Source organism: Martes martes (assembly GCF_963455335.1).
Source record: "Martes martes genome assembly, chromosome: 17".
Lineage (NCBI taxonomy): Eukaryota > Metazoa > Chordata > Mammalia > Carnivora > Mustelidae > Martes > Martes martes.
In genome coordinates this window covers 20370444-20658801 of record NC_137905.1, presented here as the reverse complement: position 1 = coordinate 20658801, position 288358 = coordinate 20370444, and positions in this window count along the sequence as shown.

Genomic DNA, 288358 nt, shown 5'->3' with positions numbered 1-288358 from the left:
GGCTGTGAGCCAATGAAAACAAGCATGAATGCATGGCAATGGCAATCCACTGCAGTTAAACCGGGGAGAGGGCTGCTGGCTTGGAATATGCAGTGGCAACAAAGAGGGATGCATGCACTGGGTGTGTTTTGGAAATGCAAGCAGGACTTTATGTTGAATTGGTCATGGTAGGTGAGATAGAGAAAGATGTCAAGGATCGTTCTCATGTGACTGACTCAACCAGTTGGGTGGATATGGGTGCTTGTTATTGACTAGGAGAAGTCTGCAGGATGACCAGGTGTGTGAACATGAGACCAGGTGTGGGAAGCAAGATTCCCCAGCCTGCAGTTTTATGAGCCCATTTTGGGTACTAGGTTGCTCTCCTTTCCTGTGCCCTCAAATATCCCCCTGGGTCAGGAAGGCAGTGCCACCTGATGTTTAATTAGCTAAGACTATAAATCACTCTGCTGTGAGCAGAAGTCCTGGGTTCTGAACTCTAGCTTTGGATAAATACTTGCCTCACTCTGAGCCACTTCTTTTTTGTCCAGAATGAGGAGGCTTGCCTGAAAGATGTCTGCATTTCTGTTTCTCTCTAAAAGCCCATGATTACTGCTGATGGTCACTCCAGGCACAGTCTTTCAAAACTATGCCCGAAGATACACTTATATTGACTCTGTGCAGTCGGAGGCCTGTCCTGAGACACAGGTGAAACAGGACCTGGGGCAGTGGTAATGGCCAGAAGATGCACAGAGGCATTCAAGTTACCCCACAGCTCAGTGCAGAGGTCAGATTCCCTCATGTGGCAACGTAGGGCCATTTATCAACAATTCTTTGCTATTCATGGCATCCAGGGGTTTTCAGCAGGTTTCTTTCTTACCTAACGTGTCCACACCATTGCTTGCTCCAGTTTCCTCCTTCCATGCTCTTCTCAGGAGAGGGAGCAGAATTCTTCAGCACGGAGAATGGGCTTGGAAATCAAGCTGCCCATGTTTGAATCCTGGTTATGGCCCTTCCTGGCTGTGGGCAAATCTTCTACCTCTGTGAGTGTCAGTTTCCACATCTATAAAGTTGTAATGAAGTCTGTACCTACTTCAGAGAAGTATTTTAAGTTAGAGAGGTGATAATTCTCAGTGCCTAAAAAATAGTTAATATTCAGTGAATGTGTTTCTCCCTCTGCTCCCTCCAACCCCCCACCACTCCTTTGCCTTCTATTCCTTATTATCTTACATTTTTCAGAACTGAGCTTAGGGATCACACATTTTAGAAAATATCCCCTGACCTTTCCCTGCCACAGAGAATCCTGTGTATAATTTGATCCTCCATTATCCCCTGTTTGCTTGTTTCATTCCCATCTCTCCATGAGAGATATCTAGAGACCAATAATTATTGATACTTAATCACTGTATCTCAAGCATGCAAGCATATGGTAGGTGTTCAATAAATGTGTGCTAACCTTTACTGCCAAAGATGATGTTTGAAGAAGGATGGCAGAGAGGAGGAGGAAAAAAATCCCACATGTCATGCCAGTTCCTCAAAAGAGATTTTGGTATAGACTACGAAGGAAAAGTAGTAAAAGCAGAATCCATTAACTGGTCCAAATTGCATTAATAGTTCTCTGCTTTGTGACATATACTCATCATTTAGTCCTTAGTACAAGCAAGTCTTGATTGACTAAGAAATGTTTATCAAAAGAAGCAGAATTTACCATGTATATTTACAGTGTGAAGTGCTCTCCTCCTATAGCTTTGCTTACATCAACGGAAGGGGGAAAATGCACCCAGACAGTCTAATTTCTTTAAGTCAGATGAGTCACAGAAGCAAACATGGGAAGATGTACTGCAAAAATGATCAATCATCAGATAAAACTGTTTTGGATGTGGCAGATGTATAAAATGAAGTATGGGTATCTTTTTTCAGCCAGAAGTTTGCGTATTTACAGAAGATTCTGGTAGAAGACATAGAGAGATTTAGCCAAACCATCACTTAAATGGGGGTATGATTTCAAAGCAGGAAAGCAGCTGAAAATTGTAGTCCTCTCCCTATCCTCTTCCTCCTAACCCTACCCCTCACCCTCATGCCAACACCCGGTAATTGCTTTTCCACGATAAACAGCTTTTACTTTCCTTTTGTTAGCAGTGTGGCTTCTAGAATACTTATAGGTTTTATTTGGCCAATATCTATTTTAAATATCATGTTATAAACAGAAAATATTCATAGCAGTAAAGGCAGTAGCATCCTAATCAGTTAGTAGAAAGGAGGTGCCTTCCCCATATTATGGCTCAATCTTATTACACCCATTTTGGCTACAATGCTACGCAATAAGCTGTAGGTCTACGTTTATACAACTTAAACATTGCGGGGCCTGGGTGTCCTCCTGTAGCTTTCTCATTCCAGCACCTGTGGGTATTTCTCAGATGGAAACTGACAAACCTTCAGTCTGATAGGATGAAGACTTCCTAGAAACTGGACATTTAACATCTTATAATGCATCTATATCCTGAAGCCAAATGCATGAAAACCTGTCAAACTCTGCCCATCTCCAAATGCTCGTAGCATCGTTGTCTTTGTATACTCCCTTCCCCCTGCTTAGAACAAGCTTCCCAGGCATGCTTCAGCTAATTCCAATACATTATTTGAAAATTTTCTGCTCAAGTGTCCTATCCTCCAGAAATATTTTCCTGATTCTCCCTGCCCCTCCCTCTCTCCTGCCAACAGTATTAATTTAATATCCTTCCTTTATGTTCTGTGTACCATGTGCCTAATTCTGATATAGTATTTGATAATTTATAAAAAAATCAAAATCCTCCCAAGGCTCTTTTTTTTTTTTTAAGATTTTATTTATTTATTTGCCAGACAGAGATCACAAGTAGGCAGAGAGGCAGGCAGAGAGAGAGAGGGAGAAGCAGGCTCCCCACTGAGCAGAGAGCCCAATGCGGGGCTCGATCCCAGGACCCTGGGATCATGACCTGAGCTGAAAGCAGAGGCTTTAACCCACTGAGCCATCCAGGCGCCCCCCTCCCAAGGCTCTTATTCATTAAGGGTAGCAGCCATTTTTTGTACTTGATTGGGGGTACATATCCCCAGATATATGCATATCTCTAGAACCTGTCACAGCGCATGTGAAGATAAAATAAGAATAATATCTCACATTCATTTCTTGCTTACATAGGTCAGCACTGTTCTAAGTACTTTACACGTAGACGGATCTAATTCTCATAACATGAATGCAAAATTGAAACTACCAAAAAGGATCTTTTCTACTGGAGGTGGGGGAAGAAGGGAGAGACACAGAAAGAGAGGGAGACAAAAAGGGAGAGGGAGGGAGGAATGTGTACAAAACTACATAACAACTTCCCTATGCAAACATGCACACATCATAGACCTGGATATTTTACTTAATCAAACACACGATGAGTTTTAACACAAAGAAACTGCCAACCACACTGATAAACACCCAGCACAGGTAACAGGTGCTTCTCTGCCTTTGGTGTTCTGCCACAGACTGTGTTCGCGTTTTCAGTCCTGGATGCCACAGTGACAATCAGGACATTGAAGGGCCTGGAATGTGAGCCACATCGAGAAATGATTTGAGAATGTATACTTTGGAGAAGAGAATGCTCTGGGGGTACATGATCACTTTGTTCAAATACCTGAAGTGCTGTCGTAAAGAAGAGTGATTAGATTTATTTTGCTTGGCCCCAGGGGGTACAAAACTGAGACTAACGGATGGCGGCTTTGGAGAGGGAGCGTGAATGCTGCTCAGTTCCTGGAAGGATTTCTAGCCAGAAAAGATCTCTGCCACTAGATGTTGTGCTCTTCGGAACATAGAGATTTGGTTCATTTCAGGCAGAGGAACTCAGAGTGTATGTCCATCTGACAGAAATTCTCACATTTTACAGGGAACTTGTGCTATAAGTAGGGAAGAATATTACAGCACCACGATCTCTTTCCAGTACAAATTTTCATAGAAATTGTAACAGGTCTGCTTAGAGTACCATATGCCTTGAACAAAAGTTTATTTCTATTAATGTTAAAACTACTGCTACTATTGCAATTACTACTCATAGTCCTCTAGTAATAGGTGCCCTCTGGAGAGTAGCTACTGTGTAACAATGCATAGTCCCTGTGCTAGATACTTTGCATTTTGCATACACCATGTCACTTAACTTGCAAGCAATCCTGAATGGGCAATGTTACCCATTTCATTTTGCAGTTGTAGGGCACTGAGGCTCTAGGAGATGAAGCGATCTTTACAGGGTTAGCCAGATAATAACACTCCAACCATTGTGTGTCTGATCTCAAACTCTGTTGTCTCTTTGTTTTAGGTGGGGGGGGGGAGGGAAGAAAATGGAGGAAAGAACAGGAGAAGAGAGGAGATCAAAGGAGGGAATAATATATAGTAATGCTAGGTTTAACTCAGACTTATTTTGGGAAAAGATGATACTCTGCTCCTGAAATGTTCCAATTTCTTGTGTGTCAACTGTACATTGCTGGTTGTATAGATTGTAATTATCAGTGACAGATCATCTGCTGATTCTTTTTTTTCAAATTAATCCATTGGATTCTGTGGACACCTTCATAGGAAGACCTCCCTGACAGTTGCATGAGAACAGATCAATGTATGTGCATGGCTCATATGCATCTTCTTGAGAAGGTAAATCAAGAGGGACTTAGGTAAGGTAAGAAGAAGAACTTGAATAGGATTGGGAGATCAAAGATAGATTTTGAGTTATTATCAGTATATCAAGAATAATAAAATTAAGCCTGTATCCAAAGACAAATGGTTCTAAACAATTTTGATAGTTTCTTCCCCCAAGGTACTTAGAGAACCCATGATGGATGAGCTGATTCAGACAAACAGCTAGCCTCATTGGGATCAATGTAGGGAAAATGCTTGTGCCTATTTTCTCACAAGTGTCGCGCTTTTGCTCACCATCTTTCAAGAGCTACCACCACTAGGAAGCTGGTATTCACTTCTCTGATTCCTGGGATTTTCTTTCAAGCTCCTAGAGAAGCTACCCTCTGCATCAGAAAATTAGATTCAGGGGGCACCTGGGTGGCTCAGTGGGTTAAGGCCTCTGCCTTCGGCTCAGGTCATGATCCCAGGGTCCTGGGATGGAGCCCTATATCGGGCTCTCTGCTCAGCGGGGAGTCTGCTCCCCCCCCACCCTGCCAGCCTCCCTGCCTACGGTTGATCTCTGTCAAATAAATAAATAAAATCTTAAAAAAAAATAGATTCAGAATCATGTTCTATGTGACTCCTTTTCTTTCCCGTGCCAGTGGGAGGAGATGTACATGCCCAGGTGCAGTATCACTGGGGAGATGCTAACTATAGATCTTCACGTGACTTCACAGGGTAAACTAACTTTGACTTTGACCTTTTGCTTTGCAAGTCCAAGAATTCAGTCTTGTCTGAATTCCAGAGATGATGATTGATTGGAACATTTATTGTACTTTCCTAACACTTGAGTTATCTGCATGTTAAGTGGAGGAGATCTGGACAAAACAGAAGCTCACAATCCCAACTAGTTGCAAAGCAATGAAGACAACCTCATTCAGCAGAATTTCTCCTAAAAGGAGTTCCATATGCATTCTGAACGAATAAATAATATGTGGAATGAATAGTGAACGCAAGAAAATGTTCAGTGGAGAAAAACAGTTCCCAAATTACTTTCTCAAGGACAGCATAGCTCCAGATTTTTGTTTTGTTTTGTTTTGATTAAACATCTTGAATTGTTGAGAGGTGAAAAACTGAGAGTCAGAGTCAAGGTAGATATAAATTATACCCGGCTGCTACATCTCACATGCAGGTTGTGCCCCTTGTATCAAAACTAGGAAGTGACTACGGAGAAGAGGAATGTGTAATGGAGATTTTTTCCCCCATATAGATGTAATCTAAGTCTTCTTATTTTCCTGCCAAACACCTTCAGTAAGGTTTATCATGTTTGATGATGTTTTTATGACACTGGATTATTTTGCGGGGGGGGGGTATTTAAAGGGACTGAGTTATAAGTCTGCATACTTTCCCTGCACCTTATAAACTAAAGGAGAAGACATTTGGGTTGCACATAATTATAGGGTAATGATACCTAGTTTGGGGGCTGTTAAGAGGATTAAACAAAAACAAAATGTAAACTATATGGAATTAGTACATACTCAACATATATTTATTATCGTCTTATGGGAAAGCCAACTTATATCAAGTGCTCATAAGAAACTAAACATGTGAATGAAGTCAGTAATAATGAGAAGACTAAGAAGAGTGTGCATGTGTGCATGTGTGTTGGGAATTGCCTGTGAAAAGATTTGTTATAATTACCGATCTGGGAAGCCTCACAAATGAAGGGGAGCACAGGGATGATCCATCCAACTTGCCAGTGGCCTCAGATTTGTAGGCTGTTTGCCTTTCCTGTAATAGAACTATCCCTGTCAAAGGGGAAAGAGGCATGTCTGGCCTCTCTTTCCCACCTCCCGCCCCATACCTTGCTGGGATCCATTGTAACTCTGTCTCATCCCCTGCTCCTCTTGCTTTTGATAGCCATTCTTTTCTTCAGATACGTTAGTATAAGCAGTCTTGCTACAGCCAGATCATTCTGTTGTCCAGGAGTCGTTTGTCTCTTTGTGATGATCATATTTATCAGTTGTTCTATTTTAAGGGTTTTAATCTCAGCTTGTTGTTCTTGTTGCTATTGTTCTGAGTTCCAGAGACAGGAGACTGGCAATTTATCAAAACCCCAACTATAAGCAACATTCCCTACACAAAGTATATGTTGCTTGGGCAAGGCATCTTGCTTTTTCCATTGTCATCATCCCTAGAATTTCAAGCATAGAACAAAGCATAGAATAGAAGCTCAATAAACAATCAGATATTTCCTGGGGTCCTCTTGATGGAAGACTTTATATTACATTTTACGCATTTCTTACAACAAAAACTTGTGCCTTAAAGTCTGTCATTGTTAAGTGTATTTTCTTGGGTTCTAGAAAATTAAAATTTGTAGCAACTTAATCTCTCTCTCTCCAAACACATTTGCAGTGCTTGATATTTTTTATCGTGTGGTTTTCTGTGTGTCATCTATCATTATACTGTGTTGCTTTTCTTAAAGAGAAAGCCTACACACAGTGTATTTTTTTATAAAAATCCTTTATTATTATGGCCCATAGCAATTAAAGCTTGAAATTAGAATTAAGGATTGTACATTTTGATGCAGGCGACCATATAGATGTATTAACACTGTGGCAAGGTTTTTCTTTGCAGCACAAAGTTGTCATTAGGAAATATAATACTCATTTTTTGCTTGATTAATTAGAGCAAAGGCATAACAAAATATATATTGTGTGTTGGAGCATGCACCATTTGCAAAATTATAAATCATGAATAAGCTGAGGTTGGAATCCAAAACATTCTGTAAGAAACTCACAAAGTAATACGAAACTTGTTTCATGAAATAGTTTTGGTAAAGAAAATTTATGTACTTAAAACATGAAGAAATATACCTTGATAACACAATTCACAATCTAACATAGTCTGAGCTCTCTTTGCAACTTAACAAATCTACCTTGGCTTTAGGTATGTGTAACTTAGGAAGACATTCTGATAATGATACATAATAAATAATAGAAAACAAATTTCTAATAGTAGTCAGATATCTAAAAGATGCCAGATATGGGGCGTCTGGGTGGCTCAGTGGTTAAAGCCTCTACCTTTGGCTCAGGTCATGATCTCAGGGTCCTGGGATTTAGCCCCACATCAGGCTCCCTGCTCGGCAGAGAGCCTGCTTCTCTCTCTCCCTCTGCCTGCCACGCTGCTTACTTATGCTCTCTATTTCTCTGTCAATTAAATAAATAAAATCTTTTAAAAAATTAAATAAAAGACGCCAGATATCATGTTAAGTGTTCTCTGTGGCTATCTGATATAATTCTCACAATGTCTCTGCCAAGTAGTTATTGTTTTTATTTTTACTTTAACTATTTTTTACTGTAAAACTTACATTCAATGATGTACACACCTTAGGTGTATTATTTCATAAGTTTTGGCAAATGTACACATTTGTGTAGCCAGTAATTCAATCAAGAAGATAACTGTGCTTCCCAGAGTCCAGAATCTCTCATGGTTTGTCTCCCTCTCTCATTTTTTCCCATTCGGTTTTCCCTCCCTTCCCCTGTGGTCCTCTATGCTATTCCTTATGTTTCACATGTTAGTGAAACCATATGATAATTGTCTTTCTCTGCTTGACTCATTTCACTTAGCATAATCCCCCCAGTTCCATCCATGTTGATGCAAATAGTGGGTGTTCATCCTTCTTGATGGCTGAGTAATAGTCCATCATAAATATGAATCATATCTTCTTTATCCATTCATCTGTTGAAGGTCATCTCAGTTCCTTTCACAGTTTGGCTATTGTGGACATTACTGCCATCAACCAAACTGAGAGTTACAGAAGAAAGGGAGGTGGGGGGATGAGGTAACTGGGTAATGGGTATTAAGGAGGGCATGTCTGGTGATGAGCACTGGGTATTATACACAACTAATGAATCGCTTAACACTACATCAAAAACAAATGATTTACTATGTGCTGGCTAACCGAACATAACAAAAAAAATAATTATTAAAGAACCCCACATACTCAAAAAATATATATGTGATAGAAACTGTTGTTAAAAAAAAAAAAGGTAACTATGCCATTTTTAGCTCTAATTTCCAGATGAAAGGAAAAAAAAAGTAGACTTAGAAGAATTAAATAATTTGCCAATGCCACACCAGTAGTAAATAGCAAAATTGGTCATCAAACCCATGCTCCTTGCCATACTGTGCTGGGACATCCAAGACTTAGCTTCAACATCTGTGGATTTCCTTTGTTTCTTTTTCTTTTGATAATGGTATGCTTTTAGAGAGAAAACAGTTTGGAAGGCTGAGTGGGATTGTGTCTAACAGTATTTCTGACACTGTTTTTCAAAACTGATAATCATTAGAATACCCTGGTTTTGTAAAGATAGAGATTCAAGCTACACCTTTGGAAGTTTGATTTAGTAGACTGGAGTGTGGACCTATAGTGTGTGTGTGTGCACTCTGAGAACATTTAACATCTACTCTCAGCAACTTTCAAGAATATAATACAATATTATTAGCTATAATGACTCTAATCTTTAGATTCCCCAGAACTTATTTATCTTATAACTTAGAAGTTTGTATCCTTTGACCACCCCCACTCCCATATTTCCCCCACCTCCCAGCCTCTGATAACCACTATTCTGCTCTCCATTTCTATGAGTTTGGCTCTTTTAGATTTCATGAGGATGTGGAGAACCCTTGTGCCCTGGTGGTGGGAGTGTAATCGCTCCAGCTACTTAGGGAAACAGTATGGAGTTTTCCTCAAGAAAATAAAAAAATAGAAGTATTATGTGATTCAGCAGTTCCACTTCTGGTAATTTATTCAAAGGAAATGAAAACAGGATCTCAAAGAGATAGATAGGTGCACTACCATGTTTATTGTAGCATTGGTCACAATAGTCAAGATATGGAAACAACTAAGTATCCATCAGGGGATGAATGGATACAGAAGATGCGGTATATACATACAATGGAATATTATTCAGAAAATGTCCTCTTTGCAATAACAATCCAAGCTACTCTATCTTTGTCTCTGTCATTGAAATGTTTATGTCCTTGCAGGAGGCACAAAAAGCTGAAGGTCATGCTCTAGCTCTTAAGTCTTTGCCAAATTCAGTGGTAAGAGCTAATCACATGACCCTCTTGGAAGGGAATGGAGAAGCATGGAGGAGAACGTAGGTTTTCGGAGTAGAGTCAACGTCTTTGCCGCAGACAAGTTTTGAGAATCGTTTACCTTTAAGTTTCTTTCTTTCTTTAGAGGTTTGTGGATTTGATGCAGTTGAAGTAGATTTAATCTTCTGTTTACCTAGGAAGTGATACCTTTACCATGATAACTCTACCTTGGCGTGGAGCACTTTTCCTTGTCTTCTCTTTGACCACTGTGCTCATGAAAAGTGAGAAGCTATTTATACTGATGCTGGCAGTCCTGCTACCACTTCCATTGGTTCCTCTTTCATTCCTTCAAGATAGCATTGTTTACATTGGTCCTAGCCAGAATGGTTGAATTCCAACCTGAACTTGCTGTCAGCAGGATGCCATTAGTTTTTGATGTAGTGTTGAACGATTCATTAATTGTGTATAATACCCAGTGCTTATCACTAGACATGCCCTCCTTAAAGTCTGCTGATACCTTGAAGGCAAAGGTTTTAAGGTTCTAGTCTCAGTGGTTATGGAACAACTTAAGTCAGCATGGCTTCTGATCCAGCCTGGCTTCTGATCCAAGCTCCATCATCTACTAAATATGTGAGTTTGGTAAATGACTTAACCTCACTGAACCTAACGTCCTCTTGAGTCACATGGGGGTAATTATAGTTTCTACCTCATGGGACTGTCATACACGTTAAAAATGATAGTCCACGTAAGTGCTTAGTGTAGGGTCTGGCATATGGGGAGCAACCAGTAAACCTTGTCTGCTCTTTATAATGGGATTAAGACTACTGTCTGCCAGTATCTAATAAAAGGAAACTCCTCTGCATTGTCTCACCCAGAGAAATGGATTTCACCATTGCAACGCTGAAAGAGAAGCCTTTTTCCGTGCCTTCAAATTAATCACTCTTAGTTCTTTTCCTACCTTGTTGGAAAGCCAGCTTTGGCCCTGTCTTTCCCCTCTAAATAATGATCTTATGTAAGTTAAAATGAAATTAGTGAAATGGGGCTTTTTTGTCAATGAAAGTATGTCAGCTATGAAAGAATTGTGAACAATAACTCACATTTTTCCTATCCTATTCTCCACGAAGCTGGGTGCTATCTAACAGGAGGATGTTAAATCACGCAGTGTAAACTTTATTTTCCCAGAGGGGCACGTGAGCTATTTTCAACTTTTGGTTGCGACACCATTCTCTAGGTGGTGCCTGTTGTCAGTTTCCCTTTTCATAAGGTGTGTGCATCTTCTCCAAGAGAGCTTACTGCGATCCCTTCCCCAAGATTGTGGAGGCATTTCCCTGGATGTCCGAGTTGGGTTGCCCTTGAAGATCGTGCTTTCTTGCTTAAATATGAAAATACTGCAGGCTCCAGCTACCTCAGACTCATAATACATCTGTCACATCTGTACACACTGGCACATCCAGCATGTGTATACCTAACATTCTCAGGTGATATCTGTTTAGCTCTGTTCGACTGATCATTTACAAAACTAATTTGGCCATGAAAAATTTATTTTCAGCAAAAGGGGTGTTTCAAAAAATGATATATTTGACAAGATCACGGGTCAGATTGATGACAACTTACACCATGGAGCCCGGCCTGTTTCTCGGATTTAAGAAAGATAGTAATAAAGGAGCGACTGCTTGGCCTGATCTGGTTTTATAAAGCCAAGGGGGAACATAAGAACATAAGTTTCATCTGTTTGACAGGGCTGGGGTAGGGTGCAGAAAGTGAGGCTCTTGTCATTGGTGTCACACTATCTAAAGGAGGTACCAAAAAGCTCAGTAATCAAGGTAAATAATGTTTTGATACATAATTAAAACATAATGATGCAAATTTCCATTATTAACATAATGGCGGATTTTAAGTAAAGTCAGGATTTGTGTTAATAATTTTTTCTTCTGCTTTCATTTCTAATATGGCTGTGTACAGTTTGTGGATGTATCATTCTTGTTCCGTTCCTTTTTTTTTTTTTTTTAAAGAATTTATTTATTTATTTTACAGAGAGAGATCACAAGTAGTCAGAGAGGCAGGTGGGGGAAGCAGGCTCCCTGCTGAGCAGAGAGCCCGATGCGGGACTCCATCCCAGGACTCTGAGATCATGACCTGAGCCGAAGACAGAGACTTAACCCACTGAGCCACCCAGGCACCCTCTTGTTCCATTCTTTACTTACAATTTTTATACTTTGTCTATCACAGATTTTTTTGCATTCATTTTGATATTTTAAAAGAGCACATTGAAATACCATGGGCCTTGATTGCTGAGATTTTCTTTGGAATATTTTAGACTTTATCCCCAAGACACGTGCCCCAGCTACTTCCACTTCCAGCTCTGCTCTTTTATTCCTGCCCAAATGCGACTGGGGGTAGAAAAGAAAACTCATTTTATCTTGTGCTGAGGTTTTGCACAAAGTGCAAAGTAAGAAGAAATGGCACGTCCATGGACATAGTGGCATTATTTACAGTAGCCAAAAGATGGAAGCAACCAAATGCCCATCAACTGATGAATAAGTAAGCCAAATGTGGTGTGTGTACACACACACACACACACACACACACACACACACACACACACAGAGGAATATCATTCAGCCTTAAAAAGGAAGGAAAGTCTGATACCTGCTGTAGTATAGATAGAACTTGAGGACATCATACTAAGCGAAGTCAGTCATGGAAAGACAAATACTGTGTGATTTCACGTACACACCACGTCAGGAGTAGCCAGAGTCACAGAGACAGGAAGGAGGCATGGCAACTGCCAGGGAATGGAGAGAAGGAATGGGGAGTCGTTATGTAATGGGTAGACAGTTTCCATTTTGCAAGATGAAAAGGTTCTAGAGATGGGTTGCACAACTGTGTTAACATACTTAACACTACTGATCTGTACGCTTTAAAAATGATTAAGGCAGTACATTTTATGTTACATGTATTTTATCACCATTAAGCTTGAACAAAAGAAGAAGAAGAAATGACAAGGATCAGGAATAGGGAGGCACATGATCAAAAGCAGAACTTGAGAATGGAGACGAGGAGCCCTAATGTCAGGAAAGGGAGGAGAGAAAATGGAGTGGGGTGAGTGGCCTCGGTGACTTCCAGCCACAAGGCTTCTCTTTGCAAAGAGGGTGCATCAGAAATCGGGCTGAACCATGTTCATTCAACCTTAAGTGTCTTTTCTGTCTTTTTTCTCCTTTGACTACTTTCTAGGGAAAAAGAGATATTTAAATATAAGATAGATTTTGATTAGAGATCCTGTCTGTTAATGTACACCTTCACAGTGCTGATGGACTGGTCAAGACGTGCCGCGCATTTCGGGTGCTTTTATAGAAAAGCTAAGACTTATTTTTCTAATAACTCTTTCATCTGTAGCATCTAGTTTTTCCATTAGGAAAACTAAAATAGCTCATGGAATTGCTTTTTGTCTTTCTACAATAACAGTGCAGTGAGCTAGTCACTTTGGGCTATATGTAGAGTGAGATGGGGATACAATGAGGAAAATCTATCCTCACTGCATACCCTTTCGGCAGAAGGACATTTTTTGACATCTTCTTCATGTTTCCAGGTCAGAGAACATCTTCCCTTGTGTGAAGGGAAAAGAGATAATTTATAACAGCATAGGCTGAATAATGGACTGTGATCTCTTTGAGGGCAAATAGCATCTATAAATAATTTCCATAACTCACAAAGAGCTTTGTTCTTACTTTGGTTTTAAGTTAGTATGGCTTTTTTGTTTACTTTTTGTGTGTTTGCTTACTTTTTCCCTCACCTGATCATAATAGACGCTTTTTTTTTTTTTTGGTGGGGTGGGTAGTCGGGGTAGACTGTGATAATAAATGTACCCCAACCCCAGTGACTTAAAAAATAGATGTTTGTGGGGTGCCTGGGTGGCTCAGTGGGTTAAGCCTCTGCCTTTGGCTCAGGTCATGATCTCAGGGTCCTGGGATCGAGCCCCGCATCAGGCTCTCTGCTCAGCAGGGAGCCTGCTTCCCTCTCTCTCTCTCTGCCTGCCTCTCTGCCTACTTGTGGTCTCTGTCTGTCAAATAAATAAATAAAATCTTTGAAAAAAAATAGATGTTTGTTGCTTTCTCATATACTGCATGTTCTTTGAAGGTCAGATGTATCTCTGTCCTCTGTCATCTTTACTCTCGGCCCTATGCTAATGGTGGGGTCTTACCATCATCATGACCTAGAGTACAGCAAAGCATGAGGGACCAAAGTGCTCTTGCTCAGAAACAAAACATCACTTTATCTACATTTCATTGGCAAAAGCAATCCATGTGTCCTCTCAAGGTTGACAGTGTAGTTTTGTACAGTCTTAGACAGAGCCTCCCATAATGACAACAAGAAACCAGAATGGATGGCAAACAGAAGTACTCTGCAGGTTGTTCAAGAAAGAGAAGGAAAGCTAGTATCTCTGCAGTTTACCAGGAACTTTATGTGCCTTCTCACTTAGCTGTCATTCTTTTTTTTTTTTTTTAAAGATTTTATTTATTTGACAGACAGATCACAAGTAGGCAGAGAGGCAGGCAGAGAGAGATGGGGTGGGGGGAAAGCAGGCTCCCCGCTGAGCAGAGAGCCCGATGCAGGGCTCAATCCCAGGACCCTGGGATTATGACCTGAGCCGAAGGCAGAGGCTTTAACTCACTGAGCCACCCAGGCGCCCCTGTCATTCTGTCTTGACCACAACCTAGGAGATACGGATTGTTCTACTTTTGTTGTAGCTGAGGAAGCTGGGTTTAGGCTGACTCATTAACGTACCTGAAGTCACAGAGTTAGTGTGTTTGAGAGCTGGTGTTTGCATCTGTGCCCAACTAACTCAGTCTGTGCTCCCTCTAAAACAGCACAGTGATTCCCACATTGACATGGGGACAAAGAGAAGTCAAAAACCCTAGTGTGCAAGTCCCTTTCATATGAACACTCATATTAACTGATCTGGCAGAGAGAAAGCATGGCATGGAAAGACTGATATAAATGGTTAAATTCTTTGAGAAGGAGAATGGTACTAAAAATAGCAAAGTTACTCCACATTATGCCTTTTCCATAGGGTAAAGCATGTGAGTCTCACTGACCGCCAAAATATGGGTGATCCAACTCCTTTAAGAAATATATATATAATATATTTTAAAGATTTTATTTGTTTATTTGACAGAGAGAGATCACAAGTAGGTAGAGAGGCAGGCAGAGAGAGAGAGGAGGAAGCAGGCTCCCTGCTGAGCAGAGAGCCCAATGCGGAGCTTGATCCCAGGACCCTAAGATCATGACCTGAGCCGAAGGCAGAGGCTTAACCCACTGAGCCACCCAGGCGCCCCCCCAAGGACGTTATTTGAAACAATAAAAAATTACTTGATACGAATGCTTTTCATCTTATTAATAAGAAACATGAAGAAAATGTGGAAAGAACCTGATGTCCAGTAATGGGCAGATGGATAAGTAAAATTTGACTCATCTGTTCGATGGAAGGTTACCCTACTATCACAGACTCATGTAAAACATTTAAAATCATGTATAAAGATGATTTGGCTTTCATATTAAGTGAAACAATTAGAATATAAAATGAGTATAGTATTTCCACTCTGTAAGACAAATTAATAGAAAAACAAACAGGGATGCCTAGGTGTCTCAGTTGGTTTAACGTTTGCCTTCAGCTCAGGTCATGATCCCAAGGTCCTGGGGTTATGCTGGGCTCCTTGCCCTCTCCCTGCTGCTTCCCCACCTTATGCGTGCATGCATAGGCATGCCAAAAAAAAAAAAATACATGAATATGTAGGAAAAGATAATACAGAAATGCATACAAATGCTAAATTTGCTCGTGTATAATGTAACTATTTGTCTATGTGCTCTGTATGACTATAGGTTATTAATACCTTCATTCATTTATTCTCCTAGTAGACATTTGTGTAGAGACTATGACATTGTTGATAGAGTTCTAGGCACAACAGTGAACAAAATCAACCAAATCACTACCTTGTCCTCCATATAGTGAGGAATATGGCATGTGAAAAGTAAACACATAGTATGTTGGTGAAAACCCTTTGGGAAAACCTACATACGATAAGGGAAAACAGGGGTGCCTGGGTGACTCAGTGGGTTAAAGCCTCTGCCTTCGGCTCAGGTTATGATCTCAGGGTCCTGGGATCGAGCCCCGCATCAGGCTCTCTGCTCAGCGGGGAGCCTTTAAAAAAAAAAGATAAGGGAAAACAATGCTGTTGATGAGGGATTAGTTCATATATGTTGATCATAGGAGGTCTAAGAAACTAAGAAACTTCATTATCATTGTACCCTCACTCCTAGCATGGTTAATCAGGTTAGTATTTGGTGGATAAGATTTACTACATAAGTTGTGAATTTTATTACTTAATCTCCTTTCAGTTGCAACAAACAAAAAACCCATCTGAAAGTGGCTTAATGACACTATTGTTGTTTCAAGTCTGAGACAGTTTAGTTCAGTGACTCAGCATCATCCCAGTGGGCTAGGTTTCCACCAAATTCACATTTTGCTACCCTTAACTTATAGCTTGTCCAAATAAGGCAGCTTGGCACATGAAGCTGACCCTCTTTGGAGACTGAGTTAAGGGAATATTCTTTAAGATCAAGGAAAACTTTTATAGAAACCCTCCCAGATCCTGACTATAGATTCATCTAGTTCTTACACCTAGACACACCTACACATTTGAATTGGAAAGATATATGAGACCATTATGGTATGACCTTAGACCAAGAAAGAATCAGATCATGAAGTTGAGGTGGGCTCAGTCTCCCTGAGACCATGCCCAAATAGAGGGTAATAGAGACAAGATCCAGTGAGCAAGGACGAAAGGGGATGGGAATGTCTGTAGTAGGCAGCCCATCATCTTATGTCCAAATGGAGGGATTGGGGTTTAAACCCAGATTTGACTTATTCCAAGTCCAGGTTCTGTCCTTAGGAAAATCATTTCTTATAATTTTTCTTCTCCTTCCCTCCTCCTTTTACTTCTCTCTCTCCCTCACATATCCTTTTGCTGTGAATGTTGTAATAGTCTATGTCAATTAGTTAAGCTTAATTCCTCATATAACACTTTAAATTAACCCATAAATAACCAGATTCTTAAAAACCATAGTCATGAGCATGTTATAGTTCATCTATGATTGGTCTAGTGCCATCTCTTTCATAGGACTTTATTGATCTTGATTAAAAATTAATTATTTTATTAATCATTAAAGAATAGATTTTTATACTAACATGAATTTACTTATGAAACTTAAAAATCAGTTTTGCAGAGGTTGAGGAATCCATTACCAGCCCTCTCATATATCTGATGATGATTCTATATCAATGAGACAATGAATGACCATAAATGATAATGGTCAATGTCAAGGTCAAGTCTTTTTTTTTAATTATAAAGTAAGTCTGTTGAATGGTAACTGTATCAGGCACTGTATACATAAATAAAAGGTTTTAAAATGGCCTTCGGGTTCTATCTGATGGAGCCCGTCCTCATCTTAAACTGCTGACCTCACCTGCTACCACCTGCATAGTTCATATTCATAGTTCATAGAGCTTCATGGCCTTTGCAATAACTGATCTTTTGTCTGCAATTAGTAACACCTTATTATTATGAAGCCATCTAATAGCCGTTTATATGATAGGTCCTCTACCTTCTAATCGCTAGTACTCTCTATCCCACATCATGGGTTATTTCTCTCCATAGCACTTTACAATACCAAGCACACTATCTATTTATAAAGTTGTTTTTGTCTTTCTTTGCCCACCAGAGAGTAGGCTCCAATAGGTTGTGGTGTTTTGTTTTGTTTTTTTTTTTTTCTATTTTATTCCTTCGTATAACTTGGTAAGGCAGAGAAGTGTCTAGTATATAGTAGATAATCGGTGCTTCTAGAATAAACTAATAGATTATCATTTGTAATTTCAAGAAGCTCCCAGTCTATAGGGAACAGCATGTAAACCAATGGACAAAACAACTAACCGATTCATTCAGCAGCCATCCACCCATCCACCAAATGGGTCCCCCTGCAGTACCAGCATGAGATTTAAGAACACGATCCAGAGTTAGGCTGCTTGAGATCCATTTCCAGCAACACCAGTGCAGCCTGATGAGTTTAGGAAGTCTTCTTAAAGTCTCTAATACTTAGTTCCTCCATCAGTGAATGGTTTCTTTGTGGTTTTTTTTTTTTTTTTTGAGGAAATAGATTATCTCTATAAAACCCTTTACACAGTGTCTGACATAGAATAAGTGCTCAATACACACACGTACAATTTTATTATGTCAAAAACAACAACAAAGAAAAAGAAAGAGCTAGATTCAATGTGGTCACAGTTTACCTCTGCCTGGGGAGTTCAAATTAAACAAATAAACACCACTAACAACAACAAAAAATGAGAAAATGAGCCTAAAACTCTGGGCTTTGTCCAAAAGTATTCATTAAATGAAGGGTAAGGGTATGTAAAGTTTTTAGCCCCTTCAAACTATTAAGTATATAAAGAGACATCATTATTCTCTTTATGTCTGATCATCAATCCACATTAAAATTGGAGTGAATGGAGTAGAAAAAGAATCACTTCCCAGGTGCTAAATCACTAGCAAGTGGAATATGCCTAAAGAAGTACATTTTGTGGGGCGCCTGGGTGGCTCAGTGGGTTAAAGCCGCTGCCTTCGGCTCAGGTCATGATCCCAGCATCCTGGGATCGAGCCCCGCATCGGGCTCTCTGCTCAGCAGGGAGCCTGCTTCCTCCCTTCTCTCTCTGCCTGCCTCTCTGCCTACTTGTGATCTGTCTGTCAAATAAATAAATAAAATCTTTAAAAAAAAAAAAAAAAAAAGAAGTACGTTTTGTCTTATTTTCTACTACGGTTTTCTTCTGGTTTCACATGCTAGTGGGCAAAACCGGGAAGTTCAAAGTTATAATGTAACTTAGGTATGATATTATGTAATCAAGTGTAACTAAGTTATCTTTGCCATCACATATGCAAGTGATTTCTATAATATCAAAGTTTCTATATTATTTTACTGTTTTTGCTTTTTTTTTTGCTTCCAAAATAGAGGATATGATGCTTTCTTCTGCTTAATTGTATATATGTAATATATAGACTGATAGACCATGATTTGTACACAGTAGGTACATAAAGAACATTAGAATTCAAAACTATAAACTGCCATGGTAATTTGTTTTTACAAGTAATACCCAACTTGTGTCAAAGGAAGAAAAAAACACATTATTACACTTAATAACAATTATCTAGTAAATGTTGAGTTGTTATTATTCTTTATTAGTTCTAGTTCTGTTCATGTTAAATGGATGAAAGCTGAATTAAAAGGTGACATTTGGGCTATTTCCTTAAAAATGTGATTTCTTAGTCTTTAAATACATTTTCTTGGTTTGTGTTTTCATCTAAGCAACTTTGCTTCTTTAATGTTATTTAAAATTAAATTTGTTCTTTGGTTCGTTACAATGCTTAGCAAGTTAATAAGTTTATAAATCATAATTAACTACTACTTTCTGTTCTATCACCCTTTTGAATTGCTTTCTTTCTGAGTTTTTTTTTTCCTTTTCCCATGTAATTTACCACATGCATGCTTTATTTTAAAGATGAGTAGGTTTTATTGTCAAGGTGTGCTAAGTTGGCTTCCCTGGAAATACATAACCGTGTCACAAGTGAAGTGATACCCACGTGAGTATGTGGATACATATGCTTGCACGTGTGTGTGTGAACATACAAGTGTGTATAAAAGCTTAACTGCCTTCCAGACAGCATCATTTTTAAAAGATTCTCCTCTCCTTTGCTGTGTGCCATTCTTGAAACATGTTGATTCCAGAATCCCATCAGGGACTCCTCATTTCTGTACAATAAAAGGAAGTCAAATAAAGTATAATGAATTTTCAGACAGTTCAGCAAAGCTTTAAAATGTTCAAAGAGAGAGTCCAAAGGCCTCAGTCATTAGGATTTTACTTAGGGACTGTAGGTGAGCTTCATTAGAATGAGAAACCACGGGAGGCCGAAAGGGTTCCTGCAAATGCCTTTTTTTTTTTTTTTTCATTATATCAGATCATACAGATCTTCCAGAGGGGCTAGTCTAGAAAGAATTGTGATTTTAGCAAGAAGAGGTGTGGGGCAAGTGGTGATAATCACCAGGTCACAGGCCTAACTGTGTTAAAATATTAGCTCATCCTTCCCCACCCTCTGGCGCCCCATGCCCTCACAGGCATTCCTGTGCACCTGTACGCCAGCACACACATGTGCTCGTCCATGATGTTCTTAAATCTAAGACCTATATACTGCTTTCCTGAAGTTCTGCCTCCTTCTCTCCTGGTCATTAAAGGTTTTCCCTGTTGTTTGCTTTTCGTTCTTGTTGAAATAGTTCAAGTTTTATGTTGACACCCCCCCCCACCACCACCACCAAAATATCAACAGTGATTGATGTCAGACCATTTCTGCAGGTGCTCTGGGCACTTTTTTTTTTTTTTTTAACAGTTCTCTCATGTTTTCACAAGTACTGTTTTTCCCTTCGCTGAGATGTGAGGACAGGTGCTTCTCATCATCTCCATGCTCAAACCTGCGGCGACGACTGGTGCTACAGCTTGTGCTCACTTCTTGGATTATTTTGTAGTTTTCTGTGAGGCCAGTTGCAAGAGACCACCTTCTCTAGTGACCTTTTAATTGCTGCCATGACAAATCCGCAGCCCCCTCACTTCCCTTACCCCTGAATTACTGATGTCACATCTCCCACCTCTGGCTGGCCAGGCCAGGTGAGGACCTGTGTCCACATCCACAGATAAAGATGTTTTGGGGGGGGGGGGGAAGGTTTGATGGCTCTCTGGATCCTCAGAGAACTCGACTAGATTTTTACCTTTCACCTTTGTCTCTGGTCTCTTATACTTGGTGTTTTTGACCGACTAGTTCCACATGTATACACTTACCTTCACAGATATCCTTACAACTGAGAATTCCCTCGAATCCTGTCTCAGTGTTTTCTACTCCAACTTTGGTTTAAGATCCTGGGCTCCTTTTTATTTGCATGTCATAAAATGGGTCTATAATTTAGGCCCTGATGATATCAATCATGAAAAAGGTTGAAAAGTACATTTTTGTACAAAATAGGAGAAATTCAGCATTCTACACATGGAGAAACTTGAGATAAATGCTGTTAAAGATGAGAGGGAAATGACACAAACCCAACACTTCTCTAGAAAGTTCTTTCTACTGAAGTAGTCGGTTATGCTAGCACTGATGTTGAGAATACTGGGGCTTAATACTGCCTCTCTCACATACCTTCAATAAGGAATATTAAATAAACATCCTCTTCTCTTTGAGATTTAATTTTCACATTTTCAAAAGAAGGAAATGTGATTAAAAAAAAAAAAAACTTCCTTGCTCTTACATCATATGGAGGACCTGCTGTGTTATATTGCGAAGGCGTGGTGTAGGAAAGGGAAGAATTTATCAAAATTTCTGTCATCCACCACACCGCATCTCAGGGTTGACATGAGAATGTTAGCAAAAATGAGGCATAAATATGTGCTGATTAGAAACATAGTAGATATTCAATTGGTTTGAGGTCTTATCACACTCAGGGATTTAATCTATCTGTATTAATATATTAGAGCACATCATAAATTAAGTCTACCTAATACATTCAGTATCTATTTTTACTATATTGATTTTTAAATAACAGTAAAACCTTTTCTTCCCTCCAGAGGCAGGATAGAGAAGGCAGCTTCTTGTCTGTATTTGTCAGGTAGCTCACATTATGTTATGCTAAGGGAATACCCACAGATCTCAATAGTTTGCAGCCAAGGATTATTGCCATCCACTCAATATGACCTTCTTGTGTTGGATGTGGCCTGCAACCATGATATTTTTATGCTAGAACTCAAGCTAAGAGAGGTTTTTCTTGGGAATATCGCCACTCATGCCAGAGGGAGCATGCATGTTGTGACTGCACGGTGACTTAGAAGTTCCTGCTTGCAGGGGCACCTGGGTGGCTCAGTTGGTTGGGTGTCCAACTCTTTGTTTTGTCTCAGATCATGATCTCAGGGTTGTGAGATCAAGCCCTGTGTTAGGCTCTGTGCTTAGTAGGGAGTCTTCTTCCACTTTCCATGCACCCCACTCCCCACTTGTGTGTGCTCTGTCTCTCAAAAAAAGAAAAAAAAAATCTTAAAAAAAAAAAAAAGTTTCTGCTTGCATGTGCACATGTTATTTCTGGTCATATTTCACTCACCTTGTGAGTCACACAGCAAGACCAGAAGGCAGTGAGGCCAAGATATTGAACCCTCTCTAAAAGGCAGACACAATAGGTATTGCAGAGTCCTGTATCAAAGAAAACAAACAACTTGAAGTATTAAAGGAGAAGATTGAAACACATGCAGATATCTGCTGGATGAAAATCATTTGGCACAAAATGCCAATACACTGGTCCCTACTCTGTCATTAGTTTACTGTGTGATCATAAGCAGTTCACTTAGCATTTCTATGAGTGAGGCCATATTTAATATAAAATAGAAATACCAGCCTCCTTGCCTACTTTCTAGAATTGATAATGGGAAGGGATTAGGTCACTGAAGTGTCAAAGTGTTTTGCAAATCAATCAAAACATAAACAAAAGTCCAGAGGGACCCAGGTATCTGATGCCACCATTGTTTATATACCCCACAGGTCAGGAATTGTTCTCAGTGGAGAAAGCCCATATTCCTTAGCCAGGCAGGGTCTGCTGTGTGAACCAAGAAAATAAGGAAAGATGTACTTCATCCTTTGTATCTCAGAAAAGTAGTAATCAATGGTATTGTTTTCATAGAGATGTCCAAATACTAAAAAAGGATATCATTGTAGGTGAAAAGAAAGTCTGTTCTTGATCTGTCTCCAGACTTGAGTGGGAACTGGATATATTCTAAAAGAGAGGTCCAGCCATTAAGTCTGAATCAAGATTTGGCAGGCCATGCTCCATCTCAAGATGCTAGGAAAGGATGTATTCTGGGACACTTTCCTGATTTCTAGTAATTCTCTGACTTGTGGCAACATACCTTCAATCTTCACATGATATTCTCCTGGTGTCCAGAATTTCCTTTTTTTTTTTTTTTTTAAAAGGACTTCAGTCAAATTTGATTAGGATCTACCCTAATGACTTCAACTTAACTAATTATGTCTGCATCGACCCTGTTTTCAAATAAGGTGACATTCTGAGGGGCTGAAGGTTATGACTTTACCATAAGAACCTCTGGGGACAAAATTCAGCCCATAACAAGGCTTTACCCTTGTTCACTTTGTAATTTTAATTAAATCATTTTTACTCTCTATCCTTCAACACCAGTTTCTTTAACTTGATGTGTCTTTGCCAGAAACATGTCTGGAAGCTCTCTGCTTCAAGAGTCTAAGATCTTGAGGTACCAGACTCCACATGTATTTCACAGAGGATAAAACCAACCTAGGTGACCAAAAAACTATTTGACCTGTTAAGAATCCATGAGAGTTACCATTCTCCCTCTGAAGACTTTGGGCTCAGGAATGAATCATAAAATAACCAAACCGTAAGAACCTTTTATGGGCAACTAGAGGAAACCGCCTTCCCTGTCAAGTAGTTTCCTTGCCTTTGCACCAGTACTTAACAGTAGTGGGAACTCATTACCCCTAGCTTATCTTCTTCATGTTAGGATACTTTGAGCTGGTCAGACATTCCTTTTCAAGTTGGGTCAGTCTTACTCACCCAGAGGTTCAGATTTAATCCTCTGTGACTAGATTGAACTCATCTCATCTACTTAGAGCCAATGTCAGCCCCCTTCCCTGCAGATGATACTTATTTTTGACACCCTCAGAATAAATATTCAAAGCAACAGCATCCAGGGAGAGAAGATGGCTTAGATGTTTCTGGTTCTTTAATTCTTCAGTCTTAATTCCAAGTTCTTGAGTGCTCAATCTGAATCACACAAAAGCAGAAATAATGACCTGCCCTACCTAGTGTCTGAAATGCTCATTGAACCAAGAGGAGAATATTCTGTCTGGGGCTAGGATATTGGGTAGACATAAGCTGGAGCATTTTCATTGCAGCCGCTAAGGCAATTTAAAGAAAAAATATCTCCGCACTACATTTAGGAAGACAGATTAATTATGACATGCTTAGAAACCATTAATATGTGTGGATGCCTATCAAGTAATTATTCAAACCCACACATTCACAAGAAAAATAGGAAGATTCTTGCTAAAAATTTACATATACAAATTTGAAAAGTTCATTTCTAAACTCTGCTATGATTTATACACCCACATTTTGATAATTTGAATTATGTATTAAACACATACTTTAAAAATACTTGTCATTATAATACGCTTTACACAACAATGTGTTATATTTCTTGCTGGGAATTCATTGTTAATATATATTTATAGGACACATTCAAATGTATCAAGAAATGTAGATGCATTTATTGGTAACAAATGAAATTAATGAAGCATCTGTGAATGAGATTTTAATTTACTGTTACCTGAAACTTAATAAAACCTTAAAGCCTGATTTATAAATTCATCAAGATGCTAAAAATGAGGGTTTTTTTTTAATGATAGGAGAGAAGGAAAATTAACATTTTTGTACTTTTCTCTGGGCTTAAAGCACAATTTACTAAAGATTTCAATGTGACTATGACATTGCAATGACCTACAAAATAAAAGCAGTCACACTCCAACCTCGACAACCTACCAGCAAAACTGCATATCTGTGTGTGTGTGTGTGTGTGTGTGTATAATTTCATATATATGAAATTGACTAGGATAGCTTCAAGGCAGCGCATGGAGGTGAGACAAAAGAAGGATTATCGGAGAATAAAAACACAGAGCACAAAGAATGTTAATTGCAGTATTATTTAAAATACCATATTATAAAATCTCAATGAATCCTAATGAATCAGAGGATTTATTTGAGCCTGACAATGGCTAAGTACTTCTTAAAATGAAATCAAGAGAGATTAGAAAAAAAATAAAGAGTCCATCTTGGGCTTGAAAGTCAGGAAATGAAGAAGCGTTGTGTGTCAGGTCAGCGGAGAACTTGAAAATCCGTTCTGATTTCACCAACATATTTAACTCTCTCCAAAGCTGGGTCTTTGTTTCACAGTCATTAGACTCCACCCTTGGCAGTATTTTCTCAGCCCCTAGCTCTGTATTCTGGTCTTTATTTCTCTTCCTGACACATAGAAATGGAGACTTAATAAAAGCATATTTTATTTCCAATCTGCTATTTCATGGTTCTTGCCCTGATAATCATTACTTCTTTTTATTGCAAAACAATTTCTTTTTTAAAGGCATGCATTTGTGAATGACCATATTTATGCACTGGCTGTTCCCTCAATGATAGCAAATTTCCCTTTAGCAACCCCAGCTCTTCTCTGTGGGTTGGGGACAAGGATGGATTGAATGATTGATGGGCTTCATTGGTGAGCGAGGCTCCTGGTTTGACTCCCTTAGGCCAGAGCTGCACAGCCTAAGCAAAGTGGAGAGTTGATAAATAACTCAAATATTTTTGCCCAAGTTACTCTTGAAGACCCATAACCCTAAATAGATCTGAGAACGGAGGGAAAATGCTGATGTGATTCCAAAGAACCCAAATCGAGTTCCTGTGAAGCAGAATAATGTCTTCCTATACCATCTCCTATGGAAAATACTTGTGGTCACTACCAGTAGACTCAGGGTCAAATCTTTACTGTGAACCCCCTGTAACCTCTCTATGTATTTTAGTTTCCTCACCTGTAAAATGTGAATTCGCTTTCATTTAATCACTGCCTAATACATGGCAATTCTATTGTCCTGCCTCCAATTGTATTGCCCTGCCTCCAATGTATTACTAAGTAAAAATCAGATTTAATAATTTGTCGCCAGATTGTATAGGTAGCAAGTGGCTGAGCTAGTGTTCCAACCCATTTGGGAGGTCCCAGTACACAAGGCTGCTTCTCCAGGAGAATTTGGTCTAAGGGGTACTGCCCCAAAAGGATGGAAGTAAAAATAACAAGACTCTGTCTGCCCAGGGCTTTATAGTCCCATCTCTGAATTTTTGCTTTTTTACAATTCCTGGCACTATCTGTACACATAGAAATTAAGCTTGTTTTCACCATATTTGTCTTGGTGTACCCTTTAGCTGGCCATCTAACACCATCTTATTTCTCTTATCCCTGTCCCTTCCTTGAACTCCTCCTGCCAAGGGATTTGATGCAGATGAACACAAAAGGGACAGACAAAATACAAACAGAACGACATCTCAGGGATTACTCACAGAGAGAAGATGAACATCACATAAGTCACTCTGGAGTTAGATTGTACTCTCCTATAATTTTTATTCCTGTATAACTAAGAACACCATCATGGACTTGGAACCAAGCTTCAGAGAGTCCATGACTTTCTGTATTTTTCTTCACCCCTGGCCAGATCTCCTTTTGACATCCTTGCCTTGTGACTCAGGGAGGAGTCTCTCTCTCCTCTTTACAACATGTGACGAATCCCAATGAAAGAACAGCCACCACAAAAATGACCTGACTCTCTTTCCTTCCATATTCCATTGGCAATGCTCAAACATCAAGCATTGCACATTGCTTAGCATTATGATAGCAAGAGGGTTGGGAGAACCTGAATCTCTACTTTGAAAACAAAGACTTTCCTGTACCAAATACTTTATCACATCTAGTTAAGAGTATATCTCAAGTGAACAAAAAACACCTGTAGTTCAGATCTGTGTGATTTGTTTTTTGAAATCTATCCAGCTCATCAAATTTATTTTTGTCCCTGAGTTCCATACCTCCATGACTGACCTCACTCCCTACCCCACATCGGGGACCCTCAGTCAGAAACCTGAGGGCCATCCTTACCTTTACTGTACCCCACTGCCATTTTGGATCGCAGCATTGTCCATCTCCTTCATATCCATGTTGCTTCTCAAAGAGCCTCATGGAGCCAGTTTTAGCCATTTTCAGGCTTCAGGATGGCACAGAATGGTCTCTTTAAAATGTGACGTGAATATTTTCCTTGCTTGTTTGCAATCTTCCACCGGACTGTTTATCTCCCTAGCCTCATCCTTGCCGTTCACTGGTTGGTATCTTCCACTTCATAGCCAAGTCCCTGGACGTGGTCTCTAAGCATAACAATACCTTTACTCATGCTGTTTCATCAATATGGCACACCTTGCTTGCCCTTATTCATCACCCAGGAAGGCCTTCTTCATCTCTCCAGCGTTGGCTCATGCCATCTTTGTGAGGTGGTGTTTGTATGTTTAGCATATCAGATAAAATTGCACATTGGATACCCCTTTCCAAACTCCCATAAGAGCCCTTCTGTCGTCACATTGCATTTATTTGTTTGGGATTTGGTTTTCTCCATTCTCCCGTGATCTTCTTGGGGCAGGAATCATGCCTCATCTAACTTTGTATCTTCAGTGTCCAAAACAGGGTTTGGTATTTAGAAAGTATCAAGTAAATATTTGTGGAATAAATAAACAGAAGCACAATTCATTTTCCCAATTTCCTGTCATCTACCTCAGAACAACCCTTTCAGATACTCTAGAAAATTATTTTCATTGTCTCAGATTTTGCAATAACTCAGACATCCTGTCTATAACACTTATTAATCATAATAACTTTGAAATAATTTCTCTGTGCAAATACTCAGGGTCTCATCCATAACTAAGTGAAATACAGTCTAAAATAATCAATCATTATTTTCTAAACCAAAGACTCTGTAATTAAGGAGTCTATCAATGTGCCAACAACTTGTGGGTCTAGAAATTAATTTTTGTTTGTTAAAGGACCCTAAAGATAATGTAATATGGGCCCATTGTGAAATGGATTAATAAATTGCTTGTCTCGTTTCACTTGTTCTTTTCTATTTAAATTCCATGGGAAAGTAGGAAAATCTTGTGGTTTCGTTCCCATAAAAATTTGACATGATGCATATTTTTTTTTTCAACATCCGAGGACTCATCATCCCTGCCATTATCCTATTTACTTGTGTTTGGTTGTAAAATGCATGGAAGGAGGAATTGAACACCTGAACATTAGTGTTAGGTGATACAGATAGGTTATTTCATTTAGCTTTCTGTGGAATTTGTTTGTTCAACAAGCATGTATTGAGTGCCTTCTATATATCACACACACATTGCTATCTCTCTTCTGGAAATGATACAAGCTAAAGCCAGAGAGTGGGACTGAACTGATCTGGGGCTTTACAATTAGTAATGGGAAGCATCAGGATAAGAACCCAGGTCTGTCTGACTCAGAGCCTGTGTCCATTCTGCCATACCTTTGGTTTATAAGCATTTGATTCTAAAGCCCTTGATTTACTCTTTGAAGTATTTTCTTTGAAGCACCTGATGGCAAGTTAAAGGAAAGCCCAGAGGGTCCAACATTCTTCTGAAAGGATTCACTTGCATTCCTGAGCTAAAGAGGACTTGACAGTCACTTCATCTGGCCCTTTCATGAGAAAGATGAATGGACATTGACTGTCTTCTGTGGTCCATTCATTTATTCACTCATGTGACCAACCTTCATGGAAACAGTGTGAACACTTGTGTTCAAACATTAAGACAAACTTGCTTGTAAGTCCTTAGGGAAATCAAAATTTTACTTAGAGTAATTGAATGAGAAACAGTTAAACAGAAGACCCTGAGTTGTTATAAATGTAGGGCTTATTTGGCGATACTGATGTGTTAGGAAGATCATTTTTCAGACCAATGGAAGATCCATTTATAACTCACATTCACATCAGAAAACTATGCCTGTCCCAGAAAGAACAGAGGGCTAAAATGTAGCATGAGCTGGGAAGAATGAAAAGCATTCCACTTAGAGAGGTGGGACAGAAGGTAATACACATTTTTTCCTTCCGCAAGAAGTCCACCCTGACTCACCCTGTCTGAATCAGGTGCTTCCTTAGACATGTCTTCAAACAACCTGTATTTATCTCTCTTGAGGCATGCATCACCCCTTTTTGGTTGTAAAGTAAAATAACTTGCCTCTACTAGGCTTCAAGCTTCCTGAGGTCAGGATTTATGTTTTGTTCACCAGAGAACATCAGGGGCTTAGTATATTCTCAGTACTTATTTGTTGACAAAACAGATGAATGGATTAGTCAGTGAAAACATCTGGCATACATTTTAGAGGGAAGAGAGTTTCCTTTACAATGTTAAGTTGCATAAAGTGAACATTAATGGGAACATCCGCTAAAGCCAGCAATGTTATATATAATAGTACAAGGGCTCTAATACAATAGAGTGACCAGCTGGATGCAGATCAATGTGAAAAGGACAAAGAAGAGTAAATAGAAGCAAATCAGCAGAGCTAGAGCATCACAAGGAAAAAGGTCCAGAAGATCCACCAAAAAACGTGTAGAGCTAATAAATGAATTCTGTAAAGTAGCAGGATACAAAACCAATATACACAAAACTGTGGAATTTCTATACACCAGTAATGAAGCAACAGAGAGAGAAATGAGGGAAACTGTCCCCTTTACAGTTGCATCAAAAAGAATAAAACACCTAGGAGTAAACTTAACCGAGGAGGTAATGGACGGGTCTTCTGAAAATTTTGACATTAATGAAACAAATTGAAGAAGACACAAATTAATGGAAAGTTGCTCAGTGCTCATGGACTAGAAGAATTAATATTCTTAAAATGTCCGTACTACCCAAAATGATCTACAGATTGAATGCAATTGCTATCAAATTTGTGATGGCATACATCACAGAACTAGAACAAATAATTTCAAGATTTGTATGGAACCACAAAGGATCCCAAAGAACCAAACCAAACTTGAGAAAGAACAAAGCTGGAGATACCATACTACCTGATTTAAAATTATAGTATAAAGCTATAGTAATCCAAATTGTATGGTATTGGTACAAAAATAGATATACAGGTCAATGGAAAACTTGAGAGCCTAGAAATAAACTCACACATATATGTACAAATAATCTATGACAGAGGAACCAAGAACATACAATAAGTGTTTGGAAAACAGGACAGCCACATGCAAAAAAATGACAGTAGGCCACTGTCCTATACCACATACAAAAATTACCTCAAAATGAATTATAGACTTCAACATAAGACCTGAAACCATGAAATTCCTAGAAGAAAACATGAGTGGTAAGCTCCTTGACATTGGTCTTAGTGCTGTCTTTGTGGATCTGACTCCAAAGGCAAGGGAAACAAAAGCAAAAATTAATAGGACTACATCAAACTAAAAAGTCTCTGCACAGCAAAGGAAATCATCATCAGAATGAAAAGGCAACCTACCGAAAGGGAAAAGGTACATGCAAACCATATGTCCAATAAGGTGTTAACATTCAAAATATATAAAGAACTCATACAACTCAATGACAAAAAACCAAACAGCACAATTGAAGAATGGACAGAGGACCTGGACCAGCCATTTCTCCATGGAAGACACACACATGGCTGATAGGAAGATGAAGAGATGCTCAGCATTCCCGATTATTAGGGAAATACAAATCAAAACCACAATGAATTGTCACCTAACACTTGTAAGAATGTCTGTTTTCAAAAGAAGGAGAAATAACATGTATTAGCAGGGATGTGGAGAAAAGGGGACCCTCCTACTACTGGTGGGATTGCATTGGTGCGGCCACAGTGGAAAACAGTATGGAGATTCCCCCAAAATTTAAGAATAGAACTGCATAACCCAATTATTCCACTTCTGGATATCTATCCAAAGCATAGAAAAGCACCAGTTTGGAAAGATATATATACCCATATGTTCATTGCAGCATTATTTACAGTAGTCAAGATATGGAAACAAGCTGGATATCCATCAATATATTAATAGATGAAGAAGATGTACTATATTTATGCAATGAAATATTACTCAGCCATAAAAGAGAATGAAATCTTGTCATTTGTGATAACGTAGATGGACCTTGAGGGTATTAGGCTAAGTCAAAGAAGTCAGATGGAGAAGGACAAGTACATATAATTTCATTCATATGTGGAATCTAAAAAAAACCAGAACAAGGAATAAAATCAAACTCATAGATACAGACTAGTGGTTACCAACAGAGAATGCGCTTGGAGGGTGGGCATAATGGTTCAAGGGGGTAAACTACAGTGGTAAAGGGTAATTGGCCTTGATGGTGATCCCTTTGTAGTGCATACAGATGTCAAATTCTAAAGCTGCGCAAGTGAAACTTACTTTAAAAAAAGAAGAAGGCAAGTCAAGCAGAGAGAGTCAATTAGATGGTTTCACTTACTTATGGAGCGTAAGGAATAACATGGAGGACGTTGAGAGATGGAGAGGAGAAGTGAGTTGGGGGAAATCGGAGGGGAAGACAAACCATGAGAGACTGTGGACTCTGAGAAACAAACTGAGGGTTTTGGAGGGGAGGGGGAGGTTTGGGTGAGCCTGCTGGTGGGTATTAAGGAGGGCACGTATTGCATGGAGCACTGGGTGTGGTGCATAAACAATGAATTTTGGAACACACACCAAAAAATTAAATTCACTTTTTTTTAAAAAAGAAGGTCAGAAGGAATTTCAGCAAATATGATTGCCCCATGACAGTGTTGCTAACAGGGTTGACTAGTTCCCTAATGAGCAGGGAATGAAAAGTTCGTATCAGGAATACAATCAGCAACTCTTAGTGTGTTTTACATAATTGCACTTTAGATAATGATATAGTAAGCTATATGCAGTTCTTATCTCAAGAGTCTTTAACTGTCCAATCAATAAATACTTTTAAATTGTTTTCTCCTTGTTAAACATGGATATATAGCAGTACTTAAGACTAATGGTTTAAGTAATTTTTTAAAAAAGATTTAATTTATTTATTTGAGAGAGAGAAAGCATGCATGAGTGCTGGAGCAGGAGGACGGGCAGAAGGGGAAGGAGAACAACAAGCAAACTCTGAGCTTAGTGTGGACCCAGTCATGGTGCCTGATCCCATGAACCTAAGATCAGGACCTGAGCTGAAACCAAGAGTCCTGTCGTCCAACCATTGGAGACACCCAGGCACCCGTAAGTAATTTTTGACTAAATATTTTATCACTTTTGCAAACATATGAATAAAGGAATTGCTCCACATATTGGTGGAGATGGGTATATGTGTTGCCAGGACCCAGACCACAGCTGGAGCTTAGACTGGACAAAACAGCTTGAATCACCTTGTTTTCAGAATACTACCTTTGGACAAAGCCCATATCTTGTCTGGATGCGCCAGATGTTACCATTTCTCATTTAATCTTCACATCATTTCTCCCTACGACAGCCAGATTTATCTTCCAGATCTCATTTGCATTTTAAAATCAAGGTTTTATTTCTGGTTATAAAAGTGAGATGTGTTCACTATAGAATATTTTGAAAGTTCAGAAAACATGACAAAGAGAAAATCGTTGTTTACCTGTTGCTGTATTTCCAGGATTATCCCATTTTTAAAAAAATACAACAAATTTTTCAGTATAGACTTTAGTATCCTTTCATTAATTACTATACCTTTTTACATGTAAACATCATTCTTAAATGGCTCTACATAAGAATGACTCTGTACTTCCTACTTGCTAGAAACTGTGCTAATCCACCAAAATTATTTTCTCTAATCCCCAAAACAGAGCTGTAAAATACATCCTACATTTTATTATTAAATTGTTTTCATTTTACAAACAGGAGAATTAAGACAATGAGAATGTATATAAGTTGCCCAAGGCCACACATCTTGTAAGGAATGGAGTCAGACTAAGAATCCGGACAAGCTAGCTCAGAGCTTACATCTTAACCACTAGGACCCCACTGTCTCCATGTGCAATAATCTGTTATTGATAAGCCCTAAACCTTATGCTAAATAGATTTTTGTAAAAGTGAAATATCTGCATAAATGCTACCAAATCATATAGTTCTGTAACATAGATAACAAAAATTAAGAATTTTTTGCCCCAACTCTCCGCAAGTTTATGTCTTCTAACCAGAAACAGCTGCTCTCAAATCCTTTGCTTGTTTTCATGAAGTATTTGTCTTTACACTTCTAAATAATAAGCTCTTACTTAACTTGTCTCTTTTTCATCTTTAGGTTGACTTCCTAGGGTGAAGATGAGACCCAGTTCTTTTTTATCCAGTTCCCCCTTGTCAAACATTCCATTTCCTTCTCCCTCTCTCCACATTCAGAAACAATCTTTATATATTTCTCTTTGTGTTCCCCCTCCCTCCTTCCATTCACCCCTCCCTCTCTTCTATCCCCCTTTCCTCCCTCCCTCCCTTTAACCACCCCTCCTTCCCTCCAACCAACCATGCATCCGTACATCCCCACATCTATCCATCCATCCATCCATCCATCCATCCATCACTACATCTATCTTTCCCTTTATATTGAGCTGGTTAAGTCTTCCCAGTAAAGAACCCTCACATCTCCTACAATCCTAGAATTACTCAGGAGAATTACAGAAGTCCAAAAAAGGAAAGGGGGTTTGAGGCAGAGCCCCACCTTTCAGTCTGTAGACAATCACTTCATCTCTGTCTTTTTGTGGTATGTGGTCACATTTAAATCCTCATCTGGGTCTCATGGCCTGAGCTTGGCATTTCTGATTCACTTTCTCTAAGTATTGACCTCACAGTCTTCTACTGGAGTTGGGGAATGGTGGCTACCTGGTCCCACAGAGTGGACGGGATTACCTGGGGATCTGAGCAACCTCATAAAGACATTCAAGAAGCCTTCCTAAGTCGTCTCGCAACTCATCCCGTCTTCTGAGACAAACGCAGCATCCGTTTGTGGAACCTGATCACATTCTCAGACCAAGTGGCTTGGTTCCCTTCACCCCCCTGCTATCTGCATTCTTGTTAGTTTTCACTCTTTCCTGCGTTTTCTGCCTCCCAAACTTGTTTCCATTTTTCTTTTCTTTTTTGCTTTCCTCCTTTGTTCTCTTTGCCCATTTAGACTTGAGACTTTTTTGGTTTTACTGATATTAATGAACTTTTAGGGATCAGAAGCAAACCAACACTTCTGGCCCACCATCTTTAGCAGGAAGTCCATAACAAGAACAGATAGTGTCTATGGCTCCATTTCACAGAGGAGTCAGTTAAAGCAGTTAAGGAGAGTTTGTAGTGTATGTAAGGTACGAGGTCAGTGAGTTAGTTTGTGAATTAGGTGCTCTTCCCAAGGGACTAGCTGTCTTTGGCTTTCAGTCTTGGTCCCCAGTGTTGCAGTGCTTTCTCCATTTCCTTAGATCTAACTAAGCCACAGCCCTTTATTTATTAGTCTGTTCTGAACTCTAAAGTTGGAAGAAAGATATATGTGATTCCCAGAGCTTCATTCTCACCCCTCAAATGTATCCTTAATTTATTTCCTTGAAATCCAAATAAATAAAATAATATATATATGAATGATGTAATGGCTTCAGGCCAGAGCTCCCTGTGCTCTTGCTACAAATCTTGGGAGGGTTGTTTCCATAAAATGTCCCTGCCCATGCTTCAAAAACACATATAAGCCATCATCAATCTCTCAACTTAGGAGTTGTGTTATCATCTCAGATTGATGCATAAATTTGGGGGTAAGAGTGCAGACAGAGACCACCTGGGTGACCTTTCATGGTTTTTTTCTCCCATTTTGTGAAGATTCTTTTCTTCCTATCTTGTGGCACAACATTGTTATGTGAACCATACTGAGTGCTTAAAAATAAGTTAATGAAAAAAATTGAGTTAATGCTGATTGTCAGAGTCAGCAGGGATCATACTGATTAGTTAATATTTCTACATTCTTTGGTTAATCTTTTCTTTTCACCTTGATTTTTATCCCCAACATTTTATTATAACATTTTTTAAGTATACAACAAAGTTGAAGGAATTTTATAGTCAACACCCACATACCTACTACCTAGTTTCCATCATGAACATTTTACTTGTTTTATAAATCACGTATCTGTCCATCTATCCATCCCTCTATTTCTTTTTTTTTAAAGATTTTTAAAAATTTATTTGTTTGACAGAGACAGAGAGATCACAAGTAGGCAGAGAGGCGGGCAGAGAGAAGCAAGCAGGCAGTCAGAGAGCCCGATGTGGGACTTGATCCCAGGACCCTGAGATCTTGACCTGAGCTGAAGGCAGAGGCTTTAACCCACTGAGCCACCCAGGTGCTCCCAATCCATCTATTTCTTTACACATTTTAAGGAGATGGTAAACACCTATCCACGTCCCCTAACTACTTCAGTATGCACATTACCAACTAGAACTTAATATTTATTTAGATTATTTTTTCATGTAAAGATTTATATACAACGAAATGCAAAAATATGAAGTGTGCATCCATTGAAATTTTACAAATGCATTCTTTTCCTGGTCTTTTATTTTCTCTTCTGGCTCTGCATTTATTTAATTCAATAGATGTTTGTCAAACATATCCTTTGTGCCAAACATTAATAACAACATGTATTAATATGATGTATGCTAGACAGAGAAGACAATGGCTAATTCTCACGGTGGAAATCTGGGAGTTAAGCAATAGGAAAAAAAAGTGTTACAGAAAGCATTTGTCACTGAAGAAGCCTATGAACAAAAGCACAAGAAGTGAAAAAAACCACAGTGTTTTGGGGGTAAAATGAGTTGTCTTTTATAACCTGAGCCCAGTGAGAGTATGCTTGTGTGGTGGGGGTAAGGCTAAGAGACATACTTGATTCAAAATCCGAAATTCAAAACTGTGTGTCTAAAACAAATTGGCAAGAAATGAGGTGCTTGACCATGTAACACTGAGCTTGGGAGAAGGCCTGCACTCCCTCAGTTGGTCATTCCTGAACCAAAAAATGGCAGTTTGACAACTCAGATTTCAACCTGTTTTATTTCATCAGTGAACTGCTAAAATTCACCTTTCATATGTGTTTGGTATATGGCAAACTACAAATTTGTTTACAACATGTGTTAATATAGATATGTTTGGGGGGAACGACTGATTATCTAAATGTGGAAGGATAGCTATATAAAACGCTCTCTTACTTAAATGGAACTACACATGCATTTGCTACAAACTGAGGGAAAGGAGAAATGTGAAAATTCAAGATGAAAGCTTAAAATAGTGAGAAAAAGGAAATAAACTCTTTAAATTTGTGGATTTACTACTTTGCATGTGACAGGGTGCAAACCTTGTCATCATTTATGCATTTTACCCAACATGCACTAATGATAGATTCCAGATACAGCTGCCATGTGTTGTCCTCAGTAGGGCACTATTTTCTTAACTATCCATCTAGTTCTCTGACTTCTCTGCCATTATCCTATTTCAGGATCTCATGTCAGACAACCTGGTCTTCCTGCATCATAACATTATCCACCCAACCCCGATGGTTTGTTAAAATGCAAGCCTTTTTATTCATTCATTTATTTTAAGAAATTTAGTGAACATTTACTATATACCTGTTGTCAACACGCCTTGCACCTTCTATGGTAATATCTTATTGTACTGTTACTGAATATGTAAAAAAGGAAAACAATTTTTTTTAAAGATGTTTTAATTTATTTTAGAGAGAGAGTGGGGGAGGGGCAGAGGGAGAGAATCCTCAAGCAGACTCCCCCACTGAGTGTGGAGCCTGATGTGGGGCTCAATGCGGGGCTTCATCCCAGGGCCCTGAGGTCATGACCTGAACTGAAACCAAGAGTTGACAAGTTTAACTGACAGAGACACCCAGGCACCCACGGAAAATAGATTTCTTATGAGGACTGAGTTTGGGCCATTTTTCTTTAATCTTGAAGTCATAACACACTCCTCCCTCAGGATAAGTGATCAGTTAATTTTTTTTTTAACCTAGAGTTCTGTTATTTAGGGCAGAGAGTATTAAATTGGTTCAGAGAATAAGGTAGATTGTTGAAAGAGAAGTATAGAGGGATTCTTTGGGATCAGGAACGATGGGTGGGATTTGGATGGAACCAGAGCAGAGGCTAGGAAATCAGAGGTGGAGACAGCTGTGTGGACTGAGAAACAGAAGAACCCGAGCATGGTGCACTTGACCCCAGCAGGACTGATCCCCTTTGACACTGGTGTACCTTATTTTACTTTCTTCTCTTCTTTCTAGTCGAAGTTCCAGTTTTAACCTAATTCTTTCTCCTTGGTATCGCAAAAGAAGGAACAGAGGGGGCAATTCAAGATAGCTGGCCAGAGAGTACTGTTTTTCATCAAGTGAGAATATCCCATACTATCTGAAAACAGAGGTTCCCTACGACATCCTTCATAAGCCAAAATGGCATGAAGCAAGGGAGTAATTACCACTAATTCATATGGAAAAAGTTTTAGCATTTTTCCAGATCCAAAAAATAACCTCTCTTCACCTTCTCTGATACCTTAAGACACAGCTTGCTAACGGATATTCGAAATAAATGGATATAAAGCACAGATACTCACAGACACAGTTCACAGCTCTGGTGGCTGGATGCTGAGATGTTGAGTGTGGTTCCTGGAGAAGGCGCTTGGCAGGGCTGTATACCACTGTATACCACTGCTCGAGGTATACAGCTTCCATAATGAAAAAACGCTGAACGTTTTTTCAATTTTCAATTTCAATTTTCTTTTTTCTTTGAGTTAGCAAAAATGGGTACTAATGTAGCACTCTCATAAAACGAAAGTGACAGAAAGCAAACTCTCAAAAAGTGGAGGATACCTGTACATCCATTCACTCACCCATAAATCCATCCATTTTCGCCATTTATCCCATCAAATTGTTTACCCATAAAGTCACCCTTATGTGATTCAAACTATTTTAATCAATCCATCCAAAAAAGCAGTGGCTATCCAATTCAGAGAAGAGTGAAAAATGATATTTCCTGGCCAAAATGTGACCTGAGAATTGGAGAATAAAATTAGCCAGGCCAAAAAAAAAAAAAAAAAATACTGGGAAAAAGAGGTTACAGGCCAGCCAGTAAATGATTCTACCTATGGCTATGACAATGAGCATATTGAAGGATTTGTAAATAGTTGTAACTAGTGCCAGATCATTCTCTCCACAGTGAGAAAGACACAGGAATTCCAACTACTCTCTAAAACACCTCTGCCAGCACAAAGCCTACCTATATGTTTACCTGGCATTACTGATTTCCGGACACCATGTTTTACCCAGGAACAGAATCCTTCGTTATACTGGGCCATCCAGACCCTCTTTTAGGCGTAAAGAGCCTGTGACTCAGTTACTGAAAGTGCCCCTGCCAGATCGTTTTCAGCAGCCAGCCCTCTTCTGGAAGTGTCTCAGCTGAAGAGTATTGCTTTGCTTCACTGGAGCAGCCTGTAACCAGGGTCTGGTTGACACCTTGTTTTTAAGTCCTCTCTCTCCATTCCAAACTTCAAGTTTCAGAGCTGCCCTTGAAGTCACTGAAATCCTTTGTTGAGACCACAACGCGCTTGACTTGTCTATCTGTTCAGTTCTTCTTTCTTCCCTACCCTTCCCCTGGTGATGATCCCAAGATTGCCCCATAATAAAGTTCCTGGAACATTAGTCTCCCATTTTGGGGAACCACACTTGCAGTAGAAATAAAGCAGATAGGTGGGCTGCCCAGGGGAAGGTCTGATAGATGCAGGTGATCTACTGAGACTCCACAGTCCCATCCTGCCCATGCAGGAAATGATTCCTGAGACTCTGAGGTCAATCTAGTAGACACTACACGAGCAAAAAGCTTCCCTAACAGCTGAGTCATAGCCAGAAGCCCAGAGAATCAGCATATCAGGGTCAGGGTGAGCCTTCTACATTATTGTACCCAGTTTCTTCAGTTTCCTGATAAGGAAACTAAAGTCTGTAGGAAATCCACTGGTGAGGCAGAAAAATATATCCTGTCATTGGTTTTATGGTCTTTCAATGTATCTTTTTGTTTCGTGTGGCACAAGTAAGCAAGTCTTACTCCAGAGGTGGCAGAAATGAGGGGAATTTGAGTATTAGGGGTTGGGAAGCACTAGGACCTTCCTATCTTCATCAGTAGATTACCAAAGGCAGTTCTCCCTGCTTGGTATCTCAGGCTGGGTGATGTAGAAAGTTAAGTAAGTTTTTTTTTTGTTTTTTTGTGTGTTTTTTTCACATATTTGAGGCTCATTCTATAACATACACTGCGATCTGCCACCTCTCCATGTATGCTTGTTATCAATGCATCCATCCTTCTACTCCCTTCTAAAGCTCTTTCCAGATCTGAATGTGGGCAGTGACTTGAATTCACATTAATCTCTTCTTGCTACCACACTATTTCCCATCTGTTTTCCTCTCCACATATGTTCGTAACAGCTCTTCAGGTTATTTTGTACAATTTGTTAAAAGATTAAGTGAGATAAAGACTAGGAGTAGGATCCAGGGCTTCCAATCTAGAGATTCTGACACCAGTAAATAAATGTGTAAACCAAAAGCATAGATATAAATAAATAGTTAGAAAGGGGAGGGCTTGATAAAAAGAGAGAGAGAGAGAGAAATAGTGCAATTTTACATATACAGATGGAGATAGAAGGTGAAACATATTGCAAGTCATTTAAAATTTTAAGATTCCAGGTTAAAAATTATAAACAATTCAGTGTCTGATAGAAGCCAATAAATGTTTCTGAAGATCATGAAAATCCGGTGGTGGTGTGAAATATTAAATAGAGAAGGGAAAGACTGGAGGTGAAAAGCCAGTTAAGGAAATTGTTGCAGGTGTTTAAGAAAGAAACCAGGAGGAACCGCAACAGAAATAGAAGGGGGAGAGTGATATTAGAGGTGGTGGGAAGAGTAAGTTTAAAGGAAATGGAATGGTTATATGAAAAGACCCTGGGTTTTAATGTTTGACAGGGTTTTGTGACATAAGGCCATTACTTCTGTTTTAACATGAACTTAATATCTAAATCATGTTTTCCTTAAGGGGATGGGTAATTACTACCTAATTCACATGGAAAGTACTGGTACTCTGTAAATACTAGTTCTAATACTCTGAGTTGAAGAGGGGGGCAGTAGGGGTCCAAAAGTACTTCCAGATATCTCATTGAGATGAATGGCTGGTGGAGGTGGCTTTTCCTGAAATGAGGAAACTGAGAAGAATCTTAGAATCTTAGCTCTGGCCACTGTAACAAAACACCATGGCAGTCTTAAACAACAGACATTCATTTCTCACAGTTCTGGATGCTGGGAAGTCTAAGATCAAAGCGCCAGTTGATTCTACTCCTGGCAGGGTTCCTCTTCCCCATCAAAGATGGCTACTTTCCTGCTGTTCTTTACACGGCAGAGAGAGTGAGAGCTCTGGTCTGTCTTCCTCTTCTTATAAGGACACTAATCCCATCATGGGGGTCCTACCCTCATGAGCTCATCTAAACCTAATTACTTCCCAAAGGTGTCACCTCCAAATATCATTATATTGGGGGTTAGAGCTTTAACAAGGGGATTTGGGGGAGATACAAACATTCACTATGTAACAAACATGATTGGGAAATTGCAGTTCATCTTTGAACAAGTTGGTTTGGAGGTTGGTTGGTTTGTTTTTTTCACAGCGCTGAAATGGAGATGTCCACTTGGTTGGATACGTGAGTGGGTATTAGAGAAAGAGAGTATCACTTATGAAACAAATTTAAAGGTGCTCCATGAAGGTAAGTGAAACCATGAAATCTGACACCAACATGGAGCAAGCAGAATAAAAAGATGTGCGTCTGAGTACTGAATCTCATGAAACAATAAAGGTTATAGTTTGGGAAACAGGATGGGAGGTTGCGAGGAAGAAATATAATGAGACTTTAGAGAGACTTTAATGGAACAGATAGCATGAATCATGAAGAAGCACAAAGGTCATAGAAAGAGTGCATAAACAGAATAATGTGTAAGTGCATTGGGGCATATAGAGGTGTTGGGGATAAATGCTGCATAGCAAAATTTCCAAAAGTGGTCTCATATGGAACACCAGCCCCATGAATTAGCTCCTTGAAAGAAAGCTTATGTGGAAAGATACTTAGGGGATTACTTCGAGCTCTGACATTCTTAGAGACTCATGAAGTAAATCACCTTATTAAAGGCTCTCAGAAATTTAGTAGTAAAGCAAGTTGTTTCACTCAACATTTTAGAAATTATTAGAATAACAGATTCTGTTATCCATTTTCCTACTCAAATATCTTTAATCAAATTAGCGTTCTCCAGGACGGAGTTTGGTGAATATGCACCACATGCTCAAATCCCTCTTGGAGACAGAGAACAGACTAACTCATTGCCAGAGATCTCAAGGAAAATAATTAGAATGAATTGGTAGGAGGGAAATGAGATGGTAAGTGATAGAATTAAGGAGAGAAAGAAGCATAGGAGGCAAGTTTCTCCATTGGAGAAAAAAATGGGAATCAATTTGTAGAGAAATTGTGCTCCCCGGAATTTTTATTTTTTACCTTTTATTTTGAGGTCATCATGGACTCACAGGAAGTTGTAAGAGAATGTACGGGAAGGTCCCATATATCCTTTGCCCACTTTCCTGTTATGGTGGCATCTTGTATAACTATTGTTACAAATGTCATTGTACAAATGGTCAATATAAGGAAATGGTCTTTGATAAATTCACAGAGTTTATTCAGGTTTTCCTAATTATCCAGGTACCACTTTGTGTGTGTGAATAAAGGTATATACAGTTTCATCATGTGTGTAGACTTGCATAACCACCACCACAGTTGAATCAAGATGCAACATTTTCCCATCATATTAGGCTTCTTTCTTATTCCTTTATAGCTACCCCTGCCCATCCCCCACCCCAATCCTAAAGCCTGGCAACTACTAATCTGTTCTTCATTTCTGTAATTTTGTTATTATTAAAATGTTATATAAATGGCATTATATAGTATGGACTGTTTTGAGATTGGCTGTTGTCATTCAGCATAATTCGCCTGAGATCCGTCCCAGCTGTGATGAGTAACAATAGTTCATTCCTTTTTCATTGCTGCATAGTATTTAGGGGATAGGTGTGCCACAGTGTACTTAACCATTCACCTGTTGGAGAACATTTGGGTTGTTTATAGGTTTTGTCTATTATGAGTAGAGCTTCTGTGAACATTCATGTAGGTTTTATGTGAACTTTTCATTTCTCTAGGATAAACATCAGAGTGTAATTGCTGAGTTGTATAAATTGTTGCATATTTAATTTTACAGGAAATTTTAGTCATTCTGATGGGTGTGTAATGATATCTCATTGTGATTTTAATTTGCATTTCCCAATTAGCTAGTGACATTGAACATCTTTTCATGTACTTATTCACCATCAGCATATCCTCTTTGGTGAAATCTCTTCATGTCTTTCGTGCATTTTCTAATTGAATTGTTTTTGTTAGTTTTTTTTTTTTTTTCCTCTTGGGTTTCAAGAATTCTCTTTATAGTCTAAAAATTAATCCTTTGCCAGTATGTGTTTTGCAAATATTTTCCCCTAGTAGCTTGTCTCTTCATATTTTTATCAGGGTCTTTGAAGGGCAAATTTTAAAATTTTAAAAATCTTGATGAGGTCTAATTTATTGTACTTTCTTCTTAGAGTTTATGCTTTTAGTGTCAAGTCTAAATATTTTTTAAATCTAATCATAGATCCTGATTATTTTATTCTGTTTTCCTTTTTTTTCTAAAAGTTTTATTGTTTTACATTTTTCATTTAATTTTGTGATTTGTTTTGAGTTAATTTTTATATAAGTTGTAAATTTAGGTCAAGGTTTTTGTTTGTTTTGTTTTGGTTTTCCTGTGGATGTCCAGTTGCCCCAGTACCATATTGTGAAAAAGGCTCTCCTTTTGTTCCTTTGTCAAAAATCAGTTGGGTATATTTATAGAGGTCTATCTGTATTGGGGTTCTCTGTTCTGTTCCCTTGCTCTGTCTTATCCACTGCCTGTACCACACTGTCTGGGTTACTGTGGCCATATAATTATGCTAACACCAGATAGGATGACTCCTTTTTTCTTCTTTTTCACAATTATTTTACCTGTTTTAAGTCCTTTACCTCTCCATATGAATTTTCAAATAAGTTTCTCTATGTCTCTATCTACAAACAAACAAACAAAACTCCAAACAAATCTGCTGGGATTTTGATAGGAATTGCATTAATCCTATAGATAAATTTTGGAAGAATTTATATCTTTACTATGTTGATTCTTCAAGGGAGTGTTTTTAGATATTTTATTTTGAATTGGGAAGTACAGTGGTTTTAGAGTAAGGGATTAAAAAAGTTTGTATGTAATTAAAGATGGAACCATTGAGGAAACAGAGTTGAGGGTGACTGCTCAAATATAAACCTCAGATCCCAAACCAGCATAAACTTGGAGACCAGGAACCCCAGGGAATTTCCTGACCAGCAGCGAGGAGAAAGTCATACCTCTGATCTTGAAGCCAGTCCTCTAGATCCAAGGGAGATGAAAGCCCTTCTGAAAGACCACCTTCAGTTTTCACCTCCAGCCCCATGAGAAGAGGAGATGAGAATTACTCGCATGTGGACCAGGCTCTGAAATGAAGGGGCAGCATCTCTGAGAGACAAAATGTTACCCACATGGAGGGGGAAGCATCTGGGACTCCTGTTGCTCAAGTAAGAGAAGTTTGGGTGTGGCCTCAGGGGCTGTGCAGGTTTCCCTTTCTTCTAGGGTTTTGCCTACAGCATTTGGGGTGTAAGACATCAGAGCCCTCCATGTTTGAGTCTCTCCTGCTGCTTGTCTTTCCTTCCTGGGTTCATGCCCCCCCGATGCTAAGTGGTCACACATCTGGCATGACCTCTCCTCACACTTGGAGCCATTCTTCCCAACTAGTGGTCCCCGACTATACTCACCTGGCCTTGCCCTACACAAACTGCTTAGTTTCTTGGTTAAACTACTGATATGCGGATAAAAATGTAGTCTGTTTAGCCATCAGGGTAACGTATATGGAAGAGATCTGCAGACATGACTGAGGTGGAGATAGTGAGATACTGATCCAACCCAAGTGTAGACTTTCTGGTGGGAACTCTTACTGGGTTTTCTTTTTTTGGGTTTTTTCATTTATACCCTCTGCATTGTTTACGTCAAAGTCATAATCCTCCTACGCCCTTCCTAAGTTACAGATTGCCATCTTCTGGTATCTCATTTTTCCCTGATAGGTTTTTAAGCTTGATGCCACCAACTATTTCTCCTCCATCTGATTTTCTGGGTTTCTTATGAGAAGCAAAACATAGCTTTTAATGGCGATTAAACATCTCCATGTAGACAGTAACCTTGCTGTAAGCAGTGTCTGGTGAACGGGCTGAGGTCGAGTTTTGAAGTGAGGATCTCCGGTATGTACATCCCAGTGCCACCACTTCACACCTTGGTAACCTTTGTCACCTCGGGTCTCTGAGTCTCCATTTCCTCATCTGTCAGGTGTAAACGGAACATCTGCTTCACAGTATTGTTGATGGGATTCAGTGGGATGATGTGAAGGAAATATTCTGAAATCACATAGTGCACAACATTTGAGTGTTCTGGAAAACACTTCACTGGATGCTTGAAAATGGTGAAAATGGTGAATTTCATGTAATGTGAATTTTATCTCCATTTTCAAAAAGTTTTATTAAAGTGCATAATGCAATACCACACACTGGGAATGTATCCAGTATATCTCATTCCCTTCTCATCAGATGGAAAGTTGTAGCTCCTGACAGAAGCCTTAGGGCCTTTTGCTTGGGACCAAATGAGAATCACTTAGAAGCAAGTTTTGAAATTCACAAGAGGACCAGTAGGGAAATAAACAGGAGCAGATGGGAAGGGCTTTCTGTGTCTTCTGATCCTCCTAACAGCTAGTCCCTTTCAGCTGCTAAGGGTCCAGGAATCTTTGGATTATATTTTCCCTCCCAGTCTTGTTTCTGTCCTTAGGGTTCTTCCCTCAGAGACAGAAGGGAGAGGGCAAGAGGGCAGGGCAGACGATGGCTTTCAGAATTTAGACTCCAAAGAGCTCCAGAAGCAGCTGGAATATTTCATGTGGATGGTGATTGTTCACACTTAAGCCCATAAAAAATGAAACAAAACTAAAGCATGGGAGAGTAAGGGTCAGTGAAAATAAACGTCTTTTCTGGAAGACATCCCACAGCTGTGGGCTGATACAGCACAGTGCTGATGTTTGGGAGCTCCCTAAGTGCATAGCTGTGGTTAGGAGAGAGAAAAGCAAACTCCTACCCGTATGTCCCCACCCTTTTATGGTAGCCACAACCCAAAAATTAAAGAGGAATTTCCTTAGCATTCAGATTTCTCAAAGGAACTCCTGTCAAAGATGGGAGGCTACCAAATCAAGTTTGTGGTTTGTCTGTGGAAATTGGAATCAGACAATATGTTGGGGTGATAGGTCAGGAAGGTATTTGTCTGAAATGGGTTCTGCCGCTTACTGATGACCTTGGTCAAATCACATGACCTCCCAAATCTTTAATATCTCAATCTCTGAAATGGGATCATTATGTTTACTTTGACGTTTTCTTGAGAATATGAGATGATGAATGTGAAGAGCATAGTAATGTTTGCCCTATATTCGATCTAGCAGGGATGCTGATCTTGTGGCCATAAGTTCAGTCCCTTGACCTTCAGTTATCTTTTGGCACTCTGTATCATGGGAATGTTCATAGAATGGCAGGCTCATTTCCAAATTTGTTTATAGGTATTATTAACCAAGATAGTGGAAGGAACACCTGATATCCGACAAGAAACCAGATAAAAAAATACCTGCCACTTAAAGTTTGCAAATAAACCTCTGTGGAATAATAACCATAATAATAATAATTAGGTTATTGTCAGTAAGAAAGTGGTACTTCACGATGCTTGTCATACTGCCCAGAGCTTTCTTTTCACAGAGAGGTTATCAAAATAAATTTGCCAATAGTTCTTATAATGTACTTTGAAATAAGCCAGCCCCTGTCCCAGTGATTTCATCAACAGCTCCCTAGAATATATCTCTGTGCTTCACCTTCAAAAGACAGATGGTACAGAATCAATCAGTTGCAGGGCTCTGACAAAGACTCAACCCAGGGTTCTTTCAACTATGTCGTGCACAAACTCAAACTCCCATGTATCAGAAGTTCATGTACCAGACTTTTTTTTTTTTTCAAATCATAAAAAGAAGATAAATTGGGGGAGATTATTCACTTTGAAATAAAAAGACTTTGCTTAAAAAAAAAAAAAAACAGTGCAGATGGCATCCAAAGATTAAAACCATAGGCTGAAATCACCTTCAGTGACACCCATCCTGAATTGGGGACAATAGTGCAAGCTCAGCATTACTCTAGAAATAGAAATCTCCCCACCACCAAAAGTGGGGACAAGTTGAGCTCTGATATTCTGAAAACCTTAAGGAGAACCCCACATCTTAAAAGAGGTAAAAACAAAACAGTGAGGTATAAGCACTGCCAAGATGAGAGGTCAAGGAGGCAGGAAGTGGTGAGGAATCATGACTGGGAGCTAGTGAGCTCAAGTGAGATCCATAAGTGTATGATTGTGAGAATCCAGTTCTGCTGTAGCAAGTCCTTTCAGAAGATCTTTGTCCCAGACGTTGGGGCTCACACAGTTACATTATGAGCCTGGTATTTGGACCCAGAACATCAATAGAAATGTCCCCTTTCATGTCTCTACCCTCTAAGTAGGGCCTAGTGACATCAGCCAATTAGGCAATGAGAAAAAAACTCCCGTGCTCTGTTGGGAATGCAGAGATGCCCCGTATGAATATGCTACTGTCTTCCAAGGAAATGAAGTTAACAATTTGATGTATATTCTTCAAGACCTACAATACAGCCTAAAATTTAGAAGAACTATGTAGGGCATTAAAATTCCTAGGATTAAATCATGCCTCTTCACTAACAGGGTGACCTTGGGCAAATGACTTCACCTTCTTATATGCTAAGTACCTCATCTATCATATGGGGTAATACTGCTATTCCTTAGTGATTTTGTGAGGATTCAGTGAGTGAATTGATCAATCCAGGTAAAAAGCAAGGAGGCACTCAGCAAATTATATAAACTAGGTGGCTGTCTTCCCATGCACATGTACAGATAGCTCCATTCTATTTAACCACTTCAAAATACTATATTCTATGGCAGGAGCATGGCTATTTAGCTAGTCTTAGGTTTAAGGATATTGCCATTACCTCCATTTTTGGTTTTTCAAACAATACTAAAATAAGCACTCACATTTTCATTTCTCCAAGAAAATATTTCTAATTAGAGGCACCTGGGTGGCTCCGTCGGTTATGCTCTTGGTTTTGGCTCAGGTCATGATCTCAGGGTCCTGGGATTGAACCCCGCATCAGGCTTCACACTTGTCATGGAGTCTGTTTGGGATTCTCTGTCTGCCTCTCCCCACACTCACTCTTTATGTGCCTCTCAAATAAATAAATAAATAAATAAATAAAATCTTTAAAAAAAGAAATTATTCCTGATTAATGAAGTCCTTTAAATGTAGCATATATATCTATCATCAGTTTGTCTTCTAAAGTTTCTGGTGGGTGAGTGGAAGTTTTCTAAGCCCATGAAGTCATGTTTGTGGGGGGAAGGGCTGCCTTGAGGAGAGTTTTCTAGGTCATGGAAGCAATGTATAGTATATAAAAGTGTGGAGCTATATAAGAGCAAAGGAAGGCTTCAGCAGTAGAATTAAGAAGGTGAAGCAGGCAGGGTTGATGTGCTGCAAGAAATCAAGAATCTCAATTTTATCTGCTCCCAGGGGCTAATGACTACTAAGATCTTGAAGAGTTGTACTGTATCAAGTGAATGAGTTCTATATAGTAGTAGCAGCTGTCCCCTAGTGATTTCCCAAGGCACAGAATATAAGCCACTGATTGTATTGAAGATGATTGTTCGGGACACCTGGGTGGCTCTGTCAGTTAAGTGTCCCACTCTTGATCTTGGCTCAGCTCTTGATCTCATGACTGTGAGTTTGAGCCCAATATTGGGCTCCATTTTAGGCATGGAGCCTTCTGAAAGAAAGAAAGAAGAAATGAAAAGAAAAGAAAAAAGAAAAGGAAAGGAAGGAGGGAGGGAGAGGGAAGGGAAGGGAGGAAGGAAAGAAGGAAGGAAGGAAAGAAAAGTTGATTGTTCATGGAGTATTACCACATGCCAGTAAATATTACAAGGTGCAAAAGTATAACTTTTGCAGTAATCAATCTGCCCATTCAACAGCTTTATTGGTAATTTTCCAAGAGATTTTTTTTTTATTTATTTGAGAGAGAGAGAGAGAGAGACCTCGACTGGGTGAAGGGGCAGAGGGAGAGGAAAAAGCAGACTCCTTGCTGAGTGCAGAGCCCAACACGGGGCTTGATCCCAGGACCCTGAGATCATGACCTGAGTGGAAGTCAAATGCTCACCTGATTGAGCCACCCAGGCCCCCCCCTGGTAATTTGTTCTTAACATTTATTAAAAGTTGCTGTCCTCTCGGGACACCATGGGGGCTCAGTCAATTAAGCATCTGACTCTTGATCTCAGCTCAGGTCTGAATATCAGGGTCATGAGTTCAAGCTCCACACTGGGCTTGCAGCCTGCTTTGAAAAAAAAAAAAAAAAAGAGTTGCTATCCTCCCTTTAAACAACCACCACAAAAGAGTAGGCAGCAGGCTGAGCTTCTTCAGGAAGCAACAGTTTTTAACACTGTTTTACTTTTAATGTATTTATTTTTATATAACCTTCCACTGGTAGCAGTCAATAGTGGTTTTCCATGTATGAGAGGGGCATAGATTTATTTTTCAAACAAGTTAAACGTGTACTTCAATTTTAATAATGGAATTTTGAGAAATACCCAGCTAGACTGGGAGAAGGGTGGGAAACGGGTTGTACACAATTTTTCCTGTATCAGCCAACCATGATGATTACAACCTCAGTTTTACTTTTTTAAAATCATTGGGGGTAGCCAACTCTATGCCTTGGTCTTGTTCAGACAATTGCAAAAATGAAGTCAGCTTTAAAGCACATGAGTTGGGCCATGGAACTCACCCCATGGAAGGGATTACTCTCAAACCTTCTACCACCAGTGTCCCTGGGACAGTGACAAGAGCCTCCCATAAAGCCAGCCTGAGTTCTGGCCATTTATTTGAAAAGTCATTCCTAGACTAGGATGAAAATAACTGGATTTGTTTTGATCATTGATAATCGTAAATCCAATTTGGGGGAATGGTTTGCAAAATTCAAAGGGTTTCACCCAGCTTCAATTAAAAGGTTTGAAAATTCATGTTTGCCACTGCCCTTTGGGAAATAAACCCAAGGATAGTTTTATTGCAATGCCGGTACACTTCCAGCACAAACATGTGGCAGATGCTTGAAATGTGGAGATCAAATCCAAAATTTCAGAAGCACATCTTTTTTGTATTCCGAGAGGGAGAAAGTAAGCCCAGAATTGGCCTGATTTGACTGGTTAATTTTTTTTTTCCCTGAATCCCATAAATGGAACTACATATTTAGGAATTTAATGTTCACATAGTATTTATAGGTTATCTATGATTCCTTGAGATTTTGTAGAGTTACAGCTCTGTATTAGGCTTACCAAGATTTTTTTTTTTTCTTCTTTAAATGCCAAGTAAGCTGAAATCTATCCTGGGAAACTGATGGGTATTAGATTTTTTTTTTTTTTAAGGTCATAAGTTAAAAGATTCCTAATACTCACAGACATTCTATGTCTAGGAATGTTTGTTAATTTGAGCCCCCTCTCTCTCCATGTGTATCTTTAATCTCCCCACCAGCTGTCTCCCATAAAAAGATATTTCTGTTTTTAGTTACAAATCTGTTTAGAGATAAAACTCACTCATAAATACACAACCACATGCAAAGATTTTTTTCTGCTGACAGTATAGAAATAACTCCAGATGAAAAATATTAAAGTTTGTTTAGAAATAGAAAATGCATTCTGCTTCCCTCACTGGAGGCCCATGTTTTGTAGATGTTCAGGGTCTTTTTGTGATTCTGAGTGAGCTTTTCTTGGAGAGCACAATCTTCTGTTAACTCTGTGCTTTAAGCTCTTTAGTCAGAATTGTTGGGTGTATTCCTAACTGAGGAATTAACTTCTTGCAAAGGCAAGCGTTGGTCACCTAAGGAAAAGAAAAAACTAAGAAGTGGGTTCTGTGCATTGCTACAAATGTGCAATTATTTTAAAATCTGATTTTTTTAAAATCAGATTTTACTTTAAAATCTGATCCGAACTCTCACCTCCTTGTGGGTTATGTTTCCTGGGAAGCAGGTTATGTATTCTTATTTCTTCTTTTTCTATTTCTCTCAAAATCTAGAACTAAATTTGCTGTAGTGTCTCATCAGTGCCGTAGTGTCTCAGATATGTTGTTTGCTGTTAATTAAATTGTTATAATCTTGTTATGTAACAAATTGTGCAAAAAAGAAGAGTATTTAGACATTGCTTCTTTCCTAGTGATTTTAGAGATTTGAACTGTTATCTCCCCCACATACTCATTACCAATTAACTCAGTTAAAGGGAATGTTCCAGTTTTTTCTCTCCTGGCTTGGTTATTGTCTTAGCAAGCCTCCATGAGCATGCCCAACTTCCTGTTGAAGCTCATTCAGTAACAGTTGATACAATTTATTGTGATCATACATTAAACAAAGGTAAGTAAAAACAGATTATTGCCTGTGCTACATCAACCATGTAAAGTAACTACTCCTAGCTCCATTTTATGGATGAGAAAACTGAGGCTGAGGAACTTAATTACTGAGGTTCATAAGAGTGTGAACTGTAGTCCCCATAGACTACAGGGCTATTTGACTCTAAATCCTCAGAAATTCCATGACATGAGATTGTATCCTCTGAACAGAAGGATGGAAAGAGTAACTTCAAGTGACTTCTTGTATATATCAAATGGTATGGTGCTCATTTTACTAACTTTCTCTCATCCTGTCCTCACTAAAGTGTGACAAAGTCAGTCTTAGTAGCCCCATTTAGAGTCAAGGAAATAAAGGCTGAGGCAATTTATGTAAACTATCTAAGGGCATAGAACCAGCTCATGGATGCTTGCTGCAGAGAACTCACCATTTTGGAAGAGTGGGTGAATTTTCCTTTAAAACTCCCGGGCTCATGGAGAAGCCAGGTTCCTCTCTCCCAGGTTATAGAATTATTTCATCAAGCACAATTCTTACCCTAGGATTCAAGGATGCAACGTGCCCTGGAACACTAACCCTGGTTTTAAACCATTTGCATATAGAACTTCATGCTGTAGATTCAAATCACCAACTTCTTTCCAAAATGCAGCTGCTGCTTGCTGACCAGGCCTTCTTCAGTGACACTGTGGTTGCAGCAGACGTCACACTTTCTCCCTCTACTCCAATGAAGTACTGTCTTCCAATCTACTCATCTTACAAACGGTAAAACCAAGACCCTTGAGGGAAAGACATTTGTTTAAAGCTTCCCTCATGATAATTTCCTTACCCACCCAGTCATACTAAGTCAGCAAAGGAAAAACCTGATCTTTCCCCCCATTTTTCCCCACATCCAGTTGGTATTTCATTCAGATCACGTCCTCAGTTTAATGACTGTTTTATATCCTCACTGATTTCTCTGTTTAAACAGTGCGCACACTCGTGTGTGTACTCATGCTGGTGTGTGCACACATGCACGCTTGTGTATGGCTAGGGGGTGGTTAAGATGTTTACATAAGGAAAAAAATATATGTACATTAAATTTTAAAATCTGGGTTACTTCAACAACTACTTCGAAACATCCTAACTGTTGTTTGGTTTACTTCTGTCTACATTATCTTTTCTACACCCTCACAGAGCTTGCCAGACTGAGAGTGACATTTCATAAACATGATCTGATTGTGCCAACATCTCCATGTCTATCCTACACATTCCAATTTCTTGTGGCTTATGAGAAGAAGAACCCTAGAACAAGAAGGACTCTTAGTGTCTGTTTCCAGCATCCCTGCCTGACCTTAGTCTCCATCACCACCCTTAGAACTGCAAAGGCTCCAGCCACGCTGAGTTTCTGAATGCTTTCTACATACCCCAGGTCCCTTTGGTTGCCTCTACAGCTTTGCACATGCCGTTCCCTCTCCTTGAATGTTCTTTTGGGGGCAGAGTCAACTCAAAACCATGTCTCCTGATGCCCAGTGAGTGTTGCTTAACTATGGTGCTCCAAGCAATATGAAAAATGGAAGAGTCTTTTAAAAAATGTTGTGTGTGCTACTCAGAGTTGGGGGCAGCCCAAGACCATTTGCCATCTCCAGAGTTAGATGCTGCAAGTGAAAAATGAGCTGACAAACTTAAAACTCTTTGCGGAAACCGCTGGGGAGAGGATCTGGCAGCTGAACACGCCAGGTTAATACCTGAATTACAAGGCGTCCGTGAGCACCCTCAGTTGTCGGGCTCCGCTGCAAACAAAAGTCCCTGAGGTGGGCCCCCAGTGCCTGCTCTGCTGCCTCCGGTCTGTGAGCAGTAGGCAGTCTGATCCTTTTTGGCCTCGTCATCCACTAGGCCCTGGGGAATCATGACTTTTTCTATTTTAGTATTTTAAAAAGCATCCATTGGGTCTTTTCTCAAGGCTTTAGAGGGAATGAGAACAAAGGCTGGTAGCCAGTCTTAGCCTCAAATCTGTTTTGCTTCACAAATGAAAAATTCTTGTGACATCACTTTGTGGTGATATGTCAAGCTTTGGGTTTATTAAAATAATAGCTGATTAAGCTATTATCCATGGTGTCATGGAAAACAACAAAAATAGCTTCTTTATACTTCCTAAGCTGGGCACTTTACATACATTATCTTCTTTACTCTTCATCTTTCAAAAGGACACGTAATGTTTCCAGGTGAGGAAACCAGGTTTTAGAAATGGTTTATGTAACAAACTGAGGGTTGCCGGGGACGGAGGGGGGTAGGGAGAGGGTGGTAGGGGAAGGACATTGGGGAAGGTATGTGCTATGGTGAGTGCTGTGAAGTGTGTAAACCTGGCGATTCACAGACCTATACCCCTGGGGCTAATAATACATTATATGTTAATAAAAAATTATATGTATATATTTTATATGTTAATAAAAATTTTTAAAAATTATTTTAAAAAAAGAAAGAAATGGCTTATGTCATTTAATCAAGCCAGCCATCATGCACAGGCAGGATTTGAACCTAGGTTACCGTGATCCAGGTTCGGCCCACATTCTTCCCACTACATGAATTCTTGTGCCTCCCTTGTAGTTTACTGCAACAAATTTAGAGCCTGCAATTTTTAGGCTTACAGATCAGGTAGGTCAGAATATGAGAAATAAATGATCGTAGATGTAACCCTGACTACCTCAGGCAGCCTGGGCAGCCTGTCCGAAGTTCAGGCTTCTCATCTGGGCTGGGTTATAAAACAGAGGATTCTACCCTTTAATGGAACACTATCAAAATAACCTCCACTGACTTTCCAGGGAGTAAAATCTTAAACACACTGGTGATGTCCAATATTTTTCAAAGGTTTGGCAAGAGAAACAATGTTCCTGGAATATGGCCTGGAGTATATAGAGTCCATCTACTCCTCTGAGGACTCTTAAATCAACTCTAGATTAAGCCGGACCATCCACCATCAGCAGTGTACCTGCAGAGTATCACATTCTGTCCAGCTGTCACTACCGTGGCATGTTCTGGAAGTCTTCCCCTGGCCCACTCTGGGAAATGAGTGAAAGGCAGGAGCCAAGACCCTGATGAACGGGGTTGTAGTTGGGATGATGCCAATGCATGTTTTGTTACTTTTAGTGGACCAGAATGTTTGGGTTGCACGTAATTCCCACCCTAGTTTGAGAATCAGAGATGGTTGTGATAATTCGGAACATTTGATTTCCTTGCAAACTCCAGGGTAATGTGGAGGAAGACTGTGAATTGCATAATTCATGTGTTGTTGGATATTTTTTTCACATTGTGGCTGAAAAGTTAGAGCTAAATGTGAGGTCAATTTTAGCAAGTGTATGAAATCTTACTCCATTAAAAATAAATGGATTGCCTTAATCCCAAGTGGTGTGCTAGCATCTAAAGATAATTGGATGCACACAAAGAAACAAACAGGGCTCCCACTCTCATGGTGCTTGGAGTCGAGAGGAGGAGAAAGACATTAATCCACATATCATACTCATGAATGTATAATTATCAATCGAAGTAAGTGCTGTACAGGAAAGGAATAGGGTTCTGTAGGAGCACTAAAGAAGAAAATCTGATTTAAACTAAGGGATTTCCTGTGGAAATGACACATAAGTTAACAGGACAGTTAGGGTGTTGAAGATGGCAGTGGGAAGGGGTTGTGCAATGAGACTGATGGTGAAAAAGAACTGCTTGTTCAGAGGGCTTGTCTCGAAAGGGAGTATGGTTCAGTTAAGATACTGGGTGAAGGGCACTGTAGTGGGAGCTTACAGAGTTAAGAGACGGTGGTGCTAAACAAACCTAAAGAAGAAGGTAGAAGCCAAGACCTCAGGGCCTTATACACAGGAGAAATAGTTTCTCTTCATCTGAAGAATGCATGCTTTGATGACCATATGAGCAGTGGGCCTCCATGTGTGGTCCTCAGGCCAGCAGCATCAGCAACACCTGGAAATTTATGGGAAAGGCCAATTCTTTGGCCCTACCATGGACCTACTGAATGAGAACCTCAGGGGGAAGAGCCCAGCAATTTGGGTTTTAATAAGCCCTCCAGGAGATTCTGATGCATCAGAAGCTGGAGGAATATTACAGCAGCACAGATCTTAGGCAGGGAAATGGGTGTGGCGTGTCATTGGGGAGAGGTAGAGATGGCATGATGAAGTCAGCATCAGGAGAGGACCACACTGGCTGAGGGTGCTGGGGAGGCCGGGGAGGTCCTGGGAGCCTCCACGAAGCCTGGGGGAAATGAATCCTTGTGTGGATTCACCTTTGGCTTCATTGCATGGACGTCCCCTTGTCTCTGTTTCAGTGTCTTCGACTACTGCCAAATATATGTCTCCTTTACATACTGCATTGCATTTAAACTTCCTTAATCTGTTTTGGGGCAAGGTAGAAGATATATAAAGCACATATGTATTTTAATTAATAAAGGGAGGTTATGCCTCCATGAATTATCCTCTCCCACTTGAGGATAGCTGCCCCGGCCTTAGGGTCATTTCAAGGGGCAGGCTAGGAAGATAGCAGTGGTCACTTATTGGCTTTGCAAAATTTTTCCACCTCCCAGATCCAAGCTGCATGACAGTGGAACATGCCTTGGCTTTGCCAAACTAAATTATTAAATAAAAGTAAGTGACATGAAACTACAGTTTTCAAAAATGAATTCATTCCCGGGACGCCTGGGTGGCTCAGTTGGTTAAGCGGCTGCCTTCGGCTCAGGTCATGATCCCAGGGTCTTGGGATCGAGTCCCACATCGGGCTCCTTGCTCAGCGGGGAGCCTGCTTCTCCCTCTGCCTCTGCCTGCCTCTCTGTCTGCCTGTGCTCACTCTCTCTGACAAATGAATAAATTAAAAAAAAAAAGAATCTTAAAAAAAAATGAATTCATTCCCAGTTTATTTCTGCTCCAGTTCATTTTAATGCAGTGGTTGTCTTTTCCCTTGTTTTTAACCAGAATTCAGGACATAAAATACTTCTAATCCAGCAGAATTCAGAAAATGAAACAACCAATGGTGGGGAAGAAGATAAAAGGAGCGATTATGCTGAAAGTGGTGCAGGTATAGAAAAGGTGCAGACCTTCAAGCCGGTTGTATCAAGGACACCAGTATACACACTGATCCCTAAGTCCTGTCTCCAGATTGGTGACTCTGCTGCCTTACCGTGTACATCAGGTCTTGGTCTTTTTCAAACGCCTCCATCAGATGGTTCTAATGTCAATCCATGGTTAATAACATCTGTACTAACTGATATTTTGGAAAAGGGTAGGACACAGAAATCTTAGAACTTACAGTGTAGTTTGTAGTGTTACTTCTTTTTTTTTTTCCTAAAGATTTTATTTATTTATTTAACAGAGAAAGAGACATCACAAGTAGGCAGAGTGGTGGGCAGAGAGATAGGGGGAGGCAGGCTCCCCACGGATCAGAGAACCCGATGCAGGGCTCGATCCCAGGACCCTGAGATCATGACCTGAGCTGAAAGCAGAGGTTTTAACCCACTGAGCCACCCAGGTGCCCTGCATTGTAAATTCTTTACAGAATTATCTGTTTAGCCAATGGGCTGGCAAATTTAACATTCCAGAGGCGAAGTCTTGAACCTGAAATCAAAGATCTAGTTTCAGTATTGAGCTATGAAAATGTCCACATCAGAATGCCATGTGGCACATCTGCTGCCTCTTTGGGGCCATCTGGAAATAACTTTTCATAAAGAATTCATTGGGGTTTCTCAGTGAGACTCACCTGTATCTGAGTCATCTAAGGATAATTACTGAAGAAGTAATTACCCCAGACCTATAGAATCAGAATTTTTGGAAATGGAGGCTTTGAGTGTATTCTACAAGTGATTCTCATATACTGTATTTATTTTTATTTTATTTTGAGAGAAAGAGTGCACAAGAACAGGGGGAGGGTCACAGAAAGAGGGAGAGAGAGAATCTTAAGCATTCTCCACACCCAGTTTGGAGCCCAGTGCAGGGTTTGATCTCACGACCCTGAGATCGTGACCTGAGGTGAAATCAAAAGTGGGACACTTAACTGACTGAACCACCCATGCACCCTGATTATCATATACTTTAAAGTTTTAGAGCAATTACTGCAGTCACCTGTACATTTATTCATTCAACAGTATTAACTAAGCTCCCATTATATGTGAAGAATTATGCTTAGTATTGGTCATGGAGTCATGGGTAGGATAGCCTTGGTTCCTGCCCTCACAGATTCTTCAATCTATGCTTCTGTTGTTTTGTCTTTTCTTTCCCAGTTTCACAATCTACACGTAGGTACATTTGATTTGCCTGCTTTCTGTTAGCTTTAGCACTCTTCATATACTAGTTAGAACCTTAGGTTTAATGGAGTTTCTGGCATGTTAAAAATGTAATCGCATTATTCATCAAGTCCCAAATGATTGGGTCTGTCAAATGCCTATTCAATCACTCTTTCACTTATTCACTTGCTTAGTTTTCTACTTATTTATTAACCCAGTTATCCATCCATCTATCCATCCATCCATCCACACATCCATCCACCCATCTATCTATCCATTCATCCATCCATCCATCCACCCATCCATCCACCCATCCATCCACCCATCTATCCATCCATTCATCCATCCATCCATCCATCCACCCATCCATCCACCCATCCATCTATCTATCAGTGTTGGCAAAGTCTTCATAATAAGAAAAAATCTTACCTTATTTGATTAATTTCCAGTCAACTAAGTAAAAGAAATAAAGTATGTTTTCTTTATTGTGAGGTTACACTGGCTCTGTTTGCATAGATTCTATAGCTCTTGGATCTCACGTTACTTGACAACTCGATGTTCACATCCCAGGGACAGAGATGCAAACCCCAACATGCCTGTTTATTTTGGATAGAGTGTTTTCGTGGGCCCCTGATGGGAATATGCTGCTGAGAGCATCCGTTTCTGGGAAAACATAAGGCTTGCCTGCCGTCTTCAGTGTGATTGACTTGCTCTTGCTTAATGATGATTCCACCATCCCTAACAACCCGTACCCTGCCCAGCTCTGCTAAGAATGTCAATTTCCTTGAAAACAAGGCTCAGGTTTTATAGCCACTTATGTCTCCTAACTCCTTCCGTTAATGGTATCGGTCCTAATGAGGATTAAACGGTCTGACTCCTGGCAACGAGAGCTGTAAGAACCTTAATGGTGCTGCAGCCATTTCATGCATGTCTTACTTGCTAATGTTGCCATTTTTGTGATTGAGACACTTTTGTAATGTACAGTGTGGGGGACTTTACTACAGTGAGTTTTCCAGTGGGAGAGAGAGAGAAAGAGAGCACAAACACACTTAGACTAGGTATTTCCTAGTTCACAGAGAACTTTTACATTCATGATCTAAATTACAACAACCAAGGGAGGAAAGTGGAACAAGGTCGGAGGGGCAGGGAGAGGGGGCATGTGTTTCTCAGAAGGCATGTGATTTTTGAAGGTCACACAGGAAAGAGAAAAGAGAAATGGTAAAGCAGACAATCCAGCTCACCTGAATCCAGGCAAGTGCTCTTTGCTGCCTGGTCATTTGTAGTGGGGTCCCCGGCCCAACAGCAAGAGCATCTTCTGGGAGCTTATTGGAAATGCAGAACCTCAGCTCTCACCCCAGATCTACTGAACTGGAATCCACATTTTAACTAACAAGATCTGTAGGCCAGCTTATGTATGTGAAAATGTGAGAAGCATTGTGTTTAGGATATCCTACTCTTTCCTGCTGTCTGCCCTTGAGATGGTCACATTGCTGATGCTCATCTTTGAAAATCAGTGGGAAAAAACCACCCGTATCTAATCCTTGAATTTCTCCATTATGTGAAAGATGTGTTTTATATGTAAAGATGTTTTAAAATACTTTAATGTACAGTAATAGAGACTAAGTAAATTCTGGTACCTTCATACATATTTTCGCTATAATTGCAGTGTTTTAAATAAAAGGTTTTTAATAACAAGAGCAAATGCATATATATATGTAATAATTGAAAAACAGATTATGTAAGTAAGCACATGTAAAATAAATAGGAAAAGGCACTTATGGGAAATAGGAAATGATTTTAGTCTTTGTTCTTTTTATACATTTTTTTTTCATTTTAGAACAATTTTAGATGTACCAAAAATGTGTGAAGATAGTATTGAGGGTTCCCGTAGACGCCACACCCAGTTTTCCTTAAAATGCACGTCTTGCATTAGTACATTGCATTTGTAACAGTTAATGAAGTAATATTGTTATATTAATTAAGGTCCACATTTTATTCAGATTTCCTTATTTGCCTCTGACTTTTATGTGTCCCAGGATCACTTAGGATACCATGTTATATCATTATTGTTTCTCCATAGGCTTCATTTTCTTGGCTGTGACAGTTTCTCAGAATTGCCTTGTTTTTTATAATCTTGATATTTTTGAGAAGTACTATTCAGACACTTTCTAAAATGCTGCTCAATTGAGAATTGTCTGATGTCTTCCTCAAGATTGGACTGGAGTTATGTGTTTGGGGGAAGAAAACTACAGATGTACCATTTTCCTCTCATCATATCAAGACCACATACATGCTCTCAAGATGACTTATTACTGTTGATATTAATTTTGGTCACCTGGCTAGGATAGTGCTTGTCAAGTATCTGTGCTGTAAAGTTATTATTCTTTATATCCACCTTCCATCCTATAGGCTTTGGGTGGAGGATTCTGTGTACAACCCACACTAAAGAAATTGGGAGTTTTGTTCTACCTCCACGTGTGTGGAACCCCTACATAAATTATTTGGAATTCTTTTCATGGAAGATTTGTTTCTTTTCCCACATTGACTTATTTATTTAATTATTTATTTGTATCAGTATGGATTCATCAATTTTTTACCTCATACTCATAATTTTAATCCAATACTACTTTGTCTTGTTACTCAAATTGTTGCAGCTTTGGCCATTGGGAGCTCTTTCAGTTGGCCCCTGTGTCCCCTTGACATTACTGATATTTATCTTCAACACTTCCTTACTTTCTGGCACTAAAGATGCCACAACTTCTTCTTGTATATTTTCTGGTCTTGTCTGAAAATAATCCATTTTACCAACAGTTCTTGTTTCCTTTAGTTGGAGAATGGTATTAGAAACCAACATTTGTGAATTCAGTGTGCTCATTGTCACTGGGGTGTCATTGAATCTAGACTCTCTTAGACAGACTAGGGGGAGTGTAAGTATATATACTAAGACTGTGTATATACACATATCTATAAATATTTCTATATAAAACCAGCTGCATCTATATTAAGCTAAGCATGAATTCTTACTGATATCTCTAACTATATGCTATTACCACATAGATCATTCTGACCTCTTCCTTTTGCTTCTGTGTAACCTCCCACTCAATAGTGAGAAACCTGGCTGCTACCATTCAACATGATTTACTTAAGGGTCCAACTCCAGTAGTTGATATGATGGTATGAGAATTAATAAGCCCACCCCCTTGAAAACAAGTTATTTATGAGAATACAGTATTTATGTACACCTCCATTTGCCTTTACTTTCTAGACTCTACTCAGTTCTGGAGTCATGTAGGTTACCATCCTTTCTCCCCACTCACTGAGATGTGGTTATTTCATAAATTTATAAAATGGTTAGATTCTTTTATCACATTATGCATTTCATTTCTGGGATCCTATGTGCTCCTAAGCAATATTTTTAAAATTTACATATGTTAAGGTTCACTCTGTGCTGTGAATTCTCTCAGTTTTGACAAATGCATAGGGTCATATATCCATCATTACAGTATTACCTAGAAGAATTTCATCACTGTAAAATATTCTGTTCTTTACCCACTCAATCCTATCCCTTTCATGCACTCCCTTTGCAAACACAGATTTTTTACTGTCTCTATGGTTTTGCTTTTTAAACAACATAATATAATCGGACTTACATAATATATAGCCCTTTCAGACTGTTTTCTTTACCTAGTAACATGTGTTTAGATTCATCTATGTATTTTTGTGGTTTGATTGTTCATTTCCTTTTAATGTTGACTAATATTACACGATGCAGATTTACCACAGTTTATTTGCCCACTTACCTGTTAAGGGTCATACTAGTTTTTGGGAAACTACATCTATAAGAGTTCCTATTAATTTATTTTTTATGTGGGAACGGGTCATAGTTTCTTCTTTCCTTGCATGCATCATTTTTGTTGTTGTTGTTGAAACCAGATATATTGAATATATATTGAATAATAAAATGTGGAACTTTGGGGCGCCTGGGTGGCTCAGTGGTTTAATGCCTCTGCCTTCGGCTCAGGTCATGATCCCAGGGATGGAGCCCCGCATCGGGCTCTCTGCTCTGCGGGGAGCCTGCTTCCTCCTCTCTCTCTCTGCCTGCCTCTCTGCCTACTTGTGATCTCTATCTGTCAAATAAATAAATCTTTAAAAAAATGTGGAATGTCTAGAAATAAGATATTCCATCTCCCCTCGGTTTATTGTAACTGTTTGCTGTGGGTGTTTTGTTGTTGTTGTTGTTTTGTCTAGTGAGTTTCTAAGCTCTTTTTGTAAATTCTGTATTAGTTGTCATGCATGGCCATTAAATTCTGTATTCCACTTGCTTACCAGTCATCCAGTGTTTTGATAGAATTTCCTTAAGCAATGGGGGAAAAAAAAGAAAGAAAAGAGAAAAGAAAAGAGACACATTCCTAGTCTTTAGATTGACTCTGTCTTGGGGCACTCCCAATGCTTAGATGGCCTTTTTACAACTCTGCCTCAGTCTTCACTCCCTACTGTTGCAGAGTCTGAAGGTCAGCTAAAGGTGAAAGTGTGGAGTGTTTGGATTTTTTCTGAGCCTGTTTCTGGCCCAAACATGTGCTTGGCCTTCTCCATTACCTGGTATATGAGAGAGTTTTTCAAAGTCCTTCCTCTCACGTGCATCTTATTTCGCAGACTCTTTCTCCCCCCAAGAACTCTGGTTTCAGCTATCCTACAGACACCAGGCTTGCATTCTTACTTTTTCCAGCAATGACAAGCCCAGTTTGTTCTCCATGGCACTACATCTTATCCAAGAATCATAGTTCCTTTCATGGCCAGATTTACTCATAATGCCTTCTACCCTTTCCTCCTTTCCAGACCTAGTAGGAGTTGATACATGCCACATTTATTACAACACAGACCTTTTCATGCAGCTGTTTTAGAACAACACAAGTTAGGATGGAAAAACAAAGCCGAGGGAGATTATGGAGCAAGTATGTCTTCTGTTAGTTTAACATTTAGGTAAGTCCTAAATAATAAATAAATACGCAGTGTATTTTTTTCCAACTTAGAGATAGAAGGAAGAATTGTATGCACCTGTGTGATATGTTACCTGATCACTGAGAGACAACTGAGACATCCACTACCATCACCTCTCTGTTAGACTACAAACCCCACTTCTACCAATTCCCATCAGTATCTGGTCCACTTGTTAACCTTCTTCCTGTGCATCTATTAATCTCCCCACCTCCATTCCAGTTTCTGCCTTGTCCACTATCTGGCAGTGACCACAGAAAATAATGGCCTCAGGGTCTCCAGTCAGGGTTTTGCTGACCTGTCTCTTTCTTGATTGTATTTGTGGTACCTTGAGTCACTGTTCTAGTACTGAGGTATTCTCACCATCTTCTTTCCATATCACAAATGCTCCTGCATCTGTGCCATCTTCAAGGCCACTGTATTCACAAATGTTGGCATCCTAGCTGGCCCAGATACCTCTGCCAACACTATTCTTAATGCCATGTCCTTTCTCTCCCAAAGATGGTAGTGAGTTTTCCATTTCAACCTTTCGAAAAAAATTAAAATGTAGCCCCAAGAAGGATACTCCAGATTCCTATTATTTCTTTCCCTTTTCCTCAGTTTCTCAGTTTCTCAGTTAGTAAAGACAGCTCGGAATCTCCATTTTTTCCTTATTACTTGAGGACATTTACATTATTCCCTGACTAGAGTGGGCTTACGAATGTGGTAAGAAGTGAGTCACTTGAGTTTCCTTTTGTGTACCAGACTGAATTGTTGTTCTTTTTTATTCCTACCTTGCTTAAAAGTGGTAACTTGGGGATGCCTGCGTGGCTTAGTCAGTTAAGCCTTTAACTCAGATGATGATCCTGGGATCAAGCTCTGCATTGGGCTCCCTGCTCAGCAGGGAGTCTGCTTCTCCCTCTGCCTCTGCCCCTCCCTCCACTCATGTGGCTCTCTTGCTGCAAGTCTCTCAAATAAATAAATAAAATCTCTTTTGAAAAATGGTAACTTATTGAACCTCAGGTAGATTCCAGGCAAATGCTCTACTGATGTTCTTTCCGTAGATCATGTGCCATTATTTATTTATTTATTTATTTTTTCCTCTTGAAGCCCAGCCCTCTAACCAGCAGAAGTTATCCCTGGCCCATGGGCTTAGCTTCTGAAGACAGGCACAGATTTCTCTACATGGATTAATTGTTCCAAAATTTCTGGAATACAATCATTCTCGCAGCATTGAATGCAGTTCTTCTGTGGTATCTTTATGTTGTCCTCGCTTTCCAACAACCTGTTCTCCACACAGCAGTTAGAATAATCTTCGTAAAATGTCACATCACATCACTCCTCTATTTAAACGCCTCTACTAGGTTCTCTTTTACTTCAAGGAAAAACTAAAGTCTTCATCATGACCTACAAAGTCCTACATAATCCTGTCCCCATTAACTCTTTGAAATTACCTCCTACTGTTCTTACATATTTTCATTTCACTCCATGTTGTTCCTTGACCATGCTAAACATACCCTTACATTTGGTATTTCCTTCTTCTAGGAATACTCTTTTCCTGTCCCTTTCCCACGTAGCTCATTCCTTCATATCTTTTAGTCTTTGCTTAAATGTTGCCTTAATATAGAAGCCTTTCATTACCACTCTGTATAAAGTAGGGACCACATTGTTTCTTTTGTCGTTGAATCATGAAGTCAAAGAACTTGTCTGTTTTGATCACCGCAGGATCTTCAGAGCGTAGCACATAGTAGATGCTCAATGTATATTTTTTTAAATGTGTGTATGAATGGATAAATGTAAGTATAAATGAATTAATGTATGAATGCATGAATGGTTCCCTCCACCTGGTTTAGTACTTGATGAGAGGTCCTTTTGTCTTTCTCATTTCTGTACCTGCTAATATAAGGAAGGCAGTGTGACTGCTGAATGTTATCTAGCAAGAGCCACCCAAACAGGATTGCGGGAGCGGGGGGGAGAGCTACACCCATTGTCTTCCAGCTTAAGGCATAGGGAATAACTTTCTACATTAAAAAAAGAAAATGTGATATTTTAATACTCACATGGGCTTAAATTAGAATCTTAACACTAAAGGTGCTGGTCAGATGTCCAGACAACTTATTTCTGGGCTGTAGGCTTGGGTGTAACCATAATGACCTAGGGTCTTGCCACAGTATCATTACTTCAGAAACAATGTCAAGGAACTCAGAGGTAAGTGACCACTTGGGAATAATTCACACTTAATATACAAAGATATATTTATCTTTTTTTTTTGTAAAGTTAAAAATAAAAATAAAAAAATAAAATTATCTTAATTTACAATGATATATTTTCAGGTTGTACCTTGCAAATAATCAGAATATATACATCAGTAATTCTAAGTAATCCACATCATATTTTGCAGTTATTTCATTGCGAACAGAAATTAGATAAAAAAAAGATGTTAAGATATCTTGCATCTTAAGGTAGAGGAGACATCTCTTGAACTCTCCTTGGGGTCCAGAATATGAGTAGTGCTATATTTAGTGTCTCTTTTCCTGGACAACACTGAATCAATATTGACAAAATGTTGTTCTCCCATTATTCTTCCTGGATACAGAAAATACCCTCCTCCTTTTTTTTTTCTTTCTTTCTTTTTTTTTTTTTTTGAACATACATAACATCAGATTTAATAGTACCATTGACCAGACTACAGAATTCTTTTACGTCCTGCCAAGCCTTGACTGAATTTCTAAGCACATCTATTCTTGCTGTTGAATTTAGATAAATCTGTCATAAAGAAAATTACTTGGGATGACTAATCTCATGAATTTGGTGAATTGACCTCTCAAGGGACAACTTAGTCTCCTCTTTTAAGACCTGATCCTTGGCCACACATTGTTTATTTAGTTACCTTGATTCTCTCCCTGAATCCATGTTTCCGTAATGTATACCAACTGACTCAATTATATTGTAATTCATGAACAGTTCCAGATGATATAACCCTTTTAACATGCTCATTAACCACCATAGTGATTTCAAAATCATGTCCTGGGTTCCTACTCAAAATCAAGGTATATACTCATGTCCTTTAGAAGTCTACGGCATACGGGTCATGGTCTATTATATCCTGTGAAGGGATCAAGCAAAAATCAGCACAAAAACAATTTGAATACTGGCTCTGAAACACACCTCACTTTCTTTGGTAAATTACTCTACCTGGAAAATTCTGTGGGTTTTTTTGAACCTTTGACATACATAGTGCATTGCTCTTGGATGACACTTTGAATCAATTTTTTTGTTTATACCCTCCTTAACTTACTTTTTCCCCCAAGGAAAACTGTAATCTATATATGACCAGTGAGGAGCATCGATATATACTAGGGGCAGAAAACATTTCAGTCAGTAAGATCTGGGTGTACATACATTGCATTGTCTTTTACTGATTATTTGATCTTGCTCAAGTGAATTATACCCTCTACATCTCAGTTTCCATACCTTTAAAATGTAGTACAGAAACATGTCCCTCACAGATTTGTTGGAAGGATCAAGGGAGGTGTTTAATGCACCTGGCCCAGTGCTTTGCCTCCAGTGGATTCCCCATAGATACTTTTTTTTGGGGGGGGGGGGAGGTCTCCTCCCCCTGTTTAGTGTGGCATGCATATGTGACAATAAGTGTCCCCCCAGGTAGGTATCCATGGTTGCAGAATGACGAATCACTATGTTTATAATGTACTCACTGCTCTAAAGGTCTGCTCACTTACATGGCAGATATCCCTCCTGGGAGTCAGACATGACTGTATCCCAGTGCCTCCCATACCCCTCCACTCACATCCGTCCTGCAACACCCACTGAATTCTCCCAGTCTCAGAATTAGCTACTTACTTCTCTGTCTTCCCCATGAGACTGCCTCTCCCTCATCCCCCAGCTGGAGAGCCGTGCTTTTCACTTCTGCCTCCTGCACAGCCCACAGTGTGATACGTGGAATATAGCAGCTGTTAATAAAGGGTAATCAGGTAGTACGAAGGCCAAAATTGGCCAGCTGTTTCACTGGCTTTCAGACTCAGAGATTCAATCCTCTTCTGCCATTATCAATTTGTCAGTATCTCAGTCTGATGGGTTTCTGATTCAAAAACTTCTCCTGAATGCCTGAAACTATGTTACCTCATTTCATCCTTACCCCAGCCTTGGGAGGTAGATTCTGCCCCTAATCTGCAGACAAAGAAACAAACTCCAACACTTTACACAGCTTGCCCCCAGCCAAGTCATTCTTCTGGAGTAGAACTGGGATCAAGGCTGCTCAGCCTAACCCCCATGAACAATGAACTTTATAGTGAGGTGTTACCATTGAATTAACCCTATCATGTAGATACGTATCTCTGCTTTCCTCCTGGCACGGTGCTCAGTGACACACATTATTTTCTCATCTGATTCACTAGATCATAAGGTTCTAAGAGGGCAGGGATCTTGTGTCTGTCTTGTTCTTTGTTGTATTCCTAGCACCTGATACTAGTAGCTGCCGATGACTATGTGTAAAGTGAATGAAACTTTATGCCTCATCTCTCTGAGACATGCTCTTATTATGTCCATTTGTTATCATATAAATAACTGGAAACTGAGAAAGGTAAGGAACTTATCGAGGGCCACACGGCTGTGAGTAGCAGACCTAATATTTTAAATGATGTCTGTTTGACCAAGCACTTAACCTCTCTGTTATCCTGCCAGGTAAATATTTATGAGCAAAAAAATAAATTTATCTCTTTGAAAGGTGGCATTATCATTCTCCATCTGCTCTTAGTATGGCAACAAATTCTTTAGCAGACAAAAGAACTAATGGGTCATAAAACACTTCTCAGCCCTGGCCCCTCACCTTCTTTTGTTTGTATATTGCTACTTTCAAAAGCATTAAGCCTGTGACTGTTCATGGGGTAATTCTGAGCAGATGACAATTGCCTCTGAGTCAAAAGCTGTATCCCAACAGCTTAAATATAACAATAGTAGGTTCTTTTCAAAGGGTACATTTTCTCTCACAGCTGCCAGCTCTGCTTTCTATACAAACCTAAAAATAATGATCTTTCCATTATGGGAGCACTAGTATTGTTGCTTTCCCTCTTAGCTTATATTAGTGCTTAAATTATACACTCCTAGTCTCCAGGGGTTTAAACTTGGCCAGGAAACTTTTCCCGAGGCCAAATGGTAGAGTTAGCTCAGAGCATGAGGCTTCTACTGCAGACTCCGGCAGTGCCTGGGGCAGAATTACAGTACTAAAATTTGCTCCAGATATCATTGTTCTTCTGCTCCAAAGGTCACTGATAGTTTTTTCTAGCCCCAGCACCTTTTATAATGGTGGAACCTTTCCTCTTTCTGTCTGCAATACCCATTAAAACAAAGCATGGAGGGGACCTCTCCGCATTTGGCAAGGCTGCAAAGGAAATCTTTATTCAAATACTTGAATGTAGGGGTTATCCTTAAAGATGATAGGTACCTAGTGTTTTTTTTGTTTTTTGTTTTCCCCCAAAAGCATGAAAGCAACTTTATTCTAGTAAGGTCTGATTCTTGGGAGGATGAGGGTGGGGTGGGGGGGAGGTTGAGGGCCTGGACCACGGTGATCAGGGGAGCTAACCACCTATAAGTCAATGGGTTATGGAGTGGAAGGTGGGAAAGGGAAGGGAATGTAAGGTAGTGGAGCAGTGGGGAGGGGAAAAAGGCAACTGTGGTTTAAGGGACAAGGAGAAGGGCTGGCAGAAGATACTTTGATAATCAAGAATGTTGTCTCCAAATAATATTTTGCCACACAATTCTCAGATCCTGTGATCTAGAGCTAATATAGAGGAATAATGATTTTTTTTCCCTGTAAAAATTACAGGGGGAGATAGTGAATTTCTTTTCCTTGTTCCCTTCCATTATTTTTTCCCTTTAAATGTTTGTATCTGCCATTGCCTATATGCTGGCAACACTGTATCATCACAGTATTACACATTTAGGAAGGAGCTGCTACACATTTTGTCAGTGTGGAGTCTATCAGTCCGCACTCGTGGCTCTTGACTTTGATGGTCAGTTAATGTCCCCTTAGCCTAACTCCCTATTTATGATAATTAGTGGAGGAACTCTAATTCAAGATTTCGTAGAGATGACAGGATTAGTGGAGAATGCTGGAACCATATCAGGAATGAGAACCAGACACTGTATAATACACTGTTAACTGAGGCATAATTATATGCAATATGCTACCAATGGCATTCTGGAGATTTCTCATACTGATTTCTAATCTCTTTTTATCACGGAATTGCATAAAACGGAAGTCTGAAGATCGATCTCCTTAGGTTGTCCTTAGGGAATCTTCCAAGGATTCCCTTCTGTATATTCCAGGTGATCCTAGCCCATGTTAGTTGGTCATGCAAAGGTTGACTTCTTCAGCCAACCTTTATTTTTTAGCCCTCTACTATTGTTGCAGGATTTCCCAGCCTTTAGTGCCTGCAGTTCTTGGTCATGCTGCTTTGGAGAATGAAGAGTTATACTGGATGAAAAGTGGTAGGTAGGAAAGCAGAGTTTATTGAGCAATAGTACAAAGCTCCTGGGGAGGGAGGGGACCTGAGAGCACTACCCTCAGAATTTCTATGTTTATGGGTTTTTGTGAACGCTTTTGCAGAACTATCTTAAGCAACCAGGGTGTGCTGAGGCTTTGGTCACATATCTGTCTACCTATTAATGTCTGTGTGCTGATGGTCTTTCTTGGCTGACATCTGGGGGCTAATGTGTAAACCGCCCTTGCCTGTGGTAGTGACAAATGCTTTGTAGTTAATTGCCTTATTTTAGGACATTTTGCAGAAGTGATTTCTGCAAAGGCTGCAAAGCAGAATGTTAGTACGGTCCTGTCCAAGGTATAAAACAGGATATCAGTGCTGCTTTATTTTAGCTGTCCTGACATCATATTTTCTTACTGGGGACCCCAGCCCTGACTACCTAACTGTCCAACTAACTCCTAACACTATCCTCAGCAGACAAGACTGCTGCCACATAGCCCTCTTGGGAAATGTCTGTTCTCTCTTATTTCAGTCTTAAGGATTTCTTCCTCACATATGAGAACTCTGGATTCTCAGGTCTTTAGATTCTTTTTCTAGCAATAGCTCCAAAGCTTTACTTAAAGGGTAATTTTAAGATTGGACCCAAGCTGGAGATGTATCTTTCATTGGAAATGCATATGGACACATGAGATTCTTTTGACACTTAAATAACCCTTCCCACTGCAACCTCTCAAAATATTCTTCTTTAAATATTCTACCTCCGTTGTCCTATGGCCTCCTTAAAAAAAAAAAAAAAAATCCAAATAAATGCCCACAAAGGAAAAAAATGTTAATGTAAAGACTCAGGATCTGTTAATTAGGATATGTTAGCAGCTCCCCTCCCCCACCCCATCTACTGAATACATTGTAGGTAAAGAGCACAAATCATGGTTTCTTGCTAGGAATGTTCTTAGTTTATATGAAGGCATAGCTACATAACATGTCTCAGTGCTCCACAAAGACTGCCATGACTTCCAGATTTTCTGCCTCTTGAACAGCTTTGAGAATCATAGATTTATGTTCTGTTTTTTTCTTATTATGTTCAGTTAGCCAACGTATAGTACATCATTAGTTTTTGATGTAGCGTTCAGTGATTCATGAGTTACCTATAACACCCAGTGCTCATCACAACACGTGCCCCCCTTAATGCCCATCACCCAGTTACCACATCCTTCTACCTGCTTCCCTTCTATAACCCTCAGTTTGTTTCCCAGAGTCCAGAGTCTCTCATGGTTTGTCTCCCTCTCTGATTTCTTCCCATTTAGTTTTCCCTCCCTTCCCCTGTGGTCTTTCATGCTATTCCTTATGTTCCACATATGAGTGAAACCATGTGAATAATTGTCTTTCTCTATTGTTCTTAAGTTACTTAGCATAATCCCCTCCAGTTCCATCCATGTCGATGCAAATGGTGGGTATTTATTCTTTCTGATGGCTGAGTAATATTCCATTGTATATATGGACCACATCTTCTTCTTTTTTTTTTTTTTTAAAGATTTTATTTATTTATTTGACAGACCGAGATCACAAGTAAGCAGAGAGGCAGGCAGAGAGAGAGGGGGAAGCAGCCTCCCCAGTGAGCAGAGAGCCCGATGTGGGACTCGATCCCAGGACCCTGGGATCATGACCTGAGCGGAAGGCAGAGGCTTTAACCCACTGAGCCACCCAGGTGCCCAGGACCACATCTTCTTTATCCATTCATCTGTTGAAGGGCATCTCAGCTCCTTCTGCAGTTTGGCTATCATGGACATTGCTGCTGTGAACATTGGGGTGCATGTGCTCTTTCTTTTCTGTATCTATGGTGTAAATACCTTGTAGTGCAATTGCCGGGTTGTAGGGCAGCTAGCTCTATTTTTAATGTCTTTTAAGACTGAGAATTACAAAGTTTGAATGATCTCCCTGGGTGTTTTGTTTACTTCTTTTAAGATCTTAGATAAGCCCTCTGTCCTCTCCTGACTAGTTTTCTTAGGCTGTACAATGGGAGAGACGCAGAAGGTAGCCTCCCAGTTTGCCCACCCTGGTTTCATAGTAGAAGCGGTACCTATGCTGTTACCATCGTTGATGTTACTACTGTTACTACAGCCGCTGCTGCCATTATTAGTGTGACTATTGCTGCTGCTGCTGTTTCTACTCCTCCCAGCACCAGTGTAGCTACCTTATATTTGCATAGAGTTTTCACCCAGTAGGAGGGTTCCTATATATGTTCTGGTTTAAAACTACAAATCAGATGCAGCATGAGCCCTGAGGGAAGAGGTGAGCTGTTTCATAAATGACAGATGCTGCATTTTCTTATCAACAACATTTTTATTCCTCAATCAGCCATCACCTCAAGAAACTTTCCTTTGACCGAGTCAGCCCCTAAATTCCTACAGCTTTATTCACCTTGATTAAAAATAAAGTTAATTTTATTCTATTGGATTTCTGTGTGTCCAACAATGAGAGAATTGCCAAATTCTGGCTACAGCCACTCTAGCAAAATAGCATGCTATTTTAAAATTTTATTGTTGTTTTATCAGATTCAAACATTTTTACCTGTAAATTGTTTTATTTGAATATTTCCTCTGGGGGACAGATTTGATTGATGTTATTTGCCCTCTTGAGTGTTAACGGAAATTTCCCAAGACTCCCCTCCGATTCATCAGAGACCAATGACAGGCTTAGCAACCAAGTCTTAATGCTGTTCTATTTCCCACAGTAGCCTATGTCCCAGTGTCATTAAGAAGTAAAAAGACTCTCATTTATGTTGAGATCCAGATCTATCTTAAGAAAAAGTCTCTTGTATATTAGGTATTTTATTTGGGATCATATAATCATTTATCACAGTAGTGTATTTTTTTATTTCAGCCATAGTACTTATGGAAGTTGTTAAAAAAATGTCAATAACAATAATTAAATGTGTTTTTGGTTCTGAATGAGGGATGCTCTGGGCTCATAGAACTTGAAACAAGTTTATTAGCCTCATGGATGCCTACTGGTGACATGGAAACAGGCCATGTGTAGTTTAACCCTGACTCAAAGGAGTATACTTTTCTAAAGTCCAAAATCCTTTGTCCCAGTGTAAGATTTGCATACCATTCCTCTGATTTGGGCTCTTGTCCAACACATATCAATTCCAATTTGTGGCAAGAAGTTGGACCATTCCTAGGGGCTCCTGGGTGGCTCAGTGGGTTAAGCCTGTGCCTTCACCAGGGGTCATGATCTCAGGGTCTTGGGATCGAGCCCCGCATCGGGCTCTCTGCACAGCGGGGAGCCTGCTTCCCCTTCTCTCTCTGCCTGCCTCTCTGCCTATTGTGATCTCTCTCTCTCTCTCTCTCTCTGTCTGCCAAATAAATTAATAAAATCTTTAAAACAAAAAAAAAAAAAAGGAAGAAGAAGTTGGACCATTCCTGAGATGGGTCAGAGAGGTATAATGCAACCTTCATTCATAACCTGAAGATCTCTGTCTTCAGTGATCTGATCTTTTTATTGTGGCATAATTAATTCAGGAATCTTGTGACATTCAGTACAGACATTGACCTGTAAGCATTCACATACTTTCAGATGAACTCAGACATTTCTGAGACTGTCCCCCCTCCCCCCGAGGATGATGATGATTGACTCCCTCTTATTCAGTGCACTTCCCACGAACCAGCAACACTTGAACAAACAACTGTTTCAGTTGTATTATTCTTCCATATCCAAATGGGAAAAGGCAAAGACAGACCATTCCAAGACAAAAGAGAATTGTAATTATCACCGGTGACGCTTTCACTTCCACCAATCACGAAATGGGTGAAATGAAACAGTATACCAGAACCTAACCCGGAGATTGGTAGGACAAAGAAATACTTGTCCAGGTAAGTTAGCCTGTGACCTCGCTCACCTTCCAGAGGTGAGAAACCAAGGCCATTTGCACCAGTTTCGCAAATATCTCCTTTATAAGCCTCTGCCTCCTCAAAAATAACCAATATCACAGGATCTTTGTGAAAAAAGAGAATGGACAACTGCCGTGGATGTCACATAGAAAATGCTGGAAAAGTAACTGCTCTCTTGAACAGTTACCAGATTCAGGTCTGACGGAAGACTGTCATTACTACGGAGGGAAAGAATCAGCACCCCTTTCTTCTTCTTGAGAAACAGCGACATGGTCTTGAATGGCATGTGGCCAGTCAAGTTTTTCGATTTTTGCACAAGGGAAGTTATGGCAAGAAGGCTTTGTTGGTGGTCCATGCTGGGTTGGTGAGGGGGAGTAGAGAGGGAGACGGTAAAATAAAACCATCCCACAGCTGTGAGTGAGCTCTGATTCTGGCTGGGTATGGAGGGCCTGACAGCTTTTCAGAAATGAAACATGTGAATTTTATGTGAACACCTGTAGTTTTCTCTGTTCGATGTGTCGCAGGGAGAAATCTCACGCACGTGGTTTCTTCACAAGTTCATCAAATACTGTAATCATCTGAGGCTGACACCGCTCTGTGGTCTACTCTAAGACTCCACCTGAGAAGATGAGGGTTAAGGACTCTGATAGGATTAAAAATAGATGTCTCTTAAGACCACACAGTGTGATAATAGCAAATTTAATTTGGGGGAGGGAAATCAAGAATCCCAGTACAGTGTCTTGGTTCAGGGTTCTTCTGCTTGATTCTCTACAAAAGAGTTATGTTCTTTCTTAATAAGCTCTATCTCCTTTCCCTCCCCCCTGACCACTGGGCTCTCTTGGGTATGTTCCTGATACAAGAACCATTCTCTTTTACATGCATCTCTCTATCTTTTTTAAAATGCCAGGTGAGAATATTGAGCATCTAGAGTCCCGAACATCTTTCAAGTCAAGTGTGTAATGCAGATACTATTAAACTTCTATCTACCTGTATTCCATTTGTATGTGGAATTTTTAGAGGAAAGTCTGCCTAGTCCTCATCAATGTCTATCTTTAAAGGGCCCATTTCTGCCCTTAGCTCCTCAAATAGACCAATCAATCAATCAATCAATAGAGAAAGACAGAGACTAAAAATACAATCAGACAAACAGAAAGCCAGGCCAATGACCTTCTGTTGCCTCAGTTTACCCTAGGCCATGCCTCTGATTCTTGGAAAGCCCTGAGTAAAGGGAAGGAGCTACAGGGTGACAGGATGGTTCTCTGCAGCAAGTCCACTGTTTCCTAAGTTGATGTTCAGAGCAAGTTTGTCCCCCTAAGAAGATCATCCTGTGTCTCTTCAGAATTCCTGGATTCTCCCCCTTTTATTTGCAGTCACTTCCTTAGCCATGGCCCCCGTTGACAGCTATGATGCATATATCAGTTCCACTGTCCCTTGACAAACATTACTCATGATTCCTAGCACTATGCACAGAATCCCAAAACTATCACATGCTCTGATAACTGTTTCCCAGATGAAATACACCATCTACCTCACTGTTTCTCCGTGTGTAGTCTGCCCAACGGGGAAAGGATCACCTGAGATGTTTTTAAAAATATAGATTTCTGGCCCCCACCTCAGACCTACTGAGCCAGAATTTCTTTGTGCAAGTCCTTCCCTACTTGAGAATTAACGGCCTCTCTTTATTCCTGCCATGGAAGTTGCCCTAAGGTTCTCCTTGAAGTTCCTGGGTTGGAGAAGGAGAGGAAAGGCCATTTATCTGTGTGTGTTGTGTGTGTGTGTGTGTGTGTGTGTACATCACAGGTGATATAATTAGGTAAGGAATGAATTCATTAGAGACCTCAGATTTAGTTCATTAATTGCAAGATAATAATCACCACCGTGTTTGTAAGCTTCCAAGGCTGGGAATTAGCTCTCCCTTTCTCCATCTGCTCAGCATGTGGCAGAGTGCCTGGCAGAGTAGGCAATCAACCACGCTGAGTCCAGAGGAACCAAATCTGATTTCATCATCTCTTCCAAATGTAACCACAGATGCTATTCATGGTGGGGAAATAAAATAAGATTCAATAAGGCAGTTCTTGATAAGTGCAAAAAATACCAAATTACATAGAATTTGATGATATCAATGACAATAAATTAATCTAACATTCCTCATATGCTAGTGTCCAAAGTCACTGTTAATCAATCAATTAATTAAGCAACTGTTTATGTTTATCAAGTACCTACTATGTGCCAGGAAATGTTTGGGGCATTTAGGATAATCATCAGACAAAGCAAAGAGTTCTGCCCTCATGGATCGCATATTCTTCATGGTGGTGGAGAAATAAGTAAGCATTGGGACACCTGGGTGGTGCTGTCAGTTAAGTGCCTGACTTTTGCTTTTGGCTTAGGTCATGATCTCAAGGTTGTGAGATCAAGCCCTGCATCGAGCTCTCCACTCAGTGTGGAATCTGCCTAGGACTCTCTCCCTCTGCCCTCCTCCAGCCATCTCTTTTTCTCTCTCCCACATAAAGAAATACATCTTTTTTTGAAAAAGAGAAATAAATAAGCATAAAAATAATACATAAGTGCATTATATGGTATGCCGCCGGAAGGTGGTGAGTGTCACAGTAAGAAGAAAAAGTTGAGCTGGGTGAGAGGGCACAATTGCAGAAGGAGGTAGTTTCCAGTATTAAACAGGGAGCTAAGTATCTTATTTTCTACTCACCAAATGATGTGGGTATTGTCATTATTATCCCTCTTTTAGAGGAGTGATTGAATTTTATACAGGTCTATGAGCTTTCCCACGATCATACTCTTAGAGGTGGAGCCGGCTGGAAAGCCAAGGTAGCCTCCCTCCACAGTCTGGACTTCTGAGTTCTAATTTACATTTTCTTTCCCATTGGCAAATGATGTATATACCATGTGCATTTAGGGTCAGCTGCGATGGTCTTCTAGGAGCTCCAGGGCGGGAGTAAGCAATTCCAACTTTCATAATCCTGGGCTTAATTACCCAGTGGGCACCAGGAGCCCTCAGTCACCTGCAGAGTTTTCTGTTCAAGCAAGACACATGATTCTAATAAAGAATCAGTAATGGAAGGGTCATTGCATATTTTCTTACTTGCTGAAATGGGGAGGGGCTCACTGGGGATATCACACTGGGGTAGAAGAAAAGGGGAACACGAGGAGGATCACATGTTTATTTTTAGTTTCAATTAATAATTTCTGCTGAGCTATCAAGTTTGGAGAGACTTTTTAAAAAACTTGCAGTATAATTACTTTCTAATTGCTGGAGATGAGTAGACATCTGAGTGCAATCTTCCTGTATTTTTTTCATTGCAAAATTATTGAGCATTGTTTTATACACTCTGACACTTCTGTTATCACCTGAGAGAAAGAAAGAAAGTGGTCTTAAGATCATGGGTTATTTGTGTGAAAGGAGACCTCGGAGATTGCCTTGCCCAAATTCCTCATTTTAGAGATGATGAGATTTAGAGGCAAGTGCCATACCCGAGATCCCTCAGACCGTGTCAAAGGAGAGACACCGCATTTAGAAAATCATAGATTATTAGCCTTGGGAATCCTCTGTTGCTTTCATCTCATTCTCTAGGTAAGGAAAATGAATCCCAGTGCAAGCTCATTATCTTTCTCATTGGATTCCTTCTCTCTCCAACACACCCGCTATACAATTCACTGACATTCTGTTAATGCAAATATAAACATGTCATTCACTTAAAACACTTCAGTGATTCTCTGTCTTCAGAATAAAGTTGAATTTTGTTGTTGTTTGTCATTTACTTACATTTGCAGGTACATCTCTCTCGATACTGTCCTGTTGTATTTGTTCTACTACTGTATATCCCCTTTTCTCCTCTGTGCTTGCCCCCACCTAGAAGGTTTTATTTTAGGCATGCCCATTCTGCCCTTCACTTTTTTTCTGGATAGGCATCCCTTCCCCGTACCTATATCTTTAAATTTATACATGCGTGCCACCACTATTTTGTTTATGTCCATCTTTTCCATCATCAGAAGCACATTTAGGGCAGAGACTGTGATTTTATTGATCTTTGTCTCTTCATCCTTTGGTGGTACCATGACTTGCACTTAGATAACCCTCAATGAACATGTATGGAAAGAATATGTGAGGGGCACCTGGGTGGCTCAGTGGGTTAAAGCCTCTGCCTTCGGCTCAGGTCATGATCTCAGGGTCCTGGGATGGAGCCCCGCATCGGGCTCTCTGCTCAGCGGGGAACCTGCTTCCTCCTCTCTCTCTCTGCGTGCCTCTCCGCCTACTTGAGATCTCTGCCTGTCAAATAAATAAATAAAATCTTAAAAAAAAAAGAATATGTAAGTGAGTGAATAACGGAATGACCTGGGAATTGATAAACAGTATGGCTCTCTAACGGTATTTCCAAAAGTATTTTTAAAGAAGAAACAAAAGTAAAAATAGAATTTTGGTCTCTTTTTAAGAAATCTCAAGTAAAGTATCTCCTAAAATTTCATAAAGTTGGTATAGAATTATAGATGAATGATAAAAAAAAATTTGCAAAGACGCTCTGTTGCCACTTTTCTCTAAGCCTCAGTTTCTCCCTGTATAAATCTTAGTTCAGTCGATCCCCACTGTTCCATAGAGTTATGACAAACTTGTCAAATTGTGCATATTATGTTCTGAATCCTTTATTCATTTTTTTGGACGACAGTTGAACTTACACTAAATTTGTCAATAGGGTCCAGAGGACAGACAGATGAATAAAATTGAAGGAACTCATAGTCTAAGAAGAGAGTTAAGCACACAGAATCAGTTTATATCCAAAAATATTATAACTGATGGTCAAATAGATATGCAGGGAACCAAGGGAGTTCAGAAGAAGCCAAAGATTATTTCTATTTTGGGAAATTGGGAAGACTTTATGAAAAGGAATCATGTGAGTGGAACCTTGCAGACTATTGATAGGAAAGGGGCTCATAGAACATGTTAATAGTAGAAATTCTCAAAGATGTCTCAAAGACATCTTGAATTTTTCTTGGAACTAGATAACACATGAGCTCTCCTTGGAGCTAGTCTTAATATTTTGCTAGAAATATTTGATGACCTCAGGAGTAATAAGAATATGTATTAATGGGCGCCTGGGTGGCTCAGTGGGTTAAAGCCTCTGCCTTCAGCTCAGGTCATGATCCCAGGGTCCTGGGATCGAGTCCCACATCAGGCTCTCTGCCCAGCCGTGAGCCTGCTTCCCTTCCTCTCTCTCTGCCTACCTGTGATCTCTGTCAAATTAAATAAAATCTTTGGAAAAAAAAAAAAAAAGAATACGTATTATTTAACCTGAGTTGTCAGTCTTCCAAAAGATTATTTTAGAATTAAGGAGGTCACCAGGAGCTAGCAAGTTAAATCTGCTTTGGATGGCAAGACTCAAAACGGTCATTTAGAGATAATAAAAGCATGGACTGTAGTCTCTTCATCCATTCAACAAATGTTTGCTAAGGACCTATTGTGGGGAAGAGTTACACCATTTTGCTGAATATGAGGATGAAAATGAATCGCCTCTGCTCTTAAGAACTTAATGTCTAGTAAGGAGTTAGCGTGGAAACAAACAATACTAAGTCATTACATAATTATTTTTCTAAAAGTATGCATGTTGTAGAGGTCATCGGAGGCTCACCAGAGTAGGTGTTAACTAAGCTGATTCTCGAAGATGAGTAGGAGTTTGCCAGGTATTGTGGAGCAGAAACAGATAGAGATGACATTTGAACAGGCACAGAAACAGGGAGACTACAGCAAGTTATTAAACTGAATATATTTACATATTCAGATCATTTTTATTTGCTCATGGCAATAGCCCTTTGTATTTTCTCTGTAGTGGTTGGTTTAATGTTTATAGTGGTTATCTTTTATCTTAAAATGTATTCTTCTGTTTTCCCTTTCCTAGCTTTTGTGTTATGATTGCCTTACATTTTGCAGTTATAGGTTTGGTTTGTTTTTTTTTTTTTAATTTAAATCCCATGTAGTTCACATATAGTGTATCATTAGTTTCAGAGGTAGAATTTAGTGATTCATCAGTTGCAGATAACACCTGGGGTTTGTTACATCAGGTGCCCCCCTTAATGCCCATCACCCGGTTACCCCATCCCCCAGCCTCCCCTCTAGCAACCCTCAGTTTGTTCCCTGCAAGTAAGACTCTCCTATGGTTTGTCTCCCTTCTATGGAAGGAAAAATAAAGTAAGATAAAAATTGCTGTGTATTTATAAGCCACATGCTATTTAATTTGCTTTAAAAAAATCAAACATTTTAAAGAGATTTTTTAAAGTAAGTGAAAGCAACTTTGATACGTACCCAGATAGTCTCCATTTTAGGATTTCTTTCATCCCTTTCTGTGGTTCCCCATTTCCATCTGGCGTATTTCTTCCGTTTGAAGGAATACCTTTAACATTTCATATACTGCAGATCTGCTGTTGATGGACTATTTTGTCTCTCTGAAAGTGGCTTCATGTTGCCTTCATTTTTGGAAGATACCTTCACCTGATCTAGCCTTCTTGGTTGACACACTCTGCCTCCCTTGCCCTAACAAGTAATTTCCCAGCATTACTCTATTGTTTTCTAGCTTGCACTGTTTCCGTTTTCATTCTTATTTTTGTTCTTCTCTAGATACAGTGACCTTTCTCCCCCTCTCTGTGTATGCTTTTAGATTTTTCTCTTTATCTTTAAGAAATTTGAATACAATGCCCTTGGTATAATATTCTTTGTTATTTTTATATTTGTGGTTCATACAACTTCTTAAATCTGTGGCATAAAAGAAAGTACTATTCAAAGGGTACCTGGGTGGCTTAGTTGGTTAAGCAGCTGCCTTCGGCTCAGGTCATGATTCCAGGGTCCTGGGATCATGCCCCGCATCAGGCTCCCCGCTCAGCAGAGAGCCTGCTTCTCTCTCTCTCCCTCTGCCTGCTGCTCTGCTTACTTGTGCTCTCTCTCTGTCAAATAAACAAATAAAAAAATCTAAAAAAAAAAAAAAAAAGTACTATTCAAATTTGGAAAAATTTTAGTCACTATTTCTTTAAATGACGCCCCTCCCTTTTCAGGGACTACAATTACCTGTATATTAAGCCACTTGAAGTAGTTCAACTCTGTTGTTGGTAAGTGGATACCACCTATGACTTCATCTTCAAGTTCATTAACCTCTTCGGTGTTTAATCTGATGTTAACTTCAAATACTTCATGCATTTTTACCACTAGAAGTTGAATTTGGGTCTTCTTTTTATATTTTCCATATCTTTCTTAATATGTTCATATTCTCCTTTACTTTCTCAAACATATGAAATCTATTTATTATACCTATTTTAATGACTTTATTATTTCTGTCGTCTGTGTAATCCCTAACTCTTTCTGTGAGTTGATTTTGTTCTTCATTATGAATGATATTTTTTCTGCTTCTTTGCATGCCTATTAATTTATTAGTGGAAGGATGGCACTGTGAATTTTACTCTATCCAGTGCAGGAAAATTTTGTATTTCTTTAAATATAGTTAAGCATTGTTCTGAGGATACAGATAATTTGTTTGAAAACAGTTTCATACTTTCAAGGTTTGCTTTTCAGCTTTGCTAAGCTGGTGCAGAGCAGTATTTCTACTGTGCAGCTACTTTGCCCCATGACTGAGGTGGTATTCTTTCTGTGTACTCAATGCAACATGTATGCTCAAGGTTTTTTCTTATTATTATTCTTATTTTAAACTCTGGCTCGTAAAAGCACAATCTGTTTCTAGCCCCGTGTGAACTCTGGGGTTTGTTACAACTGTTCTTTCCAGGTGGCTCTTTCCCCAGCCTCTGGACATGTCCTCACACGCATGAACTGATCAGTAATCAGATGGAGACGTTAGGAGGACCCTCTGTATGTCTCCAGAGCTCTCTTTGTACACCCCTTCTCTCCATGCATTCGTTTCCTCTTTAGTCCTCTTAAATACTGCATTGTAAATCCTATACATCTTGGCCTCTCCAAACTCTCAGTTCTGACTCCTTCCCTCGGAGAGGCCAAGACTGCTTTTGAATTCCCTCTTCCATTACTATGGCCTGGAGATCCTCTTGTAGTAAATTTCTTGTAGTTGTAGGGCTTATCTCATTTGCATTTCTTCTCTCAGAGGTCATTTTTTGTAGCTACGTTTTGTCTGTTGTCTAACAATAGACACACACTTCTAGACGCTAGAGGGTAGTAAATACGGTAGACCCAGTCCTTGCTTTCACTGAATTGATCCCTTCTCAACAAGAACAATATAAAAATTAATTACAATAGAATGGGATACATAAATAAGTTGAGCCCAATTACCTGTTAGAATTTATGTCTATTCCAGACATTAAAGGATCCAACCAGATAATGTATGGATATCTCCAAATGCACTGCCTGGTACATCCTAGTTGCTCAATAAATGACTAAAAGCATTGCATTGAGGGATAGTAATGGTTGAGAGCATCACTGTTGAGGGAAAGGGCATTCGTAAAAGTCTGTGTCTTTGTAGGGAATGTGTTAATCAACAAATTGGAAGCATTAGATATACATTAAGTAACAATTTAGCCGACATGGCAAGAGCTTGGCATTTGATCGTGGAGATTTTTCAATGGCAGATAAGCTCTTTGGCAAAAAGACATTTTGTATACCACATACGCACCTGTATTACACACACACACACACACACACACACACACCTCATAAAAAATTTTGCCATTTTTCCTTAGCTTGATAACTTTTACAAAGTAGCTTTGATCAATCTCTAACCAGAAGTGTCATCAGTGAATAATACCGTGAGAGTCATATTAAACATATCCTGCACAAGTATATCCGGAGCAAAGATAAAGTGTCGACAGGATGATTGAGTTCCACTTGCAAAATTGATTATTTTACTTCCCAACTCTCTAGCCTTTAATTGAAATGGATAGATTTGATGGAGCACCCTTGGCCTTGGCCATGGTGTCTGGCGGAGCCTGAAAACTAACACCCTGACTTCTGAGGGCACCGAGCCAAAGGTTTCTGTAGGTCAGTTCTCCCTCCCCACTCTGTCCCATTGATGAGGATAGGATCAATGGGAAATTGGCCAGGTCGCCACTCTGACGCCTTCCATCCTCAGTGCGGGGGAATAGAGCTTACGTTACCACAACAGCAGGGAATAAAATTAGATTTTAGTGCACAGTCAAATGTTCAGCCACCCATCAAAAATCACTCCCACTAGGGGAAAAAATATCCTGGCTGAAAAAAAAAAAAAAAAAGAAAGAAAGAAAGGAAAAGAAAAATCTGGGAATTGTTTCTCCAAAATAATTAACCAGTTCCACTCTGGCTAAATTGGAAACGGTGGGTGAGTGATCCTGACTTCCAAGTTTTGGTGTCACGTTTTCCACAATGACAGTCTTTTAAACCACCAGGTGAATGATGCAGAATAGCCTAAAAAGTTGTGTAGTATTCATTGAAGACGTAGAGACTAAAAAGGCCATCACTTCCTTGGTAAGATGTGGGACATGCCAGAAAACCAAATAGCTAACTGGACAGGTTCCACTTGCTTGAAAAACCAGCGTAATGATCTACTGTGGCGAAGTTTAGCACAGTGCACATTCCCCAGGAGATCTGTTGGTGCGACTTGTTTAGGAATGCCAGCTTTGTCTTTGAACAAGCATATGTTATGGCAGGATTAGCTCCACCACTGCACTTGGGTAGTCGACAAAAGAATTGCACTCCTCTTTTTTTTTTTTTTTAAAGATTTTATTTATTTATTTGACAGAGATCACAAGTAGGCAGAGAGGGAGGCAGAGAGAGAAAGCGAAGCAGGCTTCCTGCTGAGCAGAGAGCTTGGTGTGGGGCTCAATCCCATGACCCCGAGATCATATCCTGAGCCAAAGACAGAGGCCTGACCCACTGAGCCACCCAGGCACCCTGCACTCCTCTTTTTACTAAAGTCTTAATAGAAGCTTACTGAGGACAAATGAAAAAGAATATGTGTACATGTACACACATACACACACATATGAATGATTATATTCTATTGCTCTATGTATCACAAAGTCTCCAGTATCATTGGGTATATACTACATTCTTAACCTCTCTGGAAAAACAGATCAAAGAGGTGAAGAAGCCTATCATTTGGGGAGTGATTACTCCTGCCCCTTCTTTAGCTTGTCTCTTTTCTGTTATTTATTTATTTATTTATTTAAGGTATTGAGGTTTTTTTAAAGATTTTATTTATTTTTTTGACAGAGAGAAAGCACAAGTAGGCAGAGAGGCAGGCAGAGAGAGAGGGGGATGCAGGCTCTCCGCTGAGCAGAGAGCCCAATTTGGGGCTTGATCCCAGGACCCTGAGATCAGGGCCTGAACCGAAGGCAAAGGATTAACCCACTGAGCCACCCAGGTGCCCCTCTTTTCTGTTTTTTAGAGGGACTTCAAGACTTCTGATAGTTGAATGCTACCAGTTGCCTTCATCAGCTGTCAGTTTTTTCCTTGCAGTGATGCCAATATTTTGATCCCTCCCAATGATTTTGTTTGATGGCTGCTTTTTTCCTGTTTTGGTGGAAAAAGTAGTAATTTCTACTCTTTAACCTCTTGAAATTTTCTCCCTCCAACAATTTGAAGAAAACTCTTCCTCAGAATCTAAGCAAATTTCTGTGTTGCATCAACAGTAGACATAGCTATGGAAACAGTGGCTTTCTAAACTCTTTTACTTGGAAAATCAGCAATTAGCCCATATGTTTTTGTTCTAAAATTCCCATCATTCCTTCGGGGACTAAATATTATATTTTCTGAAGTCCTGTGTGCAAATTTTTACATCAGTTTTATTTATAGTGGCAAAACATCAGGATATGGGTGCATCATACATCTCCTATTTATAATAGAACGTTGAATAAATTACAGTGCATTTAATACATGGACTATTATATAGCCATTAAAATGATACATACTTTGCGATGATGTGGGGCAATATTTATAATGTAAAGCTAAGATAAATCAGCACACAGAACTGCCTATTTGCCAATGCACAATACACACTGTACACTCATTTGTGTATTTCACAAAACCATAAAGAGAAGCATGTAAAAGTTAACGTGTCACCAGAAGTTTAATAATGGTTATTTCTCAGCTGAGAAATTATGCATACTTTTTCTTGTTACATTTTAATATTCTATAAATGTCTGTGCATTGGATTTTAAAGTGAAAGAAAACCAGAACTATTTAAAAAAAATTGTTTGAAGGGAAAGAATGGTAGTTGGTCTCTCAGTCAACAAATTCACTGACCTTTTTTCCTAAACCTCAGGCGTCATTACTCTTATCCCGGTGTCCACTGAGAGAGAATCCAGTGTCCTTAAAGGGTGAAATGACTTGCTGGAATGAATCAGTGGCTTGATAATGGGATCACTTCTGGACCTTGTTCATGGATGTGGACAGCTGCTGTGAATAGTTTGGGGTCTTCTGCTTCTGTCATTCAACCAGCTGCTTTATGTTTTGTGACCTGTGGCTCAACAGCAATTGTAAATATCTGTTTCCCTCTCCATGAGAGACTTTTATTGGAAGCATTAAGAACCCTACTGGTATAGCTTGCTTCATGACATTTCCCAAAGTCACAAGGAAGATGACATGACATTTTACAGGGCTGTGATTTTGCAAACATTTCTATAAAACATCATGAAAGTTTCTCATTAAACTAGACTAATTTGACCAGGACAACAGGTAGTTTGGAAGGTTTCTTCTTGCATCAAAACTAGGTGTTCCTGATTCATTCATTTTATCCTTTGCACATCTTTCGCTAAACCATTGAGGCATATCTCCTTTAGAAGCTAATTCCTTCAAACTTCTCACTATGTTCGAGGAAAGACACTTGTGCCAACACATACTTTCATGAAAGGAAATAAAAAGGGAGATAAAGTTCTTCCAGTCTAGAAAGTTCTTTAAAAATTTAAGAATTTAGAATCTAGGTTTACTAATAATACTATGAACTATACAGGGAGGATTGATGAAATCATATACATTTACATTTACATACATGTATATATACATATACCTTTACAGCTAGATGTTTATCAAAGCGTGTCCTGTCGGCATTAATAGATACTACACAAAAACACGTGGTTAACTGGACTGGAGAACTACTGAATTAAGTGAAGATATATATTTATTCACTGCAGCATTTTTCAGAATTCTTATTTGATTAAAAAAAAAAAAATTGTCCTCCATGAGGGGTCTAGTGGCCAGGTGGTGGTGTCTTCCCTGTAAATCTGGTCCTCCGCCTCCTTCTGAAACCTGACTTTGTCTCCTGAGCCTCGCATGACCATGCCTGGCCAATCACAGAGTTCATGAGATTTCTGCAACAGCAGTTTGTCTAAGGGTGAGTTTGTGAACCATGACAGCCAATCAGAGCCTTCCAACCCCTTTCTTTGCTGTATTTTTCTTTACCATAGCATTTGCCATCATCTGCCATACCACGTATTTTCTTGTTTATTTTGTTTATTTTCTCCTTCCATTCAGTAACATATGAGTCCCATGAGAGCAGGAATTTAAGTCTTTTCGGTTCACTGGTGTATCCTCTGTGATACATAAGTAGAGGTATCTATATACGTAGTCACAGAAGTTACATAAGTATCAAAATACTTGTTGCTGAATCTTTGTCAAAATGCATTTAATGTGTGGTGTTTCTTAAACTTATTTTCAAACAGAGTCTTTTATCCATAAGGCATTGGACCAGTTAATTCTCTGTTAGTTAGACCAGTTAGTTCTCTGGAACATACTTTGTGAAACACTGTGTTTACAGGAGTTCTAATAAAGTAGCCATTTAAACATGGTTATTTTTTAAATGAGAAAACTGAGACCCAGAGAAGCTAAGTAATTGACCCAAAAACCCACACTGCATTTGAGATTTCATGTGTTTGATTATTTCTCCCAAATCAGCTTATGCCACTGTGTAGAAAAGCCCCCTGCTACATGCCAGGCTCCCTGATGGGTCTGCATCTTCTGGTGCATTGCCTCACTGAAGCGTCGGTATGATCAGAGCAGTGGGAATGGAATCCCTGTATTCAGAAAGCTGAGGGTGTGACTTCTCCAAAGCTGCACAGCTCTGTGCTCAAGTGGGAGTTTTACACGGTTCCCCAGATGGCATTTCTAATGAAGAGGAAATATTGCCTCCAACTCCATGCTGCCTGCTCACCTTTCAAAGGACCTAAATTCCCCAAGAGTTATACAGAATGTATAGCTAATGAACCAAAACATGTTCTGAAACAGATGTAAAGCAGGTGTTACACATTGCACCTTCAGTGTCCATTCAGCCAGTATGGGAATACCTACTATATGCCAGGAGTGTTTTAGGCACAAGTGATACAGAGCAGAAATGGTACCACCTCTGTGAAGTTTATACTCCAGTGGAAGGAGACAAACAATTAAGCATACAGGCTTTGATGGTTGTGATGGATGAGATAAAGAGAGAAACACAATAGCAGATCTCTAGGGAGCTTAATTTTAGATGGGACTCTATGAGAAGCTTTGCTGGCCTGCCCCTCAAAACTAGATAGATTCCACACGTCTTGTTCTTACTGAGGGAGAGAATCTCCATCTATGCTAATCTAGCCCTTTGGCTTTTAGAAACCAACACTGTGATTGATTCAAGAGTTGAGTTCTTTCCCTTTTCCACTGAATAACTTGGCAGTATCAAAGAACCCTCCAAAGGGGCTTGGCCTTACCACCAAACAGATTTTATGCTGAACTGGACCTCAGATTAGATGGAAAGTGCTGTCTTGGAGGCAGATGCCAAGTGCTTTATGCATGTAATAGCACTGTTCTTCATTATCCATTATTTATCAGCCTGGGGAGATTGAAGGAGACAGAGCAAGACCCCTTAGTTTAATGTGAGGTCTTTATCTTTCAGCTTTTTGAGCTCAAACACACCAAGAAACGCTGTTGAATTGTTCTCAGTGAACACACACATCATTGGCCAGCCGGCTCTCATCCTGAAACACCCAGACCTCAGAAATGAAGTCCCATGAAAATTCCATGAAGGTTCTTAACGGAGTTGGTGTTGTCAGGGAATTCCATGGCGTAGCCATGGGAAAAGGGTGAATGAGGGGTTTAGGATAAACATCTTTCCTCTGAATTATTCTCGTCTTTTTTCCCCCAGAGAACGGCAGTTTTCAACCTTAGTAATGCATTGGTGTCACTTGGGAAGTTAAACAAAAATACAGATGCTTGAGTCCCATCCCTAGACTGTGATTTATGGGATCTGGTGAGAGGCTTGAATATGGGGATTTGTCAGAGCTTCCCAGGTGATCCTAATATGCTTTTAGTGTTGAGAACTACCTCTGTAGATGGAGGCGTAAGGCGATGAAACTTGGGTGTGGGGCAGAGGTCAACTGTCTCAGGACTGTGTCAATCCTGCCTTGCCAACCTTCACAAAAGATTAATTCAGTCAATGCTCAGATCTTAGTTAATCTGTTCTTTGCTACCATTTTGACCATTTTAGACAAACTGATCAATGTATTTGTATTTAAGTCACAGAAATGGTAAGATTTCTAAGGTCATTTACTTCATAGGTGGGTTTCCTTATGTCTGGTCTAAGGAGGCAGGACGACTACACTGGCGCAAGGAGGCAGTCAGGTAACTGTTGTGAGTCTCACACGGGCATTCTGCAGAAAAGCAGCATGTCCAAAGAAGGTGGGGGCTGGGGGAAGTGGGAAGGGCTGGAGGACACTGATCTATGATAAATGAGATGAATCCAATGTAGAAGTTCACAAAACTTTTCACCAAGAATCTTATCTTTTCCTACTATATGCCCGTAAATTTGATGCTGGAAAGCTTTTCTTACAAGCTGAATGCATCTTCCTGCTGAAATATCTCATCATCAGACTTTCTCCCCGCTAAGTGGAGTTTCTCTTCAGCAGGATATAGTTCCAACCCAGAGCAATGAACCTCAGCTTCAAGTCTGGTTCCCCATAGGTTGTTTGTATGAGTGCGTGTGTTTTGCCAAGCTTTTAGGAAAATGGAAAGTGGAAGGTGGACTCATAGACACATTCAGAGGCACATTCAGATCTGGGCCAAGCTTTTAGGAAAATGGAAAGTGGAAGGTGGACTCATAGACACATTCAGAGACACATTCAGATCTGGGCCCCCAGAAAGAAGGAAGGGAGACAACAGATATTTGTTACCTATAATGGGCCAGGCACTTGGCTGATGGATAGGTATCACCACCCTCATCCCATAGCTCAGGAAGTTTGGGCTCTGAGAGGTCAGGTTACTGGTTCATAGTCCCAAGGTGGTAAACGGAGCTGGGATGCAAATTGAACCTTCCATCTCTCTGTGCTACTTCCCCCACACCACACTAACTCCTCTGGGGACTTCTGAATTTAGACTTTCATCAGTGAGAAAGACTGCTTCTTGGCCCCAAAGGAAGACATTTTTATTGAGTCTTCAAGATTTCCTCCATCTATCTCCCAGAATGATAGGCTAAGCTAATAGGCCCAATTAGGAAGTTCCTCTGGCTTCGACCCTGGACGCATTAGAGTGTGTTGATCAAGAGAGGAGCTATGGCTTTGATGGTCTGGGATTTAATACAGCTCTCCCTCACCAGTTGTGCTACCTCAGGCAATTCACTAACCTCTCCAAGTCTCAGTTTCCATCATCTATGAAGTTGGCACAGTGGCAGTGCCTACCACGCAGGGTTTTTGTGAGGATTAAATGAGATATTCATGCCACTACAGTGCAGCACATTGTATGTGCCCAGTACATGTTAGCAATCACTGTGGTTATAAACCCCATCTTCCAGGGCCAGTGCCAGCATTTTGCTTCAGACAAGTCACTGACTGTCCCCTCTGATATTCCTTTGGGTCAAGGACTCAGCTGCTCTGCCCGAGTGGTGTGCTGTGTTCATTGGTACTCCAGCGTCTGCCTCCCTCCACACTGTGTATTGATCCCATCTCCTTGCGTCCCCAGCCTCCATTCAGATGGAGGTAATGCAATTGCTTATTTCAGAATGAAAGCAAAGAAAACTGACTCTTCCTCTTTGAAGAATGGCTGAAAACCCCTCAATTTTATACTGTGTTAATCAGGCCTGAAAGAAGTGACAGAAAGCCAATAGCCGGGCTTGGAAATCTGTAAGAAAAATACCCCAGGAAGGCTCATTGGTTTCTCATGCATAAGTGAAAGCCAAGTCGTTTCTGCAGAGATTCAGGAGCTATTGCTTTGAACCGTGCCCCAGCCAGACCTGGGTAGATGGAGACAGGGCTCCCAGCTCAGACCCTAGCATCTCCGTCCTGTTGTCAGAAAGGACAATTGACTCCTGCACTCAGGGGGCTGCAGTCTGTGTCCTGTGTCCTGTGTCCTGTCTTCTGCAATGGCTTCCCTAGGACCCACCCTACACAAATCCACATCCCCTGGGTCCTATTTGTGTCCCAACATTGCATTGACTCTGAACACCACCATGGTTACATTCTAATTAAGATATTGAAAGACAAAGTCAAGGTCACAAACATCCACTCTTTCAATTACAGTTTCTGTATAACAGCAATATCTGCACTCCCCATTCCCTGTGTAAAACACATCCCCATTTATTATCTCATTAGTAGAAACAGCAATGCTGGGAGGAAGGTACTCTGATAACTGCCACCCAGTTATTTTTATTTGATTTGATTTATAAAATAAGAATAATAACCGCTCTTTCACAGGACTCTTGTAAGGATCAAATAGGGACTTTTCTAATATATAGTAGCTATTAAATTATATGTCCATGGAATCTGAACCAAGGGAAACCAACCTTCACCGTACACTCACATTCTTTTTTTTTTTTTTTAATATTTTATTTATTTATTTGACAGACAGAGACCACAAGCAGGCAGAGAGGCAGGCAGAGAGAGAGGAGGAAGCAGGCACCCCGCTGAGCGGAGAGCCCGATGCGGGGCTCGATCCCAGGACCCTGAGATCATGACCTGAGCCGAAAGCAGAGGCTTTAACCCACTGAGCCACCCAGGTGCCCCCACTCACATTCTAATAGTAGCAAAACTCAGACTTGAATCCAGGTTCAGAGTTCTGCTTATCTTAACCAGAGATAGAAAGTCCTGATGGGGTTTCTCAAACCTAATTTGTATGATATTTCTGGAAGGCAGCAGGGACAGGAGGAAAAGAAATGCATTAAAGAACATCATTGGAGAGGTGCCTGGGTGGCTCAGTGGGTTAAAGCCTCTGCCTTTGGCTCAGGTCATGATCCTGGGGTCCTGGGATCGAGCCCTGCATCGGGCAGGGAACCTGCTTCCTCCTCTCTCTCTGCCTGCCTCTTCGCCTCCTTGTGATCTCTGTCTGTCAAATAAATACATAAATAAATAAAATCTTTAAAAAAAAAAAAAGAACATCATGGGAAGTTAACATTGTTAGAAGTCAACATGTCCAGATTTGAATCAAGTTTCATTTGGTACTAGCTGTGTGGTCTTGGACAACTCACTTTTATCTGAGCCTCAGTTTATATGTAATATTTGCCTTATAGGATTTCTGCAATGTTTAAGTCTAACCATATGTGTAAAGACACACTTAGCATTTGGCACATGAAGAACAACAGTGTGCCCAACTCGGTAGTTAGGAGAAAAAACATAGGGAATGCTAAGTAGGAGGGAAAGGGGAAATGTACGCACATGACTTGCCCTCAAACCTGGAGTCGCATTGTTCAGTACAACCAAGTCCTCAGATTGTGTGGACTGAGCCCTGTTCTCAAGGAGAGTTGACAGTGAATGTCAAGGAAGAGGTGAGTGGCTTTCTAGCTGACCCAGGTCACACGGGTACAAGGCAAGTTCTGTGGTGATCTGTCAGGCACATGAAGTCTTCGTGCCGTGGGAAGAATTCTGAGCTTCAGTTTCATCATCTATCAGGTAAAGGTAATCTCGTACCTACTGCAAGGGTTGGAAGAGATAATCCATGTAGCATGGATGGATCAAGATAACTCCGGTGCTAGTCTCACATGTATCAAATAAACACATATTTTTATCTACTTTGGTTAGGCCCTGTGCTTATTGCAAACAGGTATGCAAAAGGTTCTGTTCTCAAAGAATGTTTGTCTTAGTGAGGAGGCAAGACTGAAGACCATGCAGTGCAGGCTGCGGTCAGCAAAAGGGGCTGTGGGAAGCACAAAGATGCAGAGCCTTTCCTAGGAACGATGCGTAATGTGAGGTTACAATTTATTTGGAAAGCATTTCAGAATGGGGAGCATGTGCTAGACCCAGGTTTGGTTCCAAGCACTGCCACTTAACTCTGGGACCTTGGCCAAGGCACGTTGCCTCTTTGAGTCTCAATTTCCTTATCTGTAAAGTGGGTTTATCCATACTTGCAGGGTTTGGGGAGGATTTAAAGTATCTACAGTGTTTGCAGAGTGGCTAGCCCACCAAGAACATTAAAAAAACTGCTGGCTATGCCTGAATGTTCATATACATTGGTGTGGCCAGATAAAATGCACTGTTTGGGGAGGCATTCAATTTCCTATTGGTGAGGCTTTTAGCTATGGAGAACCCTTATGATACTTTCCAACCCATTTCAGACCCCATACAATCTGAGAATTAGTGGTTTTACCTGGGAAGAGGAAATCCTGGTCCGAGGCTCCTGGAAGGGAGAGTTCTCAGGGAGGGGAGATGAGCAAGGCCCAGCGAGAGTAGCAGAGGAGAGGGGAGATCTGCTGAACCAGAGTTGAGGACCAGGAATCTTGTGAGTGGCCCTAATCCCTGAGACAAAAACCACACATGCATTAAAGAAAGCAGTGCTTCATGTTCACAGGCATGGATTGGGAAGCGTCATTTCACATTAAAATAGTTTGAAGCTTGAGCAAACCTTTGAGAAAATACAGGAGGAGGAGGGGGACAAGTTAGGGATGTTACAGTACGCCAGTTGAGAGGTGGTGGTGGCCTGGAGTGGCAATGGAAGACCCCAAAAAATAAATAAAGAAAGAAAGAATTAACTAGGAAGTTCATCGTCTGAAAAGTTCAGAGTCTAATAGAGATAGAAATAGTGTGGCAGATAGCAATGTCAGCTGAAACATCTAGAGTCAACCAAGGCTTAGCTACCATCTTTGATTTCTGTTAGCATTATAGCCTTGGGTGAGTTACTATATCTCCTTGAGCCTCAGAAACCTCGTTTCTAAAATGGCATTAACAATAATACATCTCTCATGAGGGCTGTTGGGATCCTTACACAATTCCACAAGCAAATTATTTCTCACAGTAAACATCAACATTTATAATTCTGGTAATACCTCATATATCTAATATAAAATATTATGCCTTATATATCTAATATACTGTGCATGAGTAATAATTGTTACTTTTTTTTCTAACAAAGTGTGAACCAAGAAAGGCTTGAAGGCACCCCCCCATTTACCAGATATTACCCCTAACCAAAGAATCTGAGCTCCGTATCTCTTGAGACCTCTCAAAAAGTTGAGAAAACCAAGTGCCCATGATTTATCAGGTGTCAAAGAGAATTAGTTAATATCTGCGGAAAAAAAGAAGGCACTTGGTGCGGGTCTTAAATTGCAGTAATCAAATAATAATTACAACCCTATTGACTATGGAAGCCAAAAGAATTTTCCCGGATACCCCTTAGTATCGCATAATGGAAACGGGGAAGCAGAAATCCACTGTCACCTGGCTGCAGGGCCTGGCACGGAACAAGCTTGTCTAGGACACAGGAAATCTTCTCTCAATTTCAGAGAATTCAAAGCATTGCTGAGCACACCCAAGGGGACAGAGCTCCCTGTGCATCTGTAGAGCCCCGTAGCATCTTACCACTCATTAGTTTCTAGGGCTAAATATATTTAATTGGCCCTTCTTGACCCCCATAGTGACAAAAACTGGTTCTCTCTGCTTACTTTTGCTTACGATTCAAATAAACCCCTGCATACTCTAAGGAACTGTAGATGTTGAAAGGTGGTCTGGCTTAACCTTCCCAGTTTATAGAAAATAACATTTTCCCAAGACACAGTTTGCAAAGTCCTTGGCATATATAACATCTCATTTGTTCCTTGCATGGATTCTGGGTGGCAAATGTTATCCGTCAAGAAGGTGAGGAGGAGCTTGCCCATGACTGCCCATGTCCCATTGCAGTGCTAGCCCTTTCAGGATGGGTGTTCCCGGGTGACTTCATTCATTTCCCCTGGCCTCAGTTTCCATATCTACCGTGGGAGGCACTGGGTGTGTGATGGAGAATGGCTCCTTCCCACATGAAGCTTATAGTCTCATGAGGGCCAGTAGGCCATAAATAAGTAAACAAATGCATATATATGGAACTATAAACTGCCAAAGCCCTAAAAAGAGAATAAACACATTGCTCTGATAGAGTGTGAAAGGGAGGGATCTATTTCGTGATGGTCTCCCGGCAAAAAGGGCAACATTAACACCGAGGCTTGAAGGAAGAACTAGAGCCTGCCAGAGAAATCATTCGGTGATCCTAGCTGGCCACAGGTCGGCGGGGGGAGAATGGCCTTTCAAGGGAAGATGTACTGTAGTCCTGAGCACGCGTCCTGATATCTGGGGTCTGCTCAGTAAATGGAGGCTTGAATCTGGAATTAATTTTGCAGCTGATCAAACTGAGACTCAAAGTCAACTAAGAAAATTGTCCAGGCTTAATTGCTCATGTTGGGGATGGAGAAAGGGTTCCAACCCACTTCTTCTAAAGTCACATCCTACCCTCTTGCCGTCAGAGCCAGGTGCCAGTGAAAATGTTACATAGATTGGCAAAGGCAGAGTCACAAAGTGGGTGGGAGGACTGGGACACTACCCTGTCTGCATTTTTCCGACTGCTGCTCCCAGGAAGTAACCATCTGTGAGGCAGCTTACCTTCTTGGAGCAGGTATCCCCACCCTTAAAAAAAAAAAAAAAAAAAAAAGCCTTCTTTTTATTTATTACCTTTGACTCTTTCAACCTCAGTTTAATTTGGCTTGACTAAGTCAAGGCTGCCCTGAAGCCCTCCAAGCTGGGTCTGGTTTAGGGACTGCACAGTGGGATGTAGGAGAGGAAGGCCTTTCAGTGCAGAGGGAGGAGGCCTCAGGGGTGCTGGGCCCAGGGGGGGGTCTTAGAAACATGGGTAAGGGGCAGCTACACTGCAGAAGTGTGGGTACCAAGTGCAATGCTGACTCAACCAGAAGGAAGTTGCTGCAGGAATGAAATATATGTCTGTGATTTCGTGAAGGTACCGTAAACCAAACAACACCCAGTGGTGTTATGGAGCCCCTTTAAATTTATAGCCTGCTCTCTGTGGAAGGGTGCAGCAGGTCAGAATGCAGGAAGGGGGAGAGTGGTGATGGTGTGTGTATGTGTGTGTTTTCAGAGAGGGGAGAGAAAATGAGACATAGTAAAACCGTGAGAAACTCAAGGAACCAGAGAGAGAGGCAAGGGAAGAGAGAAAAAAAAGAAAAATATGCAGTGAGTGGGGAACGAGGGGTGGGGGGAGAGAATGAAAAAGAAAAGAGCCTGAAACAGAAATAGAAACACAGGAAGAGGAAAGTGGAAAGAGAGAGTTACACGATAAAAGACATGCAGACAGAGAGGTGGAGACGAAGAGAGAAAGAACAGGTTTATGGGCAAGAAGAACCAACAAGTAGAGCCAAAGAGAAAAAGGAAAGGTTGAAAAGCAGAGAGAAAAATGTAGTGAAAAAGTCGTTGGCAGAGACCGGTCTGGGGGAAAGAAAACAGGAGAAAAAAGAAAGAACAGACACCACCACCCTGGGAGAGAAGGAGAAACAGAGTGGCTAACAGAGAAACAAAATGACAGTCGGGGAGATACAGAGTCTTTGTCAGAGACAGACTGAGATGGAAGCAAAAAAGCCAAGGCGTCCAGAGGCCCAGGGCTAGAAGGGGGCCAGTGAGAAAGACGACAAACAGAAAAGTTGGAGACAAAGGGAATCAGGCAGGGCAGGGGGAGAGAGACATGCACACAGGGCCACCTGCGGAAAGGGGCCCCAGACCACCCTGCATAACTGGGGAAGCCAGTGATGACAGGAGGCCCTCTGGGTGGGCAGCCGCTGAGCCCCCAAGTCTGTTCTGGCTTCTGCTCCTGCTAGCAGTGACCCAGTGTGGGTTTGTAGTAACAGGATTCATTTAATGAAAAATCTCCAACTCATAAATGAAGGCTGCTAAAAGGGTCTCTTTTGCTTTCTTGGAAATGGAAGTGGGAGTTACTTAATATTGCTTTTCTGAGAAACAGGTATATATGTCAAAAAATGGCCCTCTCTATCCTCTCAGAGAAAACCCCAAACAGCTCCAACCTCAGATGGTGATTTTTATTACAACTCGCTACTCTCTGAGTGGACGTGTTCCGAATGTCTGCTGCAATCCTTTTCCCATTAGATTTTTGGATGACACTTACCGCAAGGGAAATACAATTTCTTGGTCTGTGAATTGTTTATGTCCTCATCAAAATATATCTTTAACGACACCCAGGGAGATGATTTTCTAAAGAACTTTCCAGTCTGCAGATTTAAAAAAAAAAAAAAAAAAAAAACCTTCTAAACTTCCCACGGTCTGTAGAGGGGCACAGAAGTCTGACTCTGGAGCATTTAGCTTATAGCATTTTGTGTTTTAATACTTACAATTATCTTTGCTATTTATTGAACTCCAGTCATGGCTAGGTCCCTTACAGAAAGTACCAAATTTAATCTTTCTCACAACCCTGCAGGAGATATGATTATCCCCACTTCACAGATAAGGAGATTGAGGTGCAGAGAGGTTAAATAACTTTCTGGAGGCTATGTTGTTAATAATAATGACATTCTAGTTTATGCAGTACATAATGTGAAGCAGATACCATGCATCAGCTTGTTCCCGGAATAGCTCACATGCCTTTCCTAGTAGCCTTTTGTGAGAGCTCTGAGACTCGGAGAATTATGGTAAGTTTTCCAAGATCAGTAAGCAAATAACCGGCAGATCCAGAGCTCAAACCATGTCTGTTTAATTCCCAAACCTGTGCCCTCGGTCAAGATGGTTGCTGTCTCTCCTTGCTCTTGCTAGAAAGCTCTTAAGCTTTGAGCTCAAGGAAGGCAAGGGCTGGCTACATTTTTTTTTTTTTAATATTGATCTATTTATTTGAGAGAGAGAAGGAGAGAGAGTGGAGCGAGGGAGAGAGAGAGAGAGAGAGACTCTTCAGGAAGATGCCCAGCTGAGCCCAGAGATGGACACAGGGCTCAATCCCATGACCCATGAGATCATAACCTGAGCCAAAACCAAGAGTCGGATGCTTAACTGACTGAGCCACCCAGGCACCCTGGCAAGAGCTACATTTAATTAGTAGTGTGGGTATCAATGCCTGGCATCTTGAAAAGGATCAATAAATAGATGTTGAATCGCTGAATCTTTGAACCCAGCACCTGCTGGGCTTGGCACACAATCAATCTCCTGGCCTTTTGGCCAGCCATCCTTCAAGTCCAAGATTTGCCCTAAAGAGGCAAATCAAGTGCCTTTGTGGAACAATTGCCAAGACAGGTTCTTAGGAAAACCCTCACTTGAGAAATTCTTGATTTGAAGAAATGGCCATATGCTTCCTCATCCATTCCTTCAGCCTGCTAGACTTCAGCATCACTTTTAAGTTTCCAACTGAAGAAAAGGGCTTTGATTCGTGTTAACGATTACACAGAGGAGGCAGGGACGCAACTGTTGCTTTCATTAGAACACTGCTCTGATCAAGCCCAATTTATACCTCAACCTTGGTCTGCCTTCAATTTGCAGGGCAAAAGTGAATCTGATTTAATTAAATGAGGGCTTTTGCAAACTGGTACCTAAGAACCTTACAGTGAATTTTGGTTCAGTATTAAGTATGAACTCCTGGGGTGCCTGGGTGGCTCAATGGTTAAGCCTCTGCCTGCAGCTTAGGTCATGATCTCAGAGTCCTGGGATCGAGCCCCGCGTCGGGCTCTCTGCTTGGCGGGGAGCCTGCTTCCCCCTCTCTCTCTGCCTGCCTCTCTGCCTACTTGTAATCTCTCTCTCTCTCTCTCTGTCAAGTAAATAAATAAATAAATAAATAATCTTTAAATAGGAACTCCAGGAACAGAGTGTATGATGTAGTAGACTCCTTGAACCATGGGTATTTTCTTCTGAGTCTCTCAGAGCAACTTCTGCCATAGCTGGGTGCCAGTTGCTAATTGTTCTCTATTTATAATAAAACATAAATTTAGTTAAGGATAGAGTTTTTATTAATATTTCCACAAAAGAATGGTTCTTAGATATATATACCCTTCTACATAAGACATCCCCATGTCCATAAGACATGCCTCCTTTGCTCTCTCCTCCAGCTGTGTTAGCCATGTTGGTTAATGACAAACCAGCCAACAGCTTGACTCACCCAGCAACCTGGGGACACGTCCTTGACTTTTCTCTCTTGCATGCATTGCCCAGTGCACAAGGCCATGAGTCTTTCTCATTTTTCACCTAAGTTGCCTTAGACACCATCCTTTATTCTCATTTCCTACTATGTTAGCCTTATCATACCTCTTAGGGAAAATGTACATAGTCTTTTAACTATGAGTCACCTAAACTTAGAGTTTCCAATACAAGATTCATGGAAAAGAGGGTTCTTTCCCTAACAGGATACAAGTATCCTGATACTGTAATGGAAACAACAGTAACTACCAGTTATTATGTATTTACTCTGCGTCAGGCCTTTTACTTAGTGCATGGCATTAATACTTCATTTAGTAATCAGAAAACTCTGTGGGAAACGTGCTTTCATTATCTTAATATACTCACTAACAGAACTAAGCCTTGGAGTGGTAAAGTAAATCTGACATTCACAAGTTGGTATGTGGTAGCACCAAAATTCAACCTGGTCAGGTAAAAAATGACCTTGACTTCTCCTATTCTGTCTTACCCAACCCTTGAGTTAAATAATCCTGGTTTAGAAGACTAGCTTCAAATTATATTAACACTATGACCGATGTAAGCCATTTCAGTTTCTGAGCCTTGGTTTCCTCATTTTTATAATGGGCATTATAATACTTATTTGGGGCATTATTTGCCCGGATTAAATGAACTAATGGCCATAAAAGTCATAGCACTGGGTCATGCACATAGCATAAATTTAAAAAGAAAAAAAAAGAAAGAAAGTTGGAAATCTTTGGAAATACTTTAGCTTTCCCTTAAAAGGAAGATTTGACTCCAGCTCCTCAGGTAGGAAAAAAATTATTTCTTGAATATCCATATGTATTCCATATTATCATATACATGCAGAAAGATATCATGGTGAATGCTGTATTCATCAAAGGAAATTGGGATTCCAAACCACATTTCTTGACTCTTTACTCTTCCCCCTACAAAATACGGCCTTTGTACATTAAAAAGAAAAATGACCAACAAAAGCTGTCCATGAAAAATCTCTCTCCCTATCATCTCTCCAATCATCCCATTTATCCTAATGCCTTCACTCAAATTTTCCTGCCCACTGCCTACAATGCAAAGTAACCAGCCCTCTTTGTTCTAACACCACATCTAGATGTTGGGGTTTCTTATGGGCAATTTGAAGATGGCAAATGATGATGGAATGTTCAATCACACATTGAACTGCCCTCCTGGAGTGAAACACACCACACAATGCTTAACTGTTTCCCTGCTGGTGTTTACTGGGGAGTCATTATGACCTCAGGTATAGAACAAGCAACAGAAGGCAGGCTGCAAAGACTAAGGTTTCCTGCTGCCTCAGGAAACTGTGCTATCACTTTACCTTTTGATGGGTTGTTTTGTGCATCAATTAACAGGGTCACCATAAACCCCTGCTACCCAGAGCAATCAGCCAGCTGTTGTAGTGGAATGAAAGGTGAATACAATATAGGCTCCTGGTTCACCTGGACTGTGTCCAGCTGTCCCTTCAGAGAACTGGGAACAAGTGTTGGAGGGAAAAAACGCGGGAGACTCAGATATGTGCCCTGTGGCCTTGCAGAATTTCTGGTAAGGGAATATGATTGCAGCTACCCTGAATGCCACCAGCAGTCAAGAGACCTTGAGCCTCTTAAATCTGACCTTCCTAGCCTTGCATCTGTTCCCCCAAATTTCCCATCTGTTCACTTGTAAGACCCTCAATCTGTTATTCCTCCCCAATGGATGACACTCAGGGGTCCCCCTGAAGCTGAGCAGACCATTTTAGCAAAGACTCTGTATACAGACATTCAGTTGTTCATTAAATAATTTATTTACAGGGAGTGTGTTGTTCTCATGGGGGAAGGGACATCACCAGGGAAGAACCTTTCATTAGAGCCCTTAATGTTGAAGACCACCTATGAAAAGTCAGACAATGTCCAAACAGCCAAAGTTTTTTAATCATCTCAGGCTACCTTAGGAATAGGTATCAGGTCAGTCTCTTTTCAAAGAGATTGTTGAACCCAAGGTAAAAGGAGGAACCAAGATTCCAGTAGGTCATGGGCAATGTCCTACAGGAGATGCGGTGATGAATGCATCAGTGTCTCTGCCCTCAAGAATTTCACAGTCCAGAGCATGTTATTCTATGAACAACGTGAGCACAGAAATGTCTATAGGAAGGAGGTCGAGACCAAATCCTTGAAGATACTGAACTTATATTAATGCACTTCACCTTTCCATATCAAATCAACTTTTGAACATGGAAGAAGAGCTAATAAGGACCCAGAATTTGAGGAGTGAAGTGGTAGGAGCCAGCAAAGATACGGCATGGACGGATTGACCCAGGGTCACGTACAGATGCATCTACTCAGGTAGTTGGTTATTCTTGGTGACATGAAAATGACTCAGTTGGGTGGGGGGGTCATCCTCTCTGAAGAAATCTTGGAAAATCAGGCTGACTGAGGAGGATGGTGGACATGGAATACAGGGAGACATCTTGAAACAGAACAAAGGAAGCCAGACAAAGACTAGATAGAGGAAAATCAATCCTCAGACAAGACTGAATTCTCTGTCACTCAGTAAGTATTACTTCTTCTTCATCTAAATCTGAATAAAGCAGGGAGGAAACAAGTGAGCTGTCCTGTTGTTTGATGTGGGGTTTGACTGACACTGAAGTCTGAAGCTGTGAGTGAGGGGCAACAGTAGGCACTGTTCATGGGTTCATGGTGGCAGGGTGATCTTGGGCTCTATCAGACCATTCCCCATCCAGAGGTCTCAAGTGCAGTGTACATAGGGACAAGTAGCAATACAAGTAATAGTGACCTAATTTAATACAATTGAGAATAAGATCCCAGGCAGAAATTTGGCTTTGATATGAAATGCCAAGATACCTGCAGTCATAGTGAGGAGGCTAAGATCTGGGACAGGTCATAGGAGCAAGGAGAAGGACAAGAAAGGATTTGATGTTCAGAGTTCTTCAGAGGCCTAGGAGAGCTAGGGCTCTTGATAATAAGATACCTTTTGATGTGACAATGATAATGGACCTGGTCAAGGTTATCTCAGGGTAAGAACATAATGGAGAGCTCAGGTGAATACTACCAGTGATGGCAGTGGACTCAAAAAGGACATGGTGGAAGGAAGGCAAGCATAAGAAGCTATAATAATAACTCCTGGCTGTCTCAACACTGGAATAAATGGAAGGCTTGGAGTAGTCAGCAGAGATGATTATGGGAGAAAGAGCAGATAAAGACTCTGTAATCAGTCAGACCTGAGTTTGCTTTCTACCTCTCAAAATGAGGATGGTGGTGATAATGATGGTGGTGATGATATCTTTATCTTTGGTTACCGTGAGCGTTCAACAAGATAATGAATAACAGATACTTTGAGCAAGGTAAGGAATCAATACATATCAACTCCTACTATTAAAAAAGATCTGGAATGTTCCTGCCATCAGCCACATTCCCATCTCTTCACACGGCAGCTGTTACCCAACACTTCAGATCACCACCACCAAAGCAATGACAACAGTAAAAATAGATAAATGTTATAGAGTGTTTATTATATGTCAATCATTCTAGGTTTTTTCTTTTTTATATTATGTCATTAAATTTTCAAAGATAGTCCTCATGAGGCAGGTACTAGTATTATCTCTATTCTATAGGCTTGGAAATCCAAAGAATAGAGAGGTTCATGGACTTATCCATAGTCACAAATCCAACTCCTCACCAGTTCTGAGGCTTCCTCTAGGAAAGTTTTGTCCTGTAGTCTATCATTGTTTGAAGCCCTCCCAGAAGCCCCTCTGTGTGGGCCAGCAAGCTGCATGATTCATCCTGATGGGGTGCAAAGTTCTGGTAGGAAATGCTGCATGAATCTCAACCTCATAAGCTGGGAGTTTCTACTCCAAAGACATCACCTCACATCCGTCAGGCTGAGGCCTGGGTTTGTTGTTAGGGAAAGCACTGGGGATAATTCCTTCGAAAAGGGCTCTTTGCTCCATGATTCATTACGACTTCCCCTCTCAGAGCTGCCTCTTGCTGAGGTGCCAGCAGCTCATTTTCACAGCAGTGCAAGAACATTTCTTTGTCCTCCAACAACAGGGGTTCCAGTGAAGATTTTGATTTCCATTTTCCCCTCTAAAAGGAAGGCTCAGAAGCGAAATTCTCATTAAATATTTATTTCCTTCTCCACACCCTTTTCTCAGTATGTTAGACCCCAACAAACCTCCTTAATCACAGGGCAATCAAACCCTTAAGAGCTGGAAGTGCTGATGGAGAAAGGAGGACACAAGACATACTGAGAAAAAGGGTGGAAGACAAGGAGTTTCTTCTGGAATTGGAGAGAATCATACACTGGTGAAATGACCATGAACCTCCTTGGATTTGAGCAGTTGGCTCATTTGGGGGACTAGAACAAAATTCCCTTCCAGTAGTTGGAGCTCATTGACACCATGTTTTTATACGTGCCATCTCTCCCTGTCCTCTTAAATTGTTCCCAAGCCAATGGCAGATTTTATTCTCTGGTTCTGCTTGATCACATCTCTCATGGAATTATCTAAGTTCCGGGTCTTGATTATCCCAGATGGCCCTATCAGTGTCTGTCCCATCTTAGGTGCTGGGAACTGTGACCCATCCACATTTACTACATTGACTATGACAGAAAACTTATCAGTGCACAGAATGTTCTAAAGATTGCTTCCTCCTGGTATGAAATGGATATTCCTACTGTCTTCACCTTTGACATCCTAGCTGTGAACCTTTGAAATCTACACTTTAGCCTTGTTGGTCCGATGGTCGTGTAAAAGCTGGATCTTTGAGCTGTTTGACTCTGGCTTCCCAACAGAACTTGAAATCTGGATCCTCTCTGTCTTCCTTAATTGTAGGGAAAAGACCTCCTCTGCCAGTATAGATCTCATTCAATATGGTTGTGTCTGAAAAGACATGAGAAATGAGCCCAACCATTGAGGTTTGGAAAAAAGCTGATTTTTGTTGAGGGGGCAGTGACTAGACTAGGAAGCCCATATCCCTTGACTGAGACCTTTATCATCTCTTACTCTTCCTCAGCTGAGATTTGATCCTGTTTGCCAAGGCCTTGTCTCTACTTTGAACCCCTCAGGACTGAACTGGTCTTCATCTATTGCTGACCATTCCCATTCCCCAGCCTCCCAGGACACATTTTTGCCTAGCCACTCTGGACTTAGATTGAAAAATGGATACTTCTAAGATTATATTTTGGTTTGGGGTAGTGGAAATTAATGTTCTTTCTAACTCTAAAAATCATTTATTTTAACCTTAACAAAAGCCTATCAAGAACCATCACTGAGGGATGCCTGGGTGGCTCAATAGGTTAAGTGTCTGACTCTTGATTTTGACCCAGGTCATGATTTCAGGGTCATGAGATCAAGCTCCACATTGGGCTCCATGCTGAGTGTAGAAGTGACTTAAGATTCTCTCTCTGTCCCTCTGCCCCCACCCCCAAATTGCTATCCATCTCTCTCTCTCTCTCAGAAAAAAAAAAAAAAAAAAGGAAGAGAAAAGAAAAGAATTTTCACTGTAGACTGAAACATAAAAAATCAGAGAGGGTCCTGTTCTTACCCATTGAAGCAGTCACTCAGCAGAAGCCTAGATAGAAATGGACTCAAGCCTTTTGTATACCAACACAGACTTTAAAAAATTACTCCATTTTGTGATTTTTTTTCCTCACACCCTGTGTTTTTGTCTCTTATCAATACTTTTGGAAAAAGTATCTAGAAAAAGCTGTCTAAGATTGTGAAATCCATCATGATTGCCACCACCCTAGTCAGATGGGGATGGAGGGACCTCAGAGGAAAGAAGAGGCTTAGACACCAATTTATCACTTGTCCTGGAGCTCAGGGCTACTAGAACCCCAGTGATTTAGGAATTAGTTCCCTAGAAGAGCATCACTAGGCAAAGCTACTTTAATGTTAAATAAATAAAATTTGCACATCAAATGATCACCTGTGACTTCTTCCTTTCTGTGTATGTGTTTTTAACCACTCTCAACCATAACTAGGCAAATGAAGGACACAAAACATACAACATTTGGGATATAATGCTAATATTTACAATCCTGGAATTTAACGCAGCAACAAGACAGAATAGAGACATTTAGCCATGAACAGCAGTAGAGAATATCCCCGAATTGCCTCTTTAGTGTGGGTAGCACTGGCTGGGAGCCCCTAGTATATTCCAGCCTGATGAATCACAACAGACTAGTTGTGTGGGCTTGCAGAAGTCTGCCCCATAGGCTTGGTAGCTTTTGGGGGCCACACAGGACTCACACAGGCATAGAAATAAAGGGTGAAAACTTAGTTATACACACCTTTAATGATGAATTCTTCTTTCATAGAGTTATAGAAAGAGAAGATAACACTCTTAGCCCAATAACCCAAGACAGTGACAGTGCAGGTGCACTTTCAGAAGCCAATGGAGATTCTCTCTGTGCCAAATTAACAGAGGAGTAAGTAAAACATAATAGCCAGTTCCCTGGAAAGACTCCTAGACAGAAAGACAAAATCATCTTAGGTCTACCATGGATTCCCTGTGTGCCTTCATTCTTATTTTGGAACCCGACTTGTACTCCTGAACAATGAGGAGACTTGCTCTTCCCAATGAGGAAGACTCAGCTCTTCTATGGTGAAAGTTTTATCAGTTGGTGAGAACGTAAGCTACCCCTTGTTTACATGTACAGTCAGGTTCTCTGTCCTTGGAACATTGTCCAGTAAGTCCTTCTAAGTTATATAACTAGTTACGTTTTCCAGCTTATCCTGAAAATTAAAGTTTCCACAGTCAGCAGTAAGTCATGGCACCAGAAATTGGAAAGCTCCTGAGCTTGAATCATGTGCTAGAATGTGTTCCAGAAGAACCCCCTTGGATGGTGTCAAGACAAACCTGGGGTACCCCAGGTGTTGACTCCATTCATGACCAACTGCCTAACAATGCCTGGATTGTGCCAAAGATGTAAGGAAACTATTGGGTTTCCCTTTAAATGTCTTTTTCCAGCTCAAGGTGAGCCCTTAAAGGGGGATGATTTGAATGGGGTTCTGAGAGGTTTGAAGAATTTCTAATTTTTCTTAAAGAAAACTTTCTGATTATAAAAAATAGATCTTGAGAAAATTCAAAATGTTGAGTTTCCAATAACTGTAATGTGTTGTAGTACATTTTCTGGATGTACAGTCTTCAGTGTAGACCACTCTGCTTTGTAGATGACACAGAAATAATTAGAAAATATTTCCTGTACAACTGTTGATCTTTTCTTGAAATGCAAGGGGAATTGGGGGTTTGATAAGAGCATTATACTAGAAAGAAGGAGACTACATCCCAGTTCTGTCTGTAGGTTGACTTTGGCCAAACCAGTGACACTCTCTGTGCCGGCATATTCCTAGATATAAAATGAGGAAGTTGAAATTCATTATGTCTTAACTTTATTTCTTTCATGCATCTTAAATTAGCTAGGGTGAGTGACAGAACCCAACCCACTTAGCGAAATATAAAATCATTGGCTTAATGAACTGAAGGGCTCAGGGTAGATTTACATTCAGGCAGGGCTGATCCAGGGGACAAAGATGATGTCATCAGAGCCCAGCATCTTCCTCTCACTTGTAAGCCCTTTTTTAAGATGTGCAGATTATTTCTTTTCTAAATGCCATAGAAGGGTCAGATGAGCTTTATAAAGACCAGAGTTTCCATCTAGGGAAACAAGCTTGTCTCTCTCAACAGTTGAACAGGGATTCTGTGCATGAATATCATTATCCTGAGTTGGGTCATGGCCAGTCTGGTCCAATTACTGGATCTAGGAATATTTAAAACACCAAAAGCCTTATGTCAATCAGGGTTCTCTCAGAAAGAGGTCAGCTCCATTCAAACCAAGGTGGTAAGTGTGAGGAATGGTCATTTCCAAGGAAGATTATAAGTACTCTTTTATTAGAAGAATGTTGAATCATAGGGCAAAACAACAATGGTTTAACCACAGATATTCCCAAAAATCTGATGAAACTGAGCATTTTCCTAGGAAATCAGCAAATATATAAGCACAAAACCAAAGCCAAAGGTTATATAGGAATCAAAGAAGTCAAAGACTCCATGAAACTTGTCCGTGAATCCCATTGCTGCTATAAAATTCTTCCTTTAGGAATTATTCTAAAGTAATTTTTATATTGCCGAGAACTCACCTGGCTGGAAAGTGCAAATTCTGGTGCTCTGTTTGGGGAAAGACATGTTAGGGAGTCCCTCATATAATCCTTTTTAACTGTAATGTCCTCCAGTGTAGGTTTTCACATGTTCCATACGCACTGCCTTGCATTTTGGCAGGCGTGGGAATAGCTACAGCCTTTTTGGAAGGCAGTTTTGCAACATATATCAGGAGCATTAAACTGCCCTTTGACCCAGAAATTCTACTTCTGGGAATCTAACCTAAGGAAATCACCAGAAATACAGAAGAGTTCATGCATAAATATGTTGTCTCATTTGTATGAAAACATCAAACTGAGCATGCTCATCAATGGACAGCATGGTTAAGTGAATTGTGCAATACACATTTGCTGAGCTATCATATAATTATTAAGAACACTATTTAAAGGCTTTGATACAACACAGGAAATATTAATATTCCAGTGCTGAGAGATAAAATTAAGATATGAGTCTAAATAAACAATAGGTGTAATATTCGTACAGTATCATGCAATACAGTGGCTTATAAAGATTTACTAAAATGTTTATAAAAAAGAATGGAATTAAGCTGTTCTTGAGCTCTGGTACTGAGGTTATGCTTCTTTTCCATCTCTCTTTTCTCATTCTCCCGTGAGCACAATTGATTTTATAATGAAAAAAAAAAACTTTCTGGAAATTGACAAATAAAATGACAAATGAGTGCATAAATTAACATGTACATAAAGGTGGCAGGCATTGGGGGTGGGGGTGGTGAAGAAGGCATATACATGAAATTATTGGGGCCATTGGTGACTTTTGAAGATGGACTGCAGATTATGTAATAGTGCTGCATCAGTGTTGGATGTCATTATTCTTAGGAGATCCACATTAAATGTTTAAGGGTAAAGAGGCAAATTGTCTCCAAGTAACTCAAAATATTTAAGGTAAAATACATACATTATAATGTAGAGAGCTAGGAGAGAGGCAGGAAGGTAGTTGGAGAGGAGGGGCAGAGGGAGAGGAAGAGAGAGAGGACAAGTGGGATAATATGAGGTGAAGAAAAACCTTCATTGAGTTTTTCTGTGTTGGGTGAAGACAAAGTTCTGTCAACTTGGTCTTTCCACAATGGCCACTGTGCATGAAATAGATGTATTCAGTGTCCCCTTCTAAATGTCCTCATCCGATACTAGCTAGGTGCTGGACTGAGGCAGTTGTTGTAGAGCTTAATGAAATCATGAGGTGGACTATAATTTGTATATCAGATGGAAGAGTTTTGTCCCTTGAAGGTCCAGATCTCAGGATGTTTGTTTGTTTATTGGTTTTAGAGATGCTGCCTTTGCAGACATTCCTATATGCTTAGAGGATGCAGGGTACGAGAGCTAGAAGTGAACTTGGAGGACATTTTATCCAGTAGGTTACATCACACAAGCTTTTCTACATAAAGCGCTTAACTTAGCTAATTAGAGAGTATTCAGGTTGATCCTTCTATACCCAGAAACATAAATATCATTGTTGACATTTTCTTCTATAGTGAGCAACCATCCCAGTTTCCAGGGACTAAGAGGTTTCCCAGGACACAGGATTTTCTGTACTAAAAATGGGACTAAAAATGTACTAAAAATCAGTCCATCACCTGGTACTTCCAGCCTTATACTGTGTCTCCCTAACTTCCCTACCACCATCTTAGTCCTCACCTCTCCTTTGCTCTACTTAATAGATCAGTCTCCCCACACACTGTAATATTGTGCTCACAGCTTCACCAAATAAATGGTTTTGGAAAGTATTGTCTGATCATGACAAAACGCTACTTCAAACCGCTGAAAATCTTCACACTACTTGTAGGAACAAAAGCAGGCATGCATTACGTGGCCCAGGAGACCCTGCATGCCATGCCTCAGTCCGTACTAAGTCTTATCTCCTGCCATCCTCTCCCCAGGCATTCCCCATAGCTGGCCTTTTCTTGTCTTTCCTGTGTGCTCTGTAATGGTTAGTTTTATGTGTCAACTTAGTGAGGCCATGGTTCTCAGATATTTGGTCAATACCAGTGTTGATATTACTACAAAGTTATTTTTTAGATGAGATTAACATTTAAATCAGTAGACTTCTGAGTAAAGCAGATTGCCCTCCCTAATCTAGCTGGGCTTCATCCAATCCATAGAAAGCTTTAAGAAAAAAGACTGAAGTCTCCTGAGGAAGATAATTGTCTCCAGACTACCCTTGAACTCATCATTTTTTCTCTGGGTCTCTAGCCTGCCCAGCCTTCCCTATAGATTTTGGATGTGCCAGCAACCACAATCTCATAAGCCATTTCCTTAAAATAAGACTCTTGTTCTCTTAAAATAAGACAACCATTTGGTTCTGTTTCTCTGGAGAACCCTAATACATGTCCTTACTCTAGGAAGAAGTTTTTTGTGTGTTTTGTTTTATTTTTGCCATTTTGTTAGTAATTCCTGACCTCCCTGTCTAGGTCAAACCTCCATACTACCCACTACTCTGTTAAAATATTTTTATCTCTTAGACGTAGCATTAATAAAGATATTTATATAATTATTGACAAGTGCCTGTCTCCTCCACCAGAAGATGTTTTTCACTTATCCTAGTAGATACTCATTAAATATTTATTTTATGAATGAGTGAACTTTGAATGAGTTATGTGTGTCATAGGGGAATAAACATTGAGAGACACTGATTTATTCCACCCCTTTTATTTTAAGGTCAAGGAAACTGAGGTCCATAAACTCAAGAATGTGCTAAGACTATATTAATTGGTTTTGCAATTATATCCAATTATTACTTTTTGTGTTGTGAATTATTTTGAAAAATACACACTGCCTTAGATAATCAGTAGTTGTCAATCCTAAACACTAAGCAATGTGAAAAATGTAATTATCCAAACTTATCCAGAATCACTGTCTTATTTCCATTCTCTGTTCCAGTAAAAGAAAAAAAAATTAGAGTGTGGTCTAAAAAGGAAAAGAGAAAAGAAGGCTGATTAGTAATTTTTGCCTAGACTAAATCCTTGGAATACATATGAGCTTAAAATCTTTGCGATTGTCCTTTTGCTTGAGTTTGAAAAATGAATGCAGAAGTCTATTGCCCACTCTTCCATGATATATATTCATTCATTCAGACAAGCATTAAAGCAAATAATTATAGAATACCTACTGTGTGGCAGGTATTTCAGTGGGCACTGTGTGGGGAAAGGCAGATGTGAATTACACAGTTACCACCTCTAAATTGCTTATAATCCCTGGAGAGTGGTGATATGTATCCAAGACAACATACAGTAGCACATTCCAATTAGAATTCCAAGTTTGTAGAGCAGAGGGAATTCACTTCCTGTGGGATGATTTGGGAAAGCATGATGCAGGAGGTTTAGGAATGAGGCTTTAAAAGATGAAATGTGAATATGGGAGAAGCTATTTAATGTTGAAATGCTGAGAAAAGAGGTGGGGGGGGGAAGCCTGGAGACTAGAAAAAAACAACAGAAACAAAAATGCCTAGATTTATACAGGTTTTGTTTTTTGGCCTAAAGTGTAATCCTTTCCTTTCCTTGTTCATTCATTCATCTGTTTGTTCATTCAACAAATATCTATTGAGTGCTTCCTCTGTGCTAGTTACTGAGTTAGATCCTGATTATGGACAGAGGAAATCACCATTTGTATGGTCCCTGTTTCTGGAATTTTTCAGTCTAGTGGGAAAGATGGACTTTATTCATTACATTACCCTTTGGTTTTTGTATAATTATAAGATGACATGAGGGCTGTGAAGTAAAGAAACAGGTCCTTTGAGGATAGATGAGAAAAGGAACTTGGCTGGTGGCCTCTACTGGGGAAGAGATACCAAATGTAGCCGAATAAAGAGTTAATTAAATGGGGAAGGATAGGGGCACCTGGGTAGCTCAGTTGGTTGAATGTCTGACTCTTGATTTCAGCTCAGGTAGTGATCTCAGGATCATGAGATCAAGCCCCACATCAGGCTCCATGCTTAGCACAGAGTCTGCTTGAGGTTCTCTCTCTCTGCCCCTACAGCCCCACCCAGCTCTCGCATGCACATGCATGCTCTCTCACTCTCTTTAAATATATTAATAAAATCTTTAAAAAAAAATGGGGAAGGATGGTGTTTGCCAGAGGGAGGTGGGTAGGGGAATGGGTGAAATAGATAAAGGGAATTAAGGATGTACTCATCTTGATGAGCACTGAGAAATGCATAGAATTATTGAATCATTATGGTGTATACCAGAAACTAATATAACACTGTATGCTAATTATACTGCAATTTAAATAAATGGGAAGGATGGGTGGAAATGACAAACGATGATCCATTCAGAAGGAAGAGATTGTGCAAAGGCCCTGTGGAAAGAGAGCTGGCTAAACAATGGCCATTACCTACCTTTTATCTTAAGGATTACCTACATTTAACATAAGGATTCTTTTTTAAGCCTGTTAATGGCTTTAGTACTGCCGAAACTGGGTGCTTTTTCCACACAGCATTGGGTTCCCCAACTGGCTGTAGGTTAAAATCATAGTAAGGGTAGTGTGTATTTCTTTCTAAAGCTACTGGTTTGTGACTCCTATTCCAACAATTCTGAATTAATTGGTCTGAAATGTGGCCTGAGTATTACTAATTTTTAAAAGCTTATCACCTAGATGTCTCATGTATTTTTTTAATGATTTTTTTCTTTTTTTCTGAACGTATGGGATATTTCTAAAGTTTTGCTCTTCTACAACACACACAGAGAGAGAGAGAGAGAGAGAGAGAAAATCCCTGCTTGGATAAGTGCCCTGACAATATATCTGTATCTGTACATGTTATACATATTATTTTCTTACCATAGTTTCCTAGAAATGAAATTTCTACATCAAGGTACATAAGTCATGTCAAAGGCTCTGGATATATATTGCTGTATTACCCTTCAGGTCACCTGTGGCAATTTACACCACCATCAGTGTCGTTGTTACTTTGATCTAGCCAGCCTTGATTCTCCTTACTGTTTCTATCCTACATCAGTTTGATAGATGAAAATGGAATTTTGTGATTATCAGATTATTTTCATTTTTCTGTCTATAATAGGGAAAAGCTTTTTCATTTGTTAATTAAAAAAAAAAAAAAAAAAGATCTCCTCAGAAGCTTCTAGTGTAGAGCTGAGTTTGAAACCCACCCAGCTTCTAGGTGATCAGTTCACCTAGCTCTTGAATAGATTAGCTGCTCAGGTGCAGGGGAGAGCTCTTGAACCTGAAAGAGGTTTCCAATAGTCAGCCTTGGTAAAACTCACCAGTTGGATTCTGTTTTGTATTTCCTGAGTCTGTTTTCACCAGGAGGACTTGGTTTTTATTCTGAAGCTAAATCTCTAGAAATTGACCTTTAACAAGCAAGCAGTCATGATAGGATTCACTTCTCCGACCTCGCGAAGCAAAGTGAATCACTTCCTTTTATATTTCCCACCGTGCTTTGAGGTATTTCTCTTGGCACTTCTGCCTTTTAATTGTTCTCCCTGTCCTTCTCCTCTTCCTCTCCCTCCCTTTCTCTCTCAGGACTCTTGGCCCCTTAGCAATTAGAGTCCTTTTTGGACTCCTTCATATCTCTTTCTGGAGCCCAGCAGCAATCTCTGCCTGTGATTAGCGCTCAGTCATTATGGGAAAGGCAGACATTTTGGTGAAATCTGGGAATGGCAATTCTTCAACACCTGGAGCACATTTTCCAAGTGAGCCCTGGCAGACTGGGAGGTGAAGAGTTAGGCAGAGGCGGACCTGGGTCCGTCATCTAACTCTACCCCTTGCTAGCTGGGCGATTTTACTATCACTTATCTGCTTGGGGCCTCAGTCTCCTCCTCATCTGTGAAATAGGGACAATCAAACTTAACTTTAGGAGAAACGGGGGGGATTTAAAACGGTAAAGCACATAAAACACTCCTCACAGGCCTGGCCTTTAGTAGGTCCTAGCAAATGAGTGGAAAGAAATAGTCATCACTACATCGAGGAGGGCTCACACGAATCAAATTATGAATTCCCCACAGCCTGAATTTTCCTCCAAGAAAACTTAGACTCTCCAGCTCCAGGTTCAGTGATGCTCCTTCATGCCCTGTACACTTCAGTGTACTCATCTGCCTTCCCCTGCCCAGACTGTAAACACTAGAACACAGGGACTTTGTTTGTTTTGCTTCCCACTGGACCCCCAGCTCCAACATAGAGCCTGGCCCATCATAAATACTCAGTTGGGGCACCAGGGTGGCTCAGTGGGTTAAAGCCTCTGCCTTCGGCTCAGGTCATGATCCCAGGGTCCCGGGATCAAGCCCCACAAGGGGCTCTCTGCTCAGCAGGGAGCCTGCTTCCGCCTCTCTCTCTGACTGCCTCTCTGCCTACTTGTGATCTCTGTCAAATAAATAAAAAAATAAAATCTTAAAAAAAAAACATAAATACTCAGTTAATATACTTGCTTCATAAAAAGGTGGCAATACCACCGCCCTGATTGATGGCATGGACTAGGTCGATGCCTGCTTGAGATTCATCCCCGAGATGAATGCTAATTAGAGAGTCATCTGACCTTCCCAGACCTGTTTCCTGTGTGGACAGTGTAGAGTTGGGTCGTCTCCATGGACCCTCCTACACTCTGAATCATGATGATACAAGAACTTGTCTTTCTGTGCCTGGTACCGTGGATCGAGCCCACAGAAAAGACATAAAAGATGAATTAATTTTGGCTCCATCTCCTAGACCAGGATTTCTTTTACGAAATTAATTTGAGCTCATCAGTTTATTCATTCTTACATTCATATATTCATTCATGCAGTATTTATTGAGAATGTAATGTTTATTTTACTACTTCTTGTAAATACAGCATCATCCCTGCTTTCCAAAAGGCAGCAGTCTACAGAGAAGGACAAAAACACAAACCCTCAATTTTAATTTAATATAATATGGGAAGTGTTCTGATACAGATATTCCCAAGGTACTATGACAGCTCTTGAGAGGAACTAAATTCTTCTCATCTGAAATGAGGGAGTTAATGCCGATCATGGAATATAGAGGACTTTCTAGATAAGGTACCATATTGAATCAACCTTGGAGAATGAATAGAAATTCTCAAATTTAAAGAAAGGAAGGAGAAAGACAGTGGTAGAAAGAAACATACCCAGTAGCAGAGAGCTAAGAAATGGCACAGAGCATTTTGGCACCTACAAATACAGTTCTTCATGGCTGAAAATAAAATGAATGTATTGGAGGAACAAGATCTGAAGCCAAAGAATCCGCCAGGAGCCAAATCCAAAAGGGCTCCTCACCCCTCCTAACCCTGAGTGGTTGGCTTTGCAGAGACCAAGTCTCCATCAGGAATCAGGAGCCATTTGGAAAGGGAAATACAGTTTGCACCCTGGGATCTGTGCCTGCTCCCCCATACTGTGTGAGTTCCAAGGCTGATTATGGTCTGTTTCCACAGTCTGATTTGGGTGTAGTCTTCTTTGTAACAGATTTTTTCCCAGCTCCTTATCACAGCTCCTGCTTTTGTTATGGCAACGGCTATGAATGTCTCCAGTGGGGTGGGTCATGCCCCTAGATTACTTATCACTGTTCCATTTCTTGGTGTTGTTTCAGTTGGCTGGAGAGGGCTGTCATCCCAGAGAGAAGAGGATGGGAATGCTACTGAGTATTAGCTAACCTTGTTCTCCCCTCACTAAGACTCCGTGAACAAACATTAGCCTGCTCTAAGCTGAGCTCTAAGACTTGTATTTGATTCCTCCTATCCTGGATATCCAGGACAAATCAACAGGCACTCCATCAGAGCATACTAGAAGGAGGTCATAAGGTATAATGCCTGATAATGAGATTTGAGAGTGAGACAGACCTGAGTTCATATCCTTCCTCTGCCACTTCCTAGCTGTGTCTTTACAAAGTAATTATAGTTCAACCTTGAACAGTGTAGGTATTAGGTACATATAAATTTTGACTCCCCCAAAACTTACCTACTGGCCTACTGTTGGCCAGAAATCTTACTGACAACCTAAACAGTCAATTAACATAATCTTTGCCTATGTATTACATACTGTATTCTTAAAATAACCTGGAGAAAAGAGATTGTTAAGAAAAGCATAAGGAGGGGCACCTGGGTGACTCAGTAGGTTAAAGCCTCTGCCTTCAGCTCAGGTCATGATCCCAGGGTCCTGGGATTGCACTCCACATCGGGCTCTCTGCTCAGCAGGGAGCCTGCTTCTCCCTCTCTATCTGCCTGCCTCTCTGCCTACTTGTGATCTGTCAAATAAATAAATAAAATCTTAAAAAAAAAAAGAGGAAAAGAAAAGCATAAGGAAGAGAAAATATACTTACACTACTGTACTGTAGAACATCTATATATGAGTGAACCTGTACAATTCAAACATGTGTTGATCAAAGGTCAACTGTAACTTATTTGGTCATTAGTTTCCTTATTTGTAAAATGAAGACCCTAACACCTGCTTTCTAAGCTTATTTTGCAGATGCAACAGGGCAAGCACTTAAAGCACTTTGAAAGTAGTCTGACACAGGCAAAGTGATCAGTACATACATGTTTATCATCATGTTCTAAAATAAAAAGTAAATCATAAAATAAGTCAAGCTGTTATGATACAAGGATGACAGATGCAACACCTGATTCCAGCCTTAGCTCTCAAAAAATCACAGTGGGACCTTGAACAAGTTACTGGACTTCCTCTGGCCTTAGTTTCTCACTATGATACATGAGAGGAGTATGTTTGATGATCTAGTAATGAACATTTTTAGTTCTGAAACCTGTGTTTTTTTTAATAAGACTGATGCCTGCTTAGACATTTGGAAAACACCCAATGTCTGGATAACCACCCAATGACTGTGCTGTAGAAACACAGAAACGCTGTGTAGAAACATAGTAGCAATGAACTTTATTAAATACTTGGAAGATTTCAGATTAGATAACAAATGCGTTTTCTTAACTTAAATTTTTGGAAAGCTTTCCCACTAGCAACTTTCATCTCCATCTGGCAGAGTGTATATTCATGGGTTTTAACTGTCAGAGCACTTTCTACCTAACCACCACCAAGCATCTCTATGACCTCTTTAAGAAAGGGAGACTACTTAATTTTTTTCTCTGTTTTCTCAGCCCCTACCACATGGCATGGCCCATGGTGGATTACGTGTACATGTTTGTTAGTTGAATAAAAAAAAAATGAGTGAACGAGTCAATGAGTGATTTAACACACACCTCCTATTGCTTCCAAGTTTAAATGGACTCAAAGAATATGGAGGTAAACATTTTCAGGACAGTATAGGACCTCAGAGACAAAAATGATTTACAATCTAACCCTCTTGTAATACGGAAAATCTTCTAACAGTGCAAGTCTCTTTCAAGGGATGGAGAACCGGTGCCACCCAAGACAATGTATCTCACTTGGGACAACTATGACTGTGAAAATATTCTTCCCTCTATTATTATTATTGAGCCTGAGTCTGTCTTCTGTTGGAATTAGAAGAGGCAACAGGCACATAGACCTATTATCTAGGGAGATTAAGTGCCCATATGGAAGAAACCACTAAGTGTGTGGGTGGGTGGGTGGGTGCACGAGATGTCATAGAATGGAGTCAGCAAGGTCCAAGGAACAGTGTTGAGCTTTGTGATGGCATTCAGAGCTGGCCAGACCTAGGAAAATAATTCATTACAACCAAAGTTACAGGCTTGATCACAAATCATTTACTTTATTTTATTTTTTTTAAAGATTTTATTTATTTATTTGACGGACAGATCACAAGTAGGCAGACAAGCAGGCAGAGAGAGGAGGAAGCAAGCTCCCTGCTGAACAGAGAGCCTGATGTGGGGCTTGATCCCAGGACCCCGAGACCATGACCTGAGCCGAAGGCAGAGGCTTTAACCCACTGAGCCACCCAGGTGCCCCACAAATTATTTACTTTAACTGTAGAATCTTCTTGCCAAAATACACCTGTCTGTTATTCTAGGCATATAAGAAGTCAGCCTGAACTGCAGAAAGTATCTTAGTAGTTTAGTGTGATGATTTTTGAGACCCGTTTATCTGAGGCTTTTGAGAGGTAGTTGAACTAACCCTCCACCACATCAGAGGATGCCTGTCAGAGGATGGAATAAAATGGGTCCTTTGGATCAGTTTCGCTTCCACAAAAGAAACCCACTACATTAATTGCCTTTAGTTCCCTCTACTGTTCTTGGTGCAGACCACATTATGTCTGTCGTTGAATAAAGGGATTTTGAACATGTAATGCAAAATAAAATAAACCAGGAAAATGTTTAATGCCCTTTCTTATTGTCAGTGATTGAGTTAGGTGTCTGACTCCAGTGATGGATCACCCTGTAATTTGTATTAAGGCTTGGAATAGAACAACAAAATTATGTCATTCTCAGACACACCCTCGTCATCTTGATAAACTAATACCTTCCCACATTTCCTTAGCTTTCCATTTCCTGACTTTTCCTTTGGTTGGGCATACTATGCATGATATCATTCATTATTTGAGGATTTTATCAGGGTAACTGTCAAGGAAAGCGGCAGGAAGTATAGGTTGGTTCCTTCAATACTCTCTCTGGCTTTCTTCTTTCTGTTGACTTTGTCTACACTAGAGACGTTTCTCAGCCTTTTCTGGAGCTAGGGATAACCATGTAACACTGTGCTAGCCAATGAGTCATAAGTGGAAATTCTCCACCCTTCCTCCTTCCTCTCATCTGAAATGTGTCGTTGACATGGTACTATATCCATTATATGATTTGGATCCATGTTGTGACGTTGGAGGTTCCAGGCTCATCCCTCCTACCTTTGAGATCCTCCTGGCCTCTCAATGGTTGCCTCAGCCTCTTAAAGCTCTGAGCTTCTGTCTCACTAGCTGCTGGAGTTGTCATCCTGTGTGATCTGACCCTACCCTCGGAGAGACTAACTTGGCAGGTTGAGAGACTAACTTGCTTAGTTTCTGTTGGAAGAGATAGATATGTAAAATCACAGATCAGGAAATGTGATGGCTTCTCAGCTTGGCCAAAGCAAATAGAAAGACTCAAAAGATAATTCCATTTCAACAAGAATAGGCATACCAAAGAAAAGAATACCTTTTTAATCCTAAAGGCATGCAACTTTTAAGGGACTTGAGAAAGGCAGAATGGTTTAGAGAGTGGTCTTTGGTGTTAGGTCAGTTAAAGTTTGAATCTTGGCTCCAGTACCTCCTAGCTATGTTACTCTGTCTGGGCTGATTACTTAACCTCTCTCAGGCTTAGTTGCCTCATGTTTTAAATGTGAATCATAAAAGAACCTAATTTATAATGTTGGAAAGGATTCAGTGAAAAAATATGTAAAACAGTTAACAAACTGTCTGATATCCAGTAAAATTCTCAATGAATAATAGCTATTGTTATGATTACTGAGCTATTAATGATTGTCAAGCTATTTTGATTAAGATATTAATGTTTATTAACCTTAAAAATTTTTATTTAGTAAAACAAGGTGAAATTTTATATCTAATACTTGATAAATAATGGTGCCACTGCCCAATTACGTTAGACTTGGAAGGTTGGTTTATTCATTAATGGGTTATAGTTACAAAGTAATGATGGGTAATTTTGTTTTCATTGTAAGCTTATTGGAGAAGAATGCCAGGGGCTAACTTTCTTCTTTACCTCAGGTCCAGAATATTTGGCTATGTCACTTTGGCTAAAGGGAAAGCACATAACCTGGGTAAAGAAGGAGAGGGGAATGTTCTAGAAATTCAAAGGTCAGGTCCCTTATTCCCAGAGCTGCCAAAGGTCCACTGCCACCTGAGTTCCTGACTACCCTACTGAGATGCTATGGAGCCCTTCCTTTTCTCTTCTCAGTCATAAATAGGATTCAAGATGGCTGGAGACACAAAGATCCTTAGACATCATCTGATCACACTTCCCTTATTCCAGATGGGTACACTGACACCCAGAGAGGAGATAGGATGGATAAAGTTTATTCATCCAGTTGCTCAAATTATTTTCTTCTTTAAAATTTTCTAATTATTTTTTTCTCCTGCATACTAAGTGCTTACCTACTGATGTGACCATTATCTGCTATCAAATGAGAAAATAGCCATCCCCAATTGGGAGGTGATTAACTTGAGCTCTAATATCCTGATGAAAGAATCAGAACAGTATAGGGAGCTGGGTGTCAGCATCAAAAATAACTCACTCACGGGCACCTGGGTGGCTCAGTGGGTTAAAGCCTCTGCCTTCAGCTCAGGTCATGATCTCAGGGTCCTGGGATCGAGCCCCACAACGGGCTCTCTGCTCAGCAGGGAGCCTGCTTCCTCCTCTCTCTCTCTGCCTGCCTCTCTGCCTACCTGTGATCTCTCTCTGTCAAATAAATAAATTAAATCTTTTAAAAAATAATAACTTACTCATATGCTAGGACATATGCGTCCTATGAGATCCTGGAATTTCCCATATAACTCCTCAATACCAAAGACTTAAAGAGCAAGAGTTGCCTTTGTATGGGGAGAAAAATCTATGACAACAGTAAATGAGATCTATACCCCTCTAAGAAGGACAGAGTTGTCAGCCAGACATTCTCATAGTACCTATCATTGGGAAAACGTATCACAGTAAGAACACATATTTTGGAGTCGGAATAACCAGGGTTTGAATATCTCCTCCTGGCTCTGTGAACTTGGATATGTTATCTGACCTTTCTGTACCTCGATTTTCTCATTTGGGCAATGAATGTGTAGTTCCAGCTGTTTCCCAAGATAGTTTGTTGCTCATAGAATCTGATTCTAATGTTTTGTTTTGTCTCTTTAAGCAAGTGATCCTTTTGGGGGGCTTTTCCCCTCAAAGGGTAGCCATGTTAATGGAAAGGGAAGGATCTGGCCCCAACTTCCTACCCTCCTGGCCAAAACCTCTTGGGTGGATCGTTACTCAATCTTGGTGGGTGTCTGAGGCCTGGTTTCTATCCTGTTTGCTTCTGGAGAAAATTCAGCTCTTATTTTTGGCATTCCTTGGGCAAGTGTAGAGAAAACTCAGAGGGTGGGGAAAAACCCAAGTTTCCTAATCACTGGTTTCCGAGGCAATGCATCCACACATTCCTTTTTCAGTACTAGTGTTTTTCTCAAATTGTCTACTGCATGTTCTCTTCTGTCTCTAGTTCATCTTGAGATCTTCTTGTCTCTTCTCAGTAACATGGCCAGTGATTTTATAATTTCTTTGTGGAACAGGAAAAGTACACAGAGATCAGTACACAAACCCTAGCATTATAGGTGAGGCAATCAAGTTTTGAAAGCCTGACTTATCTTAAAACTCACAGTTCTGATCATAACAGAAGCAAGATGTGATTTCTGGGAGTCCTACCTAGGTCTCTTTCCTCCATGCACAGACGAAGAGAACTCTGTTCTCATTATCACTGTTATATTATACCAGGGTTCCTGGGAAATGACTTGGTGTGACACATTAAGAATAATCTGTGGTTTTATGACTGGGCCACGATAGGGGTTACAGCCTTGACCAAATTAAGTTCTTTGCCCATTGTTTCCATTTATGCCTTATTTAAGGTTAGAATGAAAGTCAGTAAAATCACTTGGGTCATATGACAAACATTTACCTGGTGAAGGAGCCCATGGAGCGTTTTAAGGAGAATTACTCTAACTGATTATTCTGGCTGTAGTGGAGATGACATCAGAGAAAGCATACAGAGAGATGCTGAACTAATCCAGGTGAGAAATAATGGTCTGGACTGTAGCAGATTCTCAGGTATGAAGAACAGGAGAGAGAGGCCTGCATAGTAACAGAGGGAGAATGACTGTGAGGTCGATGAGTTCTTCAGGGCTGATCTAACTGAACTTCCTGCAGACTGCCTTTTTTCTCTGAATTAAAATCTTGGCATGATCTTTGATCTTCCTTCTAATGTACACTGATGTCCATCTCTTCTTTTGCTAAGCATTTCAGTTCTACCTCCACAAAGTTGATAATTTCTTATTGGGTATCCATTGTGTCACACACTGTTTGAAAAGATGAAGTTCAATAAGCAAGACTTCATGATGGATTCGATTTGAAGGATAAGGTAGGGTGTTGTTAATTTTTAAAAAGTGGTTTTTTGGAGTCTGGCTTATAAATGTTTGGTGGAGAAAACTTCAGATGACAAAACTGGGTCTGCTGAAGGGACCTTGAGTTTGGTTTTTGTCACGTTCGGATGTTCAAGGAGAGGTTTCAGGTAGACAGTTGTACAGTCTCATTAGAACCATGTGCTCTCAGCATGGCCTTAAATAGGTCTTTGATCTTTCCAAAAGTCAGTTTCTCCATCTATACAATCTGTAAACTAATCACGCTTTTTTACATTAACTAATTAGCTAATTAATTCATTCAGTTGAAGGATGGTTAACATACAGGGTCATCTTGACAATTTCATACAGTAAGCTGTGTTTATCAGGACCAGTGCCATTACCATCTATTGCCGTATAAGATTATTACGGTATTACTGACCATATTCCCCAGGATGTACTTTTTATACCCATAATTCCACCTTTTAGGACTGCCATTGAACTTAAATAACCTCTCTGTGAAAGCATTTAGGGCAATGACTACAGTCCTGTAAATGCTCAGTAATTGGTACTACTGTATTAGTTTGCTAGAGCTGCCAAGACAACACTCCCTGGACTGGGAGGTTTAAACAACAGAAATTTATTTTCTTACACTTCTGGAGGCCAGAAATCCAAGATCAAGGTGTTGGCCAGTTTAGTTTCTTCTGCGGCCTCTCTCTTGGGCTTGCAGATGACCATCTTATCAATGTGTCTTCATACGGTCTTTTTCTCTCTGTGCACAAGACTCTAGTGTCCTTTTTAATGCCCAAATTTCCTCTTCGTGTAAGGACAATAGTCAGATTGGTTTAGGGCCCACCCTAACAGCCTTAATGGTCTCTTTGAAGATCTTCAAATACAGTCATATTTGGAGGCACTGGAGCTTAGGGCTTCAATGTATGAATTTGGGGAAGAGGGGAGACAATTCAGCCCATGATAGCTACTGCTTCATTAGCCTTGAACAACAAGAGTTTGAACTGCACTGGTCCACTTTTCTGTGGAGTTTTTTTCAGAATAGTACAGTATTATACATTTATTTTCTCTTCCTTGTGATTTTCTTATTAACATTTTTCCTAGCTTACTTTATTGTAAGAATAGAGTCTGAATATGTCCAACATACAAAATATGTATTAACAGACTTTTTAATGTCTTCAGTAAGGCTTCTGGTCAACATTAGACTATTGGTAGATAAGTTTTGGGGGAAAATCAAAAGTTATGTGTCAATTTTTGAATGCACAGGGATTCAGCACCCCTAACCTCTGCATTATTCAAGGGTCAGCTGTGTGTTACATTTTATTAAGTCACGGGAATAAGAATCTGTGCTCATTCTTGTCTGTCTCATAGACCTTTAGTCAATTCATACTCTCTCTGCTTCTCTAATTGGAGATGTTTGTGAAACATGAGACCACATGGTCGGAATGACAGGGCACAGAAGTCAGACTTGAGAGGAATCACCATCGCTGAGAAAGTTAGCCCAATGCTCTGGGTCATTTCTTCAGGTGTTCCTCCTTTCCTTCCTCCTTTGCATTAAACAGTAAGACTAAATGATTTGGTCGCTCATACAATGTGCTGTGCCCACATTTATTCTCTCTTCTCCTGGTAACAGAGCTCCTTCTTTTCCCTTCAGAACACTCTCCTCCCTCATTCTTAATCTACGTCATTTCTGTGGGGCTGACATGGCTGCAGGCTGTAGGAACAGAGATGTGATCCAGACACGACCTAAAATGGAGAACATCTATTGGCATCCCAGACTCAGGATTCTCCATATAACTCAAAACGTTGCCAACACAGTCCTCCTCAGATTCTAGGCACTTAAGGAATTGCTAGGTCATGTGCCTACTTGACTATTTTGTGAAGAGAGTCCAGCTGGAAAAGGAGCTGACAAAGAGAATATCAGGACCAAGAGATAACTAAGAAATATCACTGTGGGGCTACATCAAACCCTACCTGATGCCATATGAAACCCCTTGGCTTCCTGGTTATATGAGTAAATAAATCCCCTTTTGAGCTGAAAATAGTTTGAGTTGTATGGTAGTCATGGTAGAAAGATACCTGACTATAGAAACTGGACTGTAATCTAAATTTGTTTGACCCAAAGAAACAGAAAATGAAGAACAAATACTTCTGCCTCTAGATGTAGATTATCCTAGGTTAGTTACTCCAGAAACAAACCCTGGTGGAAAAATCTGGGTACCTCCCAGGGCACATGACATATTTGACACAGGCGTGCAGACAGACATTCAGACTTACCTCTCCAAGAGCTTCCACATCACCAAGGTCCTGGGAACGTTGGTCATGACCACAGTATCCAGGCTCATCAAAGACATTCTGACTTTCAAGGTCCCTCTGAAGCATGGGAGGTCCTTGGCTCCCAGACCTTAGCTTTCAGGTTATTCTGTTGAGGATCTCTGTCACCAGAAGGAGACAAACTTAGGGCTCTGGATACCTGTTCTGGGTCCTTGGGTGAGGCTTGGAAGGAGCATCTCTGGCTTCCTCATTTTGTGGTTACCAGCTTCTGCTTATCCTTTTAATTTTCCTAACAGTCAAGTCCAATCTTAAATTGTCTTTCTGAAAGTGGTCGACTTGGTAGATGATTCAGGAAGCACTGTTAGAAGTGAGGAGAAATAAGTCAGGAAAGGGAAAGAAGACAATAAAGACTGCCTTATCTCCCCAGGTTACTGGTGAGAGAAATTAGGACTACTTCTCTCTGGAGGACTTTCAGATACAATGTAAAATAACCTTTGGTGTTATGTTCCTAAAGAGCAAGAAGGTTGAAATATTTTCCACCAGCTCCCATTAGCCATTGGTGTAGGACTGCTTCCTTGAGCACTTAACTCCTTAGCACTTCTGGCTTGTTGGGCATGCTTTGGTGGCTGGAGATAATCTTTGGGCAGAGTTGCAACTGCTTGCATTGGAAGCCATCAACATGGAGATAGGGTGTGTTGAGGGGATATAGGCAGGGTAAAGACTATAGTAAATAAAATTAGAGTCAGGTAGTTACAAGTGCCTTAAGCCTTGGTGGACTCATGGGATTATGATGGGCATGGAGAGGGAGAGGGGATGTAAGATACAGTGAAAGAACAATGAGGCCATGTATGAAATTGGCTGGTGAGAGTAACTGAGAATCATCCTGTAAAAGTGGCCCAAAACAGGTTGCAGAACACACAGCTATAACTCAAAACACAGTTTGATTCACACCGGGTAGTCCCACCTTAAAAGAAGTTTCATTCTCCATACTGATTTGGGAATGCCCGAAGTAAAATCTCCCCCAAATTTGCCCAAAGTTTGTTGTAAACGTATTATGTTTCCATATAATCTTATAGTGCAGATTGTAAGCTTTCTGAAGACAGTGATCCTGACCAAGTTTGTCTCTGTATACATTAATTGTACTTCAATATCTGTTACGCAGACAATGCCTGAAGAATGTTTATGAAATAAAGGAATTTGGTTAGGTGATTCATAAGACCCACGACTGTATCAAAGCAGTCTCTTGCGGTAAGAAACGCCTTTAGCCCATCAGTGTGGCCTCCGCACCCACTCACCAGGAGGGAGCTAACAGAAATCCTACACGGGGCTCGTTCTCAGCCTCAGTTCTCCTGAACTTTCAGTAGTCACACTCAGAGTAGTTTAGAGGAGGAATAAAGAGTGATGCAGATATTTTATAGACACACAATGTCCAAGTGAAGAAGAATTTTAAGGTCATGACACTGAAAGATAACAACAACAACAACAACGAAGAACCCAAAAGAAGGTTTTCAAACATCTTATCTCTGGTAATACTACTTGTCTTAAAGTTTACTTTGGTATTAACACATCATCTTTCTTAGGATTAGGGCTCTTTCACATATCTTCTTTTCCATCCTTTATTTTCAGCCTACCTGGATTTGTGAAGCCACACAATTCATAGTTGGTTGGACTGGTATGTGAACCTAGGTCTATATTCTCAAACCCAGGCTCCGTATGTCTGTATACTTTGTCTTCCGTAACAATCACGTGGACTAGTGGGACCATGTGAGGTCGTATGTAAGAATGTATGCTTCCTGGTGAGAACCCTTCCTCTTCCTGTGCCAGTAACCCCTTTCTCCCCAGCTGTACAGGGTTTAGTACAAGAAGACACCCCAAAACTAAGGATGCACATATCACTCTTGCTAATGAATCAGACCTTCAGATGATGGCTTTTGGTCCATTATTACTTTCTCTAATAATGTCTAATTTATACATTTCTCACAGGTCCTCTAGGTTAATTTACCAGGGGGGAAAAAAGTGAGTAAAAAACCTATTAGTTTTTTTTTTTTTTCTCTGCCTCAGAAATTATAGACTTGGATGTTTCTATGAGGCAACATTAATAATGCATTTATCATTTCAAGCCCTTAACCTCTTAAGTTCTTCAAACAGAATTAAAAGAATCCTGAACTACTAAATAATTGCATTATGTGGCTGAATGGAGAGAATGAACATCTCTAAAACGACACTAATCTATTTATTCTCCTCCTCACAGCCTCACCACTCAGAGCAGGGTGGATGCTGTCACACACTTTGCTTCTGCCTTCAGCCTTTTCGGAACTTCTTCCCAATTAAGCACTGAAAGCTTCTTCCCCTAGCCATCTCTGACTCCCATCCAGTCCTGCACCTTTACCCTCCCCCAAGCAGGAGCCTACACAAACAAGGACAGCATGGCTAATAGCTCAGCTTCTCTTTGCAAACATATCGCTCTGGCTTTTTTGTTTTGCTTTTCTGCTCTTTTCTGGTAGTTGTTTGGGGGCATGAGGACATATTTGTAGGACTTGTGCTTCAGTGTATATCAATGCATCAATGGCTTTGTGGCTCAGTCTAGGCTGGCCTAGGTTGGGAGGCTGAAGACTTTCACCTTGGAGTCCTGTCCAACCACTGTTTAGACCAGAGCTGACCATGACTGAAAGTATATTATGAGCCTGGTCACTACTTTTTTTTTTTTAATTTTTTAAAAAGATTTTATTTATTTATTTGAGCGACAAAGATCACAAGTAGGCAGAGAGGCAGGCGGGGCGGGGGGGAGCAGGCTCCCCGCTGAGCAGAGAGCCTGATGCGGGGCTCGATCCCAGGACCCTGAGATCATGACCCGAGCCGAAGGCAGAGGCTTAACCCACTGAGCCACCCAGGCGCCCCCAGTCACTACTTTTGTTGCAGTCTGTAATTCATCTTGCTCCTCTAGGGTGTGTGTCTGGGCAGGATGAGAGAGCATCTTCGCACTCACTCACATGCACTCTAACAAGCAACTGGTTTTTTGTTGTTGTTTTTTTTTTCCGTTGGCCTTGGTGACAGCTTCCAACCTTGATCTTACTTCTCCCTGAATACAGGTCTGCTTGGTTGGCACTCTAATTCCTAAGGAGTTACCAAGCCCTGACCAGTGAGGGACCATCTCGTCCATCCATCCCACATCCTGGATACTGCAGACACTCTTTCATTCACTCCAACATTGAATAAGTGATTGAACGGATGGATGCTTGAATGAATGCCACCCTATTCAGATTTTCCACCCAATGGTGGCTGGGTTCAACTTATGAATATAAGTACAACCCTTCCTAAGGTGCCCCCACTCAGAAGATAGGGCCCTTCCCCAGCACCAATATTTAATTTTATTCTGCTCATCATCTTCTGAGAAGCCTGCCTTAGGTTGACCCAGTTCTGCCCATCTGCCCTCTTCCCTTCCCCAGGCGTCTACCTGTTTGGTGGCTGAGCCCATAGTAGTCATGATAAATTCTGATGAATCCTTTCACTAATGCTGGTATGTTTCATTAGAATATTAGAATAGTGCAAACCTAATTAATAGCTGAAATAAATTTTTTATTCACAAAGGATCTAAAGAATGTCTACACAATATGCCGTTTTCTATTTCCCATAAATTAACCTCTCAGTCCATACAAGTCCTCCTGGACATAATATCCCAAACTCCTCTTCTCCCTCTGATTTTACTCTCTTACCTTCTCTGCCACTGTTATGCTCCTGGGTCTTACTCTATGCTTCAGCCTTCACTCAGGCTTAAGGAGCTACATCTCTCAGAAACTTCAGGCCAGAATATCTCCCTTGACAGACTCATCTTTTTCTTTTTAATAGGAACAGCCTCTTTGTTTTTGTCATAACATCTCTGTTACTTTATTCTAACTCACCAAAGACCATCTCCACACAAGGCTTGGGAGAGTAAAGGATAAAACAATGGGCCAAGGGTATAGATCATCCTATTTTGTTTCCTTGGATTCTCCATGAGGAGACTTCATGAAATTTGTCTTGAAAAGTATTCAAGAATCATAATGCTTTCTGTACACATTTTTCTCATCTTATTCTAGAATGGCTAAAGTGGGTAGTTGGGAAGGATGCAGGAAGATTCTTACTTAATGAAATGGAGACCAGAGGGCAACTGAAGTCAGACATTCATCTGTGGTTCCATAAAAGTTATATAATTTCAGAACACCAGGATTTTTTCCACTCTTTTGTGATTTATTTCTCTTTTTCTCTCATAGGCAACTACGACTGTGGGGCAAAAGTGGACCCCAATATAGTCTGTTCAAGGGCTTCTTTCACGGTAGTGTGAATGTACACACACGCCCGCACATGCCCAAGCACACAGAACTTCTCCTTCATTTCTGTCTCGGGAAGAATGTTTCATGACCACAAAGTTGAGATTTGTTCCATCCTTGCTACTCCTGATTCTTAAACAAGGGGATGAGAAATTCTAAAATGTATGCTTTTCAGTTCTCAGAGGCCTTACAGTCCGAAAATGAACTTTGTTTAGTGAAGGCTCACCTTGTCCTGATGGCATATCATTCTGTTTAACTGCAGAGTAGTGAAGGCCATATATTTCTTCAGGAGCTCGATAACAGTTCCCATCATGTTTGTAATGCTGTTTATTCATCATCTCAGTTGTTCCTTTCAAAAATTCTCAGAAGTATCTTCATTTGACACATGAGGATACTAAGGACTAAGTACATTTATTGACTAGTTCAAAGTTGCATGCCCAATAAATAACAAATGAGCAATTTAGAATTCAGGCTTATTATCTGACTTCAAAGCTGGCATGTTTCACCAAAATTCCTTAGAAAACAATGTCTTCATTTTACGTATTGCTACTTTTATTGTCTCCCTTAATTTCACTTCTTCATTGTGCTACCTAAAGAACGTGCAGAAAAAGCAGGAGGGGAAAGGAGGGAGGGATTTGAGAGAGAGAATAGAAGGGCTTCCCATAGTCTCAACTTCCAAACCAAACCACATTATTATTTTTAGGATAAATTAGAACTGCATGATTGGTGCTAAGTGGGACCATTTCCATTAGAAACCCAAGAGCAGTGATTGCAGGTGATTGGAGAGCATTTTCATTGGCTGCTGTGTTTGGATTGCTCTTCTGTCTTAATCATAAAAGATCTGACCATCGAGTGGTGAAATTCTACTCCTAATGTGAGCCAAGTGCCTCTCATATTGGCATATCTTGTGAAGCGAATTAGCCATCTAATAGCTAACACGATGACATGAAGAGAAGTCAAATGTAGCATTGATTTCCCAGGAGGCTTCCAAGTAGATCAAGTAACACTAAAATAAAATTGTCAAACTAGAAAATGGTTCTCATCAGAATATCTTTTCTCCCCTATAAATAAATGGCTGAGACCAGTTCAAGAACTTCACCAGCTATGCAAGACATAGCTTAGTGGTTTCACAAAGTGCTTGTTACCATTTTTTGTACTTGTCTGTAATATGAGATCAGTCATTTGAAGACCAGAAACTGGTTTAAGCTTGAGAATTCTCCCCAATCCCTGTCTCTTGCCCTTTCCCTTCCAGAAAGACAGAAATAACAATGATAAAATTGATTCCCAGCTTCCTGCAATTCTACTGCCTGGAGAGTGTTTAAGTAGTTTGTCCCCAAAACTTGCAAGGTTCTTTTTGCTTCACGTCTTGAGTTACCATCTGATTCAGGAATTCCCAACCATAAGGAAATGGGAGGAAGAACAACGGTAATAATTATTAAGAATACCTCCTCCTCTGTTTCCTATGAGAAAATTTTGCTAAACGTCTATTATCACAAAGAACACAGTATTTGGAGTCAGATAGACCTGGGCTTGAATCCTTGGCTCTGTGTCTTTGGGCAAACCACTTCTTTCAAGTATGTGTGTCCTCATCCATGTCATGGGATCACAGATCCTGTGTGTCATATTAAATACTTAAGATTTTAAAACCAACGTTTATTAAGTGTTTCCTCTGCTCAGGCATAAGGGCTAAACACTGTATACATACTATCTCATTTAATCTTCACAAAACTACACTGTCTTCATCCTTCCTTGGTTGTTGTTACTATTCTTGTTGCTTTTGCATCTGAGAAACTGAGACTCTGAGGTATTAAGTCCATTTTCTAAGGTTACTGTGCTATTAGGTGGCAGAGGCAGAGTTCAAACTTTCGTATTCTTGGTGTGGAATTCTTACTTTACACTATTTTGCCATTAGTTCCATATCATTATTTTGCAAATGGAGAAGAGGGAGTTTAGAGAATTTAGAGGAGGTATAGGAGATTAGCTAGCTCGTCAGTGACAGAATCATGATTCTGGGAAGGCTGAGGTCAACTAGGAGTTCTGACCCTTGGGAATACCGAAAACTAAGTTCTTTCTCTCAGTCTCAAAATAATTGCACACCATCATGACAGACAGGAGTCTGGTGTCATTAACTGGAATGCTGAGCTTTTCAATTTGGGAAAGAAGAATCTGCAGCTCTGAATTTCCTAAGATGGTTGGAACATCTGGTCTAAATGCATGTTGACATCACAAGGAATAAAACCTGAAACACAACAGAAATTATTCCCTTTGCAAAACAAATGCTAGAGGGAGAAATCACAGAGTAATTCCGCCAGATTTCTCAGCAATTCTCCCAAGATTGTGCATGTTCATTGCTTGTAGCTACAGGTTAGTACTGCCAGTTTCTGTGTGACAGCTAAGTACCAAATGGCAGACCCTTCAGTCACAGAACTCCAGACTTTAGGGGCTGGAAACATTAGGAACAGGTCAGGCTCCCTTTTCCACCCACATAGGCTGATCCCAAACACCAGTCTTTACCTCTTTTTGCCTAGCTGAGTTTGAAGTACTGAGTGATGGGACCTCTCCAGGGAAATCACTATAATATTGGAGACTGGAGTATGGGACAATGTTTTATTTAGTTCAAGTTATCATGTCATTTGTTTAGTTGTACTCATTAATTCTAGCTCCCTTCTGGAATGCTTTATCTCTGGGCACACATATTAAGCTCTTGGCTTGCTGTCCCAAGTCCACCACTGGTGACCCTAGGAGTGTTATTTCTCCTCTCTAGTCCTCAGTTTCCCTTTCTGTAAAAACGAAATGGAAGAATTGAAAGGTTGGTTTTGAAGGTCTGTATTTCTTCCTTTCCCGTTCTGTTTTTCCTGCTTTCTTCCTTTTCTTTCTTTTTTGTCTGTTTATTTCCTCTTTGTCTCTGCTCTTCCCTCATTCTTGCCTTTTCCCATCACTACCTTGCAATGATCAGCTCTTCACCCCAGGACCCTTTGGTATACTGACGCTAACCCTCACTACCTTGGAAGAGCCAACTGTGCTTATTTCTTTCCAGCTCTGTGATCAGCGATATCTCCTTAGTTGCTCAGAAAGGGCCGTGGTGGAAGTATCACGCTACAGAATTCATCTGTAAAATGAAAGATCACCGTTCGCTCCACAGACAGCCAGTTGTCAAACATTTACCAGCACACCATTGCTGTAACCACTTCCTAATAGAGCATTAGCATGAATAACTTTCTCTTGTTTAAAACAGAATTAGATTGTATAGCTTTGAAAGAGCTCACCTATACTCCGTACTTGGAAAAGAACTCATATTCAAGGAAGCTGTTGGGAGGGGGGGGGAAGTTTACCAGAAAGTAAGTTTTAGGCATCTTCTGTTTACCAGAAATAACTCTCTTAAAGCAATTCTTACCATAACTTTCAAGGATTGATATGATCCCCATTTTACATTTGGGGAAACTGACTCAATAAGATTAAGTGATATACCCAAACTCACAGAAATAGTAAGCGGCAGAAGCTCATTGCTTAGTAACAGTCTGAAAGGTCAGCACCATTTATGTTTTTGCCCCATTCAGCAATTTTTTAAGGTATAGAATGCAACCAAAGTCCTGGAATTCAGGCAAAATCCACCCAGAACTGTTCATATGGAAATAAATCATAATACCATTGTTGGCTTCAGAGAGGATTTCAGGTAAGCCTCCTGGAGATTTGGAGATCATCACTTTACAGATGAATGTAAAGATTAGAAAAGAAAATCAACTCATAGGCTTCACATTTGAAGCGCCCAAGCCTGTATGTCTAGAATGGTCAGTTGGTTTTAATATCTTAAAATAAACTAGACTCGTTTTCTTCATTATCCCTTTCTGTTTTTAAAAATAACGTTAGGTTTATTTAGGGTGGAGATCTTTCTCAAGGATCTCTGTGGACCTTGTTGTAACTTTTTCACCAGCCTTACGGCTTGGGATCATGGCTATTTGGTTGAGCTTGAATTCAGACCCCACTATTTCACTCCAGATCGTACGGTTTTTCATTCATCGTGCGGCCTGCTCCGCAGTGATGGGAGAAACGAGTGCCGTTCTAGATGCAACTTCGGTAGAGTCTGTGTCCAAGACACTGTTGTCTGCTGCAGCCTCCTCCATCCTGGTATGCTTCAGCATATCCCAGAATAGGACATTAATTTGCTTCCTTCTTTTAATATATGGATGTTCTCCCCACTGTTAATAGAGAACAGAGGTGCTGGCCACAATGGGAGACCTCCAGGCAGAACGCGATGGATTCTTCAAAGGCTTGGAGAAGGGGGGCCTCTGGGACTCAGCTGCCTCACAGATGGGGCTTGTTATCCACACCACTCTCCCACATTGAAGGGAGGCCAGCAGAGAGCCACAGAAAATTAGAGGCTTATGTTGGAGAGGCCAGATGTCGAGACAACAGGGACATCCTGTCTCCACTGGCCAGGCTAGTGGCTTTGAGTGCTCTTTGCTGTGGTGGACATGTGGGCTTATGAAGGTCATGGTAAGAAGTTCTGTTAAGTAAAAAGTCAGGGGAAGTGGTTGTGACATGAAGTGGTAGCATCATTTCCTGGAGCCCCACCTGTGCAGGTATGGGAGGATACAAAGAACCTAACGACCTGCTCTGTGTCCAGCTGTCTCTGACACACATTATCTGATCAATTCCTTTGGATGATATTTTGAAGTAGGACTAGTTTCAACATTTTATAAGCAGCAGTAGCAACAATAATACCCTCTAACTCGAAGAGGCAAGATGACGTGGCTAAGACCACATGGTTCTAAGTGCCAACAGTGGGACTTGAGCTTATGTGACGTTGATTCTGAACTTTTTCCTCCCTTTATACCGGGAGGATACCAGTTGTATCAGCATATCCTGAGAGTTTGTTATAAAGGCAGACCCATGGACTTACTGAATACCCTGGGATCTGAGCTTCGGAGGTCCTCCATGGGATTTGGATCCACACTAAAGTCTACGAACCATGGTCCTACACCGTGCTTTTGTCCTTTGAAGTAGCCCCTGAGACCAGCCTCTGGAGATTTTCTGGTCTCTTCCAGTCCCTTTCAATTAAAGCACTAGTTTCAGGAACAGAGGAACAGCCCTTCAGGAGTCTTCTGAGATAGACATTATGAGATTTGCCTGTCTTCAATGAAAACAAATCCCAGTGAAATAATTTTTCACATGGCTCAGCCTGACTCCCTCCAGTTCAGTGGCTGCAGGTGGTGAGATGCAAAGAGGCAAGGGAGCAAAACATGACAACATGCGTTGAGGCAACCAAACTTTTCTCATGTCTTCTGGAGTTCCTTACCCACTGAGCAAGATTCTGACTTCTCAGCAGTTACCCTGGATGACCCTTAGGTCCTAAAGAAACCAACCTTTCAGAAATATGCCATCCAAATGCATATCCTCCCTCCTGGGCCATAATCAACAAAGAAGCACTCATCCACCAATGTCCCAGCCCATCCCTATCTCTGTGATGGGCCCAGCTTCTGCCAAGAAGTCCTATTTAGATTGGTGACTTTCTTATAGTTATGTTAGGCTTTCATTAGAATACCAACTTGAGGACATGGAAACTGGCAGTTTTCATAACCAAACATGGCAAACCTGATATCAAAAAAGTAATAATCTCTTCCAGAGTGTTACCAAAAAAAACAAAAAAACAAAAAACCCAAAAAAAACCCCAAAAAACTTCAAATTAAGAAACTAGAAATTTGGGTTAAAAAAAGCTCAGGAAGTCCCAGGATACTACTACTAGCTGGTGTCCAAGCAATAACGAGTACCAAATCCTATGAGAAAATATAAGTTACAGATTCATCAAACAGAATGAGGCATAAGGAGATGATTTGAGGATGATAGGTCTTGAGGACAATGAGGTCTAGTGGGTGTAGTCACAAGAGATGAAGTCATTGTTGTGCCATTGGCATTGACTTTCCGGGTGGTTGTTAAAATAAAGGCTGTTTTCTGTCCTTACAAATTGTTAGTTGTCTATTGGTACAACCCACTGGAGTCACAGGATGAGGGCGTGGGTTTGAGGGAGCTACACTCTCCCATATCTTCCTGATTAGTTCAACGCAGGTAGAAAAATAAACAAAAGTGATAACCCTGGTCAGCTCACAGTTTGACTATGGTATTTTTTTTCTGAATTCCATGTTTTAAAAAGATGTTGATAAACTGGATGAAATCCAAAGACGGAAATTATATCTCATGAGACACAATGGCAGGACTTGGACATGTTTTGACTGAGGAATAAATAGCATACGAAAGATAGGGCATGGAAAAAACCCCATCTTCAAACGTTTCAATCTTAAAGTATCTCCGTTATTAAAATTACAAGAGACATTTGACCAAGTTTGAAACATTTGAAAATAGATAACGTAAACCTTCATGGTTTCACCATTCCAACGTGAGGCCTCTTTATATATTTGCAGATTCTCCTTGAGCACCCCAGTACATGTGGCTTGCAACCAGCAACTAAACTTAGTTGCAACACACATGTGCTTCCTTCCCTATGGCTCCAAAACTCAGAGGATCAGTGGTAAAAATTGCAGGGAGGTTATGTGTACCATGTTACTAATAAAAAGGTTGCCAGTATGTAGCACATGACAATTGAACAAGGACCTAACAATGAAAGTCATGTAGCAATGGAGTCAGACACCATGCTGGAGAAGAGTTTACACACACACACACACACACACACACACACAGAGCACCCCCCCCCCCTCCGCCCATGGGATTATCTAGGTATGAACTGAAAAGGAGTCTATCAATAAGGCTGCCAGGAGGTTTTGTAGACCAAGTCAGTCAAGGATAGCTTTCACCGTCTCTTTCTACTCATAAGTGTGCATGGATCCATGATTGCACTATAGCTGTTGCACTTCCTTTCTTGAAATCAGATTTTTGAATCACTGTTTCAGAAAGTAAATGGCAAGAATGGACCTAACATTTTTTTTTCCCATGTGTCAGATCTATGCTTTACATTAGCTGTTATCAGGACAAACTTTGTAATTATGTACCAGTTATCTTTGAATTACAGATGGGAAGTCTTAGGACACATTTTCTCCTGAAAGTAGAATTACAACCAAACTGGTCCAATACATAGAAGATTCAAAAACAGAAGAAAAAGTAAACTACAGAAGTCCTTGGCATGAACAGAGGCCAGTATGCCTTCAGGGACCTCAGAATCAGGAGTTGCCGGGTCCTTACGCTCCTAGCCTCCCTTAGTAGAATTCACCTGGCAACTCAGAGGACGCCTCCTTAGTGCAGGTTTTGGGGAGAGAGACACTTACTGGTTTATTTTAGAATTTTCGCCTTGGATCAAGTCCAGTGAACAGTGAGATGTGTGAAGTCATTCCTGAGAGGTGCTTTGGTCTGCCGTGTGTGTTTAGATTGTGGCTGGTAGTGGGGGCATCCCTACAAGATGGGAGTAGGAAGATGTGAGTAGGGGGCAATGGTTGGCATCTCTAGGAGAGTGTGACATTGCTTAAGATCTCAGAGCTACAGATCACAGAGCCTGTAATCAGAACAAGGTCTATTTGGATAGAGATGTTGATCATCCTAACACACCTGGTAACGATAGGATAATGCTGACTCTCAGAGAAGCTAATCCCTCTCTAAGGTCACAAGGCTAGCGGGAAGAGGACAAGGGTATGGTTCACAATAGAGAACTCTACCCAACACTGGAACTTGCTAGAGAAGTGTCCATTCAGACATTCATTTCAGTTAATATTAATAGAGTCAATGGAATCCAGTAGGCAATGATAAAGATTTCATGATTAGACTTACATGGGTTCAAGTCCAGTTCTCGCCAGCCATGGAATTTGGGCAAGCTTATTAATGGATGAACAAAGTACTGGTTCTGACCTCTCAATCCCTGGATTCTAGAAACCTCAAGGTGGTCATCTCTAAATGAGGGCATTGAATTATATGTTCTCTCAAAGCCTGGCCATGTCTCAATTTCTGATGATGACCTAGAGCAGGGATTGACTCTATCTCATAGGTCAAATCCATGTATTTTTGTAAATAAAGATTTCGTGGAACATGGCCACACACACATTCATTTACATCTTCTCCATGGCTGCTTTTATGCTACAGCTGCAGAGTAGAGTAGCAACAGAGACCATGTGGCCTACAAAGTGTAAAATGCAGAACCAGTTTGCTGACTTCTGGCCCAGAGGAAAGTAATTTTTTTCTGCCTCCAGCACCCATGTTCTTTGTGCCCCCAAATCTTGCCTTCCTTTTTTTTTTTTTTTAAGATTTTATTTATTTATTTGACAGAGAGAGATCATAAGTAGACAGAGAGTCAGGCAGAGAGAGAGAGAGAGAGGGAAGCAGGCTCCCTGCTGAGCAGAGAGCCCGATGTGGGACTTGATCCCAGGACCCCGAGATCATGACCTGAGCCAAAGGCAGCGGCTTAACCCACTGAGCCACCCAGGCGCCCTTGCCTTCCTTTGATACTATTCTTCTTCAGTTATTTTTTTGAGAACTTAGAGACCAGTCTCTGAACATATTCTGCCTGGGATCAAATCCCAGCTCGGCCACTCACTACTGGTGTGAGCTTGGGCACATTCCGTAAATTATTTGAGCTTCAGTTTTCTTCTCTGAAAAATGAGATTGGATAGAATTGCCTCACAGCGTTCTCCTGGGACTTTAATGGGATACGCCATGGAAACTGCTTAGAAAGTGCCCGGTGGATGTTAGCTACTGTTACAATGACCGTTTTTTTCTTCATTCACCCCTCTGGGCAAGTGTCCATCTCCATGTTTCTTCATTTAGGAGTTTGGCACTTAATAGCTGGTAGCTCATACTGCAATAATTATCTGGCCCAGGCAAAGAAATTAATGTACAGGAAGATGTCTGGGAAATGAGAAGGTTGGCGGAATTATACTTGTAGCTCACCCCCTCTTTACATGGTGAAAGCCAGCCATGTGTCAGACCCTACTTAGGTCAGGGGCCTGATGGCTGGAAATGCCAAGAAAGATGCCGGAGATGTTTTCACCCAGTCTTTTCTCATGACAACGAGACCCAGACAGAGCACAGAGGCCCAGATTGCTCAGACAGCCCAGCCCAGGCAGGGAGTCAGGTCGCCTGGCTGTCCTCCTTCTATTAATCAGAAGCAGGAGTGCTCTGTTGAATGGGTTGCTCAGGAGAGAATACAAATGCCTCAGCCAGCAGGGTTAGAGAGTGGTCTCCACCAAAGTCACACGCCCCTGCTTGCAGTCCCCCATCACAGAAGCTTCAGGCTCTAGGCCTGAAAACCTACAATGCTTCCATTCCCAGCATCCCCACCCCCTTCCCCAGCCAAAGGGGTCTGAGTTTCATTATGTATCTCAGGAGGGGTCTTCATTCTTTGTCAGTGAACATCTGGCCCAAGAGACCTCCTAATTAAAACCACAGACTCATTATTATCACCTACTCTTTCTTTTTATTGTTTATGATCTGGGTCTACTCTCTACCCTGCCCCCAGTACACATGGTTCCAACAGGAATGGCTAGACTTTCCCAATTTTCTTTCTCCTTTAATGAATCGTAGGCCCCGGCTGTGTTTCTCCGTGGAGTTGGAGGTCTGGGACCCTGATTACTACTAGGGTTTCCAATTGCCTGTTCTCCCCCCCGGCCTTTCTGAAAGAATCCATTGAGAAAGAGGTCATGATTAAAGCCCTTGGAACAGGCTAAGTGTAATTGAAGCAGTGCCTGGCGCCTCTCGGCTTAACCTCCCTCCCCATAAACCACAGCCAAGCTTAGCAGGATGCAGACAAAATGTGAAGTGTGAAGGGGGTGGGGGACATCTGAAGTGTAGGAAAGCCAAAAACGCAGGGTGCTAAGAGGAAACATCCCTGACGTGTGATGAAGATGTGTAGGAAAAGCCTCCAGAAAGAATTATGTCAGACTTGTCACAGAAAGAGGGAAATAGATGTTAATATTATATTCCTTGCAGGCTCATACAGTCAACTCAGGTTTAACAATTAAACAATTAAATTAAATTAAACAATTAAACAATTAAATTTAAGCAATTAAAGGTTTGTTAAGGGACGGGGGGGTGGGGTCTCTCAGAAAGGTGCTATGACGGACGTGCTGGAAGAGAAGTGGGCTTCTGATCCCTGTGTTTGACTTCAGGTTCTTATTTCCTGGCTTTATAATCTTGGGGCGATCGCTTCATTTTGAGCTCTGTTTTCTTCTAAAGCTCTTCCTTGCAGAGCTGTGGTGAGGAGTCAAGAAGCTGATGTGTGCAGTGTCTGATACAAAGGTCTATCTTTTCTATCACACGCTAGGGAAAGAGGAGTGGAGAGTGGGGAGGCAGGGAGAGCCAGGAGCCTTGCTGTGTGCCTCGGATCACCATGATCAACGTTGTTATCATAGCAGTTAACAATACACAGTTTCATCATGTGTCAGATGCACACCCTGCCACACACACGTTTGCAAACACACACACACACACACACATGCACACTAATCCTCTAACAATTATAAAATATATAAACTAGGTACTAGTATTTTTCTCACTTGAGGAAACGATTACTAAGATGTGGTTCTTATTAAGAAGGGGATCAGGTCCTGCTTTAAAATCACTTCAAGACATTTAACATGTTACTATTTTTGGACTCTGATAAGTGAAGTATATTGTATATAGAAAGAAACTTATTGCTACATTACTTAGAGTCGCAAAGAAATAAAAACAATAACGGAAAGAACCCAAACATGTACCCAGAGCTTAGTGGGCTGAATAAACTATGGTATACGTATCCATGCTATTTATCAATACTGCGCAGACTATAAAACCATATATAGTTGTGGTTACCAAGAGTTTTTGATGCTGATATGTTCATGATATTACAATTTTTAGAAAAAAGCAAGATGCAAAATTCTATTCACGCACAAACCTATCAACTTTGTAAAAAAAAAAAAAGGAAAAAAGGAAAAAAAAAGATTGGAAAGAAATGCATCACTGTGCTGATTAAATCTCCGGATTATTTCTTTATATCTTCCTTTGGAAGCTTTGGCATTCCGGTATGGTGTAGGGTATAGGGTAGAATCTGGGTTCTGATACTTGCAAGGCTTGTGGAACTTTGGATATGGAACTCACATTCCTAACTCTGATTTTCTTCTTGTGCAATATATAAGGGTAGCGCCTCCAACATAAGAAATGCTGTGAGGCTTAAAACAGAAAACGTAAGCCACCATTTAGTATGGTCTATAATATTATAGTGTATCGTGTCTTGATATTAAAAAACAAACAGAGGAGTGTCCAGGAGCCAAAGCCCAGCAGACACATGAGAGTTGGGCTTTGTAGATGGGGGGGGGGGCGCTGGTTTCAGCCCTGTCTGGTGCTCACTGAGGGGCTGGCAGTCATGGTCAGCCCCATCTCTTTTCACAAACAAACAGAACAGTCCCGGTGGGAAGCTCCCCACTGACCATCTGCATTCACTCAACATCCATGTTCATCCTTTTCAGTCCACCATTCATCCTTTTCAGCTTTTCCTTCTCTTTGATGTAGATAACAATCTGGCTGGAACAGTCAAATGTTTTGAAGTGTGAGATTTCCACAACAGGAGTGAGGTCAGGGACACCTGGAGGAAGGGGCCTCCGTGCTGCCCTGTGCTAAGCAAACAGCTTAGCAGGACCCTGGCCGGGGAGTTTACATGGGAAATAGGGGCTGCGTTCTGGCTTTACTCAAACACATGTGCTCTCCCTCTGTCTCTTTCTTTTTCTGTCTCTGTCTCTGTCTCTCATACACCCACACAGGCACACACACAACCCATTCGAGTAGCAGGTTAAACATCCCCCATTCAGAGATCCTTTCTTGGGCCCCACATAACCCCAGGCATTCCCATTACCCATCACCATTCCCACAGCACCATGCATTTCTTGAGTGCAAGATGGATCTTATTTTAAAATGAGTGCTATAATATTGGCTTTACCATCTCAGTGAAAATTTCATCAGGGCAGGGGATTCATCTGACTTATTTGGCATTATGTCCCCAGCACAATGTCTTGCACGGTCATTTGATACCCAAATGAATAAAATAAGTGAATATACAAGTATGGCAGCCTTAACTGAACACAGGAGGCCTCACTAAATAGACTTAAAAAAAAAAAAAAAGATTTTATTTATTTATTTGCCAGACAGAGATCACAAGTAGGCGGGGGGTGGGGGGGGGGAAAGCAGGCTCCCTGCTGAGCAGAGAGGCCCATATGGGCCTCAGTCCCAGGACCCTGGGATCATGACCAGAGCTGAAAGCAGAGGCTTTAACCCACTGAGCCACCCAGGTGCCCTAGACTTTTGAGGGTTGCAGATTGCAAGGCCACCATTGGGTGGGACAAGATGCGCTGAGGGTTCTTATGGCCCATGCAGACACAACTTCGTCTTTCTGTCTTGTCAAGAAGTGTGCAAACTTAGGGCCATGACTTGTTATCATCTCTGAGAGAGACCTTTGAGCTCATGACTAAGGATGAGTGTGGTGGCTGTTATGGTGCTCTCACAGAAGCTCTTCCTTCCTTCCTAGTAAGTAATGTGTATTTCTGCAGTGCTCTCTGTTCCAAGCTGGACATGCACTGTGTGTTCACTTAAGTTGGTTGCCTCTTAAAATATCTGAGCGTGCAAAGAAAACTTGGAAACTTCAAAACCTAGATTAATTTGCTTTCTGCTTTCATGCGTTTGGCTGCTTTAGATACCTCATATAAGTGGAATCATGCTAGGGCAAGGGGGAGAAAGAAATAGGGAGTTGCTGTTCAAAGCATTTAAAGTTTCAGTTGTGTAAGATTAAAAAGGTTTCAGAGAGGATGCTGTACAAAATAGTGCTTGCCCGTAACAGTACTGTACTGTGCACATGAAAATTTGATAAAGAGGGTGGATCTCATATTTTTTAACTACAATTTAAAAAGCAACTTTTTTTTTTTAATTAAAAAAAATTCTTGTTTTTTGTGGGTCAGACCTAGAGAGGTTTAGTGAATGTCCTGTCTACCTACGTGGTCTGCATGGGAAGGACCAGATGGCTACCTGGTGTCTTACAAGAACACCAGACAGCCTTTCAGGTCTCCTGGGGGTTACCATTGTCTTTGACCATGGAGATTAGCTTCACTGCCCTCTGAGACTGAGCTGTCATTATGAAGCCAATCAGCACCTCAGAACGTGATCTCGCAGCCTCCAGACACAGCTCTGGACTCCAGCCACAGCTATGTGACGTGAATGCACATTCCTTTTCTTGCACCTTTGGCTTTCATTCTCCAGTTTCATGCTAGGAATTGGGATTTTTGTGGAACTGACTCTCTGGTTCTTCAGAGACTCCTGAGCTTTACAGTAATGCCCTGGGATTCCCTTGGCCGTGCTAGTAATCAGAGTTACACAATCAAGGAAGAATCAATCAGAGAGACCGTTGCTTCATATAGAAGAGCAGGAAAGCTATTTGTTGTGTCCAAGAAATGACACTGAACCCTCCAAGAGGGCAGTAGGTCCTCTGCCGCCTCCTCTTCCTCTGCTGTGCTCCCTTTGGGTTTCCTGCAGAAGCAGCTGCTGTCATTTACAACTCCCCTAGAAGTTCTGTCCCCCCACCAGAGGCGTGCATTCAGCTCCCCTGGAGGTAACCTTGAAGACAGTGTCGATGATGGATTTGCACAATTTCACTTCTGACTTCTGAATACATTTTGGCTGCGTGACACCAGGGAGGGGTGAGGGGTGGCGGTGGTCTGCAGCCCCTTAGCTCTCTCCTGTCTTCATTTAAAGAGCACTTGCCTGGGTGCACAGGAGAATCTGAACACTTGGAGATCTTGCACACACTAGAGGGAGAGACAAGATCCCGTAATAAGTAATAAGGCCTGCATCCCCCACCCTTAGCCCCTTACTCCTACCCTCACTCCTTTATTTCTCTTCCTGGCCCTCATCCTCTTAACACAATACATATCTTTGCTTGTTGCCTGTCCCCCATCCCCTCTAAAATTTAAAGCAATACTTTCTCTCTTTCGTGTCCTGCTGTATCATCAGTGCCAGGAACAGTGCCTGGCATATAGCAGGTCCTCAGTAAAGATCTATTGGATGAATAAACTGACAGCGTAAGTTTGAGATTAAGTCCACTGCGGTGAAAGTTCCGTTGCTGGCCGCCATCAGCTGTCCGCCCCAGCACCAGAACTTCCTCTCTTGGAGCCGTAGTTCCTCCATCGATATAAGGAGGGTTGTACTTCCCAGACTTCCCAGATAGCTGGTGACGTTTGAATAGGAGGATGCAGGTGATAATGTTTATTAAACTGCAGTATTCCTCTGACATGTGTGAGGCGTGATTTGTTTGGCTTGATTTTAATGTTTTGATTGCATCTTTGTCTTTTGCTGCAAGTTAATTAACAATCCGTTTGAAAGCTGGTAGAATATAAATGATATGGGCAGAGAAAGAAAGTAAATGAAGATATCTCACAAATGAGCATGGAGAATTAACAGGAAATTCACAAAAGGAAAAAAAAACTGTACAAATGGTAAAAAATACATAAGAACAACGAGAATTAGCCCACTGATAAGATAGATTACTGGAAGAACTAAATTGGTAACGCTGTACACACACACACACACACACACACACACACACCCAGGGTGGGCAAGGGTCCCAGGAGATGATACTCATATGTTTCTGATGGAAATATAAATTTTTGCAAAAAAATAATTTAACATCAAGTATCAAGAGCCTTGAAATACCCATATTTTTTGATTGACTAATCTCAGTTTGGAATTTATCCAAAGAATGAATTGCAGGCAAAGTCACATGCACAAGACTGGTCAACACAGTGTTGCTTATAGTAAAGAACTGCTGGTAATAATGTAAATCCCTGACAACAGGGAAAGATTCAGTGAATGTTTCAATAAAGAATAATGCATCTAAATTCATCAATTAGGGATATTATGCTCAAAGAATATTTAATGTCAGAGGAAAATGCTCTCAATATAATGGCAAATAGAAAAAGAAAAAATAACCTATATATATGTGTGTGTGTATAGCACTTCCCAAGTTTGCAGATAAAATCATACTATATATAAAAACAGTATCAACAGTATACAAACATAGAAGTAAAATTGTCAGTACCCCACCACATGATGATAAATATTACATATTTGTAAATTTCACACATATGTGTAGTTACATGTAATTCATTTTTCTGTTAATGTGTTTATGACTTCTTCATGTTGCTCCTAGCAATAATGTATTGGTTTGAAATAGGATGTCATTGCTGTTTTTTCAAAGGTCAAATTTAATTTAAACTCTAATTTCCAATTTTCATATTAAATGCTAGTAAACACATATACTAGTTGTATTATTATTAAACCTGAGAAGCTAATTATGGGATTTCCTCTCAATGAGTAAAACAATTCTCAACTGGAGAAAGACCTGAAATAGCCACATGAGGCCCCAGTTATCCCAGGGAGTGAGGCCAGCCCTGCAGATCCTGCTTTTCACACACCCTTAGCCCAGAAACTGTCCTTCCCCATTTTCTTACAGTGCTGTGTGGCTGATCTCCTAAATCTCTGCCCCCATACCCGCCCCCCCCAGCCTATCTGTCTCTCTTGCTCTTTTGCTTGCTTTTCCCTCCCTCTTCCTTAAAAAGGCAAATCCTCCCTCCCTTCCCACCACTTCAGAGAGCAAAGGCAAAATCAGGGAAGAATCCTAGATCAATCTGGAGCTGAAATCCCCATTCGTGCCCTCTTGCCTGTCTCTGTGTCCTTCCTGTAGCACTGAAACCTCCTCTAGAGTCCTTCCCCACTCCGTGCACCTCAGGGATGCAGGCAGAGCCAGGTCACTGTCTTGGCTTTCTAGGGACATGTCCTAGGGAACTCACTATCTCAACATGTAGATTCTGGACTTGTTTTTCCTCTACAAAAATGCAAACTTTAGAAAGACTTAAAAGGCACATGGATGTTAATTGTGCAAATTACTCAGAAACATTGGACCTAGAATTCCAAAGTCCAGGTATACTGAGATGATACTCCAGGTGTCTATGCAAGGGCATTCCACACCTATGAGGATGGGAAACCAAGAGGTATAGCAAAAAACTCATAGCAAAGAGCTACGACAGAAACATGAGTTTTCTAGTTTTCAGAATTCTGTTTGAAGTTGCTTTTATGTGACTTACACAATAAAATTCCGTTATTAAAAAAAAAAAAGTGATTCTAAGTAAGGAAAGGGACACAGAGAGGTTTAGCAATTTTGCCAAAGGCACACAGGAGGTAAGAGACAGAGCTAGGTTTCAAATTAAGGCCCGAGTCCCCTGTGCTTTCTCATCTCTACCTCATGGCATTTCTGTGAAATGAAATCACAAGCATTACAACATTTGGCACGAATGGTAAAAAAAAAAAAAAAAAAGAAAAAAGAAAAAAAAATTTACTCAGAACCAGTGGATGGATTAGGTGAATGGGGATGGGAAGAGCTTATAAAGGGGAAAGAAAAATAAGGAAAATAGAGACCATGGAGGGGACTATCAATTTTGCTACATTGTGGCCTAGAAATAGTTCAGATTTGGGATCAGGAAATTAACCTCCTAACACTGCCTGCCATCTCTGGTTAATTTAAAGCCACCCATTCTCTTAATAGTTTAAAAATTAATTTTTAGAGCATGTGTCTTAGTTGCAACTTTACATTTACTTTATTTATTTTATTTATTTTGTACTTCTTCACTTAGTGCCTATTTTCTCCGCTAGACCAAAACCTGCTAACTGCCAGGACTGTGTCTGCTTTTGTTCACTCTGTATCCCTAGAATCTAGAACCCGAGTTTGGCATGCAGTAGATGCTCAATTAATTGGTTGAATTGGTTGAATGAACGTGTGGATGATAAATTTTCATCTGTCCTGGCGTTGGAGGCATGTGCTCCACTGTCTGTATTCCTCCTTCTCGGTGAGCTGACAGCTGGAGAGCAAATCACTCCTCTTCCACCATCCCTTCCCCATTCCAAAGCAAGACCTTACAGGAGTGATTCAGTCGCTCATCAGCCAGGTGTAGGAATCATCCTCATTGATCTTTCTGCACTGAAGCCCCAGATTGAGGGGTAGGATAGAATCCCAAGAACCAACTCCAAAAGAAATGAGAAGGCTTGACACGCTGCAGACTCTTTTCAGGGAGGCTTCTAAATTTGTCCACTTTGTCTCTGCACCATTTGTAAACCCTGGCTTCTCTTTTCCTTTAGACCCAAGGTTCTTGCGTTCAGGGTCTCTGTGTATGCAACCCTTTGTGCCCACAGTGATTTTGTGCCCATAAATTATGTGCCCATAAATTTATCCATTTCTTTGACAACTGTTTATTAAGTGTATTTTTCCAGGCATGGGGGAAACAGAGAAAACAGTGCCCAGTTTAGTCAGAAAAAAACAGAGAAAACTAAGATTCTTTTCCTGAGAATGAATGCCAAGTCCTTGAAACCCCCCATGATTCATGCTTGAGGAATATGCTAATGGGTTAAAATGCAGTGTTTTATGTGTAAAGTCTCATGTTTAAGATAGAAAACTAAATGGAGGTGGTATCAATATTTTCCCATTCCAGGCACTTAATTGACATTTATTTTCTTTTTATAATCCCTTTCATACAATGTTACTGAGATGCTTTTAAATTTATGTTGCTTTGTTGCTGAGGGCATGCTTATTAAAAGGATTAAAGAGTGTGTCTGGCCCATCAGCCAAATATCTATTTCCCTTTGATTGTATGGAACATGCTTGACTACCATAGCCTTGGCCAATTACAGAATAATTAGAATACTTCGTAATGTATATTTAACAAATTTCTAGAAGTATTTCTCAGACCTCTTTGCAGAGTTTTATTCATTTAGAACCCCACTCTCCTGTTTTTTTTTTCTTTCTTTCAATGTGATTACCATTGAAAGGAATTCAATCTTGTACTCTTCAGTTTGAGAAATAAGAAAGTAGTGTACATGCAAATCCATATGCTGCAGTCCCTTAAAATAGCCCCCCTTGGCACGGAGCTATTCCGACTAATCAATGATTATGGTAAAATGGAATGTCAAAACAGGAACTTCAGCTGAGATCTCAAGACAAGAGACATCTTAGAGTTGGGGTGATAGTTATTAAATGATTCGGTTACATCAAAAGTGATATGAAATGAAAGAAGGCAGCTTTTAGAGAGAGATATTGGTTTACTGTGAGTCTCCCTGGGTTGCGTCAGTGGAAAGTAATGGGACATTTCATTCCTTCACATTTCCATAGTAGGAAGACTTGACAGTGTCAGGCACTGGAAGGACTACCCTGAAAATTTAATACACTGTCTCTTAAAATTTTGATGTCATGGAAACCTGGTGTCTGACACCTGACTTGAAAACAATAACAACAGTAATAATAAAGACACACTCACTTGTGGAGCAAAGATGTATTGAGATGTTTTGAACCATGCATTGAGGGGCCTGAGTTCCTAAATTTGACCTCACGGTGCTATAGGTGCATTTATCACCATCTGGAAAAGCTGTCCTATGTTCCCCACATGTGAATGTGCAAAGGGAGAGAGATCTCCAAATGGGACTCCTTGAAGGGTTAAATGGATCCCAGGAAAGAACCTGGGTACCTAGGGACTGAGGAACGAGTCAGAGACCATCCAAAACAGAGGAGAATGTGGGTGAGAGAGCCCCAGCAATGGAAGCTGTGGGTTTTTTAAGAATCCAGAAAATGAGTCTGGTTAAAGTCCTTTTTAAATAGGATATCACAGGCATGCCACACCAGTACAAGACCACCAACCAGATAACAGTTGTGCTGTGCCCATTTCCATCCTCCCATCTTGGTGAGGCTCAGGATCCTCAGTGGGCAATTAAAGGAGAAGAGGTCCTCACCCTGGGAAAGAAGAGAAAGAAGAGACTGGCCACCTGTGTCGTTTCTGAAACCACAGTTCTCATGTTTGCCCTAGGACCTAGATGGTGAGGGGGAAGAAATCCCAACTTTAAAAGATAGTCAAAGTTTGATTATTCCATGGGGCTGGGTATTATACTTGCTAGAATGAGATTGCTTTGGGGGGAATTGAATTCACCTGAGAACTGTTTGCACGGGCTAAGACTGGTAAGAAAGATTTGGATGCTTGCTGTATTTATTCAGTGGTAGGGAAAGAGATTGCACTGGGCGGACAGATTTGGAAAGGCCACGAGAGACAGAGATGGAGGTCCCGGTCCTCCTTACTCAATGTGATGGCTGCAAAGGACGCAGAATGAGTAGTCAATCAGTTGGGGAAGGAATGGGAGCTGGTTTGACCTGAAGGATCAGAGAAAGTGTCCTCGAGGGAAGATGAATGGGATGAGTCTTGAATGGTGAGTGAATTGATAGATGGTTGAGATCTGATTGTTCTTAATATAGAATCATCTAGAGCCCTAAGTGTCCCTCCTATGGTTACTCAGAAATCTGAGCCTAGAAATTTACAAATTTACTTGGATGCTTGATATTCATACTCTTGTCATCTCTGCCTGATGCTCTTCTTTCTTTCTGCCTGAAAACACTCCAATGGTTCTCCATGTCATTCAGTCCTTCTCCATTTTCCCCAAGGGGTCAGGTTGGTCCATTCAAGCTATTAGAGGTAATGACCAAGGCCTGCCACACTGCCTCTCCTAGGCCCCAGCATGAGCCCTGGCAGGAATCTGCATGCATCTCATCCTCCCCAGGTTCACCATTGCTGCTTCCCCTGCAAAACCCCCATGGCATTCTATAATTTCCAGGTATTGCAAGGAAACTGATAATGCGGGAGCCTTGTGAGAATTGCCTTGGGAAAGACATATCAAAAGACAACACTCAGCTGTCTTACTTTGCCCCTTGGTGTAGTTATGCCAACCATTCCCCACAGAAATATGAATCCATTAAAAAGCATGCTCCCTGACCTGCCAGTCACTGAAATGGAGCATAAGAAAAGTGATTAAGTTCAGCTACCATTTACTGAGCACCTACTGTGCATCAGATTTTTTGATAAGTATTTTGTGCATAGTATCTCTTGATACCACAAAGGAGGGGTCGTTAAGTTCCATTTTGTGGATGAGGAAGGTAGTCCCAGAGATTTAAGTGGAAGTCTGCTTTCAGTGAGGGAGAGGTGGAGTAGGATTTCCACTAAATCTTTTCCAGCCCCAGTGGTGGTGCCTATGGCTGTTCTATCTGCGGTAGGAGAGTTCATCCTTTAGCTTAATTCTCAGAGCAGCCCTGTCAGGAGAGCTATCCTTGACTCCCCCAAGCAGTGCCATGAAGTTGTTTCCTTCTCTTGCTCTCAAAACTCTTTATCCACATCTTGAAAATGATATTTTCCTGGTCCCTGTAAAGATTTATTGGGGCACCTGGGTGGCTCAGTTGGTTAAGCATCAGCTTTCAGGTCAGGTCATGATCTCAGGGTCCTGGGATTGAGCCCCATGTCAAGCTCTGTGTTGGGCTCCCTGCTCAGCTGGAAGTCCCCCTCTCCTCTGCCACGCCCCCCCCCCGTGACTTGTGCACGTGCTCGCTCACTCTCTCTCTCAAATATTTCTGTCTATCTCCTGTTAAACTGGAAGGTTCCCTAGTACTTAGATGGAGCCTTCTATTTTCACTAGATATCTAGGTTAGTTTTGCCCAGAATAGGACTCAGTCAAGTCGGTGGAAGATGGTTGTATCGTTATTACAAATGAAAATTAGGCAACTCAGAGAGATGATAAATAAACAGAGGTCAAACAACCAGTCTCTTTGGAACCAGAATCTAAAATCCCTATCTCTTGACAGGACTTTGTTCCTGTATATTCAATAATGTTTTTGTGATGTTTCTGGATATATTGTACTAGCCTAACCAAGGCGGAATCAGAAAGGTGTATGCATGCACACACACATGCATAGAAACATAGATCAACTACTTGTCCCTTAGTTGAGATGTTTGGACCACTAACATGGTAATTCTCCAACTAGCCGCACTGGTGACCTGATTCTCTCTTTCTGTTTCTCTCCTCTCTTTGAGCTAACATTCCACCATTTCATAACTCTTATTTAACAAATATTTGTTGAATAAGTAACCATGTTGCTGGCAATATGGTAGATGCACAGGATACAAAAGCATGTGTAGACTTAAAACATACACATCTGAATTTCACTGATATGAAGGGAAAGTGCAGGCTGCTTTGAGGATGTATGATAGAGAGAAACTTGACCGAGGCTGGTTCTTCAGAGCAAATGTCCCTGGAGGAGTGAAGACAGATTTGAGATCTAAAGGACAGATGATATCTGTGTCAAAAGGAAGTAGATGAAGGGATAAGGTTCCAGGAAGTGCTTGAGAAACTAAAAAGAAGGGGATGTAACTGGAACCCACAGATCAAGAGGAAGAGCTGCATAGGCACACTGGAGACATGGCCAGCGGCCAGGTCATGGGGGACCCTGCTAAGATTACTGATATGCTGTTATTTACTCTAAAAGCACTATAAAGGCACTGAAGTGTTCCAGCTGGAGAATAATATAGTCAGTCTTGAATTTCTCCCGGAGTGTGAGGGGAATAAGTTGGAAGGTGGTAAGAATGGATGGGTGTTGGAAGACCAGTCATGAGATACTGAAGTGGTCAGGGAAGAGAGGACAATGGCCTGTCTCCATAGTCTCTAAATCTCTAGAGCCAGCTATCTTGGTCTCTCTTTGTAGACAAGAGAAAGTTCAGTCCTCTGGTTTTGGCCATAAACCATTAAAGAAGTTCTCCCCAGTAGTACAGCACTGTCCTCCCAAATGTTCTTTCAAGGCACCAAGTATGGAGAAAATGTGTGCTGGGCTTTTTGGGTTTGTGTGCGTTGAAGGCCTTTCTCTACCTTTCCTTTCTCTACCAATCTCATGATACAGATTTCTTTCTCTACCAATGCGTATGGTTGAGCTTTTCCTCCCCGAAGCTGGTAAGGACCTGATTTGAGGGGCCCCCATCCGGAAGTAGCCTGAGTGGCCAGTTGAATTAAGTATTATTTTATATTATTATTTATATTATTAAGTATTATTTTATATATTATATCTGTATATATATCTGTATGTATGTGTGTATATATATACATGCATATATGTATATATACATACATATATACATATATACATACATATGTGTATGTGTATGTATGTATGTATATATATACATGTATATGTATATATACGTGTGTGTGTGTGTGTGTGTGTGTGTGTATATGTATATATAGTATATTATGTCTGGAAGCTGATGGAAACCAGTTCTCCACCTTGATTTTTGCCTCAGGTAGAGGGCAAGGGTGTCTTAAGCTCCACTCTTTCCCTCCTTTCTCTTGCTGGCCCTCACACTCACTTGTTATTGATAGGACACTGTAAAGAATGAAAGGGAATGTGTTGTGAATGCCTAGTGAGGCTCATCATCATCATCTCCTCCTCCCCCCTCCTCCCCCTCCCCGTTTCCCTTCTCCTACCTCTCCTTCTTCTCAATTCAATGGGGGTGGAGGGGTGTGGATTGGATTAGTTGAGTTGACCTTGCTCTGCAGTATCAGAATTGAAGAAAAGGAAAAAAGAAACTAAAGCATTCTTTGGGTTCTTTCCTAATCAGTAGTTGCATCTTGCCCTAGCAAAGATAAAGATAATGCCAAATTAATGGCTCAACCAGCCTGATCACGCCTTTTTTTTTTTTTTTTTTCCTTTTTCCCATCTTCTCTAAAACTGCATAGGAGCAAAAGCTACTTCAGCCATCACTGCTCTGAATCAGACCTAATAACAATGAATTCTCATCCCCTTTCATCATGTGAGATCTGGAGCTCTTCCCTGGGGCTCACCTAACATACTTCCTTGCATTTCACAGTTGGGAAAATTAATAAATAAAGAACAAATTCATTCGTTCATCCAAAAATTTATCCAGTATCCATTGTGTGGTAGGCTTTGTGCTAAGACAGGGAACTAGAGAAAACTGAATAAAAGTCTTTGCTGTTAAGGAGCTCACTGTCTGGTAAACAAGTGAATTAACCATGGCCTGGTAGGGGCTCTAACCTTGCAAGGGACTCATAGTTCTTTGTGAAGTGGGACAGGGTGGCCTGGCTCTGGGCCCAAGGCTCCTGCAAAGGCTAAATCAAGAGTTCTATCTCTAGCGGAAAGTTCTTTGTTTTTGTTTCTGTTTTTAACAGAAAACATCTAACTTGGTCAGCCTTGGAGTTAACCACAATTTTTTCCTTATCTTGTGTCTTTTAAGTTAGGAGTGTTTCAGCTACTACATTATTAGAGAGATAAATGTATATTTTAGTGCTTTAATTTGGATCCAGGAAAAGATTCAGAATCTTCATAAAATTTATTCAAAGGCCACCAGTATTGCAACCATTCAATGTATTAAGTGCTTACTGTGTGCCGGGAAATAATAGGCCCCACCCTCTCATTACTTGACTAGATGGGATGCTGATTTGCTCTACATAACAACCATAATGCAACTCAGACTATGTTGTCATAAGAGATATACCAACAGTGAGGATTTGGGGAAGGGGATGCCTGGGTGACTCAGCCAGTTAAGCATCTGACTTTGGCTCAGGTCATGATCTCAGGGTTCTGGGATAGAGCGCCAGGTCATTGAGCTCCATGCTCAGCGAGGAGCCCGCTTGTCCCTCTGCCCCTCCCCCACTGGCGGTGTCGCCCTCTCTCTCTCTCTCTCTCTTTTTCCCCCTCCATCCCTTTCTCTAAAAAATAAATAAAATCTTTAAAAAAAATAGTGAGGATCTGGGGATGCTTCATGAAGAACAGAACCTTTGCATCAGTCCCAGAAGAGTGGGCATGATGTTAACAAGGGGCTATGTACTGGGAAATGTCCCTTTAAGTATGCTCCCTGATAAACTATTTCACCCAGTTGAGTCTGAGTTTTCTCAACTATAAAGAAAGGAATGTTAATGAATGATATCGCCTCCTCTGTGAGTGCTAAATGAAATATTTAATGCAAGCCCAGTCCCTAATACATAGCAATAATGATAGCAATGGTGGTGATCATGAAGATGGTGGTTCTAATGAAGATCATGGTGGTGGTGGTGATCATGATGACAATGATCATGGTGATGGCAATGTTGATGAAGAGAATGATGCTGGTGTTGCTGCTGATGGTGGTGGTAGTAGTGATGATGATGATGATGAAGATGAAGAAGATGATGGTAGTGATGGATTATGATTATGTGATAATGTTGATGATGGTAGTGGTGGTAGCTGTGGTTTGGTGAGGAGGAAGACAAGGATAATGATTTGGGATGGTGGAGCTGATGGTCATGGTAAACTGTACTATTTGCATAAATGTCATTGATAACCTTTAGACATGCTTCAGAATTCTGTAATAACTCAATTCTTCCTCCCAGGGATAGATGTACACTAGTTAGAATGACAGTTTGCCCGGAGAATTTTCCAGGCATTCATGAGGCCCCAGATGATGGAGTGGCATCTCCCAAATGGCAAACAAGAGGACCAGTCCCACCTACCCAGTAGGATTGATGCCCACCACCCACAGGCAGAAAACAACTAACAGAAGGATTTGACATCTAACACAGGAATTCCCTCTTATCTTTCAACAGAAAGTTTATTTGCTATATGGGAGAGTTTGATGGATATTTCTTATTTCTCTGTTTTCTGTTCTAGGCAGTAAACAACACATTCCATTTCATTCTTTACAGTGTTTTATCAATAACAAGATTGCCACGATCTGCCTTTCCTGTAAGTACCTGGATTCAGAATCCTGTTGATAGCATCTCTAATCAGGAGACTCCTTTTAGTTTGAAGAAGAATAGCAGAAGGCTTGAGAGGAAAGTATTTCTGGAGCTCCCTGCATTTGCAATGTGACTGAGAGCAAATTTCTTGAATGAGCCCTCTGAATTCTCGAATACCTAGTTCATGCTTTCTGTCTCCCTCTACCACCCTCACCCATTTCATCTCTCTGGTCCAGGCTTCCTCATGCTCGATGACTGTGATTTAAAGCCACCCAAGATGTCTGCATTGCGCTCTCCCAGGCTGTCTGATGCTCTGTTTAGTCAGGTAACAACAGCTCTGGGCTGGAGGCCAAGCTCCAGTCCCCCATGCTGGATGAGTCCTACCGTAGAGATGCCACTTGATTATGTAGTGAGGACGGGGATTCTCAGGGAGCTTTGCGTATGTCCATAAGATACAGACAACACCATATTGAAAGCGTTTGTGGAGTTGTGCATAGAAGAGCATTTTTTTTAAAAATAGCCCGCAGCTCCCTCCAGCAGCTTGGCCCTCTCCTTCTCATTCTGATTCTGCTGTAGTCTGTCATCAAACATGAGTGAAAGCAGGTCTACCTAACCTGGAGATAAAAGCTTTTTTAAAAAAGAAAAGGTAGTATTAAAAACTGAGTGCTCTCCAGAAAAATGGAAATAAAAGATGAAGCACTAATAACAGCCACGAAAATAAAAACAGCGAAGTGGTTGAATGTTTACTCTGTACCTGGTGTCTCACAAAGCTTCATAAGCAGTATCTCACTTAATCCTTCCAAGAACCTCATGGTGTTTATGCTAGTATTTCCCTAACAGGCACGTGAGGAAACTCCGTCGTCAGGAGGGTAAATCATTCCCCCGAGATGTACCAGTTATAGGTAGCAGAGTTGGGGTTTGCATCTCGTTCCTCTACCATATGCTTCTTCCCAACACACATGCTGACATCACATTTGTTTCCCAGATCTTGGGTAGAATGCTGATCTATAAAAACGGCTCCTACAGAGGAGCATTGGGAGTCTTAGGTGGAGAATGAAGGGTTTCTCAGTCTCCACACTATTGACATTTGGGGCCAGATACTTTTTCTGTTGTGCAGGGCTTTCTATCCATCCTGGGTTGTTTTGCAGCATTCGTGGCCTCTACCCACGGTCTGCCGGCAACATCCCCACCTACGGTATGACAACCGAAAGTGTCTCCTGGCATCGTCGAGGGTTCTCTGGGAGGGCAAAATGCCCCAGTTAAAAAAAACCACTGTTCTAATATATCCTGTCTCTCCAGGCCTTCATTCCATCACAAGACTGAGCTTAGCTTTTTTAATCTACCAAACACCTGGGCCTTCCTTCATATTGGGGTCCTTGTCCATCTAATTTTTCTGTGTTGGCAACAGTCACTCTTGCTCCTGGCTCCACCAACAAATTAAATCAAGATAATACTTCACAGAGGTAATGTGAATTTTAAAACATGACCTTCTTCATAGAGGACAGTGTGAAATAATACTTAGAAAAGACCTAGGACATGATAATATCCAATAAATGCTAGTTAATGTCATTTTACCCATCTTACCTAAAATGCTAATGAAAACAAAAATGAATGTCCTCTTCTGACCCTTGAATGAAAGAATCTCATAACCTCTACTCAATGCAGGCTGCTCCCAAGAATCAATGAAATCTTTTAAAACATCACTTCCCAAATTTGACTATTTTGTGTTTTTACAATAAGTAGACATTTGAAAACATCTGAATAAAGAATAACTTTCCTTAGTTTTTATTCATATGGTTGCGCCTCTCGAATACAACTCGACAGTGATTTTAGTTTAACTATGAAAGCTTAAATGCGCTCTGTATGGGACTCAGTCCATCAAGCCTTTTGTAGAAAACAAGACCATGGTGTTACAGATTTACATAACAATGCTTCAGATTTTGATGTGGAATAGAACTCATTTCACATCCCTGGCACAGACTTTTCATTCTGATCTAAAAAACAGATTTTCTATGTGTATGTGTGTATGTATATGTGTATGAGTGTGTTTATGTATATACACATGTGTGTATTTATGTATGTGTATGTGTGCATACACACATATGTGCATACAAATATATATGTAATTATACACACACACACATATATATGTATATATATAATTCCATGCATCAGTGAGAAAAATTATGTGGCTGACATAGAGCCATTTGTATCAGAGGAAGAAGTAAAAAAGAAAGTTTAACATATTGGCCAATCTGCATAGAACACACATACACAAATACAGCCCATCTTGGAAGGCAAGAACGGTACTTTTCTGCCTCTAATGGCTTGATAACAGCCATTATCAGCAACAATGCAAATGAAAAGAAAATAAGAAGAGGCATTTTTATGCACTGCCCATTAAGAGCAGCATACATATAAACTCATGAACTTGGAAAATAAATAAACAGACTGGTTGCTAAACAAAAGCTTGATTTCATTTCCAGTCCTGTCGATGGATAGTTTGTCATTAAAAAGATAGAGCTGTTTAAGCTGTCCCAAGGGGAAGACTTAAAGTGGGATAAAAAAGAATCCAGTGGAGTATGCAGACCTGAGCCAATTTTAAATAATTGCCATTCCACCGTGAATCTAGAGAGATTGTGTTGAGACATGGCCCATCAGTCACAAGGAGCAGGGCCTGCTTTTGGGAGGGGCCACATGCCGGAGTTTCCACATCATGAAGCCCCATGGACCAACCCTTAGGCAATGACAGCAGAGTCCCTGCCTTCATTATATGATAAAATTGCACATGAAGACCTGTATGTTTTCCTTGCTGTTTTGCTTATAAATCTCGAACATGCTGTCTGTTAATCCTGGAATGGAACTCTCAAGAGGTCATTAGGTGTAGCTGCTTGCCTTAACCTCTCTAAATGAGCTTAGCTCCCTAAATTCCTTTTAATCAATCCATATAGAGGTACTAGCTTTATTTCTGGGTGCATTAACTCATTAGATGACTTATATGCATGGAGTGTATAATAGTGGCTGGCACAGAAGAGATGCTCAATATATGACCGTTTCTATTATTCTTTATGTATATTTTGGAAAGGCAGCCAAAGTAAGAGAAACTTTATTGACTTCAGAATTAGATACAACTACTTTCAAATTACTGTGTGTGTTCTTGGTTAGGGATTTAGCAACTATGACCCTCGTCAATGAAACAGGGATAACGATACTTTGCACTGTTACAATAATTAAATGAGGAAATGCTTGCAAAGAGGGGCTTACTAAATTCTGGGTGAAATCAGCTATTATTATCAGCCCTGCTGTTACCACTTGCATCTCAACAAATGACAATTATTTCTCTTATTCGAACTGCAGACATCCCTGGGTTGGAAAATGAATACTGTTTTCTGTTAGTTTTGCCTCGTGGTGAATTCATACACTCAGTAATCTTCTTGACTTGGAACTGACAGGGTTTTATGGGGGAATAGGAAGGAGGAAGAAGAGGAAGAGGATAGACATAAAAACCCAGAGTGTGGACCCTGGGTGAGCATGAAAGTCATCCATAGTCCTCCTGAAGGGTAAGAAAGATCCAAGACTGCTCGTTCAAAACCTCATTTTTATACCGAACATAGACTGTGCTGTGAGGTAGGGGTGAAAAAATAAACAGGCCTCACAGGTGGCTGGTTTAGGGAGCCTAAGGTCTAGTGGCAGAGACAGAGATGTAATGGTCCTTAGAATATAACTGGCAGGTACTAGGATGGGGTAGAAACTCAGCCATGGTGGCACTTGACCCATATCTGAAGCAATAAGGAAGACTTCCTGGAGGAAGTTGCATCTTGGCCGGTCCTAAATGATTCATAAGACTTAGGAAAAGATGGAGTGCGGTGGGGCTCAGTTGGTTAAGAGTCTGCCTTCAGCTCAGGTCATGATACTGGAGTCCTGGGATTGAGCCCCACATCAAGCTCCCAGCTCAGCAGAGAGCCTGCTGCTTCTCCTCCCCACTCATGGTCCTCTCACTATCTCTGTCGCTATCTCTGTCTCTCAAATAAATAAATAAAATCTTAAAAAAAAGACTTAGAAAAAAAGATGATTGCTCTGCCGTTTATGAATTATCTTATTTAAACTTTCTGAACTATTGTCTCTTTTCTATAAAATATGGATAAAAGAACATAGATTGTGATGACTGTATATATTATATATTATACATATAAAATGTGCAATAAAATTGTGTGAATGTGCTTCATCAGTATTTCTTACTTCTTACTTATTATGAAATACTTAGAGTATTTCATTTTCTTCAGCCCTTGCCTGTCTTCATTGCCAAGCTGAGTAGCATGGGCCAGGTCCTCTCTAAGTCCTGTCCACAATTTGCCAACTTCATCTCTAAAATCCCATTCTTAGGCTGTACCATTTGATGAACAGAACAAGACTTCCCTTTGGCAGATCTCTCAAAACCACCGCACCTCTGCTCTCTCACTTTTGCTCTTTGCCACCCCTCCCTCTCCTGCTATCCAGTCCCTCCTTAAAAGACCTCAAGCCCTGGTGAGTGCAAGAGTGCATATTTTATGCTGGCGCACACCCATTGGGGACCAGTTCCCAGACCTCAGCTTCTCCCTCCATAATTGAAGTGGAGGCTTTGAAATGTACAGTGCACTTTTCTCTGAAGTTGTAGCTGACCAGTTCCTACCGCTGCTTCCCAAACCTTTAATTTGTCAGTAAAATTGTTCAGTTTTTCTGAGGACCATGTGGGGTTTTTTCATCCTCCTGGGGCTGTAGAAATGGAGCCCGGTGAGCAATGCCTATTTTTATGAGAACTCCTTTGCACAACACTCTGGCTATCTCTGGGAGGTGCTTCAAAGGGAAATGGATGAGTGATTTCCTTTCCGGGCACATAGATACCCAGGGAATCTGAGTTTCACTTTTTATTTCCTTGAGGACGAAGAATATACGCTGCTTTTTTCTAAACAGCTGCAGCTGAAGCATGATTCCAAGAGATGCGTTTTGTCTTCGAGTCATTGTCAAATCCCAACTTTGCCCTTAATCAGCTCTATAAGTTGGGTAAGCTACCTGAATTCTTTCCAAGCCTCAGTTTTTGCATCTATATAAATGTAACCTAAAACGGCTGATTTGAGAATGAAAATTGTCAGCACACTCCATTTGAATCACTAACACAGCTCTGCTACAAATGTTAGCACCTTCCCTTCCTTCGTGGGGAATAGAATCCAGTGAGAGTAGCGAGAAATTTGGATGGGATTTCAGTGCCTATGTCCCCTCTTCCATTCTGGATTTGTGGATGTAGGAAGGCCCACCCACAATGGCAGTAATTATGGTGAAACATAATGTCAAGGATATTCTTAGCTCAGATATTACTCTGTGGCTTCCAGTTTAGAATTTCTTAGGAAAGAATATTGAAGATACAACTGTCTTTATCTTTCTTCTTTGGGTCTGTAACAGTTGGGCTTGTGGAGTGGGTGCTGCTTCCTCTTACCAGATCACATGAATGGTTGAGGTGGGCTGGTCTGGCCCCTCTTTGGCCCCTCATTCTGGACGGCCCACTAATAGATGCTCAAGACTTTTCAGCACAGTGTGACCCCATCCAGCATTGAATCAAGGCCAATTGAATGTCAGGCAACTCCCTGTCTCTCTTGAAAAGGAGCAAAGCATGTGGTGGTGGGTGGGGAGGAGCTGAGGCATAGAGGGATAAAAGTATTGATCTGCTTATTTTTCCCATCACTTTTGTGAAGTGCTAAAATATGAGCTGAAGGACACACATGTAACACCCCCTCCTCATCCAAGCGGGAAGGACCTTATCTAGACAGAAATGGACAAGTATGAGTACAACTTGCTGTTCTGTAATCAAGAGGTGGAGAGGGGCTACATTTCTATCAGCTCAATCAGGCACTGTAAAGAAGATAAAGAGTGAGGAGAAGGTCCCTGCTCGCGTGTAGGAATCCCTTTTCAGAGAGCAGTCCTCCTCGCTCTTCCACGCATCGCTCAATTCCATGTTCATGTCTCAGGAATTAAATTTGGCGAAGCTTGCCTGAGCACGTACTATATACAGAGCTATAACAGGTGCAATGGGAGAGAAAAAACAGCAGCTGCCCAAACCCTGGGTTACAGAGGATAGAGCAAGAGTTTCATCGCGAGGCATCTGGAAGGTTTCTCTCCTCTCTGGTACTGACACGCTGAGTGTTCCTAGATAAGTTATTTCTCCTCTCTAAGCCTCAGTTTCTTCATCTGTAAAATGGGATTGACGAAACCTACTTCTCAGGGTTGTTGATATCCTCATCTGGCACGCAGAAGTTTCTAAGCAAATGTTAGTTTCCTCTTCCCACCATCCCCACAGGACAGCTCCGATACTGGACACCATCCTTAGAGAAATAGGAAATGGGAAATGTGAGGATAATAAATTCCAACATCTGCCTGCTGGACCTTTTATCTGTACTTGGAGACAGGGTGTTTATTGAGACAAGGTAGATTTGCTATGATACATTATTAATAGCTTGTGATACGTTCTGGGTGATGGATATCTTCCCCCCAGACATACAGCAACAGCTGCATTCTCTCTTGGGAAAAACAATAGCATCAAGCCAGAGCAGATAGCTCCCAGGGAAAAAAGAACAATAACCAAAAAAAAAAACAAAAAAACAAAAAAACAAAAAACAAAAAAAAAACAAAAAAAAAAACCTCCAGACCCAAATTATAGTACATTTTGTTTTACTTAGGATTTCTAGAAGGGTTTCTCTCATGTCCCACCTCACCAATAGCTTGAATCATTTGCTTTAAATTCACAACACTTGTGTTAAGAAGTTCTTCCTGGTATAGACAAGACATTGAGAGGATTTACTAAATATCTCCCTTTTTGGTGGTTTTATGATAAAGCTTAAAGAACCATAGCACATCACTCTGTACTGTCTCTTCTGTGTTCTGTGATAAGATAGTCAGTCGTCCTGAGTAAAGATTGGCTATCTCTGCAGCGGTTCAGGCAGGAGTGATCCCAGGAGATAAAAACATGGAGTCACCCTGTAGAATCAGAACCGCTTAAAGGAGACTGAGAGATTGCAGAGATCGCTGGTTCCCCCTGCACCTCTTTTACAGATGGAAAAAAGATGAGGTGTCATGGTCAACGTCACTCAGGAAATCAGAGTTGGGAGAAGGGAGAAGAGCACTGAGGCCTGACACCACACAGTCATATTTATTCGGGCATGACTATTAATCTGTGTTTATGAATATGCAAAGTATGCAAGACCTTGGGGGTGTAAGCAAGGACACATGGCTCTTCCATTCCACACTGACTTTTCTTCCTTAGCTCTCTGATTTGTGTGCCACCCACTGCGGGCAGGATGCCTCTCACTGGTTCCCACTGGGACAGGCTAACCTAGCACTGTGCTCGGAACCCTGTTGGCTGTGCCGTTGCGGTCCTCTCGGGGAATATACTTAACCTCTTTGAGCTTTGGTTTCTTCACAGGTGAAGGGTTTAATCATAATCATTTTCCCCAACCTAAGAGTTAATTTCACTTCTAAGACTCATTCAACCACTGTTTATAGAGCTGCTACGAAATCCCTGATAACATCTATGTGCGGTCGCATATATAAAGTAGAATAAAACATCGTCCTGCTGGTTTAGGGCTTTGAGCTCTAATGCTGGCTCTGCTCTGACTGGATTCTAGAATCCTGGTTGTGTGTTTTCCAATAAGCTGAAATTCTGTCAAATTAGGCAAGAAGAACTTTTCACCTTCCATCATGACCCTAGTAAGTGTGGTAAGAAAGATTAAATGTCACCAGGAGGCCTTGGCTTGGCTTTGTAGTAGATTGGCCTCCCTACTTAGGAAGCTCATGATCTACATAGAGAAAGGTCGGATTCTCCTAGGGAGACTTGGGGAGGACAGGACATGGAGAGTTATCAATCTGATCTAAAATTTTGACATCTTCAACAACATGATAGGAAGGGAATTATCCACCCCCTTTTTTTAAAGATTTTATTTATTTTTTAAAGGCACCCAGGGTGCCTGGGCGATACAGTCAGTTACAGGGCCCATTGTTGGTTTTAGCTCAGGTCCTGATCTGAGAGTTATGGGATGGAGTCCCACATCGGACTCTGCACTGAGCACAGAGTCTGCCTGAGACTCTTTCTCCCTCTTTCTCTGTCCCTCCCCACTGCTAATGCATGTGGTTCCTTTCTCATAAATAAATAAAATCTTTTAAAAATTGTTTAAGATTTTATTATTTATTGAGAGAGAGAGTATGTGTGAATGGAGGAAGGAACAGAGAGAGGGAGAGAGATGAGCAGACTCCGTGCTGAATGTAGAACACAGGACTCGCTCTCAGATCCCCAAGATCATGACCTGAGCCAAAATCAAGAGTCAGTCACCCAACTGACTGAGCCACCCAGGTTCCCTGGGCATCACCCTTTCTAAGACAATAATCTAAGACAGTAGTTACAATTGGGTGGTAGTTAAACTGTAATGTTGAGGACATTTCTCCTTTATGGAAGTATTTAGATTGATGAGTAAAATTTACTAATCAAGAAGCCCATGTTTTAAAATAAACTCTCTTCTAAAAGGTCTAGTGTTAGATAAGCACTTTGTACATGTGTGTGTGCCTGTGCACATGTGCACACGGGGCATTACTCTTCTATCTGGAGCGTGTTCCTGAGAACCACCCTCTTCCCCTGTCAATCAGAACATGGTGCTGTCTTGAGAGGTAACATATCACATGTTTGCTCACCACGGGGAGAATGTCCTCTGGGAAGGCTCACATGGTCAGTAGTGAAATTCACAAAGAGTTTGGTTAAAAGACCCTTTGATGGTTTGGATGATGGTCATTCTGAAGAGAAAATGGTTTAACAACCCTATTTGGGGAATCTGTATCACTGGGAGGGATCACTTAGGGCCTTGTGTCTCGCTATAGGGTCAGGCTTAGGCCTCTCTTCTCTGTCTCAAGGAGGTTTCCTCGTCCTCTGCTTCCTGCCAGTCCTCAGACCCCTCCACTTTCACTTTTCCCAGTTATTCATGGTCAAACCCATCACGGTCTCCTGATTATTCTTGTTCCCTGGTTAAGCTCATGGACTCCTTTTTTATTTGTTTTTTTTTTTTTTTTAAACCTAGAAATCGGAGGGAAGAAGGAACTGAACTACTATTAATTCATTTTAACTCCTTTTCAAATATGATTTTAAAAAAGACTCATTGCTAAGTTATTTTTATGGATTATTTTATTTAATATTCCTAATAACTCTGTAAGTAAACATTATTTTATTCCCAGTTGATAGAGTAAGAAACTGAGGAACCAGAAGATTACATGTCTTGCCTAATAGTACACATCCAGCAAGAAGTCGAGCTTGTATGGACTTTTTTGCTAACATGCATGGGGAAGGGAGATGAATTAGCAAAATGGCAAAAGCTGGGACTTATGAAAGTTACATAATTTTTAAAAAATCCTCATTGAACTCTTTTTTTTATTGTTGTTGTTGGTCCCTTTGGTATAAAGCTCTTCCATTCTTCTCTTCTTCATTGTCTTTATGTCCTTATCCTTTACTCAAAGAAGGTCAAATTATGTCATTCTTTGGCAAAAGCTATGCTGCTAAAATTGTTTAAAAATGCATGATATAGTTAACTTCTCAAAATAGTTCAAAGTTTTGAAAATGAATCATGTTTCAGACAGTCAACAGCAAACCAATTTGCCTGGCATTAAGTGGTTTCCTAGATGCAGAATTTACCAAATGATTTCACTTTGTTCCATCATTTATTCCTGACAGCATTTAAGAATTACAAAGGAACTGAACATTTCTTAAGGAACTCCTAATGCTAGTAAGCATGGTTGTCATTTATCAAACCCCTTTGCACACCAGGCACTCTCTTAAGGTCTTTATACACACTATCATATCTGACCATCACGGGAACTCTATGAAGTTGGGATTACTCGCTCAAGGTTTCCCAATGAGAGTACTAAAACTGAGGAAGATTGTGTAATAATGTTCCTGAAGTAACAGAGTTCGTCATTAGCAGAGCTGGAATAAGAACAGAAATGTCCCTGCTTCTAAACACCACCCTGATAGAAGGAGCTGAACCAATCTTACATTTAGCAACTGTATCTTCCTGATGAAATAGGCAGATGCCATAGGATTAAGAAAACAGGGCACCTCGGATGACCTCCTAACTAGAGTTCAGACAAGATCTCATCATATATCAAGGTCTTAAGGGGAGATTTTGCTTCTAAATCCCTAGTGAGGATTGCACAACCTTAGACAATTGGAACTGTTTTCTGTCGTCATAAATACAGTATTGATACGAGTCAGCACACATATGGCTCAGTCGACACTGGATACTAACTGGACTGTCCCTTTTGGGACAGTTTCAAAGACCAACAGGAACACACCCACATTAGACACACAGCACTAGTATAACTGTCTGAAAATGGCCTCATTTAACAAAAAGAGCAAGTGACCAAGTATTTCTGGAAAAAGTCACATATTTCTTTTTAGGATGTAGTCAAGATACTTTGCATTCCTTTGTTCTTCTGTAAAAATGGTTATATGATTTAAACAGTTCCTTGGAACATGTAGGTTTTTAGAAGATTATTTGTTTTACGTCTTAAATCTAAAATAAGGTTTATTCCCCCTCACAATTTTGAAATATAAAACCAATTGTAAAATTGTGTGTGTGTGTCTGTGTGTCTGTGTGTGTGTGTCTGTGTGTGGTTAAATTGAGGATATAAAGAAGGAATGTTAGAGGGTTCTCAAAACCTGGAATATTTATAATGGGAATATTTGTAATAGTCATGTACTGAGGGCTTCATACATGGTAATGTGTTAAGCATTTTGTAAGCATTATTTCTAATAAAAATGTGATAGGGTAATATCTCCACTTGATGAATGAACAACCCGAAGCTTAGTGAGGATGAATAACTTGGTCAAGGTCTCCCCTCTCAGAAGCCTACATTGGTCTGATGTCAAACTATTCCCATTCTCACTGGCGCACTCCAGTCTGCCCTGCAGAGCACATACCTAGCCAACAAAAAAATGTCACTGTCCTTTGTTGATGTGATCCAGTATCGAGTATGTGCACCATCCTTTCTAAAGAAGCCAGTCTGAGTAGAGAGACTTTACATTCTAATGGGGGACATTAAGGAAATCCTCCTACTCGCCAAACCACAGAAAGGGGCATGCTGGCACATGTTGGCTCTTTACACACATTAAGCACATAGAGAGCAACTTCATGAGACAAATAGTCTCCCCATTTTACAGATGAGCAAAGTGATGATTTTAGAGGTGGTAATGCTTCCACATGGTTCCAGGCTACATCTGAGATTGTGAGTTCACCTTGCTCGACCACAAAGCCAGTCTTCTCCTCTCAGCACTCTTCCCCACTATTTCCTCTAGGCATTTATGATCTTTTTGGTGTCTCAAGCCAGTACAGAGTGGCTCTCCTCTGGCCAACTGAACATAAACTCTGAAGAGCTCATTTTTGCCCTCTGGAAGAAGTCCTGCCTCAGATCTCAAATGCTGAGTTTGGTTGCAAAGCTGGACCCGTGTGTGACGAAGGCAATATCACTGCTGGGGAATGGTGGAGAGCTCACTGGTCAGACGCCAGCTGGCTCAGGAGACCGTCTCTCTTCCCTTTCTTGGAGCAAGCAACGTTACGTCTGGCCATGCTTGTCTGCTTTGGTGCCCAATTCCACAGCCATTTCAAGTTTTTCCTCTCCCCAAAATGAACATTTACACTCCCATGGATCACCCCTTTGATATTTCTAACCACGTAGCTCCAGCTCAGAAAACAAATCAGGAGTGACATTCTGTTACTGTATTTTCAGCTATAGCTCATAATTTGGTGTAAAGCTTGTCATTGTCTAAGAAACATATCCCTGTGCAGAGAACCCATTGGACACCAGAATGAAATTGACTAAATAAAAGCAGTTTCACTGAACAATTTGCAAATATCACTGTTTCTTGCCAAGCCTTTTTGGCATAACCATCTTCAGTGACTTGAGAGCTTTTTCAGCCAGAAAGAGATTTGGGTTACCTTATGCTTTCCTCTCTCATTTTTCTGATATAAATACTTTCATTAAAGCCACATAAGTCTCAGACAATAGAAATGTCATTCAGGGAAACATTTGCATTTATTTCTTCAGGAAACATTATTCAGTTTTTCCTTTTCACAGGGAAGGGAGGGGCCTTATTTTAGAGCCCAAAATAATATTTGCTAGAGACAGTTCTCTACTACATATTGAAGGAGTGTGTGTGTGTGTGTGTGTGTGTGTGTGTGTGTGTACGTACGTGTGTCTGTGTGTAGTAAGAGGGAGAAAGCTGTTACTGGAGCCATGTTTCCTAGGGTAAAATGTGTCAGGTTCTCTGTCTCTCATGGAGCTTAAAATTGAGGGAGTGGCAGGGGCGTCTGGGTGGTGTGGTCAGTTAAGCATCCGGCTCTTGATTTTGGCTCAGGTCATGATCTCAGGGTCCTGGGATCAAGTCCCATGTTGGGCTTCATGCTCAGTGTGAAGTCTGCTTGATATTCTCTCTCCCTCTTCCTCTGCCCCTCCGGCTCGTGCTCTCTCTCTCTCTCTCTCACTCTCAAATAAATAAATAAATGTTCAAAAACAGTTGAGGGAAGGATGTCTTTGGAACAGAAAAGAAGCATGGTTTAAGGGATAACTGTAAAAACCCTGGCGTAGACATCAATAGCCACATGGATTCTCATCTAAACCGAACCAGCAACAGGTAGCATGATCTTATAAATTAAATAAGTATATATATTAAGCAAAATGAAGTTTAAAGATTGAGTTGATTTTTTTAAAGTATTTTATTTATTTATTTGACAGAGAGATAGAGATCACAAGTAGGCAGAGATGCAGGCAGAGGGAGAGAGGGAAGCAGGCTCTCCACCGAGCAGGGAGCTCTATGTGGGTCTCAATCCCAGGACTTTGTGATCATGACCTGAGCCAAAGGCAGCCACCTAACTGACTGAGCCATCCAGGCACTCCTGAGTGGAATTTTTTATAAAGGAAAAGGAAAAATAGACAAAAATCACAGCCCACTTGGAGCTTAGACATGCCATTTAGATTCTTTAAGCTTTAGAGTTTTCATCTATACAATTGAGGAAAAAAAAACAACTGGCAACCCAAATTGATACTTGCATGATCATGTGCCAGACTCCACGTGAAACTTAAGAGAACATGTCATTAGCCTGATTTTCCACTTGACAAAATCAAGGCTCTTCTAGTTAATCATGTTTTGAGACATGTTTTTGTGACACTTACTAAGGGAAGATGCCATTACAACTAGAACAACCCCTTCCCCTTTCTTCATGGAGCTTCTACTCCAATGACTGAGCTGAAATGTAAGCATCTAAACTAGGAAGCCAGGCTACCTGGACTGAAATCTGGACACTTTCCAGTGTCCCGCTGCACTCAGGACAGTCCCAGTGGATGGCTGATCTTCAAGCATAATTACTAATGTCCTTGTACTAGTTTGAATGATAAATTATATGCTTGCTCTACCAATGATGCCCAGGGTTCCTCTTAAGACTTATAGCTGGACAGTTTCTTAGGACACCAGATGAAACTAGGGCAGGGTAGCAGCCAAAAGTTGCAGTCCAGCAGGGCCTTAAAAAGTTTTTGGAATAAACAATTTGCTGACCCATAAAGTTGCAATAGGAGGTAGAAGTCATTACTCAGAGACATGGAAGTTTTGAGCTTTGAAAGCGTTTTTGGGAGAAGATCTAAGCCAGGACAGTTTACAGAGAAGAAGGCCCAGAAGGCGGAGTTGACTCGAAGAAAGTTCAACTCAACGTGAACCTACAACACATCTGGGACAATAACCAAGTTTCCAGGACACTGGTCCATTCCCATGTCAGTCTCCCCACTGTCTCGATTTGAGTATGGCCCTCAAAGGGAAGTGATTGCATTATTAAAAAAAAGAAAAAGAAAAAAAAAAAGAGAGAGAGAGAGAGAGAGAAGCCAGAGTAATAGAGGGTGGGACTCTGGTCAAGATGGAGGTGCTGGTGCATTTACAGGGAGAAAGAAACCAAACCTCTTAATGAGGAAGGGAACACAGGACTGTCCGGCCTATTTTCCTTCATGCTTTTGGGCTCCTTTAACATTTTTATTCTTTTCCTTTTTCAAAAGCACAGTAGGATTTTTGATAATATGATATATACAAATATGTAATTATACAAATATATAATACATGTAAAACCCCTCATTCTGCCCCTAACAGACAAGCCTGATTAAACTCCCAGGGAGGGGCGCCTGGGTGGCTCAGTGGGTTAAAGCCTCTGCCTTTGGCTCTGATCATGATCCCAGGGTCCTGGGATCGAGCCCCACATCAGGCTCTCTGCTCAGCAGGGAGCCTGCTTCCTCCTCTCTCTCTGCCTGCCTCTCTGCCTACTTGCGATCTCTATCTGTCAAATAAATAAATAAAATCTTTAAAAAATAAAAATTAAAAAAAATAAACTCCCAGGGAGAGATCCCTCAGACACTATACATCCATTTGTTTTCCATGTCACCATAATAAGATCTCATTGCTTATATAATCTGGTGGTTTATTTTATATGTTTGTGTGGTTTTCATCCCACTTAACCGTATCTCTAACCTTGTTGGTAAAATTCTTTGAGTCTCCAGAGATGAGTTGAGGAAGACAAGAAAGCCTTACTTCCCACTCCCACCCCCGCTTTCCCTGGAATATCCCCCCCCAATCTCCTAGGATGCCAGGAACTCCATTAGAGAGCCACTGTGTTACTTTTGATGCATGGATTAGCATGTAGATACCCGCAGGACAGGCATGACACGAAGCTCATATCGGTAATTGAAATCATGGCCTGAGCGAGCTGATTGGATCCTATCCAGCAGGCTGCCAGAACGGAGATTTCTGTCAGGGAGGAAAAAGGATTGGGGAAGGCTGGTGCAGGATGTATGCCCCTGGGAGGGAGGTGGGGAGCCCAGAGAGAGCTCCTGACACCACTCTCCAGGAGGCCAGGCAGGGAAGGTGAAGGACTTGCAGGAAGGGAGTACCTGAGCTCAGAAACATGAGAGAAAACGGAAGACTGGCCCTGCCAAAAATGCTATCTTCTAGTATGTCCTCATCCTCAGTATTGAAAGTATAGTGATAATATTGCCTGTTTGCATTCATTCCTCCCTTCATTCCCCTTCCCTATCTCCCTTCTTTCCCTCCTCCTTCCCTCCTTCCTCCCACCTTTTCTCCTTTCTACCCTCCTTTCTTCCTTCCTTCCTTCCTTCCTTCCTTCCTATCTTCTTTCCCTAAAATCATTCACTTGCCATTGTTCATCGAAAGTCTGCCATATGCCAGGCACTTCCCCGCATGCCGGCTTGTGATGATGAGCACAACAGACGTGGTCTTGCCCCCACGAAGTTGACAAACCAGTCGTGGAGTCCGACTTTTAACACAGGGATAATTACATAATTAAATCTTGTTCTAAGTGCTAAGTGTAAAGAAGGAAAAATGACAGTGTTCTATACTGAGACAATAACAGAGCAGGATGAAAATTAGTCTGCAGGGTCAGGGATGGCCCACTGACACTGTGATATTTAAAGGAAACCTGAAAAATGAATAGGAGTCAGGCAGTGGAGAGACAGGGAAAGGGCTCGCCAGGGGGGCAGGGGTGGGGAACAGCAGGAACAAAGGCCTGGAGGCTAGAAAGGGTAGAGGACTTTGGAAAATCAGAAAGTCTGGTCACTGTGGCTGTAGCTTCTCCAGACCTTAGAGGGGTAGCCAGAGGTGAAGGGCCTTTGTGATCTGCTAGGGATTTTAGATGGTCAAAGACTTTGACGCAGAGAAGTGACATTTTCAGATTTATTTTTCAAATTATTCTGTGGCAAATGTTGTTCAATATATTTTGAAACTTGTTTTCTTTATTGCCATTCTGTAAGCAAGATAAGAAAATAAAAAAAGGGGGGGGGCAGCGCCTGGGTGGCTCAGTTGGTTAACCAACTGCCTTCAGCTCAGGTCATGATCCCAGGGTCTTGGGATCGAGTCCCGCATTGGACTCCCTGCACCTCGGGGAGCCTGCTTCTCCTTTTGCCTGCTGCTCCCACTGCTTGTGTGGTCTCTTTCTCTCTCTCTGTCAAATAAATAATAAAATCTAAAAAAAAAAAAAAAAAGCTGAGAATATGAATGTTTTCTCTCTGAGGTAACAGTAGTCTGTACTCCATGGAAATTTTCCTGAAGTTCTGATAAGCTAGATCCATTCTTAGGCCAAAGCTGTGTTTCTGCCTTACAATGGCTTGTGTTTTTTGAGTACTTATTATTTGTCGTGCATTTCATTAAGAAATTTGTATCAATCTCTCTCTCTCTCACTCTCTCTCTTTTTTTTTTTAAGATTTATTTATTTATTTGACAGATCACAAGTAGGCAGACAAGCAGGCAGAGAGAGGAGGAAGCAAGCTCCCTGCTGAGCAGAGAGCCCGATGTGGGGCTCGATCCCAGAACCCTGGGATCATGACCTGAGCCGAAGGCAGCGGCTTAACCCACTGAGCCACCCAGGCGCCCCTCAATATCTCTTTTTACTATTTAAAAAAATCCTTGGGACACTTGGGTGGCTCAGTCAGTCAAGTGGCCAACTCTTGATTTTGGCTCAGGTCATGATCTCAAGGTCCTGAGAAGGAGGCCCCTGTGGGACTCCTTGCTCAGTGGGGGTCTGCTTGAGGATTTCCTCTCCCTCTCCCTCTGCTTTTCCCCCCTGCTCACACGCATATGCTCTCTCTCTCTCAAATAAATACATTTTTTAAATTAAAAAATAAAGAGAAATCTTTATAGCAACTTTATGCAGGAAATGTTGTGATTATTCCTATTTGAGACTCACTCATTCCCCAAATGAACCAGAATCACCTGGACTTCTGTACTGGTGCTGACTTGGTCTTAGGTCACTTGGACCCTTCACCTGGACTCTGTACTGGTGCTGACTTGGTCTTAGGTTCCTGCCCCAAGGGGTCTGTTGGCTATAAGAGTCTCCCCCATTCCCCAAAATGTCTTAAATCTGGACCAAAGGATTCGGGGATAGAGATCAAATTGTGGACATTTAAAGAAAGCTTCTCTCTTGTATTTAGAAAATGTACATCAGTGTGTTAGGAGAAATTTCTGAGTATCTAGGAAACATTATCAGAATGGGGAAAAAAGAAAGAAAAAAAAAACCAAACTTTTATCAGTTGCTTCTGTCTGCTGCTACCTAGCTCTGGTGACAACTGATGTCTTAAAAAGGGATAATGTCTGTTGGTGATTCTCACTGACAGCGTCAAGACTGGCTGGGATGAGATCTCAACCCTTGAGCTTAAAGGCCCTCCGCAGAGTGTCTGGTCCAGCCCTTTGCCTTCAGACTGGGGCAAACCTCATCAATCAACCCATCCATCAGCATATGGGTTCTCTGCTAAGATGCTCAGGTTGTAGTTCAGAGGTAACATTTAAGTTCAAGAAATAATTGGAGAATATTCTAGCATTTATTCAGTTGCAAAGCAGCCATTCTTTGGAGGGCCCCAAACACAAGAAAAAAAATTTATATTCAGTTTTAGGATAATCAGAAAAAAATATGGACTGCAGACAGTGAATGAAAAGGCAACGTAAGAACTTTCAAAAAGACAGTTTTTAAGACATAATTTTTTTGTGGGGGGGAGGTCCCACAAGATCTTTTTGTATTCATTGTGCGTGTTCATGCTGATTTAAAGATCTGCTAGCTGGATTTCAAGCTGACAGATGGCCATTTCTTTTTCACTTCCACCACCTTGCCCTTTTTTGTATATATCAGGCCCTGTGGATGCATTAAACATATCAGTTCCTCAGGTGCTAACTTTTTTTTTTTTAAGATTTTATTTATTTGTGAGAGAGAGAGAAAGAGAGCAAGAGTGGGAGCAGGAGCAGAAGGAGAAGGAGAAGTAGACTCCCCACTGAGAAGGGAGCCTGACTCAGGGCTCAAGGACCCAGAGATCATGCATTAGCCACCCAGGCACCCCCAGGTGCTAAACGTTTATAGATAATATTTATATATATTCAATTATAGTGTAATATCTACCAACTAAAGAAAATAGCGAAACTATAGAAAAACAGAAAGAAACATCTCAAAGCCTCATGTGACAAATACAAAAAGATTTTGCTATTAAGGGAAATTGTAATTTCTTCTTTTCAGAAATAAAATTCAACTGAGTAAATTTCAAGATCTAATTGGCTTTATCTAATGCTTCATGAATTGGGCGGCATTCCAACTAGCAAGTGGAAAGGAGCAGGGCTCCAAGGAGCTCTACAAAATGGAAGACATTTATAGGCAGAACCAGGGTGGGACAAGGAAGTTATTAGTAAAAGAAAGAAAAGATTATTTCAGGCAAGATCACCTTCCTTTGAGGGAAGGGCAGCTGTTTATCATGCAGATTGTCTCACTAGTGCTGATAGGGAAGCTCCAGATTGACAGATTAAATTCACATTGCTACAATTAAGTCTTGGTTTGCTGTCTGGAGGCAGGTGACTAGGTTTGGACATGTTGCTGCTTCTAAGTCTTTATTATTTATTTATTTTAAACATTTCTTTATTTTCTTTGTAACTTTTGTTATTGCTGCTCAAGTGAAATACATGTTTGTACATTGAAATAAAGGAGAGTTTATTTATTTATTTAAGATTTTATTCATTTATTTGACAGACAGGGATCACAAGTAGGCAGAGAGGCAGGCAGAGAGAGAGAGGAGGAAGCAGGCTCCCTGCTGAGCAGAGAGCCCGATGCGGGGCTCGATCCCAGGACCCAGGGATCATGACCCGAGCCGAAGGCAGAGGCTTTAACCCACTGAGCCACCCAGGCACCCCAAGGAGGGTTTAAAAATAAAAGCAGCAACTGGGCTCAAAAATGCAAATAAAGGTATTGTAAGTATTGGTGTATTTATCTTCTATGGTTATGCATTGTTTAATGTAGGCATTAAAACACCATGTAGGTAACCTTAATATTTGGCCACTTCTCTTAACATCTTTTTTTTTTTTTTTTTTTGCATAGACATTATTCCATCTTACTACATTACCTTTTTAAATGTTATTTTCATCACTTCCTCCCTTTTCACGAGACATATGTAATTAAGGACTATTTCACCACTCCTCTGTTGCTGAGAATTAAAGTAGTCCTTAAGTTTGCATCTTTATAAATAATTCTATAGTGATTATCTTTCTACAGCAAATACGTTACATGTATATTACTTTCCAAGAGAAGGTTAACAGAAATGGAATTAATATGAAGAAAAGAATGAGCATATTTTTGGGGGGCACCTGGGTGGCTCAGTGGGTTAAAGCCTTTGCTCAGGTCATGATCCCAGAGTCCTGGGATCGAGCCCTGCATCGGGCTCTCTGCTCTGTGGAGAGCCTGCTTCCTCCTCTCTCTCTGCCTGCCTCTCTGCCTACTTGTGATCTCTCTCTGTGTCAAATAAATAAATAAAATCTTAAAAAAAAAAAGAATGAGCATATTTTTATGGAAGGAGTTTTTCAGATTAAATTGCAAGTCGATTTACAACTTTGTGAGTGACTCTTGTAAGACTTCCTAATAAGCACACGATACTATCATTTTTAAAATAGTTTTTATTTTTAAAAAATAAAAATTCATTGGCGATTATTGATTATTTGTTGTTGAACTTTACTTTTTATGTTATCTGTGTTCCTTGCCCATCTGTGCATTAGGGCCCTATTGTTTTCTCTGTCAGTTTGCTGTAGTATCTTTTTATGCTAAAAGTAATCAGTCTCACTTAGGCCATACCAGATGAGTGCCACATGGATGACCTGGGGAGAGTATCCCAAGAACTGCTCAGCTAAGCTCATCCCAAAATGCAAAATCATGAGCAAATAATCTGCAGTTGATAATCTAACCTATTTGGGGTAGTTTGTTCTGTTGAAAGTAACAAGCACAAGATCTATACCAGAAGTGGGCTTCAAACTCATGTGGATAGTGAATATTAGGGTTTTTTTTTTCCGTACTTTTATTGAGAAATAGTTGACATATGTCACTGTGTAAGTCCAAAGTGTGTAGCATAATGGTTTGATTTACATGTATTGTGACATGATTGCCACACTAGGCTCAGCTAACATCATCATTTCATGTAAATACAATAAAAAAGAAAAAAAAAATTTTTTCCTTATGATGAGACATTTTAACATTTTAGGGTTACTCTTGGGACGACTTTGCATATATCATACATAAGTGTTAGGTGTTGTCATCATATTGTGCATTACATTCCTCCTACCTATTTATCTTATAAGTGGAAGTTTGTACCTTTTGACCACCTATATGCAATTCTCCCTCCCCTACCTACTGCTTCTGCTAACAACAAATCTGATCTTTTTCTATGAGTTTGGTTTTTTTGATGTTTGTTTTTCTTTGGTTTTATTGTTTTGTTTTATTTTGATTCCACATATAAGTGAGATCATACAGTGCTTGTCTTTCTTTATCTGACTTATTTCATGTAGCGTATCTTCCAGGTCCATCTATGTTGTTGCAAATGGTAGGATTTACTCTCTTTAATTGCTGAGAAATATTCCACTGCCTATGTGTGCGTGTGTGTGTGTGGATATATATATATATATATATATATATATATACATATATATATATATATATCCATCAGTGGGCACCTAGATTGTTTAGATAACCTAAGATCTTGAATATTACAAGTATCGAGTTATATGAATTCTTTATGTATTTTGGATATTAACCCCTTACCAGATATATGGTTTGAAGATATTTTTCCCTCATTCTGTACATTGTCTTTTCACTTTGTTGATGGTTTCCTTGGTTCTGCAGAAGTTTTTAGTTTGATACAGTCTCACCTATTCTTTTATTTTGTTGCTGTGCTTTATATCTCATATACAAAATATCATTACCAAGGAGTTTTATTCCTATGTTTTCTTTTAGGAGTTTCATAGTCTCAGGCCTTAAGGTTTAAGTGTTAATCCTTTTTGAGTTATTTTTCGTGAGGGGTATAAGATGGGGTCTAGTTTCATGAATATTAGTTTTTGTAATTTCAACCTATTGTTTTAACTCCCTGAACTTCAGTTATCTATCCCCTGGATGGAAATACTAATGCCTACTCCCGCTCCTTGAACTGGGCATACACCAAAAGAGATCCTGCTTATCGAGTGTCCCACCCATGCTGGGATACAACTGGCTCTTGCCAAAGCTTCCTTTACTAAAGCAAAGTCATTAGAATAGTCTTTCCCTTCTCAGACATGGTGTTAGCTAAGTCAGAGTCCCTTTGCAACAAAGAACATTGCAAAACAGGCTGATTCGATGCTTCCAAAGTGGATTTTGAACTAATGTCTTATCCATAAAAACTGCAACCCAAGGGTATGCTACCTGAGTGCTAGCCTTCCAGTGCCATTTATAGGTGGACTAATAAAAGTACTTGATTCCAGAGATCTAAATAAAGCCAAGTGCAGCTTTTCCTCCTCATTGCCCAGTTCCTAGAAGAAATCCTGTGTGCTGTGCTGTGTTTCGTAGATTTAATGCCAGAATATAAGTATGTGCCTTGGAAACAGGGATCTGTGAGGATGGCATGGGATAATCAGACATTCCAGAAGAGAACATATGGCTGGGAAGTAGGGACAGAGATAGCACTCCTTTCCTTCCGGTGGGAGGCACTTTGTGCAGAAGCTGTCTGGTTTTGTTGTAGTTGAGTAAGAACATTTAAGACTGGACTGATTCTTTAAAAGGAGCAAGTGGAGATGTCCAATTTTAGCCAAGATGGAGTCAATATAGATTCTAAAATCTATACACTGAATGCAAAAAGCAACTACCTGAAGTCTCTGAAAAGTCAAACCTTGTAGGTTGATTGGGGAAGGAAGTGAGAATTTGAAGAATGAGCAATATGGCAGGGGGATTTTTTTTTTCCCTCTCCTTTCTCTCCCAGCATTGAGCTCAGGACAGAACAGCATAGCAGGTAGAGACAGCAAAAGCTGAGGGAAATTCTCTTTAGTTAGAAGGAAGGCCATTGCAAACCACCCAGAGAGTATGCAATCACTGTGAGCTGGAGAGACACCTTTTTTTGTTTTCTTTATTGAATATAGTTATGTACAATGTTATATTAGATTCAGATGTACAACATAGTAATTTGACAGGTCTATACTTTGAGACCTACTTTTTATTCATCCTTTTTTCCTCAGTTTCCCTGAGATACCGTTGACATATAAGGAAGTTTAAGGTGTATAATGTGATGATTTGATACACATATATGTGAACCACAGTAAGGTTAAAACCTCCATTCCCTCACACAATTACCATTTTTATTGTAATGATATTAAGTATAATATGTAAGTATGTTAATATATAATCTCTTAAAAACTTTCAAGTGTATAAACCAACCTCCCCCCCCTTTTTTTTTTAACTTTTTTCTCTCCTGACTGTGCCCAAAGGCCAACTTGGGTCACTATGTGGTGGTAACGGCAGTGTGGAGGTGTGGGCAATTAAACTCCAAGAGAAAAACCCATTTCTGCAGTCAGATAACATGAGCTATGAAGGCCACATGTGTTTGGGGAAGCCACATTGTTTTATTATTTTTCTCTGTATTTTTCTCTCACTACTTTGCCCAGAAGTTACCCCCAGGTATGTGGAAATGGCCAACAGCATGATTCATTCCGAGAAAAACACTTTTTTTTTTTTCTTTTTCTTTCTGGTCAGATGAATAGGAACAGGGAAGAGGTGCTCTTGTAAGCTGGAGAGTATAGGGGAATCATGGAGAGAAGAGGGCTGGAAAAGGAGATCTCCTAATTCTGTATATGTGCTTCAGAAGTTGCAAGCTCACCCTGAGAGGCACATGTGCAGAAGAGATCCAAGGAAGTTTAGCGGAAGCTTTGAGAGCTGAACTAGAATATCAACTATGACCCACATTTGGTGATGGTGTATGGCCACACTAACTTCTTAGTAATGCGTGTGTAGATGGTGTACATCCAGAGAGCACAGCACAGACTGGAAATTGAGCTGGTATTAGAGCCTCTTCCCACAAAAAACAAGACAGACCTTGTGCTTTGTACCCTAACCAACCCTGCTACAAACAGAATAACATCAATATTCTCCAGAAGATTTTAACAGTATTCAGAATCTCACAACATATTTGACTAGTCTTGGATACAATTTGAATGAATCAGAAGAATATTTGAAAATGTGAACATATTATGTAATTCAAGTTTTAGTGTCCATCAATAAAGTTTTATCAGACAGAATACAGCTGCTCTCATTAATTTCTCTATTGTCTATAGCAGCTTTCATGCTGGTGTCAAATTATACATTGTAACAGAAACCATATGGCTAAGCCACAAAAGCCGAAACAACTATTAATCCCATTGTTACAGAAAAGAAAAAAAATATATATATATATAATATGTGCTGACCTTTACAAGGGAAAACATAATCCAAACAAATAACAACTAGGTGTTTTCAGTCAAAGGATTTAATGCAGATATTATTACCGTGGTCAAAAAGGTAAAGATTAGTACTCTTAAAATGAAGAGAAAGAGAGAGACAGAGAGAAACTATAAAAACTAAACGAAATTGAAATCTTAAAAACTGAAAAAAATGCATCTGAAATTAGAAATTCACTAGATGGACTCAGTAACACAATTGAGACAACAGAGGAAACGTCAGTGAACTTGAAGATATACCAATAAAATTATGCAAACTGAAGAACATAGATGAAAAGATTAGGAATGGGGAAAACAGAGTTGCAGAAACCCATGAGATAATAGAAAAAGGCCTGATACTTGTGCCATTGGTGTCCTAGAAGAAAGGAGAAAGAGATGCGGTACAGGAAAAAAATACTAGAAGAAATAATAGCTGAAACTTTCCCAAATTTGGTAAAAGACATAAATTTGCAGTTTCAAGAGCTCAGGAAACTTTAAAAGGATTAAGTCAAATAAAATTATGCCTAGGCACATCAGGCTAAAACTCTTGAAAGCCAAAAATGAAAACAAGGGATGGTATCAATTAGTTACTAAAACCTCAGGAGAATCTACATTAAAGTGATAAAGAGGTCAGTTACAGAGGGAGAAATTTGAAATAAACATGGAGAATCTACATTAAAGTGATAAAGAGGTCAGTTACAGAGGGAGAAATTTGAAATAAACATGGAACTTTAAGGTTTTAAGAAACAGTAAATACTGGGGGCCCCTGGGTGGCTCAGTAGGTTAAGCCTCTGCCTTCTACTCAGGTCCTGATCTCAGGGTTCTAGGATTGAGTCCCCCATCAGGCCCTCTGCTTACCAGGAGCCTGCTTCTCTCTCTCCCTCTGCCTGTCACTCTCCCTGCTTGCATTCTCTCTCTCTCTTTCATTCTCTCTTTTGCTCTGTCAAATAAATAAAATCTTAAAGAAGGAAGGAAGGAAGGAAAGAAGGAAAAAGAAAGGAAAAACAAAGAAAGAAAGGAAGGAAGAAAGGAATGGGGGAAGGAACGGTAAATACTATGGCACTCTGAATATTTCCTCACACATGCTCTTTTTATCTGAGTAAAATGAAGGCCGGGAGGACCGAATGACTTGGCTAAAGGAACTCTCAGGCAATTGTTTTAAAAAAATAAGACCAAAAGACTAAAAGAAAAGAGGAAAGGAGGGATAGAAAGGAGTAAGGGAAGAGGGAGGGGAGGGAGAAAGGGAGGAAGGAAAGTAGAGAAAGGAGAAAGATAGTAATCTGCGCTGAGTGGGTGGAGTTACTAAGAATCTTATCACTGAGTTATTACCATATGTTTTTCCTTGGGGAAAAGAAGAACATGGTGATTTTTTTAATAAAATGAAGTATTTTAAGAGAAAGCAGTGCTCACTGGAACATCTCAGTCGGGGGTTTGGGACATCCAGGTTTCTACGGATAGTGATTATAGGGATGCCACAAATGCTGGAAAGTGAATGTGGAAAGGAGCCAGGGAGATATTTTGCTTGCTTGAAGATATTTGCTGAAGTCATGTTTAAAGGGGGAAGGGGCAGTGCTTTTTTTCAACAGGGCAAAACCTTTGGAAAATCCAATCACAAAAGATAACTCATTTCTATGCAAAAAAAAAAAAAAAAAAAAAAAATTCATGAAGTATTTGTTGATATTATGTAGCCAGAAAAAGGAAAGTGAGATGACAGATTCCTAGCTAAACTCACAAGTGCTTTGGTGGAGTACAGACACAGCTTTTCTTTCTCCTCCTCCTCTTTGTCCTACTTCCTTCGTATGTCTCTCTTGAACACATGCACGCCCCTTATTGAGGATCCAAGGGATGGGCTTTAATCTTTATTTGCACCTTGGGAACTCTGACGTGCCAGGGATATCCAAAAGGAATCCAAATTGCATCAGGACCTACTGAGTCTTCTTTTTTTTTGTTTTTTCTTTTTCTTGTCAGCTATTCATTTTTTTTAATTTAAATTTATTTTTTAAATTATTAAAAAAATCAACTTTTTATTTAAATTTTAGTTAATATGTATGGTAAAATTGGTTTCAGATATAGAATTTAGTGATTTGTCACTTAGATATAACACCCATGGCTCATTACAAGTGCCCCCCTTAATGCCCATCACCCACTTAGTCCGTCCCCTACCCACCTCCCTCCACCAACCCTCAATTTGTTCTGTATAGGTAAGTGTCCCTTATGATTTGTCTCTCTCTCTTTTTGTTTTCCTTCTCTTATGTTCATCTGTTTTGTTTCTTAAATTCCACATATGAGTAAAATCATGTAATATTTGTCTTTCTCTGACTGGCTTATTCACTTAGCATAACACCAGCCCCATCCATGTTGTTGCAAATGGCAAGATTTCATTCTTTTTGACGGCTGAGTAATATTCCATCTCTCTCACACACACACACACACACACACACACACACACACCCCACATCTTCTTTAGCCATTCATCAGTCGTTGGACATTTGGACTCTTTTCATAGTTTGGCTATTGTTGATAAGGCTGTTATAAACATAGGGGTGCACGTGGCCCTTAAAATCTGTATTTTTGTATCCTTTGGGTAAAATTTCACTTAGTAGTGAAATTTCTGGGTCATAGGGTAGTTCTATTTTTCACTTTTTTTTTTTTAAGATTTTATTTATTTATTTATTTGACAGAGAGATCACAAGTAGGAAGAGAGGCAGGCAGAGAGAGAGGAGGAAGCAGGCTCCCCATTGAGCAGAGAGCCCAATGTGGCGCTTGATCCCAGGACCCTGGGACCATGACCTGAGCCGAAGGCAGAGGCTTTAACCCACTGAGCCACCCAGGCGCCTATTTTTCACTTTTTGAGGATCCTTCATATTGCTTTCAGGTGTAACTGTGCCAGTTTGCATTCCTACCTACTGAGTCTTCTTGAAGACATGTTGAAGAATCCCTCAAAACTACTGTTTAGGACCTAAATCGTCAGGGCTTAAGATAATGAAACAAAGAGAGAGGAGAAATTCTGTTTGGAAAGAGTATTCCGAGACCCTGAGATTCACTCTTAACACATGGAGGGTTGAAATCTTGTCAAAGTCTCTGGCTGTGTGTCAAGATGTAGAGACTCAGTTGACTTCTGATTAGGACCCAGAGTCATTTCTCTAATTTCTAAGAATTATCAAAGAGTACTGACGCTTGTTGGTGAGAGTAACCTAGTAACCTCTAGTGGTAGTGAGGAACAAACACAGCCAGATCAGCATCAATACGCATGGGTTCAACAAGGTTGGCATCAGCAGCCTCCAGAGTGCCCTCTTCCACCTGAGTTGTCACATGCCAACACCACTCTGAGCAGGGAGAGCAAAAGTAAAACGGATGGTAGCTAGAGCACATCTTTGAATTCAGCCTCACAATGCTCCAAGATTCTCAGTGTTCTTCCAGGACAACAGGTGGGGCTTGGAATCCTTGAGTCCCCTGAGATTTGACTTGGACCACGGGTGGTACAGACTACCATTTGTAGCCCTGTTATAAATCATAGACATATCCTTGATGGTGCTGTGGTCTAGAAAAGGAAGGATCATATCTGTGTCATTGCTCCTTGCAACGAGTAACCCAAATAGCCTACCTTACGGGATATAGAGGTATTTTGTGCAAGAGCAGCATTTCAGAAAAACCCTTACAACCTCTGGTGCTTTCCAAGCCTAGGCTGATCTGGTCTAATCTTTCTGCATCTGACATTTTCCTTTGTTCTGTCTTTTTTGTCTCCAGACTCAATATTAAAAAAAAAATGTTGTTTTAAAAAATGAAATGGATGGCTGACATCTAACGGAAAGACTCCAGGGTGTTTCTTGCAAAGGATGATAGAGGCCCAAGGATTGTTTTGTAAGCTCTGTTGCTTTGGCCCTTCAGGACACAAATTGGGAGGGGGAGAGGTGATATAAACTGATTAGAATTTGGCAGGAGAAAAAAAAAATTCTGGCAGATAGTCAGATACAAAAGTACTGTTTCTCCAGTTTCATTCAGATCTCCAATTTTGTTTTATTGTGTTTATTATGATTATGGTTATGATTATTGCAGAGAGCTGAGCTGGACGGACTTGTCTTGAGTAATAGTTATAAGCATATAACAAGACACTCTTCTAGGTGACTTCTAGTGAGAAGAGCCCACATAATTGTTCTATTGACAGTATTTTGAAAGATGTGACTCCAAAGAATAAACAAATCTAAAAATTATTAGGCGTGATTGCATGCCAATTAGATGTGAATTCATTCTAAATGGGGCGATCGGCTTCAAAGGAGGTTTGCAGATGCATGGCGCCATTTCTTGGTTTTGTGCTTGGTATTGATTAAGGAACGTGGAGCTCAGTGCCCTTGAGTGAAGATAGATTCAGGACTTTTGCAGCAGCCTTTGGGAATGAAGAGGGCCCAGGTAAGAGAGCAAAAGGCGATTTCAGGGAACCCACTGGTGCATCAGCAACATGTCCACAGGCTGCAAGGATGGTGATGGGTGGAGGGGAAGCAGGAATCCTGTTTTAAGTCCCAACTCATAAAAATGTGAACATCAGTTCTTTTTGTAAAATAAATGAGGTGCCAGGGCTCACATCTTACTAAATTATGAAATGCCTCCCTCTGCCCACCTCTCCTCATACTCTCTTTCCCTATCCTTTATTCCGATTAACTTGTGAGCTTGTTTCTGCTAAAGGAATGAGTAGAGATGGGAATGTTAATTTATGAAAGGCCATCCCAGGGTGCAGTGTTTGTAGGTTCTGGGCATGTTAGGGAACTGAATGGGTGTGCATAGCACAAGTAACTTTCTAGAGCCTGGTGAGCATCATCTGTGGGAATGTTTCAGAGGCGTCATTCATTTCGGCAGCAGATTTATTTTTTCTATAAATAAATAAAATACAGTGTGCTCTCAAGAAATATAGTCTACCATAGAAGACAGACACACGAACAAAGACATTGCCAGGCCAAGTGGTAAGTTTAGTCCTAGAAGGGTGGATAAGCACAGAATAGAGAAAAATTAGCTACATATCGTGAGGAGATTACTCAGGAAATGTTTTTTTAAATGCTTACACTTTGAGCTCATTTTTTGAAGAAGCTAATAAAAATGAGTTTACAGTTTGAACGAGGAGAATGGTGTGGCACTCCAAGAAGCGACAAGCACGTTTGCAAGGCATGGGTGTGGGAAACGTTGGGTGTTATAAAAATCTAAGTAGTTTTGTATTGATAGAGCATAAAGTGCTATCTAAGCAAGTAATGAGGTGAAGCTCTTCATCAAGCTGGCAGCCAGTGGGCTCTTCTCCAAGGAGGGAGGAAACAGTGGTATTTGGTGGACTCCATCTTCAGCTAAAAGGGAGGACAGAAGCACGGGGCAACTTCCCGTTCCATCTCTGAGATTATCAAAGGCCAAGATCCAAGATGGGTAAAGAAGCTGTCAAATGCCAGAACTTCTGTTACTTTCCCTTCTATGTTAATCCCTATTTGTTTCCCTAAAACAGTCAGTCATCAGTGAAACATTAAAAAAAAAAAGGGGGGGGGTCTTCAAGCTTTATTCATCAGGAGAAAGAAAAAATAAAGGAATTGGGGAGATGCTACAGGTTGAGGTATAGACTTCCCTGGGGGAGAATGGGTCAAGGCAGCTGCAAAAAAACGGTATTTAGGTAGGCTATCATGGCGAAACCTCATCAGGGGGAGAAAATGGGTAGAGTGTGTGAAACAACTGTTTGAGTTTAAGAAAAGGCCCAGGGTTGTGTGACTGAAGAGTTATCATATATTATTTTCTTTCACATGTAAATCAAGCTAAAACATGCCTCTTTTAGTTTGAAGAAGAAGTCCCCTGTCCCCAGCAGAGTACATGAGGCTAAATCCAACATTCCATCTCAAGGTCTTGAAGCATTAAAGTGCATACGATTCTCCATTCTTGGTGACAAATATCCCTAACTTGGGAATCTTGTCTAAGAATGGTGTGGGTCTATTCACTTTGAGAGCGAGGAGAATTAGCCATTTTGGAAGTAAAGTAAAAAATATACAACTTATTTTTTGGAAAGCAAAATCAATCTCTCAGAAAAAGAAAAAAGGAACACAACACAAAAACATATACTCAGAGTCAGTGAATTGGATCCTGAAGACAAGATACTGTATAGAAGTCAAAATCTAAATGCTGCTCAAGCCATTGAATCTTCTCCAGCATCTCCCTCAAAAGTAGAGTCAAGGGGTGCCTGGGTGGCTCAGTGGGTTAAGCCTCTGCCTTCAGCTCAGGTCATGATCTCAGGGTCCTGGGATCGAGCCCTGCATCGGGCTCTCTGCTCAGTGGGGAGCCTGCTTCCCCCTCTCTCTCCCTGCCTGCCTCTGCCTACTTGTGATCTCTGTCTGTCAAATAAATAAATAAAATCTTAAAAAAAAAAAAAAAGTGAAGTCAATAGAGTATGTTGGGTTCATATATAGGATGGATAGTTGGAATGCTTTATCTGCAAAAGGGGATAACAGTACTATCACATGGGAATCTATTTCCTGAAAATGTCTTCCTTCTCAAATATCTGACATCCAGTAACTTCTCCATTTGTATGCCATCTGAGTAACAGTTGAACAATGTACAATGGCTAGAGGGCTCTGGGGCAGTGGGGGGGTTTGGGGAGGTGAGGTGAGGGGTGGGGGAGGGGTAGTATCAAACTCATGAAATCATTCTGTTTATACATAGTGTTCAAGTATGTTAGAGGTTTTGATTTCAGTAAGATATCCTGGAGATGTGAGATGCTAGATATTTGTTTTGTAATGACTATGTGTTGGAGACGGTTCAAAGGACCCGAACGGAGATTTACATTCTGATCTCTTCTTCACATCAACATTGAGATGTAGGTCTCTTATTAGCTTCACAGATGAAGAACCAACCAGGTTGAGCAGTTTGTCCAACCTTCCACAGCTACTAAGTGGGAATGGGGGAAAAACAAAAAACAAAAAACAATAATCAGAGCTATCTTTTCTCAAAAATCATGCTCTTTTCAATAAATGGTGCTGGGATAACTGGATATCCATATGTAAAAGAATCAAGTGAGACCTCTACTTCACACCATGCACAAAAGTTAACCCAAAATGGATCAAAGCCTTAAGTTTAAGAGCTAAGAATATAAAATTCTAAGAAGAAAATATAAATGTTCAATGATCTTTGACTTAGCCATGGTTTCCTAAATATGACACTAAAACACAAATGACAAAAGAAAAAATTAGATAAATTGGATGACATTAGAGTTAGTATTTTTTGTAGTACAAAAGATACCATTAAGTGAAAAGACAACTGTGAGTCAATAATAAAAAGACAGCCTATTGAAAAATTGGCCAAAGGATTTGAATAGACATTTCTGCAGAAAGATATATAAATGACAAGAAAGAAATGATGAAAAGATGTTCTGCATTCTTAGTTATGAGTGAAATGCAAATCAAAATCACAGTGAAATACTAGTTCAGACCCACTAGGATAGCTAAACCCAAAAGGACAGACAGTAACAAAGTTGGTAAAAATGTGGAGAAATTAGAACCTTCATACAATCCTGGTAGGAATGTAAAAATGGTACAGTCACTTTGGAAAATAGTTTGAAAGTTCCTCAAAATGTCAAACAGAGTTGTCATAAGACTCGGTAATTCCACTTTCAGGTATATACCTAAAAGAACTGAGAATGTATATCCACACAAAAACTTACATACACATACATAGAGCAGTATTATTTATAATAGTCAAAAGTGGGAACAACCGAAATATCTATGAATTTATGATTGGATAAGTAAAATGTTGTATATCCATACAATGGACCATTACTTGGCAAAGTGGTATATCCATATAATGGACTATTATTTGGCAATAAAAAGTAACAGAGTACTGATACATGTGACAACGGAATTAATCTTGAAAACACCCTAAGTAAAAGACCCAGTCACAGAAGACCACACATTTCTGATCCCATTTATCTGAGGTGTCTAGAATAGATCAATCAATAGAGAAAGAAAGTAGACAGGTGCTTGTCTAGCACTGGGGATTGGGAGCAAATGGGGAGTACAGTGCTAATGTATGCTAATGGGTATAGGGTTTCTTTTCAGAGGATGCAAATGTTTTAAAATTAGATTGTGGTTATTCACAGGGTTGCACAACCCTTTGAATTTACTAAGAACATTAAATTTTATACTTTAAAAGGTTCATGTATGATAAGTGAATTATACTTCAATAAAACTGTTTAAAAATATAGGTAAGCAAAAATAAATAAGCAAATAATAAAAAAGAAAAACAATCACAGAAAACCCATGCTGTTTTACTCTATAGCTTTTAAACAGTACATTGTGCTTCTGCAGTAGGATTGCAGTTCACACAACCTAGATTTGTGTATAGTTCTATCACTCATTCTTCTGTGACTTTTAGCAGCTTATCTCTCTGCAAGTCTCAATTTTTTTTTTTAATCTGTAAAGTATAAATAACTGCAGCCATCTCATGAGATGGTCATGAGGATTAAATGAGATGGTGTATATAAAATGCTTAAGAGAGTGCCTGATATACCTGAGTACTTTTTTATTTCTTCCCCCTCCCCCCCAATTCTTCTTCTATTTTGCAGAAGGGATGTAGGCTTAGTCACAAGGTCCATTTTCTCACACCTACCAACAAAGCTCCCACCTACATAGCAGTCCCAGTGTTTTATGACTTTGCTTACTGGGGCTCTGTGTTGGCACAGGTGTGACCCTCCAAGGAATAGCAGAATATAGTGGGAAGAGCATGGATCTACACAGGATAGGAACAGGTTCGAAGTCTGATTCTACCATGATAGCCCATTACTTAATCTCTTCAAGCTTCAGTTTTATTAATTGGTAAGTGAGTCAACAGTGTCTGCCTGGAAGGGTTGTGTGAAGATTAAATTCTTCCCCTGTGGTAATAGGGAGGACACCAAACTCAGTACTTGGCACTCAAAAGACACTTCACCAATATGAGCTCCCTTCTCTTCCCTTTGCTTTCTTGCATTCAGCCTCAATAAAATCCAATGATCTAGTAAGAGAACAAAACTGCACTTGACGTGAAGGAGAGAAAAGCCCACCTTGGCTGATGGTTTTTCTCCACCAAAAAGATCTAACCCAGAGCTTCCTAAATGACTCCAATTAAGAGGTATTTTTTTAAGACACACACGTGTACGCTATTTTTATTGCCTTTCTCTTCAGTGATCAGGTTAGATAGAAAGAAATAGACAGACTACTTCAATTTCACACAGAATTTCATGAAAAATTTAAAACTCTAACCACTCCTGCTCCCCAAATTGGCATTTATTAGAGTTATGAAGAGAGTTTGCAAGCGAGAACTACATCAAAAAATATGCACAGGGCTCTTGGAGAGTTACTTTCTGCAAGTGATGATGTCTTACTGTCAGTCTTTGAAAGAAATATCAAAAAGGTAATGTGAGCTGAAGCTTAAGATTTCTCAATATGTCCATTTGAGTTACAAAGGATTTTTATGCTCCATTTCAGACATTATTTAAACATTGTTATTCCTGCAAACATGCCACACAGAGATAAGGTTTTGCTCTGAACCACATCGAAATGCAGATTGGTCTAGAAAGTCAGTTTCAAAGTGCCTTCTTGGAGGTAACTGTTTATTAAGCCTTGGAGGAATTTCAATTGCAAACCCTTAGTGGAAGAAGGGGGAGTAGTAAGATTTGTAATATTCCCCTTAATCATGTGATTTGCACAACACTGGTACAGTTATAATCTAAATAAAGTTCCTGGAGCCATCAGGGCATTATACTGTAGCTGCTTCATTTAATCTAATGGTCCACATTTAGGTAATTTCCATGCATTTTAATCTACTTAATGATCACCTTTCTTGGGTGATTTACAGCAGTTGGATGTCTGGGGCTCTGGTACCCAGGAGCCATGCACTGCACAATAGACTGGGAGAAAATACTACAGGAAAACGCATGTTTTGCGTAGATCTACCTTTCACAAAACACCACTATAATATTTGCTGAGGATGTCTATTTGCCTCTTAAGATTTGTTAATGGGGATTGTATAGGCACCCAAAGGACAGACTTGGTCAGAGGTTATTTTACTAAATAATGTAGACTATATTGAAATATTGGACCCTTTAGTGGAACAGATGGACAAGTCCTTGACGATCATCTCCCTAGATCACGGTATCCCAGAATGTTATATGGAAAAGGATTACATATAGTAGTTCTCTCATACTGTAGAAGACTTGAGGTTAACTGTAATCACTTATTCAAGGCTCTGAAAATTCCAGCCAAAGGAGAATATATTTTATTTGTTTGTGTAATCTAATGGTTCCCAAATTAAGCTAATCACAGAAAATGTCCCACCTTGTCACTCCTTTAAACATCATGTAGAACATACTTCAGGAGAGAGAACCTTAGTCTGTACTCATTATCCATTTTTCTTTGGAAAAATAAAATATAAACCTGCAGACAGATGTATCTGGGCTTTCATCTGGCACTTACAAAATAAGCTTTGAGATCTCACATCATAAGCTGTTTCAGAGCCTTGCTTTTACCTTTTGAAAAGTGAAGATAATAGCAACTACCTTGTAGGAGAACTGTGAGGTTTACATGGAAAAATATATGCAAAATGATCATAGAACTTTCTGGCACATAGTAGGTTTAAATCCACAAGAGCTCCTTTCTTCTCTTCACTCTATGTCTTGCAGCCTCTAGGAAATACAGCCATAAATAGATGATTCCTGTTTGCAGCATCTTAAATCTTTTTCCAAATCGAAGTCTGATCTGTGCTTAGACAGCTCTTTGGAAAGATATGTCGGGAAACCAAGAATGGAGCTCTCACCTTAACTGATACTGCAGGTCCAATGTTGCCTCTTGCCGTACCTCCTTTAACCGTTAGACACTCCCATGAAGAGAGCATTTCAAATGAGAAAACTAAGTCTCCTGGAGGACTGGGACCATCTCAAATCAATCAGTGCTAGAAAAGGAGGAAATTAATCCACTATTATCTCCTTCAAAAGAACACATTATTGATAACTTCTGGACTGTTACTTATCACTAAGAACTTGTTCCTCATCGTCTCAGTATGGAATCCATGACCAGTCATGAGGGCCTTGGAGAGAGAGGCAGAAGATAGGCAAGTAGGTAGATAATTGAGAGGCACAATTCACAGAGTCAGAATGTGAATGAGATTTGGGACAGTTGGGCTGTGTTTGACAGCCACGGAGGCCCTCAGGTGGTTCCTTATGTCACTGTTTGGCAGAATTCTGCAAAATATTGTGAATTTGTCAGAGGCTGGCAGATGACATGCCTCATTAGCCAATGTAAAGTTCAAAGTGATTAATATAGATTAAAATACTGTTCCATTTGCCAAGATTTTGTCCATCAAGTGTATACAAGAAATGGTAGAGATTCCCCTAGACGTCCATCCCCAATGGCCTCAAATGGTCCTATCGTCTCTCTGGAATTTGTGGGCTATAATTTAGACTTCTGGGAAACACCGTCAATATCGGTGAGAGGGTTTCAAGGGCTTAATTAACCTTGAAGCTGCTGAAGATCACAAGGGCATAATGTTTTGGTGATGTAAGTTTGAAATTCAGATTGATTTTGAGTAGATAAAGAAAAGCCCCTCAGGACTCTGAGTTCCAATAATTTTGAAAAGTGATGAAATAGTTATCTTTGAATATTTAGAGTTGTGTCTTGTTAAATGGGCAAGAAATCTGTACTTTTGAATATCTTTATCCATGGCTATAGCAGTTAGGACACAATTTGGAGATTTGGTTTGTACTTTACTTTTTAATCAATTAATATATATTCCTCAGCTTACATGTGCCATGTACTTACGAATGCCTGGAACTGGGATGGATAAAGGAGGTATAGAAGGAGACCTGAACTTCTATTACATGGAGTTCACTGAGAGAGAGGGAAGCAAAAAAAAATCTCAGTTCAGTGAGATAAGCTCTAAGAGTAGACCATTGGTTTTGGGAAACTAGGCAGTGCAAGGACTAATTTTTATAGAGGAAGAGGATTCATATTTAAAAAGCATTTCATAAAGGAGATTACATTCAAGTTAAATGTTGAGGAAGAGTGGGATTTTGACTGGGAGGTGGTGGGCAAAGAGAATCCAAAGCAGAAGGATCCTTGAGGGCAAAGCCAAGAAAGTGCTAGGTAGCTTGATGTGCTTCTTGAAGTATAGCCAGCTTGGGATGCTCAAAGCCTTGCTCCAGATGGAGGCATCATGTGAGCCGGAACTGCAGGTGAGGAGGGACCTGTCCTCATGGGCTTTGAAGGCCCTTTCTAGGACTTCAGACATTAACCCATGGGACCAGAAAAACACAGAACCTTAGCAAGACAAGAAGGAATGCACGGCACATAGAACACCACCTCAGTATCTCTGTGGGGAGGACTGTGATAAAGTAAACCATCTCGTGATACAGATAGGCATTACAAAATTGTCAGAAAGGGTCCCTCAGGCATCCGGATAGGTAGGCAGCCATCTTCACTGAAAATCTACCCTGTAGGAAAAAGGACTTAGTTCCTCCATTCAGTAAGGGACAAAATCCTCCTATATAAACTTTGCTCAATAGCTCACATCCTGTAATAGAGTTTTGAATCACATTGCATAAAATAGCATGTCTTGGGCAAACTTTGCTTCTGCATATTTTACAGGGTGTATTTTATATAGTCAGAAGTTCAAGATTAGAAGAGGCATCAAAAATAATTTAATTTGATCTTTCGGCTGATGCTTGAATCACTCCTGTCGCAGGTTGTTCAGGTTCTGATCATGTATAGTGATGGGAAACTTACTATCTGATCAAATAAAAGGACTAATCAGTTCAGTGGGGACAAAGGAGGGACAGGGGTAGGGCAGTGTGTAGGTGAGATTCAGCTCTCAGGTGGTTGGATGCCGGGCAAATGTGTCCAGGTGGTCAGTGTGCTCGGAGCTTGGGAAATTTGTAGAGACCTCAGTTTATGGGGGCAGGTTGTGTCTGTACATCGAGAGCCGCATTCTGGGAAGTCAGTATCTGCATTACTGGGATTCAGGTACAAAAGCAGGAAAGTAAGAAGTCAGATTAAGTGTTAGGACAAAGGGACTGATTGTATCAAAGTATCTGGAGGTCCAGGCTGAGGATGGGGGGATTCTGACTGCTTGTTGATCTCAGGTTGAGACTGCAAGTACGGGCCTGGTTAAGGAAAGGCTCAGGAGAGGGACCATAGAGTGTGAGAATCTCAGAGCCTGGTTTATGAATGAGGTCTGTAGAGTGGAGGTGTAGGGTTTAAAGGAGCAGGCCAGCCTGGACAGAGTCCAGAGGAATCAGGCACAGGAAGGAATATTTGGGACCCAATATGGCTTCATTCACAGTTCTGCACGTGATGAGTGACTTCACATGGAATATGGCTTGCTCAGGACTCATGCCATAGCCTTCACCTCCAGGAGCTGTGGGGCACCTTGCCTCCAAAGGGCACCTGTGTCTGATATCGGCAGCATGCAGCCTTGTCTTTGCTTTAAACCCCACGGTGAATTCTTTCAAGGTGGAGGGCCCTCTCATTTCCTGCTAACGTATCGTAGATGCTGAACGAAAATAAACTGTCTGCTAATATGAAGAAATTGCATTTTAGGAGTGTGGTGGGGTAGGCTTATGTGTACGGCAGTGAGAGTGGGGGCCAAAGGATGTCCTTGAACTGATCTTTTTAGGAAATTACAGAATGAAAAACAAAGGACAGATTTTCAAACTAGATTTCCTCTCTGCAAGAACATCCTGAGACATCGCTATTAGTCATAGATACATAATTTAAGGGTTCAAAAGAAGTGTCAGAAAACAATTTTCATGCCAATTTTTCAAACTCAGAATGGAGGGATGAAAAATATGGAAGGCACTGAGGTCGTGGACATGCATATTTTTCAGGCTTAACGCCCCCAATGTAGCAATTATAAAAATGTGGTAATTGGGCAGTTACTTTGTCAAGATACCTGACTGGTTAAATCAACTTGGCAGGTGAGGGTCTATGAGCCTGGTGCTGAGCATTAACTCATTAAATAAGATTTTTTAAGGCATATTTAGTATAGGAAAACCAGATTCTTATGTTGCTTATAGGAAAATTTCATGAAAACAAACCTGAGAGAAAACCAAGATTGATGCAAATCAACTTAAATTTTTTCTCTCTTGCCCCATCACCCCTCCCCCCACAAACACACATTCACATACATGAACACACTATCAGGAGAACTATTATGATATTTAATTTATTTATTTATTTGAGAGAGAGAATGCAAGCAAGAGAGCACAAGGTGGGGAGGGACAGAGGGAGAGGGAGAAGCAGGCTCCCTGTTGAGCAAGGAGTCTGATTCGGGGCTCGATCCCATGACCCTGGGATCCTGACCTGAGCTGAAGGCAGGTGCCGAACCGACTGAGCCACCCCGGCACCCTGAGCACTATTGTAGCTTTATTAGCATACCTGGTCATTGAAACCAGGACCCATGATGAGACAACAAAAGTGTAGTAGCTTCTTTGCAGCTAGAAGGAAAGTAAAAAAAGGAATAAACACCCAGCTCTGGGTATCCACTTGAATAGCTAGTGAGAACTTCAGACTCGGCACCTCTCAAACTTAGTTCATGTTCTCCTATCGCAACTCCTGTTACTTCCTATTTTACCAAACTTGGTGAATAATACTAACATCCATACATATGTACAGATCAGAGACCTGGGTATCATCCTTTATACCTTCTCCCTTGTCCCCCGTTTTCAAAGCAATGACAGTGTTCTATATAGTCCAGTAACTGAATTGCACTTTTGAATCTATCCACTTCCCTTTCTCTCCACTGCCACTACTCATGACCATTGTGCCATCATCACTCAGCCTGACTGTTGCTGCCATCACCAGCTACCATGTATCCTTCTTGTTCCCACTTTAATTCGTGTCCTCACACTTCAGCTGCCCAATGAGCCTTTTTAAATATAAATTTAATCATGTCCCCCACCCTGCCCCATCGCTTAAAAACTCTTAGTAACGTCTCATTGCTCTTAAGAAAACAACCAAAATCCTTAATGGACCTACACATCCCTTTGCAATAAAACACTGACTTATCCCTAGACTTAGCTATGCCCCTCTTTTCTTCCTACCTGCATTAATATTTGTTCTCCTTGTAGATCCTTTGATTTGTCTTGGCACTCTGTCTTCAAGGCCTTCCCACATGTCTTTCCTGTTGCAAGGAACTCTCGTATTCATTCCTTACATCTCAAAGTGATTTCTGTATGCTTAGAAATCAAAATTATTTCCTGGATCCCCTAGACTAAATCAGGCTCCTGTGACAAACTGCCTTGCCAGCACTTTTATCCTTTTTGTTGACGTTAATTTAATGACTATTTACCCTACAGAACTGTAAGTTCCCTTCGTGCAAGACAAGATGTGTCCTCTTGACCAATGGCATCCTCAGAGCCTGAAGTGGCATCTCAAATTGAGTACTAGAAAGGCATTTGTAAAATGGGCCAATGAATTCCTTGTGTAGACTTTGATTTCTTGGAATCACAATGGATTATACCCATGAATCAGATGGACCCAAGCTAAATGTGAGGTTCTGAGCCTGGATCCCAAAATTCAACTTTCTGATTGTAGATGGAGGAAAAGAAACTGAAGATTCTGGCTGACTAAAAACATAGTTTAAATGAATTCTTGCTAGGCATAGCTGCTCAAGAAGTGATTTTGTTCTCGGGATTTGCAAAGAGAAATAGACCACCCAGAACAAAAAACATGGCATGACTGTTCCATTCTGCACTGTGTCGTTGTTCCTGAAATACTTAGTCAGATCTGGGACCTTACACATTTGAACAATCCAGAGGTGAGAGAAGAGGATGCTGAGGGGGCTAGAAACTGTAGAGACCATGAGGTATTATTGAAGTTGTTGGGGAAGTACTTTGGGAACTCTATTAAAAAATCTGAAGAACGCTCATGTTTGTAATGAAAGTGTCCTAAAAGAGACTAAGAGACGGGAGCCTATCGGTGAATTTTGGATGGAGCCAGATGATGGCTCTCTCCATGAGAGAACAGTTTTGAGTAAACTGCCTGAATTGTGATATGGGCTCTGCCCCAAACTGAAAGAACACTCTAGGAATCAGTATTGTCATGTGGTAGAGTGGGCACACCTATAACTTTGTGAGATTTCTGCCACCGGATCAGCTGCAGACCGGCTGGTCCCATGGTGCTGGCATTCCACTCTTTTTGGGGATCAACACTATGGGGGGAGGGGGCACTAGTGTCCTATTTAACTGGTATTTATTTGAGAAGACATTTTGTGCCGGGAGTTTTGTTGGACTTGTTCCCAAATGCTGACTTATTGGTGCCGTACCATAGCTCCGTAAGATAGATATCTACTTCTGTAGTCCCGTTTAGTAGGGATGAAAGTGAGGTTTAGCAGAATTAGGGACTTCCTCAGGATGGCAGAGATGGTGTATGATCATTCTCAAATACCCCCTGCTTCTTTTTTTAAATTCCGTAATTCTATGCCACTTTTTCAAATTGATCCTTGAAGAGCCTTGGAGGACTCATTTCTAATTCTGTACCATACTGGGAGTGACACCAAACATGATCAACACACTGAAAAACCCAACCACAGTGAAAATCCATTTTCACAACAGAACAGAAAAACAAGGGTCTTCAAACTGGGTCATTTCTAATTACCAAATGTAGCTGAGATGGCAGAGAATGAAAAAGGGAAGTAATAGTGGCAGATTATTTGTGATACACAGGATGGCTTTCTAATTTAATAGTTTATTCACATTTCCAAGAGGTAAAAGTTCCAGACTTGGCAACTAGGGAGGTTATGACTCAAGTCATTGAAGGGGAAACCTGGAAAATCATGATCAAAACTTCATTATGATCATAATTAGGCTAAAAATAAGAGCATACGGGAGCTAAGGGAACACAAGCGCTGCAGATATTGGATTTCCAGTAGATAATGTTGAAGCAGAATGAATATGTGAAGTCATATTATTGTAGGTGGAGACAGGAAAGAAATAGATGGAGTTAATAACTTAATGCACTGAAGAAATAGCAAAGCTCTAGAGTGATAAATAGAAGTAGAAGGAGAAGAAAATAAATGAATAAATAAAGCAGAGAACAAATGGCCAATAATGTCGGATACTAAAATTCTAAGCTGCCATCAAAGATAATAAAAATACGGGAATGGATATGTAAAAAAAAAATAGAAAGGCAAGAACCGAGTGCATATGGCAAAAATGGAGATAAGAAATATCTCAAAACAATGTAAGAAATCTCTAATTAATTGGTGAGAGACATGTAGCTCATAAAACTCTACGAAATTAAAGTGTAGTGGGGTAGCCCCAAAGGCATCTGATTAGACATTCAGAGCAACCTGAGAGAGTGCCACAATGTAGCAGAAAAAGAATGGAGATGTTACAGTCTGGGAATTTTTTTTTTCTTCCTGCAGGTTGAAGAATGGGGTGGAGTATTTGAAAGAACAGAGATGGATTTGGGGACAATACTGTTGGGGTTAGTATCTTGGCATTATGATGTGGGGAAGGTATACCTTTTGCCAATTTCCCTAACCTCTGTAACCTCAGTATTTCCTCTGTCAAGTGGGAATACTAGTGCCCAATGTGGTGCCCTGTTGGGAGCATCAGATACGAAAACTCCATGTGAATGGCTTGCCCAACAGCTCCCCACATGAAAGCTATTTTGATTGCAAAGTAGGGTGGTGGAGTGGAAAGAGCAATTACAAAAGTGAACTTAGAGGGAAGGGAGGAAATTCCCCTTGGTTGAGCCCTTGTAATGTTCTGGACATAGGTACACACTCTTCATCCTCGCAGTGACTCTATGACAGTAACCTTCATTTCCCCAAATTTTAGAAGAGCAAATTGAGGTGCACAAAGTTTAAGTGAAATCTCTTTGGTCTCTTCACTAATAACTGGTAAATCTAGAAATCAAGCCCCAATTTCTGAACAAAAGGTCCTGTTCTTGGCATCACACCAGACAGTTAAAATGGAGGAGCCATGTTTTTTGGTCCAGTTCAGATGCCTGAAAGCCATGACCTTACTCTAGCTGTTTGGAGTCCTGTTTTCTTCTCTTACGTTTGAAGAACTTTGTTTTCACCTCCAATGCATTGAGTAGGGAAAGACCTTCAGTTTATAAGGGGTCTTGAGAGTCCGTGAAGTTGAAAAATTACCCCAGCTCCAAATTCTCCATCCTAGGAAGTATGCCAGGGGGGAGAAAGTATCAGGAGGAGGAGGGCACCTGGGTGACTCCATCGGTTAAGTGCCTGCTTTCAGCTCAAGTCATGATCTCAGGGTCCTGGGATCGAACGCTGCATCTGGCTCCCTGCTCAGCCCCGTGTCTGGTTCCTGCTCAGTGGGGAGTCTGCTTTTCCCTCCCCCTCTGCCCCTTTCCCCCACTCATGTTCCCGCTCTACTCTCTCTCTCAAATAAGTAAATAAAAAATCTTTAGGAAAAAAAGAGGAGTTACCTAGACTCCAGACACCATTCAGGAAGCAGAGGAGGAAAGCAAAAGACTAGAATAAAGAGCCCTGAGGAGGCTCTGTGCTCCATCATCTGTCCTTTCAGCAAGGAGATCTTTAATTTAGATGGAAGACTTCTGCCCCAGATGGACACGGGCAGCCCTTAGAAATGTGTTCTCGGTGAGGGAGGTGTCAGGATGGATTCATGAGAGGTATTTCATGCCTCACAAATCACCCTGAATATTTCATGTACATTAAAAAATTAGTAGACAAAACCAGAGCGGTGGCAAATAATTTACCTAGACTTGCAAAATGTTTTTGATACAGAGCAGGGCAGAAGATTTATCTGTGGGCACATTAAGCTGCACTTGCAACAAAAGGCTGTGCATTGGTGCCCATCGGCGAGGGTAGCAGAAAGAGCTGCATGGTGGTGAGGCAGTAAATATGGGCTCAGCAAAGAGAAATACTAGCTTCATTTTTCTTTACCTTTTGCAGAGTGGATTGGTGAGTTTCTGCTCTCCGAAGGACAAGATAGCGTTGCTCCTGCATGAATGAGTTTAAAAGGTATAAACAAGGGAGTCTGATGGCCTAATTTGGCGGGGTCCAGTGGGAATCTGCCTCCTTGTAGATAATGAGATCATATTTGGAATAGATATGCCACCAAGTGAGAAAATGAATTTAATAGAAATATCACTGCTATTTACAACTAAAGGAACATTGGCGAAATATTCCGAAAAGAGAATGAATTCATGGCCTGGGACTTTTTGTGTTTGGAAAAGCACTTAGTATGTGACCCTCCCCTCATCCTGTGGATAAATGCAACATGAGTTTATAGTAATTCAAACCTCTGAGTTATATTTAGCTAAGGTTGAAAGAGTTTGAAAATTCAGCCTTGAGCTACATTTACTGGCAGTAGAATCAGTGTCTTATGTTCACTTTCCACCTTTCTAGGTTTTAAAATTCTCAGAGCTTGGCTCTAGTCTCTTTTTCTCAATAGAGGATATGCCCCACCATTGGTGTTAGAAGGACACTGGTTCACCCATAACTCTAGACAATGACTGTGGCTTAATCAATGATGAAGAGAGGTACTGGGTCTTCTGCTAACAGGAAATCATGCAACCATGGAGAAGTTTAATTTTTTTCTTCCTTTTGGCCCTTTGACTTTCCTGCACACGGGGGTATGCTTCCTCAGAGACCTCATGTTGATGATGAATTCAGAATTGATTCACGTATACTTGCAGCACACACAGATTAATCCCTACACGTGACCCCCGAAGTAGGCGTGTTTGTGGCACAGCCCTGAACGGGAGAGTGCATGTGCTCCCAACCAGCTGAATGCTGTTCTCCCTGGAATCTCTTTTCTTTGGAAACTTGAAGAAGCAGCACATATAGTAGCCAGTTCTTTCTTATAATTGTAGATAGTGGAGGAAATAGATACGGTGGACCAAAAAGGAGAGTAGGATGGGAAATGCTGATGATGGTCATTTGTGGCATGGCATGTCATGATCAGTGCTCAAGAGATAGTCTGTGTTTTGAGTCGCTCACCTTCCTAGGGCACATTCACGGCTGTTTCGTTTGAGTCACACCCCATATCTACAATGCTTATCTCCATTTTGCAGGTGAGCGAACGGATTCGTAGTGTTTTAATGACTCCTCAAGGTCACACTGTCATTTAGTACCAGAATTAAGATACCCATTTAGAGTTGACCCAGCCCCAAGCCCAGAAATGCTCAGGCTCAGGGACCTCAAGGAGATGCTGCCCCAGGAAGAATCACAACCAGCCAGAGAGGCTTTAGGAATCCTCCCCTCCCTTCCAGGTACCTGATTTCCTCTCTCTTCCCTGGTGAGAACCCCAGCCTCCTTTTATGGATGTGGGAAATAAAATGAGATGAATGAGCTGGAGACTTAAATAGTTAGAAAACCATTAAAGAGAAATCTGTCTTAAGTTATCACCTAAGGGGCCGGTAAAAATTGGTCGTCATAGAGGTGGATTTTTAAATAAAGTTTGAACAAAATTACACTCAGATCCCTAGGGATGCTGCTAAATAATCTTTTCAAACAGGGGGTTACACAGTGAGGTGACCTTCCTGCCTCACTGCCTGTAAGTTTTATACCGAGATATCCTGTGTTGAGAAAGCCTCTGAAGAATTTGCATTCCCTCTGTGGATACTTTTGTCTCCTGGGTCTTCTATTATCTTGCCCAAAGCAACATACTAATCTTGGGGGAGGGGTTGTCAGTGCTTCCTGCAAAACTGGGGACTCACCTGAAATGTCTATCCTTGAAAATCCAGTATCCTTTGAAGAATCTTTATCTCAGCAAATGTCTGCATATCTAAGAATCTCTTAACCTCCCATCTCCAATATTATTAGCTTCTTGCTTGAAAACCTGTTACAATACCCCATCCTGTCTCCTACACCATTTCCTGACTCTCTGTGTTATTTTCTACTGCCCCCCCCACATACACCCATCACAAAAATCACCTCAACAATTACCTCCTATGTTATGCACTAAGCCTAGTGCAACTGGGATAGGGTTTTGCTTCTTTATGTCCCACACCTGCCGTACCGTGTACATGACACTCAGACAGTATGTTTAAACCTGGGAGAAGCTCGAAGGCAGTCTGTGGCTGAAACATCACCCCCTCCCCATCCCGACCCCCATGCTTAGGGCAGTTTTAACCCACTGTAAGGAGAGAGTGAACGTTGACTGAATGGAAAGTAAATGAGTGGGTGAGTGGAATGTTTCTTCCAGGAAGGCACGTGGAGGCTTCCCTATCCCCAAGACACACCTGCTCGTGCCCACTTTGCAGGACTGTGTGCCACACTTCTCTGACAGTCCAAATCCTCCCAGGCCATCCAGACTCCATCTGTAATGTGCTTTCTGTATGGACACACCTCCTCTGGTAACTCCACCTTCTAGCAGCTTCATCACTGAGTCAACATTTGTGGATTGTTGGTGGAAACTGATGGGAAAGAGAAGCTGCTTCGGGAAGGTTTGCATTAAGCTGAGGCAGTTTAAGTGGAAAACATCTCTCCTTCTTGACCTCATTTTCAGTCATCCAGAGCACAGTCTAAGGCGGAGGAGAGTGGGGATCTGAGGATGTTAGAAAGGAGATGCTGACTGGTGACGGTCAGCTCCCAGGTGTGGGAATAGGGTTGTAATTTGTGGGTCCCAACTGACTCTATATCGAATATGTTTCCATACTGAGGGGCCTGGGGCCATCACCCCACCCACCCATGTCAGAGGAGTGGCTAGTCTCAATATGCCTTTTCTTGAACAGTGAGTTGTTTGAGATTTACCTGAAAGGTGAGATTTATATTCTCAGAGACAGCAAGAGGCAGCCACAGAGATTAGCCCATCATCTGCCGTTGTCCTTCTGGAGGGCGATATCTCACATCCCGGAGAGTTCATGCTGGATGAAAACCACTTTCCAGTGCATTCAGTCCAGGTATGCAAAGATGACAAAGACCCAATGCATCATTCTGTCTACACTTGCCTAAGAGGAAAATTGTTTCTAGGCTGCAGGCAAGATAATTGTTTAGTCTTGATACCACATTATATCAGGATGGGACTTTTGTCAAAAGCTCTTCATGACCATGATTCCATTAAGCTTCTCTACACCCTGTGATAGAGAAAACATCTTGCTTCCATCACAGATGGGCAAAATGAGGCTTAGAGAATATGATGCTTCTACAGAGGAATTGGGAGTGAAAGTTGATGGTGATCTCTGAGTCCTAGCTTACCTGGCAATCTGAGCTCAGTTTCTCTCTCTGCATCATTTAGGAATCTCCACAATCAGCCAAAAGATTTGTATTTTCTCATTACCTTAACAGCTTCTTCTGAATAAATCTTTTTTTCCCAGCACAAGGAATGAATTTAAAGGAATATATTAAATTTTTAAAAAAAATTGGCTTGCAAAGCAAGGTTCTGCTGTGACCCTAATATCTCCCTCAGATTTCCTCCTGCACACCTATGTCCTTATCAAACACAATTCACATTCTCTGGAAACAGGCTGAGATTGGAGTCATGGCCAAAGGCAGGAATGGAGGTGTGGGCATTATCATAGCAAATAACAAGCAAGTCGGTGATGGCTGTGAGGGAATTCAGGTTCCAGACCACTAATTGCTGAGAGTTTTCCAAGAGTAGAGGAATTTGGATAAATTATAATTTTTAATACAATTACATTGAGAAATACGTTTTGAAGAATGAATTTTAAAAATTGAGGTCACTGATGTTTTTGCATTTCTCTCCATTAGAGGGAATAAAAACAAGCTTTTTTAATATCATTGCCTCATGCCAGCTTATCCTCTTGGCTCCTTGAGATTTCTCACAAAAGCTCACTGGACATCTGGAAATCAGCTCCATGAGCAACTTTAAAATAAGTACCTGCATATCTAAATATATACATATGATGGGCACACTGCTTTTCTTAAAAAGTGGAATACATTTCACATGAACTTAATCACAAAAGAAAGACACAGAAAAGCTTAAATAATGGGCTTTTTTGTGATATTCTAATTTGATTTAAAATCACTCCCAAGGGACGCCTTCGTAGCTCAGTGGATTAAGCCTCTGCCTTCGGCTCAGGTCATGATCCCAAGGTCCTGGAATTGAGTCCCACATCGGGCTCTCTGCTCAGCAGGGAGCCTGCTTCTCTCTCTCTGCCTGCTTGTGATCTCTGTCTGTCAAATAAATAAATAAAATCTTTTAAAAAATAAATAAATAAATAAATAAATAATAAAAATAAAATCACTCCCAATTCAAATGAAAAATAACCTCTTTGAAAAAAAGTACCTTTTTCCCCCTGATGAGAATACACAGTCACTTTGAGGAATTTAGGAACTGCAGCAAAAGTAAAGAAAATAAAAAGTACACATCTCAGAAGCAGGTGTTAATCGTTCGGTAAATTTTCTCTCTCTGTCTTGACTTCATTTATCATTTTTTCCCCACTTAACGGGTACCATAGTGCACATAGAACTTTATATATTTTCTTATATTCCTTTTAAGATTCTCTCATGCTCATTTTCCCATGTTGATAAAAATCTTCAAAAACGTTTTTAATAGCTATCATATAGATACTTTCATTGCCTTACATTATCAATTTAAGTTCTTTAAATGTATTTCTTAATGAAAGAAGGAATAGGAGCAAAGTGGGTTTGGATTTCATTTGGAAGAAGAGTGTATGAAATCACAGAATTTTAAAAGCAGAAGATTACTACCTCGCCTCATCTGGAGATCTGAAAATCCCAGCCTAGGGGAAGGAGACTTTTCCAGGGTTACACTGTGAACGAGCAATGGAGGGCAGATTGGAAGCAGAAATCTATTGATCTTCCCAGCTACTCGTCCTCCCTGTGGAAGGCATGTTCCTTCAAGAAGGATGATGCCTTAGTCCACTCCTTGAGGAAACTTGCTTCTGAAACCTGCACCTGGGGCCCCACAGGACATAAAGAGACTGAAAGGCGAGTCCTTATAGGAAAGGACATCTGTTGTTATTTCAGGTTTAAACAAGGTCTTCTGCCAAACAAATCAGAAGGGCGCTCTGAGAACACCTGCGATAATGGGCTTAAAAATTTCAGATGCCAAAAAAGAAAAGTTTCAGGTACCAACAGCAGAAAAAGTACTGATGATACCATGTTCTGAAATTTCCCAGATCTCAGGTACTTGATATCTAAGTGTCTTCCTCATGATGTTCAGGCAAACATACTTACTGGTCTTATAACCTTTGTTGAGTGTGTAAGTGTGTGTCTGTTGTACCCTCACAGTTAGGTACGGAGTGGAGGGAAAGAGTGCCCTCCTACTGGTACTATGGGAGCAGAGAACAGAAGAGAGAGAGCAGAGCTGGAAGGATCCTTCTCATTCAGACTTCTGGGACAGGGAGAGGAAACGTAAGAGCTGCGGTTTTGTATTTTTTATTAGAATTAATTGCTAGACAACGAAGAAAGAGACGGAATGGATAGAGGGAGAGAAGAAAAGGGCATGGATGAGAAAGAGAAGGAAGGAAAGAGACATGGAGGGAAGGAAAATAGAAGAAAAAAGATGGAATGTCTTTTATATATTGATCATGTTAGTAAGTACTCCAAGTATATTGCAAAGGAATGCCAGCTTTCTTAGCTACTCATTCCCTGAAGGGCTTCCTGAGAGAGCACTTCAGAGAGCTTGGTCTCCACCAAACCCATCAGCCCTATCCTCTCTGATTACATAAAAGGAAGACTGGATGCAGGCTTGCAGGGGAGGTCAGTATTCTTAGATGTTATTCTGTCCCTGGAAAAGGGGAGAGGATGCTACCTCTCCCTGAAACCAGAAAAAAAAGATGGGGTGGACCAAGACAGTCATCAGTGAAGACTGGGAGGACTGCACAAAATTCTCCATACTGAGGTCTCAGTAGATTTCTGACCTGCCCTTCAGGTACCAAAGCAGGAAGCCAGACACAGGCAGTGAGTGTGTGGTATGCTCATACTTTCCAGTAGATGGGTATGGCTACCCCCAAACTTCCTCTCAAGTTCTTTTGTCCCAGAAGTTTTAGCAGGTGGATTCCACATGTGGTTGCAGCTTGAGGTTTGGTTGAAGAAGGTTGTGAGTTGGATGAGTGGCTAGCCATGGAGGGAATGCAACAAAACATGTCAGTTTCATCATCTGTAAAATGAGAATAAAATTGCACTCTTCTCTCAATGACATTTAAGTAGTAATTGAGCTACATAAAATATTTAACATAATGTTTAGTATAATATTTAGTATTACGAGTAGTATATGTTTATGTTCTAAAGATATTTATTATAGGAGATTGGCTAACATGATTTTGGAGGAGGGTAGGTCTTAAGGTCTACCGGGTGATTCAACAAGCCAGAGACGAAGGAGAGCTGAGTGTGTAGCTCCAGTCCCAGTCTTAAGACCTGAAACCAAGGAGATCCATTGAAAAGCCAGCAGGCTTGAGATCCAGGATTTGTTTCAGCTCAAATCCCAGGGAGGAAAAAAAGCCAATGCCCCTGTCCAAACTCAGTCAACTATAAAGAATTGTCTTACCCAAGGGAGGGTCAACCTTTGATCTAGCTAGCCTTCATCTGATTGGATGACGCCCACCCACATTATGGAGAGCATCTGCTTTACTCAGTCTTCTGACATAAATGTTAACCTCATCAAAAAACATCCTCACAGACACTCCCAGAATAATGTTTGACCAAATGTGTGAGCACTTGGTAGCCCAGTCAAGTTGGCATAAAATTAGCGATCACAATAAAGTCCTTACCTGACATAAAATAAGAATTCCCAAATGGTGAGTATTGATTATTCTTACCATTTTTAATATTTTGGATCATTTCATTTTACTTCATACTTCCTTTAATGAGAATGCAAAAAGTTACTAAACAAATCCTGGATGATGATGGAAAAGCATGGATTTAGTAATACCTTAATTATAACCTGAGTCTAGTGAGATTGAGTTTTGCAGGTTGGAACCATGAGCGTTTAAGCATTTTGTTTACAGAAATATCATACACGAAAGCTTTGGAGAACTTTTGTAATAAGATTCACCCATGAGCCAATCTCCTGTAAAACAATTTTTAAAGGTGTTGGCTAACAACCTCTGTGCATCTTTATTTATAGAGATATGACTGTCCATCTAGGTCAGATACTCAGACACACATAATCCTAAAGGCTTTTGGAACATTTGGAATAATTTAACCAACTTGTGAATTTAATTAGGTTTTTCTCACATAGTGTGTTGGAAGAGACAGCAGTTTATACAAAGACCATAATCTAGGGGGAAAAAAAAATATTTTTTAGAATGGAAACCAGGTCCACAGGGCAATTGGGACATTTTGCTTGTCAGCACAATGAATTTATTCTGAATTTATGAATTGATAATAAGCCACCTTCTCATAATGATTAATGGTAATTAACCTTTTAAGGCTCCATCACTTACCTGGCCATCTCTGGCTGACAGCCCTGGGAGACAGGATAGAATGCTGATGGTAGAAAAGACCTTTCTCTGGACTCCCAAGGTCCTGTAAGGTAGAAAACAACATTTCTGAGTGGAGATGTCACAACTATGATGCAGCCTCAGAGAATTTCAAGCAAAGGAAAAGAATGCACATGGGCCATCATGGTGAGAGAAAGGAGAGCTCTACTCCTGAAAGCTGTGTGACTTTGGTAAAGTCTTTTCACCTGTGTGAAGCTGTCTTCCCTCGTCTTGGAAAATGGAGGAATCGTGAATACACTAAAAATTGACATTTTAAACGAAGAGTGGGCTTGCAGAGGACCAAAGGCAAGCCCTATTGTCAAGCAGTCAGCACCCGATGAAATCTGTCTTCCAACAAGTGAGAACTTACCACACATCCTGACACTAACCTAGCTCCATGACATTCTAGTTTTGCCTGCCTTAGGCCTCCCCACCACTGACATGGACAATATGAACTTCAAACATAGCTTGGAAGTAGATCCAAGTAGATGTAGAAGTCGATGTAGGTGGGGACTTAGTATGTAAGATGTTTACCAAGGGGAGCTCTGGGGAAGAGAGGGGAAGGAAGCAGGGTTCAGCACAGTGGGAAAATTTGAGGCACAATGACAGGTGTGGCTGATGCCAAACTGAGCCCTGGAGCTCAAATGGCCCGTCGGAGGTTTTTTTTTTGTTGTTTTTTTTTTGTTTTTTTTTTTTTTAATTGAGGGATAGCTGGCATAGAACATGATGTTAGTTTTAGATGTGCAGCATATTGATTCGATATTTGTGCCCATCAGAGTTGTTCTGAGTCAGCATCAGTGGCCTAAGCTATATACCTTTTCAACAGTCAGACGCTGGATGCAGGCTGCCCCAGAGTCATGACCTTGACCAAGGTGGCACTCTACCTATGCCTGAGAGAATCCCTCAAGGGTCTGTGTGCTGAAGTAGGTTGGCAGAGATCCCTCCAAGCTGTGGCCACCAGCCCTTCATGGAAGGGGACATAGGGTGGCCTATCACAGTGTCCTTCACACCAACATCCAGTAAGCACTTACTGTATCCCAGACAGACTCTGTGGGTTGGCTCCTGTTTATCACGTCACTCCTGCCACTACCCTATGAGATGGTATTAGTGTACACATTTACCACATGTTGAAACTGATGCCAAAGGTCTAAGAACCAATAACTTGTGCACCTAGAAGTCAAACCAAGTCATTAGTTCTATTTAATGTTAACTTGCATGAGTCCAAAGCTTTGCAGCAAACTGTCAGCTCACACTAACTGCCAATTCTTACCAGTACTTCTCTGATTTTTACATGGGGACTGGTTTCACTTCCCCTCCCAATCCCTTTTTAAATTCCCTCTCTCTGTGGAATTGATTCCAGACCATGACTCCGCCTTTCCCCAGCGAGGTGGAAATAATCATTACCTCTTCTTTGTTCTCCATGTGTATGGCCAGTTCTGTTAACTTGTAGAGCTGTGAACTTGTCTTTCTGAGCCTCCATTTTCCTAATCTGTATTGTGGGAATGATAGTAGCACCTATCACATCAAATATCTAAGAAGACTAAAGAAATAAATGCATAGGTTTCATATTGAGAAGCATTGGTAGTATACAGCAAGGGCTATCTAAGTATTTGCTAGTATTTTTATTTGCATATTCCTCTAATAAAATGTCAGTAGTATCATTTTTGTTCATGTGTCTGTAGATTTTTTTGTTTGTAAGCATATATTTTGTAAGGATAAAATAGTATGATCGATATTTATTGTAATAGTCTTAGGTCTTAGCGTAATACCTCATAGCAGTTGGTACCCAATAAAAGGCTATTACATTGAATTACATTTTAACAAAATATAATCAAATTTTACCACTTATAAGCTTTAATGTCTTTCAGATTGTTTACTTATCTCCATGCGTCATGCTGTCCAAGTCTGTATCATTTCTTCCTTCTAATTTGAAGTCAAATGGATTTTGGGATCAAAGTCTGGCTGACATTTGTTAATTAGCCAGTTTAAGCCTCTATTTCTACATTGGTAAAATGAAAACAGAGTGCCTAGTCACAGGGTTTGTAAACAGAATTAAATGAGATATGTAAGTAGAGTAATTAGTCTAGGATGTGGCACATAGCAAATCCTCCGCAAATGTTTGTCCAATAGTAGTAACAGCTACAACAAGTATGTCCACAATCATTCTTCTAGTTGAATTTATTCAGTGCTTCTTAGCCTTTTGGGAGATAAAAGCACCCAAATTGGAAGGACAGTAGAAAGATCACACCCACTGGAATCTGGTTGCATCAAAAAGTATCTTTTAACCTTTGAACGAATTAATCTGCCTTAGTCTTGGTGTGTGTTTGTTTTCATTTGCAGTTGGGAACAATATCATGCATATGTCATTGAGTTTTTAGGGTTAAGTGGGGTAATGCTTCTGAAGCATTTCATTTGGTGACTGAGATCCAGAAGGCACGCATAAAATGTTAGCTTTGTGATTCATGTGTAAAACGACACACGGAGCTCCACGTGTAAAGTGACACATGGAGCGTACGCAGGGTTACTGAGAGAGCATGGGGAATGCCAGCACGAAGTGGGTCTTCCGTTAGAGATCCTGTTCTCCCCTAGAGGAGACGGGAGACTCCCCAGCCCCACATCCTGCACAATGCTCAGGAGAACGTTAAATGGTGGAAAAACGTGACAGTCTGCTCTAATGAGACATCCCGTTGACTCTGGCTGCTCCCAGGTCAAGCTGCCTGTGTCAGAGCAAGAACGCTAATGGACGAGGTGGCTGTGTCTTTCCATCTGACTGAGCTCTGGCTTTTTAATGAAGCAAGCAGCCCACACGCCCAGGCAGTTTGGGGATGTGTGTGTGCCTGTGTCTCCAATGACAAATGAATTTTGTCCTAAAAAGAGAATGGAAAGAAACGACAGGAGATGAAGGCTCAAAATATCCTCTTATTTGCATCAATCAAAGAAAAGCTGACCAAGACCTTCCCACACATACAGATGACCCTTGCACCAGGCAGGAAGGAATAAAAAACACACGGCTTTTCCAGGGGGGCCATAATACCTTCAGTAGCTTTAACAAAGGCTAGTGTCAGCTGCTTGACTTCTTAATGATGAATAATTCATACATATCAAAGCGGCTCTCACAAAGTATTTTTTTCTACAGCCTCAAAGACAATGAAACAACAGCAAAAAGGCCAGAAGGGGAAAGTTTTTTTGAAATCACATCATCTCTACTATCTGTCTTCCCTACTTTATAATACCCATGCTCTGGTCTTGATTGAAATCAACTGCAATGTTATTTTTTAAAAACATTTAAAAAAAAAAATACTCTGATTTGCTACTTAGCCCACATAATGGCAAACTCCTATTCAGCCTTCAAAGCCCGGCTTAAAAGTCACCATGTTTTGAAGTCAACTCTGCCACCCACCTTTCCAACAAGGTCAGTCTAAACTTTTCTCATTATATTAAACATAATCTCTAGACTGCAATCATTATGAAGACCTTATTCCTTTAAATCTTGGACTCAGACTTAGAAAGTCTAAAGCTTAGACACCCTGTCTTATATATCTCAGGATCATCAGCACCCAACATGGAGCCTGAGATACAATAGGAACTGAATAAATGCTCACAGAATTGAAATGCTTGGATTCTTGAAATAAACAAAAAGCATACTTAAACTGAAGAATTGGAATGCTAATATATATTATGTCTATAAAAACCAAAAGGAGATGAAAAGAGTATTTCCAGAACCTCAAAAACATCTTCGAGCATTATTTCTTTTTATCACTTTGCGTTTACTAAGAAACCAAATCAAAGGCTTAGAAATGCAAGGAGTTGGGGGATCCATTTGCAAGGCTTATCAGCACTCTTTAGGGGGGCAAGCATTTTAAAGTGAAATATTTGTCAGAGCTGAGATAAAATTAAAATGGCAGACTCACAATGTAGGTTATTTTTATAGTCTGTCTTAAAACATAAACTCCTTAAACTCCCTTCCTTTTTGATCATCATAAATGAAAATTTACTACAGACGTACACACATCAAAATGCAGATGTTACCCACTTTTCATACTTCTCAACTGTTCGCCGCTTCAACAAAATACCACTTCAATGTCAAGGGAGAACACATTTCTTTTGTGGGGTAAATGCTCATTATCAAAGGGAAAAGGGCATATATTTTAAGCTAAACTATTTATTCACCGACTATATGATAATGCTGATTGTGTGCCAGATACTGGGCTAATCACCAAGAAGATATTTGGGTAAGAAATTGTTGGATCTTATACTCATGGACATCATAATCTAGCAAAGGAGAAAGATGCAAAGATCATTGTTTTAAAATATATTTTTCTACTTAATGTATGAACAGTTATGGTTTTATAGATGGTGTTGTGACTGATTCTTTCTGGAGAGTTAGAAATAGTTTCAGAGAAGAGATGATTTTTAATCTGATTCTTGAGGGCTGAGTGAAGAGAGATTTTCCTGTGGAAGAAAGGCAGCTGGAGCTTGTCAGAAGAAGCGAGCAGTGCTTTCAAAGATCTGGGGTTATGGAAGGTATTGATGGAAAATACCATATGGCTGGGTGCCCAATTTATGGTAAGGGCTGAAGCAGACAAAGTTGGGGAAACCAAAAGATAGCCTATGGCCAAGACCCTTGAATTATAGGTTGATAAGTACAGTGTTTATGTTTAAAGATGACCTTGTCAGCCTCTTGGGTGAGAATGGGGAGAAAAGAGGATAGGAACACCAATTAGCCATTTCTTTGCGATGCATGAAGTGATGACGGTTGAACTAAAACTATGGAAGAGGTTGCAGAAAGAGAGTCTAGGCTTTTCAAGGTTATTGTGATCTTTCTGAGAATATCAAATACATAAAAAGACCAGACATGTCAGTGAGGATGAGGACGAGCAGAGAAGGACTGAGGAGGGAAGAGGTTTACACAGTTTTGTATAAAATTAGTTAAGTTATATAACTTCGAGAAAGCTGGGAACATAGTCCAGACATTTTAAACTGCTATGTTGGGGCCGGGGGCGGGAGGGGGGGTGGTGCCTGGGTGGTTCAGTCTGTTGAGCATCTGACTCTTGGTTTTGGCTCAGGTCATGATCTTAGGGTCCTGGAATTGGGCTCTGTGCTCAGTGGGGAGTCTGCTTGAGATTCTCTCTCTCTCTCTCTCTCCCTCTGTCCCTCTTCCTCTCTAAAATAAATAAATATATCTTTAAAAATAAATACATAAATGGATATGTCAGAACCCAAGATAAAATGACAGTAATAAAATGAGACATAGTGAGTTTTGGGTAAGCGGGTAATGGCCGGGACTACAGAGCCTAGAACCAAAGATTGTGGTGTTTTAACTGAACTAGGGCAGGACTGTCATCTCTAAGTAGCTTCAGGATCATGCATCTGGGTTTAAAAGGGTGGTCCTTATAGGATCGTGGGTGTAGGTGTATAGCAACCATCTTGGATAGATGGTGAAGAAGGTAACAGAGCACATCCCAGCTCTCTTCTCCCACCGTCCCTTGAAAACTTAGGCTCCTTACTCAGATAGCAATGAAGATTTTGCTACTCATGATTCTCTCTTTTATGACTGTCACAGGTATCCAAAGGAAGGCTCTGGCACCTGGGTCTCAACAGGCTGGGTATCCCTTGAAATCAGGAAACATATACCATTTTAGGTGGACAGCAGAGTGGATAGGAAGGGAGAGAGAGAGAGAGAGAGATTAGAATCACATGTGGAGGAACCAGGGCTATGACTCAAAAAGACACAGACGTAGCTAAATTATTATGCCTCACACCGAGGCATGTCAGGAGAACCAGCAGACAACATGTGGCCAAAAAGATTTAGAAAATAAAAAAACAAGAGATAAAATGCAAGGTCAAGTGGGCAGTTCAGAAACCAGTTCTCCATTAATCTGGACTTCTCCTTGTAGGTAAAGGTTAGTCTACCCTTGACCTTTGCTACATTTATGTCTTTCCCTGCATTTCCAGAAAAGCTGCTATACAGTTTTCTTAATGTTTGAATGATGAGGAAAACAAACCCTTGCCTTTTAATAAACATATATAAAAGGAAGCCATCGGTTGAACCTAATGAATGAAGAATTCTAATTCCTTATCAGGCAACTAAAATTGTTTTGCATGCTCTTCTGAAATGCAGGTTGCCAGATCTTCATTCATTAATTCATTAACATATATTCACTGAGTATCTTCTATCTGTCAGGCACTGTCTGCATGTGAGACAGTGCTTGGATACATGAGACAGAGCAAAAAAGGGCATGATCCCTGTTCCATGGAATTTACAGTCTACTGAGGAATGATAGACATTGATTACATAATCCCAAAACTAAATAATTGAAATTAAGATTAAATCTCAAAGAGGATGGAATAAGTTTCTGTAAATGCAAATACAAGCAGACATGACCTTGACTCAGTGGGTGGTGGGTTAGGGCTTCTCCAAAAGAAAATTCTTGAGCTGTGATCTGAAGGATGAGTGTGGTATGAGGAGTTCAAACAGCGAGAGCAGCCTGTGTGAAAGTCCTGTGGCTAGGGTCCCGAAATATTTCTACTGTGGTTGGGGTTACAAAGAACAGGTAGAGGGAAGAGGGGAAAGCATTCTAGAAAGAGGCTAAAAGTCAAGGAGGGAGCCACATAGACACTTTGCTAAGGTTTTGGATTCTTTTCTTACTGTTCGAAGAACAGTGAGTTTCCGTACGCAAGTAAGTTCCATGATTGTGTTGCTTCAGTACGCATATGGCTTTCGTTTCCTTAACCCTTCACAACAGTGTGATCAGAGCTGTGTATCTTGGTCTAAGAAAGAAACCAGAAATTAAATAAATTAGACAATTTTGCAACTCTCAAGAAATCCGCAGTTTACAAGAGAGAAAAGTAAACAGGTAATTGTGAACTGTGCAAACAATGGTAGGAAAAAGAAAAGCTAGGAGGAGCTCATACCGGTGGTCTCCTCACCAAACCTCCAGGGCAGGCCCACATTTGAGCCCAAAAGACAAGTAGAATTTTCCTAAACTATTTTGAATAACAGCTAATATACATTAAACGCTTACTGTGTGCCCAGCACTAAGTGCTTTTCATCTATATTTAATACAGCAAAAGCCACGGAGGTATTTTCTGTTATTATCCTCCCTTTAAAGAGGCAGAACCTGAGCATCAGAAACATTAAGCAGTTTGTTCAAGATCACACAGCTAGGACATGGGAGAGCTGTGATTTGAACAAAGATTCTTAAGATGAGGGCCAAAGTGCAGGGAGATTAAATTGAAGATTTCAGATCAAAATAGTAAAATACGAGATGTCATGATTTAGAATGATTACAACCTCTCTGAGACTGTAAGTGCAGCATCTTTGCCCAAATTTGTGAATAACAGCTTGTGCCAAAATAACACTAATCTCCACCCTTAAAATAGTGGAATCTTTTGTGTGATGGGCATATTAAAAACGAATAATGCATATGCATCAGAGAACACATCAGTACTTCGACAATCCAAAAGGACCTGTTTTTATATCATTTGACTTTTCTTCTCTCCCCCTATAATTACTTCATTTCAGCTAAATCACACTGTATTATGATTTAACAGCTGGAACAGTCACTTAAGCATTAATGTTTTGCAAGCACCTTTCCAGCGTTCCCACCAGCGATCCAGGCTTAAAAGGGACAGCAATGAGGGATCAATCACTTAGTGGCCCAGATACACCACGTAGATGTGCCCAGGATTCAATTTTGCTGTTGAATCCTGCCCTGGCCGGTAGCTACCAGTATTCTTATTATTAAACTCTGAGGTAGGCTAATCATGGAGTGAAGCAGGAGAATGACTGATGCTCTTAAAGGTAAGTGAAGCTGGCCGTGGGCGGGGAAAGGCACAGGTATTCGGACTATAGGTTGCAACTTTGCCTACCTTTTCAAAATTCATTCCTCCCCTCTTTAGCCCATTCTAAAACATTGTTTCTTTCTTTCCCCATTCACCTCCGAATGAAGAGACAGAATGTATCCGGAAGCTATAAGATGAAATGCAGAACCCTAATCGTTCCCATGCTTCCTGCAGATTTGAAATTCCAGCCTGCGTTTCATTCCCATGCATTTCTTGGAAACTCCACACATGTGTAAATAATCAAACGTATCTAGTGGTCAGTGGGTGTTTTCTCTGTAAAATGCATATGGAGTGGGAGTAGGCAGAGCCCTGAGTACAAATAGTGACTTGTACTTGCAGATTTAGGGACTTTTAGTCCTGGAAAGAATCTTGACGACTGCCTTCCAGGCCCTGTTTGATAAATAAGGGGTCCTGGACATAGATGGGGGATGTGAACTGTCCAAGCTTGCAGGATGAAAACATTGGCTTCCTGACCTGAAACAGCTATTTTTCCAGCTACCCTGCACGGACCTAAAATAGCTTTGCATTTCCTACTAAGCTCTATGTCCCCTTATTCCTAATGAGAGGCATAATCCATCATCATTGGCAAGGCACTCATTTTAAAAAAGTAGGAAATGAAATTCCCCAGTGTAGTTACATTTTAATTTGCAGGGAACCACTGATTCAGGAGCAGTATCTCTTAAGAGGAAGGTCATCAAAACGCATGCAGGTATCAACCTTGCCACTCTGACTCGCTGTGAGTCTAGGGTGTACAAGTCAGAAAACTTTTTTCTGTACCGGTTCAGGCTGTAAATCTCTTTGGGGTTTGTGAGCCGTATTATAGCATCACTGAACCCTGCTCTTGTATCAAGAAAGCAACCATAGATGGCACACAAAAGAATAGGTGTGGCCAAGTTCCAATAAGACTTTAGTTATGGAGGCTGATATTTGAATTTTGTATACATTTCACACGATACAGAATCTTGTGGGGTTTTTTTTGTTTTTTGTTTTTTGTTTTTCAAAATGTAGATGCTGTTCTTAGCTCACAGTTCTACAAAAACAGATGGCAGGCTGCATTTGTCCCTGGTGCCATACTTTGCTGTTCCCTGGTGCAGAGTACAATACTTGTAACTATTTCTCCGTGTGGTTTGAACTATTAGCAAATATTCCTTTGGCCACAGGAGAGTTCTTTTTTAGCACAGGTCCTGTTTTTCATTCTATTCCAGAACACAGCTAGATATTTCCCTGTAGAGAAGTCTTCAAAATACTTAAAGGTGTAGCTAAATCTATTCTTTCTCCCCTAGATTATAATCCTCTTCAAAAGAGTACTGTATCTGATTTGTCTTGAAATTATCGATATGTAGCAAACCACCACACCCATATAATCAGAACTAAACAAAGGATTCCTGGGATAGGAAAAGCCATTCTAAAAACTCATAAGAATCCTTCAGATTTCCTTCTCACTGCAGTCTTCATGATTCCAAGTATGGTTTCAAGTATTTTAAACTTTCATTCATTCATGTATGGAGTACACGCGTCTAGAGTACATGAGCACCTACACAGTAGCATTCACGTCTCCCTATGATCTGACGTGGGTGAAATTCTGATCTCCTCTCATGATATGCTTCCATGCACAGTCACTCACTTATTCCACAGATAGTGACAATCAGTGTGCCAGGGACTGTTCTAGCTCCTGAAAGTCAGCAGTGACCAGGCCAGTTAGAATTCCTGTTCTCACGGAGCTTTCAGCCTGGTGAGGATCCTCAGCGGGTAAGGGATACTGAACAATTGTATGAGTAAATGAATAGAAACATGCATACATCATGGCAACAGACCAGATTTACGATGCATGGAGAGCTGCTCATGGGAATGTTTATATTGTGCATTAAAAACAAGTTAGCCCTTTTCAGATATTCAGTAGCCCCCCACCCCACTCCCAACACACATACCTGAATTTCAAAGCACCATCATTTGCAATTTCTCCCTTATTCCCAAAAATTCACCACTGGGGAGGAGGGTCACTTTGCTTTGCTGTCATTTTTTTTAAAGACTCTGTCATCCCACCCTTCTTTCTTCCATCTGACTCTACATTCAGCAGTTCCAGAAGGTAAGTCCCCTCTTACTTGGGGCTTGGAAAGCAGCCGCATTTGAAGGGTCCAACAGAACCAGCCTAAAACATTACTCTCCACAGAGAGATGACACAGTTTAATCCCAATTAATTCACGTCTTAAGTTCAAGGCTTCTAGTTTACTAACAGGAATCAATACCTTACATTATCAGTTATGTAAATTCAAACCAGTGACATTTGTTGGCAGTTTTTGGAATTCGTATCAAAATCCTGCCAAGTCGGGCTTCGTTGGAAGCCAGATTATGCTCCTGTCTGGAGATGTTGCAGGTCGATCTTAGTTTGCTTTTTTTGTTGCTGTTAAATAAAATAACAAGAAGAGTACAGGGGGATACTTGGTGCCAGAAGTATAGTGAGTACTTGATAAATATTAATTAACATTAGTGTCTCATCCCCAACTACATATTTCAATGTTTCATGATTCCCAGTCCAGTTTCAACGTTCTTTCGAATTTTCTTTTGTTCATTCATTCATTTGTTCAGTAAATATTTATTAAGCATCTGTGCGGTACTCAGAGCTATATTACGTCTCAGGGGAGGAAGTAATGAATGAGCAAGACACCGATTCCCTTCTTGTGAAGCCTACAGTGTTCCCTATCCTAGCACAAACATGTCACTTTTCAATCCAGACCTTGCATCGATGTCCAGCTTTCGCTTACATAAAGAGTTAGTCTGCCAAGAATTTTCCTCCTGTGCTTGGCACATCGTAGTTGCTCAGTAAATGCCAGTTGAACAAATAAATGTGAGCTGAATGAATGGATGGTTAATGGCAATGAATGTCCCGTATCTTTGAATGCTGAGGTATGAGTCAGAGGATGTGGACCCTTTTTTACCCTTTTTTAATGTTTTTGAGAGATTGTGTTGTGTGTGCATGCACGTGGTTTGCCTAATTTACTCTCAGTCAAAGAAAGTATCCCGTGGAGATTTTAGCATGTTTAGATTAAAATTCTGGAACTAAACTTTATATCCAGTTGCCATGACAACTGTGTTATTGAGATAATTAGATACTAACCCGAGTGTCTGGAAGGGCCAGTCATTTCTGGAGTGGAATTTGATGGAGAAAGAAAGTCCTGTTGAACTTCGGGTCCTAGCCCTCACAGTTATTTATCTCTGACGACCTAGGATCCATCAGCCCTTCTGTGTCCGTGTGTTAGCACTGCCATAATAAAGTGCCACAAATTGCATTTACTAAGCAACAGAAATTCATTGTCTCATGGTTCTGGAGGCTCCGTGTCCAAAATCAAGGTTTGGCAGGATTCCTTCCATTCAGGGTGGTGAGGGAAGGGTCTTTCCAGGCCCCCCTCTCTCACCCTGGCTTGTGGATGTGGTCTTCACACTCCCCTGGTGTTCTCTCTGTATCATGACATCATCTTCCCTCTCTGTGTCTCTCTGTCCAAATTTCCCTTTTTGATAAGGACACCCTAATGACCTCACTTTAAAACTTGATGACCTCTGTAAAGATCTTATCTCCAAATAAGATCACATTTAGAGGTACTGGGGGTTAGGACCTCAACATGTGAATTTGGGGGGAGACACAATCCAATGCATAACACCTTCTCACCAGCAGAGGAAACTGGATCTTACTATCATGTGACATCCCAAGGCATTATAAAGATGCAGTCAACAGCCCCATTTCATTTAGAGGAAAGGGAAGCCCAGGGAGGTGCAGCTAGTTGCATCAGATTGTATGGCTGAGAGAATTGGAATAGTCCCATCATGTATGATACCCCAAAACGCTGATATTTGTTTGTTATCGGATCATGTCTAGTTGTTTCCTGTTTCCTTTATGAAACAGGCAGACTCTCAAGCAAAAGACTAGGTATTGTGATTTTCAGTGCTCAACTCCATTAGAGGAAGGACAGAGTCTTCCAGATTCCCCCAATATTAACTCATAATCAGTTTTGTGCAGCTCTGGCAAGCCCGGCAATAAAAGAGATCCAAGGTGCATTTACCTTCTAGGCAGTGAGCCTAGATAGCCACCAAAGCTGTCATTTTTTTCCTTCTGAAAATGAAATGTTAATTTACCCACCAGACCCTCCACAGATTTAGTTTGTAGGCTAATAACAGTTCACATAAAAACAAGGGAAATGCCCTCTTTGCTTTGATGTATAGTCACAAAAAGGAGTTATCTTTATAATTCCCTTCAAAGGGGGCAGTGTTTGTGAATACACTTTCAGTGGGAGAAATAAAGGGACCTGTCAAACCCTGGTGTGATTTTAGGGATACAGAAGAACAGCAGCCACCTTCCCTGAGCCAGCACAAATGGGAGCTCCCAAATGGGGCTGACTTCCTCCTACAGCACCAGCCCCAGGGTTTGGAGCTGCCTCAGTCTCCCGGACCTGTTAAAGCTTTCAGGGCATTATTTCCTTTTCTTCTTGCTTATTAATTGATTGATTGATTGATTAATGTGTTTGTCCCTTGTGCTCTTGACTTGAAAAGTGAAGAATAAAATGGAAGAACTTTCACCCGCTTTACCAAACACAGCCCTGGCTGGGTCTTGGCACCAGAAATGCCAAAGACGCTGGGAAGTTTGGGTTTGTCATTGGTGCTTTCCTTTCAAAGTTTATGCAGAAATGGTTGTCAACAACAGAGTTCATAGCAAGGTCATTCAAAGGCAGGAAGGTAATAAAATGTTTTCATTTTTATGGGTTAATAATGGGTTACTTGATATGCAATGCCCATTGTTTCATACTGCATCCAAAATTTTAAATTAAATTTTATATGGCCATTTTGCTGATGAGGAAACTGAGACCCAGGTGAGTCAGGCAGTTTTCCCAAATTTAATCAATTCATGTAGATTCCATGGCAGGCTGACTGGCCTCTTCCTATATACTCTGATCCCATAAGCTATAAAATGTCTGTATTAACCGGACATCTGCTCATTCATAGGCCTGAAGTTTTATTGCTGCCTTTGTGGATCTAAAATAATTCATTTCTTAATTATGAAATAGATCCAACCTCTCAAGAACCACATAAGAGATATAGTCCTGGAAGTCTGACTGTTTGTTAGATTTACCCTTGTTTAGGATGAGGTTTCCTGTTACTCACTTTAGACTCCTCAAGAAGTTCTGTGAATGTCATTCTCTCATGTCCAGATTCTCATGGCCTTGGCTGCCCTTTAGCTCCCGGAGGAGGGCAGTGGGGTAGGAAAGCACAGGCTTGCAGATCTTGAACCTGAGCTCTTTGTTCTCAATTTTGCCTCTGGCTACTTGCATGACCTTTGTTAAGTCACCCAAGTCATAAGACTTTGTTTGTGAAATGAGTAAAAAATGGGTATGCTATTTAAATACACACAAGTATGTGCATGCATCCCCCCTCACACACAAAGCTGTGTATGTATAATTAATTATAAATGCTCAGTAATTATTGGGACCCTGCTAAAATTCAGCTTCTGTCCTAGAGCCCTTACACACCTTAAGTATTAAAATTATTCCTGTTTATCAAAAGAGGTGATGGAGGATCACAGAGATTAAAAAATTTCTGTGGTCACACCATGGGGAAGTTGCAAGTCAAATTCAGGAGTGTCTGGCTTCAAATCCATGCTCTTCCTACAATATATATCCCCTATCTAGGATTGTCTGAAAGATTTTACTGTAGTTCATATAGATGCAACTTTGAACATAATGTTGAATATAAAGGAAGGTCAGTATGTGATCTGACATTCTAATGGTGTGTCTGACAAGGACAACTAAATTTCAGAGGTGCTTTCCTGGGCCATAGGAGACCACTGGTGTATGCAGCCAGGCAAATGATCAGAAGGCTTAGTCTACCAGAGATTCCCTGACCTTGAAGGTGCCCAAAGAGAGTAGGGCAGGCAAGTGCCAGACTCATGTACAGCATTTGTGTCTATTCTCATGAGTAAAACAAGATATTTCAACCCCAGCCACCTCACCTGCCTTGAAAATTTGGCTTGTTAGCCCTACACCTGCTACACAAATTTTCCAGTGCCCATTTGATTACAGTTCCACTTTTCTGGTTATGAGTTCCTGTAAGGGGAAATTTATGACTGGACCTAAACAAACAACTGTGACCACAGACCACCTTTGCTCTCCAACTGGGAAGAGACCATCTTTAAAGTGGTGAGGGGACTATTTTTGGCATTGTCATCTCTTACTTTATTTCTGTTCCATTTTAGGCATAACAAAGTGTCTCATATCCTTTCTGGCAAGAGGAGGGTTGAATTTTTCTTTTAAGACTTTATTTATTTATTTGACAGAGAGATCACAAGTAGGCAGAGATGCAGGCAGAGAGAGGGGGGGAAGCAGGCTCCCTGATGAGCAGAGAGCCCGATGGATGCGGGGCTCGATCCCAGGATCCCGGGATCATGACCTGAGCTGGAGGCAGAGGCTTTAACCCACCGAGCCAGCCTCCCAGGTGCCCCAAGGGTTCAAATATTTAGGCACAGATAAATGTGGGTTAAAGATGGAGGGCTGTTCTTATCACTACACTGGAACCACCAACCCAAGTCTCTTCAAATGGCATATTTCCATAATTCTAAGATTATTTCTTCATGAAATATTCCCAATGAAAATTTGTTCTGGACTTTGCCAGATGTGTAGTCTCTCCTCATTTTGTATGGCAACTGGAATATTTATTCAATAATCATAAACTAAGTACTTGTTAAGGGCTAGATAGAGTAAAAAGTAGAATAGGAACTCTGTTAGCCTCAGCTCATGGTGAGGTCTAGACATGAAAAATGTGCTAATGCAATCTTATTACAAAGAGTCCTGACCGCTTCTCTTGATGGGGTGGAGATGTGAATATCAGCTGTAGTTCATTTTGCTTAATTTAACGTTTTCTCATCTTTTCTGTCATACTTCACATTTCTATTCATCCTGCAACCTAGACCATCACCTTTACGTTCTATACCAAGTATTTACTTTCTCCAACCTCTTCTAATCTATTAATTTGCAAGTTGTCAAGGGATCCCTATTACCTGTAGTATCAAGAATAAATTCTAAGGATGCCCTTGATGCTATAGGACCATGATATACCTCAAGACTTACCCTCCATAGTCCCCTCCATAAACTTCACACCCCACACAGCCGGGTTCATCCCTCTCCTTAATGGTCATGGGAAAACCCATTCACACTGATCACCTGTTCTTTTTCCTCCTCCTCCCACCTCTCCTGTCCTCTACCTGTAAATCCCAAATCATCCCTTAAGCCCCAGCTCTGGACTCTGCTCTCTCCAGATCTTCCCCAGCTGTGACCGTGGAATCTTTAAGTTGACTGAGTCACCTTTGGTCACACTCACTCCAGTTCAGAATTCCATTGCCCACCTCTGAGATGATGATGGATACCATTCCTGCTCAACATTCACTAAAAAGAGCCATCCCAAAATTTTTCAGGAATTGAAAATTCCTGAAAAATTCCTGTTGAATTGTTCTTATCTCTAGGTATTTCTTTTTTTGCCACCAGAATTCACCTCCCTGGAACAACGTTCACACAGGTTCCACTCCGCCTTTAGAAAGAGAAGAACAAGTCTGTTGTCTTTTTCACCAGCTTATCCTTCACAGGAGGGAATGCAGCCATTTTTCCGCCTTCCTCACCCTGCTCAGATCTCTTCTCCTGCAGCCCAAATATCCTAATGGCCTCTCGTCTCCTGGGGGAATGCTGCATTCTCCCAGCACCCTATTCAAGGGCAGTACCCCCAGTGCAGCCTACCACCTCAGCTGCACTCTTTTTATAGAAGAAGATGGTTCACCTATTTCTTCTCTTCTTCATTGATTTTATTACTCTAACTAAGTTCATAATTTTTTTTTTCCAGCAGCGATTTCATGCTGGTAGTCATTGTGAGAACAGGGTCAACCGGAACAACCCACTTTGTCTGCAGACGCTGCTGTTTAGACAGACCCTCTCCATCCAGTGCTTGAATAGTAGAATTTAAAACTTCATCTAGACAAGCCCATGCGGTTTCCACCCCACCATCCCCTGCATCCACACAATAGTTTGCCTGCCTCACTAGGGTTCTAAATGCTGAAAATTTCAAAAGCATGAGCAAAATATCACAGGTACTGAGAGGTGGACGTCATCTGATTCCAGCAGACCAAACTGTCAGGAATAATAGTTATGTTTTACACATCAACGTAATAATAGTTAATAATGATGCTCTGTATTTATCCACTGCCTTTCCTCTGGAGACATTGGCAGAGTAAATCAAATCTAACATAGATATTAAAAAGTAAACCCCTGAATTAACACCAGCATGATATCCCCCCTCCCCCCCCCAAAAAAAAACCCAGAATACATAATATAAGGTTCTCTGACTGTCTGGGAATGAATGGTTTTGCAAAGCTTGAAAATCTGGCCTATAGGATGATAAGAAAGTAGTATGTCACCTGTGACTAGTCCTAACTCCTACCGTCAGGGTTGGTGTTGCTTTCATTTCCACTCTGGAGAAAAGCAGAAAAATGAAAGGCAAAGAAAACACAGTGAAGTTTGGGCAAGGTTACCACCTTGGAGAAAAGACGCTGAGAATAGTAGGTTGGTGGTCTGAACAGAGGGGATGGGACCCACTGAAAGGGAATTTTCAAAAGCTGCCCTGTGAGGGGTGTGAAGCAATGTTACATGCCTCCCTTCTAAGGGATGCTAAGTAAAACACACTAGTCTCTAAGGCTTTGGACATAAAAGTAATGACTTCTGGGAAATGTAAACAGATGCCAAGTCCTATAGGTACCAGCAGACTCACAGCTAAGACTGCGAGAATGAGCAGGATTAAGAGAAGAGCTGACATCTGCATAAGAGAGTTATTAGGCATAAATTAGTATATGCAAACACCTCATCTGAAACACTGCATCAATTATCATAAAAGTAATTTATACACGAGCCATTTTAAGCAGTAATAATGCCTTAAGCATAAGGAAGAAAGTTCTAATGGTAAAATTTTAAACATAAACCATAGACCAAATGTAGAGAAAATAACATACAGAACTTAATTATAAGCCCTTCTATATCTGCAAGTAAGCCACGGAGTTATTAGTGCAAAAAATATTTAATATACTAATAGATTAACCAATATTCCTCAAACGAGAAAGAAAATACAATTTAGTTTTCTCTCTCACTCTCTCTTCCCCACCCCAAGTCCCAAGTACCCATATTTGTTGAGTATTTAAGTGTGGAAGACATAGAACATGATTCTTTTTTTTTTTTTTAAGATTTTGTTTTTAAGTAATCTCTATGCCCAATGTGGGACTTGAAAGCACAACCCCAAGATTAAGAGTCCCATGCTCTACTGACTGAGCCAGTCAGGTGCCCCTAGAACATGATTCCTAAACAGCGCCTGCTCTCAAGAGCCAGTAGAAACCATCAGGGAGATGATTATCAACAACAAAAAGCCAAAATCTAAGGAAGAAGGTGCTTAGTGACACGATGTGAAGATTAAGAGCTCTGTAGGGTCATTGGGAAGATGATCTCACTGGGGAGAGGGAACAATCAGGAACAACACCTTGAAGTTGCAGAAAGGTCATCCTAAGGGCACCCATAGCAAAGACATACGAAGAAAAACAAAACAAAACAAAACAAACAAACAAAAAAACCCAGAAGATATAATAATGGTGGTCAGAACACAGGGGCTATCACTGTGGGAATCTGTTCTGTTGGTAGACTATGTCAATGTATTCATGGTTGTCTCTCTCAATTTATTTTATTTTATTTTTTTAAGATTTTATTTATTTATTTGACAGAGAGAGAGAGAGAGATCACAAGTAGGCAGAGAGGCAGACAGAGAGAGAGAAAAGGGGAAGCAGTCTCCCCGCCGAGCAGAGAGCCCAATGCAAGGCTGGATCCCAGGACCCTGGGATCATGACCCGAGCCGAAAGCAGAGGCTTTAACCCACTGAGCCACCCAGGCTCTCTCAATTTTTGTCCAGTAACAAAATATTGTTATTGGATATTGGATATTGTTGGGCAATATCCAGTCTGTCGTAATGGCTGATTTTTATTAAGCAGTTACTATATGGACCAGTTTTATTGTCAGTGCTTTGTACTTTGTGCTAGATTGATTGTACTGTTGGCTTTAATTTTTGACCTCCCTGTACCCATATCCCTGTCCCTTTTCATAACTGTACAACTCCCTTCTATTTTGCTTTGGGGTGGCTTTGTGGAGGAAATAATGTTATACTAGATCTGAGTCTAACCTCAATGGGCTTAGAACCTCTCCCTCTTTCTCATTCTTTCTGTGTGTGTGTGTGTGTGTGTGTGTGTGTGTGTGTATGTGTATCTTTATCTCTGTCTCTCTCTTTCTCAACTCTGGCCAAACCACAAGAACAAGTCCAGGATAGCCTCCTAGAGAATAAGAAACCATGTAGAACAGAATCTAGTTGTTCCAGCCAAGTCCATTCTAGACTAATATTTGAGCTATCCAACTACCAAACATTTCAGAGAACAGACAAAATCGGGGAAGCATCCTACCCATGTTGTAGCTAACTGTGCATGCAGAAGTGAGCCCAGGTAAGAGAACTGTCCAGCTAACCCACAGACTCATGAGCAGTAATATATATATTTTTTTAATTTTAAAACATCAAATTAAAAAACAACAACAACAACAACATTGAGTTTCATTTGTTTTGCAGCAATAGCTAGCGGGTATATCTAGACAGCTCACAACGAACTGGTAAGTAGGTACTAGTATTCATCCCTATCTTACAGAAGAGATAACCAGAGCTTAGAACAATTAAATCACGTATGCTAAGTCACATGTAACAAAGTATAAGAGCCCATATTTTAATTCAGACAATCTTTTTTTGGAGCCAGTTCTCTTAACCACTTCACTGTATGGACTGCCCATTAAGATCCAGACTTTGTGGTTAAATTTGAAGTAGGCAAAGTCAGGCACATACTGAGTAGCAAAACGAAGCTGCAAAGCTAGGTCTGCGTGACTTCAGAACTTCATGCTTTTGCAGCTCTGCTAGCCCTTCCCCCACAGAAAGGAGATACTTGGAAATGAATGTCCTGGAAAAGGAAGGTTGAGGTCAGAACATGTGGGCTTCTGCACACCAGGCCAGAAGAGCTGTCCCCATGTTTGCAGATGATAAGTGGCCCTAAAATTCTATGAATGAGGGCAGTGGAGGAACAGGTATCTCATTAGGAAGTTTAAAAAGCAGCAGGAGCACTTTCAAGCAAGTCGTAGCCCAGGAATGAATTTGGTATTTGTGTTTTCTGCCAAGAAAAATATGTGCCTGTAGAAAGTGGTCCTCTCTTTAGCTTAAAAATAAATTCAGAATGGATAAACTTCAAAAACTTCAGGGGCTGGGTCAGAAATGTCTCTTGGATGCAGAACATAAACGCCAACTTTGTGCAAACTTGAAGTGTCCATATTTTCTTAAATCATAAAATATGTTGGCAAACTTTACTTCCACAAGAACCCCTACCATGAGGATAATCTTAATCCAGCACAAAAGAAAAATATTTACAGGAACTGAAGCCGGCAAGTTTCTCTCCCCTGTGCTCTATGATATACTGACTACCCTGATTATGTGACAGTTTGATAGGCATGGTAGGAAAAAATGCTCCGGAGTATAAATATTAATGCTTAGGCAGTGATTTGTGTAAACTGGATAGCAAAAACAAAAGGACAGATATAAGTTTTTCACATCTTTTGCCTTGTCCACAGCATGTATTATTCACCCCACATGTTTTCCATCCGAACGGCTCGTCTGTGTGACTGGGAACCATATTTCTCTAATACTGAATTCTCATATAAGTTGTTGTTGTTTTTAAATCAGAACAGAATTGAAGCTGGTTTGCAAACTGACGTTTCAAACATCGAAATTGAGCCTTGAAAGTCTTTCATGAGTATTATGTGGTATCAGAAGGAATTCAGTGTGACAATATCACACAGCATCAGTGTATTTCTAAAAATATTTTTAAAGACCATTCCAAATGATGCAGTCTACGTGGACGAAAAATGTCGGAATCCTCTTCTGGGCATCATCTGTACGTTAGGGGCCGGTGGCCTTATGCTACTTGTTGAAGTCTACAAAATGGCCCTAAGTGGTGACTTGGGAAAAGAAGTTCCCCTGCTCTTTGCCAAAGGTAGAAAAGAAGGTGAATTCTTGGGGCGCCTGGGTGGCTCCTTTGGTGAAGCGTCTGCCTCGGGCTTGGGTCATGATCCCAGGGTCCAGGGATCAAGTCCCCAGTCAGGCTTCCTACTTGACTGGGAGCTTCCTTCTCCCTCCCCCACTCCTCCTGCTTGTGTTCCTTCTCTCGCAGTCTCTCTTTCTCTCTCTGCAAATAAATAAATAAAATCTTTAAGGAAAAAAAAAAAAAGAGAGAGAGAGAGAGAGAGAAGCTGAATTCTTCCTCCGGTATCCTGCATGCCACACCTTTCTACTGCCACGACTCATACTTTTTTGTTCCTGAGCAGCGCAACTATACAGGTTCTCTGTTTCTTTTTTCTACCAACTATCCATCCTTAAGCTGCAATATGTAGCCAAACTGAGGAGAAATTTACTGTGACTCTAATACAGAGTTGTTGCTCATCTGGCTGATTCTGGTTAGCCCCAGTCAGGTGGGAACTGACCAGGCTACAGCTTTGACCTTGTAGGGTGAGTGGCGGGTGAGATCTGGGATACCATGTTCTACCCGTAGAGTCTTTATCTAACTAATGGATCACCTACCTGCTGCTAGACCTTGAGCATGGTGCTCGACATGTAACAGTCTGGAATGCACCAAGAAGACATGCCCCTGGTGAGCATGGGAGAGAGACACATTACAATCCATAAAGAAAAATGCGAACAAAGTGATTTTGGGTTGTGCTTAGGAAGGAATAAGTACGGTAATATAGTACAAGGTTACTCTACAGTGGAGGGTGTCTGTAGGGTGACGACATTGGAGTTCAGATCTGAGAGATGAGGCAAAGTCAGTCACATGGGGTTGGGTAGGGGTACCTTCCACTGAGAAGAAAAAAGGAAGTGAGAAGTCCCCAAGATGAGAGAGGGCTTAGCGTGTTTGAGGAACTGGAGCAGGTGGGAGAAGATGAGGCTGGGGAATACCAGCATTCAGATCATTTAGGCACTTGCCAACTCTAGCAGAAGTTTAAGATTTCATGATACATGCAGTGGAAAGTTTTTGAAGTGTTGTAAGCAGAGATGGAACATGGCCTGATTCATATAGAGTCTCACTCCATACTCAAGACAGGGTCTTCTCTCTAACCTCTGCCTCGTGGAGGAGTTTCCTACAGAGTGATAGAATGACTTGTCTACTTTCTGGCTGGAGCTGAAATCCCATCCTGACCCCAGTGATTCTGGTTGTTTCCTGGCTGCCCTCCTTCCCCTGGTGATCATCACTTTCTAGATATCTCTTCGCCATTACCTTCCCATCCATTTAACAAGCTCACATAATTGCCCTGGCTATCCCTGAATTTGGTGTTCTATCTCATTATAAAGAGTAGTTAAAGAACCATGAGAGTCAGCCCCAGAATCTGTATGGGTCTCTGCTCTTTCTGTCAGCATCAGCCTGGGCCATCAGCATGCCTTCGCAGAGGGAAACCCATGAGAGATATTCTGAAGCTTAAATTGGAAGGGGAGGTGAACCATGAGAGACTATGGACTCTGAAAAACAACCTGAGGGTTTTGAAGGGGCGGGGGGGGGGGGCGGTGGGAGGTTGGGGGAACCGGGTGGCGGGTATTAGGGAGGGCACGGATTGCATGGAGCACTGGGTGTGGTGAAAAAACAATGAATACTGTTATGCTGAAAATAAATAAAATAAAAAAATAAAATAAAATAAAAAAATCCCCAAATAGACATAATCCAAACTAGTAGACTATGCAAGAGATAACTTGTATGCTTTGTCTTTTTCTGGTTATCCAAATCTTAATTGTTAAAAATGACAGGATTGAATCCCAATCCTAATTAATTAGTTCCTTGGTTCCTTTCTCTTGTTTCCTTCCATCCTCTTTCTTTTTCCTTCTAATTTTTCTTTTGACTTTCCTTCTGTCCTTCCTTCCTTCTCCCTCACCTTCATTCTTTCTTTCCTTTCTAACTCAACATCTAGAAGAATGATGGAGTCCTTTAAGGGATTTATGAGCGTGATAATCTGGTAATAATACTAATAATGATTATGATGATAATGAAATAATCATTTATTGAACATTTAAATGCTCTAGGAATTGAACTAAGCTCCTTATATACATATAATCTCATAAATCCTCACAACTCTAATGAGTAGCGTTAGTATCTCTATTTTAAACATGAAGAACTTGAAACATTTTAAAGGTGAAAAGACTTGTCAAGGTTGCGCAGAGGGCGAAGGACAGACTGAAAGGTCCAAATGTGGAGGTCCTATTCCTTACCACACTGTTTTGGATGGCTCGTGTAGTTTTTTGTTTGTTAGTTTGTTTGTTTTTGAGAAAGAGGGAGTTCTCGTATGGGTTGGGGGGGTGGCCAGAGGGAGAGGGAGAGAGAGATTCTTAAGTGGGTTTCATGCCCAGCACGGAGCCCAAATATGGGACTTGATCTCACAACCCCAAAATCATGACCTGAGGCAAAATCAAGAGTCAGATGCTTAGCTGACTGAGCTACCCAGGCGTCCCTGGTTGGCTTGTGTTGTTAAGTATGACTGATCCTATATTCTGTACTGAGAGCTTTATAAAATATATGCGTGTAGAGACAGAAGCATCTTTAACTCTGGTCTTTTAAATGAAGGATTAATGGATCCAGCAGGCAAATTATTCTAATCTTGGCCTCTCATTCCTTCTCCCAGAAGTCCTGGTAGAAAGTCTGGACTGTTGTGTGGGATGGAAGAGGTCTGGCCCATCTGGAAAGAGCCATAGTCTGTGTGTGTGTGTGTGTGTGTGTGTGTGTGTGTGTGTGTGACACACATCACTCTATGCCATTCTCTGTCCCTCAGTCTGAGGTCGGTTTACATCAGTAGGGTTGTATCTCCCTCAGTTTATGCAACTCCCCAAGATATCTACCTACTGCAGGTTGTACTTATTTGAGAGTTCAGAGGTTGCTCTCTGTCCTGCTAACCTGAACTGTCCATTGGTGGCTTTGGTGGCTTTCTGTTCAGAGAGAAGACTTAATCCAATGTGAAATTTATGCCAAAACCAGGTTATCCATTGGGCAAATACAGCCAGCATAACCCTTCTTTTCCTTTTCAGCCCCTTTAAATATCCCCTGTCACAAGGCTCAGCAGTGCCTCAGGGGTGTGACAGTATAATCACCGTATGCCCATTAGTGGGTTGGCTCAGTTGCAACATTTGCTTTCAGAATAAGTACACCTTTGAGATGACTTCTTTATAACAGAATGTAATTTAAAATAAAAAATCCAGCAGGTTTTGTATTTTAAGCTGTTGATCATTGAAGAAACTGGTCCTATTATCATTTACTTTGCTCTATCAAATAAGACATCATTGCACAGAGGTATTTATTTGACTAGGCAAAGTACACAGAGGCATACATACAAAATCATTATGCACAATGGTCTCTAGGAAATTAGAGTCTGGGATGAAATATTATTATGCTTTAGGAAGTCTCCGTGGCCTCAAGAACTGTTTCTAAAAAGATACCCAGGCTAAAGAGTTACCAAGTCATTTTTGGTTGTCCTGTGAGTTGCCATTTTTTTGAATATATATATTTTTTTAATCTGGGGATATCAACATGTTTGCCCAAATAAGAGAGTATACTTTTCCACATAAGTGAATTTCCCAGATAACTAAGGCTTAGCCTTTACCCCATTGGAAATTGTTTCTTTTAACTATTGTAAAGGGGAAACCATTATTTAATGTATCACATACATCTTTGCCTTTTCAAACAGAAAATACAGAAACCAGGTTAACCTTTCTCAATGTCACAGTCTACCATTATCAGCAGTTGTGGCAGAGAGAAAAAGTACTGTTTGAAGTTATTTGATAGTATGTACATGTTTATACTTTGCTTCTCTTCACAAAGAATTTGAAGCAGTTTACAAAATTGTATGGAATACATAGGAAAAAGACAAATAATTGAAGGAACAAATATAACAGGAAAATACAAACTTGCAAATATGAAAGATGGGAAATATCCACGAACAGGGACCTGCCTTAGTGTTCTGGCTGCAAGTGAAGGAAATCTAGCTTGGAATTGTCTGAGGACAAAATGAGGAATTAATTGCTACATTTATAATACTGCATTAGTGAGGAATGATGGGAATGGTCTTATGGTTGACCAGAATTAGCTCCTGAACAATGTCCGGACCCTCTCTATAGGCCACTAAACTCTGTTTCTTTGTGCACTGGGTCCTAATTCTGCCACTATGTAACGGGGGCAAGATGGTCTGGCTCACAGGAAAGTGCGTTTCTCTATCACTTCTAGGGGAAAAAAGTCTTGGAGTAGGAGTCTAATTGGCCCAGCTCAGATCACATGGACATCTTTGGACAAATCTTTCTTGGTAGAGAAATTTTTATTATGATCAAACCAGTCACATTCCAGTGCCTATCTCCAGAGTAAGTGAGTCTGTTATCAGATAGGGAAAAGAGATGATACCCAGGCAAAAACAACAGCCATTATATAAGCATTCCACATGACCTGATAAAATACTCAGTGTTGGCTGGATTTTCATTTAAGCTTCCCAGTGGGAAAACCAAAACAGGAAACATGATTGCTAACTTGATTCTCAACTTCTGTAATACACTAGGAAAGAGGGAGTCAGGAGATAGTAGAAAAAGAAGAAAAAGAAGAATCAGTTTTTCAAGGGAAGCTAGCTGAGCGTTCTCTTTTACTGATACCAGAAGAACTTTTCATATGGAGGTGTCTGAGCTAGGGAACCATGGAATACCTGAATTCAGAATGAAGGATTTTAAGGGGCTCCAGTCCCAAACTCTGGGGTTAGAATTGCCCTCCTTTGCCCTGAGCAGTGACCATTGTTTTCCCTCACCTCTCAGTCTTCTACTGGATCCCACTAGGGTCTGGGCAGCCTGCCTATCAGCATTCAGAACTATCCCTGTTGCAAATAGCAACAAAAATAAACAAATGAAACATCCTGGATCCCTTTACCCACAGCAGGGAATAGATATCCACATCCTGGACACAGAAATTTGCACAGAGGGAGCCGCTCTGGAGTGCTCAGATGTACAAAAAAAAAAAAAAAAAAAAAAAAAGGCCCTAAGAATCCAGAGATCTTAGTAACCGCAAGGAAACCCTGGTCTCTGCCTCAAGGTGCTGTTTTTAGATGTAGTGAAACAGTCTGTATCGGTCCAAGTGCCAGGGTATACTCCCGGGTTCGTGATCATGGAGATGTGGATTAATTTGCGTTCTTCTGCCAGGGAAAACATTAAGTGGCTTTTTGTGAAGCCCACCTTTGTTGTACATAGAGGGCAGTCTGCGCTTCTGTTCTTTAGTGATTCGTCTTCTCTCCTGACAATGCCATGCCAAGCCACGACCTCACAGGAAGTGGATCCGACTTTCTGAGCTAGAGACGCTGCCCCCAAAGCCCTGAGGGTACTTCTTGGGTACTTCAGCCAGGCTTGCATCCACTGAGTCCTCTGCCTGCCAGGTCTCTCTGTTGCCTATACTAACACCATTAGAGAGTTTTCCTGCCTCAGACTGCCGTTGTTTATTTCTTTATTGCTGGCCATTTCTATGATTGTTTGGGGTGACAAGGGTTCCTAGTTCTTTGCATTTGGATTCTTCTTTAAACTGGAAGGTAATTTGTCTCATCACCTTCAGTGTGCCAGACAGTAAATGGCACTTTTCGAAGTGTTTTATAGGTTGGAAACCATATAAGAAAGTTTATTAGAATCGTGTTTAAAGGTAGCCCATCGATGCTGAGTGAGTTCTAAAGTCTATATGGTGGTTAGGGGGTATTTAAAGGCTTTTGGAAAGCCATTATTTCTGCCTATCTCAAGCCCATGTCACTTATTTCTAATTTCAAGAGTAAATTCGGTTAAGTAATAGAAGTCTGACATCTAAGTAAGTGAAACATAACTGTTCTTAAACATATTGAGTAGCCAACAAACCATATGTTCTGAATCTCTTCAATGACTAGTGTATGTGTTTTTGTGAATAGGTTGGGGACCCCAGTAAACTGTCGCCATGTCCATAATGAAGAACATCGTCACTGCTCTTGTACCACATATTATTTGAAAAAAAGAGAGAGAGAGAGAGAGAGAGAGAAAGAGAGAGAGAAATATATACCCAGAGCTTCTCTTCTAGAGGGACAAGTATGTTCTGTATGCATGCAGAGAGAAGCACCACCTTCCTTACACATTACTGCTTAGAGGAACCACCAGAGTGCTCACATGTTCTGAAGAAGGAAGCAGAGAAGCACATGGATGGTTGCAAAGGGAGAGTCATGCCCGAGCTGGGGTGGGAGGCATCAAAGGGTACAGCTTTCCTGGGGCTCCAGAAAGCTTCTCATCAAGATGCCCTGGAACTCTCCCAGCTTTGCTTCAGATGTTCCAAGCTCATTTTGGTATGTGCATTTACATCGTCTCTACCTTCCTCAGGGGACGTGCTTTAAAGTGAGGAGATTCTGAATTTGAAGTTTTGGAGCTCAGCCTGCCAACACTCCTCTAGAGGAAATAATGGGGCAGAATGACAGGATCACTCTCTAGGGTTTAAGTACAAGGAAACAAACCTTCCTTCCCGTCCCACTTTCACCCCCAAAACACGCACACGCGCACACACACATACACGACTTCAGGCAAATTGTTCTATCATCCCAGACATGTTTATTCACCTGCCAAAGGTGAAGATCAATGCCCAGACTCCATCAGGGTGGTGGTGGGGTATGGAAATTAAGTACAAAATGCCAAACATGGTGCCTGAGACGTAGTCAGCACTCAATCCTCTAGAAAGAAAGAAAGAAAGAAAGAAAGAAAGAAAGAAAGAAAGAAAGAAGTCTTTTCCAGCTGAAAGTTTGTATCCATTCTCCAAGGCTTGCTTAGCACTTTGCCAGTTTCTGGGCAGACACAGTCATGGTTTATTTTGTATTTGTGATATTTGATATGTGTGTGGGTGTGCGTGTGTGTGCACAGGCATGTGTATGCCCCAGTGTTTATGTGTGCATTGTGTTTATGTCTGTGTTTCTTCTCAGATTTTTTGATCCTTAAATTTACTTGTCCCAGACAGGAAATGCGGCTTCATCTCTTTCTCTCTGTGCAGTGTACACAGGATGGGTTAATAACTTTGTGACAAGTTTATTTATTTACCACCGTGTGAGAACTATTATTGTGTTCCAGGCCACTTACTAAGTAAGTTACTTTATACATGGTATTTTATTTAATCTCCTTAACAGTACTGGGAGATAGGTTTCATTAACTGCTTCTTTATAATAACGATTTATATAGTCAATCAGACTGTAATGACTTAGAACCCCTGCTGAGCAGATGACGAAACCAAGGTTCACAGGGCTTCAGTGATTTGTTCCATGTCACCCCCCTACAGAAGTGGGGGATCTGGGACCTAAACCAGCTGTCTGTGACTCTAACTCAGGCTCTGAAATCTAATTCACCAGGGGCTCTCAAAGGGAGACCTCCAAACCAGCAACATCAACATCACATGGGAAAGTGTTAGAAATACACATTTTGGGGCCCGTGCCCCAGACCTGTTGTATCAGAAACTCATACAAACTTTGCATAACAAGACTTTCATGTGACACGGATGCATGCTTAGGTTTGAGAACTCCGGCCCTAAACCATCAAATCAGGCCCAGGCCTGGAAGACAGGGCAAGAAATGTGCAATGTGGGGGTGCAGGGGCTCTGGTTCCTGATGGCTTGAGTTCTAAGCCTGACTCCTCCACTTTCTAACCATGTGCCTCTGGCTATGTTAGTCATCAATCCTGGGTTCCAGTACCTTCACGTGCAAAGTGACCATAATGACAACACATTCAGGTCACTGTGAGGATGAAAAATACTGATAAAACATTTCACCCAGTACCTGGCACATAGTAGGGACTTGGTAGGTGCTGTTTGTCATGATTGTGGTTTAAAGATTTAAGAGTACTTTTCCAACCTTGTTCTTCAGCATCTGACTCAGAGTTTGAATTGTGTTGCTTGCTTTTTTTCTTTTTATGATAAAAAAGAAAATAACTCGGGGTTGGCCTTGCTTAGGCTTTTGAATTTTTCTCCTTGAGCTACGTCAGTGTTCTAGGGATTGCCAGGTCTTTCCCCTCTACTGAGTTGTCCATCGATGTTATTGCAAATGGCAAGATTTCTTCCTTTTTTGTGACTTAGTAATATTCAATTACATTTACATAGCACACCATCTTTATCCATTCATCTATCGATGGACACTTGGGTTTCTTCCATATCTTGGCTATTATAAACAACACTACAGTAAACATAGGGGTGCACATATCCTTTCAAATCAGTGTTTTTATTTTCTTTGGGCAAACACTCAGTAGTCCAAGCCAGCATTCTTAACCACAGCTACCTCAATGAGCTGTCAAGAGAAATAAGTGAACCACAAAATGGTGCCTGGCACATGAATAAAATTATGTATTAAATATCAGTTGAAGCAATGAATAATAATAATAATAGTAAAAATAATAAGAACAATGAGCAATGATACTAATAATGCGGCTGGAAGGAGAGTTTTATCATTTGTTGCAGGTGGGATTTAATCTCCTGAGAACCAGGTAAGGAGATGCCTGTCTTGCTCGTGAGTTCAACCAGCACTTACACAAGACGCCTTATCTCTCTACCCCCCCGGTGAACTACTGGTGTCATTAAGAAACAGTTAACACTCATCATCTTTCTTAGCTATTTTTGCTGCCTGCCATCTGGAGTGCCTCGGCTCTCTTGGATGTGTTCACACTAAATCAGCAGACGAAAGCATTAACTAATTTCTCCATTTCAGATCTGCTCATTTAGGTTACGATGACCTTTAAAACTAGTGTCATCCACCTCATAACCATGTGCCATATGTTGGATGTCAGATAATAAAGCATATTTAAACTTAGCAGGCTCCATAACACCTTATGGCTGACTGGCAAGTAATTAATGACTTCCTTACCAGCATCTTCTGGGCTAAGGCTGACAAGGCGTTTTGTTTGCCACTTAGTGTCCGTTTGCGTTGGAACATTTTCAAACATACTCTAGGGAGATTTCATTGTATACTAAGCTTCCCCATTTACTCTTGGCGTTTGAGGCCAGGACACTTCCTCCCCAGACACTTATTTCCATGCAGAAGAATAGGCTAGATGTACATCACTCAACACTTAGTGTTTTACATAGGTTCTCATGTACCGCTCAGTCAGTTCACAGGACAAGGGTTTCTGTACCCATTTATATCCACTTAGCAGACAGAGTGAGGATCAAAGACGCTAAGCCGTTTGCCCACTTCATGGAAGAGCTTTGATTGGAATCTAGATTGTGGACTCCAGATGCCGTGACTTTATTTTCATTTATTTTCTTTTTCCCTGAAAGACAAGATACTGTGTTGACTGTCTTGTTGTTGTCATGCTCGGGGAATCAAGCTCTGCCCTTGTTCTGTCTGAATCAGAATGGGAGACTTTAAATGTTAATTCCCAATATTTCCAGTCTCCTTCCAGTTCAACCCTTGCACCACCTCCAGGGTCCATGTAGGGACAACTGAACAGAGGTTCAGACAGTTATCTTGCCCAGAACTTGTGTATCCTCCAACAGCCATTCATTCACAACCTCGACCAGTAAGCCATGGCTGGACTCCTTTGTATACCAGTGGATTTATCAGAAATCTTAAATCACACTATTTTATTGACCACATATGAGGAACAAATATTAATCCGTTTACCTTTTCTGAACCTTAGATTTCTAGGGACTATACTTGATTCCAAGAAAAGTAACTTCCTGTCTTTGGAAGAGGTATTCTAAAGTAATTACCTGGGAATGAAGAGGACCCAAGGGAAACCACACATATACCCAGCCACCCATGGGTTCTGATACTCTATGACTCAAGTTAGACCAATAGAATTAGAATGGGAGAAGAAGGGGCCCTGGGTGACTCAGCTGGTTAAGCAACCAACTCCTGATTTTGGCTCAGGTCACAATCTCAGGGTCGTAAGATCAAATGTGTGTCGGGCTCTGTGCTCAGCATTGAGTCTGGGTGAGATTCTCACTCTCCCTCTTCCTCAGCCTCACTCCCTGGGCATGTTCTCTCTGTCTCTGAAATAAATTAAAAAAATAATAATAATAATTAGAATGGGAGAAAAGCAGTGCCATATTCCCAGAAACTCCTACAAGTCCATTTCTTGAACAATGAAGTTAAGCAGTATTAAAACATAGCAATCTAGGACTCAAAGGATCATTACCTGAGTTCATTTGTAACACAGCGAGAACCTGTTTAGATAAGAGCCTGCAGAGGGGGTAGGGAGAGCAGACTGGCCAAGCAATAAGATGACTAAGATAGGTCCAGCAATATCCAAGTCACCATATCCAAGGAGGTGGCACAACCTGGGATGTGGTTCTATTATTGTTAATGGCCCAAAGGCTCCCTCATTATGGAGGGTGGCGCAATACTGGTCCCAAATTTGTTCTCAGGTTAGAGCCCATTGTATGCCCACAGATACAAAAGTAGGAGAAAAAATATAGCACATATCCTTCTGTTCTGAACTTTCCTTGACCACTTGTAAAGTAAATTCTGTGTTGAAATTAACAGGACTATAACAAGGAACAGTAACAACATTTATTTGCCTTTTTTAAACAAAAGGCTTCCAAGTACTTTGGTCATTTCATTTTTCATTTACTCTTCAAGAGCGATAGAGAACTTTAAGGAACCACGATGTGTCTCACCTGCCCCTACAAACCCACCTGAAATTCTGTCAAAAGGCCCTGTAGGTTTTTTGTTACAGAATTTGTCACAATCTGCATTTATCTAGTGTATTGATCTCTTTAGTTCATGGTTTTCTTCTTTCGTCAAAGTGTAAGCTCCAGGCAAGCAGAGACCTTGTCTCTTCTTGTGCATGGGAACACAAAGAGACCATTTTACCCCCAGCATCAGCCCATTTACCCATCTTGGAGTCCAGATAAAGAGGGTCTGCTGTAGTTTATTTTCTCAGCTCTAAAAATGACATTGTCATGGCCATGGCGAGCAGCAAAGACACTTGGTGAGACATCAGCCAGTGGCTGGGAGTAAAAGATTAAAAAGATCAACCCAGCATGGCAAGATGAAGACGCTTGGACTGGAGTGTACCAGCTTGCCCTGCTTATAGTTCTCAGTTGGCTTCTCTGAAGACTGGCTTAAAGACAAGGTGAGGCAAGGCTTGCTTTAGGGAAGTTCCCTAATACCTGTAGGGAGTACCTGGGGACAGAAACAGACTGACACTAAGTGTTAGCCTAAGCACCTGCTGGGATTTGATAGAGTGTAGGTGAAGGGAGCCTTGATGGTCAACAGGACTTGCCTGTTATATCCTAGACCAGTTCATAAAAGGAAATGCCCACCCCACTTCCAGTGAGATCTAGCTTTCTCCCCCTAGGTTCATATGAGGTATTTAATTAAATCCAATCTCATTGAAATGTTGCATTTGAGATTCCCCACTTTTCACTTCTTCATTTACTTTCTGGTATAAAGACGCCCTGGGTTTTATTTAGTCAGCCATCTAACTAGAAATTGCACTTTTCAGAAAAGATAAAAAATAATGATCATCTAATTCCCTATTTTCTACAGAGCCACTTAACTTTCAAGTGCTCAGTACTAATCAATAAAAGCCTTTCATCACAAAACCCAATAAGCAAGATCAAATTCAAGGGAAATGCTCAAAAGAGAGCATGGTTGGCACCCAAACCATTTTGTGAGGTCAGAATCACTTTTCCACATGAAGCTAATTCCTACTTATGGCCAAGAGCCATCCCACCTCCTGCTCTCTGATCTCTTGCTTTCAAATGCTGAGTCCACTGAGTGTCCTGCTGAGAACACAAGGTCTACTATGATCAGTATGTAGTGAAAACCTAAAACTGGAATTGACAGCAGATATGTTGTATTACCAGTTTTGTGCCCAAATCAAGGGCTGCTTCTCATCCAGGAGAATGTGCAGACATTGGTCTAGGGAAGAAAGCAGATGTGAGAAACAATGTAAGGATTCAGTCTTTCTGACGATGTTAAGATGGCATTTGGACCAGGAATTTCTGGGCTTGTTCTGGACACTCCCTTCCTTTTCCGTACCTCTCCAGGGAAGATGAACACATGAACAGGAGAAACAAAAGTGCAAGAACCTTAATTTTCAGTTGGGCGCCAGCCCCAGATCTCAGTGCAGAAAACTCTGGTAAGCTGAGTTGCAGTTCACAGTCAATATTAGCCTTTCCTACCAAGTTCAAACCTAACCTTTGAATATTGTCATCTTCCATGGGAAGAAAAGAAAGAAGAGTGAGAGAAAAAGCTGCCAACAAATATAGACCAATCAGTTTCCTTGGAATTTGCTAAACGATGTTAGGATTCAACTCTAACTTCTATGAAAATAACTTTCCTGTAATATAGATAGAACTTAATGAATACTTGTTAATGTATGTTGGCATGTGTGAGAAAAAGAGAGATCATACATATACAGATAAAGTCCTGTCATGGGCTTTTTTTTTTAAAAAATATTTTTTTTTTTTATTTGACTGACAGAGATCACATGTAGGCAGAGAGGCAGGCAGAGAAAGAGGAGGAAGCAGCCCCCCCCCCCCCCCCCCCGCCAAGTGGAGAGCCCGATGCGGGGCTTGATCCCAGGGCTTGATCCCAGGACCCTGGGATCATAACCCGAGCCGAAGGCAAAGGCTTTAACCCACTGAGCCACCCAGGCGCCCCCTCTCATGGGCATTTTAACGCCAGTTGGGAACACATTACTGCAACTAACACATTAGTAATTCCTTGAAATGTACCCAAAGCACAATTCATTGTTGTTGTTTTTTTTAAATTTTATTTTAAAGATTTTATTTATTTGACAGAGAGAGACAGCGGGAGAGAGAACAGAAGGAGGGGGAGTGGGAGAGGGAGAAGCAGGCTTCCCCACCACACAGGGAGCCCGATGCGGGGCTCGATCCCAGGACGCTGGGATCACAACCTGAGCCGAAGGCAGAGGCTGAACGACTTTGCCACCCAGGTGCCCCAGCACAATTCATTGTTAAATAGATTTTTTTCTTTACTTATTTTCTGTATTGTATTTAAATGTTACTATCAGAGGTTGTCGAATTTTGTTCTAAGTGAGAGAACTTACCATCCATGGGTAGCAGCAAAAATATACATGGTTAGAAAACTGTTACAATATACATGGTATCACCAAATGAACAACATCCCACAGTTGAAGGTTACATATAATAGTAAAAGCAATGTAGAAGCTTGAGGAATTTTTTTTTTTTTTAAGATTTTTAGTTATTTATTTGACAGACAGAGACCACAAGTAGGCAGAGAGGCAGGCAGAGAGAGAGAGGAAGGGAAGCAGGCTCCCCGCCAAGCAGAGAGCCCGACATGGGGCTCGATCCCAGAACCCCGAGATCATGACCTGAGCCGAAGGCAGAGGCTCTAACCCACCGAGCCACCCAGGCGCCCCTTGAGGAATTTTTTTTAATGTTTATTCCAAGAGAACTCAGAAATTGAGAATTGCAATGCAAAATTATTAAAAAATATACTAGTTCCGGGTACCTGGGGGGCTCAGTTGGTTAAGTGACTGCCTTCAGCTCAGGTCATGATCCTGGAGTCCCAGGATCGAAGTCCCACATCAGGCTCCCTGCTTGGCAGGGAGTCTGCGTCTCCCTCTGACCCTCCCTCCTCTCAGGCTCTCTCTCTTTCGCTCACAAAGATAAATAAAATCTTAAAAAAATAAAATAATATAATATACTAGTCCCTAGACTAGTTGGAGCATTTTTCTTCTTCAGATCAGGTCTAGAAATCAAAGTAAAAGAAATCATTCCCATCCAAAGACCTCAGTCCCACAGACGCTGCTTGTTCAGGAGGATGACAACAGCCAGTGGCTTTGGACTGGACTCATCCATGTGAACCCACTCGCCACTGAACAGCTCAGCTACTGACCTTCAACATGACCAAAATATCCCTGATTGAAATCTAACACAAGGACTGAAGTCGGTTCAGAGCCACTTGACTGTTTTCCTTCTAGAACCTGAACTTACAAACCAAATAACCAACATTTTTCACAAAGCTGATATTCCATAAAGGAGAACTCTAGGAATCCCACCTGCAGAAAGTCAAAATATCGATCCCTCTTACATCATTGGCCTGTTTACAATAGGGAGTTTGTAGGTTCTTCAATTAGAAAACCTCACCTCCCCAACCATCCCACATCTACCGGAGGCCAAGCAGAGGTCGCTCTTCTGACAAATGGCCATTAAATTGGAACCACTTATTTGTAAAGAGCACCTCTGTTGCCTGGGGGTGGGGACTTTGCCTCGTTTGTTGGTATATCCTCCAGGTCTTCCCATGGATCCCATGCACGTTACATCAAAAATAAATGAATGGACAAGTGAACTGCTTAAATTTGGTGGGAATAGTAGAAATCATAGAAACAAACAAAAAAGAACTGGTCCCTTTCTCAGAAAGACTTTGGCATTTTATCTTGAGCAACTTGAGAGCTGGATGGCTTGGTTTTGTAACTGGGCTACACAGTTTCCATCATCCACTGTAAGGAACTCTAGTTTTACCGGATCTTATTTTGACTTGAAATGTTTCATGACAGGTTTATGGTATTAATTTCCTCCTCTTGGGTGCCTGGTCATTATATGTGTTTTCTTCGGATGATAAATCAGCTTGCTAGGGCCAGATAGACAGACTGTTGGGTATGTGACCATAAGAAACGGTCTTCAGCAAACAGACCATGAGGGATTGAGACCCACGGTGGAATATCCACTCTGCCAGGTTGTAATGCTAGAAGCCACTAGAACATATAAGTAATCAGCTTTTAAAAATAAAGGAGTTTTAATTAAATGATTTCTCAGAGCCTTATTGCTGACACCGTCACTTCTATTTCTAATGGATTTTGAGACTTGTTGTTCAGAAGTTAATCCTGTTAATAAGATTCGATTTTCTTTTTGCCTTAATAGTGTACTTTGAAATACTTACGAGGAAGCCAAGGCATATGTGGTGTGCAGGACTGCTGAAGTTCTGCGTAATCTTTGCAAATGAGACCAAGAGGAGAATGGAGATAAGAGGAGGAAAGACAGACTCCTCTATGATTTAGGAAAGACAATAGGCTGTTGTTTCCTTCTGTGGGTCCAGTGCAATTCTGTTCAGACTGGGATGCAAGTGTTACAGCCAACGGCCTTAAACCTGAAGGGACCAGCCAACTCCCTCTACATATTTTGGCTCCTTAATAACTGCATAAATGGCTGTACATTTGATTAAAAAGAAAGACAATTTCCTGGCATAAAGCGGGCCTGCCTGTTCTCCAGATTTTCTTTTGGTGAGATTTCCCTAATGGACTTTAATCTTCTTTTGTGTTTAAAACCTTTATTGTCTACCTTAGAGACATAAAATCTATGGCCCCTACATAGAATCCTGAAACACATTTGTTTTATGTACTCATTCATCATAGATACACTATTAAGAACCTACTATGTGCAAGACAGTGGGTAAAGAGCTCAAAAATGTAACAAAATTTCATTTGGCTATTTGAGAACAGCAATTGAAAGGGAGGGCATCGGGATGCCTGGGTGGCTCAGTCATTGGGAATCTCCCTTCAGCTCGGGTCATGATCAGGATCCTGGGATCAAGCCCCACATCTGGCTTCCTGCTCAGCGGGAAGCTTGCTTCTCCCTCTCCCACTCCCCCTGCTTGTGTTCTCTCTCTTGCTGTGTCTCTCTCTGTCAAATAAATACATAAAATTTTAAAAAGAAAGGGAGGGCATGGCATGGCAGGTGAGGGATGCTTTAAGTGAAGACGGTGTGATGTCATAAGGGAGGCAGACTTTGAGGCTCAGTCTGTGCAAGGGACGGACAGACACAGGGTTCATAAAAAGGAGCATCCAGAAAGCAATCTGAAAGTTAATCTAGGGCAAGAGGGTAAAGCTCTTGAACACCAGCCTAAGAAAACATGGGCTTTACTTTGTAGACGAGAGAAGTGATGCATTTTGGTAGGATGGGGAGTGGGGGAAATTTATTGTCCAGGCTAGTGCTTGAAAACACAGTGAAAGTTTTGAATTAGGGAATATTTTCTTACACTTTAAAAATACTGCTTCCTAACTTTCCCAGAATTATAATATATCTGGTTATTGTTGATGCTCCACTGAACTGAAAACTTTTATTAATATTTGTGGTTTCATTTTATAAAATTATCATAACTGATGGATTTATGGTTCTGAAACAGTAACCAAATTTTAATAATGAAGCCATTAATACATACCTTGGCTTGAGGGTATGATATTTGTGACAATGTAATATTTGCTCTGAAAGTAGGAATCCCCAAACTAATATATTTATATCTCCATGTAAGTTGCACAAATGTCTCCCCAGCTAGCAGCACATTGTGTTTTCTTGACAATCGGAGTTCTTCCACTGATGTTGGTGCTTTCTCCCACTTTGCAGGATGGAAAAAAAAAGGATGCTTAAAATATAAAAGAAATTAATTATCAAGGTGATCTTGAGAGACTTAAAAAATAATTTAAGAAGGAATTTCAATTTGAAAAGCTCACTGTTCCTGGTGCTTCTCTGCAAAGGCTTCAGAGTGTGTATGTGTGTTTCCTAAGACTCACTGCTGCATTTACATTTAAATGAAAATACAGACATACATGCTTGACAAAGACCATATACTTATCCTCCTTAAAACCATTCTTTCATAAAGGAAACAGAAAACATCCCGCTATGCCCATGCATCAAGATACCAATTTATTCTTTGTGGAAAAATAGCACATTAGGCAGCAGTCTGGGATATTCTTTTTATTTCTTTATTTATGTATTTATGTATGTATGTATGTATTTATTTATTTATTTATATCAAATTTATCCATTATTTTGCTGGATGGACATACATGCTGAGTGTCAGTTTGCTGAAGAAATGAATGGCTGGGGTTTATAATCATTTAATTACTGACTGTGAAATCTGAGAAAACTTTGAGGTTTGTTTTGACCACACTCTGGTCCCCTGATGCCGCCATTTTTGTTTTCATAACACTGAGACCCAGATGGTCAGGTGACTTACCGTAAATTGTGCCCCAAGTGACAGTGCTGGGATTTGGAATTATATCTCTTGACTCCTTGCCAAGTGCTCATTTTTCACGTGTTTCTGGCATGCTCATTTAAGGTACTTATTGGGAGAATGTCAACATCTGAAGAGGGTCTTCCAAAAAGGATCTTATGTGTCTAAGATCTTCCTGTTTGCTCAAAGCCAACCAGTGTCCTAGGTTGGGGATTACATGGACTGGGGGATGTGAGCGATGAGTACGATAAAAGAAGTAATTCTGATAAAGTCAGGATGTATAATTACTTCCTTAGTGTGTGTCCTTTTGTTCTAACTCTAATTATTCACACAGCGGTGCCATAATATCTCTCTTATTATCTGTATTTGTGTCATGTGAGACTTGAAGACCTGAGTTGTTTACCTAATGTCACACAACTAGTGAGGTTCAGTGCAGAGATCTGAACCCAAATTACTCAGAAATCGAAGCCCATGGTCACCTTTATGATGCTCGAGCTAACGCTCCCTGCCCAAAGAACTATAGCCAGAATCTGTCTTCGCAAATCTGCTTACTACCTATCCCTCCGCACATCGTGTCCCTCTTGCTTCTGAACTCCATACTGATAAAATGCAACAACGGATCCAAGTGTAGGGACCACGTATGGTGGTAGAAATCATTATTTCCACCTAGAACCTCTGGGGTCTTTGATGTTGAGTATCCAAGCAAGACTCGCAGGCATTACAAAATGATCTTCCTAAAATGACTAATGCTGCAACATGGGTATAAACCACTTTGGGAAGCTCCCAGAGCTAAATTACTCTTCTGACTCAAACGCCAAACTGCTCTTCTAGAGGGGCTTAATTATAGTTAAGCAAGTACTTATTTTCAGTCCTTCGGGGCCAAGTTCACCCAAACCTCTTATTTTCCTAAGATGCAAAAAACGTTTCCATGAAAGTGATTTTCTCAGTTTTGCTTATTTATTCATTGATTTCTCTATTTATTAAAAGAAGCACAACTATATGCAGCACCGGCGAGGTAGACACTTGGATGGGAGAATGCTGTTGTTTGTAAAGCATCTAGAAGGGAGACAGATGGGTAAATTTGTAAATTTGTAAATTTGTAAATTTGCTTCCTGCCTGATGTCCTAGGGAAGGCACGGGCAGACACAGATTCCGAGGAACTGAACTGGAATTCCAGCCCAGCCGCTTGTCAGCTGCTAAGTGTCTCCAAACCAGAAGCAGAGATGTAGCAAAAGCTAGTTTCAAAGGAACAGAGCTCAAATATCAGAGCCAGTGCACATGGAGAGTAGATGCTACCCAACCAGCACTTGGAAGTAAACTTTTCTGTAGAATCGTGGAAGCTAGTGTGAGTTCTGGACAAATCCATGACAGGTTGAGGCCAAAGAGGGAGATGAAACAGAGCTGCCCCTGGTCCCACTCATGGAGTTTTTGCAAGCACACTTGTTGCCGCTGGTTCTGTTCCCTTTTGAGCTGTCTAAAAGGCACCATTAAGTGTTTAAAATTTACTAACTGGCAGCCATTTTTCAGCAGTATTGCCCCAAAGGCTGTAAACTCCACCAAGGCAGAAAGTAAATCTGTTTTGTTCCTTGTCATGCCCCAACTTAGTTCATTGGTTGGCCCCTGGCAGGTATGTCCTAGGGGCAGTGGTTCCAGTTATCAGTGAAGGTTTTCCCATTTTCCATATTCAGATTTCTTTAATGGACTCAGATAATTTCCCAGTTTTGCTGCACTCTACCATCTTGGCTCCTGTGTTTGCATTTGTTTGGATCTTCTAGCTGCTTTTCAGTTTTTACTCATTTTTGTCTCACGGATCTTAATTTCTACCGGCACCTGATTCTCTTTCCCTATCATACACCTCGCATTACCCTCCTGACTACCCTTATGTCCTTGTGCAAGTCACACAAATATCTGAGCCTCATTTTCTTCCACAGGTGTTGGATTGCTGGGGGACTATCTAAGAAAATGCGTGTAAATTACCCAGCACACTATTCAACATGTGTTCATTCATGGCCGCACTACAAACCTTATGACTAATCGTGGGCTTGGTAAACTCTTCTGATGGGACAAGAGCTGTAGTTACCCTTACCTCAGCCGGGAGAAATGGGGCCCTGAGAAGTAAACATGTGGGTTATGATCCTGTTGCATAATTTTTCTGGGTTGTTTATAAAGGTGATTTCCAGAAATGAGGAGCTGCTGTGAACAGAAGGCAAAGTAAAGATGTGTACATGCTGAAGTCCATCCGTACTCAGTTAACAAATGAGCAGAAATTTCATTTGCACTGAAGAACAGAAAAATGATGCAAAGTCGAAATTTATTTCACTGTGAAATAGTTTTTAAAAAAAGATATTTGGACAGACACAGCCATAAGCAAAAGCTCATGTTCCCAGTGGCCATAATGCTATGTGATTCATAAGGTCAGATTTTACAATTACAAATTTTGCATAGGTCACTCCTTTAGCTTGGAAGATAATTCTTTCTGAGATGTGCTCTCTCCTACCCTAGCTCTGTGTGGCCTGTCACACTCTTTAGGTGCATCATTGCAATTCAGCAGTGTAAGATATTCTAAATTTGACCTAAGCTTTGGCAAAATTAAATGTGCCCTAGCTAACTCCAAATCGAAGTTGGTTTTCCATTGCCCCTTTCCAGTATTTGCCACTTTATAGGAAAATGAAGTATGAATGAGTAAACTCATCTACATATTGCAAAATGAGCTAACCTCACCTCCCTATGAATCTGAACAGAATAATAGATAAAATTTAGAGTCCATAACAAAAAAAGTAAATGATATAAAAAGAAATGTATGGAATCAAATTATATGCGATATGCATATACCAAATCAGTCTATAGTTGAATAGCTGAATGTGCTTTATGTAAAGTAGGATTTAGTCAAGCACTACAAACCTCTGCTCTCGAAAGAGTAGACTAACCATGTTGTTGGAAAAGGGTCTGGCCTGGTGCTGAAAAGGAAGGAGAGAGATTTAAAAAAAAAAAAAAAAAAAAAAAAAGTAGGTGGGGAGAGAAGATCCTAGTGGTGACAAAAGGCAAGAGTATTCACAGGCAGTGGCTCATCAGTCCATTCTTAGTGCTGCCTTCAGAGTGACCCTCCTTAGTACCTGGTGTCATCTGTTAAGAGTCCCGTTCAGGAACCTTCATTTTTCCCTATAGCCCAGAGGAAAAGGGTAGCCTGATGACTTGGCAGTCAAGATGCTCCGCAGCCTGCCCCAGGGTCCTTGTCCCCATTTATTATTCCTCCTTTCCCTCTAAAATCCAGTACACGTCCAATCGTTCTTGAATCTTGGCTGTATGGAATTGAGCCACTCAGCTTCCTCTTCTCATCCTGGTGTCTCTCGTGGCTCCTCTTTAACCGTCTGCATCCCCCCCATCCTTCCTCCGAGGCTCAGAATGGGTCCTCTTTAGCTTGAGTCCTGTCTTGCCCTGGACCCTCCCAGTCCAAAGCCTGGAACACTGTATGCTTCACAAGTCTGGGGAGGCAAAATGGCTAAATGTTTGAGCTGTGGGGTCAGCCACATCTTGGTGACTCCTCTTTATCTGGGTGTGACCTTGGAAGGCTAACTTATCCAGCTTCACCTGAGTTAGCGCTGCTTGAATAGCAGACGACCGTGCTCTAAGTCTTATATCCTAGCTGTGAAAATTAAGAGATAGTGTGAACAAAGACTCATGGCACATGTTCAGTAAAAGGGTTCATAACTCCTCATCACAGCCTTTCATACTGGCTCTGAACCGAGGCTCCTTGAAATCCACTGATACTTCCGATGAGCCCATCAGTGTTAGCAAGAAATACGAAGTGAGGGGTTCATGGGTCACTCCTTCAGAATACACTTCAACAAGGATTTCTTTTTGGAGATGGGACGATAGCATGGGAAGTTTACTGAAGAGGAAGATCGTTCCATCTCCTGTTTCCACTGATTGTGTGTGTGTGTGTGTAGGTTGGAAGACGGTAGGTCCAGGAATCTGTGTGTTAACAAATACTCCAGCTGATTCTGACGTGGACGTCTAGGGAACACTCTTTGACAAATAGGACCTAGCAGAGATAATACTTACTCTAAGATTGGGAACTTAAAACACTATTTATTTTTTAAAGATTTTATTTCTTTATTTGAGAGAGAGCGAGCGAGCGAGCACAGGACGGAGAAAAGAACCTGAGGTAGATTCTGCGCTGAGCACAGAGCCCCGACATGGGGCTTGATCCCACGGCTGCGAGGTCAGGACCTGAGCTGAGGGGCACCTGGGTGGCTCAGTGGGTTAAGAGTCTGCCTTCAGCTCAGGTCATGATCCCAGAGTTCTGGGATCGAGCCCCACATCGGGCTCTCTGCTCAGTGGGGAGCCTGCTGCCCCCTCTCTCTCTCTGCCTGCCTCTCTGCCTCCTTGTGATCTCTGTCTGTCAAATAAATAAATAAAAATTAAAAAACAATGTTTAAAAAAAAAAAAAAGGACCTGAACTGATACCAAGAGTTGGACACTTAACCAGCTAAGCCACACAGGTGTCCCTCAAGCCATTAATTTAGCGTTGCATGACATATATACCTTTTATTGTCATATCACGCCTTTGCATACATGTGTCATTGCATTGATGTGAAAGTCATATAAAGAGAAGTACACACGTATAATATTTTACATATGTATATTTAACCATTTGTGTGTCCATGTGTCTAACCACTACTCAGATCAAGACAAAGGCCATTTTCATTAATCCAAAACACTTCCTTATGTCTCTTCCCACTAATGTCCACCCCAGAGCTATTTTTACCTTTATCATCATAGCCTAGTTTTACCTGTTGTTGAGCTGTATAAGTGGAATCCTACATTCTTTATTGTCAACATCCCATTTATGGGATTCACCCATGATGTGGTGACATGATAGACATTAAATCTCTCAAACACGCTCTCTCCCTTTTCCCCAATGAAAGCTGCCTTCCTCAGCGGTGTCCGGAATTGCCTGGAGGGACCGACCTTTCTGATTCTTGAAAACCACAGCACACAGCCCACAGGTTCTGAGCTGACTCACTGAACAAGTTTCAGATGTGACCTTTTTGAAATGATGCCTCTTCTGACACAAGCACATGTTTTCCTATCCAGGCCAATACTTTACATTCAATCCTGAAAGTAGGCACGAAGGGGAATACACGTCCTGGGCACCATCTATAATTAAAGATGACATTTTTTCTGAACTTGGAAAATAAACAACAACGTGCTGAATGAATCAGGGCAGAGAGCACCACTGATAAAATCAGCAAAAAGGAGCAGCCCCTTTTCAAATCATATACCCCTTGAATTACATTAGCAATTTAGTGTGTCGTCTGTTATTCAGCCAATTTTATAGAAATTATAGAGAGATCCATTCCTAATTAAGAATAATCTGATGGCTGGGCTTGACCCAGTTAAATTCTTATCTTTATGACATCAATCTTTTATAATGCTTCCAGAAACCTTGGCAAAGGCTCCAATTTTATAAGTAAAAATTAATTAATTGGGACATTAAATTTGAAAGATGCTTTTATCTTTTCCCTGGTTCATGCCTTCACAACAGAATGCAATAATTAACAGTTTTATTCAAATATATAAAATAATTCCTTGAAGATTTCTAAGCACTTCAAGTACTCCAAGTATCAAATGATATAATGTCGAGATAGCAAGACACAAAGGAAAGTGGATCTTTTGCAGATGTTTTATCGAGAGGCTCTCTGTGGTAATCACTCACACTGGGGTAAGGACTTGGTGGCCTGATGTGAAGTTGACTTGGGATCAAATTATACTGCTGAGGAAAAAAAAATCCCAACGTGACTTTTTTTGTTTAAAAAAAAAAAAAGGTTTTTTTGTTGTTTTTTGTTCAGAATTTTCAAAGCTTTTTCTCTGGAAAATTTTCCTAGCTGAACTCATCTCATATGACCACTCACCAAATAAATTCTTAACCTGAATCTTGAAATTAGGATTGGAATCCATTGCCACAAAACTAGCATTGGATCTGCTCATCCATATAGGTTCCTTTGTTTATTTGCCTGTTCCGTCATTCATCACTACTTCCCCAAGGATGGCACACTTGGAAGAGAATAGTTAACGAGATACAAACTCCAAAAGGCCAACAAGGACTCCTCGTGGGCCAAGTAACTGCCTCGGAAGGGTTCGGTTGGCCAGTCGGAAAAGAGGCCTCAAATGGCGTGCCCCAGCACTCTGACCTGCCTGAAAGTTTTATTAAAAACTTGGAAGAAGCTGGGGTGAATAAACGGATCCTTCCAAAAGGACTAACTTATTCAGATACCATGAAATGAATAATAACAAGACACTGAGTAGAGAGGAGGAAGCCAGCTTGCAAGTCTGAGAAGGGGTGCTGGCAAGCACTACAGTACCCCTTTTCACAGATGCTACTCTTTTTCTCACCCCAGAAAGGGAAAGGGTGGGTTGGGAGAAGATCACTTGCTCCAGATCATACAAAAGTACTTATTAGAGCTGACGGCTTTCTGAGGTTGGTCTGTGGGCCACAGAGTCTTAGACACACCTCTTATTGATAGGTGGGGTCTGTGTCTGTGGCCCTTGAATCTGAGTCAAGCTTTGTGATCTGTCAAGCGACAGAGTAAGGTAGAAGGGGTCCAGGCCTGGTGAGGAAAGGCCATGCGGGTTCGGTCCGGTTCCTTTGGGTTACTCGCCCTGGGAACCCAGCCACCATGCTGTGACGAAAGTAAAGCCCACGGAGAGATACACGTTGAGGGAAGCCGGAGCCCCTGGCCCTGACCCACAGTCCCAGCTGCCCTCTCGGCTGACAGCACCAACCTGCCAGTCCTGTGAGCGAACCTGCCTGAAAGTGGATCCTCCGTTCCCTCCTTGAATGCACCCTTGCGGAAGGCACATAGAAATCCTGAGAGTTCACTGCCCACCCCAGAGATGGAGCCCCAGGCCGATGGGGTGAGGGCCTTTAACGTGGACTTGTCAGTTGAATCCACACTGTGATGGGTTAACTTGAGTGACCCAGCCACTCCAAAAGCATTTGTGATGGAAGCCTCCTGAAGGACAAGCTCAGCAGAAAGTCCACATGTGTCTTTAAGTACAAGGAGGGCAAACCCCATCCCATCCCAACCATGGCCGGCAGGGTATGCTCAGTTTGGGGAGCTGTGGTCAGGAAAACCTTTGAAAAAGCTGACCAGTATCCTGGAGGAGTTAGTTAAATGATGAGTGGTCTACGGATTCTGTCCCGTGCAGAAGAGATGGTGGTACCGTTAACATCTAGCCGGCCAGAACCCGTGACGTGTGGACCAAAGGTTAAGGACAGTTGCCAAAAAACAGGGCAAAAATGCGGTCACCGTGCATGGAAAGAACGTCCGCTTTGAAGCTGGATGACCTGGCTGATCCTCCCAGCTGTGGGGTTTCTGGAGAGTCTTATACACCCAGACTGTGATCTTGCTTACAGAAGGAAGGGGGTGATCTCTATCTCCCTCATAAGCTTCTAGGTACAATGTTAAGTTTACTGAAGATAATTTATATAAAAGCACAGTGCAGAGAAGACCCTCAATACTTATTTGCTATTAAACTCAGGAGTTTGAATTTTGGCTTATTTTTAAAGGGAATGTCCAGGGGCTCCCGGGGCTCAATTAAGCATCTAACTCTTGATTTTGGCTCAGGTCATGATTTCAGGATCATGAGATCGATCCCTGCCACGGGCCCTGCGCTCCTCGGGGAGTCTACTTGAGATTCTGTCCCTCTCCCTCTGCTTCTCCCCACTCTCTCTCTCTCCCTCTATAAATCAATCAATCGATCTTTAAAAAAAAATTTTTTTAAATAAAAGGAGGTGTCTGTCAGTGACATGATTTACCTTAGAAAGCGGCAAGCCCCCTATCTTACTTAGCTTCTTTCAAGGGCTGGGTGATTACTCATGAGATATATTGGAGAACATTTTGCCATATGTGGGAGGCTGGCCGCAGTGTCCTCTAACTTCCCTTTGGTCCCTGAAGGATTACACTCACAGCTTCCTTCTGTAACTCCAACGCTGTCTCCCTTACATGTCCCCCGCCCCCGTCCTAGAAGCCCCGTGTGGCCCAAATCTCAGTAAGCATTAGCATTGCTTCAGCATCAGATGAAATCCCCATGAGTTCAGTGGCCAGGAGGCCATTCACATTCAGACTTTGAAGCTGTGCATTCAGCAGTCCTCTCTCCCCTCCGCCATCGGTAGAGAGCTTCTTGGTGAAGATTTTAAATATTTTCACAATTCATGTATGCAGAAAATGTTGTCTATCAGACAAATGTCTGTACATGAAAGGAACTATGAACATTTAATATTCTACACCAAATGTTGAAACCAAAATTCAAGGGCATTTTGTTCTTTGAATCAGAGATGTTGTCATGCCTCTTCTTCCGTCTTCTACTTTTGTATCGCAAGTTACTTCAGGGAGCAGGAGCTGTCTGTAAAGGGGATTTAGTTTAAATTTCAGCTTCATCCCTACTAGCTCTGCAAACTTGAGCAAGTCACTTAACCTCTCTGAACTTGAGTCTCCATATACAAAATGAAAGTAATAGTAGTTACCTCTCAGGGATGTTGTGAGAATTAAATAAGATGAAATGTATGCTGGTGCCTGGGGCAAAAAGGAAATTAATACATATTAATATCTTAATTTTTTCCCACTGGTTGATTTCTTTGGGCTGTCTCCATGAAACTGAGAAAGAGGCATCATTTTTTCCCATCTCATTTTTTCCCATCTTTTTCTCTCTCCCTGAGACAGACATCTGATGTGTGCTTTATCAGAAGAAATGGCATTTAGGGAGTTGAATCCTTATAGAGGAAGGAAGTGTACCTCCCTTCACTTGCGTTTTTTTGTTTGTTTGTTTCTTTTTAATTTTTATCCTGGATACTGTGGCTGTTAGTTGCCCACCTCAAGGCACATTCTCTGTCAGCTGCTTAATATCAGAAACCCCATTTTTTGGTGCAGTACATTGCTTTCTTGGGAAAAAGAGGGGGGCTATGTTTTTCATCCTCCCTTTTGTCCAAATGCTGCCGTGTGCTTACATTCTGGCCCAAGAGGTGTATGAAGAAATGATGTAGACAGCTTCCTACTTAAAAAAGAGAGTCAAATCAGCTGAGAGATGCCTCCAATTTGCTCTTCCTGCCTGACTTCCTTCTTTCAGCCTGAACCTTGTCCTTGCCAGCTGTAGCATCAGTGCTAATCTTGGACCATAAAGTAACTTGGAAGACATGATAGAGAAGAAAGATAGGACCCTGGGTCTCTGTGGTCCCAAAGGAAGGAGCCATCATGACATTTTGGACTTCTCAGTCTTTACACTTCTTTCACTTGGAATACAAACCAAGGCTCAACCATTGCTATTGTTTTTCCCTCTTGATTGTAGCCAGCTCTAACGCGAACCAAGAAACATGGTGTGTATGGGGGGGGGGCTCTTCCAGGGAAAATACTGTTGGAAGTAAAGTTTCCTGATCCACTGTCCCTCTGAAGGACTCTGCCAGTTTCTTCATAGGAGGCAGCACAGTGGGGACTGTGGTGGCAATATAGTTCTGTGTCATAGAGCAGAATAACGTGGTAGAGGCCAACAACTCATACATTCATCAAAAACTGTCACAGGGTGTGGAGGTCCTTGTGGATGTTAGCAGTGTATAGATCTGGAGCAATTACTCTAGCTTGGGTTGAGGAAGGGGGTGTCATGGAAGATTTCAATGGGAAGATGTCTTTGCTTGGTATGGAAGGATAATGGGCATCAGCCACAGGAAGAAGGGACCTGCATTCCAAGGTCTGCATTCCCTGGCTGACATTCCCCACATCCCATGGCTGAGTATGTCATCATTAATAACTTCTCCCTAGTCTTGATGTTTATTCACATCTGTCACAATTTAAATCTGGTTCAAAGGCCACTAAGAATCCCAGCCACTCAGTTAGCGTTGGATACAGACAAGTGAACACTTTAGGAAATTTGAATTTGGCAATTACCAGCTTAATCTCAACAGCCTTGTGATTTGGGACATACTCTTCCATGTAACTGGCCAATTATCTGCAGAATTGCTCCCATCCATCCAGTGGTGGGTAGGGGCCAATGCTTAACGCATAGTGACCAGGCAGAAGCTCCAAGTGCCCTTCCAAGATGGCAGCTCAGCACTTAGCAGACAGAGAGAGTCTGAACCTCATTGCCCAGGGGGCTAGGGCCCTGAGAGATACAAAAATGGGTTAAGTAGATAATCAGGCAAGATTGTATCAGCTCTTTAAGACATAATAGATATAATTTTTACTGCTTGCCTATAGAGAATGAACAGAAACATCAGTGGAAGAAAGAGTTGAGGTTGCATTTATCAAACACCTACTATATGCCAAATTATTGTTATATGCATTTAGTATACATAGTCTTACTGAATCCTTACATTAACACTGTAAAGGATATATTGGAACCCACATTATGTAAATGAGAATAGAAGGGGAGTCAGCGATTAGAAAAGATTACCAAGGGTCACAGAGGCAATCAAGGATTTAGGATACCACTCCAGTCCACCTGCCTCCCTTGCACAAACTCCACACTGTCCCCTCACACCAAAGAACATTCCATCCCTGGCTCCAATTCCAACATATTCCATGAGGTAGAGAGAGCACACTTTTATGGGTGAAGACAGGATGGAGTGGAGGCTAATAAGGATGATGGACTAGCTATGTTTCTTGGTTTTTCTGCATGAGGAGCTGTGGAGATTTTCCCTGGTGGAGAACAGCTACCTGACAAGATATGTTTACTAGAGATGTTTTATATCCCCTTCCCAAAGGGACAAATGTAGCTTCTGGTCTCTAACTAGGAGAAATAATTATGTGTGTTTCCTATTTGTCCTCTACCCAATAACGTTTGCCAAGCTGTTTGCTAATTACCCCAGAAACAACAGGTCCTCAACAGAAACTAAAGAGTGATGTATTATCTAGGTACCTTTCACTCTAACACTCTGGGTTAGAGCAGAAAAGAGAAACACACCATATATCCTCAGTTAATGGGCAACCAAACAGATGACTTGGCAGAGAACAGGAGAAAGGACAAAAAATATCCTCTCTATGCCACGGGAAATACATAAACCAAAACAAAACTCGATATCACTGTCAAATGCTCTTGGGTGCTCCCCTGAAGGGACAAGCTCACACTCCAGGTTTGGCTAGGTTATAAACTTGAAAGCTTTCTCTCCTTTGCCCCTAAATTATCCAGAGCTATTTCATCTTCCTCCCTCAGAAGAATCTTGACAACCCCTTTGGCACCTGGGAGATGGCTGGGTACAGCAGGAAGAACATGGAATTTGAAATCATTAGACCGGAGATTAGATCTGGCCCTGCCTCTTACTACCTGTGTAACCTCAGGCGAGTCACCCTTAGAGTCTTGCAGGACTGTTGAGAGGAACAAGCAAGGAATATGTATGTGTAAGCATTTTGCAAACTCATAGGCACTCTATAGTTTAAAAGAAAACAAGTAAACATTGGGTCATATCGTGAAGATATAGAATGTGAAAGTCACAGAAGAATGTTAGTGATTAATAGAATTGCATTCCCCATTCACTGAGCACCTACTCATTGCCAGGTATGGTGCCAAAAACCTTTCCTCTTTCTGGGGAGGTGCTATAGATATGCCCATTTCACAGATGAAGAGGCTGCCACTCAGATACGGTGGTTTATTCATGACTATTGAGCTGGTAAATGGCAGTTAAGATTAAGATACTAGTGGGTCTGATCCCGAGACCCAAGCACCTTTCCACTGTACCACATTAGCTTTTTCATCAAAATTCAAATAAAAACTCCATGTCAGCTGACACCCGTGACATATTATGAAGTAAATCTAGCTGGATGCCATTGGCAATACTCAACAGCTGGCTCATCTCCTGACTAGCACAGCACCCAGATGGAGGTTGGGATTGATTGCTCTCAATTTGTCTGTCTCCTGTCTCTGCCACTCTTTGGAGTGGGGTCACCTCTGCTCCCTGGACACAGAAGGAAACTAGCAAACATATTGGAGAAAGAAGGCAACTTTTGCTTGAATTCTGAACTTTGCTTCTTCCCACATGCTCTGCAAACTATTCCACTAAAGTTTTCAGGCTTAAAATGCACTGATTTTATACAAAGTGAGTGCAGGCAGACATTGGTGAATTTTGAGTCAGATCTGTAGACTGATTATCATATTGTGCCAATATCAACTTCTCAGGTTTGATAATGCACTGTGGTTCTTCTTCTTTTTTTTTTTTTTAAGGGATTTTATTTATTTATTTGACACACAGAGAGAAAGAGAGATCACAAGTAGGCAGAGAGGCAGGCAGAGAGAGGAGGGGAGGAAGCAGGCTCCCCGCCGAGCAAAGAGCCCGATGTGGGGTTTGATCCAGGACCCTGAGACCATGACCTGAGCCAAAGGCAGAGGCTTAACCCACTGAGCCACCCAGGCACCCGATGCACTGTGGTTCTATAAGATGCCACCCTTGGAGGGATCTGGGTGATGTGTGCATGGGACCACTCTGTGCTATTTTTTGAACCCAGTGTGTTTGTACTCTTTCATTTCATGGTTCTTCTGCTGCCCCTTGCTCATATCTCAGTGTCCCAGCCCTCTTCACCTCTCTCATAATACCCCATATTTACCTTGATCTTGGCACTGAAAGCCTACTTGAATTTCTTCCATTATCTTTTATATCCTGCTGCTAGACTCTGAACTCATCGAAGACAGGGATATTTCCTTTATTGCCACAGTATGCCAGGAAACTGTATGGAGTCTGGTCCATAAATTTTTGCTGAATATATAGAAGAATAAATGACTAAGCTATAATAGAGTCAGCTTTCGAGTAAGAAACCCATGGATAACTCACCAGGGAGACATGGGGTAATGTTGCTATAGTTTCCGGGGCTGCTACACGATGCCCAGGCTGTTCCCGGAGGCCCCCTTCTGCAGGTCATTTCACTTACCTGGTACGTCAGGTGCGTAATGGGAAGTACAAATGGTGGGAACTGAAAGTAAGTAAAAAGCCTTTCTCACACACATAGCTCCACCTGAGATTTGTGCAGCAATTTTCGAAGTGAAATAGAAGGGGGAAATAGATGAGATAAAATATAAAATCACAGGGAAGAAAGTTTCCCTTTGTATCATATGACTCTCGCTGTTACTGTTATTGCAAAATGAATGTTCCTGTTTTCTTGGAAGAGTCACATGGCACTGGGCATGTCACCAAGGTGCAATTTGATCAGCATTAAGTGATGCAGTAGAGTTTGGGGTTCAGAATGAAATTTTAACAGAAACAATAAAACAGTCGGGATGGACCTTTCCCAGCATCATGAAGTAAAATGTTGGTCCTGGAGTTGAAAATACGACTCCTGGCTTATCCTTGCACAATTATGCAGATTCCTACTGATCAAAATAAGCTCCGGACCCATGGATGAGTCTCAGGCACATTCTACACCATATATTTACTGTTTTTCAGTAATTCTCAGACACATTTGACTTACCTTTTATTTTCTTTTATATATTAACTTTAAAATAAGAATGCTACTGGTTTGGCAGGCAGAAATCTTGATGTAGTTGTCATTGCCTATCCAAATGTATTAAAAGTTGTAGAATAAGGATCAGCACCTTAGGAAATCCTCATTGCCATAATGCCATACTCTTTCAAGAAATGCTGTATCACCAGTGGTCGTGGTATGGGGAAGACCAGGTATCAATAGCTCTCAATTGAAAAGCAAACCTGAAAATATTTACTTTGAATGTGAAGCAGTTTTATAAATACCTTAATCAATTGATTTCACTTTTTTCAGATAAATGCACTAGAGTTATATGTGACAAAAGCTTATGTCTTAGTAAGTCTAAAGAAGGTCTTTCTATGAGTTCTTCAAAAACTCAGTGCTCAGTGATAAGAAATTACCGTGTCATAATTTAATTGGAAGCAATTTTTCTTTTTCAGTTTTACCTATAATAATGATATACCTTAAAATTGATAGCTCCTGAATACAATGAAGTAAACTGTGTTCTGGGTACAAGTGTCAAAATTCAAGTTTATAAAACATATCCCAAATTAATTATGCAAAGCCAATTAGAGAAAGGACCTTTCTTTAAGCAATTATTGTCAATACCCAATATTTAGAAAGAGAAAATTTTCTGAAGTTTCATTTCATTGAAAATAGAAATTCAAATGATATATGGCAAAAGTGGAAATTGCCCATGTTACATTGAAGATCCCAATAAAAAGTTAGTAACAGCTTAGTAAATGCATTTCTCGACTTCCCTGGCCACAGGAATCCACCCCACTACTGAAAGAAGTAGATTGTGGCTCCATTAACTAGGATTGTCTTTTCTTCTTATTATTATTAAGTTTTTTAAATTTCAATTCCATTTTAGTTAACATACAGTTTTATATTAGTTTCAGTCATACAATATAGTGATTCAACCATTCTATACATTACTCAGTACTTATAACAAGGATTGTCTTTGAATCTAATCTAAAGATTTCAAGAGTAGAAGGACACCTAAACAGAGCTCTTTGTTGTACAGATGAAGGAATTTTCACAAGGTTGATTTTGAGGCTTAAATCACTTCTAAGGCTCTGTTTACATGCCAGAAACATGAAAGGAAAATATACATTAAAAAATAACACAGGGGTGCCAGGGTGGCACGCTCCATTAAGTGTCTGACTCTTGGTTTCAGCTCAAGGGGTGACCTCAGAGCCATGAGATCAGATGCCACATGGGTCCCTGTGCTCAGAATGGAGCCTGCTTGGAGTTCTCACTCCCTCACCACCACCCCCACTTGCACACACACTCTCTCTCCCTCTCCTCAATAAATAAATCTTTAAAAATAACAAAAATAGTAGCTGGATTATGGATCTTCAAAAGACCTCAGTCTATCTCAATATGCATTGAGTGTCTTCTTGTTGGTACCCTACCTAGGAAATCTCATGTAAATGAACACTCACAAACACTGTTGCCCAACCTCATGGATGAAGGACCTGAAGCCAAAAGGTTATAGTGCTTTGTCCAAGGTCACAGGGCTAATGGGGGCAGTGAGAACCAAATCAAGTTCTGTGGGATCTACATACTGCTCTTTTTCCGTCATGAGACCCTCACTGCCTCAAGGTATATCCATGGAGGAAAATGTTGCACTCTTTTGAAACTGACACTCTAGAGGGAAAGCGCAAATATGAAGATACATAGTTAAATGCATTTCATCTCATGCTTCATAGAGGTCTGGAAACCAGAGGTCTATCTGCCATACCTTTGCTTGTAGCTGCAATAGTCCCCTCCCCCTATCGACTACTGCTTTTTCCACGGTTAACTCCTACTTTCGAATTAAGCTTCAACACCGGCATTGGTTCTTCCAGAAGGACTCTTAAGACCTAGTTACTGGTTTCTTCCTCTCTGCTCCCCCAGACCCCATGTTTTCCTTTATTATTGCATTGATGTCATTTCATATCAGTATCAAATGGGCCATTGGACAGTGAACTCCCCAGGGACAGGGAAGAGCCTTTTCATCTTTAGATCCCCAAGGATGGCACTGACGCAGGATTGTTGAATGAATACATGCATTGTGTGGATTGCTAAAATTTACTTGTCCTAATGTGAGGAGATACCCTTTTGCTTCTGAACACCAGTGACCAAAATGGAGATATTTTAAGTGGCAGGGCATATGAGGAAGAAAGCAGTCTAGATCCCTTTATTAAAATTGCAGGGGCACCGGGTGGCTCAGTCAGTTAAGTGTCTGCATTCAGCTCAGATCATGATCCCGGGTCCTGGGACTGAGCTCACATCAGGCTCCCTGCTCATCGGAGAGTCTGCTTCTGCCCTCTCCTTCTGCCCTCCCCCTGCTTGTGCTCCCTCTCTGTCTCAAATAAACAATTCTTTTTTAATTCCATAACTAATTCCCCCAAACACACCATACAAACAAGGTTGGGGACAGTCTGTGGGAGGTGCTGAAAATCTGCATCCAGGTTTCATGAAGCTTATCGAAAAAAGAAATCAGGAGTCAGTAAACCATTACAAGTTCTGTTTCTAAATATGCCACATACCTCTACTGTTCGGTCAGTGCCCATATTTCTGTGCATCCCTCTCTTCCTTACAGAACGTTTTAGGATGGCAGAGTGGGATCAGGCTGTCGAGAAGTTAAGGAATGTCTAGGAATTGGTGAATGAACGGTGAGAGTCAGTTCAGGAGTCCAGATCTTCTCACTTTCCTTACCTACTTCTTGTGGGTTTCCCCATAGCCCAAGATATCTTTAAAAAACAAATTCCTCAATCTATCACTCCTAGTTTAGGATAAACATCCCACCAGAAGGTACCTCCCAGGCCTTGCAAGACTGCCCCGAGGCTATTGCTCTAGCTTCTTCCCACTGTACCTCTCCTCTTCTCTCACTGCACCCCAGCTATACTGACTTTCTCCCCTCCCTGAACAGATCTATAACCTTTCTGACTTACATTCCTACTTCTGGAACTCTTTGTAGAGGACAAAGAGTTCCAGAAGTAGGAATTGGGCTTCACTGGGCCAACTCCTCCTCCTTCAAGTCAGTGCTAAACATCACTTCCTCCAGGAAGTCCTACCTGATCGCCTAGGCCTAAGTGGGATCCGTTATCTGTTCTTGTTGCATCCCATAGTTACCCACTGGGGCACCTATTACAGTTGAAATTAAATAGTTATGAGTGTAATAATTAGTTGGTTAACTATCTCCCCCATTTGGATACCCTCTAGGGAAGACCACCTATTTTTTTTCACTACTCCCTCCTCAGCACATGACACAGTCCCATTAAAGTTCAAAAGTATTAGTTGGACAAAAGAAAAGGAATACGTGAATGAATATATAAATAATGATTCCTTTGGGGATTAAATGGGTATCGTGCAATCAATATAAGATAACACACCCCTCATTCTACCCTTCCTATCCAGCTAACCATTTTCCCACCCTGCAGCTGCCTTCTCAAAGAATCTCAGAATCTCTGCTCTTTCAATTGTGCAAGCTTGCTGTCGGGAACACCCACAGACGCTCTCTGCAAACACACACAACTCACTCTGAGTAATCATATTGATTCGGAATTAACGGCCATTCAGATACCTCATTGAAGATGCCATCTGGGATGTTATTGCTCTTCAGAGGTAGATCATATTCTGAGAAAATCTGTCAAAATGTAGAAATAACTCATCAAAATGGCCATGCAGAACCTCCCTGCACTTCAAAGTGAAGCAGAGTCTGATGATGCAGGTTTCATTCCCCCGAAGTAGGATGCAAAAGCAGAAAGGGCTGTTTCTTTCCTATCTTCAAGAGTCAAGAGGAATGGAAAGTTGAGGCACGTGTGGGAAATGATCTTGGAGTCTTTGCTCATTCTGAGACATCTCACTGAAAACAAACCCTTCACTTCTCAAGATGATCGCTGCTCCTGAGGGCATGTGCTTGGGCAGAACCCAGTTTCGGTTCTTACCTGCCCACTTCCTGTAGAGGTTGCCTGTTTCCCTGGTATAAGTACTCCCGCCATGTTCTGTTTCAAGCCACCAGCAGTTCAACAACCAGCTCTGCAAATTTTGGAATGGATAACAATTAAATCTTGCAAGCCAATGCAAGTCAGCTTCAACACACCGCAGGAAGAATGTGTTCACATCCTACTTGCCCTCCTTCTGGGTTGCTGCCACGCCTCAGCTGTGCCTGAGAAACCCAAAATACAGGCTTCTCAGTAGATGCCTGCCCCCTCCACCATCTACGTGCACCACCTGGAGGTAACCCAGGTTCTCCCGGCTTCTGCATCACCTCCTTCACCTCCACAAAAGACCCACCCTCCGTGGGCAGCAAAGCATTGTCCTATTGGGAAATTCAGTATTATTCAGCAGGCACTTTTGAATTGAAAATAACATTTGAAAAGGATTATCCTGGGCAAAGTCATCAACTGCTGTGTACTCATTGAACTTAAAACAATATAAGACTGATTACTTTTGTAGTCTATGCAAATTACAAATGACATTGGTATTAAATCCTCAGTATTTAACTTCACCTTCAAGTGCTTCCCAGTTACTGTTTTTAAATCAAAAAGCTGGACTTCCGTTTGTGTGTGTGTGTGTGTGTGTGTGTTTTCAAAATCAAGTTCTGTATGTAGGTATACTGCCCTTCGAGGAACAAAAATGGAAGAATCAAGTCGTATCTGAAGTATACTAATAATTTTAAATGCTTATGGAATAAGCACTTTATGAAATGACCTCAGTTCTCTGAGATTTCTGACCTCCCACATGGCACCTGTAATAAAATGTCATGCCTTTGGGGGGGGGGGGCTGGTTCCTCATCTTTAAATGAAGGTTTTACCTTTTCCTAGCACTGAGCTGAACGCCACCCTCATTCAGGGCTTGGCCTAGTGGTTTTACTGTCTTTGTATCCACTTTCAAGAGTATCATGGATGCTAACATTAATTTACCTAAGCGTCTTTAATACACACAAACACTCTTTAAGGAGATTGAGCCGTATGACCTTGGACACCAGGGGTATGTGAGGGAATAATTCTTTAACATGGTCTGGTGGGAAATGGGAGTGCTAATATTTGCATAGCACCTACTGAATACCCAAAGAGTATTCTGAGCATTACATAAAATATCACAGTGTATTCTCTCAACATTTTAGAAGACATACATTATTTCCCTCATTTAAAAAAAAAAAAATGGGGACGCCTGGGTGGCTCAGTTGGTTAAGCAGCTGCCTTCGGCTCAGGTCATGATCCCAGCATCCTGGGATCGAGTCCCGCATCGGGCTCCTTGCTCGGCAGGGAGCCTGCTTCTCCCTCTGCCACTCTGTCTGCCTGTGCTCACTCTCTCTTTCTTTCTCTGACAAATAAATAAATAAAATCTTTAAAAAAAAAAATGTAAAACCAGATGCTGAACAGTTAAGGAGACCTTCCCAGAGTGGTACATCTGAAACTGGGCCCTTCTAGTTGCAAAGACTGTTTCTTTCTGAGAAGTATCACTCTGCTTTATAAATCCATGCCCCAAGAGCTGCCTGGAAGCTTGTCTCACTCCCTCCATCTATTTCAAATGAAAAGCAAAGGCACCTTCTGTCTCTACCTTGTCTAAAAGCTGAACTTGAGATGATGTCATGGGATAGCCAAATTAAATCAGTACAGATTTATCAAGGTCTTACTTCATTAGAATTGCCATGCTGGGTGTAAAGTAAAGACAGAGTCCTTCCCAGTGGAAAAGTTAACTCCTCTACACAGACAGATGTCGAGTATGATGAGATAGAACCTGATTACAGCCAGACCTGAGCTCTTCCTCTCATCCCTTGACCCCTCCTTGTTCTGCTTACACTGGAGACTTCTAGTCCTCCCCCTCCTCCTGTCTTCTCCCTGCTCAGTTTCCAAGTCACTGGGAGCCTACCTGGGCCTTAGCTCTGGATCCATGCATATGGCAACCCCACTCCACCATAACCCCTGCCATCACCCCAGCACTCGGTTCTATCAACTCTTGCCTGCACTATTTAAACAACGTTTAAGTTGATTTCCTCTTTATTTCAGCCCACACATACACCCAGATTAATCTTGTGTTTATAAATTTGGTCTTTGTCATGACACTCTATGTCTGCAAATGATGTACAAACTTAAAAAAAAAATGTAAGTCACATTTTATCAGAAAGAATCTTGCTGAGAAGCCTAGGAAATACAATAGGTGAGAGCAGATCAATTATACTTAAGACTTGGGAAGTGGGAAGACTTTGCAGCTTGGATTTCTTTCCTCGGGCCGCAGAGCATTTGCAAGGTGCCTCCATGAAACACTAGGGCAACACAAGCAGTTTGAGATCACTGGCCTGAGAAGTAAATCCCAGCTCATTAGCAAAATAGTCAAAGCCCTTCAGCCCTTCTGTCTGGCAGGCTTGAGAGCCACCCCACAGGGTTGCGGTAAGAATCGTGGTCAATAGAGTCAAGGACTTAGAGCACTGTCCATACATGGTAAGTTCTCAGTAAATACTTGTTTTCAGTCCTTCACCCATTTGTGAACCCTAAACTTTAGTCCGCATGAGCGTCTATGCCCTGTGTTTTCAGTCCTCATTTGGCTATCCCTAAGTCATGCTCTCAAACAGTTTCCTCAACCTGAAATCTCTTTGCTATCTCATTTCTGCAGGCCCACTGCCTCCTGGATTCCCATCTCAGCCAGAAGCCATCATCCCTCTTACCTCTGGACGTTTGTAGACTTCTACCTGGGCCTCTCCCAGAACCTGGTTGCATCATCAGTTGTGCTATTCTTTTCCATCTCTCCCAGCCTAAAGGGCATGCTACGAACCATGGCTGTCCTTGTCTCTATTCCTTTGTACCATAGCAGGTTCCCTGTAAATACAACTCACTTCATCCCTCAGGATGATGATGTGATGCCACCCCTTTAGCATTGCCTGCTGCTGAGTTAATCAGGATACCTATGACGATGAAGTACTCCAAAATGTTATTTGAAAGCTAAAATGTCACGAAAGGTGAACATTCCTACTTCTCAGAATATTTCTGATTGTATCATGCAATGCTTGCCCGGCAGCCTCCTTTTAACCACTGGTATACTTCATTCCTGTTGCTGACATGGAGTTTTCCTCCAGAACGCACTGACCATCATGCTGCTCTTGCCCCAGCCAGTGGGTCACGACTCTGCCGAATGAGGAATCCCAACAAGGGAAGCTGCCCACAGCCCTGAGCCTGCTTCCGTGGTACCTCCCACCTCCTCAGCTCCCACCTCCCACCTGCCCGGATTGGGCCACTTACCTCTCACACTTGGATTACTATGGTCAGCCTTCTAAGCTAACCCTGTCCCACGCTTCTCTTCTTGGCCATCCTTCAAGGCCCCCGTGAGCAGGGTTTCATAAAACAGGGATGTGTCCACATTCTTTATTTTATCCTTTCTTAAAAGCCGTAAACAGGCACATTTCCCAAAATTTGATCCACGGGATTATCATCAGAAACCCTCAGAGTACTTGCTAAAATGCTGACTCCTGAGATCTGCCCTAGGCTCAAGCCGGAGTAAACTGCATTTTTCAATAGCTTCAAAGGTGATTTCTGTGCACACCAAAGTTTAAGCAGCCAAGACTTAAATACAGGCCAGTTGTCCGTGTCAGCATCCCTGGAAGCAGGATTGTCTTTCACATCTTGGTGCCACGGACCCTCTTCCCTTTCTCCATGGCATGCTCTTGCCCTTGCTTCCCTCCTGCTGTCTAGGAGATGTCACTACTTCTAGAAAAACTCTTATTTTCCTATAAGGTGCGTTCCATTCCCCGATTCAGGGCACCTTACCCCCTGTCCTAAAGCAATGCCCTGCGAACATTGATCTGTATGCTTTCCCTCCAATCCCTGTAAGTCATCCCCATAAGTCCACCCTAAGTTGGAACCACATGAGGATTTAAAGTTAATGTAATACTGGTTTTTTTGAGCCACAGACACATGGTATGCTCCCCCTTGGTGGTATCCTTGCTCAGTGACAGCAGGTATATCTGTGTACCTCCGTGGCCCTTCGCTTCCTCATCTAAAATGACCACATCACTAACTCACTCCACCTTGTTGGGACTAAATGTGATAATGCATCTGAAGCACTTAGAAGGGTACTCAGAAAATATTAACCACCCTTTTGTTGTTATTAATATTATTATTCTTTTCTTATATTATTATCTCAAGGGTGAAACAAAATGTCATAAATTAAGGTCAGTAAATTGGTGTAGACCTGGCCTCCTTGTGATGCTATTGGGATAAGATCTATATCCTTGGTAGAAAAAAGTAAAGTAGCATTAGCTTTCTTTTCTCCCTCTTACCTTATATAAGACAAATGTCCAGACTTTGCTGACTTATCCACCAGAATTAAATTCTACATGGAGTTCCTTTTATTGCTGATGGTTCCTCCATGGCACAGGCAGGAGAGAGCTACAGTGGAGGTAGCAGGGGCATTGTGTCTGAACCATGAAGAGGGTGCTCTGTATTGTCCACCACATACCAGAGACCAGGCTCAAATGTACAAAACTTTTTGTACAAAACTAGGCACTGTGGGTGAGAGAAGGGGAGAAAGAACAATGATGATAACAATTTATATTGATTGAGCATCCTCCTAAGCTCTTTATTCAGTCAAGAAACATTCATTAAGCACCTACTGTGGGCCAGACACTATACTACGAATGATACCCAAAAAAGGTTATATTAATGATTAGTCAAAAATTCCTATACTTGGGTGGTTTACATTTCCAAAGGGAGAAAGAGTAAATAAAAACAATGATAAGCATAAAAACCTGAAGATTATGACATGTGCTAATGAGAAAAAAAAAAAAAAAGAAATAGAACACAGTAAGGAGAATTTACATGTATTAATTAACTCAGTAGCCCGTCACTGAGTAGACAGATGTTATATTATTCTTAACTGAAAAAACAGAAGCACAGAGAGGCAAAGTGGTTTGCCCCACTAGCAAATAATCAAGTCCAAATTTAACTCAAGGCATCTGACTTCAGAAGCCATGCTGCTAAGCACAATGTGGGCCAACAACGGCAACAGTGCTACTCTGGGCAGGAGTGCCGCCTTGCCTTGCTTGTGGCTACCATGTGGAGTGGGACAGTGGGACAGCTGGCCTCCTACATAAGCACCATCCTGAGCATGTCTGTTCTTCAAGGATCCAAGCCCCAAATGCAGTGAGGACCAGAGAGATGAAATTTTCCTTGACTCTAACCTAATGCCTTCACTCGTTGGCTCTGGTGGTACCTCCAGCCTCCTTCCAGGAAGACTGATAATGGCAATGTCCAATTCTTTCAGGGAAACCCAATTCCTCCCTGCAATTAAAATACATTAGAAAAGAATTGTGCCACCTCAGTACTTTATTTGCTATTAAAATCATCACATTTTGCATCTCAAAGAATTAAATCTTTATTGAGTCACATCAAAGCCAGTCCATTTGAGTTTTACTGCCTCTGTGTCAGTGATAAGAGGTGGCATGTGCCTACACATCCTTGTAGCAATATTTTACATCTCTAGTCATAGACTGTCGGAAGAACACTCATAATTCCAAAGTAAACTGATACATTTGTATCATATGATACATATATAATGAAAACATAATTTCTTCCTCCAGAGCTATAGAATGGTCCGCTACACAGCTTTGTAGAACTTACTCTCTGCCCAAATCACATGCCTTGAAGTGGGTCAGGGTTTCCATTTTCTCTAGGGTCTTTGGGTGGGACTTTGTTTAATGTTGTGGTATCTAAGAGACCCCTGAGGTGATTTTCATGGAAGGAGAGACAGTCTGCTACAATGATAAATGCAGTTAAGTCTAAGAGACAGAAGACAATTTAAACATTTGAAATGGCAACTTTCATGTTTCAAAAATCTTGGAGACACTGTCATATCCAGGACTCTGTGTGATAAGTGCTACAACTAGGACATCCCAGAACTGCTGAGATTGAGAAACTCTGAGTGGCTGACCCATCCATCAGTCCACGCCAGGACAGATACGCTCTTCACCAGTGGTGAAGCCCCCTCCGTGCAATGCTGTGGAGTGGCTCCACGGCTGTTCATCTCTTTCTAGCCACACCATGCTTGTACCCACGTCTCTATGTTTGCTCCTGCTTATTCCCTTCAGAGAAAGTCATCCTGATTCTTTACTGCTTCCTGAAAATCTACTCACATTATCATGGTAGCTGGTTCTCACCTTGGCTGTGAAGCTCTTCAGTGAAAGCTTTGCCCACCTCTGCATCTCCAAGATTGAGATGCCCACAGATTGAGAGAAGTGGTTCTCCATGTTTTAATGTGAGTCTACATTCTCCTTACTGCTGTCACATACACTAAATAGGAATCGCTCATTCTCTACCCATATTTACTGAGCAGAAACTGCTTTCAGTACTACGGAACTGTAGTGATAGAACGGAGCCAGCTGGACTGGGAACTGTTCTCACAGAGCTTTCAGTAGAATAAAGAAGTGGCCACATATTTCCCTTCTGCTCCACACACATGTGCATTCTGGGCACTCAGTCAATACCCGATGACTGACTGATATTGATTGATTAATTGACATCTCTCCTTAATCAAAAGCTCTGACTTTGAGATCCTGTGTGATGCCAGGCCATGTGCTAGGCACTGTGATTGCTGGGTGTGCAAAAAAGAAACAGTGCCAACCCTCATGAAGCTTTGAACCATATTACCTATGAAAAGCTTAGGGTTGAGTCACTCATATTTAAAGAAATAGTGTTTGTAGAAGACTTCTAGACAAATGCATCTTTTCACCAACAGCATCTACTCTAACTGCTTTTTTTTTTTTTTGAAAGACACTGTTTAATCCACATGAAGACGTGTGGTTGTTATGACTCTGAAAGTAACAACACTGATGTTCAGAGAGGTTAAGTGACTTTAGCCAGTGACCAGGTGGTGGAGAGCCTGGAGCCCCGCACGGGTCCCCTGAGTCTAAACTTCAAACACTATCCCCAAACATCTGGGAATGCTTCTCTTACTTTTGAGGATCAACTGTGCCAGTGCTTTTTTAAAAAATCAAATAATATAAAGACAGAGTTGAGATTCTCATGCAGACTGTTAAGTATTATAGGAAAATAAATGAGGAATAATGTTAGGTCAGCAAGCATGATTTTCAGTGTGAAAGAAAAAACATGAAGACACAGACTGAAGAGGTCAAGTAAAACCTTGCAGCCCAGAATTAGACCTAGGATGTATTTTTATTCCCTCAAAAATTGTACCTCAGATCTACTCTTTGAAAAGATCTAAAAACATGTGGGGAGTACTCAGTTTTTCTGTGCAAAATATTTTTATTAGTTTAATCATGTCCAAAGATTTTTAAAATACCAGATAGGGTAATTTGTTGGAGAACAGACGGAGACAGATTTCTGTCAGTTATTAAATAACTTAGTTACTGTTCACAAAATACTTTGAGTAATGTAGAAGGAAACTTTACAACATAATGGAATATCCTCAAATTACATCTCACAATTGTATTAAGATCATACTTCCAAGATCCTTATAGAGTCATGATAAGGTAACCCAAGTAGTTTTTCTTATAAACAAAAGAGATCTGTCTCTTACAGGATAATTATGTATTATTCCAATAAAAGATCCAAGACTTCTCCAGGCTCTGCCTCAACCCCATGAATAAGAGCATCAATACCAAGTAATCCTTGTATCGTTGCTTTGGCCAAAAAAATATCTAGTTATTAGTTGTGGCTCGGTTCGGTTTTTCCTTGGATTTCTAACTCATTCCTGAGCAGAAGGGTGCATTGTATTTTACGTTAGCAATATTTCTTGTTTATTCTCATAACTCCACTTAATGAAAAATAGAACTTGGTCTGGATTCTTAGTGTCTTGTGGCTCTTTGTTGAGAACTAATGGATTTGAGACACAAATCCATTGCAGTAGTGTGGGAAACCATCAATATATTTTAAAGTCAGCAGGTATAGTGGAAAAAAAATAATGAAAAGCTGAAGACTCAGCTTTAGGTTCTAGCTTCCTAACTTCTTGTAAGTAAACTTTGGAAAATTATTTAACTGCACAGGGCCTTTGTTTCTTCAGCTATAAAATGGGCTGACCCTCATAGGATCTTTGGAAGGCATGAAATGATATCAAGCATGCAAAATATTTTGCATATAGTATTACACAATAAATATTATTTATTCCTTTATCTTCTGAGCTCTAATACTACAACTGTCTGCTAGATTTTTAAAGAGGAATTCACTGCAACCATCTATGTATTTATTTACATACTAAATGTATATTCCTATATATGTCTAATCTATGTAGATTTCTACATTACATGGAATTTGTAAGTCTTTCTCTTTCAGATTTAATGCTCTTTAAAATTCACCTCTTTCTGCCCACTTATAACAGTTCAACCTGCATAATATTCTTCTATAACTCACATGAGCAAAGCTTTGATGAATCATTGGTTGTCCTCTCTTTCACCTTCCCAGGCTCGGCAAGGTCCTTATCATAATCAGTCCACTGCCAGAGTCCTTGACAGACAAAGGGAGACAACCTTTCTCAAGAAAAAGATGGCTGTGTCCAATCTCAAACCCAGATCCACTCCAATTTAAAAAGCAATGATTCCTCCCCATGTACTACATTTCTGGGCACCAGTAGCATAAATATTTATTTTGATATCGTGTCTTATTAGGGATATCTTCACTATGGACTTTGTGCAATGCTGCTCTCCTAGGGAAAGGATTCAGAGAGTTCTTCGTTGCCACAGGCATCTTGGTGGAAAATGTCATGTTTCATGAGAAAATGGGCCTGACTCTCTGGTTCCTGTTCACTTGCCATTTAGTCTTTCTCCTTTTCCTCTTTAATTTTTCCCTTCTCTGCTCTATCTTTAAACATTTTTGAAATATTGTGATGTGCCAAGACCTTTGAAACACATGGGTAAATAGACGATTCACTTTTAAAAGGTTAATTACCAAAAGTCGGTTTCCAGGTGTTTTAAATGTTAATGATTTAAAAGACATGAAAATAACATATAGATTGTAAATCACCATATTTTTGATGGTATCCATAAAAAATTGTGGTTGTGAAATCATGAAATTCTGCTTTTTCTGTGCTCTCTTCTTAGAAATACCTTACAAGTGGTAGAAAACTCAAGTAATGTTTTAAATAATTTATCGGGCTCCATGTGATGCAATAACCTCTTTGGGGAATACTTATTTTTCAAGGATTTAAGAAGAGTACTTTATGCAGCCTTTCAACACCACATCGATATGAAATCTATAATACAAACCTGGCTTAGAAATTGCAAATGCGTGTATGGATTTCCGTTTTAAAAGATAGTCACAAATCAAATGACAAATTAGAAAAAACATTTTGCACCCGAAATCACACAAGCAGGATTAATATCCCTTATAGAGGAAAAAACCTTCTAAAAATAGAGAATAAAAATAACAGTTCTATAATAATATGGGCAAAAAATAGAATCAGGCAGTTGAAAGAAGAAAGAAAGAAAGAAAGAGAGAGAGAGAAAGAAAGAAAAGAAATGCAAAATCTCATAAATATGTGAAAAGATGCTTAACCTTGATCACAGAAATGCAAATTAAAGCTACAATGAGATACTTTTCTCACCTATCAGGCTGGCATAGATCCAAGTGATAACATTGTCTTTTGGCAACTCTGTGGAGAAATAGGCCTTTGCCTGCAATGTTGGAGAAAACGCAACAATGTGTAACTGGTCTGCAGGAGAATTTGACAATCTCTAGCAGAATTACTTAGCCATTTAAATTTGACCCAGTGACTCCGCTCAAAGACACATAGACAAAAATATAAAAGAAATAGGCAAAAGACCAATTCTTGCAGCACGATGTATAATAGCAAAGGAGGGGGAGAAATTGCCTTGAAGATTGGACTCTGAACACTAACATATAGCCGTATGATGCAGGTGCAATGTCCGTATGAGAAATATATGATAAATAAAACGTACTTTCCAGTGAAAAAGGAAGTGACAGAAAGGTCCATGGTATGTAAGAAAAGGAAGAGATACAAATACACAGATACAAACGTGATTTGAAATATATTTTTTGAAAAAGCTACAGAAGGGGAGAAAAAGCGGAGAAGAGGCAGCCATAATCTAAACTCTCTGGACTGAAATAGGCTTGACTCAGGAAACACATCACTATCTTAATGATTATAAAACAGAATTAACTCTGAGGAAGGACTTTTCTAAAAGTGATATGAAAAGTAAAACAAATTAATGGTGTATTAAAGTTGTTCACATTAGCACAGACAGGAAGGATTTTAGTAACTTTAAAACAGCAGTTTAACTGTACATCTCTAATAAAATACACAAAGTTAACTCCAAAAAATCTTCAGTGCTTTTTGGTAATCTTATTTTGTGGTAATGGTGGTATCACTATAATGAGACTGTTGCATAGGGCGGGGGCAGAATTAAGTGTAGAGTGGTAAATGGGAACTAGGAGTTTCAATATAAGGGTAAGGAAATAAACACTATTGAAAAAAATAAGTAAAAACTGTAGGGGCACCTGGGTGGCTCAGTGGGTTAAGCATCTGCCTTCAGCTCATGATCTCAGGGTCCTGGGATAAAGCCCCAAATTTGGTTCCCTGCTCAGCAGGGAGTTTGCTTATCTCTCTCCCTGTGCCTTGCCCCTTGTTCTTTCTCTGGTTCTCTTTCTCTCTCTCTCTCTCCCTCCCTAATAAATAAATAAAATCTTAAAAAAAAAATCTGTAGTTCTAAACTAAAACCCATAGTGTATTTCTCCTATAAAGCAATGCATATCTTAGTTCTGTTATTTTCTTTTTTTTTTAAGATTTTATTTTATTTATTTGACAGATAGAGATCACAAGTAGGCAGAGAGGCAGGCAGAGAGAGAGAGGAGGAAGCAGGCTCCCTGCTGAGCAGAGAGCCCAATGTGGGGCTCAATCCCAGGACCCTGAGATCACGACCTGAGCCAAAGGCAGAGGCTTTAACCCACTGAGCCACCCAAGCACCCCCAGTTCTGTTATTTTCAAAGAAGTAGAAACAATGGCCAACTCAATAGCAATGAGGACTTTAGGTATATAGAGTATGGTCTCTAAGTACTATTTTCCATAAACACACACACACACACACACACACACACACACACGAAAGATTCTTGGTACAAGATGAAGTCTGAATCATCTTATCAAACCACAATACAAGGGAGCTCTCAAAGACTTCTAGTCATCCTGTCGTGGCATAAGAACTTAAGAGTCAAATTGAGTCCACGGGTAAAAGACAGTAAGTTAATAAGGATAATAATAGCAATGGAATGAAATACATCAAATACACTTAAATTCATCCATGAGACCATAATTTTATTTAAGACACACAACACTTTGATTACTTTGGGATGGTGTTATGGAACTGATTGATTTATTCTGAGTACTGATAAGTAAAGGAAAGGAATAAAGTCTTTCCTGTATAAACTATATCTCGGGGCTATGAAGTAGTCTATAAGGAACAATTTCTCTTTGTAGAATATTTCCATTAATATGTGAATATGGAGTGATGCAGTGCTAGCCATTTTTACCCCTAGTGAAATAATACATTCGAGAAATGATCATCAGTGGGTTGTTAATACCACAGAAGGAGAGACAATCAAACATTAAGAACCTCCCAATGAATTACACACTACCTGTGAAGTTGTCTTGAAAAAGAAAACAAAATCAAGCCTGAATCAAATCAACCCTCTGGATCAAACTTCCAACCTAGAGAAAATGGAGGAAACAGTGTAACATGTTCAGTGACATCATGTAGATAGAATCAACAAATTCTACAATGCGAGAAATTCTGTAGGACAAAGGATTTGGTTTCCTCCACAAATAAATTGGAGAATTGGAGAAAGAGGCAGAAATGGAAGAAGAAATAGGATAGCGAAGGGTGGAATGTGAGAGGAAAGGGAAGGAAGGGAGAGGAGTTTGATAATGATAGTATAGTTGTGCTGAAGTTATAGTTCTTTACTTTTAGAGGTACCTAATGAGATACTGACACATGAAATAAATTGTTGTCTGGAGCGTGCTTCAAAATTGTCCAGGGTAGGGAAGGTCGGTAGGGATATCAATGCAGTGAAGTTTGCTATGAGCTGATATGTTTTGAAACTAAGTGATGGATACATGGAGGTTCATTATATTATTCTTCTACTCTTATATATGCTTGATCTTTTCTATATTTAAAAAAGCTTTATAAAAAAATCATCAGAGACCGCATGGTAACATTTATGAACTTGAGAGTGACAGATCGTCGTTTAAACCTCTCAGTGAGCTCCTCTGTGGTTTGCAGGTTGAATTCCAAACCAGTTAACATGGGACACAGGCTTTCACAGCCAGGCCATTGCATGTACTATCTGTTGCCCAGAATATTCTTTATATTCTAGTTCTGCCTGGAGAAATTCTCCTCATCTTTCAAGACCCAACACAAATGTAGCCAAATTTTCTTGCCTGCATTTCTGCCCTAGGTTTAGGCAGAATTAATTGCTCCCTCCTCTCCTCTCTTTTCATTACACTCTGTACATTCAACAGTTATTTACTCACTTGATTATTTTAAAAAATTGCTTTTTGAATGACGAATGTAAGCCAGACACTGTGCCAGATACTACAGATATATATTACAACAACCTAGTCCTTGCCCTCGTAACCTAGAGGATGATGGAAAATCACTTAAACCGTAATGAATGTAATTAATGCCCAGAGGGATACTAGGAGCTAGCTAAGGGAACGTCTGCTGGGAAAAGCTAATCTGGAGCAGGGAAGTCCTCAAACGCTCTCACCCAGAACTGCCTTTATGTTTGTTTGTCTCTGTATCCCACCCACACGACCTTGTAAACTCATTGGCGTTACCCTAAAATTTCTTAATGATTTTGCATGCCTTTTTTCTAATCCTGCAACTCTTCAAAGTAGCTATTATTATTATTTTCCCCATTTCAAGATGATAAAAATGAGATTCAAAGAGACAAAATTGCTCCCACTTAGTTAATGTGAAAACATGGTCTACTAGATGTCAAGCTTTAAGTGCTAGTAGTGTCCTGTGCTGTCCCTGGAGAATGAACTTAAAAGTGAGAAATTTCCAACTGATCCATATAAATGTCCGTGATCAACATTCTTTGAGAAATAGAAATATCCTTGTCCTAAAGGATCCTTGTGTCAGCCGGTTGGATGTCCTCTTTTCAGTAGGAAAACCACTTTCGATAGCTGTATTACTCTCAAAAGGCCATGTGGAGACCATGGAGACCAAGTGAAAGGAAATGAATACCTAAGGCAGTGCTTTTCAATCAAGGACGCTTTTGCCCCCGAGGAGACATTTGACAATGTCTGGAAACATTTTTGGTTGTCAAAAACTGGAGAGAGTGTTTTACTGATAGTTAATGGATAGAGGCTGGTGTGCTGCTAGGCATCCTACAAATCGCAGGACAGGACACCCTCATAACAGAGAAATTTCTAATTCAAAATGGCATAGTGCTAAGATAGAGATCCCTGCATTAGGGTAATTAGTGGGCACATCCTTCTCCTCTATTACATATGGGTGAGCCCGATGGCTAGAGCTTCTTTTTCCCAACACTTGGAGATGAATGAATGAGACCAAGATGCCGTTTCCCTTCATGACATCCATTTAGTGCAGTCATTTGATTCCGTCTGCTTTTCATTAGAAACATGGGCTTAAAAGAATGATTTATATTGCCAGAATGAAAAATCTAATATCTAAGAAATTTGGGTGACAGTCCCACTGGTTGAATACACTTATTTTAATTTCTTCATGTTCTTGTCCAGTTCTCTCTTCTGTGCTCACAGAAAGGGAGATATGGAGTACGGATTAAAAATTCCAGAGCTAAGACTAGAATACCTAAGTCCTCCTACTCTCTGTCACCTTAGGAAAGGAACTTAATCCTTCCAAGTCAAAGTTTTCTTGTCTGTAAATGGGATGCTAACCTCATGGGGTTGTTATGAAGATTCAGTAGGATAGTCAATGCAAAGTGCTTAATGAAGTGGCCGGCAATAAAGAATACTGTATGTTAGCTATTACTTTTTCATGTCTCTAATCACAGCATAGTTCCTATTAAATATTATTCTTATTTATTTTCCACCTAATTGGGTATTATAAATACTTTTCATGTTGCTACAAAATTGTCATCATTAGAATGTTCAGTTAATTCATCTAGGCAATGGATATGTCACCATTTATTTAACCTGTTCTTTGTTGGACATTAAGGCTGCCTCCATCTTTAAATACACACACACACACACACACACACACACACACACACACACATAAATTAGCAATTTCCATTCATGCACCTTCTCCTGCATTTTGGATTATTAAACCCAAGAGATATCCCCAGTGTTGATTACCACATAGGAGTGTATTTATAGTTCTTGACAAATTCTTTCCAAAAAACAGATTTATAAAAATTTACTGCCATCAGCATATAAAAGCAGGACCATTCCAATGCATCTTTTGTGTTACCATTTTCTATCAAAATAAAAGATACAAAACGATATCTCATGGTTGTTCTACTTAGCACTCTGTTTATTACTCAGGCTAAACCTCTTAAATGTTTATTTGCTGGGTGGATCTCTTCTTGTGTATTGTTCAGTATTTCTGTCATCTATGTATGACAGATGTTAGGATGTTCTTAATCATTTGTAAATAATCTTTATATATAAATTATATTAATTCTTTTTTATTAAATACTCAGGTGTAATGTCTCCCCTTTAAAATCATGGGACGGAGTTCTCTGTCTTTGTATGTATTAAAAGCAGGTGCATGATGTTGCATTCATGCCTGTGACCATGTGGAAAGTATCATAGCTGACTTTTGTTTCTCATTTCTAAGGAATCTGTCACATCATTTCTGGTCTTCTTTCAGAGTCAAAGCCTTTTCATCTGAGTTCATTCTCTTCCACACTCCATTCCCCTAAAATTGCACCAGAAACCCATGATCACATCATACCACCACCGATAAACCCTGTGCTGAGCGTTATTGTTCCTCCAGGCATCTGAAATCGTTCTAATGTTCAAGCTTCGAATGTCAACAGGGACTGTGCACCCTTCACTCTCAGTGGATGCCGCATTTTATGCCCACCCATTACTTTCTGTTCACTGCCACCAATTCATACAGTGCATCAATTTTCTTTCATTTTTGTTTCTCAACTCCTACGGCAAAGTTTAGCACCATAAAATATGTGACATGACTCGATGAAGCAGCAGCTTTCTGCTAAAACTTCAGAGCAAGAGGCACTTTTTTGTTTTAAAGAAAGAAAGCCATCGAGCTACCAGCTGTTCTCCTAAAAAAAGATGTGGCAGCATTAGCCATGCAGATATTCTGCAGTTGTTCCCTGGCCGTAATGAAAAGGGATTTATTTTTTTTTTTATTTTTTATTTTTTTTAAGGCTCAACTGCATGTGGCTTTCGGGGACTGGCCACAGCAATGAGACAAGTTGTCTTTGTAATGGGTAAACTGAGTCTAGGTGCCATACTCAGCCATTGTTAAGGTCCGTCTCTTCATTTCTTGGTTCCTTCTAAAACTACAGGAAAGACATGTAAAAACATAGACAATGGTGTTTTTTAAAATGTTACATGATGTTAAATGTATTTCATTCTACTGTCAAATACCAGTAAAGGCCACTTAAAAGAAGTACTGCCCAGATTAGGCAAAGCAAGAATTCACTTGCTCTTTCTCTCTCCCTGTGCCCGGCTCTCCCAACAATATTATCCAAGAAGAATTATCAACAACTTGGATGAAAAATTATACTAAGGACAGGTTTGATGATGGGGTGAGCTGTTATTCTCCAAATCACTTACTAAGGCCTGTGATTTCTATTCCCCCCAAAACATCTCCCCATCACTTCCCTACCCAAAGGACCTCCTACCTAGTTTTTATAAGCTGGTTTTCCTGCCTTCTGGTTCCAACTCACCTTTCAATCTATCACCCCAGGCACTGGTCAATGGCTCTAAAAGGCAAATATATAAAGAAAATGTGTTCATATATACAGTGAAATATTAGCCATCAGAAAGGATGAATACTTACCATTTACATCACTGTGGATGGAACTGGGGGGTATTATGTTGAGTGAAATAAGTCAGCCAGAGAAAGACAACTGTCATATGGTTTCACTCATATGTGGACTATAAGAAATAGCACAGAGGATCATAGGGGAAGGGAGGGAAAACTGAATGGGAAGACATCAGAGAGAGAAAAAACCATGAGAGACTCTTAACAGTAGGAAACAAACTCAGGGTTCCTGGTGGGGAAGTGGGTGGAGAGATGGGGTAATCGGATGATGGGCATTAAGGAGGGCATGTGGTGTGATGAGCACTGGGTGTTATGGGCAACTGAGGAATTATTGAACACTGAATCTGAAACAAATGATGTACTATATGTTGGCTATTTGAATTTAAATTTAAAAGTTTGCATTGGAAAACAAGGCATATATATATACATCTATTTTATAAGATTTCTTTTTTTGCAAAGCAGAATCTTTGCTTTATATTCTATAAAGTATAAAATTTATATATTAAATATATATACATTATATATTATCTAGAATCTCTACATAGCATATCTATATAGAATAAGTATTTGATATATTAATTATTTTATTAATTAGTATTAATGATACACTTATTAATTATTTAATATATATAAATTAATTAATACATATTTAATATATATTAAATACTCCATAAAGTAAAAAGGAGAGAAAGTTGCCCAGCAGGGTGAGGGGAGCAATCTGAAAATCCAGCTGTTTCTCAGGTACACATTTAGCAGTGGTCCTGCTCCTTAAAGCTGTTATCTTCACCTTCACTTTCCAATGCGTTGTCTAATCCTAATCCATATGGGGGTTCTGTGGTCTAAATTGGGTTACTTCTCAACTTCCCCTATTACCAGCTTGATTCACTTTTCTCAGTACTATCAAGCCAATTACTATTTATACACCTGTTTTCCAGCTTCCAGAATTTTGTGGATGTAGCCCCATCTTTCATTCTCTGTTTCTTATGTATGCCTTTTAAAGAAACCCTTTATTGTCATTTTAATTGGATTTCGAGAAGGAGAAAAAGTATATGTATCTCTTCAATCTACCATCTTTATTGGAATCCACCTGTAACTTCTACTTCTTTACATAAATACAATAAACTAGTCACAGTCACACAGACTCATAACCACATACATACAGTATTTATGTGTGGAGGTGGAAGGGATGTTTTCAAAATTTAAAAAAAAATGTGTTGAGTCATAGTACCGTTCAGAAATGAAATTGCTAGATATCATGTTGTATTTTTTAATATGGAATGTTAGAACATAGCCCTAGAAGAGATGAACAATTTTTATGCTCTTAAAGTGGTACAACACACTAATAAACATAAAACATATTAAAAATTCACTCATAGTGTTGTATCCAAAATCAAACTATTTCTGTCTTCTTTGCAACCTCTTGTGTATTATGAAATATATAGTTTCACAGTTTCATGTCAGAATAGTCTTCATAACTAGCTTTCTTAATTGTTGTGGAATGTTCTATTGGATTGATATGCCATGATTTACTAATTCAGCTCCAGTTGCTTTCCTAGCATGAATAAAACTATGCTCATCCTTGTGTTACTGCAATGGGGATCCATCCCAGTCTTACCATGAGTCCTATAGCATCTGGCATTATCATTCTAAGACCATGTTTATTTCATAGTGATGTTTGTTTTCGTCATTATTCTTATTAGTAGCTTTAAATATTTTATTTCCAATGTGAATTTACTGTGAAATTGTGTTATCTGTTGTGGGGAGTATTGATATCATCTCTCCCTTTACCAGTGAGTTATTAGTTTTCCAACCAATTGGAATGAACTCTTCCTTCGTTAGACACCCACCTACAGCATGTTGCAGGGACATAGAGGAGTAAGGGACCTGACCGTTGCCTGTCTTGAGTTCACAAGATAGTGCAGTACAGACTAAAATGAGCTCAAGAAGAGTGGGGTGGTCATGGAGGGGGCACGAGCTGAGGACACCACGTGCCTGCCGAGGAAACAGTGTGGAGAGAGCAGTCTAGGTAGATGAAACAGGAGAATCTAAGCCTGGGAGGCGTATATTTAGAAAATACAAGAAATGAGAATACTATCTAAACTCTCACAATTGCTACAGTTTTTCTCATTTTTGCCTTGTAAAAAATTATTTAATATTTCTAAATGCTTATGTATGATCTCATTCGTTGATCATATTTTGGGGTTATTTTTCTAACAATGATTACAACAGGATCTGGGTCATCATGGTTGACTTGGGCAAAGGCATAATAAAGCTGCCACAGCCAGCAGCTCTCCAGTAGTTTGGCAGTAGGCAAACACCACTTTTTTAAACCCTAAGCAATCGATGAAGAAGTATCTGATGAAGTCGACCCTGCATTAAGGCAGTGTTCTCAAAGAGCCTCTCAGAACAGTTTTGACTGTCACGTGATATACTGGTCATCAGCATTGCTGCTCATTCTTCTGAGTAAAGAGTGTAGTCATTTGGCTCTTAATGACAGATGTGGGATTGGCCTGCAAGGACTGGGTCTGGCTCTATTCCTGAGGCAGAAATACCTTTAATGTGCAGGACTTCATCGAATGCTATGGTCTTTGCTATGGTCTCTAATGTTGCATTTAGACACGGAGAGAGTCCCATTTTCTACTACAAGCCCCTGAGGGCTTGACTGTTGTTTGGACAACGCTTCTTCATTAAGATACATATAAGTGAAAGGGATGTCAAGAATATGAGGGAGTTATTTCTTCTAGAATTCATAGACAAGTTGGGCTCATCATAGTAATTTGAAGACTACATTCAATTACCACTTGCCTATCTGTTGCTCCCTAGAGTGCAAGCTCCCTGAGGGCAGGGAGTATGTGTGTCCATCCTTACATTCAGAGTGCCTGCTATGTAATAGAAGCTCTGGGAGGTCCGTGAACATGCATTAACTGGCTGGAAGATGTGCGTGAATGGGATGTGTGCATGTTACAGCTCTATCTTGCTGCTCTGGGTGAGTGGTGGAGAGAAGTGGTGAGCATTTCCAGGCTGGAGAGAGGATGACCCCCTGGGGAGGATGCAAACAGACTACAAGCAGAGCTGGTCTGGGGGGCTTAGCCTATGGGTAAGCCTGGAACATGCAGAGCTAGGAAGGAGGGCAGCTAAGGCAGCAGAGGGAAAGGTAAGATTGAAAGTTACAACATCAAATCCCAGCAACAGTGACTAGGTCAGATTGGCCATAATTATGGATGTGTGGGAGGAGAAAGGAGGGGAATCAGGTAGGAATGCTATGTATAAAGTCAAGGGATGTTAGAATATTCTCAGCAGGGATGCAAAATCATATTCTGAATATATTATATATATAATATATATTATATATATATATATGAGAGAGAGAGAGAGTACTAGCATCATCACATCTGTGCATTTGAGAGTGCATTCTGGTGGCGCTGTGGGGAGAGAGAGAAAGAGAAACCTGTTAAGCTTTTGCAGTAATATATACGCAGTAATATATGTGAAGGTGATACAAGGCAACCTTAGTTGAAACTATAGATTTTATGCATTTATTAGGCAAATAATACATAATAACACATTTGAGGGCTTCTTCATGCCATATCTGTGCTATGTGCAGAAGCTATAATCCTCAGCGGACAGATTCCCTCACCTGCATGAGAACACAATCACAAATGTCATTAAGGACAACAAAATCTTAGCAGGGTGAACTGTACATGACATTCTGCATGGCTGAAAGCACTGAGCAAAGGGATGCTTGCTGAAGGTGACTCCAGGGCTTGCCCATATCAAGCATGACCAGCCAGCATGAAGAAGTATTGAATTTTTTTAAATCAAAGATGACACAACCAGATGCTTATTTTGGGGGGAAAAAAAAAGAATTCTAGCTGTTTTCTGGAAAATGGGTTGTCAGGAGTGAGAGATAGCATGGAGACACCAGAGAGGTGGTCACTAAAGGCAACAGGTAAGGGTCGCTGCTCAGACCATGGGGGTGTTGAATAAGTGGAAGAAATCCATTCCAACTCCAAGAGGAGTACCATTAACTATAATAGGAGTCTTACTAGGTCTCAAAAAGACCCCAGATTTAAAGATTTTGGATTTGATTTTGGACATGGCATTTTTGAGATTTAAGGTAGGCAGGCACAGAAACAAATCTAGATTTCAAGGTATGTGCAAATTTTAGTCATTGGGCCAGAGTAATCCAAGTCCTCGATGTTAATGCCTTCTCCAGAAAATTGGGAGGGCGAAAGGTAACATGCGGAAATGTAGGAACAAACTGGCCTACTATCCAGGAGAGTCCAAAGGAGAATGGAAGTCTCTGGGGTGAGGGAGATACTGCTTCATATTTTTGACACTCTGACTACACTAGGAACCTTGCATAATCAGGCTTATTATCCCACTCCAAGGAAGATTGAAGTGGTGCCATTCTTTGAGGTGCCAATCATGGAGGTGGGGCCGTTCTTCTAAGTCCACACAGAAAAGAGTTCCAGTGTGAGCATTTAAATCAAGTCTATACATCTTCTTCTATATCATGTTTAATACTCCAGTACCTAACCTCTTAGGAGATCTTGAAGATCAAGAAGTCTTTCTCAGGACCACAAATTGATGAACTTAGACCAAGAATCTACCCTAAATATAGAATGCATTTTTATCCCCTCTTCTTAATGGAGTTTACCTCCCGTGGTAGTGCTATGGAGCAAGTATTTGTGTCTCTCCCAAATTCATACGTTGAAACCACACTCCACAACATGATGGTATTGGGAGCTAGGGCTTTGGGGTGGTACTTAGGATTGGTTGAGGTCATGAGAGTTGAACCCTAATGAATGGGATTAGTGTCCTTATAAGGTCCACCTGAGAGCCTGCTGCTCCTCTTTCTGCTCTCCATCATGTGAGGGTATAAGAAGAAATCAGCAATGTGCAACCCAAAAGAGGATCCTCAACAGAACTTGACCATGCTGGCGCCCTGATCTTGGACTTTCAACCTCCAGAACTAAAAGAAATAAATTTCCATTGTTTATAAGCCACCCAGTCTGCGGTATTTTGTTACAGCAGCCTGAACTAGGACAGGTAGGCAGAACAAAAAACAAAACACTCCTGCTCCCCAAGATGTCCACATCCCAATCCCAGGAAACTGTGAATATGTTACCTTACATAGCAAAAGGAAACGTGCAGATGTGGTTGAGAACCTTGAGATGGAAAGTTCATACAAGATCATCCAGGTGGATACAGTCTATCCCATGAGTTCTTCCAAGTGAAAAACCTTTGCTGGCTGTGGTCAGAGGAAGATGTAACTATGGAATTGTCAGAGGGATGTAACATTGTTGTCTTTGAAAATGCAGAAAGAGAACCATGAGCCAAAGGATGTGAGAAGCTTCCAGAAGCTGGAAAAGTTAAGGAAACATATTCTTTCCTAAAGCCTCCAGAAGAACATATCCTTGCTGACACCTTGCTTTCAGCCCAGTCAGACTTATCACCTACAAAACACTGGAATAATAAATTTGTGTTGTTTTACGCCATCGTGTTTGTGATAATGTGTTACAGCAATAACAGAAAACTGTTACACCTTACAGGAAGAACTCTACATTTAAGTTACGTGGTGGGCTTAGTAGGAATCATGTGACTCAGGGTAACCATGGAGTTGGGATCCAAATTTAGGTGGCTCTGTCCAGTGACCCCAACCCTGACACACTGCAGCTGCTGATTACCCTCATAAGAGTCAGGGTTCACTCCTTGGGCTATTGCAAAAATGGCATTTGGTTTCTCCTGAATGATACCACACCTGGAGCATGAACACTCAAACTATGTAGCTTCATGAAGGGATCATCAACCAAACAAAATCACCTGTCAATAACTGTCTGAGTCTGAAGGCCTGAGATTCTAGGATGCCATGATGATGTAAATTATAATTCAAGGATTGGAGAAGGCCAGTGCCCCAGCTTGAAGACAGGCCAAGAGAGCGAATTCTTTACTCAGACTTTTTGTTCTATTTAGGCTTTTAAAGGATTAGATGAGGCCCATCCACATCAGGAAAATCAATCTGCTTGACTCAGCCTACTTATTCAAATGTTAATCCCATCTAGAAACCTCTCAGATATATCCAGAATGGTGTTGAACCAGATATCTGGATACTCCATGGCCCAGTCAAGTTGGCACATAAAATGAAATATCACAGATGAAGCAATAGATCTATTGATAGATTGACAGATAGATAGATAGGTGTATAAAGGAAGTCGGAGGAATCCTTACAATTGAGATCACCTATAATTTAGACTCGGCTAAGGGCAAAACTCCTGGAGATAGAAAGAAGAAAGCAATCATCACTGCTCTTTGCTTGATTACGGACAAAAAGGAACTGCTGTGGGCACAATGGTTAGAAGGATATTCTAGCTTCACCTATTTCTAGAAAAAACACTAATCGCTGGTAACCAATCGTTAAACAACTTAGTGTTTAAAAGTGCAAATAGCTCTCAGTTTATGCATTTTGCTGATGGTGTTTGTTTATTTGCGTTCTTACCGGTTTTCATTGTTTTGGGGAAGGTGCCCTTCCTAAGACCACATTCCACCCCCCTTTTTAGTTCTCTGGTTCCATGTGAGTCCTGGCATGAACCCCATTAGTGCTCACCTGAAAGGGGAGGCTGGGCGAGTTCTCGGTGCCTGAGACTTCAACCCCCGGCAGGTGCCAGGTTCTTGACTTTGCCCAACAAAGAATTCAAAGGCAAGTCGGAGTAAAGCGTACCAGAAGCAGCTTTATTGCCAAACAAATGTACACACTCCAGAAGAGGTGGTATGGGTTAACTCAGAGAATCTGAGTCACCCAGAGCAGATATGAGGCTCCGATTCTTCTTATCGATGGTTATAATTTGGGCACGAAATACTCACGGAGGGTTCTGGAAACAGGCATGGATTTTCTAGGAACTCTACATAATATCATGCATGCTCTGTTAGCTACCATGTACAAGCAGAGTTTGATTTTTCTCTTGTGGACACTCCATAGTCAAGATCTACTAGGAGTCCTGTAGCGTCCCCAGTGGAGGGGTCATTCTCAGCGGTTGTGCTCATGCATGCCGCCGTTCAGCAGGAGCTTCAGGATGCTTGTGGCCGTGACAAATCACAGGTGTATCACAATGGCGCTTAATCTCCACAGACTGTCAGGTGTCAGACTCAGTTCCCTGTTTTTGTTTCTCCTGCAAATATCCAGAGCTTCCCTATTCTTCCTGCCTCAGTTGCATGATCAGTGATGGAGAGAGTGCACTCCAGAGCAGGGCAGTGCCCTCCTGGATCTCATCCTGGGAAGGCATAGTAAATCAGTAGCAATGGCAGAGCTTATTGCCCGTGCTTCCCTACAGTTCCTGGTGGGATAAACTTCTGACTTTCAGAGTTTCTTAACGAGTGGATTAATTCATTGAAAAAAAAAAAAAAACTATCTTTTGCTTACATTGATCACTTTTATAGAAATTGATGTATCAGGACATTTTAACAGACCCCTTTAACCAGGGGTGAGGCTAGGAAGGACAAAGCCAGTAAAAAAGAAGAGAACTCTGTGATGCCACATATATAAAGATTTCATGTAAATAAATAAGGAAAGAAAAACTAAAACGAAGCCCCCAATAGAGAAGTAAAGGACATAAACAAAACAATTCATGAAAGAGGAATTAGAAATGATTAACAAGCACTTTGTGGGGTGCGGAGAGGATTTTAAAGCTCTCTAATAAAAATTAAAAAAGAGGCAATTGCAAAAATGAGAGGCAGTTTTTCACCCATCTAATTAACACGCATTAAAAATTTAAGAGACAGGAGAGAAGAGAAAATGATGCTTGAAAGAGTTTGGCTTAACTTCCTTTCTGTATTTCGCTAGGGAGTATTAATTAGCACAACCCTTTAAGGAACATTTTAGCAATATGTATCATGTGCCTTTAAAACATTCCTACCTTTTGACCCATTAATTCTACTTCCAGGATACACATAAAAATGAACACAAAAAGTTCATGCATAAAGACCTTTATGGAAATGATACTTATGATAGTGACACACTAAAAATAACTTTGCATAGCCAAAGAATTAAATTTGTATCCATGAAAAATAGCTTAAAAACAAATTTTGTTATTGTTGAATTCAAAACTAAGTTTTTTAGAGTCAAAACTTCCTTGACATATGCATATAAAGAGGTCGTCAGAATTATAAAACTACTTTACAAAACCTTGAATGGAATCATAAGTGATTATACTTCTCTTTTATTTTCTTTGTTATTTTGAGATTTTATAAAGGCAGCCCGTATCATTGAAATAATTAGGAAGAACCTATTTAAAACAAAAATGTAGAATTCATTGTGAAGTGCTTCTATCATCAAAGCCCCAAATGAAGAGTCTTATAATGTGGCTTCTGCAGCTTGGACTGGGAGTGACAGAGGGCATTTGATGGAGCCACCCCAGTCACACTTACAGAGGTGACCCCAGACCTAGTCATCATTTGTAATGTGACAGTGCCAGAGAGGTCTCTGAAATCCTCCACGTACCAGCAGGAGAGAAGCAAAGTCATTTCAGAGAAAACTAAATTCGTATTGGAAGAGAGCAAGTCACAATCATTGCCAAAGCAAATTGTGTCAGAATTGTAGCTGATAAAAGTCCTATACGCCTAAAACCAGATTTTGAATGATTAGAAAGAGAAGGAATTCTTTGCAATAGCCTATCAAGTCTCCTCTCAAGGGATGTTAGCTCCTCAAGAGCATGATACCTTTGCTGTCAGGTCTACCTAACGAGCATCCAACATCGGGCACATACAAGTGCCCAAGGAATACATGTTAAGTGAGCAAAGAAACTCAGTTGCTCAAGCCAGATCCTAGGAACCTTCTTGAGTTTTCTAGCCTCAGCCCCATCCTTTTGGTTCTTTCTTATTGTCCCCTTCTCCCTGCTCCCACCGTCCATCCCTCACTCCAGGCCACCATCGTTCGTGTCTGGAGACCTTCAACAGCCTCCCGTTGGCTTTCCTACTTCTGGCCCTCTTCCTGTGTGTTCTCTACCGATCAGCAAGATTGAAGATTGCAAAGCCCAAGCAGATCAGGTCATTCTGGGGCTTAACTTCGAATTTCTCCAGCTGCTCCTTTCATGTTCCTGAGTCACCTGTGTTGTCTCTCCCTTCCTCTTCTCTTCCAGTTCTCAACTCAGGCCACCTCCCCCTGTTCACCACGCCACAGTCACAGTGTTCTTCAGCTTCACTTAAGTTTCTTCAAGAACCAACCTCCTTCCCACCTCCAGGCCCATTTGGATCTTGCTCCTCCTGCCTACAGCACACTTCCTTCCATGCCGCTTCCGACTTAAATCACCTGTCCTCAAACACACCTGTCTTATCCACCTCATTAAAGATTTTCTTGCTATTTTCCATATAGTGCTCACTTCTTCGTGCCTTTTAGAGCACATACGATAACTTACAATTATACACATTTATCCTTTCAGTCTATTTCTCCCACTCAAATGGCACCCCATGAGAATAGGGTTGGTGACCAGCCTTGTCTACTCCTGCATGCCTGTGTCTGAGTGCACAGCTGGGCAAAGTGGGCAGGTCTTGTCTGTTTGTAAAATGAATGAGCTCCAAAAGGGAGAAGTGATTGAAACCACAGATCCATTGGATGAGTGAGAAATGGGGTGGACCAACATACCGTTGGGGAGCAGGTAAGAGAAAGGGACTAGAAATAAAAACAGCACTGAACTGTAAGAGCCCATCCTGCCCAGCTTTGCCAATGTCCGCGGAAGAAGTGAATAACAGCGCATCATGATGAGGCCACGAGATCTAATGGAACATGATATACTCCTCACTACTTCTTTATAAACGTTATGTAACTCAGCAGTGTGAATTCTCTCTCTCTTTTTTTAAAATCCAAAAAAATAAATAAATACTATATATGAAGAGCTTATTGCTTGCAGTAATTCTCACCAATTTTTGTTTGTGTATTAGTTTTTGTGTGTTGTTATTGCTAACATAGTATCCTGAGTTTTAAGGAAACCATTAGACAAACAAAATCAAAATGAAGCCTGGGTACCCAGAGTGAACAGAGCAGCTGACGCTCTGTTTTACAGCTTGGATATGAACGAAGCCTACTTACATGTATGGGGCAGGACCATCTCTTAAAAGAACACAGATGGCAGAGGACACACTTTGAGACTCTGCACTGAACATGTTGAGAAAGCAGTTAGGAAGGGATTTAAATAGATAGCAGAAACGGAGAGGTTAAGTCTTGATCCCTTCTGTGGTATATTAAATGGTAAAATGAAAAAGCTTTGGAACATCAAACTAAACTCATCTGGCAAATTGTTTTTGGAAAGAGATGAGCTTGTGCATTTGGACTCCTGTCAGCTGTGTAAACACCCCATTATCTAGCTGGTTATCTTCGCGGTTCTGTAAGCCCCATGCGGGCTCGCTGTACCTGCCCACGGGTGCAGCACACACTGGGGAAAAATGCCTGTGAGAGGCGCCTGTCTGGGGGGCCCTGGCAGTTGCTGTCCCCACATCAGAGCACTCTGAAGCTGTTCACTTTAGGGTCACAATGACCCTTTTTTGGTGGGAAGCCAGCCTTGGGAAGCACAATTTTCCAAAAGAATGAGGGGTTGGTTGACATCCCTGACTGAATGGCAGGATGCAAAAAAGATGGTCGGCTGGCTGAATAGTCATTTTGTTTTCTTTTTAGGTCCCCCAATTATGTTAATTTGGAAACTGTATCTATTAATTGCCCAATTAGACATCTGGTAATCACTCTCTACAGAAATATCCCAAATCATAGTGGCAAGGGCTGGGTGCACTATTTTATTGTATCGCAAATAAAAATCTAATTTAGATTTAATAAAAACTAATTCCAGCTAATTTAATACCAATTGATCATTAACAGGGTGCATTTTGTGGTTTATCAAGAATATAAGAAGGGTATATAATTAACTGGAAATGGTGTCCGCAAGGTTATAATTAAATCCTTGGTAACTTTTAACTTTCAGCAAATGTTTTACCACTTAATTAACATTTCAGAAGATGATTTATAATATGACTTGTTAAAAACACCCATTGCACAGAGTGCTGGACCAACTAATCAGTGTAGTCATGGAGTGTCCTGTTTACAAAGGGTTTCTCCTTTCAAATTATGTAAATATTTTGTTGCAGAATAAGATACCCAAATAGCCTTTTAACAAAAATTAATAATCAATTATGGGCTTAAGTGATTGGGTTTTTTAAACATGATGGTTGTAGGATTTTCTTCATACTTATTTAATTACTATTCAGTAGAGACACAGAGACTCAGATGGAGTAACAGAGAATAATGGTTTCTTTCCTTGATTTTTGTTCACTTCCTTCACTGGACTCTAGGTACCATCTCCATTAGACTACGAGGGGCAAGGGGCCCGGGACCAGTCAAGAAGTGGGAGGTGGCATCCCCAGGGGTTTGCACATAGTCCACGATGAGCGGACCATGCCTTGCTGCTGAGATACGGAGCTGAGATGAGGAACGCAGGGATGAGGAGGCAACAGAGTCCATGCTGTCTGCAGTATCTACGCCTGTTTCTGTGTTCAAAACTCCATTTCTCCCAAAGTTGCCTGTGATAATTGCTACATTTCATACTGACCTGCAGCCTCGATGAACACATCAAAGGGAAATGCCATTGTGAGGTTTCAATAAGATAATGCCTCTTGAGAGCCTGATGGAGTAAATACTGAACAACTGTTGCCCATAACCCTTCTTCTTGGTAGCATGTATCACGGTTGTAATTTCACATTGCTTTGGATGATCACCTGATTGTTGTCTTTCTTCCCCCACCAGGTCTGGAGCCCTGTGAAGGCAGCACGGGAGCTGGGTTTGCTCGCCATTGTGTTTCCATCCTGTAGTGGTAAAGGTGATCACAATACTGACTTTCAAGGAACATTGGTTTAAGCAAGGAATGGATGAATGGAGTCATTATTCTTCTTAGTTATTCAAAATGATCAACGTTATTTGGCCCTTTCTTCAAAAGAAGAAAAGAAAAAGCAGAAACTCAGTGCGTTGCCTGTGAAGTGAACAACGGCGTGGTAAAAATTGGAGCAGTTTGTTCTCTGTGGCAAGACAGGTCTCCACAGGACTCAAGCCACAGGTTCTGCCTTTAACCTTCCAGCAGACCTCCAGTGACTGAGAAGTTGTGATTTTCTTGCATTCTGTGCCATCTGCGTGCTCCCAGGATGGCCATCGGAGCTTATTGGAGAATCATTTCCCCACAATATCTCAATATGCTCTTACACCAAGCCTGGTCCTGCAGGGGCTGTCTCATTTGCATCTGGAGGTATCAAAATCTTGCTGAGCAAGTCCCTTCCATCCCAAGCATCTTTTGAGATGTGAGCTCAGCACCGTTTTAACGTGATGCTTCTCGCTTTCCCCGAGGCCTGTTCCAGGAAGGTAAGCTATATTAAACTTGCTGCTGTAATGTTTGGGCTTATTGATTTTTTTTTTTTTTTTAACTTGGCACCAAACATCCAACAGGCAGTTAAAAAAAAAAAAAATCAGAAGGGGAAAGAAACAAGAAGAGGGGAAAAATGCAACCGATTGCAGCATTTAGCACTGTCCACCATGCAAGGCGTTTAAGGGCTTATGCTCCAAAATGTATCAAAGTGAGGGCTCTTTCCTTGATGGCCTTCGTAAATGGAGATGGCAGTTTAAGGCCGGAAGCAACACCGAAGGACAGGGACGTGAGTCCACTGTTTTATATTGTCAGTGTTTGGCTGTCTCCCAGAAGGTAAAACACACACTTAGGTGAGGCTCCTTGCAAGTAAGGGTTCTCTTCTCCCATTAGTTCTGGCAACCTCTAAAATTTGACAGCAGATTCATTATGGGAATCTTGAGGTCTGTAGTATTACCACAAATTCAAAGGCACTCTTCACACAGTTGCCTCTTGAGGGTTGTAGGATCAAGTTTGCTCATCGATTATATTTGGCCTTTTTGAGCAAAAGTGCAGGAAGCCTTAGGAAGGGATGTTTAACCCAGCCTGAGGTACGAAAAAGTCATCTCAGACTTGCCCTCTGAAACCATCGCTGAAAAGGAGGATGAGGCCAGAGTAAAATTCATCCATCCGTCCATCCATCCATTCCACAGATATATGTCCAACAGTCTGCTAGGCATCGTGGATTCATAAATGATAGATTATTTCATAGTATCAAGTGTGTCTCCATCTTCCAAATCTTTCCTTCTCTTCTATCCTTCATACTTTTGCTCTTGCTATTACTAATCCTAAAATACCCTTTTCTACCAGGAAAATTGCTTCTTGCTATTAAAATCCCAGTCCAGAGATACTATTACCTGAAAAACGTCTCTCAAATGCTTGAGCCTAAATTATTTATGCCTATTTATTTGCTTGATATTTTATGCATATGTATTCACCAGCTCTTGTCACATTTTATTTTAGTTATTTAAAATAATAATAGCAAGAATGACAGTGATAATAAATAGATTTTATTTAACAAATACTACGACTAGGCACTTTTGACAAGCACCTCATATGTAATAAACATTTCATCTTCAGGCTAGTCTTGGGAAGAATCTACTATTATTACCCTTACTTCACAGAAGAAACTGAGATATGGAGAAGTCACTTATGGGTCACTATAAATTTACAGTGAGCTTGGCTTGGGAAGTCTGAGGGACACTCTGTACCAAAAAGTTGAGTTAATGTCTGCCACATAGGAACAAAATGGATATTGAAAAAATCATTGGATGAATCAGGGATTAAAAGAAGAGGCGTAACTCAGAAATTCTAGGTCCAGTCTTGCCTTCCTAAATAATTAGACCCAATTCTAGTAACCACAAAAAAGCATAATGTTACCATGGTTCCTACTCGGTCACTTATATTTGTCATGCGCCTGTGGATTTACTGTGAATTTTGGTGCAATTCAAGGGACTATTATTGGGTATTGAATATATACCAGGCAGCCCGGTATGCATTTTACATAGATTACCTCATTTAGGAACTTACAACACTCTATGAGGTAAGGACGCTTGCTAGTCCACTTCACAGGTGCCAAAAAACCACGGCTTAGAGATAGCAGAAGCTTGGCCAAAGTCAGCTGGCTAGGAAGTAATGAATTTGGTGTTCAGAGCCATGAAAGCTATTTCCAGGGCCCTCAATCCTCAACTGTGTGTCTCTGCTAACAGGCACACAGAGAGAGAGAAAGCGATAAATGGGAAGAGAAAAAGGTAGATCCAGAGGAAACAAGACAGGGACCTCATTTCCTGAACAGTAACATGCTTGGGCTGCTCTATCCCTACTTTTCGTTTGGGCTCATTGTTTTCAATAGTATCTATTCAAAGTGCCTTGGAATGCTAAGCACTTGAATAAAATACCCTGAGAAAAGGCTGAACTTCTCCTCAATGACAAATTATGTGTAATTTGTAAGAATTTCTATTAATGTTTTTTCGAGCTTTTAGGTTCAAAATGATATTCTTAATTGCATAGCCACGGTGGTGTGGCTGACCACGATGCCTCTTTCATCTATAGGGGATGTTTTCTGTTCAGGTTTATGAGTAGATCCATATATACCACTGGCCTTGGAATTCAAAGTAGTCCTACTAATGCAATTATTTCTTATCGTACCTGGAATTCAGCAAAGCTATGAGTACAGATGGTATGCAATCATTCTGCAATCACTTGCAATTGTTTATCTGTTCTTACCACAACCTTGAAATTCCTTTTTCAAAGATCACAAATGGCCCTTTTCTCACCAAAATTAATGGCCTCTTCTCAGTCATCATGTTCCTGGAACTTGCTGAACCATTTGGTATCCCTCATCTCCCTTTCTGTGAAGCCCTTTACAACCTGGAGCTTCCTGATCTTTGGATACTGGACACCTTTTAATTTCACAATTTATTTATAATTGCAGAGATCACATTATCTAGCCTTCAGGGTCGGCTTTTCTATTGACATCTCAAACAAAAATGGCTCAAAACCTGTCCCTGCAGTATGATGGGAAAACAACATTTTACCGTCATCCCATAGATTTTGGCCATCCGTTTGAGAACTACTATTTTAAGATTATCAGCTGCCAGAGCCCATGCCCAAAACTCATGTTGAAATAGCTCTACATAGAAAAGGAGCATAAACTGAGTTTTTCAAAGTAGGTACAGGACAACTTCATTTCTAATCATCAGACTGTACTTGTGATTTATCTGGTTCTACCTGTTGAGGATGAAAAACTGCATTCCATCACACTCGGACTTTGGAGCCTGAGAAATATGACAGACAGTAAGTGAGAAATGGGAAGAAAATGTGAACCCTCTTTAACTTATAAAAAGTAAGACACTCTTTCAGACACAGTTCTTCTGAAGAACTGTGAAAGAGGAATGGATGTTTATAGTCATGAAAAACACCTATAATTGATATACAATTGTAGAAAAGAGTCAAGAAACAAAAATTATGTTTTTAGAAAGGTCCATTTACTCTCTGAGTTTTCAAGGAGTAAAAATTGTCTGAAGCAGAACACACACACACATGCACACACAATTAATGTTCTCAGTGCTTCAGCACAACAAGCCACCTGCTGTGATTTTGGTTGAACCGATATGAAAATGGTGTTAGAAATACCTGCACTGACTCTTGAGCTGTTCACAGACGGTTCCTCAACTGAGACAGCCATCAGATCCTTCCTTAGGAGTTTGGGGGGTGAGGGCAGCATGCAGCTACACATGGTATTCTAAGCATAGTGTTCAAGGTTCCAGAACCAGGTTGATTTTTTTTTTTTTTCCACCAAACACAGCCAGAAAGGTCTAAGGGGTTTTCCGTGTCAAAGGGAACATCAATTGTCAACTCAGAGAATTTGAACTCAAATGTAGACTTTGGTTGCAAGGAGAACCCGTGAGTAATGCAAAAAGAAAATAAAGTAAGGACTCAGGAGTCACCGGGCTATAGGTTAAGTAAGGTCTAGGAAAGTTGGGGGCATGGGATAAATAACATGCATGTGTTTTGGATATGTTTTGGATAAATAACATGCATGTGTTTTGGATGTCCTCGAGGCTCCAATGTGCCATTGTACTGGCTGCTGACTGAGTGAGGTATGGGTGGGTTGGTTTGGTTTCAAGGCATTATGTTGGCAAGGGCAGGAGCCAGGAGAGGAAGGGCACATATTTCTCAAAAAATATCGGATGAAAGAATAAAATGAATAAAAGAATAAATGAATAAAAAGAATAAAATGTCATTGAAAGTTTGTTAAGACCATTTCTTTGCCAATGAGAGGATAAATGCTATACCAATATACTTTGTTCTTTTTATACTTTTATAAAATGGGACATTATTTTAAGTATTTTATATAATAACTTGGTAAACTAAAAACTATTCTCCTTCCCCTGTTTTTTTTGTGGATTTAAAAAAAAAAGATTTTATTTATTTATTTGACAGAGAGAGAGAAAGATCACAAGTAAGCAGAAAGGCAGGCAGAGAGAGAGGGTGGGAAGAAGGCTGCCCGCTGAGCAGAGAACCCGATGTAGGGCTCGATCCCAGGACCCTGAAATCATGACCTGAGCCAAGGACAGAGGCTTAACCCACTGAGCCACCCAGGCGCCCCTTTCTGTGGATTTTTAAACACTGTTTACATTCACGTGACAGTCTATTATTCCTGTCAGTTGAGCCAATGGTATGGCAACATTTAATTTCTCGAATAAATGTCTGTCAACATTATGGTGAAAAAAGTGGTACTGGTATCATCACCACCTCCACCAATAACAATGGCAAAATATTACCAAAAACGATAATAATAGTACTAAAGATGACAGCACCAAGCATAATAATTGAAGTAGAGAAAGCAGAGATTAGCAGTCAGGTATCTCAAGACTCAGATTTCTAAGATCTCTTTCTAACTCAATAACCTTGGGTAAGAAACCCTCTAAGGTCAATTTCCTATTTAGAAAAGGAAGCTAATTATACATACCCAGTAGGGTTATACACAGCTCATTGGACTGGGGGAAAATGAATATGTTATAAAATTTTTAAAAAGGAAAGAAAACAAAAATGTCCTGCATGTCTTCTAGTGCATGGTTGGCTTCTAATATGTGATAGTTTCCCACCATTTTCATGATCCCAAACCCAGTTGAGTAACATTTGAAGAGTTTGGAGAAGTTTAAAGAAGAGAAAGATGGCACTACGGACAGATGAGCAAAGGTTGTCCAACTGTTTTTGTTTGTTTGTTTGTTTGTTTGTTTTTCCCCCACACAAAGCAGTATTATCCCTGGAACCATGTGAAATCTTATTCTCCATAAACTGTTGTTAACTCCACGGTATCTCACTTGAGAAAATCTCTCTCTGACCTCATATGAATTCCTCCCTTAGCCATAAGGTGAGATACTTTGTTAAGTCAAAGCTGAGAGTAAAAGACAATGTTTATCCAGAAAGATGATGGTCAAAACGATTTTCAAAATAGAGAGTAGGAGTGAGCTTATATATGACATATACAAATTCAGTTCTTACATGAGAGGCAGTGTGCTAAGAATTTCATATACGGATCTTATTTAATCCTCAAAACATTAGAGGCAAGGAACATCTGACCCTCACTTTACACGTGAGAAAACAGAGATTTTAGTGGCCCTTAAACCAACTGTTCCAGATCACACAGCAACCATGTAGCTAGCTAAAAGTCAAATCAAAACAGGCTTTCTCTAGCTTTCTAACATGCTGAACCTTCAATTTATCCTACCCAGAGAAAAGGAAGAATGTACTATAAACACAGATAGGAAGAAAAGCAGGAAGGGAGAGACAGAAGCCGAGACAGAGAAATACGAAAAAAAATTTTTAAAAAGGTAAATAAAGTTTCCTAAGGAACACAAACAATTGAGTTGCTTCCAAAAAGGAAAAAAAAAAAAAAAATCCCATGACTTTAACAATACCCCACCCCCCATAACCCATTTTGAATCACTTTGGAATGTTAACACCTTGAATCAAATACTCAGAGAAAAGGCAAACTTCAGAGCGTAGACGTAGTGCATTTGTACATGTGATGAGCACAATTTGTTTACATGTCATCTAGAACTTTATTCTCAGAAGAATGGTCTTATTTCTACAGCCTGTTATTCAGGCTGCTTTGGCTGGACCTTATTTTTCTCCTCTGAGTCCCAGTGGTACAATGTTGTTTTCAGTTTACATCTATGAATAGACCTACAAACACCACTGACCTTGGTAGAGGAAACCCATGCCACTAATGGAATTATTTTCAGGCTGGAATTACCCCCAGGAATTCAACAAAAGGTGGGGTAGTGATAGTGTGTTATCACTCAACAACCTTTTCAATCTGGTATGTGCTCTCTCTGTAATCTTTAAATTCTTTATCTTAAGGATTGCAAGTCACTGTCTCTTCCAAACCTAATGGTTTCTTCTTAGCCTTCAGTTATTTCATGATTTTTTTTTAACCACTTGATCCCACATATCTCTTTGCAACACAGCTTTCAACCTTTTAAAATGTGTTGACTTCATTGCATGTTTTTAGCAATGAAACTATTTTAACATCTGAATGACTTTAAGAAGCTTTAAAAAGTCAATGACTTTCCTTTGATACCCACCATCTCCCCCATGGTGTCCAACGCTGATGTCTGTGTACTTTGGTTGACATAATCTCCATCTGATCTCCAGTGTCAGGTGTGAACTGGGGTCTCCAGGATCAGCCCAGGTGGACACGTTGGCCACAGCGATCGGTTCAAGAAGCAGCATGTCACCTTCTGTTCAATCTTAGGATTTCTGGGGCGAGGTGTCCTCTTTCCTTTTGAATGAGACTTGAAAAGATATGAGCCTTCAAGCGCTGGCAGCCATTCTGCCACCACGTGTTATGTGAGAATTAATCCATCATGGAGGAGAGCAGAATTAGATTTTCTGTTGGAGTCCTAACGGATGCGCCAG